Genomic DNA, 288358 nt, shown 5'->3' on the forward strand with positions numbered 1-288358 from the left:
CTATGCCTCTTCTCTTTCTCACCACCCCTTCTATCCTCCTCTCTCCTCTGCCTCTCCTCTCTCCCTTAACCCCTTTGCGACTGCGCTGGGTTTCACTTCGCGCGCTGGTGAATGCATTTGCGAGAGTTTAAGCTGTTGGCCTTGTAAATGACAATTCCTTTTATTGATGTTTTAAAAACCAACACATAAATAAAAGGCATTGTCATTTACAATGCCAATAGCTCAAACTCTCGCAAATGCGAGACCTATTGCATTGCAAATGCTTGTTTTACTTTGTTTACCTTCTGTACATATGAAATGTGCATGCTGTGTTAGAACGTTTGATGGTTTCCTTTTATGGGGCAACTCACCCACATGCACTGCATCAGAGCGCTCTGCATCTCACGCACAGTTCCTTGTCAGAGGTAGTAAATGCTATATACATGCCGCTGACCGCGGCCCCCGCAGGGGGCCAATCGGCGGTCGGCGCCTTAGTGCCCCCGGGGCCCCGGTCACCCCTCCCCACCCCCAGTGGTCGAAGTGGGGAAAAAAAAGTAGGGGAACTGTGGGCGGAGACTCAGGGGGCGGGAATAACCCAAGGATTGGATTAGTGGGCGGAGTCGGAGGTGTGGCTAGAAATAGCAAAACATACCAATTTTTGAACGTTTGGCATTTCACTGACCAGTTTCAGCTTATAACGTTATTTAATTCAAAGAATCAATAAACATGTTTATTTGAGGTTTAATATATAAGTTGTTTATATTTAATTCATTTACAATGTGGGACATGTTTCCAATCACAGAATATTCCAAATACGCTTATAAGTGGAATCATAAGCCATTTGTCTCCGAGCCATGCAGTTTCTTTCATCTGCACTTCTCCTCCCTTTTTCCAACCATTTCTGAACATAAAATTCAGGTTTAAATTCTATGACAGGTGGCCCCACGATATTTATGAACATTGTAGAAGACAGACAATTGATTGATATTCTGTTCCGCAGTGGTGTGAGCACATCATTCATTACACTAAAGCCCCGTTCACATTCAGCAGTTGAGGTACAAAAGGTGTTTATAATGTGCATTAATGGTTTCAGGCTTTCAGAGATACAATTTTTATTTTGTTTGTACTCTCTGAAACCAAGGATGTACTGCCTGGTATCAAATACATGCAACCTGCTACAAAGGTTTTGTAATTCTCCCTCACCGTATAAGATGTCTACTGGATCTGGCCAATAAACTGGTTGTAGGAGTTTCATTCTATGTACTAACTCTTTGTATTCTATTTCATCATTGTTTGTGGTTGTGCATCTAGAAACATTTGATGCATTAGACATTGTCATCCTTTTTCGCAGGTTATTTGCTTAACTCCTAAAGAACTGTGCCCTATTGATGCTAACACAGCCTTTGTTCTGTTGCTGTCCTACACCAGCAAACTGCATCCGTTCAGCAGCATCTAATGCAGTTGTAGCAAACAAAGGGCCCAGGTGCATCAGCCATTGATTCAAACACTAAAATCTGCATCTGTATTGAACGATCGGCCTCATATATTGTCATATCACGCCGCTGCAGCCTTCTGGATAGGTCACCCAATTCTGTGAGAGCATCATATAAAATGCCCATATTTTCAACAAACACCAGGGAGGTTAATAAACGGTTTAAACCAGCATATTTCCTCTGCTCAATGTCACTCCTCGTTGAGTCTTCGGAAGATTCCATGAAATGTTTAATAAGTCCTTTGTAGTTATTCCAAACAGCTCTCACAGATCTTTCACTTGAGGACACCCAACGTACATCTAGCACCTTTCCAATTGCCAGAAGTCTTACTTCTACCTCCAGAGCACATTCCCCAAGCTCTCTCTGATTTTTCGGAGAGGCATGGTAGGTGGTATATAGTTTATCAAAAAAAAATTTGAGCTGATTAATGCCTGCGGCTTCTTTACAAACATCACCCACAGCAAGCTCCAGCTTGTGGTTAGCACAGTGCCATACACTTAACTGTGGATATTTCAGTTTCAGAAGAGTTGCCACACCGGATTTCCTACCCATCATATTGGAAGCACCATCTGTTATGAGCTGAACCAAATGACTTTTTAAATACTCATCAGTAAAACCGTGTCTCTCTAAGCATGCAAGTAAGGTATCTAAGATTAGATCTGCTGCTGTGCTTGGCAACTCAACAAGGTCCAAGAAAAAGGTCAGTGGCTCATTGTGTTTATCAATACATGCTCTTACACAGATTAGTGTGATCAATTTACTATTTGTGAGCTTAGGGACATATTTATGGGAATGGTGGCGCAGGGCAGCACAGCAAGTTACTTTGCTGCGCTGCCCTGCGTCACAGGGAAAGGGCGGGAATGTGCCGTATTTATCCAATATGGTGCATTCCGGTCTTTTCCCCCTGCACGGGCGCCATTTCGACAGCCTAGCTTCAACGCAGGCACACTTGCCCCATGGTGCAAGGGTGCCTCCTTTGCATGCAGGATTGTTTTTGTGCAGGAAGGGGCACCTTCCTGTACAAAAACAATCTTGAGAGGCTTTTTCCTCTTTCCATGTGGGCTGCAGAATAAAGCACAGTTTGAAAAAGGAAAAAGCAAGGAGAAATAAAGATATTTCTCCTAGTTATGCCTCCTCTGGGGCAGCGCAAGATTTTGCCGCATTCCCAGGATTACAAGTCCTTGTAAATCTATGAATGTGTCAAAAACCGTGGGGGTTGTGTGGGAGACTTTTATTATTGCTGGAAAACTACTGCGTGACAAAGCCACTGCTGCTCTAGGGTGTGCTGCTTTGTAGACCTGCCCGCAAGACTGGTGGTGAACCTGGGTATGAATTGTGGTGGACAGGGCTTCAAGTTTACCCAACTGGACACCGGTAGGGTTCACCTGCAGGTGCTAAGAGACCAGGGCTTCTAAGGTGTAGTGGGGCCTTCTAAAGTCTATCATGGGTGCTCCCTCAGGAGTGGTCTGATGGACAAGGCATGAAGGCTGAACCAGGTTCCCCAGTTCCAAATTTGGTAGCTCTGGCCATAATGCCACATCCTATCCCCACCGAACACCCTTCTGCCCCACTGAGTGAAACTCGCACTGTCTTCACCTACAACCCACTTCTGACTCATTATCAGCACCTGGATGTGACTCATTTCAAATTATGCAGTGCCTGAAAAATGTAACAACATTCTGGGAAAAGCAAATACTCATAGGGAATGCAGGATTATGTAAAGCATGCAAAATATAAGCAGGAACGACATGTTACCTTAACGCTTTTACTCTCGTTCAGAAATCAATGAGTATTTTTTGTCTCAAACATTGAGGACATGAATATAGGGCTCCTCCTGTACACATGTGTTAAACAGGGCTCAGATACAAAGGAACTCTTCAAGAGAATCTGATCTGACTCACGGAAACCAACAAGGGCTCCTTCTTATCCACAAATTGTGCACTCTTGATTGTCAGCGCCAGGATGCCTGTTAGGTGAGAGTGCGCTTTAAAAGTGAGATAAATAAATAAATAATTCTTATTCATGTCAGCCAGCTAGCTGCTCAAACATAGTATTACAACAAACAAATGATGGACGGAATGCTGACAATGCAGACATTCTCCCCCAGTCAAGAGATCTGGGTTAAATCCATCGTTCTTTTGCCCACTACACCACCCCAGTTTAGACATGGCCATATGCAAATCAGTCTTGACCCTGTGCCTCATGGGAACAGTCCAGCCCGAACTGCCAAGCCATGTCTTCCCTGGACCGGAATCAAGCATCCTAGGACCGGTTTCTGGCTATCAGCCGTCATCAGCCAGGATAGCTTGACTCCAGTGGCATAGTGAGCACGGGTCCCACGTCTGGGAATACCCATCCCACTTAGGGCGAAAAGCGTTACAACAAACAAATGATGGACGGAATGCTGACAATGCAGACATTCTCCCCCAGTCAAGAGATCTGGGTTAAATCCATCGTTCTAGCATAGTATAGCACATATGTATTCAAGTGTCCTGCAAAGAAGAATGAGTGCGAGTAAGTAAATGTGGGTGTGAATGATTGAGTGCCTGAATGTAACTGAGCATGAGTGAAAGAGTGTATGTCGATGAAAGTGAGAGAAAGTGAGTGAGAAGGAGTCACGTAGAGTAAGTGAAACTATAAGTTAGAATGAGGTAATCAGAGTAGAAAAAAGTGGTGAGACTGAGTGAGTGAGAATGTGATACCGAATGTTGAAGAGTGAGTGCAATTGAGCAATTTTGAGTAAAAGGGAAAGTGAATGAGAATGAATAATGGGGGTAGTGAGCCTGAGTGAGATAACATGTGAGCAAGCAGGACAAAACACAGGCCATGGCAAAGTGGAGGTAAATATTTACTTATGGGAGGAACATATTGTGCATCTTGAAAAAAATGTGGTCAACTCCTGGGGATGTTGTCTTGGCACAGTAATGGCTTTTGAGAGAATTTGTGTAAAAATGGGGTGTTGAAAATAAAATGCAGTATTTGACCCTATAGTTTTTTTTTCAAAATTATCTTGGGAGTAGCATCACCCAGACTGCAAATCCTCCGGGTCCTCCTTTATCTCTTCTTAGTCTTACAAGGCCCAGTAAATCGCACTCTTTTCCAAATCTCTTTCTAAATATTATCACTCTCAAAAACTATTTTTCTATGTAATTTTCCTTTGATGGGAAGAGGAGGTTTCTGAGGTGGTAGTATCAGGCAAGTGACACTACTTGGGCTCCCTCTGTTCGAGCCTTCATGGAGGATCCCTCTTTATTGCTACCTCCACCTGACCCCAGACTCCGCAACGCACTCCCTTACAGGCTTGATTATCCACTACTTCTCTCCAGTGCACCTTATCTCACAGCTGACCTTGGGCCCCAGCCCCATATCAGGCACCATCGGGCTCCACTTTCATTTTTCCCGGTAAAAACATTAGTAAAATCACCTTCAAACTTAAAACATTGAATATAGCAGTAAATATAATTAGCACACACTTTAAAGTATGTTCCACAGTAGCCCTTATGACCCGACTGCTAATTAAATAAACAAAAACAGAAAGGCCATGACAAGGCCGGCTTTAACGCTGATGCAAAAGTCTTTTTTGGCGCCACACCAATAAACACTGCCATACGCCACAAGTGCTCCTCATCTCCCCATAGCCCCTCCCCCTCATGACCTCCTCCTCGGATTCCCTCACTGCCACCCTCCACCAGTGCCCCTCATTTCACTGTAGCCCCTCCCCCTCATGACCTTCTCCTCAGAATCCCTCACTACCATCCTCCAGCAGTGCCCCTCATCTCTCCCTAGCTCCCCCCTCACCCCCATGACCTCTTCCTCGGATTCCCTCACTGCCACCCTCCAACAGTGCCCCTCATCGCTCCATAGCCACTCCCACTACCTCCTCCTCGGATTCCCTCACTGCCACCCTCCAACAGTGCCCCTCATCTTTATGTGGCCCCTCTCTCATATGCATTTCATTTGTTGTGTAGCGCTACTCATATCAGTGTAGTGTGTGTCAGTACTTTACACCACGCACACATTATACAGAGACAACGAATCATACAAGTATGTAAATCAGCCTACAGGGAATGTCACAAAAGCCAATGAGGATTACAAGGTGTATGAATCACATGTCATCCATACTGGTGGGCAGTTATTTTAAGAGGGTTTGGTCTGGAGAAGCACAAACTCAGGATTTAAAGAGTACTCCAGTGGTTAGGGGTTGGCTTTACTGATAAAAATGTATATCTGCCCAAAGATACTCATTTTAGCAACATTAGCATAATGAAAGACTGGGGAAGTTCTAACTATATCACAAAACAAAAAACGCGAAGTTCTAACTATATCATTCAGGTTTGCATACAGCTCTTTGATGACAGTTCATTGGTCACTGTCCTATGTTAGGATTGTAACTTCTGAACTGCAAGTAACACAAGGATCTCTGTCACAATGACAGTAACCCACTGAGCTTCCACATAAAATACAGTTCATCTGCACTTAACTACTAACAGACAAATGATTGCTCTCCAGCAGGATCATTCATCACCAACGGTATTGGGGCATTTTTTTATTGTCCTATTGTTGTCCTGCATCGGCCATGATAACGATAAAAACGGATTAAATGAAGCACACACGAAGTACATGTCCTGCTGCGCCTGTGCAGAATTTAAAAAGAAAAACAAATAGTGACACATTCTCCTACCTACTGCATTAGTCAATCTTAGTGTCGCAGCCTGAAGTGATAAGCAGCTGCAGGGGTTGGGAAAGGTGAATAGGAATAAACAAACTTCTTTTCTCCTGCGCTGCATAGAAAAAGAATATCCACGCAGCAGGACAGTAGGCAAAGGTTACCGCGGCCAAAGAAAGGATTTGTCGCCTTTCGCCATGTGGAGATGAAGGGGTGAAAAAATAAACAAAGCCTCGTTAACATGTAAATGGTCTTTTAAAGACCTGTGAAGTACTCAGGTACGGATGCGATAATCTCAAAAACTGTCTGGGTGTGGCGCCCGGGCGCACACACACGACGGGGGAGGTGGGAGGGGGGGGGGGCTTTGAAGCACTTTGAGCCCCATGGCGTTTCGCGCCTGCCTTCAAGCCCTTACTAGAACCGGGCCTGAATTAGGGCAGTCCCGGGACGCTTTTTTTTAAATCAAGAAGTAGGGGAACGGACTACCATAATTTTTAAAAGTAGGGGCACGCAGTGCCCTTCCGTTCCGCCCCACTTCTAACACTGGGCTGAACAGCTACTGTCTCTGGACACGCGAAACGAATGGCACAGTGAAGTCATCGCTCCTGCTGCACTTTGGGGGTGAGGAGATTTATGAGTTACTTGAAACACTACTAGCAAAGGGCACTGATGATGACTACGAAACAAAAAAACACAAGGGGACCCAGTAAGGTAACCAAGGACCTTGGGTAGACAGTATTTTATAAGATCAGTGGTCCTTGAAAATGGGTGAATGTCAATGCACAATAAATATAGACTAGAATCAGTACTATATTAATACTGTCCAGCCGGACAGTCAGTTTTAATGTATAGCGATATTAGAGATCGAACAAGAACCAATAAAGTGGAACACAATCCTGCGTCCTACACATTTACAAGACATCAACACAACGTATATGATAAACAAAACATTCAACCAGGGCAGGAGGGCTTCTTTGTGATGCAATTATTTGAACAAGCAATAAAAACGACAACGTTACACTGGATTATCAACTAAGATTGTGTACACGGTGTGCAAACAAGTCGATGAAGTTTCGATCCTTTACAACAGTTTTAGGATCATCAGGACAATTTAATACAAGCCTGAAGAGCAAGGAACCTGCAAAACAATGTGAAAGAATGGGAGAAAAAGCCAAAAGGACAGGCAAACAAAAAAGAAGTTTAGATTTGATATTGGAGTGACAATCCATAAACATCATACCGCACACAACGACGTGAAATGGAACTAAACCGAAGGTTACGCACTGCGAACGTGCTCATTAAGGTTACAGGTGTACACCAATAATTTCACCGCGGTAAGAATGGAGAGCACAGGGCATTGAAGCGCGCTATGTGCCGGGGATTCAATAAAAAGGATTGCGTGAAGGTGAAGCTTGTCAATTTGCCGGAGTGGAAGCAGGCGAACGAGAAATGACATGCACAAGCAAACTAATAAGGTGCTGGGGCGCCTAGGACTCACCGACTAAGCAAACGGCCGGAAAATCTCAGAAATACTTGGTGAGAAAAGGTCTCCGAAGGCAAGCCTGAGGGAAGAAGAGGGTGCACGGAATTAGGGAGGTGTGATGGAAGGTGTCAGCTGAAGAAGCTCGTCAGTGGTTGGGAAGTGTACTTTAATAATTCGCAATAGGAACTTGCGATATCGAAGCAATTTTGCTCGTTAGCAGGTAGTAGCATCAAGTAAGGGGCTGGTAAGGAATCGTTGGCCGCAATGGGCTGTTCAGCCGTCCATGGAAGGGTTTCTAATAGAACAAGCATTGGCATAGCCAATAGGTCTCGCCTTTGGGACCTTATAAGTGTTTAGCCATGCAACAGTTGCATAACTAAATACTTATAGGGTCCCAAATGCGAGACCTATTGGCTATGCCAAGCTGCCGTGCGGCCGAGAAAGTGATAGGATCAAACATCAAAGCGGCCGTGCGGCCGCGAAAGTGAAAGTAATCGCGGCAAGCGAGGCGTGTGTGGTAAATATTTAAATTACCTGTACTATTTTTTATGCGGTAAAGTCTAGTAAGAATAACTCAGTCAAAATAAGAGGCAGAATCCGTGGTATTAGAGGTTCTGAAAAGGGCTTTATTCCTTGCAAAGGAATTATGGTTCGAACCAGGCAATCTTATTCCATCACCACGAAGGTTCAGGAAGGGATAGGCAATACATTATTGACAAGTAACAATATATATATGAAAAGCATTGCATTAAGACAGATGCAGGAGGCGTAACAGCTGATAATACAGATAAGAATACACATACGTAATGAAAATGGGCGTAATAACAGGCGTATACTAGAAACGTCATTTAAAATGATGTCACAAGTGGGTGGATCCATAAAAGAATCCTGCAGTGGCAGCAGAAATGTTTGGCAGAGATGCGCGCGCAGCCGCATGACGTGTGATTGACGTGCAACTAGAGGGTGAAGGGGAATTGACATTTAGCTCTACATGTGGAGACAGAAGTCTGGGGGGTCAGGTCAACCTAATCCCAAATCGTATCTAATATCTTTGTTTAGGGAACTGTTTTATCCAAAAGGAAAGGTCTCTCGGACGGAATCTATTCTATACTGACTGTTAGTGCATGTACAAGCGTCTATGTGTCTACATGAGATGCGAGGGGGCAGGAATCTTTCATGGTAACAGGGGCTATGAATTACTTGTATAAAGACAGCGAGGCCGAGCTCTTTGCTCGGTAGCTGGAAGGATGTTTACCTAAAACTACTAGACAGGAATGCATTGGATGAGGAGCGGAGCAGATAACTTGAAGGCTGAATACAGTTTTTGGCAGGCAACAGGCCGCGTCAGGCACCGTTGGCCGCGCAGGGAGTAGGACAAAGTTCATGGATACGGATGCAGGTCCAAGCTGGAGCATTTCAGAGGCAGAAGCAGGAAAAAGGTTTGATGGCAGAATTCAGGGCCTGCTCGCCTGAACTGTAAAACGTGAAAAGTGAACCATATAAAGTCGGTGGCCAATCATACTTAGGAATGGAATATTCGACCCATTCATGGCGGATCTGAAAGAGGACATGTTGACGTTGGACGCACATGTATTTGCGTCTTCATAGCTGGAACTGGAGGGAACATACATGTACTTGTAGCATGTACATGGAGCCGTTGGGGTCTAAGATAGGGGACACAATTGACCATAAAAATTCATATTTCCTCATTCCCTCCTTGTCCCCTACGGACCCTTATGAAATATCCATCTTCATCAATCCATCAATCTGTTCATATAGCATCATTTGTTCTTCTTTCTTCTTCCGGGATCTTGAATGAAAATTCGAAGGCGGGATACACGATGTGACCCACAGACCACAAATCGCTGGCCCACATTGTAGACACAAGCAGCAACTGAATAGAATGAGAAAGCCAATACCTAGGAAGGATAGTATCCTCCATCCCCAGGCTGACAACACGCTCCAGAACCAACCGGACCAAGTCCAGGTGCCTGGATTCTGGTGTATCTGGCTTACGATCTTATGAAGTCGAGTTATGGCTTTATATACTGACGGCGCGTTTTCTGGTATGAAAACACAGCAACTTGATCCGATGACCCTACAAGCTCAGCCCCTATCGGCCAGGATGACGTCAAGGACAAGACGATTTTGAAGAACAACAATCCGCATCGCAGACTGCTCCTCTGTTAAGTTGCCTAAGGCGGAAGTAGTTTCATTCACTACTGCTTCAAGGGTTCTAGTTAATCTACGTATCAACTTACTATTAGTGACTGTACCTATGTATGGAAAGAAACCTTTATTGAAATCTGTGTATTGCTCCCATGCTGTTTCGGTGTAGTCGACAATCGGGAGATCTCTCTGCTGTCTATTGTGTACTAAATGGGTATTCCTATGGTAATCAGGCGGGGCTAGGAAAACAGGTGGCAGAAGGAATGCAATGTAACAGGTACCATCCCAATCTAGGGGTAGGCGTATGTATGCGGTGTGACCACAGATGAAGTAGGAGTGACGAGAAGCTCTAAATGTAGATTTGCCTTTATCACTGAATTCTATTACAGTGGTACATTTACTATGGCCCATGTGTATTGAACCATTCTTTCTTACACATAATTCGCCTCTAACTGGAAATACTGACATAGCGGGCAAGATTGGTGTAGCTTCGGATTCAACATTCAGGATCATGAGATTAAGTGTAAAGTTACCTAATCCATATACTTCATTTTCTAGATCAGTTCCTGTTCTTTTGGGAAGTCCCTCCTTGTTAGGGTAGCAGACTTTAAGTAAAACTAGGTTCAGGTTTCCCCAAACCCAGTTGTCTTGATAAACTGCTGAATTTGAATCTAGGGAATTAATCAAACTAAACCATGCTCCACAGGAGCCATTGTGTGTGAATGGATACGAAAAGAGAGGCAGAACTCCCTTGTATTTCTGATAGGGAGGGAGTCGGCCACATATCCAACAATTTGTAGCATTGCTGGTCTGATGAGAATGATGTAACATACTAATGAATGTGTTGTTGCGCAGCGCAAATCTATAGGACAACTCATGCGGGGGTAATTCGCTAAAAGAATGTTCGGCAGTAGCATTGAAAGCACGCTTGGAAATAGGGTAATACATGTGTAATAATATACTGGCAATGATAATCAGAAGACTTAGAAAAAACATAATTAACAATGTCACTATGCAGTGACTACGGAGTGATTTACAGTACGCATGTTTCTTGAGCTGTTTCTGTCTATTTCTCTCTCTATTTCGGTCTAGAGGATACATGTCAGAGACAAATTCAATCGATTCACCTTAGAGAGGACTTAAACAATCAAATTGTCTGACTTGCTAGACCTTAGTTTCAGTTTATAGTTTTCTTTTTCTGTTTTGTCAACCAGGGGAAGTTTTGAGTCAGTCTGTGAGGGAATGCAGGGCTGATAATTCAAGTCGGATGATAGTCCATGAAATTTTTTGATATGGCTCGAGTGCAACCACCCTTTACGTCCCTCAATCTTCACAGCTGTCCTTGTGGTCAATAAGACGAGTTTAGGCGACTGCCAGCGAGGCTCCAGCGGGTTCCTTCTGTCGAAGTTCCTTATAAGTACAAGATCTCCTGGAACCACGTCATGGGGCTTCACCTCAGTGTTATCGGGAAAAGCTGCAGCTACCTGTGAACGACAAGATTGTAGTGCAGACATCAAGGAAGCCAGGTAATCTGTCAGCATATTACAATCAACATCAGTTATTTTACGGGGTATAGGCGTCCCCCACATATTTGGTGGTCTACCGAAGATCACCTCATACGGGGATAGCCCTGTTCGAGAGTGTGCTACCATTCTCATGTAAAAGAGCGCAACTGGTAAAGCTACTATCCAGTCGACACCTTTTTCTCTACATACCTTGGACAGTCTAATTTTCAATGTTTGATTATGCCGCTCCACGAGACCTGCTGCCTCGGGATGTCGGACACAGTGGAATTTCCATTGATAGCCTAACAGAAGTGAAACATGTTTCATTAGCTCGGATGAGAATGGCTGGCCATTATCTGAGTACACGACACGGGGCAAACCATACCGTGGGAAGAATTCTCGAACTAACTGTTTGGCAGTAGTCGGGGCAGTGTAATCTGAGACGGGATACGCCTCTGTCCACCGGGAAAGAGCGCATACAACTACGAGGACATATTTGAATCCTCGACATCGTTCCATCTGGATATAATCCATCTGGAGGACTTCAAAAGGGTGATCGGGGGGTTGAAATCCACCCTGTTCTACAGGTACGCCTTTTCCTGGATTGAACTGACAACAAATCATGCAGGTACGTACTTTCTGTTTAGCTGCTGCTCGCAAGTGTTTATTGAACCAAATGTGTTGAATACTGTCTAGCATAGCTTTCTCTCATAGGTGCGCTGGACTATGGATTGTGTTAATGATGACTTGAACCATTGAGTCGGGGAGAAACCATATAGATTTTCCCTTCGTCATCCATCCTTGATCTGTTTGGATCCCTCCTAATTCAGTCCATCTCTTTATTTCTTCTGGGGTAGCATGTGTCTGTATATCAATTACATCAAGGGCGGGATCCTTAACTGTCATGCAGTGTGTTGGTGTCGAAACTATTGTCTTTGTCGTGTCAGTTGTATGAGTCTGATTCTGAGCAGTCTGTTTAGCTGTTCTGTCAGCTAGGTCGTTACCCTGAGAAATAATGTCAGTCACTTTTGTATGGGCTTTACACTTCATAATCGATATTGCAGTCGGCAGATGTATTGCATCTAACAGAGCTTGAATAAGGGGACCGTGCTGGATGTTGGCACCATGAGAAGTTAAATAACCTCTCACTCGCCAAAGCACGCCGAAGTCATGGACGACTCCGAATGCATAACGTGAATCTGTGTATATGTTGACTTTCTTATTTTTGGCTTGAATACAGGCTTGCGTCAGAGCGATGAGCTCTGCTGCTTGAGCTGACAAGGTATCTATACAATTTGTTTCAATCACTTCAGTGTCTGTTGTGACTGCATAAGCGGCCACTAACTCTCCTGTACTTGTTCTCATGCATGAACCATCCACATACAATGTCAGGTCTGGATCTGATAATGGAATATCTGTCAAGTCTTGTCTGGGTTTCGTCGTAATAGTAATAACTTCAATACAATCATGTGCCAACGGGTCTGTTCCACTTAATGGCAAAAGTGTGGCAGGATTTAATGTACTACAACGTCTGATTTCTATGTGTGGCTGGAACAATGTCAATTCATAACCCGTCAGTCTTGCTATAGTCAAGTGTTGTGTTTGGGTTCGGTTCAAGAGAACCTCTACTGCGTGTGGTACTTGTACTGTCAATTGATGTCCTAACACTATGGCATCGCTTTGTCTGATTGCTAAAGCTGTTGCTGCGACTGATTTCAGGCACGCAGGAAGAGCCTGGGCTACGGGATCTAATGTACTGGAAAAGTAAGCACATGGCTTGTGTGATCCTGCTTGTTCCTGCGTGAGTACTGACAAAGCAGTACCTTCTCGTTCTGTAACAAAAAGTGTAAAACGTTTGCTGTAACATGGTGTTGCTAAAACAGGTGCTTGACATAAAGCTTTCTTTAAGCTTTCAAAAGCTTGCGTATGTTCCTGAGTCCAAGGGAGGACAGTCGATGTCGCTGCCTCCTGTGTTGTCAACTGAATGAGTGGTTTTGCTAGAAATGCATATTGAGGGATCCACTGCCTACAGTACGAAGTGAGACCAATGAATGCCCGTACCTCCTTTTGTGTCTTGGGTGGCGGCATGTTAACAATTAACTGGATACGGTCGGGTGTAAGCTGTCTTCCCCCCTTGGACAGCAAGTGCCCAAGGTACACAACTTGCTGGACACAGAATTGCAGCTTTGAAGGGGACACTTTGTGCCCCTTGTCGGCTAGGAAATGTAAAACCGTCAGTGATGCTTTTTCACATTCAGGTTCGCTTCGGGCGGTGATCAGCAGATCGACGTATTGAAGCAGGGCAGTGTTAACTGGCATGTGGATACTGTCAAGTTCTCTTTTCAGTGCTTGGCTATAGATGCTGGGGCTTTCTGTGAATCCTTGAGGTGCGCGTGTGAATTTAAAACTTCGTCCATTTAAACTGAATCCGAACAAATATTGGCTTTCCGGATCGATTGGGACGCTAAAGAAAGCGTTCTTGAGATCAATTACAGTAAAGAACGTTGCTTCTGAATCTATGGCTGTTAGCAATGAAGAGATATCTGGGACCACGGGGTATTGTGGTACAATGCATTTATTTAATTCTCGCAGATCAATAACTAATCGATATACTGGTGGTGCTTTTGGATCTGTTTGCTTAAGAATCGGAATTATCGGGGAATTACACACATTGGAGTCCGTTTCTATAACCACTCCTTGTGCAATGAGCTCGTCAATGATTTGCAGTAAAGCCACTACAGCATCTGGGGGTAACTTGTATTGTCGTATTCGTGGTAGTACCACTCCTGTTCTGAGTGTGACTCGATATGGTGTAATGTGCATACAACCTACATCAGTGGGGCCTTGCGCCCATAAATGTGCAGGTAGATTCTGTAACCGATGATCCATGTCTCTAAACACGTAGTGACCTTTAAAGTCACGCAAAAATAGTCGTACTCCTTCCGGAGAACAACATATTACAGCTCCTAGAGCCTTCAATGTTTTTATACCTGACAAGTTTTCTGGGCATGATTTCGTAAGCAATAGATCTGTAGTCCGTGTTAATGGACCGACTGTAAATGCAAGTGGTTGCGATACTTCGTTAATAGTGGGCTTTCCTGAAAAACCAAGGGAAATATTTTGTGAGCCTGAGAGGGGTGCCCATGGGACTTCGCTGTGACTGATAGTCGTTCTGCTTGCCCCTGTATCGAGTAGAAACTTTCTGTCTTTCCCTAATACGTGACTCTGTACGTAAGGACCTTCTTGATCTACGGGAACCTCAATAAGGGGTAGGCCAACCTCCCTCTCTAGGCTATTTCATGTGTAGCGCTGATACTCTGGATAGTCATTTTGTGCATACTGGTACATCTGTTGTGTCGTGTTTTGTGTTGCAGCAATAGGCTGTGGCTGTTGTTGCGGTTGTGGTGCGGTCTGTTGTGGAACTGGCATAGGTTGCGCCTGCTGAGGGACTTGTTGTTGGATCTGATCCTGTCTAGGCGGACGTGGTCTCTCTTTCGTTATACCCGTAGAGATATTATGTTTTAGAACTGCGCAATCGTGTATATAATGACCTGGCTGTTTACAATAGTTGCATGTCCCTCTAACAGGACCTACTGAATCATTGGACTGTGTTGTACCCTTTTTATGACCGTCAGCTGGAACTGACTGAGCAACAAGCATTTTCATTTTCGTGTCTTTCATACGTCTTTGTTCATGTTCTTGTTCTTCTCTAATTCTATTGTGATGATATTGTAACATTTGTAACATCTGTGACGGTGTGGTACCTTGCCAAGTACTCTCGAATTTTAATACTCTACTCTTAACTTGGGGCAGGGAATTCTCAACTAATTTTGTCACAAACAGATGTGGATACGACTCACTACTTGCTTTTATGCCACTATTAATACCAAAACATTTTTCAAATCGGGAATAGAAATCACTAGTGTCTTCATCTTGTTTTTGTTTACAGGCTGAAATTGCACCCCAGTCTTCCTTTTTCGTAGTCAATAGACGTGGTAGTACCTGCACTAATAATCCTGGTAATGCTGTAGTCTTTTCCCCAAGCCCTGAACCTGCAGCTCGGGCTTTTTCTTCGTTTTCTAATGCTGTCCACTCTATCTTTTGGTCTCCCACCTCCCATTCTTTTTCTTTGAGTTTCTCGTAAATACCGGCAGGCAATAAAACTTTCAATATTTTCATAATGTCAGGATAAGTATACTCTCCCATGAGTAACATGTCTTTTATCTCACGGTGGAAACCTGCTGGGTCTTTGTCATGGCTAGGTACTACTTTCTTCATTTCTAATAATTCAATTTTAGTTATAGGCGTGTACACAAACACGCGTTTAAAAGTATTGTCTTCACCTCTGATTGGGTGTACTTCGCGTAAGGGATTCTGTCTGTCTATGTGATACGTTTTTCTTTCCAACTTGGGGGGAACTGAAACATGTTCTGGGCATACGAAGACAATGTACTGGTGTCGATATTCTAGAATTTCTTTAATTAAATCAGTACCTGAACCTCTCCATTTATTCGTGAGTAATTCTATCAGTATATCAGGTAGGGGACCAGGATCGGAGTGTTGGCTTCTATATAATATAACGAGGTGTTGTATCATGTATATACCAGCTAAACGCTGTTCGTCTGGGGTAAGATTCAAAAACGTGTGTGCTAGCGCATCATCACTGTATTTTTCAGAACTGTCAGCCCATTGTACTGCTGACCTGGCTAATTCTTGTTCATCCATAGAATCGAGCATATGATACCCCCTTCGGTCTCGGAGTAATTTATCAGCAGCCTGGAATAAGTGTTCAGGGGACTTCGTATTTAACATAGGGGCTTGAAAATGTCTGTTACATTCTGGACGTATCGGACGTATCGGGTCATTAAAGTATCTGGTATTGTTACAAGGTCTTCCCCTACCTACATAGGCTATCGTTTCTAATTGTCCTGTGGGCATTTCTGATTCTTCCTCCTCCTCTCCCTCCGATTCAGTTTTGTCTGCCTCCAATCTGGCTTCATGTATTCGTTCTACTTCTTTGCGGATCTTTCGGCACATAGCTACTATACATGTCTGTTTATCATGTTTTCCCTCTGATATATTCTGACCCCATCTGGTAAGTACTTGCATTTCATCCTGGTCTACCTCGGACCTATCTCTGTCTCTGATCAAGCAGTTTATGAAGAAACGTAACAGTAGTCTCTGTATATCCACTTTCTGGTACTCCATGGCTTCGTCAATACTTTCAGGGCCTTGCCCTGTTTGGACAAAGCGATATATATTGTCTAAATGTTTAATCATTCCTGGTAGTGTCGTTAAATACATTGAAGCTCGTCGTATACGTAGTGACGATAGCAGCATTCTGTCATTTTTACCGGGCACTGGATCATATCTACAATCTACAAGATGTTCCTTAAACATGTCGGACGTTGCTATTTGGGGTGTACGTTGGTTTGCTAAATCTCTAAGAGACGATTTACTACGTGATGGTGGCGTGGCGAAAATTGCTGCCGCACCCCCTGTCGCACCTTCTGAGGTGCTAGGCATAAAAGGATTTGTGGGATGTAAGGTAGAAACTGCGGATGTAGGAAAAGTTGGATTGTGCGGAGGAGTTTGTGGTTGCGGAGTTGGGGGCGGATGATCTCGGGGTTGAGCACCATCGACAGGTGGCGTGTGTGGTGGAACATTAACATATTCGGGAGCTACATCGTCTAAATAGGAGGAAAGGAAAATATCTTTTGCGGTCTTGGGATGTGTTTTAATCGGGAGTAATGGGGGTGGCAAATCTTTCGGTATTTCCGGGGTGGCCTTAGGTAAACCTTCGGCCAAAAGAGGATACATACCATTCATAAGAGTGTTTCGTTGTCTGTCTACTTGTTCTGTTTTTACTCGGATACCTTCCTCAACTAATACGTTTTCTCGGGCTTTGAGTCCTCCCTACTTTTCTCTTCCAGTCTGAGCGCTTTCTCTGTGCGCCTATGCGATTCTTTACGCCATAGTTCAATGGCATCTTTCTGTGACTGTCTGGCTTTCTTTTTCCATAATTCTTCTTCTACTCTCATGATGCAATCTGCATCCCATGTCCCAGCTGCGGGCCACCTCTGACTTTCTGCTAGATCCTTGGTGTAGTCTACCCATAAATCAAGATATAGTACGGCATCTAGGCCATGCTTATGGTACATAAAATACCCTGGAGTGTCCCTAGGTGGAATGGGAACAGCTTCTTCGAGTACTCCTTTTCTAGTTTTGATCTGTCTTAATTTTGAAAAGAACGGCATCTTTAAACCTTGCTACTTGATTCTTACTTGAACTGGACTTGAACACAACTAATACAATAAACACAATAATGAACACTCATTCATACCACAATTTTTGAACACAGTAAAACATTTAACATTTAACATTTTAACGAACAATGATAATTAGAAGAAAACTAGTTACTGGCATAATACTAATACTAGATAATACTGAATTATATACATGAACATACTGGATATACTGCTAAACAGTACAGATACACTGCTAAAACAGTGCAGACCGGATTTGTGTGCCCAAACCCGTCAGGACCGGCACAAACCAATGTGCACGTCTAAATGCCTCCCCAGCAACGGTACTCACCGGGTAGCACGGAACGGAAGGCCTCGGAACTGAACTGAACTGGACCGGACTCGACTCGACTCGACTCGGGACTTCGGAACCTGGTGGGCCTCTGTATACCTCGGATCTTGCTCTCTCAGCTAGGCTCTGGTCGGGATACTTCGCACTTCTCACCGCCTCGTCTGGGTGTTGATCGCAGCCTCAGTCACCCCCGCTTGGCCGGAGGGAGATACAGGAAATCCTGCGGGTACGCGTTTTTGTCCGTTCAGCTGTGGCAGGGGACCGGGCCTGCAACGCACCTCCGGCGCGTGAGATGAGAAAGTGTCCCTGTTCGGGCGCCAATTTATGTGGTAAATATTTAAATTACCTGTACTATTTTTTATGCGGTAAAGTCTAGTAAGAATAACTCAGTCAAAATAAGAGGCAGAATCCGTGGTATTAGAGGTTCTGAAAAGGGCTTTATTCCTTGCAAAGGAATTATGGTTCGAACCAGGCAATCTTATTCCATCACCACGAAGGTTCAGGAAGGGATAGGCAATACATTATTGACAAGTAACAATATATATATGAAAAGCATTGCATTAAGACAGATGCAGGAGGCGTAACAGCTGATAATACAGATAAGAATACACATACGTAATGAAAATGGGCGTAATAACAGGCGTATACTAGAAACGTCATTTAAAATGATGTCACAAGTGGGTGGATCCATAAAAGAATCCTGCAGTGTCAGCAGAAATGTTTGGCAGAGATGCGCGCGCAGCCGCATGACGTGTGATTGACGTGCAACTAGAGGGTGAAGGGGAATTGACATTTAGCTCTACATGTGGAGACAGAAGTCTGGGGGGTCAGGTCAACCTAATCCCAAATCGTATCTAATATCTTTGTTTAGGGAACTGTTTTATCCAAAAGGAAAGGTCTCTCGGACGGAATCTATTCTATACTGACTGTTAGTGCATGTACAAGCGTCTATGTGTCTACATGAGATGCGAGGGGGCAGGAATCTTTCATGGTAACAGGGGCTATGAATTACTTGTATAAAGACAGCGAGGCCGAGCTCTTTGCTCGGTAGCTGGAAGGATGTTTACCTAAAACTACTAGACAGGAATGCATTGGATGAGGAGCGGAGCAGATAACTTGAAGGCTGAATACAGTTTTTGGCAGGCAACAGGCCGCGTCAGGCACCGTTGGCCGCGCAGGGAGTAGGACAAAGTTCATGGATACGGATGCAGGTCCAAGCTGGAGCATTTCAGAGGCAGAAGCAGGAAAAAGGTTTGATGGCAGAATTCAGGGCCTGCTCGCCTGAACTGTAAAACGTGAAAAGTGAACCATATAAAGTCGGTGGCCAATCATACTTAGGAATGGAATATTCGACCCATTCATGGCGGATCTGAAAGAGGACATGTTGACGTTGGACGCACATGTATTTGCGTCTTCATAGCTGGAACTGGAGGGAACATACATGTACTTGTAGCATGTACATGGAGCCGTTGGGGTCTAAGATAGGGGACACAATTGACCATAAAAATTCATATTTCCTCACGTGCACGCCCGCGCACATGCACTGTAGCTCTAGGCTTGCCTGGTAGCACTTTTTGGAGCCCTGTCAAGTCTGGCCAGACCAGCACATGCGCTGGGTCAGGCGAGACCTAAAAAGGATGGAACTTAGAATAGTGAAGAAAAAGGACCCGCGAGTGTACCACGTAGAGCCTAAAGGTCGCCTACCTAAGGATAGAGTGTTGAGGTGAGGACACTGCACATTGGCACGGTATTTTGATTGTGGAGGCTCTGGGGGATAAAAGGAATTGTGATTAGGAAAGGGCAAGGGGAAGAACTCTGATGACAGGAGCGTGGGTAGCCCAACCATGCACTTACCTCAATGTAATGATTGGAGAATGGACCATCCGCGGTTAAGTGGTCGGGCCGATCTATGAAGGATCGAAAAGGCAATTAGGTCTGGGTTGACAGAGTTAGAAAGGATTCAAGTAGTAGGGGCCGAGAGGGAGCTCTGACCTGTGCGATGGCAGTCGGTTGTGTAGTGCGATGGCGGCGATACTGGACGCTAGCAAGAGCGCAGGTGAAACATTAAATAACGTGAGGAGTGTGACGTGAGTACGTGATACGTGGAAATGTGGCGGCCATATTGAGTGAGGGGAATTACGTGCAGAGATCGGTTTAACCAGGTCCACATTTGCAATAAAAAAGTGAACAAACAAACCAATTAGCAATCCGAAACATTCTTAGGGCATATTATTACAAAGAATAAAAACATTTATTTTGCTAATTGAAATGGTACCAACAGTCTTGACAGAATATCTGGAGACATGTGGAATTGCAGAAGTAATAGGGAACAACAATTATAGTGTGGGAATTCACAGTAAGGTTATCCAGTTTTCATTTCTGTTTAATCCATCTTTGATACTGCCTGTACGCAGGATCCATTTGAGTTCTTCTTTATTTAAAAGCTGAGAAATATCGGCACCTCTGGGTGGCAGCTTCACCACACTGATAATTGTCCATTTTATGTCATCTTCGCTGTGGCCAGCAATAGAAAAATGATCAACAAGTGGAGCATTTGGAGTCTTACAACGAATGCGGCTGCGATGTTGGGAAATCCGAGTTTTTGCTTTTTGTGTTGTTTGGCCAATGTAAATTTTCTGACATGGACACTGAATCACATAAATCACATTACATGTGTGACAGTTCGAGAAAACTTGCATTTAACAATTATATTATTGAAGGTGAATTCTTTACCTTCAATAGTTAAATCACTTACAACACAATTCCCACATTTGGCATGACCGCATAGTATTTGTTCTAGGATTAGGAAGAGCTGACCAAAAGGTCTTTAATATTGCGAAAGGCAAACAGTGGGCGTTCTATGCTCATGGTGCCTGTGTTCAAAATTGTCTAATGCTTAAGAATGCATTTCTGAATGGTGTGCGAAACCGGTGAAAATGTGGTGACGCAAACCATGCGGTTCTTGTTAGGCTTTGGTTTAGGGCAGAGGTATTCAAACTGTGGGTCGCGACCCCCAAGGGGGCCGTGGAGTCTTGGGAAAGGGGTCGAGCATTTCCATGCCTTGTTTCTGCATGGAATCCAGAACATATGCTCACGACCTGGGATGCTTCAATCTGATCTTTAAAATGCTTCAGCTTCAGTTAATTTTTTGAGTGGTAGTACTAAGAGTTTTACAACTGGGCTGTGAACTGCATGCTTTTATTCATAATTGTATTTACATCGCGCTTAGTACCCCTGAAGAGGTGTTGAAGGGATATTTATGCAAAAAGAAAAAATGCATTACTTATGGTCATGTGATACTAAAACCAACATTTTGAAAGCTCCATTTTATCCTAAAACAATTTGCACAGTTTGTAGCAGTCAATCTTATAATGTGTCTAATGCAAGCATAAAATAATGACTTAAAAACTCAAAGTGCTTTCTGTCACAGGCTGTGACCTCATAGCACTAAAAATACACAAGTCACTATTCTCCTCAACGCCAACAAAATTTAATTCTGTGGCTCTCTGGTTATACGCAGACCTCTACAGTGCATTAACTAATAGAGGTTTCATTATGTACTACAGTGCATTTCCCTCGGAGTAACAACTTTAAAAAAAATATTTTTCATTTAAGCTACCCATTATTCTATATGTAGCTACCTGATAGTGAAAGATCTAAAGAACTAACAAAATATTTTGGGGTTAATTTATGAGAGGCTTGCGCAGCCGGAGCGTCACTTTTTTTGAAGCTCCGGCGGCACAAGCGTCTCAATCATATCTATGAGGCAGCACAAAGTCACTGTGCATGGCTTTGCATGGCCTCATAGCACCCTGCGTGGCTTTGCATGGCCTCATAGCACCCAGCGCGGCTTTGCATGGCCTCATATATATGGTGTAAGACAACGCAGTGCAAGTCGCTGCGTTGTCTTACTCTATGTCAAGTAGGCGTTCCATGGGCATTGCAATGGGTGTTCCCACGCAGCACCTATGGATTTTGACTCTGCCCCAGATTTACAAAACCATGTAAACCTGGGGCAGCTGCAAAACCTTACTCCTCCCCATAGTAGGGGAAATGAGGAGAAATGTTTTCATTTCCCCACATTATTTCCTCTTTCCATGTGTACTGCATTGTGCAGCACACATAGAAAGAGGAAAACCACTCTCTTGATTGTTTTTGTGCAGCAACGCAGCAATTTGTGCACCAACGCAGGGGGAAAGGAAAGGAAAGCACCATATTTCATAAATAAGGTGCATTCCTGCCCTTTCACATTGGTGTAGGGCAGCGCTGCCCTACACCAATTCCTCATAAATGAGGCCCTTTGGTTTTAGCCACACCTTTGACTATGCCCCCACGCACACTGTTTAATATTATTTCCCCACTGTAGAAATTTTTGTCAGGAGGGGGTCCTTAAGCCTAAAAACTTTTGACACGGGGATCCCGCATCAAAGAGTTTGAAGACCTCTGGTTTAGGGGATAAGAGAATCTCCCTGGGGCAGTACCATGCTCTTTTGAGAGCAGTGCGCACAAGTCGTTTAGGGTAACCACGGTCCCGTAGTTTGGTGGGGAGAATGAAGGCTTCATGAAAGTAATCCTGTTTAAGGAAACAGTTACGTCTGATTCGTAAAAATTGCGAGTAGGGTAGAGAGTCGCGTAATGCACGTGGGTGATTGCTCTCATACCGGAGAAGGGTGCTACACTCTGTGGGCTTCCTGTATAAACTTGTAATAAGTTCCCCATTGGAATGGTAAATAGTAAGATCAAGGAATGGAATGGAAGTTCTATCAAACGCAAGGGTAAAGTTAAGACCTAGACAATTGGTATTTAGCTAATGTTTGAGTGTTTCTTCATTATCATGCCAGATAAAAAAATATTGTCAATGTAACGACGCCAGAGAGTCATTCCAGAGTGAAAGGGGTTACACGGGACAGGATTGTTGACATTTCAAGATTATCCATAAAAAGTATGGCTAGATTGGGGGTGAAAACAGCCCCCATCGATGTACCCTTCACTTGCTGATAATACTCATTATCAGAGGAGAAAAAATTCCTAGTGAGGCAGAGTTCAAGAAGTTGGAGAATAAAAATTGTGTGGACAGCATGTGGACGTGGTCTGGAATCCAATATGCTTTAGATAACAGTAAGTGCCTTTACTTGTGGGATGTTTGTGTACAAGGATTCAACATCCATTCTACATAGATGTGCCGATCACGATCCTGTAAAAACCGGGTACGAACCGTCGGACGGAGCATATTCTCCGCCCGACGCGTACCCGGTCGTAACAATATACAAACATGGAAGTACGATTCGCACGGAAATACCATTTTCGTACGAATCGTACAAAGCCCCGACCGACGAAAATATTCATACAAATGTGATCCGGGAAAGCGCCGATGTGACGTCGGGACGCACGCAGCCTGCCATTCACGAACCAGGAAGTACGATTCGCACCGACGTCATCCCGCACGGACAATATTTTCCGGCAGCCAAAAACTGCCGGGAAATCAGGACGACGCGAACAAGGAGTACCTGTACGCGATGGACAGACATGGACCCGAACCTACGTGTCATCCCGGCCCTCATAGCAGTCGACCTCCTCTACAGGTTACGACGCAGACGCCGCAGAAGGTCAGAACAACAAAGGGAGGGGGGAAAGGGGGGGGGGGGGGCAGGAGCAGGGGCAGGCCACAAAACCCCCACCAAAGTCACACAGCACACATGCCCTGGACATACCTGACCCCCAGGCCCTGGTCACTACGAGGGGGTGGGGGCGTGTCCAACAAAGCCAGCGTCCGCCACAACGGAAGTGCTTGACGACGCGAACCGGCAACACAACAATACAGGTACGTCCCGTACCCACGCCTTAAGAGCTTGGGTACGAGTCGTACCACGCCCACACCTACATCACCCCAACAATGGCGGGACGGCTGTACCCACGTGGCAAAGGCCTGGGTACGGCCCGCACAAGCATTCCATAGCGTGGGCATGGATATGTACGGACCGTACCCCCACCCGCGTATGCATGGAGCGTACCCCCCACCCCAACCGTGTATGTACGACCCGTACCCTCACCTGCGTACGTATGGAGCGTACCCCCCACCCCAACAGTGTAAGTACGACCCGTACCCTCACCCGTGTATGCATGGAGCGTACCCCCACCCCAACCGTGTATGTACGTACCGTACCCCCACCCCAACCGTGTATGTACGACCCGTACCCTCACCCGCGTGATGAATACAGGCCCCAGCTAGGCCCGCAGGACACAAGGGTTCGCTCTCCTGTAGTGGAATCTATAAGGAAGTTGGCACGGAAACTGCAAAGTACAAAAACAGCATTTATTAACCCTTAAGGGTGGTCCTACAATCCACACAACACTCTTCAGTATTGCATAGAGTAGCACAAAGAACATCCGTACATGGTCCCCTTTTATACACAGTAGAGGGGCTCATGAGTGGGTGGATACAACATGAAGACGAAGAACTTTACCATTTATGGTCATTTTCGATACTGAATCAATATGTGGGCGGAGCTAACGCACTCCTTGAGCCCGCGAAAACATGGTCAAGCAAGGCTAACTGATAACAGATGTGGTCAAGTCTGGGCATGCGCCAGATGGACAAAGGAGCTATTTATAGACTGTTACTAGGCAGATTACGAGTGCAACTAACACAGAGGTTGGACTCTTCTCGTGAGGAACACGTGGAGGCATGACAATACAAAATGGAGTCCAAGCTTCGGTCAACATAGCAGAGAAAACACGATCTATAACAGAGGAACTAATGTCTTTAGTAAATGCTTAATCACATCGTTGTTTCAATTTACAACACGCGTACGTATGGAGCGTACCCCCACCCCAACGATATATGTACGTACCGTACCCCCACCCCAACCGTGTATGTACGACCCGTACCCCCACCCCCGTATGCATGGAGCGTACCCCCCCATGCCAACAGTATACGTACGGAACGTGCCCCCAACGCCGTATGCATGGAGCGTACCCCCCATGCCAACAGTGTATGTACGACCCGTACCCCCACCCCGTATGCATGGAGCGTACCCCCACCCCAACCGTGTATGTACGACCCGTACCCTCACCCGCGTCTGCATGGAGCGTACCCCCACCCCAACAGTGTAAGTACGACCCGTACCCTCACCCGCGTACGTATGGAGCGTACCCCCCACCCCAACAGTGTAAGTATGACCCGTACCTCACCCGCGTACGTATACATCCCACCCCAACAGTGTAAGTACAACCCGTACCCCCACCTCGTATGCATGGAGCGAACCCACACCCGTGTATGTTCTAAGCGCACATATCCTGAAATAGGAGGGGTGGGTGCCTATCACTCCCAGCAGTGCCCAGACACAGGAGGGGTGGGTGCAGAGTCCTCCCAGCAGTGCCCAGTCACAAGAGGGGTGTGTGCAGAGTCCTCCCAGCAGTGCCCAGTCACAAGAGGGGTGTGTGCAGAGTCCTCCCAGCAGTGCCCAGTCACAAGAGGGGTGGGTGCAGAGTCCTCCCAGCAGTGCCCAGACATAGGAGGGGTGGGTGCCTATCACTCCCAGCAGTGCCCAGTCACAGGAGGGGTGGGTGCAGAGTCCACCCAGCAGTGCCCAGTCACAAGAGGGGTGTGTGCAGAGTCCTCCCAGCAGTGCCCAGACACAGGAGGGGTGGGTGCAGAGTCCTCCCAGCAGTGCTCAGTCACAGGAGGGGTGGGTGCAGAGTCCACCCAGCAGTGCCCAGTCACAAGAGGGGTGTGTGCAGAGTCCTCCCAGCAGTGCCCAGTTACAGGAGGGGTGGGTGCAGAGTCCTCCCAGCAGTGCCCAGTCACAAGAGGGGTGGGTGCAGAGTCCTCCCAGCAGTGCCCAGTCACAGGAGGGGTGGGTGCAGAGTCCTCCCAGCAGTGCCCAGTCACAAGAGGGGTGTGTGCAGAGTCCTCCCAGCAGTGCCCAGACATAGGAGGGGTGGGTGCAGAGTCCTCCCAGCAGTGCCCAGTCACAAGAGGGGTGGGTGCAGAGTCCTCCCAGCAGTGCCCAGTCACAGGAGGGATGGGTGCAGAGTCCTTCCAGCAGTGCCCAGACATAGGAGGGGTGGGTGCCTATCACTCCCAGCAGTGCCCAGACACAGGAGGGGTGGGTGCCTAACACTCACAGCAGTGCCCCTGCAAAGAAAAGGGTGGAGTACCCACAGATACATATTGGAAAGACCCTGCAGGGAAGATGTCAGGTTACACAGAGGAAGGAACACACCTTGGGATGATGACACCATGCAGTAACTGCGTACATGAACAATGTTATGTAGCCAACAGCTTGTGATGGCACACAGATACCAGGATCCACCCTATGACCAGCACAAGACTACAATTGCCACACACCCAACACATTATCACCACCCAAAATGATGGGTCAGGTCCACCAACAGCAATACCAGAAAGACAGTAGTGTACTAATGAAAAAGAAATGGCTTTATTCAGCATCAAAAAAATGTGTTTGTCCCTTGAAAGTTCAAAATGTACAATGCCCATAGGGCAATCCAAAGTTCACATCCAGGTGGGGGACACAGTGGGACGCGTGTCCCCTAGCTTGCCTGCACACTCAGACTCCTTCGTCTTCCAGAGCGGGGAGGGCATCATGTGGGGGGGAAGGACCAGGCACCGCAGGGACATGAGGGCGAAGGGTAGGTGTCGTGGGTGCAGGGATGGAGGACTCCACCACAGGGGGTGGGTCAGGGCCAAAGGCGGAGGCCAGGATGGCGCTGCACACCTTAGCAAGGTCCTCCAGCGACTCCCCTGCACCCGAAGGAACCACAGGCCCGTAGGAGGGGGGGGGGCAGAGGGATGGGTCGCAGCGCCACTGGGGGAGGGTGTGGACAGGGGGGGGGGGAACTCAACCACCCTGACCGGGGACTCCCTTCACCGTTTGCGGGGTGGTGTCACTGTGGGGCTCAGGGACAGAGCGGCCATGAAGGAGTCTTTGCCGGATATGTGGCTAGGAGAGCTGAGGGGAGGGGATTTGGAGGGAGTGGATTGGGTGGAATGCGGACTCCCACTCTGGCTGCGTGTCTTACGTTTGCCCCCCGACCCAGTGGGTGTGCCTACTTCACCCTGTGTGTGCGTGCCAGGAGGTGTGCGTTTGACCTTCCCTGCTGGTGTGGTGCCTGTGTCTGTTGTGGTGGGTGCATGCTGACGTCTGGGTGTACGTGGGACAGGCATGGGAGTGGGAAGTGTGGATGGGTCAGGGGTAGGGGGTTGGACGTAGCGCTGCAGGAGACCCACTGCTGCAGTCAGTGTCGACTCAATGGACCTCAGAAAGTTGCGTTGGTCAGCCTGCGATGAGAAAATGCCCTCCAAGTATGCCTCCATGTTGTGCAGCACTTGGCTGTGGCCATGGAGGACATTAAGCATCGCAGCCTGACCAACCTGCAACTGCCGCTGGATGTCCACAGACTTGGCATTGGCGGCAGCAGTGGAGACAGGGGCAGAGGGTGCGGTGCCTGGCAGGAAGGAGACATGTGGTGACTGGGCACGCTGGGAAGGGACACGAGCAAGTGGGAGGCGGCTGATGGCAATGGAGGGGGCGGGGTGAGATGTTGTGCTGCTGTCAGCTGCTGGTGCAGCCTCCGCCCACTCGGAGAGATCATCCTCGGATCTGTCAGCTTCATATTCTGTCGTACCAGTGGACAGGTCCTCGGCCTCACTCTCCTCTGCCTCAGTTCCACTCGATGTGCCAGGCACGATGTCACCGCTGGCACTGGTGCTCGGTCCCTCCGCTCCGTCTGTGCTCATGTCTCCCTCCGTGTCCCCCGACGATGCTGTGGGCAAGGTGAAGAGACAGCAATTAATCATACACCTGTACACATATGTCACATGAGTCCAATCTACATAGGTTACAGTGCATAGCCTGAAAAGAAAGATCAGTAACATCTACAAAACAAGGTACAGATGTAGGGCATGCAACACACATTTGGTTGACCCACCATGCCACTGAAAAACCATGGAGAGCATGACACAATAGCAAATGACATGAAATGGAGTTTTACAGAGGAGCCAGGCCCTGGGGACAATCCAGCACTGCATCTGCACCACACAGCGTTGCTGAAAATAGGGATGAGCAGGGACCATATCCATGAACTTGAGGCACATGCTGCATAGGTAATACTGAAAACATGCCCACCATGACTGGCTCACTGCACCTTGAGTGCATGTGCAGACAAACATCACACACTGGCCAGACCTAGCAAGGAGATATCAGGTTTTGACATGTAGGCTTTGCCCGCACCAACCACCCCCTACATGAGACAATTTGTTGAGACACAGGAAGCACTTACATCTCTTAGTCTGGGTGAAATACACATGGGCTGGATGAATGCAGGATTGGACACCAAATACCCAAGGTGCGCCTGTCCAAATAATCATGTACAAATGGTCATCATCAGATGATTGTAACAAGACACACAGGCACTGGCCACCGTGAGTATGAACAAGGAAAATCAGTTCAGGCTGTACAGTGGACACTTGTACTACATTTTACGTCAATATACATGGTGCCAGGGGACAATGGCACAGAGCACAACCTATGCTGTGGACACTCTCAGTGTTGTGATGACACACATGACACCTAGGAAAATATGCCCCAGGGGACAGTAGTGGCCACACAACTCCATGGTCCTGAATGGGAATGACCAACACACGCCACCATCCCTGCACTATGCGTATCGCACACTCATGCACATCATGTCACAGGCCACAACATAGGACATGCGTGCTGTAAGGCATGACACTTGAGAGACTAACTCCCATGTCTGGACTCAGCATCAGTGCCAACTGACATGGAACCCACAAGTACTGAACTGGACAGGGCACAGGCAAGGTCCCAAAACCTGTTACACACCACCCCCACACATGATGCTACAGGCATAGTTCACGTGGAGAAAGTGCAAGCCTAGATAACCTTGTGAAGGAGTGACTACACACAGACCAGGGAACACATTGCAAGGAGGGGAAGGGAGGCAGGAGAGCACCGCTATACTGTGGGTAACTGGATCCGCACAGCACCTTTAAACCCTGGCAGTGTATCCATGCAACTGTGCACTTACATATGCTGGTAACACACAACAAACACACATGTACCTACCCCCTTCCTGCTGCTGCTTCTCCCGTAAGCGCCTGTCCAAGTCTGGAAATACCACCGCCAGCACACGCTTGTGGATGTGGGTCAGACGGCGGCGCCCGCGGTTCTTATGGGTCTCAGGTGAGTCCCCCAGCAGGACCCGTGCGATCCTCCGCGTCCAGCACCGGATATCCTGCCAGCGTTTCCTCACCTGGGCCAGGCGTCGCTTGCGACCCTCCGTCCTCCTCACGGCACTGACGGCGTTCATCCATATCTGCTTCTTGGCAGAGGCGCCTACCTGTGAGGATGAACAAGTGACACTACATCAATACACCTGGCACATGTCACAGAGACACATATTAGAACTATTTTGCTGTTTACAACAAGGCATGGTATGCATCCAACGCATTGCACCTTTGTCATAGGGACATGATCCTCTGGGGAAGGGCAAAAGCAGTACGTGCCATTGAAAGTAGACAGGTGGAATGAGGGCAACTACACAATCACTGATCCAGGCTCACACTGTGCATCAGAAGGTACACCAGGATAATGTGCAGCACCTCTAAGCAGTCACATGCCACAGGCCACTGACGCTACCGCTGCAGAGTACACAGAAACACACAGGCACAGGACATTCACCTGCCATTGCCAAATGCAGTGACAAACCTCACTCTGCCACTAGACGGGGGGGCTCACAGGTGTGGGGCTGGCTCTGCACGTCAGACACACAGCACTGCTCCCTGCTCACATCACATGGGCAGGGTATATCCATCCCTCATGCAACCCGGGTGCCACACTCCACATATGCACCCACCCACATGACAGGGGACTTACACACACACCGATGTCCAGGGTACGAACACATCATGTGGACACTCAGCACAGGTACACAGAACTAACACACATCTGTGGGTACAGTCACCTGTCACACTGGGCTGACCACATAATAAAATGAGGACTGTAGAGGCTACATTCCCAGGAGGACAAGACAGGCAGTATGTGGCATGCACCATGCAGTGATTGTCACAGTAAACACAATGCAAGTGAGGACGGCAGACATGCACCACAGCATGCACTGGCTGGGAGACATCCGGCATTCCCCCCCCTGGAACCCCCCCTTCAGTACATAGCATGTGTGTCACACCTGGACACAATGCCAGAAGTCACAGTCACAAACAAGGGACACAGTCTGTGCTAGTAGACTCTGCACTCACCTGATACCCTGGTCGCCCATACAGCATGGGGTACTGTGGGAGGATCACATCCAGCAAAGCCAGGTTCTCCTCCAGGGTGAAAGGCTGTGCCCTCTCCACAGACCTTGACATGGTTCCAGGGAATCAGTAGCAGCAGCTGGGTCGTGGAATCCAGAGACGTGCAGGCAAGTGCTCCCTCATGGGACCTGGCTGCCTTATATCTGCCTTGCTGGCCTGTTTCATGCACAGGAGTACAGAGTGATTGGTCACTCACATTTGCATCCTATGTTTCCTCCAATCCCTTCAAACCTAGCACAGTCAGTGGGTTCTTATTGTGTTTTTTTCTTGAGCATGATGTCACCTCCAGAACCACATTGCAACAAAGTAGATTCATTCAAACTGACTACTGCTGTGCACCTGCTGAAAAAAATTCAAACTTTAAACTTGGTCTCCATGACAACCAGCATGCATGTAGACCTTTATACTTGTCCCTCATGTGTCCCCTATGTAATTTGGAGTTTCACACACAGGTACGGTGCGTACCGGGGCCCTAGGGCACCCCAAATGCATAGCAACGGCCCTTACAGGCGTGTGTACGGTCCGTCTCACTATGGGTGTTCTCGCGTATGCGTACCCATAGTGATAGTGAGCGTACGCACGCGTGTACGGTCCGTATCACTATGGGTACGCATACGCGAGAACACCCATAGTGATAGTGAGCGTACAGGCGTGTGTACGGCACGTACCACTGGGGGTACGCGCCGTACCTAAGGGAGGCTGGGGGGGTACGGCACATCCATCCGCGGGGGGGCTGGGGGTACGGCGCGTACATACGCGGGGGGCTGGGGGTACGGTGCGTACATACAGGGGGCTGGGGGGGGGTGTTCGGCGCGTACCGGGCACCTGTTTGGACGTCTCCATGGTTGCTATAGGAGTTCGCTCCGGACGGTCTTTTTACCATACGGTTGTACAATCGGACGGATGGTACGAATCGTACTTGCGCGCTCGTACTTCAGTTTTCCAATTCGTACGTAAAACTGTCCGGGGACGTGTCGGTCACCTTTTCCGACCCGAGGACGTGTCGGGGAATTTACCCAATGAGATTCGTATGGACTTTTTATGTGAAAGGAAGTGACCAAACTTCGTGCAGGAAGGCATTACCAAGCTGTTCATATCTGCCTATGGCATAATGCTTCATGCACGAACTGAACTTAAACCTACTGAAAGGCAACGTGATCAACCCGTGTACTAACCACACAGCCAAATTCAACTCAGCAATAGAAAAAGGTAATGGTTCTAGTTTTTCAATGTGCAGTAATGCGTAAGTTGCGTCTTTCATGGACATAAACTGCTGTTTATCGGTCAAATTAAAAGGAAGGAATAACAAAGACGTATTCATGTAATCCCAAGGGACTTTCCCAGCCTTTAACATTTGTAAGGTCCATGCAAACTGCATAATTGAACGCAACTGATTTTGACCATGGTATAACACAGACACATCATCCTGCACAATGTCTACGACAGATGAAACAATATTATCTAATGTATAAATTCTAGAAGACAAGGTGTTAATACTATTATCTATAACAGCCAATACTTTCTCCATATTGGCCTGGTCAATAGCACATAGCCTGGAAGCTGCTTCAATTTGTGATAACTTCCAAACTTCATTGTAAACAGCATAAACCCATCTCTTGGACCTGCCAGTCGCAGGTCCTTTAATAAAATCATTTAAATCTATTTTGTCATTTAACCGTGATAAATGAAGCTTAACTGAAGCTAATGTGGAATGTTGCAACCATGACTGGCATAACTTACCTACCGAGTAGGTAGTTACCGTGTGTGACGATGGAAAACGAGGGTCTACTCTAAGTTGTGTATACCCTGGTGTCAAATCCAGAAACAGACGTTGACAGGAATCTGAACCTGTCTGCCATACCAACCATCCTTCAGGATCTATTGCTGAAATATTGAAGGTGGTGTTGGAGACAAGTGACTGCAACATAGTAAGGGACAGATCTGTGTGATTCGCCCAATTAGGATAAGCACCCAGATCCGGGATTGTGGGGGAATTCAATTTTTTAGATATAGCCAATCCAAAACAGGTGGTCTGAAAAATAGTTGAATTTAAAAATAACATATGATTTGGGATAAGACAGGCACGATGCAACGCTTCTGTTCCCTGTACCTGCCACGGTTTAGTTCCCCAAACTTTCTAATAGTTTGCTCGGTTATGCTAACTTAGTGTTGTAAATAGGGAGTGGCTAACCCACACTACAGGAACACCGCTTTTATTATATAAACAGCCTCGGTGCTACATTTTGCAGAGTAGCACAGCTGCTGGGATCGTCCTGGAAGCCAATACACTGACTAAGATGCAGCCCCACTGACTCTCACCTCTATCATGCAACGGAATGTAGCCTGCCCTCCATCATACCAGCTTCCTTGCACATTATACCGAGACATGGGGGGTGGGGGGTTAGGCTATCCCAATATATCTAGCAGAGGGTACGCCCACGATTCTGTCAATAGTATAGGTAGTATTACATACAAGTATAACCACATAGTAATGTTATCATGGTTACATGGTTTAGTTTTTTCACCATTCTTGTAATGCTGGATACAAATGTTTTGTTTCATCTATCTAATAATGACAGCTCACACTTTTTATACAAGGATAGGATTGTTTCAATAAATGTTTGAAAATACCTTTTTGTGTCTTGTGTTCATATTGGGCTTGCAAAAGTAACAACAAACGGGTAAATCAGTTTCTACGATTTCCTTGGGTAGTATGAATAGTCATGTTTGAGGTTGCCAATACCATCTGGTAGCCTGGTAAGGTTAGGGGTTCAGATGGGGCACTGTGAGCTAGCTAGGAATTGGGCCAACATTTTCTAATGCTATGTGTGAACTAGTCCCCATATTCTGAAGTTCATGTCCAGATACAATGTCCCACTTTATTCACAGGAACAGTATAACATGGTGCCACCAATGTTCTAGGTCAAGGCTTATTTAATGGGTCTCCAAAGTAGTTCTTGCATGCGCCCAAGGTCTCCTTTTCACCTTATACAGAGACATTCATGTTGTTGGAGAATAATCCTCATCAGCTGAATAGGAAACCCCTATTCTAGTCTGAACGTTGTTCAAGCTTAAACCTTTAAAAGGATTACCCCATTATTGCATTTTCCTTTCTTTGAACTCCATTCATTAAATATGGCACTCTTAGCTATCACTCCTGTTAACTGTAGACATGCTGTTACAACATAGTTACTGTCACAAGGGCTCCCTTGTTTGGGGAGGAGAAGTTACCTATGTGGTTGAGGACCACAAAGCATATGAATGCAAAGTATTGAATTTGTGGGTTTGCTTTCCTGCTGCAGTCAATGCCACTTCCAGGCATTTCACACACACTCTAGCTGCAGTACCAGGTCAATATAGAGCTTATGAAGATTTACAAATACCATTAATGTATCAAATCATCAAAATGGTTTCCAAGGTGCCCTTCCACATCCATCAAACCATGAAAGACTGAGTCCCCGCAGCAATGATGGGGTGAACTGGTCAGTCCTAGTTGGCTGTACACCGTACCCAAATTTAGCATTATTGAATGTTGCAGACCTCTGTGCTCTCTACACAGGTCTAGTTAGAATATGTAAGATTGTGCAACTTGGGGCACTATTTTTGCTGCCATATATACCATAACACATGGTACACCATCCACTGCTGTTTTGCCGGAGGCGCTAAAACAGATTCAAAATAAATGTGTGCTGCCCCTACCCTGGATTTGGGGAAGAAATTAATCAGCAACTTTGCCACAGTTTCCTCAATCACTTTAAGTAATATTAAAGGGGAGGCAGTAACACTGGTAGTACGCCAACGCGTCGCGCAGGTTTACGTTGTACACCAAGAGTGCGAATTATCAAAAATGATTGCTGAACCTATACATCTAAAAATCGAGCCAGGCTTAATAAGCCACAGCTTAAAGGCAATTCTGAAAAAGATAATACCAAGCATACAACCTGAGTTTTCTAAAAAGCACTAGGACAAACAGAAAAAAAAAGAAAGAACAAAAACATGGGGTGGATTGCTACAACACAATGCCCTTGCATTTACAATGTCCAGTTGGAGACAGTTCTAAGGCTCCAGACAAATCATCACATCAGCTCTGCACCTTTAGCACCGAGCTATTGAAACAGTGCTTTTATTATATGAACAGCCTCTGTGCTACATTCGGCAGAAAAGCGCTTCTGCTTGGATTGTCCTGTAAAGCAGTGCATTGAGACGAAGATGTAGCCCTGCTGACCCGAACCTCTATCCTGCAAAGGAGGGTAGCCTGCTCTGCATCACATCATACCCAGGTATGGAAGGTTAGGCTATCCCAAGGAATCTGGCTGAAGGGACTCCCACTATTCTCTTGATAGTATAGGTAGTAGTAGATAAGAGTATAATCACAAAGTAAAGTTATCATAGTTGAATTGTTTCTTTTTCACCATTCTTGTAATGCTGGTTACAATGCTTCATTTCATCTGCCTAATAACCGCAGCTCACGCTTTTTATATAAGGATACAATTGTTTGAATAAATATAAATGTGTGTCTTTCTGTTCATCTTGGGCATGAAAAAGTATCAACAAAATGGAAGATCAGTTTCCATGAATTCCTTGGTGAGTAAGAGTGGTCATGTTCGAGGTTGCTTATACCATCTGGTACCCTGGTAAGGTTAGGGGTTCAGATGGGGCACTGTGAGCTAGTTAGGAATTGGGCCTACATTTTCTGATGATGTATGAACTGGGTGCACATATTCTGAAGTTCATGTTGTCCAGCTACACTGTCCTACTTAATTGGAAGGAACCATACAACAAAAGAACTATGCCTTCGGCCTAGTTTTTTATATGGTAATACACTCCTGGGTGGCTTACAATATCCTTATTTTTATGGCCGGGGATACTTTATGCCATGTATATAAATCGCCTCTACATGACTAGTGAACTAATAGCCATTATAATAAGTGTCCAGTGTTAAGTGAGATCGAATTATCACAAAAATATCGGCTTTAAATAATTTATAGTAATGCAACCATACTGGCCCCAAACATCAACTTGATATTTTCACAATACACTTAGTTCCTAAATAGCTGTATTTTATGTGCTTCAAATTAACTCTCACCTCCCCCAAACAAAAGATTACAATTATTTACAAATAATTTCAAGCACTAGGTTTAGCGAATCCACAAACTGTGGTACATGTACAAGAAGTGTTCTCTCCATCCATGGATGTTCATAGGGTCCAGTAAAACTATCAGAAGAGGGTGAATGGTTTCCGCTCCTTTGATGCTTTGTGGACCATTTTGAAGACAAAAAAACTTTGACTTATTTGTGTGAAAGGGTTTGACTTGTTATTTCAAAAGCTTATGTGGCATTGGGCCAGGAAAATCCCAGCAGAATTCAATGACTATCCACAAGGGACATGGCTGCCTCCCAGGCAGAGATTAGTGGGATTCCGCTCTGTGAAATCTGCACAGCAGCCATCTAGGCCGGTAGCCATAGTTTGGATGCACTGGATTCTAAAAGTGTTTTCTGGTTCTCAAGTGTGGAAATCTGGTTCTCTATTATAGATTTGTGTCAATAAATATGAGTTAGGTACTGCATCCGAAGTTGTGTATTGGTTTAGTGTTCTCAGTTCATGGGGCTTTGTTACATCCTCACATATACAAGGGCTGGGAGGAAGACAGACCAGAAGATAATGTCCCGATGACTGGGTGATCTTCATTACTCCGAATCCAAGTCTTCTTCGTTTGAGTCCTCAATTCACGCATCTTCCTTCCGTTCTTTTCTCCTTCCTACACAAGGTAAGCCTAGATGCTGTGTCTTGTGTGGCTTAATTATTAGCTGCAGGAGATGATAGGCAGCGGCGGCTCCTCCGTAATGGCGGAGGAGCGTTGCTCCACTGCTTGACTCAGAGCCAGCAAATGAAAAATAAACCGATGTTCTAGCATCATTTTATTTTTCATTTGCCGGCTCTGAGCCAGCACTGTAGGGAGGGGCATGGCCGAGGCATGGGAGAGAGAAGGAGGAGTGCTGTGTGCACGCCCTAATTGCGTACATATGTGTGGCCGGCCATTTCAGGTCAACCAAACACACATGCGCACTTCGGTTTCTCCAGTCCGGCTGTATTGTAGAGCCAGGCTGGAGAAACCCCACAGACTGCCTTGTTTGAGCGGAGAGTCTTTCCAGCCTGCTCAGGCCAATCCCTGCGCTCTTCTCATAGCATGAGAGCTGCACGGGATTGGATGACAGTCTGTCCCAGGGGCTACTAGGGACAGAAAGGAGACAGGAGGGGTGATGCTGGAGGCGGGCGGTGGTTTCAGGTAAGTTCTTTAAAAAAAATATATATATATTACTAACACCCCCACTCCCCCCACATGATCCCCCTCCGCTGTTCCCACCACCCTTTGTTTGTGGCAGCTGCCACTGATGATAGTGTGAGTCGAGAAGGGGGAGGAGACATGCAAGAATAAACAGAAAAGAAAGGCACACTTAACGGTGGAGTGGAGAAGGGTTAGTGGAGGGAGGAACATTCATCACACCTATAAATCCTAAAGTAAACTCACCACCTCACCTTAAAAGGATATGGACAAGGAAAGCTAGTTCTTGCAGGAATTAAGGTCCCCGGTAAGTAATCAGGAAACTTCTATTTCATAAAGATACATATGGCGCTGGCCAGGGAGGCAAAGATGGACAACAAGAGGCTGGCGAGGAACGTCTGCCGAGAGCGGGGCCTCACAGGGACAAAGAGATGCCCGTGAAAGAGGAGGACAACAAGGAGGGGGCTGGCGGGGTTTGAACCCACCAATCAGCCGAAAGTCTTGACAAGATTGGTTAGGAAGGGGAGAGGTCAAGGAAGCAGCCTTATTTTGACTCCCCGAAGTTGGCCCACCCACCCACACCAAAGAGCGAGTATAGCAGAATGGGAAGGGCAAGCAGAAACAGCACAAAAATAGACAGACAAGGCAGCACACTAGCTTAAGTTGACGAGTCGCTAAACAGTGTCCTTGGTATGCCTTACCAAAGGGGCACTGAGGGAGCAGGAGAGCGGCCCGCATGGGGTCAGCAGCAGCCGGTCACGGCACTTGCAGCCCGGGTTGCAAGGTTAGCCTGGAGGCCACAAGAGCTAGACACCAAAGCTGGGAGGCCGTCACACAAGGGGCTTGTAGTGCCCTGCGAGACACGCTATAGTGTCTCACAGGAAGCTGTAATCCCAGCCACTCCCTCGAGGGCTGGACACACTGCACCCCACACCCATCCATCACGGGTGTCACGAGTGACGTGGCCCCGTCAATAAAAGAGCCCGAGTGCACGTGCTCGTGGCTAGTTGCTACTGTACCGACCCCTGTGTCCGTGTCAGTCATTGCTATTATGCGGGCCTGAGGCCCAACTCTACATTGGCGACGAAGGTGGGTACCGAACACTGCGTGCCCGCTGTTTGGTGTTTCCTTGTGCCCCATGAGGTATAAATGAGCCGCCACTGTGCCAGGTGGTGAAGATTGAGCTCAGCATCGCGGCGCGGCCCTGTTTCGAAGGAGGGAAGCACAGAGACTGGCTCCTACTCGCATCGCCCCAGCAAATGGAGGAAGGGTCGAGCATTCCCCACAGCGGCCGCCTGAACGCCAAGGAAATCGTGAGTCACCCCACCATGCTAGCGATGTGGCCCCCGCCACACTCAGGCAATCACTGCCGCAAGTAAGAGCTGTGCACTCCCCGCTGTACAGCGCCCGAGAACGGACAGGCCACCCCCGAGCAAAGCACTGCTCCGCCGTCTACGCTCCCCGCATCTGCAGCGTAGAAAGGAAACAGGAGGCGCCGCAACGACACCGGTGTGCATGCCCCAGCCACTACCCGCAGCCACAGACAGCACGAGGGCACTGGCGCAGGGCATGAGGAGGCCCGGCCTGCAGGTTTAATGCACACAGCCTGCGGTTGCCCCACAGCACGCTCCAGCGCAGCCGGTGACGACAGCTGGCGCAGCAGCGCAGGTGGCGAGCGGCCCCGGGGCTCCTCCGTCTACGAGGCACCAGTGACCACACCGGCGCAGAGCAGCACCCAACACACACAGCGTGTGTGAGTGCGAGGAAGTCGCCACCTGCCAGCGATGGAGAAGGGGTGCGAAGCCTGTGTGAGCCGGGACGCGGAGAAACGCATGGCCGCACGACCCGTGCCCAAGTCACCCCCGTTGCTGCCAGCAAACCTGTGCCCAGCCGACGTACACGGCCCCCTACTGTGCCCCCCTACCTTCCTCGATCGATCCCATAGTCAGGAGGTAGGCGCGTGGCCATAGGTTCCGTTCGGTTCGCCAGCACCTGTTTAGGCCCAGCGCTGGATGCCGCCGTCACACAGCTCCTAACTCCAGTAGCTGAGGAGGGGAAGCGTAGCGGCCCAGCGGCCTCCCAAAGTCACCCGCAAAGCGAGCGCCAGACTGCAGTTGTCAGCTTCGTGGAGACAGCCTTCAAGAGGGAGAGGCGGCTGCGGTACAAGTCACCAGCACCTGCAGCGCCACCTAGCTGCACCTCACCCAAACTGCACTCGAAGCAGCAGTGGGAAATACAACCGGGGGAAAGGCACTTACCGTCTGCAAATGCACAGGAGCGGGCACATGTCTACACCATCACCCCTGCATACCTGCTACTCCTCACGAGAGTGACACGTGGGGGCCGGGGTCAAGAAAGCCCGGTAGCACAGCCAGGACGACGTTTCACCCGCCACAGCACCTGCAGCAGCAAAAGTATCCTCCCCGCATTATAGGCAAGAACCACACGGCCCGCACCTCGAAGAAGGAAGGCCGGGACAGTGGATACAGACGCGCTGCCTGGTGGCCGCCGGTGGTACTGCAGCCCTCCCCACGAAGCAGCAACGACGGACACAGAGGCCGGGGTGGTGCGGAAGGGCCACAGCGTGGTTATCGATGTTCGCACTACTCCACCACAAGTAACTGCAAGGGGAAGGAACCAGTAAGGACAACCCCTGTCCGCCTGGCACGAAGTCAAACACAGCCCACCGAGAAAGAAGCTGTACCCACAAGCGACAGATTGCATGACCTCCACTGTCCAGCAAGCACAAAAGCTGTCCCGTCCAGCACAGCAGGGTGACTACAGCGCCACCCTCTCCCCACTAGCAACAGCCAGTATGGACGGCAGGTCAAGCGCAAGAAAGTGGCAAAAGAAACAGTTTTTCTAAGGTCAGCCCCAAAAGGAAGCCATACACAGACTCAGTCAGCGATGGAATGGCCCAAACGGCCACATACAGCGAGCAGCCCGCCCAGACACGCAAGCACCTGCAGTGCCAGCATAACAAGGTCCACACGTAGGAATGGCCTCAGCATCTTCTACGTCCCAGGAACATGCAAGGGGAAGAAAAGAGCACGGCCTGCCACTTTTGCATAGGACGGGGAGACTGACAAACCCCGCAGGAAGTCGCCAGAACCTCAAAGCTCAGTTCAAGCTGCAACGCCAAAGACACCCACCACCAGCAAAAGTGGAAGACCGGACAGACAGCAACGTCCTCACAGGAGCTGCCCTCCCCCTTTTTGACAGCACTAGAAGCGAACAGTGCGGAACACGCACCACAGGTGGCCGCCCAACGCTTCCACCAGACAGACTGCCTGCCCATGCCCAGTCGCTAAGACAGACTGCACTAGGCACAGCAAGACGGGCCCTCGGAAGACTGCCTGCCCATGCCCAGTCCCTAAGACAGACTGCACTAGGCACAGCAAGACGGGCCCTCGGAGAAGAAAGCCCATGAAGTGGCCCTCGGCACGCTGCGAGCGAACCCAGCAAGGACACCTTTGAAGACAGTAAAGTCGTAAGGTGTCTGCCACGTTCAAGAGACTCAAGGTGCCCCCAGCTACACCAGTGCAGACCAGCTAAGACAGTGACGTCTCAAAGGAAGCTGCCCCCAACCATAGCGCAAAGACGACTAGCACAGGGCACGCACCACACGTGGCTGCCCGACGCCACTGCCAGGGAAGAGGTTGCATCACCCGTCCCTACTTGGGAACAGGCACAACCGCCAACCTCACCACAGGCACCCCAAGTGCCAGAGGACAGCGTCCAAGAACAAGACGGCTCCACAACAAAACGGGAAAAAAGCACAGCTGAGTGCAGCACAAAGAGCGACCACGTCCCCACTGCAACTGCAAAGCCCCGCAGCGGCCCGCAAGCGACAGTGTCCGCGACACAGTGGCCTCTTCAACACAGCCTCAAGATGGAGTCGGCGGTGACCCACGACAGGCAAGGAAGGAGTCGCACCCGCAGCGGCCCGGAAGCGTCACAGTGTCCGCGACACAGTGTCCTCCTCAACACAGCCTCAAGATGGAGTCGGCGGTGACCCACGACAGGCACGAGAGGAGTCTCACACTCCACGTGGCAGGCCGCCACAGCAACGGGCGCTCCAGCGACACGCGACTGGACATCACGTCGCCCAGCAAGCAAGGAGCTCGCCAAAACAAAATCAGAAGCCGGCGCCATGACAGCGCCTCCGCGAGATCCAAGCGCATCGCCCTCGAAGAAAGAAGAGTGACAGCCCGGTCACCCTGAAAAACCGGAAGACATAGGTAGACTGAACAGACCGGAACAAGGAGAAGACCAGGGACTCACAGCAAGCCAAGAGCTCACCCTGACACATCTGACAGCCACCAAGGCGGACCACGTCCCTGGACACAGCCTTACAGGAGAACCGAATGTAAGCCGCAGCAGCCGCGAACCGCGTCTCTCCACAACGCCTCCCCAGGTGAACGGCCGCTTTCCAAGTGTCGGAAGTCCGAGTCAAGTGGCGTCCCTGCTCCTGTCCGCTGATGCCCCGGGTGAAGATCTGCTCGGAGTGTCCGTCCTCACACCGCCTCAAGTTGGAGTCGGCAGTGGCTCCCAAGCCCGGCAAGAGAGGATCAACACACTCTACGTGTTAAACTGCCATGGACGCTTAACATCAGCAAGGCGGAGGCACGTGGCTGCCCAGGTCCATCCTGACATCCGAACTCTCTCAGCAAGCCACCACCACCTGCAATTCCGACTCACCACGTAGCTGGCAGCCATCACCACGCCAGCCATCAACACATGCGTCAAGCACCACTCCATGAGTACCGATGGACTGGAGTCCGAAACCGTTGCCACACAAGCCGACTAAATGGAACCCAAAACCACCTGTGAACCTGGCCTACACCGGAGCAGCGACAGCGAGTGCAAGTCTTGACCAACACTCCTCCACCCGTGAGGGTTGTGCGTGCGACCAAGCAACGGCTCCTCGGCGGTCCTGCAGCTGCCCCCAGACGGCACACAAGCAGCGGCTCCAGCGCAGCCTTCCTACAGTCCGGCAGCAACCCCGACAACGGGCCTCCCCAGGCGGGAGAGCGAGAAGAGACATTGCCCCACCGACAGGGTACCGGTCACAGCCAAGTGTTCCACAGGGACAGTCGGTCCAGCAACACCTCCGTGAACTCTCACGTTAGACCCCGTCCATGGTCATGACGCAGCCCACCAAAAGAACTAGTAGATCTCACCACAGACCATCACCGACGTCAGCCAAGAGGAAGCCATGCAAGACACGTTATTGTCAGCGAACGGACGGTATGCAGCGGACGTCTCCAAGCCAGCGGTCGTGCCCCGAGTCCCTCAGGTTAAATTGCGAGTGCCCGCGGAGAAGGTTCTGCTGCAAGCCAAGTTCACCAGCCCACGTCTGATGTCTTCCTGCCACCTGACTCGAGAAGCTGATGGACCCTGTGGTATTTCATCAACTGTGTTTTTCCCCACAGGTTGGACTGGACTTTTTTTTTTTTCCTTCAATAAAGTTGGGGAGGAATGTAGTGTCCTGCGAGACACGCTCTAGTGTCTCACAGGAAGCTGTAATCCCAGCCACTCCCTCGAGGGCTGGACACACTGCACCCCACACCCATCCATCACGGGTGTCACGAGTGACGTGGCCCCGTCAATAAAAGAGCCCGAGTGCACGTGCTCGTGGCTAGTTGCTACTGTACCGACCCCTGTGTCCGTGTCAGTCATTGCTATTATGCGGGCCTGAGGCCCAACTCTACAGGGCTGTGCGGAAGCGCTGTAAGGAGTGTAAAGAGCAATGCATCAGTGTGATACGGTTATAGATGTGATGCAGCGCAGAAATCATGGAACGTACAGAGGACCATCAAATGTGAGGTTTGTTTTATGCTTTCAAATAAACTGCGGCCGTTATGCACCAGCTAAGTCTCTAGATCTTATTACTAGTTATGGGGAAAGGGATGGCTAAGGTGCACAAAGGAGGGCAGAGGGGGGCACGTGCACGTCTGGGAGAGGTTCATCTAAGTTTCCTTTCTGTGTCGTCCGTTTTAGTGCTTTACTGCCTTTTTTAGTTTCCTAGATGCCGATATATAGTCTATATATCAGTTTTAAATTAGACACAAGAGTTTGGCCTTATGTTGACCAAATCTTTAGATTGGGATGATAAACATTTTTTTCACTTTTACAATTACCAGCAAAATAATTATTTTAAATAAAGAAAACACGTTTGCAGAAATAAACTTTATTTTGTATTTATAATACAAACAACCCATATTCGCGCATAAAGTATTCAAAAGCAACAATTAGAAATTGTTACGGAGCAAATTAGTTCAGCCCTACTACAGTACAATGAAACATCAAATGAGAGTTTGTCAAGGACATAAGAGAAATATGATTCAAGACAGTTGCAAATGGGTAAGAATTTAAAGTCCCTTCATGGATAAAAGACTAAGCCTGGGCCAAGCACCACGCTACGCTTGCGTAGTTTGTGAAGTTTGCGCTACTTCGCACTATGCGAATTGCATGTAGCACAGTGCAAACACACGTAGCATAGCGTAGTGCAGCGGTCATTTTTTGCTTGCTCGCGGTCCTCAATGTCAAGTTGGCGACCGCGAGCAAGCAAAATGACATCCCGGCGAGACTTTTTCCTCGTTCGCGATCAGCAACATCAAGTTGCCGATCGCGAGCGTAGAAAATAAACCTCCCGGCGAGCTTCTCAACAAGAGGACGACAGGTTTCTCATTGCGAGTGGTCGCGTATGCTTGCGACCGCTCGTGATGAGAAACTACCAGTCCGCGTTGAGAAAGCTGCCGCTCGAGTAGAATCTACTCGAGCGGCAGAAAACGACCGCTTGCACTGTGCAAGATGCAGTTCGCACTGATTGCACAGTGCGGACAAGCATCCGGCACTGTGCAATCAGTGCGAACAGCATCTTGTACAGTGCACTACGCAGTTTGCGAAGCTACGCGTAGCGTGCGAAGTGCACTACGCGTAGCGCTACTTCGCAAACTACGCCCAGGGTTATAAAAGACTACAAAAACCACATGTAAACAAAAGCAGCACATTTACCAGGCAATTGATAAAAACAGGCTCTCGGATGTCAAACACAAACTATTTCCTCCAAAATGACTTCATGTAAAATAAATTAGTCATTAAAATAGATGTATAAATAAAGGTATGTGTTCAAGGATGATTGATGACAGGTGAGAATTTGCTGTTTCAATGCGGGGTCTCTGGGCGCCTGGTAATTCGGCTACGGCAATCCTGGCTGATAGAAGTGCTGCTAGAAGTGCTGACAGTAGGCGCAATAGGTCTGAAACATTCATAGGTCAGTCCAGCATTCACGGCAGCTTTGGGTTGCACGTTTAGGGGAAGTAGATTTTAAAAAAACAGTTCAGCCAAAAGAGCATTCGCCATTCTGGCCAGCAGGGGTCAGATTAACCACACGTTTAACTCCCTAAACTTTGCATGTCCAGCAATTAAGTAACTGCATCAGTACCACCTTAAGCAGAGTGGTGCTTCTTGTGAGTGCCACTCCTGGGTGGCTTACAATATCCTTATTTATACGGCCGGGGATACTTTATGCCATGTATATAAATCGCCTCTACATGACTCGTGGAATAATAGCCATTAAAATAAGTGTCCAGTGTTAAGTGAGATCGAATTATCACAAAAATATCAGCTTTAAATAATTTATAGTAATGCAACCATACTGGCCCCAAACATCAACTTGATATTTTAAGAATACGCTTAGTTCCTAAATAGCTGTATTTTATTTGCTTCAAATTAACTCTCACCTCCCCCAAACAAAAGATTACAATTATTTACAAATAATTTCAAGCATAGGTTTCGCGAATCCGCAAATTGTGGTACATGTACAAGAAGTGTTTTTCTCCATTCATGGATGTTCATAGGGTCCAGTAAAACTATCATAAGAGGGTGAATGGTTTCCGCTCCTTTGATGCTTTGTGGACCATTTTGAAGACAAAAAAACTTTGACTGCTATTTGTGTGAAAGGGGTTGACTTGTTATTTCAAGAGCTTATGTGGCATTGGGCCAGGAAAATCCCAGCAGAATTTGGGATTTCTGTCCAAGTGCATATTGTTTTCCAGGATGGGGACTTGACGCACCAACACGGTTTGCACATAAATGTTAGTTTTAAACGTACTAGTGTGCAACAAGAGCTAAAAAGGCACGAGGGTTCACAATTTAGGGCACTATAATCCAATACATGCAACAATTACCAGATGAGAACATTTAGTAAAAAACAGGACTGCCCTCTCTACACTAGAAAAACAGTAGGAAAGAGACCTGCATTTAGAGGAAAGATAACACTTTTTGGAATGATTGAAGTACTAATCAGGCCCCTTATGGCCGCAGTCCCCTATACATACTCAGCTGGTCCCAAAAGCCAGACAAGTAGATTACATTGTTCAGCCCCCCGTGGCCTTTCGAGGGCACTTGGATGTCTGCAATTCTTTACACTACAGCATTTTTCTAGAGGCTTTGCTATACACACACCATGATGGATAAACTTCATACCCCTGAATCTTCGGCGCATAAGCACCACGTTTGGCATCATTGGATAATGTCTGAACCCCCACAACGGATCGGTTCTGAATAGTATGGACCATTTACAAGTGGGATTGGGATCCCCAATACTCAGAAGGAATGCTCATGTCGCTGGACACCGCGGGAGCTGCTGTACCCGCTGGCGCACTCTACTTGAAGCCTGCGATGGTTGGCTCATATCTGGTGCTTGTAACCAGGACTCTGGCACCTGGTCAACAATCGCTGCAGTTCAAACACAGAATGCTACCCGTGCACTATATCCAAGTTAGTCAACACAGACCCATATTCATGAATATAGGCTCCATTTACTTAAGGACACCTACAAAGTGTGTGTACTTGTGAGTATGAATGACTGTGGCAAAAGAAAGAACATTCTAAACATGGAGGCAGGAGAGGGGCACGCCGCGGTACAAGTTGGAGGTGTTCTGTAAGATTTGCACCCAAAATGAAAAGGAAGTCAAGCAAATCTCAAACACTTCTCCACCGAAAATAGGAAATCGTTTCTTCCAAGACATCCATGGTGCCAAACTCCAATAGGTAGGTTTCAATTCCCAATAGCTTGTCATAACGGAGAGCTCTGCAGTTAAAGGTGCAGAGCAGTGATGTCACTGTGATTGCAAGAGAGCGCCACCCACATGCTTCGATCATGTGAATGTAGGCCCCATGTTTGAGACACTCGGGGCTGTCTGTGATCAGGGTCTTGGCACCCGAGAACTCGAGATCAGAGTAAGTTGGGCTGCTGCAACCTGCACTCAAACCTTCATTGCCTCTTCAGAAGCATCGCTGCAATGGGGCATAACAAAGGAGCAGCTGAAGTACTGAAGACCCAGAGTCCGAATGTTCAGATGCTGCTAGTTTAATCAAGTACTGAAACAGGATGTGAAACCCACTGTTGACTGTCTTTAGTGTTTCGTAATTAGCTGCATAGATTCCATTTTTCTTTCTCGTTTTTACAAGGCACTTATAGGATTGTGCGAGTTTATCTGACTGGTAAACGATTAAAATGATTCTGGATGCGGTTTGCTACAACAAAGTACCATTTTGCGATTTCACACCAAGAAAGAGCACGTGGGAGGACAATGAACATGAATAAAAGACAGACAACTTCGGGACAAACACGTATGGAGGTCGAAGAGAACGTCTAGCATCAGATCCTGCATGTCTTTAGGCCATTTCCATGTAAACCTTTAGTAAAGTCCATCTGCACAGGTTAGTGGAGAGGTGGACCATGTATGGAGCTTTGATGGATGAAGGAAGAGGCAACTGACGAACACATGACAGAGGCCGGTCCCATTCATGTGTCTGCAGGAGGCATGTCAAGGGCATCAAAGGTCATTCCTCCATTCTGGTTCCTCTTGCTGCTGGACAACGCTCTCTCCGCTAGACGCCCCTATAAAGGACATGGACAATAAGAGTAAAAAGGCGTTTCCCAGATACATTTTGCAACCGAAGACACCTTTAACAGATCAGATGACATAGCGAATATGTGGGAGTAATTACGCATGTAATATGCTTGCTTTTTATGTGGACAACCCTTCTAAATGTTTGAAATGACACAATACTATTGAGTTTACCTCTGCACTGCTCACCAGCTAAGCTATTGTCTAAATGGGAATGTAGATATTTTACGTGTTTGAATATTTTTGAAAACACATTTTAAACCAAATAAAAAGGGTACGAAATAACGACTTTGTAAAGATTAGTTCGCCTTTTATGCATTTAAAAGACCCATTATCAAAAAACCTCCAGGTCAACAACACAAAGTATGTTCTAGGTTTGCGGCTCTTAATCAGCGGTCCCCGGACCCCTAGGAGTCCACAACACCTTGTTGTGGCGGGGTGAGAGCCCATCAAAAATGAAATACCAGATCAATAAAGTACATACACAAGAACAAGCAAAGTGTAAAACTGAAGATTTCTAAAGGTTTAGTAAATAAGAAATTTGAAATTGGAAGCTAAAACTTGAGTTTATATCCTTGTCATGAGTGATGTCATATGTGAGGTCATAAGGAACAGAATACAGGAGTAAACCCTTTCACCCAGTTGAGACCGGGTAAGTTATGTATCAAAAACAACAATGTCTCAACCAGTAATCATTAATAAAGACCGTTACACAAAGTGCGTTAATCACTTGAAGAGGGGGCACAAAGGGAGGAGGGAAGACCAAGAAATAGAAAAGAAGGGTTGTTATTTGCAGGTAGTTATACAGCACTACATTACAATTGGATTGGAGTAACCATAACGACAAAATGTGCACTGAACGGGCTTGTGAGAGTGAACGGTGCAGTGACACAAGTGGTAAAAACAGCGTGGAATGGCGGGAAACAGTAAAAAATAGAGTTATTCGGGGTCAACAAGTACAATTTGGATAAATATAAATACAATTTTAAGTTAACCTCGAATGACCCCGCAGAGGCCACAAATGATGCTGTGAATTTGATGGCGTTTCGACCAATTTAAATTGTGGTCATCATCAGGACGATGGTTACTAATTTCTTATATAGTGCTGTGTGAGAAGAGAAAGGTAAATAAGGATAAGAATGAAAAGGCCCCAGATACATGTATAGAAAGGAATGGCACCAGGTGAGTCAATTAGAATTTACCTGGTGGCGCAAGGTTGATTCAATCAAGGTTGGATATTTTGGCGAGGGAAAACAGCTTGAGGGGTCGCTGGGGAAAGGAAGAGTACACAGGGTCATGGATGATAGGTCGCAAGGCCTAAGTAGGAAAAGGCGAAGTGGGGAAAAAACGGGATTGGGGCATGACAAACAGTACCTGTTGAAAGCGTACGGGGAACACCTTGCTGGATCCAAATTGGCTCGGCAAATGAAACAGACCCTAAGGGATGAAAAGAGGGGGGACATGCGAAGCACGAATTAGAATTAAGGAAAGGTGAAGTGGCCATGGACGAGGTCCGATCGGGTCGGGAATTATGAATTCTTACCTGGGCGTTAAGTAATTGCTGCCCGAATTGTAGAGGCTGGAAATAGCAATCCGCTAAGTCGGTCGGGATGCCGGGTAGCGGCGTGCGTGTCAAAAGCATAAATCAGACAGGATACGGGAATTAATCCAGCAGGACGAGCAAAACGTCCACACCGGTTGCGCAGCGCGTAGGGTATAAATGCCGGAGCACAGGGCTTCCTGGTCACGTGGGGGGTAGGGAACACTAGCTTGAGTATTGCATCCAGGGCAGGTGACCCAGGGGGACTTATTTTTGGAAAGTTCTGTGAAGATTTGTCAAACAAGGCCAAAGTTATTACCAACCTAAAAAAACACTCTTTCTATGGAAAAGCAGACCTAATAACTACCGAATGGCGACCGCAAGCAAGGATCTGGGTAGCTATTCGAACTACCCAAAGCTGGTTTTACATCAACTAGTCTAGCCCACAGCTTATGGTGGAATTTCTTTTTAAAAAGTCACCTTTACAACAATATGGAATATCGCAAAGCTTTCTTTGAGAACACTTTTTCCATACTGATACCCAGCTTGTTGATATGAATGCATATAAATCTCTGCAGGAAACCTGATTGTTGATAAGATGGATATAGTTAGTGAACGAGTGGGCCATTAAGGCACACAGGAGCTAATTTCACAATTAAGTGTTATTGCCCTAGCTGGAGAATACTGAACGGTAACTGCCCGCACAGCAATTATGGGTATATACCAAAGGCAACGACACAATGGGAAAAGACTAATTTACAGGCTATTTCAGTGCTAATAAATGTTACTTGGTCATCCACCAATGTTAAGCAATGGTGAATGTGATTGGGTATTATCTCCTCCCACTGGTGGATCTCGCTCTAAGGGAGAAGGGCTCCTATACATACAACACAATATCCTCGTTTTTCATTGTGGTCGAGCGACTGTATGAATATTCTACATTCTGATGGATACATCTGCCTGTAGATTCCTCACCTTTTGAATTAACCCATGCGCTGCATTCCACAGAAACATTTCTCCTTAGCTCTCCCACGTCCATGAGGAAGTCGTAATGGAACGGCTCCACATGCTACTCCGCGTGATGTCATCAGAGCCATAAGAAGACCTCGTCGGCGTGCTGACGTCAGTTACTTTTTTTCCGCACCATTAATGCGTAACATTTGTTTTTCAGGGCTTTTCATTTCTGAGAGTTTCTTTGTTGCAAGTCTTCGGGTCTTTGTAGCAGCGACCATGGCTACCCAGAGGAAGTCTGGATTCAAGACATGCAGGGAATGTCAGATGTCGATTACTGACCCCCATGAAGATTGTTTGTGCGGTCTCTTGTCCGACCACACCGTCGGTGAGTGTTAGCCATGCACGCGCATGAACCCCAAGGCTTTAAAGGAGAGCAAGGCCAAGCTGTTTATGGCTAAGGCAAAAGAGCAGAAAAGAGGTCGAAGGAGGTCGAGGTCCGGGACCAAGTCACTGACTCCGCATACCTCGAAGTCGTCGAGGAAGCATAAAAAGAAGCAATGCCATGGTTCTCGATGTCATTCGTCAATGGATGGACACTGAAGTCAGGGTCTCCTGCTCCCCAACATCATTGCAAGGATGAAGTCTCTCCTTCTCCTGAGGTGACTTCAGCACTGTCTTCGGCTCAGAGAGCGGTGACTTCACCAGTGCAGAGAGAAATGATGCCTTTTCCGCCGGCTACTCCATTCCCGGCTCCAGGGTCTCCGGCACCACAACCGGAGTAGATTGTGCTGCCTCCTTGAGCTGGCTCAGAACGCGCAGTACCGTATCCAGGGTATCCTGCCTTCCCAACTCCAGGTACGGATCCATCTTATTACCTCAATGCGATCTTTGGCTTGTTTGTCAGAGCGGCTAACCCTGCTGGCGCACCAGTTGGCCTTATGGGCCCGCTGGCATACTCCCTGGGAGGCTCGCCACCTCACTTTCCTCAGGCACCTCTCATGCCTTTTATGCCAATGTCTCTGGGGAGTTGGCCTCTTTCAACACGAGGTTCTGGATGCCGGTGCAGTCTTGAGGGGAGAGAGGCAATGGACGGATCTTCTCCGACGCTGTGTGGCTCCAGTCCGGCGCGGCCTTGTCCGACGCAGTCTACTATCCCGGTGGACCTCCCTTCGACGCCGATCCTAAAGTCACCGGCACTGCATCTGGCAGCCCCAAGAATGAGGGCTAGAAGGGAAGCGCAAAGGTTGATAGAAGAGTAGTAGTATTAAAAACAGCATGAGGAGGCTGAGGAGGGTGAGATTGTTGACCCTGATCAAGAATTTGAGGGCCTGCAGAAGGCTAGTGGCCTGGATACATCTCCTGAATGGAAGCTCTACTCACCAAAAGGTCATCCAACACAAGAGTTGACTTTGTATCACTCTGTCATTAGGAAGGCAGCTGATCCGCTGGATTTACCATTACCTACTGTTATTGTGCTCCTCTAGGCAGTCAGCTGGGCCAGTCCAGTCTACACCTGCAGATAGAAAAAATCCAAACTTGTGGAGCAATCCACAAAGAAAGTATTCACTTTGGGTAGTATGGCTCTGAAGTTGATAAATGTGACATGCCTGTTGGGCCCGTATATCCATGCTCTGATGGTTTAGGTGAGGGAAGTGCTCCGAAGCTTCCTGAAGATGTTCAGGGCCATTTTTCGGAGTTACTTTCTGATACTCAATCTGCAGCCCGCCAGGTCATACAATCAGATCTTGACACTGTGGACTCTGTGGCCAGGGTAATAGGTCACTCTGTTTCAACCAGGAGGTGCGCTTAGCTGCGTGGGTCTGGATTCTCACCGGTCATCCAAGCAACCCTATTGGACTTGCCTTTTGACGTTCTTGTCTATTTGGAGGCAAGGCCGACTCGCCGCTGCAGCGCTTCGAAGACAGCAGAGCCACGGTAAGATCATTGGGTCTCCAGTCACAGCCCATTGGCTTTGGTTACCGCAGGTTTTGTGGTTTTGGCAGGACTATCATTTCGAGACAAACAGCAGCCACAACAGCAGCAGCAGGCGAACTCCCTTTACAGGTCATGCAGGGGGTACAGTACAGGTCTGCAAGGTTCAGCACAACAGCAAGTCTCCTCATCCTCCTCTTCTGCCCCTCCAACTGGTACTGCAGGGAAGCAGCTCTAGCTCCTCCATCCTAGAGCACGCTTGTTCATTGGGAGGACTGGATTCCCATTTTCTACAGAATTGGAGGTCTGTTATTTCAGATTTCTGGGATGTTGAACCATGTAGAAAATGGGTACGCCCCACCCTTCCAGGAGTTCCCTCCCTCCTTTCTCCCCCCACCCCATCAGGGTAACAGAAGAGCACCTCCTGATTCTCCTGTAGGAGGTTCTGTCTTTACTACAAAAAGGTGTGATAAAGGTGGTTCCATAGCAGAAAAGGGGTCAGTACTTCCTGATTCCTAAAAAGGACAGTCGCTTGAGGCTGATCCTAGACCTCAGGGTCTTCAATTTTTACCTCAAGCAGGATAAGTGCAAGATGTTGACCCCGGCTCAGGTTCTTCTGGCATTGCAGCAGGAAGATTGTATGGTGTCGATCGATTTGCAGGATGCGTATTTTCACATTCCCACCCTTAAGTCGCATCGGAAGTATCTCTGTTTTACGGTGGGGTCTCAAAATTACCACTTTGCGGTCCTTATGTTCGGTCTTACTTCCGCACCTCGGGTCTTCACAAAGCTGATGGCAACCGTAGCGTTACAACAAACAAATGATGGACGGAATGCTGACAATGCAGACATTCTCCCCCAGTCAAGAGATCTGGGTTAAATCCATCGTTCTTTTGCCCACTACGCCACCCCAGTTCAGACATGGCCATATGCAAATCAGTCTTGACCCTGTGCCTCATGGGAACAGTCCAGCCCGAACTGCCAAGCCATGTCTTCCCTGGACCGGAATCAAGCATCCTAGGACCGGTTTCTGGCTATCAGCCGTCATCAGCCAGGATAGCTTGACTCCAGTGGCGTAGTGAGCACGGGTCCCACGTCTGGGAATACCCATCCCACTTAGGGCGAAAAGCGTTACAACAAACAAATGATGGACGGAATGCTGACAATGCAGACATTCTCCCCCAGTCAAGAGATCTGGGTTAAATCCATCGTTCTTTTGCCCACTACACCACCCCAGTTCAGACATGGCCATATGCAAATCAGTCTTGACCCTGTGCCTCATGGGAACAGTGCAGCCCGAACTGCCAAGCCATGTCTTCCCTGGACCGGAATCAAGCATCCTAGGACCGGTTTCTGGCTATCAGCCGTCATCAGCCAGGATAGCTTGACTCCAGTGGCGTAGTGAGCACGGGTCCCACGTCTGGGAATACCCATCCCACTTAGGGCGAAAAGCGTTACAACAAACAAATGATGGACGGAATGCTGACAATGCAGACATTCTCCCCCAGTCAAGAGATCTGGGTTAAATCCATCGTTCTTTTGCCCACTACGCCACCCCAGTTCAGACATGGCCATATGCAAATCAGTCTTGACCCTGTGCCTCATGGGAACAGTCCAGCCCGAACTGCCAAGCCATGTCTTCCCTGGACCGGAATCAAGCATCCTAGGACCGGTTTCTGGCTATCAGCCGTCATCAGCCAGGATAGCTTGACTCCAGTGGCGTAGTGAGCACGGGTCCCACGTCTGGGAATACCCATCCCACTTAGGGCGAAAAGCGTTACAACAAACAAATGGACGGAATGCTGACAATGCAGACATTCTCCCCCAGTCAAGAGATGTGGGTTAAATCCATCGTTCTTTTTCCCACTACGCCACCCCAGTTCAGACATGGCCATATGCAAATGAGTCTTGACCCTGTGCCTCATGGGAACAGTCCAGCCCGAACTGCCAAGCCATGTCTTCCCTGGACCGGAATCAAGCATCCTAGGACCGGTTTCTGGCTATCAGCCGTCATCAGCCAGGATAGCTTGACTCCAGTGGCGTAGTGAGCACGGGTCCCACGAGTGGGAAGGGTATGCTCAGACGTGAGTCCCTTGCTCTCCATGCCACTGGAATCAAGCTATCCTGGCTGACGAGGGCTGAAAGCCCGAAACCGGTCCTAGGATGCTTGTTTCCAATCCAGGGAGGACCTGGCTTGGCAGTTCGGGTTGGACTGTTCCCATGGGGCACAGGGTCAAGACTGATTTGCATATGGCTGGGTTCAAACTGGAATGGCACGGTGAGCAAAAAAACGATGGATTTAGGCCCAGATCTCTGTACTGGGGTGAATGTATGACATTGTTCTGCATTCTGTCCATCAATTGTTGTTTTTGCATTTGTCACCACGAGTGGGAAGGGTATGCTCAGACGTGAGTCCCTTGCTCTCCATGCCACTGGAATCAAGCTATCCTGGCTGACGAGGGCTGAAAGCCCGAAACCGGTCCTAGGATGCTTGTTTCCAATCCAGGGAGGACCTGGCTTGGCAGTTCGGGCTGGACTGTTCCCATGGGGCACAGGGTCAAGACTGATTTGCATATGGCTGGGTTCAAACTGGAATGGCATGGTGAGCAAAAAAAACGATGGATTTAGGCCCAGATCTCTGTACTGGGGTGAATGTATGACATTGTTCTGCATTCTGTCCATCAATTGTTGTTTTTGCATTTGTCACCACGAGTGGGAAGGGTATGCTCAGACGTGAGTCCCTTGCTCTCCATGCCACTGGAATCAAGCTATCCTGGCTGACGAGGGCTGAAAGCCCGAAACCGGTCCTAGGATGCTTGTTTCCAATCCAGGGAGGACCTGGCTTGGCAGTTCGGGCTGGACTGTTCCCATGGGGCACAGGGTCAAGACTGATTTGCATATGGCTGTGTTCAAACTGGAATGGCATGGTGAGCAAAAAAACGATGGATTTAGGCCCAGATCTCTGTACTGGGGTGAATGTATGACATTGTTCTGCATTCTGTCCATCAATTGTTGTTTTTGCATTTGTCACCACGAGTGGGAAGGGTATGCTCAGACGTGAGTCCCTTGCTCTCCATGCCACTGGAATCAAGCTATCCTGGCTGACGAGGGCTGAAAGCCCGAAACCGGTCCTAGGATGCTTGTTTCCAATCCAGGGAGGACCTGGCTTGGCAGTTCGGGCTGGACAGTTCCCATGGGGCACAGGGTCAAGACTGATTTGCATATGGCTGGGTTCAAACTGGAATGGCATGGTGAGCAAAAAAACGATGGATTTAGGCCCAGATCTCTGTACTGGGGTGAATGTATGACATTGTTCTGCATTCTGTCCATCAATTGTTGTTTTTGCATTTGTCACCACGAGTGGGAAGGGTATGCTCAGACGTGAGTCCCTTGCTCTCCATGCCACTGGAATCAAGCTATCCTGGCTGACGAGGGCTGAAAGCCTGAAACCGGTCCTAGGATGCTTGTTTCCAATCCAGGGAGGACCTGGCTTGGCAGTTCGGGCAGGACTGTTCCCATGGGGCACAGGGTCAAGACTGATTTGCATATGGCTGGGTTCAAACTGGAATGGCATGGTGAGCAAAAAAACGATGGATTTAGGCCCAGATCTCTGTACTGGGGTGAATGTATGACATTGTTCTGCATTCTGTCCATCAATTGTTGTTTTTGCATTTGGCAACCGTAGCAGCACATTTCAAAAGATTGGGGGTTCCTGTTTGCCCTATTTGGACGACTGGCTGCTAAACGCAAAGTCACCAGAGATGGTGCTGCATTATTTGCAAGAAACACGGCTGTTTGGATAAATGTACCCAAATCTCACCTGGAGCCCCCTGAGCGCAACCTGTTCATAGGGGCAGTACTGGACACTACTGTGAGCCGTGCCTTTCCACCTCTGCAGAGGATTCAAAACATCCAGGCTATGATTCCACTTTTTCAGAATGGAGCGGTTGTTAAGGTCCTGAAGGTCTTGCGCCTGCTCAGTCTGTTCACTTCCTGCATGCTGTTGGTCAACCCTGCATGCCGGCACATGAGGCCCTCCAGTGGTGCCTCCGTAGGCAGTGGTTTCAACAGAGATCTCAAAGAGGTGGTCAGGATCGAGACACTGCAGTGGATCTGTTATGGTGGAGTGTTTCAGGCAACCTGTCTTAAGGGAAGCCATTTCAACCTCCCTCTCCGGTGACCACAGGGATAATGGCTGCCTCCACTCTGGGGTGGGGAGCTCAACTGGGGATCTGGAGGTCAAAGGCCTTGGTCTCCAGAGGAAAGATTGTTTAACATCAGTCTTCTTGAAATGCAGGCAATACGTTTGGCTCTCAAGGCCTTTCTTCCCTCTTTTCGCGGTCAGTCGGTTCAGGTTCTGACAGACAACAACAAGCAGGGAAGAGTAGGGTCGTATCGTCTCTGCAGAGGTTCTGCGACTTTGGTCCCAGGCTCAGAACTATCAGGGTTGTGTTATTGCAAATCATCTGGCCGAAGAGCTGAATGTGCGTGCGGACAGTCTCTGTCGGCAGTACTCGGCCGATCACAAGTGGCGTCTCCATCTAGAGGTGGTCCATCATATTTTCAGGATGCGTTTTTCTTCTTTTCGGTTGGACCTATTTGCCACTGACTAGAACACGCACTGCATGTCATTCTGCAGTCTCCAGTATCTGTTCCAGGGGCACTAGGGGACGAGTTTGTTAGATTGGGGCAAACATCTTCTTTACGCATTTCCTCCCATACCCTTGATTCCTGGAATTCAGAGGAAGGTTCGCCAAATCCGGGCCCAAGTCATATTGATCGCCCCGGACTAGCCAAGAAAGGTATGGTACACAGACCTTCTTTACCTCTCATTGCACCCTCTGCTCAGTCTCCCTCTCAGGGCAGACCTCCTCTTGCAATTGCAGGGGCAGGTTCTACAATCCCTCCTCCAGAGCCTGCACCTTCATGCCTGGAGATCCAACGGGGCAAACTGAGTTCTTCCTCTTTCCCACTGGATGTGGCGGATGTTATTTTATCGGCCAGGAGACACTCCACCAAACCTGTCTATTCTGGTAGGTAGGCCAGGTTTGTTAAGTGGTGTGGAACGAGATCTATCGATCTTTTGCAGGCCCATTTGTCTGATATTCTGAGTGCTCTTTTTCTTGCTCAATAGGGTTGTGCAGTAGATACCGTTCAAGGCTACTTGTCAGCCTTGTTGGCTTTTCTCTGTTTACCAGATCAACCCTCGTCGTTCAAATCTCCCATAGTTATGATATTTATTAATGGTCTCACTAATAGGTTTCCTCCCACTCCCTTTATCATGCCTCAGTGGGATTTAAAGTTAGTTCTCTTTCAAGATGGGTTCCCCCTTTGAACCTTTACATAGCTGTCCCTTAAGGTTCTTGGAGTTTAAGACAATATTTCTGGTTGCAATCACTTCTGCTAGGAGGGTGAGTGAGTTGCAAGCTCTTAGTTCCAAGCCTCCATTTACTTCATTCCATGCGGATAAGATGGTTCTTAGGACCAGAGCTGCTTCCCTGCTGAAGATGATCACTCCTTTCCACATAGAGCAATTCATGCCTTTGTCTACTTTCTATCCTTCCCCTCACCCTTCTAAGCGGGAGGAGAAACTTCACCGCCTAGACCCTAAGAGGGCAGTCAGCTTCTACCTGGATAGGACTAAGGACTTCATGTTGGACGACCAACTCTTCATCGGATATGTGTCCAAGATGACCGGCAAGGCTGTCTACAAAAAAACGCTGTCCAGGTGGATTATACTCTGTATCAAGATCTACTTCGCCCTGGCCAAGAAGGAGCCTCCTGAAGATATTCGAGCTCATTCTACCAGAGCTAAGTCGTCTTCTTCATCTTTGGTTAGAGGTGTCCCTGTTGTAGACATCTGCAAGGTGGCAACTTGGGCCTCACTCCAAACTTTTGTGAAACACTATTCCTTGGACTCGGAGGTAAGGAGGGATGGCCATTTTGCATGTTCAGTGCTGCAGGATTTTTTTGGTATAGGTAGGCAAGCACCCTCCGATAGGAGCAGGACTGTTTGGGGGAGTCATTTCAAAAGGTGAATAAGACACAGGCAGATTTATCCATCAGAAGAACCAGTTACTTACCTTCGGTAATGTTTTTTCTGGCAGATAAAGGATCCGCATGTGGATTCCTCACTGACCCACCCGCCTTCCCGTTGTCTGCCTGTTTACACCAAAAAATTATTGGTATGCATTTCATGTATTTTATTGTTGAAATAATGTGATACTTGACACAAGGAAATGCCTATGATTTAGAATTTCCAGTTTTAGTTCTGTTTTGTGTACTATGTATACTTGTGAAAATGTTGTCGGTTTGCCCGTTCATCTTGAAGGCACGGAAAAAATGGATAAAACTGACGTCAGCACGCCAACGAGGTCTTCTTATGGCTCCAATGAGGTCACGCGGAGTCGTTCCATTGTGACTTCGACATGGGAGAGCTAAGGAGAAAACTTTCAGTGGAATACTGTGCATGGAGTAAAGGCGAGGAATCCATAGCCAGTTACTGTATCCACCAGAAAAAGCGTTACTGAAGGTAAGAAACTTGCTCGTTTAGCGCTTTAGTTCAATGCAGCAGATCATGTGACCACTTCACGCAGTCCAGTGCATCGAATTTCATAATAGAAGGTAGTGGCTGCTTCCGGTTTTCTTGTCACAGAAAGTGAAAATTGCTGGAGGTTGTCGTACTCTGAGACTTTCACCCAGATGATAGGATGGGTTGTCTTATCAGATGATATTCTGAATTCATTTTCTCAGGAATAGTTTATTTCCTACCTTTTGCAACCACCCCATGGTTAGCCTAAGAGGAGTCCTAGGTGTACTTTATTAAATTAATTAATGTAAGAAAGTGGAAATCTTTTTCAGGTGTGCTACTGAACAGGCCTGGTGTTTGGCCAGGAGACTGACCACCACTGTCAGAAGGTTGGGGGCAGACTAGCAATTTTCTCCACTTCTGCTTTGCTACTATCGCTGACTCCCTGAATTTAAGTATTTTGTATGGTTTCACTTTAGCACATTAATTAAATCACTACGCTGAGTAGCATGTACTTCTAATTAATGAACCACACCCCTTCTGCCCTAACAAATGTATTAACGATTCAAGCAAAAAGTTGGTTTTCTTCTGCACGCAAAAGAGATGGAGTAAAATAAGGCAGTGAGGGAAAAGTAGTTTAATAGGGTCACCCAGTTTGGTCAAGCTGGGTAGCCAGGACTGAAACCAGGACTGTGGGTCAGGGCCATCAACTAGTTTTTGTCTCTGGGTCCCACAAACTCAAACTGCCCTAGGACCATCTGGACAGCTACAAATGAGCATACTGAGAAATTAGTTTTAATGTTGGACGATGTGTGGCTGCGAGCACAAATTTAAATAATTTTTTTCTTTTCTGAGCTTACAACTAGTAGCATTTAGCCTCAGCTCAGTCAGCTCCTGAAAGGAAGGGGTGTTGCACCTACGTCAGGAAGTGCTTAATTTGAGCCAATGGTTTAAGGGTGTTCGGCACCAGCGCTTAATTCTCAACACCGGCACTAATGATAGTCTACCACTTGGTGGCTCTTTCCGTCTAATCTTGAGATAAACATAACTGTGCGTAATAATTCATCATACATTAAATATGACAATTCAAACTATTCCACGACATTCTTATAGCTTTGGGTGGCTTGGAATAGTCTTAATGGCTAGACTTGCAGGAGTGCAATGGCCAGTAGTGGCACTCATACCGGCTGGGCAATGGGTGCTACACCCTGCAGTGGCTTCCTGATAAGGGCCCTGGCCTGGCACTTTTCTAGAAATTAAGCACAGAGGTCGGGTGACCAGTCTGTATTATACTAAAGCGTCAAATTGTTCTACAAGGCCTCACTACGTGCCAATGAAAAAAAACAGTCAGAGAGCAAAAAAAAAAATGATGAAAATGGAAGGGAAAACGGATTCAAATGGATGATCATGGAAAAATATTGATATTACAGAAAGAAACCTGACAAGAATACTTTAAAGTATTTTTTCTCAACATAAATGGATAATTGAACTTAAAAACGATTCAAAGTGACATTCCGAAAACAAAGGTGAGAGGAGAACGTGAGTACATTTAAAGGCCATTTTCATCAACTAATGATATTTGGTTTTTCTGGAGTGTGCAAGTACTAGCGCTCGAGGGGGAGCTCAAGTCAAGTGCTTGGCTGTTCTAAGTGTCTTGCTTTTAGTATTTATACAGTTAATGGCAACATTAACTGGTGTACGAGTGGTCAGAAATAGAGACTGCATTTGCCACCCTACAGTCATACTTGTGCGACCCACAGCTTACAGCCTTAATGTGCAGCAAATCCCTTTTGTGAATGTCAAAGAAAAAGCTCACTTGAAAGAGTAAATAAAATGTTAATTGTCCCCTAGGTAAATCTCCCTTATTATCAACTCAGACAAAATATAGTATGTATGACAATAGAATATATGGGAGCCTGCAATCCTTGGTTTAAAGTCAATCTCCAAGTTGGGACATCTTCAGTCACCTTTAATAATGAAATGAAATAGCTGCTCAACTGTAATGAGTTTACAGTTGATTTGTGAGGTCATGAAACCTACTATCAGAGCCAGCAATCAAGCTGAATGGCAGGTCAAAGAGCAGACCTACTACAAAAGAAAACAAGCATTAGTAAATGCATTAAGTTTCGCCTATATGAATTTTTTGTTGTAATTTGTAGCTTGCTGATTAGCTGTACAATATAAGTAACAGAAGTACGTTAAAATGTCATGACTTGGTTACAAAAAGTCAATATATTGTGCTGTTACTAGTACTATAATAAAGTGGGGAGATTAGGTAAATGGTGGAGGACCAAGATAAAAACAGGTACCTCTAGGGTTGAAAATGGTGCAGCTATGGGGAGAATAGGAAGAGGGTGGATTAAAAAAAAAATACAAGTACTGCGTAAGAGCTATTTTTGCAAATCCCAAAAATAAGATTACAAAAACCAGATGAAAAGGTGATGTTTAGTTATTGTCCATTGTTAGGATAAACAAATGAAAATGACAGTTAAAATGTTCACATAAGTGAAAGAAACACACTGAAAGTGAGATTATTTTATTGAGATGGGAAATTCTGTATTTTTTTTTATTACAGATTTCTCTTGCAAAGTTTGTTTTATTATGCACTGCACATTTTATTCTATTATTGCGAAAAAACTTAAACATTAACAAACTCTGATAAATATTGAGCCTCCAGTAAATATTGGTACTTGTATTGTCGCACAAGTTACTACTTGTGTAACGATATATCTGTAAGAGACATTAGTTAGTGATAGATTCCTTACCTTAGAATATCCCCAGGCGTTCGACTGGATCCGTAAAGTCTTTTCGTAGCAGTACCCCTCCGCATCAATAAGTGGCGTTGTGCGGCTACGCATCTGTCACTGGCGTCATATGCGCCGAGGTGACGTCACGGAGACTACTTAGGCGCCGCCCATGTGCGCCGATGTCAGTTCTGTACAAGACTTTCCGCGCCAGGAACGCAGAGCCATGCAAGAAACTGACCACTGGTGCCATGAAACTAGGGCCCTGAAAGGGATGACCTTAACCCTAGAAATCAGTTCGCAGAACGGGGAGGATGGGCGGGCGGTAAGGAATCTATCACTAACTAATGTCTCTTACTAGTAGTAACTTGTGCATCTGAAAGAGACACGTTAGTGATAGATTCCTTACCTTAGAATAGATACCCCAGCAATACCAACCCTGGTGGTGGGTCTGCGAACAGATTACACCAGAAAGTCACGAAGAACAGAACGGCCAAAGAAGCAGTCTCTCCGGACCATAGTGTCAAGGCAGTAATGCTTGGTAAACGTGTGCGAGGCCCACGTAGCTGCCTGACAAATGTCCTGCAAGGGGACGCCGCGTCCTAAGGCAGTAGTGGCTGCCGTTGCCCTGGTAGAATGGGCACGCAGCCCCACAGGAGGCTCCTTCACGGCCAACGAGTAACAGGCCTTGATGCAGAGAACGACCCACCGAGAGATGGTCCGTTGTGCACAGCCCGACCTCTTTTTGCACCCACGTAGCCAACAAAGAGCTGGTCATCCACCCGGAACTGTTGCGTGCGCGTCAGGTAGAACGAGAGAGCACGTTTTGGGTCCAGACGGTGGAGCCTCTCTTCCTCTTTAGAAGGATGCGGAAAGAAGGTAGGCCAAGTGATGGTTTGCCCGATGTGGAAGGGCGTGACAACCTTTGGCAAGAAAGAAGGACAGGTCCGTAAAACCACCTTGTCCGGATGAACAGAAAGGAAAGGAGGTTTAGAAGAAAGAGCATGGAGCTCACTCACTCTTCTGGCAGAGGTGATAGCTACCAGGAAAGCCGTCTTGAGAGTGAGAAGACGCAAAGGACAGCTATGAAGGGGCTCGAAGGGAGCACACATCAGATATGTCAAGATAAGGTTTAAGTCCCATTGAGGCATTATAAACAGTACGGGAGGAAACGTGTGCGTAATGCCTTTCAGGAAACGGTTAACAACCGGGGACTTAAAAAGAGAAGGCTGATCAGGAAGCCGCAAAAAGGCGGAGAAGGCCGAAAGATAGCCTTTGATAGTGCCCAGAGCAGAGCCCTGCTGGGCCAAAGAGAGGAACAGAAGGACTTCGGAAAGAGGGGCAGAAAGGGGACCCACAGTCTTAGCTGTGCACCATGCCACAAACTTGTTCCATCTGTAGGCGTATACCATTTTAGTGGAGGGACGCCTGGCTGCCAGAATGACATCACAGACTTCGGGAGGAAGATCAAAAGCTGTCAACTGTCGCCACTCAATCTCCACGCATGGAGGTGGAGGCTGGACAGATTCGGGTGGAGGACCGTCCCCTGATGCTGCGACAGAAGATCCTCCCGAAGAGGCAGTCGGAGCGGGGGAAATTCCAACGCGCAGAACTGATGACATTGCGCTTTCTCTTTGGTAGCGACTAGCTCTAACCAAGGCTCTCCCCACTGCTGAAAGAGACCTTGCACCACATTCGAGTGCAGACGCCATTCGTGATCCATCAAGCACCGGCGGCTGAGTTCGTCCGCCCTGGCGTTCAGAGAACCTGTCAGGTGTTGAACCACCAAGGTAATGCCTTGATGTTCCAGCCATGTCCAGAGGCACAGAGCCTCCTGACATAGGGTCCAGGACCCCACCCCGCTCCGTTTGTTGCAATACCACATGGCGGTGGTGTTGTCCGTGAACACCTGCACCACACTTCCCCGGACAGAGGGAAGGAATGCTTTCAGTGCAAGCCGGATCGCCCGAAGCTCCAAAAAGTTTGATATGGAGCCGGGACTCCGCCGGTGACCAGAGTCCTCTGATCTCCGCCTCTCCCAAGTGGCCTCCCCATCCCAGGAGGGACGCATCAGTCACCACTGTGTGCTCCGGTTGGGGAAGGGAGAGGGATCTGCCACTGACCCAATTGTGATTCGTGAGCCACCACTGCAATTGTCGTGCAGTGCCCTCCGAGATCTGGACATGATTGGACAGGTTGCCCTGATGCTGCGCCCACTGGAACTTCAGGTCCCACTGCAGAGCCCGCATATGCCATCTGGCATGGTGCACTAGCAGGATGCAGGAGGCCATCGGGCCCAGGAGCCGGAGGGTCATCCTGACTGAAACCCGGGACAGAGGCTGAAAGATCGGAATCATAGCCTGAATATCCTGGACTCGCTGCTCGGGAGTAATAACCCGAAACGGCGTTGAATCCAGAACCGCTCCGATGAAGGGGAGCTTCTGAGAGGGACTAAAGTGCGACTTTGGCATGTTGATGGAGAACTACAGCAAATGCTATATACAGATCGGCCGTAGTCCGAAGGTGGTTGACGACTGCCTGGGGCGAGCCCACCTTCAACAACCAGTCGTCGAGGTAAGGGAAGACTGACACCCCCGACCTGCGCAGATGAGCTGCAACCACCGCCATCACCTTCGTGAACACCCGAAGGGCACTGGTAAGGCCGAAGGGGAGTATGGCAAACTGAAAATGCTCCTGGCCTACCGTGAACCGCAGGTAACGCCGGTGGGCCGGCAGGACGGGGATGTGAAATTATGCGTCCTGCAAGTCCAACGCTACCATCCAGTCTCCAGGCTCGAGGGCAGCCAAGACCTGAGCCAGAGTCAGCATTTTGAACTTCTCCTTCCGGAGGAAGCGATTGACGTTCCGGAGGTCCAAGATGGGGTGCAGGCCCCCTTTGTCCTTCTTGGGGACCAAAAAGTAGTGGGAATAACAACCACTCCCTACTTCCGGCCCAGGAACGCACTCGATGGCCCCCTTGGCCAAGAGGGCCGTGACTTCCTGCTGGAGAAGTACCAAGTGAGCCCCCGACATGCGGTGGCACCGAGGTGGCATGGCTGGAGGGGAGGACTGAAAGCGAAGAGTAACCTCTGCGGATGATCTGCAACACCCACTTGTCAGAAGTGATATTGCGCCAGTGGGTGAGGTGGTGGTGGATCCTGCCATCCACTGGCGTGGGGTGCTCCACAAAGCTCGGATTAGGAAGGTTTGGAGGTAGAAGCAGCGGGGCGGAGGTTGACTGACCCCCACGCTGATTCCCAGACCCGCCCCTGCGGAAGCCACGTCCGCGCTGAGGCTGGTTCTGCACAGACTTGCTGAAGGAACGCGCCTGGGTGCCTCTGCCGTGGCCACGAAAGGAACGAAACCCAGGAGTTGACGGGCTTTTTGCGGAAAGACCCAAGGACTTGGCCGGGGCCGCGCGAGTCCTTAAAACGCTCCAGTGCACTGTCGGCCTTCTCACCAAACAGGCGAGTGCCATCAAAGGGCATGTCCATGAGTGAGCTCTGGACATCAGGCGAGAACCCGGTGGATCTCAGCCAGGCGTGGCGACGAAGCACCACAGTCGTAGAAACCCCCCTGCCCAGTGAGTCAGCGGTGTCCATAACACACCTAATGGCGAACTTAGCCGAATCCTTACCCTCTGCAACTGCTTGGGACAGCACAGCGTGGACCTCCTCAGGACACTGAGGCAACACCTGAGCAACCATATCCCACACCGCGTGGGAATAGTGGCCCAATAAGCAGGCGGTGTTCACCAACCGCAGCCCCAAGCTGGCCCAAGAGAACAACCGCTTTCCGAACTGTTCCAGCTTCTTACGAGTCCTTATCCGGCGGAGCCGTGGGAAAGGCACTCTGCGACGTCGAGGCTTGGATGACCAGGCTCTCAGGCGTAGGATGAGTGGTCAGAAACGCGGGGTCACCAGGTGCTGGGCGGTGCCGCCTGGTGACATTCTTATCCACAGGGTCCCCTGTGGCCGGTCTCAACCAAGTGCCCAACAAGTCATCAGTGATGGCGTCATTAAAGGGAAGCAGGGGCTCCGACGAAGTGGACGCCATCTGGAGCACCTCAGTGAGATGATTAGTCTTGAGGGCCACCGTAGGAAGATCGAGGTTGAGGACCTCAGCTTCCCGACGGAGCACCATCGTGTAGGAGGCGTCCTCCTCCATGGTAGGTGGGGAGAGGCAAACCGCGGGTCAGAAGAGACATCGAGGTCGCCGGCGTCCTCCAAGTCATCCACCCATGGGGAACAGACCGCGGCGGCAGAGCTGGAGCCGGAGAAGGAACATACGGCGCTGTGAACGTCGCCGGCCGGGGCTGAGCCGGCGCTGCATCCCATGGGATGCGGATCCCAGGTAGGAACGAAATGGTCCTGGAACCGGGGCAAGGGCCGTACAAATGGCACCCACTGCGGCGCCGGAGCCGAGGGTGGCGCTGTGGCCGGAGCCGGCAGCGCTGGACCTCGTGGCGCCGGGGTTGGAGCCAACGGCCCAGGATCCTGTGGCACCAAAAGCTGGATCCACCGGCGGTGCCGACGGCCCAACAGGATCTGGACATGGGACCGCGGGGAGCCAGAGGCCTAAAAAGGCAGTCCATGGTGGCAAGAAATTCTTGCACCGGTTCAGGAGTCGCCGACGGACCCGGGTAAGGCGGGTAGGCCGTGCTACTCCCAGGCTCCAAAGGAGCCACAGGGTCAGAACCCCTGTCCCCCTCATCCACATCCGAGGACCGACAGGGGGACGTCGGAGAGCGAACATGCTTCTTCGACTTCTTTTTATGTCATCGCTTAATGGAATCCAAGGGCGAAGACTTGGAGCCCGAGGAGAGACGACTGCGGCCCCGCGAGCGTTCCCGGGAATGGTCCCTGGACCTGGAACGGCATTGGGACGAGTGCCAGACCTCCAGCAGCTTCCGGCGCCGCTCCCTCAAAGCCTTCGGGGCCATGGCCCGACAGTCCCGGCAGGACCGGGAGTGGTGGTCGCTCTCTAGGCAGTAGAGGCAAACATCGCGGGGGACGCCACCGACATATTGCGACGGCAGGCCACACAAGACTTAAATCTAGGCATCCCTACGTGCACCAAGGAGAAAAAGGGAGACAAAAGTCTCTAAAGTGTAGTCAAAAAGTGACTAAGGTACGTGCTCTAACCGGATCTTCGCTTGCTGGCGGGGAAAAAAGAACTGACGTCAGCGCGCATGGGTGGCGCCTAAGTAGGCTCCGTGACGTCATCGGCGCATACGACACCAGTGACGGACACGGAGCCGCACAACACCACCTACTGACGCGCAGGGGTGCTGCTACGAAAAGACTTTCAGGATCCAGTCTGATGCCTGGGGATATTCTAAGGTAAGGAATCTATCACTAACGTGTCTCTTTCAGATATTGTTTTACTTAGGGTTCACATTTTTCTTTATTTGAACCGTACACTAACATTTTCAATTATTGTGCAATAAACTATAAAGTTTGGATATTGTAACAAATACTGTTTTTTTCCCCAAGGCATTTGTCACTGCATCTGCTGCACTATACCCTAATGCCTACTAGATTACTGCACTTTGCAGTTGGTGTCCTTATGTTATATAAAAATGAAAATACAGGAGGTTGTTTACATTTCTTAGAACAACTCAAACCCTTTTTATCAATTATTATGCTAAAATACCACATTTTGAAAGAATGCAAATACATCCACGGAAAAAATTCTCACTATTAGGAAATTACTCCTGCTTCAGTTGACAGAGTATCGCCCAATTATCACGTTCTTTATTCATATGGCCATTGGGAAATACGGCAAACAATACAACATGTTTGTGGTGCTGGGACAATATAAAAAGTCAGTCTTACCACATACCTGCCTAGTAAGCTATACACTCGGTGTTAAAAAGGTGAACTCACACCAAAGAAGAAACAAACTTTTTTTTTTTTTTTTTAAATGTAAAAATATTCCAAAATAGATACCTTCCGAAAAAAAGAACAGCAGCACAAATCCCATACAGTCACCAAACACACTTGCTCACAAAGATAAGCTTTGAAACAGTGCGACAACAATGCCCAGCAGCTGGAGTTTTCAAATTCACTGCTCTTGAAACTATACAGCCTCCCTTACCGTCCAGTAGAAGGAACAGGCAGCAATCGCAAAACTCGAGGAATTCTTTTTTAACTCTTTTATATTATTATTTTATTGTTTTTTATAATACAATCAAAAGCGAGACTCAGAAGAACTTGAGTATATGGTGCGTTCGTGAAGCATACAAATCCAAGAATAAAGTTGACAGCGTATAATTCGTACGTTCCTGTGAAAATCGGCTAACCACACATACTTCTAGTCAGATACCAGCTTTGGCTAACACAACTCTCCCTCCAACACCACGCCAACAGTTGCAACTCATCACCCCGGTAAGCTGTAGTGTGGGTTACATCAAAAGCATCTGGGACTCTGGCTTGGGTAAGTAGCACGGTCCCCTGATACTGTGTTCAGTCCTGTGTCGTGGCCTCGTCAGTGGATGCTACCCATGAGTAAGTTTTGTACAACTCCCAGAAATTTTTGGGTCTGTTACGCGGAGGGAGTAAATCACTGTAGAGTTCGGTTTGTGTGCAGCAATATGTCATATCACGGGACCATTGTGTGATCGTTGGTACTGGGCCACGGAACCAGTTAAGGGTGGCCCTACGCCTGGCCATCAGTAGACCCATATCCACCAAACGTCTGACCCCCTTCGCAATAGGCCTAGAGTATCCTAGGAGGGCCAACCCTGGGTCCGGTACCAAAGGTAGCTTGGTGATTTACCCTAGCTCTTTAAAGACCTCCCCCCAAAAGGCAGAGATTCCCGGGCATGTCCTGGCCAAGTGAAGGAAGTCCACCGGCTGTGCTTTACAATGGTCGCATCTTGGGTCTTCCCGGAGGCCATACCGTTGTAGCCTCTCAGGGGTGTAATATAACCGGTTAAGGTATTTGAAGTGGACATGCCTATGTCCCCCATTAAGTGTAATACGTTTGGTGCTGGTACAGCAGTAGGCCCACATTTCATCTGTTATATCTATGTTAAGATCGCACTGCCAAGCCAAACGCGCTTTAGTGTAGTGATTAGCTCTATATGCCATTGACGTGTTGTAAATCGTGGACACTATACATTTTGGGGATTTAGCACGTATAATTTGCGTTAAGGCCAACAATTCCGGTGGTTCCAAGTAGTCGTCTCCTAAAACCGTCCTCAACGCCCTGCGCACTCTATGAAATTGGAACCTAGTCAGTAGAGTGGGTACCGTCTCAGTGGGGGGGAATATCTTCCCAAGCTTTCGCTGTTCCATCTATAAATAAATTGCCCACCGTCATTAAGCCCAGGGAGTTGAATGCCAATAAAACCCCTTTATCTTTGCAGACAGTTCTCTACACGCTGCCCGTCCGAGCACAGAGATATCCCTTCGGGGGGTCGATTCTGGCGCTTTACAAATAAATAAATAAATAGGGCGTGAGCCATATGCACCAATCTAATGGGGTCTGCGGCAAATATAGTATTACGCATGCTTGTCGTTGTAGAAGGTGATGCCAAGCATGCGCCGTGGAGTTGATAGAGTCTAATATTCCTGTCAGTCTGTCCACATCCTTAAACAGTAATGCGGACAGCGGAAGTGGTGAAGCTACTTCCCCTCTCTATACAGAGGTAGGGGATGTCTGGAGAGCCGTGCATCCAATAATATGCATGAGCACTCTGTGCGGCCCTGAAGTATAACTCAAAGTCCGGTGCACCCAGTCCTCCCAGATGGTACGGTAAAACTAATATCTGCCAATTAACCCGCGGCTGCTTACCCGCCCAAGCTAGCTTAAGCATTAACGTAGTGAAGCGACTAAAGAAAACCCTTGGTAGGACCATTGGGATATTAGTAAACAGAAACAGAAGGCACGGCAGCACCACCATTTTCATTATGGATATCCTTCCCAGTAGGGATAGTGGAAGTTTTATCCACCGTTCAACATCATCTTCAAGCTTACTATAAGTAACACCGTAGTTCTCTCTGAACAATATGTCAGGATCTGTGTGTACTCTAACGCCCAAGTACCTCACCGCCTCTGTAGTACAATGCAGAGGGTACTCTGGGACTATGCAGGGGGGTGTTAGTAGTAAGCGGGAAGATAATGGATTTGGGCCAATTTACTTGGAGACCAGACAAAGCGCCAAAACGGACCACATCTCGCAAGACTGTAGCCAGGTTTCTAACATACAGAAGGGTGTCATCTGCGTAGGTAGAAAGTATAATGTTATAGTGTGGATAGTTAAGACCTCGGTGCTGATGGTACTCTCGGAGCGCGGACGCAAGCGGCTCCGCTACCAGCGCATATAGCAACGGAGATAAGGGACAACCTTGTTGTGTGCCTCTCGTGATACGTATGGGCTCGGTGACTATATTTCCTATCTTAATCCTGGCCATAGGTTATAAAGCGTGCCTAGCAATTGTAAAAAGGTAGGGCTGACACCCATCCTAGTCCAAACCTGCGTCATGAAGGGCCATTCAACAGAGTCGAATGCCTTCTCTATATCAAGAAAGACTGCTGACAACTTATCTTTGCATTATTAGCATTAGTGGTGGTAAAAGGGGATGTGGCTTGTGCATGGGGGCAGCGCTTCCCCCACAGCTGGATGAATGGAGACGGGGAATGGACCTCTACATGGCGGCAGAAAGGGTTACATATACAGCGAGAGGCTGCCCCCAGAAGTTCCATAAGGTACGGGGGAAATGGAGGAAGTATCATGAAGTATCATGGTCCGGATGGGGGTTTGGACCCTGAATAGCGAAGGGTGGGCCTCTTCGAAACTTACTGCGGTCGAACACGGAGTGCTATGGGACGTGTGTAATAGACTATGGCGGAGGACAGGCGGAGAGGAGAGTAGACTCCCAAATAGGTCACCGGCTTCAGAGCGGATTCTTTGGTGGGTTTATGTTATGGACAAGTTGCTATGGGAGGCGGGCGGGGGAGGGGGAGGGTATTTGGGTGCGAGAGTGACCATCTGTAACACGTTGGTTGTTTGGTTGAAAATGCAAATAAAAATATTTCACAAAAAAAAAAAAAGAGACTGCTATTGCTGACGTTTCCGTCCTAGTGTGCTGTAATGCCCCGAAAACCATGTGCAGGTTGTATGTCAAGTTCCTGCCTGGGTCGAATCCGGCTTGCTCTGGCGCGACCATCAGCGGGACCAAGGGGACCAGTCGATTTGCTAAAATTTTGGCGAAGATTTTCGTGTCAACATTTAGCAATGACAGCGGGCGGTAAGAGGCACATTCCTCCGGAGGTTTGCCAGGTTTGAGTAACGCAACTATAACCGCCTCGGTCATTGAGGGTGGCATTGTGCCCGTGACACACATCGTCGAACAGGGTGGTCAGCTGCGGCAATAGTTGGTCGAGAAAAGCCCTGTAGAAAGAGACTGTAAGCCCATCAGACTCAGGGGCACTACCCGCTCGCATACCAGAAAGAGCCAGTAGGATTTCGTCACATTCTATTGGTCTCATGAGGAACTCCCTGTGCATGTTGGTAAGCCACGGAAGTCGTATGTGTGATAAGTAGTCTAGTATCTCATCATCTGAAGTCGCACTATGTGTGGAATACAAGTCAGCATAATATTGGTGGAATCTGTCCGCCACATCAGAGACCTCCGTTAAGAGCTCTCCTTCCGCAGATCTAACCTCAGCCACTATTATCTTATCCCTTTTTTTCCCTAATCAATTGGGCCAGGACAGACCCCGGTCTTTCGCTCTCACTGTACCTGCGAGCTGTGGCGTATTTGCCCATATGCTTAATTTCGTCATCCGCTGTTGTGTGGTATGACTCCAGCAGTTCCGAAAGTTCCGTCTTGACAGAGTCCCTTGGATCTATCAATAGTCGCCTCTCTAATGTGCTGATTTTCCCTTCAAGGTCAGACAGCCGTTTACGCAGGGAGCGAAGTACACCAGAGTGCTTTGATATCGTGAACCCTCTAATGTAGACCTTAAAGGTCTCCCAGACCACTTGGTAATCCTCTACAGAGCCCACATTAGTATACAAAAACACAGGGATAAGCGTGAGCGAGGATTTTGGATTGACCCAAGTGAGGACTCCACGTGCGTGTGTGGTGAATCCTGCGTTGTGTATGTTGCCATGTAACCCTCTGCTACGTAACATAGTTAAGTTGGGTGGGAGATGGGTCTCCTATAGTAATGCGATGTCTTTCACATGTTGTGTCAGAAACGAAAGGACTTTACAAACCTTTCTGTGATCGTTTAGCTCCCTAACATTCCATGTTAATGTTCTAATAGTATCCGTCCCGGTAGCCCTATTACCTACAGGAGAGTGCGTCATGTTGTCAGTGTGTGTTGCCATGTCGTAATGTGAAGTATCACATTCCAAGAACATATCACATGTGAACAACCATGATTGAATATCCCATAGTCTGAGTCTCAAAAACGTCCCTCCCCCCACCCACATCAGGTCCCCCCAACTGTGGCCTGATGGAAAGCACCCCCAACACTCCCCAAACAACCCATCCCACCACACAACAAACTCAATGCAGTTACCCCAATGGCATGCTGCCCACCTCCCCCCAACTAGTTTACGTGACTAAACCTTCCCCTGGTGTGATTCACGCATGGGCGGATGTTGCTCGCTAGCTTATAGGAAAGAACTGCCAAGCCCATGTAGAGCCTCGCCCCACACACCGTCTAAACCATAGTGTACAACTACATGTCTGGATGAACCACCGAGTCCTCAAATGGCAGGGGGTCCATATCGTATATGCCTGGGCACCCAACAAGCAGGTAGGGGCTAGGATATGCTAAATCAGTCCAAGATTCCCCATAAGGGATCCTCAAATGCAGACGCCCAACTAGAACATGTGGGTGGCCCTCCACCCCCCCAATAGCCCTCGTGGAGAGGGGGGACACCGCAGTGACAACATGTTACCACCTGTACTAGTTCCCAAACTTCTCTCCTATGCCCCCAACTGCCCAACTACTTGTTACGGTCTGCATCTCTGAATTACAGGACACGAATCACAACAATCCCGATACCCAGCCCAGTCCTAGCATGATACTCATTGTCTGCAGGCGGTACTCTGGCGTGAGTCCCCAGAGGCGGGCGCGGACCCAGGGACCAATGTGCCCTTTCCACCACAAACATGGATGAGAAGACATCGTCAACTAGTAGAGATATGAGGAGTTTTTCTATGAATAGTTCCATGTTGCCTGTGGGGGTATTTTCCGGAAGTCCTGTGATTCTGAGATTACAGCGTGGTGAGCGCGCTTCTAAATCCTCTGTTTTATCTTGCAGGACCCTCCTCACTCTGCCTAGTTGCTTATGCTCGGCGTCCAGGGTGGTTTGCGACCATTCCATCTCAGTAATCCTGCGCTCGGACACATCGAGATGCTCAACGTGCTCATCTAGTCTTTCCACCATGCGATCCATTCTATAGGACAGGGCATCCATCTTAGTGCCCAGCGAGGTGATACCACTCTGCAAACTCTTCTCCATTGCGATCAGCATGCCCCGAATGTCCTGGTGTGTCTCCTCAGCAGAGTGTCCATGCATGCTGGCCTCGTCTTCAGTGGTGGTGTCATGAGACTTCGATGGCTTTTGATGGAACAAGAGCTTCGGCTGAGACCTGTCTGTTCTTCCCATTCTAGTCGTTTCCAAGCACCGCTACGCAAGCTGCAGGGCGCAAGTCAGGCTTGAGGTGCAGTTATAGTGGTCCGCGTGTCCAGATATAGCCTCCTCAGGACTCTATAAGGTTGCCGTGGTATTACTCAGCAGGCTGGATATACCCTTTCACCTGTGAGCTATGTCTCAAGCCCGCGTCGTTTGATCAGGCCTGCTCCGTGGGGCAATCTCGGCACAAGCGTGTATAAGGATGCGGACTCCTCAACGTCGAACCACCGGCCCCCACAGTCAAGTGCCAACACCTCCTCAGCACCCTCACCACCCTTCGACTCCAGTGGTAAGGTGGGTACCTGGTTGTCTCCGTGTGGCCGATCCTACTAGTGAACCATGGGGGTGGGGGAGGGTGGGGGGGGAGACCATCTGGCAGAAACCCATAGCTGTGCTCCTAGCAGATAACCCCAGCGAGGCCGCCTTCACCCGCCACTACAGCGCGGGACCGGGCAGGCAGCGCCGGGGGGAGGCCCGCCCCAGCTTTCCAGGCTTTAGGGACTGCCTGAGGTGGATGCGTGACGATCCCTCGCCGCACAGACGCAGGCCAACCCTTCTGGGTGTCACCCCCTCGACTGCGGGTAGCACCCACTCGAGATGTGGCACTCACTGGCCTAAGCGCTCGCTGGTGATGCGGCCGCACAGAGGTAGCCCCAACGCTCAGGATCGTAATGGCGGAACAGGTCGCTTCAAGTTATTAAGTCGCAGCCCCGCGGGGGAGCCGGGAATCTAATTCTGTCCCACTCAGTTGACTCCGGTTACGGTAAGGCACCAGGCGCCCAGACATGCAACACCGGGCGGGCGTTCTTTCGCCAGTCTTCTCACCTGGTCTCCACTACTTTGTTGCAGCTCAGCGAGCGCCCTGTATTTGTGCCGCTACGGCATTCTTCCGCCACAGAGGGAGGCCCTGCTCTCCAGGTAAATTCTCGGTCCGAGAACGGCTCCGCACGCCTCGGGGCGGGGGTTTGTCACCAGCGCCGTCACCTCAAATCAGGTCCAGAAGCGTTGCACTCCCAAGCACCGGAGTGCGGGTCACCGCGCCGCACCACCAGAGGCCGGGGATCTCGGCCCGGCTAGGCCGTCACATGCAGTCTTCCGCAGCTCCGCAATGAACGATCGCACCAGGACTGGGATCGGCACTGTACCTTCCGGATCTCTTCCGGTAACCGGGACGCGCTTTGAGGCTCAATTTAATGCGTGTAGTTGTCGGATAATTGAATGGTAGTTCCACGGTGTATCGGAGCTCGCAGCTCAAGTGGCCATCTTGATCACGAGCAAGCTCCGCCCCCCCAACTCGAGGAATACTTTTACAGGCAGATGACAATGCTTACAATCCAAGACTCTGTTGCAGTTGTCTGGCGCTCTAATGTTATACAGAACTGTCCCAACAGATAAAGGCAGTTAAAACATCCCTTCAGAGCACCACAGAGGGTGCTCATGTTAAGCACTGCAATCACTTAATTCGGGCTTATGCTACATAATGCGCCAACAACAAACATGACAGAGAAAAAAAATGCAATTTTGATAGTGGAACAATATCACAAAGAATGTGAAAATGTGTTAAAAGTTCCACCAACTGAAACAGAGTTAAACAAGCATGTTTTGAATGCGTGCAGCCAGGGGACAACATGTGGTCCTGGTGCCACTCCACCTGCTGAGCCATTTAAATCATGGCCATAGTGCCTGCATGATAACTGCATTTGTGACGGCCTGTTTAGTAGTAAAATATAGCAATATTCTGTGTTTAGTGAAGTTCTGACAGTTTCTAGGGCTGGTGCCACTACACCTGCTGCACCATTCAAAACATTACCCTATTGCCTGCAATGTAACTCCACTTGTGGCTGACCATTTAGTAGTAAAATTTCGGGAATAGAGCTGTTCCTAGAGCTTTGGGGCCCAGTGTAATTGCACCTGCTGCACCATTCAAATCATGACCCCTACTGCCTGCAAGCTAACTGCACGTGACTGCCTGCTTAGTTAAATACAGCAATATTTGGTGATCACAGGAGTTCTGACGACTTTTGGCCCCAGTGCCACTGCACCTGCTGCACTATTTAAATCATGACCCTAGAGCCTGCAAGATTACCAATTGTGACTGCCTGTTCAGTTGTAAAATATAGCAATAATCAGTGTTTATCGGGGTGCCTAGAGCTTTTGGTCCCGGTGCCACAGCACCTGATGCACAATTCAAATCATGACCGTAATGCCTGCTAGATAACTGCACTTATGACTGCCTGTTTAGTGGTAACATTTAGTAATAATCTGTGTTTAGTGTGGTCTCTAGAACTTTTGACCATGGTGCCACTGCACCTACTGCACCATTAAAATCATGCCCCTTTTAACTGCAAGATAATTGCATTTATGACTGCCTGTTCAGTAGTAAAATATAGCAATATTTGGTGTTTAGAGGGGTTCCTAGAGCTTTGGTCCCAGATGTAACTGCACCTGTTGCACCATTGAAATCATGGCCCTAATGCCTGCAAAGTAACTGCACATTTCACTGCCAATTTGGTAGTAACATTTAGAATAATCTGTGTTTAGTGGGGTCCCTAGAGATTTTGGCCACAGTGCCCATGCACTGGCTAAAGCATTTAAATGAAGCCCCTTTTAACTGCAATGTATCTCTGACTGCCTGTTTAGGAGTCAGATATAGTAATATTAAGTGTATAAAAAGTAAACAGTGTGCAGCTTTAACAAAAAGAAATAAAGTTCAAACCACCAACAAGGTTGGAAATGAGTAGCTAGGCCACAGGACACTGATGAGAGAAACAGAAGGGAGAACAGGCTACAACCATTAGAAACGGGGGAAAGTAATCAGACAAGCATACAGACCAAAAGTCCCTTTAAAGATATATTAAAATAATGGATTTCACAAGCACAACCCAAGAGCTGTGCAGGCGAAACCTAAAAAACGAGCACTGGTATTTTCCGCTTCTGATAGGTTTTTCTGAAATGAACACTGATCTTCAGAAAAGAAATATTTGTAGCAGTATATATTTTTTGCATGCACGCAGTTATTACTAGAAAGAATATCTCTGCATGTTTCTACACATTTCAAACTACAGCTTTTTCTTTATCTGACATACATTAAACGGATTCAAATATCTTTTGGGCAAAAAAAATGTTCCTCCTATTTACACTTGTGATTTTTAAACAATATTCGTACAATTTGGAATTTGGAATTTGGAGGGGTATTTCTAAAGCGCAGACGTTCGCTCCGGAAGGAGCATCATGGCGCTGTAAATCCTGTAACCAGTCCACAGAGTGAAAGGAGGGGGGGGCTAGATGGCAGCTTTAGTCCAGTCGTCGGAAAGATTAAAAATCCACGTTTTGAGGAGCTTCCTAAAAGGCTTCTCGAGTGTCTGAAGTCTGAGATGCCTTGGCATGCTGTTCCAGGCTTTAATAGCCAGGGTGCTGAGAGTTTTTCCGCCTTTAGACTTCAGATTGAATTTGGTGGGGGTCATGAGGTTTTCTTGTGAGGATCTGAGGGAGCGGCACGGAGTATAGTGAGGGAAGCGTCTAGACAAGTAGGACGGACCGGATTTGTTGCAGGCTCGGAAGGCTACAATGAGAATTTTGAAGAGTATTCTCTTGTGCAAGGGGAGCCAATGTAAGGTTTTAAGGGCTGTAGAAATAGAGGATTTGCGTGGAAGTTTTAAGACAAGACGGGCGGCAGTGTGCAGAACACTTTGAAGTTTCGAAAGAGTGGACTTTTTGGTCCCTGCCAGAAGACCATTACAGTAGTCCACTCGAGAGAGTATAAGGGCTACCGCCACAGTCTTTCTGGAGTCGAGCGGGAGGAAATCAAAAAACTTTCTCAGGGACTTAATTATGCCGAAGCATTTTCCTGCTACGGTCGAGACGTGGAGATCGAAAGAGAGCTCAGAGTCGAAAAGGACCCCAAGGTTTCTGGCCGATGAAACTGTCTGAGGTGGAGCAGCAGAATTGTCAGGCCACCACAGGGCAGGGCAGAAAGAGGCATTCTTTCCAATGGGAAGGATCTCGGTTTTATTCAAGTTGCAGCGGAGGTGGTTAGCGTCCATCCATTGAAAGACTTCTGTTAGGCAGTGTTTCAGATTGAGCTCTGCCATATTGGAATTGTCGTCTAGGGGGATGATAAGCTGAGTATCGTCGGCATAGGAGGTGACGGTTATGCCGAACGATTCTATAAGGGTAAGAAGAGGGATAAGATAGATATTGAAGAGGAGGGGACTTAGGATGGAACCCTGGGGAACTCCACAGGACACCTTTTTCTCATTAGATTGGAAGGGGCCAAGGGTGACAGTTTGGTACCTGTCGCTGAGGAAAGAACTAATCCAAGATAGAGCAGAGTTGGTAACGCCGATGTCCATGAGTCTATTAATCAGAATGGAGTGGGAAATGGTGTCGAAAGCTGCCGTGAGGTCAAGAAGGATCAAAATGGCCTTCTTCCTTTGATCCTGAAGGATTTTGATGGTATCGGTCAGTTCGATCAAGGCAGTTTCGGTAGAATGTTTAGACCGGAACCCGGATTGCTGGGGGTGAAGTATGTTATGGGAATCCAGAAAGGTCTTGAGCTCCTTGTGGACTAACTGTTCAGTTATTTTACCCAACGCGGGTAGCAGGGTGATGGGGCGGAGGTTGGTCAAATCCGAAGGGGGTTTGTTCGCCTTTTTCATGAGTGGCTTAACCTTAACAATGATTTTTATCTGTGAATCTCTGCACATGGATAACTCTAAATAAACATTTCACATATTATCAAAATCCCATACAAGCAATTTTTAAAAAAACAGTCAAACCAATGCTCATGCAAATATAGTAAAAGCACTTTGCTTTACTATATTTGCATGAGCATTGGTTTGATTACTGTTTAAAAAAAAAGTAGGAGGAATGACAAAGGATACCTTAAGTTTTTGATTTACATCTCAGTACAAGATTGATCGATTAACATTTTTTATGAAATACTGATATGGAGTCTGTGGTTCTGTATATAAGGAATATGCTACTTACCAGTATGCATCTGTTCTTGGCATGTAGAGCTGCAGATCTACAAACTTGTGCATAGATCGCCATCTGGTGTTGGGCCCAGATGTTTGCAGTTTGTTTTTCCTCTTGGAAAGTCTTTGGAAGTCACGAGGTAGGTGACTCCTCCTTTGGATCTTATTGCGCATGGGCTTCGGCTCCATCCTCAGATTGTTTTTCGCCAGCAGGGAAAGATGGAGCGTAGTAATAACAGTGAAGATGCCTATGTGTGTGCTATCTAAATAAGATAAACTGGGACAGATACAGGTAGCCGGGGAGGCGGGTGGGCGTGTGTAGCTCTGCAGCTCTACATGCCAAGAACAGATGCATACTGGTAAGTAGCATATTCCGTTCGAGGCATATGAGCTGCAGATTACACACTTGTGCATAGATAATATAGCAGTACCCACCGTTAGCGGCGACCACCCGTATCTGTTGCAGTGGTTAGAAATAATGTTTTGAGTACTGCCTGGCCTACACTAGCTTGTTGCTTAGTTTGCACATCTACACAATAGTGTTTGGTGAAAGTGTGCGGTGTTGACCATGTAGCTGCTTTGCAGATATCATCTAATGGGATGTTCCCTAAGAATGCCATGGAAGCCCCTATTTTTCGTGTAGAATGGGCTTTACGGGGAATGGATAGCGTTCGCTTTACTTTATGGTAGCAGATTTGAATGCATTTTACAATCCACCTAGCTATCCCTGATTTTGAGATGGGGTTGCCTTTGTGTGGTGGAGAGAAACAAACAAACAGTTGTTTGGTCTTACGGAAAGGTTGTGTTCTTTGAATGTAGTAGAGTAATGCTCGTTTGACATCCAGTGTGTGAAGAGCCCTTTCTGCAACTTTAGGGAGGAATTTTGGGTTGGTACAGAGAACAACCTTGTTGTGGTGCATTTGGAGAAAAGGTTCTTGAATGGTAAGTGCTTGTATCTCACTGACCCTTCTAAGGGAAGTGATGGCTACAAGAAAAGCGGTTTTCCATGTTAGGAATTGTAGTTCGCATTTGTGCAGAGGTTCATTAGCCTTGTGAGAACGATATTTAAGTTCCACACAGGTGAGGGTGACACTCTGGGGGGAATTATTCTTTTAAGGCCTTCCATGAAGGCTTTAATGGCAGGTACTCTAAAGAGTGATAGATGTTGCCTGTTTTGTAGGTAAGCTGCAATAGCTGCGAGGTGTAGTCGAATGGACGTATAGGCTAGATTGCACCTTTGTAGGTGGAGTAAGTAGCCTATTATGTGTTGAATGGACACGTCCAGAGGATTGATGGTGTTGTTATGGCAATAAACAACAAAACGTTTCCACTTGGTGGCGTAGCACGCTCTAGTGGTAGGTCTTCTAGCTTCTCTGATGATGTTCATACAGTCAGGGGGATGATTTAGGTACCCGAATTCTAGGATTTCAGAAGCCAGATCGCAAGGTTGAGCTGCGCTGGGTCCGGGTGTTTGATCTCTCCATGGTTCTGGGTTAAGAGGTGTGGAGAGAGGTGTAGTTTTTGGTGCGGTACTACAGATAGTTCCAGCAGTGTGGTATACCACGTTTGTCTGGCCCACGTTGGAGCAACTAGGATTAGTGTGAGGGAGTGTTGTCGTAGTTTGCGCACCACTAGTGGAATGAGTGGGAGAGGCAGAAAAGCGTACGCAAATCTGCCTGACCAGTTCATCTATATCGCATTTCCTTTGGACAATGGGTGTGGATATCTGGCGGCGAAGCTTGGGCATTTGGCGTCTTCGTGGGTGGCGAAGAGGTCTATCTGTGGATGCCACCACATTTGAAAGTACGGGTGAAGAACTTGCGGGTGAAGCTCCCACTCGTGGATTTGTTGTGTCTGCCTGCTGAGCAGATCTGCCACTGTGTTTTGGACTCCTGGGACATGCTGAGCTAGGAGAAAGATTTTCTGGGGTATTGCCCATCTCCATATGCTCTGTGCTAGTTGAGAGAGCTGTGGAGTGTGTGTGCCGCCTTGTTTTTGAATAGAATACATGGCTGTCATGCTGTATGTGCGGATCAGGACTGCCTTGCCTGAAATTTGGGTTTGAAAAGATTTTAGGGCTAAGAAGATTGCTAGTAACTCCAGATGGTTGATATGGAGTAACTTTTGTTGAGGTGTCCACTTGCCCTGTGTGGTGAGATGTAGTAGATGAGCTCCCCAGCCGGAGAGCGATGCGTCCGTTGTCAGTACTATTTGAGGAACCGGGTCCAGGAACGGTCGACCTTTGGAAATGTTTGTGGTGTTCCACCACTGCAGAGAGCGATGGGTGCGACCGTCTACCAACACCAGATCTGTTAATTGACCCTGGGCCTGGTTCCATTGGTGCGCTAAGCACTCTTGGAGAGGACGCATCTGGAGTCTTGCGTGAGGTACTATGAAGATGCAAGAGGCCATCATCCCTATTAGTTGCATAAACACTCGAGCTGGAAGGGAGTGTTGTGCTATGAATTTTGTGCGTAGAGCTTGAATGCTTGCAATCCTGGCAGGATTGGGGTAGGCTAGCGCTCGAGGTGTCTATGGTGGCACCGAGGTATTGTTTTATGTGGGATGGTTGTAGATGGGACTTCTGGTGGTTTACTGTGAAGCCCAGTAGGTGGAGTAGTTGAATGGTGGTGGACGTGTGTTGTACACACTGATTGTATGACCTGGCTTTTATCAGCCAGTCGTCTAAGTATGGGAAGACGTGGATGTGTTGTCTTCGCAAATGTGCTGCCACCACTGCTAGGCACTTGGTGAATACCCTTGGCGCTGTTGTGACTCCGAACAGGAGCACTTTGAATTGGTAGTGTTGTCCGTCCACTACAAATCTGAGGTACTTCCGGTGAGCTTTGTGCACTGGAATGTGGAAATAAGCGTCTTTTAGGTCTAAAGTGGTCAAAAAGTCGTTTTGGGAGAGGAGCGGAAGTACCTGCTGAAGCGTCACCATATGAAAATGGTCTGAGTATATGTATGTGTTTAGGGGCCGGAGATCTAGGATGGGTCGCAGAGTCTCGTCCCTTTTTGGTATGAGGGAATATAGGGAGTAGACTCCCATATTTTGTTGGTTGGTAGGAACGGGTTCTATTGCCCGTTTCTGTAGGAGGGAGATTACCTCCTGCTTAGATGTTCTTGTGACATTGGGCGCTGCCTGGGTGGAATGTTTGGGGGGGTAGATATTAGTTCTAGGCAGTAGCCTGACCGTATTATCTGTGTTACCCATTTGTCTGAGGTGATGGTAGCCCAGACAGGAAGGAAATGTTGGAGTCTGCCCCCGACCGGAGTTGAATGGTCTGGGGGGCGCGGGGGGGAAGTCATTGTATAGGCGGTGTGGCAGAGCGGGCGTTGTTTGTTTTGCCTCTGCCTTTATTATTGTTACCCCTATAGCCGCCTCCTTGATAACCCCTTGTGAAGGTGGACTGAGTAGGGGATTTGTATGAAGTGAACGCAGTGTCTGAGGAGTAGCCTCTAGACGTACTTCGAAAGGAAGAGCGGCGAAACGAGCGTCTAGGAGTGTGTGACTGTAAGGCTCCCATGGATTTCACCGTATCCGTATCCTTCTTCATTGTTTCTAGGGCCTCATCCACTTTTGGGCCAAATAGATGTTCCTGGTCAAAGGGATGGTTAAGGATGGAGGCTTGTACCTCCGGTTTAAACTCTGATATTCTTAGCCAAGTATGGCGACGGAGGAGGACGCTGGTATTGATGGCCCTGGAAGCTGTCTGCTGCATCTAGGGCACAATGTATAGAGTTGTTAGTAATAGTCTTACCCTCTTGAATTAGTTCGTTGGCCCTAGCTTTATATTTTTCAGGGAGGTGGTGCATTATGCTTTCTTACTCGTCATAATGTGCCCTGTCATATCTGGCCAATAGCGCTTGAGTATTGGCGATACGCCACATATTGGCTGCTTGTGACGCAGTAAGCTTCCCTGATGCGTCCAGTAGTTTTGACTCTTTGTCAGGTGGTGGTGCTTCGCCTGACGCTGGGAATTTGCCCGTTTACGGACAGTGGATACCACTAGAGAATCTAGTGCCGCTGGCCCTCTGATGTAGGAGGGATCTGTGGGGGCAGCTTTGTATTTTTTCTCGATGCGCCGGTTAATGACCCTGGCCCTAACTGGGTCCTTAAAAACTTCTGCCGCATGCTTTACCACTCCTTTGAGCATAGGTAATATGGAGGTAGACCTATGTGTGGTGTCGAATGTGTCGAGGAGGAAATCTTCCTCCACGGGGTCGGTATGCAAGTCTACCCCGTGATAGAGTGCCGGCCTTTGCAGTAGATGGTGGAACCCCAATGAGTCTTCCGGTGGAGATGGTCTGGAGGGGAAAAGATCATCTTGTGGGACGTTGGGGATATCCGGGATATTGTAATCGTCCCATGGGTCTGGGGATCCTGTAGGGGTGGGGTCCCCTGTGGGTAGGTCCTGGGGCACATCCCCCTATGTTATCATATGGGTCCCCATGATCATCATCGTGTGGAGAAGGGGTGGGAGAACGATGAGGTTGGGGTGGAGAAGGCGGAGGTGGGGAAGGTGGAGGAGTTGGAAGAGGTGTGGAAGGTATTCTGAACGGAGAGGTAGCAGAGTCCTTCCTCTTTGGAGGTGGAGCAGGCTTCTCCAAATGTCTCTTTTTGGTAGAGAGTGTAAAATGTCCAGTTTTTGGATCCTTGGTGAGTGTTTTTTGCAAGGGATCCGGTGTAAATAAGTCCGGTGAGGCTGGTCGGTCCGTCGGTGCCGGAGGCGTCGGGCCGTTAGCTTTTTAGGCTTTTCTGTGCCGGTTTGTTGTTTGGAAACCGGTTTGGGAACATCCGGACGCTTGGTCGGCGCCGAGATGGGTTTCGGCCTCGAAGTGTCGGTGGCCTTGTGTGCTTTGGTCGGCACCGAAGGTGGTGTCGGTGCCGAAGAGCTGGGTTTCGACCCCGGGTGCTTCGGTGCGGGGCTCGGTGTCGATATGGAAGTCGGCTTCTTTTTCGGTGCCGAAGCGTGTTATCGGCACCGACGATAGGCTGGCTCGAGCCCGTGCCGCCGGAAGGCTTGCTTGGCTTCTTTACCGGGCCCGAAGGTGCAGTGTTGGAAGCAGTGTCCTTGGTCTTGCTTAGGCCCGGAGGCGAAGGTGTGACCGGAGCCTTTTTCGGTGCCGGCAGGGGTGTGGGGGGGGAGGGGGATCAGTACTCACGACCCTCTGGCCGGGGTGATGTCCTCCACATCTGAGTCGTCGGCTTCGGAAGCGCTGACGAGGCCCTCGTCGGTGTAATGCTCTGGAGCGTCGATGCCTTCTCCGAAGATGACGTCCGGAATCGTCGTCGAGGAGTGCGCCATAGTTCTTCTGGCTCTTCGGTCCCGAATAGTCTTTTTGGACCGGAAGGACTTACACGTCAGACAGTCTCGAGCCTCGTGTTCAGGGGAGAGGCAGAGGTTGCATACCTCGTGGAGATCGGTGTGGGGAAATTTGGACCCACATCGAGGGCACTTTTTAAATGGAGTCCTTTCCATTAGCCAGAACCGGAACTTGGAGAGGCCCGAAGGCCGCCGTTGACGACCGGAACCGAAGGTCTGTGCCGATGAGAAGTAGAGTGGGGGAGATCGCGATCGAAACCATACCACGGTTTGGGGTGTGGATTGCGCGTCGATCGTTGAACTGGAAGCTGTTCGGAACCGGAGCGCGAAGATTACATCCGAGCGCGATGGCGGAAAAAAAACAATCTGAGGATGGAGCCGAAGCCCATTTGCAATACGATCCAAAGGAGGAGTCACCGACCTCGTGACTTCCAAAGACTTTCCAAGAGGAAAAACAAACTGCAAACATCCGGGCCCAACACCAGATGGCAATCTATGCACAAGTGTGTAATCTGCAGCTCATATGCCTCGAACATATCAATTATTGTGATTCAGCGTTACATGAATATAAAAGGAACATTTTTTAATAAAGGAGGAGACATCTTTTGCAAAAAACAGGTTTTATGCATATTGAGTATGTATGCATGAATGTGATAATAGAACAATAGGGGTGTTCCACAATATTGAATGAATAAGCACATGAGGGACAATAGTTTTTTTTCCGGTTATTTGAACCCAGTTCCCTTTGTTCGTTTGAAGGGTTACTCTCTATTAGTTTAGGTACACACCAAAAATGGAAACAGCTCCCATTTAAATTCAATGTGAAATTCTCCTCTATTGATACTGGGCAGGTAACGAGGTTAGTTAACCAAGAGTCAATACTTCAGTATGAAATAACATGATGGCATGTTTACTATGTTACAACGTACTAGGTTTTACCTGGTGGCTCTGTATTTAAATTGAGAGCACTCAATCGTTCTGCAAGATCATCCTCTGCCATGTCATCTTCCTGGTATGGGAACCCAGTGTAACCTCCTTTATCGCTACAGTACTTAAGAAATCTGTTGAAGAAAAGATTCAAGATATGTGATACAACCAACACAAGTTCCAGGCATTGCTACACAAGAGAAGTCCACTCATTTACAGTACTCTGATCGCTGCCAGGAACATGCAAAAAAACTGGCTACATAATACAACCCCACTTATGAGAGCCATCATACACCAGAAAAGCTCTGTTTTGCTCAACTGCAAGTAGAATATATGCATTGCCTATAATGAACAATAAAAACCACGCTTCATGTTAATCTTTCATACCAATATATAGGTATTGACTTATGTAGTCTGTAAGCAAACGTGTTAGAGCACCAACGTTTTATACTCAGTGATTTCATAAAAAGTTTGATCATCATCAACAAAAGACCTAGTCAATTTGAATGTTACTTGAAGAATCAAAGATCTATGTCTCTCAAAGACCATTTCCATGCTGCATGGTGTTCATCTGGGTGATATAGTAGTTGTGTTTAAAGATTAAGGGCCTTATTACGACTTTAGCGGTCCTACAGGGGACGGTGCAATGTGCCATCCGCTAGAACCGCTATTAGAAAGTGAATTATTAATGCCACTGAAACAATAAAGGGCTCAAAATAGGTCTCAGAAAAGGATTCCCATGCTCAACCCTTGGTAGCTTGACTGCGAGCAGGGAGGCTGAACTTCAAAGACAGGAATGTAAAGCATTTAAAAACACCAATTCAGTAAACAATTAAGACAACACAATAAAAATCCAAAACCAATTTATAAAAATAGGTAATATTGTAGTCTTCAAAATGACACCAAACATGACAAAATACAATGTAGGGAAATGGAGATAGGAATTTTTAAAGATTTCGAACTGTATAGCATATAGAAACATATAGCGCCGATTGGGACAACTAGTCGTGCTGGACCGAGACAAGGTCAAAGTTTCAGGCCAACCGCAATGGAGTCCTGCACGGCTACCCCTCGCGGTAGGCCTCAGTCAAAGTTTTAACCTTCTGACTTAGAAACTTTTCTGAAGCTTTTCTTCTTGGGGTCCCTCGAAGCTCTCAGCCAGTCCGGATTCGGTGAGGGTTCGCCCGCTGGCTTGCCTTGCAATGAGCTCCCGGCCAAACTTATGGAAGTCAGACCTACGGAGCCTTCCAGCGGGACAAACCAGAGATCCAGGCCAGCTCACAGTTGAAGGTGGGTGGCTTGACTCTTGCGGTTGGTCCTGGTCACCTTTCTACGTTCAGATTTATACATTTTCACTGAGCTTTTTGTCCTGGGGTCCCTCGATGCTCTTTACCAGGCCGGATTCAGTGACAGTTTGCCAGCTTAGGTTTCTACCAACTCCTGCTCAAACTCTGGAAGTCGGACCTACGGAGCTTTTCAGCAGGACGAACCTCGTGGGCAGGCCGGCTTGCGATTGAGGGTTGACGGCTTGGCTGGCCAGGTAAAGTTGGTCCACTTATGGAGTTTTTTTTCAAAGTTGCTCCAAACGTTTTCAAACTTCTGGAACATTTTTCTAAAGTTTCGTTGAGGGTCCCATAGTTCCCAAAACGTAGTCCAAGGATCTGGAAGCACCAAGATGGTCCTCAAAGTTTGGGACTTCAATTCTCACAATCCACTTGGACAAACCCTTAAAACTCCACTGGTAGTACTCTAGGCTGGGGATTCTTGGTGGTAATGGTCCAGGTGAGCTTTTTTAACATTCAACTTAAAGGAAGTCCACCATGATTTTAGTGGTCAGTCATTGGCCGATGATACGGGTAAGCATTTGTTTGTTGACAAATTTGTCGCCAGTATGTTACCCGGAAATAGCTAGTCGCTTAAAGGCCAGCAAGAGTTCTTGGACTACATCTTCCCCAGTTTCCCTTTTGACTATGGCCCAATATTATGAATGACAGGAACAGGAAGCGACAGGCAGGGAGCATAAGAAGGTTAAGGAATTAAAGACAAAAGTTATGTTGGCTCAAGTATATGGTCCACCATTTAGGGGAGGTGGAAGAGGCGGACGTGCAATGTATACACCTGGGGTGCCCCCTCTCCCTTGAGCAAATTTGTCCCCTGATCAGTGTGCTTATTGTAAAGAGACTGGGCATTGGTGTTCTGAGGGCCCTCTTCTGCGAGGTCAGCAGTACCAGCGGGGAAAGGGAAGTATGAGAGGACACCCAGGGAATTCAGGAAGCAGGGGAGGTACAGGAGCTTGCCCCAGATTTGAAGCAGTTGAACAAGGACCAAATTACTCTAATACTTTTGATAGACGAAATCAATATCAAATGTCTGATTATTCTGCTGATGCCCTTGCAGATTCCGATTATGCATCGGGATGCCTAGGATGGGGTAAGGAACCGGTTGAGGGGCCAGTAGATCAAATGGGTGCTTATGTTGATGCAAACGTCTTGGGATCTACTGATCGGTTTCTGGTTTATACAGGGGCTACCCGTAGTGCTCGGTCTAAAAAATTGGTTCCTAGGGCTCCCCTGTCCGGCACAATGATAACATCGATAGGATTCAATGGGACACCTACACCTAGCCCGTTTTCACAGCCACTTGAATTCGGACTTGACAAATTCACTGCAGCATGTCCATTCTTGCTTTCCCCTAACACGCCGGACAACATTGTGGGTATCGATATGCTTAAATATTTTCGTGCTACAAAACGTTCTCCGGAAGGTGTGCGTGTTATTTTAAATAACAATTATCCAATGGTTGAGAGAGCCTGTCTTATCAATGAGGATGCAGCTCTGGCGTCCTTACCTAGTGTGAAGAAGGAGCACTGATATTGTTATCATTTCTTGCCTCCCATCATCACAAAGTCTCACGAAAGAAATTGCAATATTGTAGACAGCAGGTTACCTATTTAGATCACCTCCTGTCTAAGGAGCGACGTGCACTCACACCAGACCGTATTCAAACCATTCTAGACACTCCTGTACCCCGCACTCAGAAGGATGTTCGTGCACTGATTGGCCTCACTTCTTTTTGTAGGCAGTTTTTCGCACATTATTAAAACTTTGTGGGCCCTTTTGATTAAAGACACTCCAATGCCCCTACCATGGACTGATGAGTGCCAGAGCGCCTTAAAACAGTTACGCCACGCCCTTTGTTCTGCACCAGTATTAGGTACCCCAGACATGTTGATGAGTGACTATCTGTCCCAGTTAACTGACAGCTTGTCTTCTATTTATCAGCAGGTGCGGGAAGCTCTCCCTTTGTGAGCCCTGCTGTGCTGACAGATCATTGCGACATTTTGGTCACCGAGAGAGGACGAGCTGTGTCACCTAAAAGACCTGAGGAAGTCTTCCCGGACCACACGTTCCATGGTACATCTAGATATCTGCTTCGTTCCAGGAAGAAAGACATTTCATCGCAAAAAGAGACTGTTTGAGCCACTGTCCTGGGTGGTTAAAGACTGACTGCAAAGGGGGGTATGCCTTTTAGTGACTTCTCGTCTCAACGTTAGTGAAGAAACCAAAGCCTGCCCAGGACTTTAGGGCATCACCTATTTTGTTGTTTGCGGATGAAAATGAGCTCGCCTAAGAAGGAGATCGCTGCGACAACGTGCAACGGGTGTACAATCTGCATCTTTGGTCTGACTTTGACTGCTGCCATCATCGCCACTGTAATGTGGGTAGTGGAGGAAGTAATGCCTGGAGCCTCCTTACTTAACATTACTGTTACATCACTTGCTGCAAAAGAGCACCATCATTTTGATTTGCTGCAACATGAACAGGGATACCAGCAAAATCTGAGAAACAAATCATTTCTTCAAATGTTGCATCAGAAACACCAACTAAGCAATGCTACTAACTGTTGGGTTTGTGGCAAGATTCTTCCTCATCACAACATAAAAGTAATCCCGTTGTCACAGCCTCCTTTCTCTCACAATGGCTCATGCCCAGCTTGGTTCAAACTTCTATATGCCTCTAATGAACAAAGTCTGTTACCCCAACGAAGATGGGGACACACAAGCAAAAGGTACTGCTTTAGAAATAAAAGAATATAGTAAAGGAAGAGCAGCAACAAACTATGTGTATCCAAATTCAAGGTCGGCTAAAAGAAATGGACCCCTTGTTATCTCTGTACACAAAGGCGGCCAGTGGTCATGGCAACAAAGTACAGGCGATATGGCAGTGGGCCACAGTAACTGTACTATAGTGTTGCAGATGTCTACGAGAGGCCGAAGCAGCCTGCTTGCATCACGTCACACTTTTATTTTGTTTGTGGAATTAAGGCATACAACTTCCGACCTTCAGGCTGGTCTGGTAGCCGTTACATAGCCTTCCTCCTACCACCTGTGTTTTTGGCTCCCCCAACCTACCATCAAGAGTTGCAATTGTTCGATCACCATGCTGGTGGTAAGGGAAAACGTGCAATCGATGTCTCTGTAGTCGAACAGACAGAGACCACATGGGAACAATATAGACTTTAATAGAGGATTCGTCTTCTTTGTTGGCCCAGTACAGAACAGTAAGCTGGTCCGTCGCCTCACCCGTACAATGGAAGCAGTGATCAATCCGACAACTGCGGCCTTAGGGAACATGACAGAAGAACAAGCATTGATCCGTATGGTTGCTTTGCAGAATAGACTTGTTCTAGATGCTATTCTGGCTGATCGAGTTGAAGCATGCTCTATCATCGGATCCAGCTGTTGTGTCTTCACACCGGACAATTCACCTTCTGTATAGGCGTCATCTCCAAACTACACAAAATAGCTACTGAGATGCATCAAGACTCAGGAACATGGACTTGGGCTGGATGGTTCTGGAGCATATTTTCTGTGTGGGGTTTGAAAATATTATTGGCCTTGATCATAATTATTGCAATTCTCTTCTGTATCCAATGCGGGGCAATGCTTTGTTCCCTCTGTATTTCCACTTGTACTACTTGTCTACCATCTAAAAGGAAAGTCCAAAATGTAAATGCCGGTTCAGCAATAGACCGAGAAGTCAGCGCTATGATGTTAATTGATTTACATGATGTTTATTGTACCCCTTTAAAAGCATAAGAAAATGTCTTAGCTTATGCTAAAAGGGTCATCTGTGGAAATGTGTAATATTTTACTTAGCGTAAGTGGCAGCCATTTTGGCTGTGGTGTCCATTTAGTTTCCTTCATAATTCTCCCATCCTCTGCAGCTCGCCTTTTAACTCTGCTTGTGTTATCTATTTTAGTTGACTTCCTGACTCAGCTAAAGCAATGTACGTGCTGAGGGTTTGTAGCTGCCAGTGCACCTGGTCTCAGATGTTAACTGTCGACCATTTACTGCTGCCATAAGCATTCCTGCTCCCCCTCCCACTTTGCTGACCACGTAGTTCTTCATCTGCCCTAGTTTGCTGATAACTATTTCTAAAACTTGTTCTTCCCATTTCTGTTCACATGCTTACATTGCAGAAAACTGGTATAAAAGGGACATGGTTTGTGCATTTAGTGTACTACCTCCTGCAGCACTTGAGTGCTGTGTGGATGTGGTCCCACTTATGAGTGAGTAATAAACTTGTTATTTATTCCAACTCCAGTGCCAATCTCTATTTTGTTGGTCTCTGGACCCGTGGACAAGACGGTGACCACTTTTAGGCACATTTCCGCAGAAGATGGGTGAAACCCCGAACCCGGTCCTAGGATGCTTGCTTCCGGTCCAGGGAGGACCTGGCTTGGCAGTTCGGGCTGGACTGTTCCCATGAGGCGCAGGGTCAAGACTCATTGCATATGGCCAGGTCTAATCTGGGGTGGCATGGTGAGCAAAATAATGATGGATTTAAACCACATCTCTTGACTGGGGTTGAATGTTTTGATTTGTTCTGCATTCCGTCCATCAATTGTATGTCTTTTGCTTTCTCGCCCTAAGTGCGCCAGGTATGCTCAGACGTGGGTCCTGGGCTCACTGTGCCACTGGAATCAAGCTATCCTGGCTGAAGAGGGGTGAAAACCCGAAACCGGTCCTAGGATGCTTGTTTCCGGTCCAGGCAGGACCTGACTTGGCCGTTCGGGCTGGACTGTTCCCATGAGGCACAGGGTCAAGACTGATTTGCATATGGCCAGGTCTAAACTGGGGTAGCATGGTGAGCAAAAGAATGATGGATTTAACCCAGGTCTCTTGACTGGGGGTGAATGTTTTGATTTGTTCTGCATTCCGTCCATCAATTGTGTGTCTTTTACCTTTTTGTGTGCGACACCATCCATGAATTTTAAATGGATGCAGTTTCAGGAGTTCCCCTAATCCTCCACCTGATCCTTCCCCGCTTCCCATCAGTGATCCACTGTGAGTATTAGCTCCTCACAGTGTCAGCGGAAACATAGATGAAGTAAAGAAGCTGTGGTATTAGAAAGCATGTATTGTGAATGAAACTTTTTCAAGGATTGCTGCTTAAAATTAGCATGCAGAACATCATAAGCCTATGAGCTATTGTTTTAAAAATCTTTCATATTATGTTTTACATCTCCAGAGTGCTATTGCTAAGGACACAGGCAGACAATTCCTCTTACCTTAAGAAATTAGTTAGTGCTAAAAATCTTACAATTACAAAGTTGTTTTTGATTTGCCAATGTGATGCAACCATGATGATACCATGCTGAATTTGCAGTTTCCGCTTATTTTGAGCCTTTTGTCACTTAGGATACTGTCAGGACTCTTTATGAGTTTAGGGGGATTTAATTGCCTAACTAGGGATTCTACTATAATTTATAATTGTTTTCTCTATCCGAGTCTTCATGGTAAATTATGTATTTTCTCTGTATTGTATGTATTAACAATTTTGCATGAAATCTTTTAAAACTTAATTTTGATCTCAAACTCAGTTCTTGAGTGGTCCCAGTTTCTAATTTGACTGTACTCTGCTAAATTTGTGTCATCGATGGGGAGGGTAGTCTCTTACTGTTAGATCATGGAAAAGATTCACATCTCTGCACAGCGCAAGGTAAATTTAAGGGTTAACAATGTGATGCAACCATGATGATACCATGCTGAATTTGCAGTTTCCGCTTATTTTGAGCCTTTTATCACTTAGGATACTGTCAGGACTCTTTATGAGTTTAGGGGGATTTAATTGCCTAACTAGGGATTCTACTATAATTTATAATTGTTTTCTCTATCCGAGTCTTCATGGTAAATTATGTATTTTCTCTGTAATGTATGCATTAACAATTTTGCATGAAATCTTTTAAAACTTAATTTTGATCTCAAACTCAGTTCTTGAGTGGTCCCAGTTTCTAATTTGAATGTACTCTGCTAAATTTGTGTCATCGATGGGGAGGGTAGTCTCTTACTGTTAGATCATGGAAAAGATTCACATCTCTGCACAGCGCAAGGTAAATTTAGGGGTTAACATGATATTGGGGTTCAGGAGATTATTGGGGTTCAACTCTCACAAATGTGCTAGCAGAGGATGGTTATCTTAAGAGCAGCTCCTCTTTAAGGGGTCCCCTGAAAGATTTTTGAAGTTGTGTGCCTTTAATCCACAGATCAAATAAGAAAATACATTTTGGAAATATGCTAGTTTTCGGGTGTTGGACCATCCTGGGAAGTGACTAGCTGTATTGGCTGTGTGTTGCTGAACACATTTTGAGTGTAAATATGAATAGGGACAAACTAGGTTTCTGAATGTATTTTGAAGTATGAGTTGGGATTATGGATTTCTGTGTTGAACTATTTGGATATGTGATGATGATCTTGGGCTCAACTTTGGACTGATTACAATATTATTCACATTTGTAAACCGATTTGAAGATTGGAGTTGGTTGTCGGATTAGTCAAAAATTCAAGACTGAGATATTGATTATTTGTCTGTACCATAGTGTGTAGAGCGATGCACCGATTGCACATCAATAGGGTTTGTGAATGAACAATTTAGGTTTTTTTCTTTTAAGGATTGAAAATGTATTTTGAATTAATGCGCTAACCGTGGGTGCACAGGGGAGGAATATAGACTCCGAGGCATATTTCTGCTGGTCAGGGTTTGCCTGGTGAGAACTTCAGTTGGTTGTTTCCTATTGTTCGTATTTGAACTTCTATGGTTGGTGATTGAGTTCTTTTACTTAAAATAATTACTTTTATTCCTTTGTAGGGTAAACAAACGATTAATTGATTTTTAAATTGTTTAAAGTATTGAATAATTCTTTTAATATTCAAAAAGAAGTCATGCTGTGACTAGTTGTTCAGCCAGGGAGCCACTCTGGTACTGGTGAGACAATCACAAAGCCACATTCTAATTGGTTGGTTGCTGATAGAGTCAGGTTGCGATAGGTGGACCTTTGACAGAGCTGAGCTGTTATTTGCTGTTGTCCGCTAAGTTTGTTTACAGTGATTTATTGTCGTTTTGAGTTTGTTTTTTGTTTATTTAGTGTGAAACATTGGTGGTGTATTTCCAAAACCTAAATCACAAGGCGATATATCTAAAGAGAGTCAGAAATTGCAGAGCGAAGCAATGGCAGCATATGACATTTTGGTGGAGGTCGGGTACTACACATGCATCTGGATCTCTGAGTGGAATATATATACAGCATATAATGAGGTTTTACAATTTCCACTGGAAGGCACCTTAAATATTAAAAAGCTAGATTTTCTTAGACAAATCATGTACGACATACAGCCAGTAACACAAAATTGAAAGAAAAACCTCTATACTGACCTATCTAATTACAATATTCGCCAAAAGCTCATGCGCAAGACATGTTCCCCATATACAAAATCTTATCACATGTGCTTATTTGATACATTATTTTGTTTATTAAAGATATATTTTTTCTCTTTTATGTATATTTTTGTTCTCTTTTTTTGTGCTCCTAAGGTCATCAAATCATCATATAAAAACATACATATATTACAAATTCACATAAATTATGCACATTTGAAGTACAAATCACAAAATCATAAATAACCCCACAAACAACCATCATACCTACATTCTTACCTATCAACCTGTTCAACCATACTATCATACATACATACAACTTAAAAGTGACAATAGAATACAAAGCATATATGGGATCCTGTATGGGTTTGACTTCTACAAAGACACTTGATAATTTCATTATCCATCTCATCAACTCTTCTTTTATCTGTGTCTCTGGTAGGATTCCCAAATGTCTGGAAATGGTCTACGCACATTTCGGTGGGAAGTTATACCACCTTCATCAGGACCAAATACAGATGTAGATATATAACACAAAAAGAGTGGACGGGGGTTATCTGAATAGACCTGTTGAGTTCTCAGTAAGTGTATCTATAACTGTGATGTATCTGCATCATCATCTGAAACAGCCCAGAATATAGTTATTTCATGAATAGCAGATTGGTTCTGTCCCAATTAGGTACCACCAGGTGCAAACTACCCCTACGCCAGCAGTTTAGTGGCGTCACTGTGCTCCAGATCAAATAGTCATATAACAAATTGGGGGTGCGCAGCTTCAGTAAGTTCACTGAATCAATAAAAGTAGGAAAATAACTTCTTTATTCAAAAAAAATTCTCATAAAAAGTCAATTGATTTTTACACAATCCAGCCAACGTGTTTCATCCCCATAGCGGGAACTTCTTCAGGGCAAGCAAAAAGTGTCACAAATCTGAGTACACTTGTAGTGCAGATATATCCGCAACCATAGGTAAAGTATGCAGCTGTTGAAATCGGTGACCCTTTCCAGTGAACAGTAAGCTCCTGTCTGAACCTGGATGGAAAAGAAGCAACGTCCATCAGGTATATGTGAAGACGAGGTCTGTTAGTGGTGGAAAGCCCCCGCCACGACAAATCAGCGACTGAATGTAGGCTAAATATGCCCGTCAACGACTTCAAATCCAATTCTGGTTGCAAAAAGGGGAGGGGATCCAGCCGTACAGGGATTCATTTTGAATAAATCCTCTTGTGACAAAGTGAATTGCACCACGACCACACAGGTTGATAGGTCAAAAGGGAAGGGGTTCCTCTATTGAGAACGAAAGTGACTGTCCGCCCTCCTCACCAATCGGCTTTTTATGAGAAAATGTTTTGAATAAAGAAGTTATTTTCCTACTTTCATTGATTCAGTGGACATCTTGAAGCTGCGCACCCCCAGTTTGTATATATATATATATATATATATAATTAGAAATGTTGAAGTTAAAACTAATCATAAAGAGTTGAAACAAATGATCCCAATACATGAAGAGCATTTATTAGTGGTTTTAAGGCTAATATGTATTCTAAAATGATTAGGGGGTATGCAGACCATGAAAATGAGCAAGTGCTACATATGTACTTACCGTCCCACATCAGCTAGGGAGGGTTCGACATACATATAATTAGAGATTTCATACTCATTTTCTTGTAATATTTCATACCAATTTTTAATAAAGAATGTATTTCTCGTTGACAGACTGATTTCAACATGTCTTTAGAGAACTTATTTACTGATTAGAATAACGGAAGGGGTAAATATAGTTAGTATTTGAGTGTGATTGCACAAAACAGAAAATACTAATTTAAATAGAGACTATTTGTGTCCATTGGGTAATAAAGAGAATGACTATATCAGAGAATATAGTGAGAAAGGAGTAATAGTGAGAAATCTAGAAGGGAAGAAGATTGCTTGGAAGAAATAAAGGAATTTAGATGCTCAGGCTTACATCCTATGTTGGAGGTGGATCAGGAAAGAAAAAGGAGATGTGTATGGAAAGGCGTAACCCTAGGGAAGAAGAGAAAGTGGAATTTGTATGTGTGAAAAATCTTAGATGTGGAGGTGTGAGAAGTTGGCCAGCCATATGCTGGTCACTAGTTCTAGTGGCCACCTTGCACCAGTCCAATTCGACTCTTATGGTAGATAGGTTTAAGACAACCTTTTAAAGAAAGCTATCCTAGTGGTAGCTGTGGAGAGCAGCCTTCAGGCTAAGTCTCAGAGGAATGTAAAGCAGCTTGTTTTACCTTATAATCTCTTGAATTACCAAATGAAAGGACACCACACAGGTATATATATCAAATATATATGTATTTATTTCTAGACACACTCTACTAATCTCTTTATGAGATTAGAAGCCAGGAACACATTCAAATATCAACGGTTCACAATAAATTAAGCAAAAATATGGCCTAGGGGCGTACCAGACCATATACTAAAAAAGAGGTTTAGGTAAGTCGACTTGCAGAATGACAAGGCCTAGGGCCTGTAGAATCGCTGGGGCTTCACGACTGCAGTGATAGCAGGTAAGTAACAGACCCACGGGAGACGCCTGCAGTGTGAGAACACAGCCGCGGGTTCCCTATTGATTACAATGGAGCAAGTCGCGGTTTGATTTTTAAAGTTTTAGGGTACTTCGAGGAAGTCTACAAGCAAGCCACTTACAAGGTAAGTAATTCGAGGGCCAACACACACTAGGGCACCGGAGTGCACGAGTTACCTCACCCAGGGAAGCCGGGTGCATAGGTGCCTTTTGGTGTCGGGTCGCGTCGCTGTTTTCTATGGAGACCAAAGAAGACTTGCTGCTTGTGGCGACTGAAGAAGTGTCCGGTGGAATCCAAGCCTGGATTCAAGATGTAGAAGACCTGAAAATTGAAGGGACAGTGTTCACAGTCACTTGCCAGTGACTCGGGCCAGGAAGATGGATGCCCACGGATGTCGGGTGATTTCAGGTCGTCGATGGTGTTTTGACTCTTCCCTCACGAGGTCCAGGAGAGATCGACGATAACCAGCAGCTGGATTCGGAGTGTCCCATAATGTCTGCAGCTGACTGCGGTGTTGGTAACCGCATTGGAGCCAACAAGCCTTGGCAACAGCAAGTCTTGTGTGGAGTGAAGAAAGTCGATGGTGCAGACCAGCAAGGTCTGAGGGACTCACCCAGCGAGGGTAAGTGAGGGCAGGCCTGGAGCAACTAGGGGAGCCCTTTTAGTCGATAAGAAAGTCTTCAGGGGACCCACAAGCCAACGGGCAAGAGATCGCAAAGACGCCTCTTGAGGAAATGCTTCACAGGAGCACACGGTCACTCAGGACGGGGTAGGCCTCCGATTTTCGCTGCAAAACCTACTGGAGGCTTGGGCCACAAATGTTCCAAAGCACAAGTTCGTTGAACGTCGTGAAGGGGTTGCACTCGACAATAGTGCACGGTTCCCAGGTATTGCAGTTCCTCGTCACTCGTGGGGTCCAGACACCACAGCTTCGCTGGGGACTCAAAATGGCTGATGAGGGGTCAGGAAATCTGCTTCTGGGGTTGCAGGGACTTCGGACTCCGGCGGGAGCGGGAAAGTTGGCAACCGTTGTTTCAAGTTTTGGTGCCTGCCAAGCAGGGGAGTCAGTGCTTGACTCCAAGGGAGTTTCTTCCATCTTCCAAAGGTAGTGGAACGTCAAAGGGCCAGGATTCTTCTTGTAAAGCGTCATTCAGGGTTATCTAACTTGTAATGGCAAGGTGTACCTATCTTTTAGTAAAAGAAAGGGAGGGACTAGCTCTATGACCACTCCTCTAAGAGGGCCAGGGGGGTGGGTGGTTACACCAACTTCCCTTTGTCCAGTTTTGCACCAGAGCAGGGGCTGGTAGCCCCTGAACCGGTTTGAGCTGGCAAATGCACAGAGGAGCCTACTGCTCCCCCAGTGCAGGACTTCAAAGCACTCTAAGTGTGCACCCACCCAGCTCCAATACACTAAATCCTGACTGGAAGGTGGTGACACCTCCCTGTGACAGGATGCCTATTGTTGGGCTTCCTCCACTGTGAGTTTCGGTCAGCAGCAGGAGGGCAGCCCGGTGTCTGTGCTGGTGGCATCCATTTTGTGATGCCAGGGCTCTTTCAGATTTCTACCGTGTTACCACAGTAGGTACATGTCATCCCCTCTAGAAGGGTGGGATCATACTCCCTCACCAGTTACTGGTGTGGGGGTATGATTCCAAGATGTTTGACACCAAACACAACATGTTTTGATGCAGTCGTTCCAAAGTTAGCATTAACCGGGAGGTTATAATGCACTTAAGAGTATATGGTTTAACCGCATCCACAAACAGCCACAGGGAATAGACCCTGCCAGCTGCAGAGGGGCCCTGCTCAGGCAGAGGCACCCCCTCACATTGTAAACCAAGCACCCTGCCATCAGGATTGATATGGCCTGCCATAGGGGTGACTGATAGGTTTATGTGTGTGTGTATGATGAGATATAGGAACCTATACCTCTGTGAGGAGTGCCAACACTACCTCACCCAGGCTGCAGTAGCAGGCCTGAGGTGTCAGATTTAGTCTGCTTCCCAGGGGTGGCTTAATACATGCTTCAGCCCCTGGTAGGCCTGTGAAGTACCTATGCCCTTGGTACCTAAGGAACCGTATACTAGGGGCTCGTAAGGTACCACAGTAACCAATCACTAGTGCATCTAATATGCACTCCAAGTCGTTTAGAGAGAACAGAGACTGGGGCCCTGATTAGCAGGGACCCAGCCAGACTATAGCCAGAAACCAGTGTATATATCAGAAAAAAAGTGAGGGCAACATAAGTGCAGATCCTACTCTCCTACAGGAGGTCTTTTGTCTGGAGGAGAACCTGTTATGAGAGGAAACTTCTATGTTTGTGGAAAGACTGTTTATTTTAACGTGCTGGGAAATTAGGTGGGTTCATGTTTTTTAGCTTTAGTTTTTCCTAGAATGTATCATATAGAGGAGGTGGATGAAGAACATAGAATGTGGAGAGTAAAACGAAGTTCTGGAGAGAGATTTTAAATATTTTAAGAGCAATTACTCCTACAATGGGTGCAGCCAAGAATGATGTGAATATTAGTTACAGTAGTATACAGACTTGCTGTAGCTACAGAAGGGTCTTTAGATTAGTACATTAAAACAATTAAAGCAATGGTCATGCAGAACAGTCTAACCTTGGATAATCTTTTTGGTGAAAGAGGGCAACGTTTGCAATGTAAATAAGACACAGAGGTGTTTTACTTACATACTGGATTAGAAGTGATTGATTAATTTATTACTAACATAACTCATTTGACTCATGAGATGTTCACATGATATTGAGGTTCAAGAGATTACTGGGGTTCTTCTCCCACACTGGGCCCAAACTGAGGTGGCATGGTGTGCAAAATAACAGACAGGGATGCTGCAGGAGTAATTAGCAATGGCTGAATTTTAATCAAGCATTGAATAAGTCTCTTTATTGTATGCTCCACCACAACTCGAGAAGCACTATGTTTCACAGCCTTATTATATCCTCAATCACAGGGAGTTAAAAGCTTCGAAAGACCCAAATGCTCTGCCTTCAGAGTCGGATGCTTGGTGTCTGTTCTCTATATACTGCTATTTCTAAAACTGTCTTCCTGATTAAATCTACCTTGAGACTTGAGGGCTGTGAAGAACATATAATCTACAATGAAGTATCACTTTGTTTTCAAAGGTAGTTAACCAACTTTTGTCCTGCTTTTGTCATGTAACATGACATTAACACAGTCGAGGACTTTTTGGAAGTGGACCAGGCTACATTAGCCTAGGTCTAGAACAACTCCTAGGCTTTGGCTTGCTTGCAAGTGAAGTGGTATTTCTGTGTGCCACACTGGCTGTAAATGTATTATTTTACTGGACAAATCACCGGTTTAGTTCCTCAGTTATTGAGCCTAAATCCCATATTATTCTGAAACGCTTATGAGGGTCAAAGTCCAAACTCCTTGACAGCAGCCACTCATGTCTGTGGTACTGCACGCAATGCCTTCCAGTTACAGTATGTGTGTGAGAGATCAATACTTCAAAGGCACCCTTGAGGTAGTTTAGATCTATACTGGAAGATTGTTTAGTGTTACACTGAAGAACTGCAACTATTCCCTAGTCGCCATCAAATTTAGAGTTCAACAGGGCTCCCCGTTGTACCTTTCTCTTTTTAATATCCATTGAAGGTTCCTCATGAACTGTCCATGAAACCAGTCTTGGGTTCCACTAATTTGCCAAAGACCCACACATCTGTTATGGTGCATATGGTGGCAGGTCGTGGAAAGAGTGGCTTAAACCGAATGCTAACAAATTTGATGCTACACCACTTTTACTTTCCCAACTATTTCATTTGCTATCATGCCAAATTCCACCTACAATGTTTTCCCTATAGATTACTGTTGCTAGAGGGGGGGGGGGTCAAAGTGAGATGCATATTTGATATGCACATCCCAGGTAAACTGGACAGTTCATAGAGAGTTTTTCAAGCTTTGTCAGCTTTGGAGAGTACACTCCAATTTCTTTTTTTACATTTTGTTTTATAGAGCGCGGACTGGACCCGAAGGTATCAGAGTAAATTACATGAGCACCAGTTGCAAAAATTCAGACACATTCATATATATATATCTATATATATATATTTTGTTAGGCACAGGAAGATTAGGTGATTTGCCTAGAATCCCAGGATGTTGAGCGTCCCTGCCGAGACTTGAACCTGGTTCCCCAGCTTCAAGGTCGACCTCCCTATCAGTTAGGCCCTATCCTCTCCAAATCCCCCAGCTTGCAATATGTTTAACTACATCAAGTGCCTTAATAGAGGATTGTCAGTTCAACAATTTCATTTACAGCTAGTAGTCAAAGGTCACAGTCCATCTGAGCTTTGCCATAATACATAAGGATCCAGAGTATGAACATCTTGTAGCGACTTTCAAGATCATTGAGCAATATGTTGAACTACGGGTAGTTCAGCAAGTGCCAAGCAAAGGTCCAGGAAAGTGTGACAAATGTTTTTCTTACAGGCCCAGTGGCTTATTTAAAACAGATTCCTGGATGGCATGTAAACCCATATATATGCCTTATAGCTAAGCAAATGTAGTGTGCTCGGATGAAAAACGTTAAACATAAGCCCTGCTTGTACATTAGGACACCAACAGTGAGAGAACCTTTCCTTAAATATTTTCTCAGCTTCAAATAAACCGGAGCCGGGAGGAACTAGGCCTTTGAGGTCAGTTTCCATAGGTTTGCAAGTCCTTCTTTGTGTTATACAGTTTTCTACACAGAGGAGGTGGACTGGAACATTCCTTTTCTAGTACCATAATGATGTGACATTTAAGGAACAGAAATTCAACAGAAAGACACAGGCCTCTTTGGTTTTAATAAATGATGAAGCCCCTCAATTTATTTGCAGTACGCAGTGGCTATGGTTTCTTGCACGAGCCATCTTCTCCTTTAGATAAACAGGCTTGAGATTCTCAGCCTCGAGAGAGGATACTCCAATGGGAGCCAAGGGCAGGGGAGACATTCCCCAATGTTGCCAAAAGGTTTTCAGGCCAGGCTGGAACTGAGCAAGTGGCATAGTGTGTAGAAAGATTTCTATACCAACACTGCCACTCGTAGCTGAATAAATCCAGATTTCAATACAGAATTGAGCCTGGAGGGCAGGTTGGGGATAGTTCTATATGCAGCAGTGGCTCCTCCGCGGCCGGCTGCAGGTAAGTCAATTTTTTCAAAAATGATTTTGTCATTTGTTGTCCAGTGACCCCTTCCCCCACCAAATGGCTCACCACTCTTCGACAACACCAGCCGCTACTGTCTATTAGGCCACCAGACGAAATAGGGTCCGGTACCACTGGAGTTTTTAAGTGTTAGTCAAGGAGTTCGACATTTGGAGATTGGAGACGAGTGCGAAACCAGGAGCTACACTGGATTGCAGTTGCGACAGAAAAACCAAAAAAGGAAGCCTTAAGTGTCGAGTCCCCGTAGAAAGAAGAGACACGGACACAGGGTTCTTACTGCTCAGCTCCTTTATTAGTTCCTTCCTCGTCCCCGGGCTAACGGCTAACTGCCGTTCCTAGCCCTCCGCTCCTCCCTTTCCACCCGCCCTGGTCCCCACTCAGGCCGGTCCTAGTGCCTGACCTGTTTGGTCATTATGCCCTGTTACATCGGCACCATTACATCTCCCCCCTCTGTAAATGAAAGCAAAATATAAACAACACAGCAACTGTCCCTTTTTTTTTTTTTTAAAGTTCCTCAATAAGGCGAGACGGTTTTGTGATGACCCTTCTGGGGCGTGACTGGAGTTCAGCATTGTCACGCTCGTTCTCGTCGGCCGTTTCCATCAATGCCTGACTGCGGTGGGGCAGTGTCTCTGGTTCTCTCTTCTCCATTTTCAGTTCAGTCAGTATTTCCTTAACGTTGGGTCCGCACTTTTTAAAGTGCGTCACGTTCCTGGTAAGTCTTCTTCCGTCGGTCTATGCAGTGATCATAGTTCCTTTTTGTTGTATCACCTTCAGCTGAACCTCATGGTACTTGCTATCAGTCTTCCGGGGCTGCTCTTGTCGTGCAAGCACCCAGTCTCCTTCTTGTATTTGAGGGGACGTAGCACGTCGTCGTTCATCAGCATAGTCCATCTTTTCTTTCTTTATCTTGTCTCTGGCTGCCATCTCCTCATGGTCAGAGTCGGGATACTGTTCGTTCGCTGCCATAGTCATCATTGGTAGTCTGGTGCGCACTGGGTTTCCCAGCATGAGAGTGGCAGGACATTTGCCTGTGGTGGAATGAGGCGTGTTTCGGTACGCTCGCAGTACCTCGTTGTGTGCCATCTGAAGGCTCTTTCCGGTGAGTTCTGCTTGCTGAATGGCTTTCTTGATCGTGGACATGAAGCGTTCAACCATTCCGTTGGCCTGAGGCCATAATGGTGTGATCTTGCTGTGATTGAAGTTGAGGTGTTGAGCAAAATCAGCAAAGTCATGGCTATTGAATGGAGGCCCGTTATCTGACTTCACCACTAGGGGAATGCCCCATGCGGCAAAGACCTCCTCTAGTATCGGTATGGTACTCGATGCTTTTGTGGATGAGCACAGTTGTGCGATGGGGAATCTGGAGTACTCGTCCATGATGACCAGGACATATTAGCCCGATTTTATTGGCCCAAAGAAATCAATGGCAATGTGTTGCCAGACACCCTCCGGTAGTGGAGACATTTGTAGTGGTGCAGGAGGATCCGGACGGCTCACCAGTTGACACTGCGGGCAGTCTTTCAGGGTTGTCTCTACCATCAGGTCTAGTGTTGGAAACCAGACTCTTTCACGGAGTGCTCTTTTTGTGGCTACTATGCCCCGGTGCCCTTCATGTGCTAAATCGATGGCCCCTTGTCTGAGTTGTCGTGGGATCACTATTCTGGTGTCTCGTAGGACGAGGCCATTTGCTGCTATTGACAGTTCGTCGTGGACATGTTTGAATGCCGCCATTTCTTGGTCGTTTTGTTCACTGCTTTGCGTGTGTCTCCAGCTGTTGGTTTGAATCAGACGTTTCACCTCTTGCAGGGTGGCATCTGTCTGCGTCGCTTCACAAATGGCTTCCATTGGAACAGCCGGAGGTCTCGCTTGGTCTACTACGAAGTGAATGTATTCGTCCGCAATTGATTGTTCTGATTTGCTGGATCTGATGGGGTGTCGGGACATGTAGTCTGCGGGGTTTGCAGCTTTTCCTGGCTTGTGAATGATGGTGTAGGTGTATTCCTGGAGCCGGAGGCCCCATCGCTCAATTCTTGGTGGCATTTTTGCTCGTGGGTTTCCAAAAATTGTGATCAAGGCGTGATGGTCAGTCACTAGTGTAAAGTGTTTCCCAAAGATGAAGATGTGGAAGTGTTCACACGCCCAGACAACGGCCAGGCTTTCTTTTTCTGGCTGTGAATACGCTCTCTCCGTGTCTGTTAGACTTCTGCTGGCGTATGCTACTATGTGTCGCTGATCTTCTTCTCTCTCATATTGTGCTAGGATGGCTCCTAGTCCTACGGGGCTGGCGTCCACTGTTATCTCGTTTTTTTTTTTTGGATTGAAGTAAGCTAAATTTTTGGCCGACTCAACAGTTCTTTTGATCTCTCTGAACGCCCCTTCACATTGGGTGGACCACTGAAAAGGTTGTCCTTGCTTGGTGAGCATCCTCAGAGGGTAACTTAACGTGGCGTAGTCAGGTATATATCTGGAACAGTAGCTGGCCATACCTAGGAATGATCGTACATCGCCCATGTCATCTGGGCTTGGTGTGTCGTTTAGCGCTGCTACCTTTTCTGGGTCTGGTTTCATGCCACTTCCAGAGAATATGTGGCTGAAAAATTTCAGTGTTGGTTTGTGAAATTCACACTTGTCTTGGTTGAGTGTGAGGTTGGCTTCCATGAGTGCATGACAGACCTGATCTAGTGCTTTGTCGTGTTCTTTAGTCGTTGCTCCATATACGAGGATGTTATCGCTGTAGTTTAGGACACGTGGAATGTGATGTATTGTTCTCCTGATTGCCTCTTGGAATATTTCCGCTGCTGATGACACTCCGAAACTTAGTCTTTTATATCTGAATAGCCCGAGGTGTGTCGAGAATGTCGTGATATATCTTGACCTTTCATGCAATTCTAGCTGGTGGTATCCTTTGTTGAGATCTAGTTTTGAAAATATCTTGGCTCCGTTGAGTGAAGTGATCATGTCACTGATGTGAGGGCCTGGATGTCTCTCTCTCTCTATCGCCATGTTGGGTGCCCTCATGTCCACACATAGGCGGACTCGGCTGGTTTCCCCTTTCTTCAGGACTACCACCACCGGGAAGACCCATGGGGTTGGTCCATCTGTTCTTTCTATGATATCTGCTTCCAGTAGATCTTGGAGCTCCTTCTCCACGGCTTCTTGCAGGTGAAACGGGATCTTCCGGTGATGCTGTGCTACCGGTGTGATTTGTTCATTTATGTGCAGTCTTATTTGGCAGTCCTTCATTTTTGGCCTTGAAAGAGCTTGGGGAACTTTTGGATGATAGCTGGTTTGTCAGCCACTCGGTATAGGATGTCAACCAGTTTCAGTAGTTCTGCGGTGGCCAGGCTCAGGAGGCAGTCGGCCTCAGGCCCCTCGATGACATGGATGTAGGCTGATATTGAGCGATCTTGGTACAACAGTTCGGTTGCAAATTTCCCAAGACACGTCAGTGGCTTTTTGGACATCCACGTGTATACTCGTACATGTGCGTTATCCAGCTTGGGAGGTGATTTCATTAGTTGGTATTCCGTTACGGGCAGGTAGTTTAGTGATGCTCCACTGTCTAGCACGAACTTGGTGGGGTGAGCACCAATTCGGATTCTAATCGCGGGTATTCTTTCAGCCGATCAGGGTCGGCTACACAATAAATATATTCCTTTCTCTCTTGATAGATGGGTGATGTGGATCGTGATTCTCTTGATGACGACCGTCGAGATTGAGATGTCCTGCAAGAGTGGCAGCTGGATTGTGACGACCCAGTGGATGAGTCTCGTCTATCCTGGACTGCTCTGACATGGTGACGACTGCTTGAAGGCTGATGTTGCCGGTACCTTCCCTTTTGATCTCCTTTGGGTACCGCCCCGCACATGCTTTCAAAGTGGTTGTCTTTACCACACTTCCGGCATTGTTGTCCTAGTGCTGGGTATGCGTCGGCATGTGGGAAGTCGTAGCCGCATCTGTAAAATTTGAGTTGTCTGTCTGATCGTTCCCTGGTGTGGGTTCTGCCTTTGTGTCCTTTGCTTGACTGGTGGTGATGTTTCTTGGATCTGGAGGAGCTCACCTGTGGTGGGGATCTTCCATGCATTTGCTGAGACTGCATCCTGAATGCTTGTTCCCATCTCTCACCTTTCCCTGCTTCTATTTTCTTTGCATGTTCATCGGCTTGTTCATCTGCTCTCGTCATCTCTTCAATCTCTTCCAGCGAGTAGCTTCTCTTGAGCAATTTGCGTCTCAGTGGTTCGAGAGGCAACCTTCTATGACTCTCAGCCGAAGGGCGTCTTCAGTTGAAAACTTGTCAAAATCACAGTATCTCGCCAGTCGTCTCAGACGTGTGACGAACACCCCCATTTGCTCACCTTTCTCTTGCGCGGCCAGATTGAATGTGTACCGCTCGTAGTCAATGTTCCTTTTGTGTAGGAACTTGCAATTTAGTGCTTCGTAGACTTTGTCATAGGCACCAGAGGACTCAGCAGGCAGTTCTTTTATGATTCGTCCAACTTCCTTGCCAATCAGGTTCTTGAGAGCAAACAGTTGTTCTTCAAGGTCCGTCACCTTGGACGCTTTCATGAAGTCCTCAAAATCTTCTATCCATTCTTGCCATCGCGGACCCATGCCCCCACCAGATTCAAGAATGAGGGGCTCGGGGCGGCGCAGGAATGAGGCTCCAAACATGCTTGTGGGAGCTGGGTCGGGCATTGTTCAACTGTTGTTGTTGATTGCTTTTACAGACTTTGTTTGCTCTCCGTTACGCTCGCCAGTGCTTGTTTGTTACTTCTGTTGCACTTGCCAATGCTTGTTTGCTACTTCTGGTTCCTTTGCCAATGCTTATTCGTTACTTCTGTTGCATTTACCAATGCTTGTTTGTTGCTTCTATTGTATTTACCAATGCTTGTTTGTTACTTCCGTTTCATTTACCAATGTTTGTTTGCTGTTTGGCACATCTGCCTGACTTAAAGATGGCCGTCGATAGTCCCTGACAGGGGGATTGGGCAAATCTCGCACCTGACCTCAAAATGGTCGCCGCAAGAATCTCGTGTGCAACGAGATTTTGTTTTTTGAATTACCGGAGACACCGCGATCATCAGCGCTTGATTTCACTCACCGGGGCTCCGCCTTTGGGCACCGCTACCACGCCAGGTGAGGTTATTTTCTTCTTTCTTGGGCACTTTTCACCATTGCCGCTGGGGTGGGCTCCCGGTATGCTCTTTGGACGTCACGCTCTAGCCTCCAAAGGCGAAGCGAGCTCCGGATTTGTTGCCGCCGGGGTGGACTCCCGGTGGGCACCTCTGTCATCGCGCTCCCAGCCCCACACGCAGGGCGAGCAGCTCCGGGCCAGTCGCCTCCGGGGTGGACTCCCGGTTGGCTCTTTGGACTTCACGCTCTAGCCTCCACACGAGGGGCGAGCTCCGGATTTGTTGCCGCCTGGGTGGACTCCCGGTGGGCACTTCTGTCGTCGCGCAAGCTCGAAGCCCTTCGTCGCCAGTTGTCGAGTCCCCGTAGAAAGAAGAGACACGGACACAGGGTTCTTACTGCTCAGCTCCTTTATTAGTTCCTTCCTCGTCCCCGGGCTAACGGCTAACTGCCGTTCCTAGCCCTCCGCTCCTCCCTTTCCACCCGCCCTGGTCCCCACTCAGGCCGGTCCTAGTGCCTGACCTGTTTGGTCATTATGCCCTGTTACATAGGCACCATTACATTGAGTAGCTGGTGGCTGACTGTACGGGCCCGAATTACCCAAGAGAGACTTTCAAGCCCTTACCAGATGTGGGGTTTTGGTCTTGTGTCAAACACAGATTTAGGTAACTTTAGGTGGAGCTTGCCGGCGCGACAAGATGGCCTGGAGCTAGTTGAGCTCCGCTACGATATGAGACAATCTTCACTATTATCACTATTCTGGCAGTTCTTTTCGGTTTAACGAGGGCTAACGAGGACGTTCTGTGTGTCGGAAGCCAACTGGTGCTGAATCGACCGAGTTTGAGGCGGGTCTGTGGTGTAACTGCGGAGCTACGAGTGCCGGAAGGTGACACGAGTTAAGTGTGGCCCTGAGCCCCGCTGTGGTACGAGACGATCCCCCCCCCCCCCCCCCGAGGAGCGACCCGACCCGTTAAGGAGCACCTGACCCGCTGAGAGCACCTATACCTTGGCTGCACATCGCCTGCAATCGGAGAACGTGCGCAGTCTACCAGCCCCCACAGATCCCTCTTGCTCTGCGCTGAGGCCTGGAGGGCCTGCGTTGGGACGCAAAAGTGCCAGAAGGCCGGGAGCAGAGGTCCCGGCCTAGTGAACTACTGCGGGGAGCGGCGACTGGGATCGCACTGGGGCGAACCTTACTAAAGACGACTTGAAGCACCCCTAACTGGGACGGTGAGTCGCAGGAGGCCTGGAACTGTCCTTGAACGGCCCCACACGAGACTGCCTCTGGCAATAGAGATTGAATCACGTCCAGGCCCTGCCAGAGCTCCATGAGTCATGAGCCTGTTGGGCGCGGGGCACTAGTAGCGGTGCAGTACTAGGCCGTGATCCAGACGCCTGGTCAGGCCATATAGCTGCCGGTAATTTGAAGATTAGATAGTGAGATTGTGAGCAGTTGGGGGGCACCTGAATCACGGTGCATCACTAGACCGACCTGGCACTGGCAGTGGTGGTGAAAGAGCGTCAGGGGTGGCCCAAGGGCTTTATCCTCGGCGCAAAAGCACTGAGCATTGGGAATCCCCAGAGGCACAACGTGGTAAACCCACAGCTACAATCCTAACCTGATAGACACTGGGGACCTATTGTGGAGTGGACCTGGGACTGTTTTATATCCTCCCGCTCCCTCTCCCTCTCTCGCACGACTATCGGCGCTGGAGGGACCAAGGAGGTGCTCCTAGAAAAACTCGGATTTGCTCCTTAAGCTGCGCTGCAAACATGTGAAGGTAGATCTCTACAGTGCCTCCATTGGGACGCAAACTAGCGACGTTTGGGGAATCCAAACTCCCATTTGAGCAGCGCAAAACTAGGACCAGAGAGACAGGGGACGCTCCACACATTGTAGAACCGATTGACATGAGCGAAGAGTCCCCTGCAGCATTTCGGCACATCCTGGCTACAATTCAGTCCAGCCTCAACTCAATAGATCGCAAGATAGACTCGCTAGTCTAGCTCGTTGACAGAATGTCTGAACGCCTATATAAGCACACCGAAAGGCTTGATATGGTGGAAAGGCGTATCACTGAGGTTGAGGAGGCCCACATGAAGGCAGATGGGCAAGATGCTCATGCAGCTACAAGATAAAGCAGAAGACCTCGAAGCCAGGTCTCGAAGGAGCAACATACACCTTACGGCACTACCCAAAACAACTTCTACCGTAAGCATGGAACTGTTCATTGAAACCCTGCTAGTCTCACTTCTGGGCCGGGAGCACTTTCTCCGCCATTTTTGTAATTGAACGCTTGCACCGCTCATTGGGCCCGCGCCCTCCCCCAGGCGTTCCACTGCCCCCGTTTATTGCAAAGTTTTTAAATTAAAGGGATATGGATGCGGCCCTGAGGAAGGCCAGAGACTTGGGGTCTTTGCTGTATGAGGCTCTACACTATCGCTATACCCTGACTTCATGGCCAAAGTTCAGGAAGACCGGAGACAGTTTGCCCCACTAAAGACGTGCTCAGGAACTGGATTATGCAATGCTCTACTCAGTGCGTCGGCGAATCACTATGAAGGGTGTATCGAAGATCTTCACGGATCTCAAGCCCCTACAGAAAGCGCTCAAGGACTACACCAAGGAGCAACAACGAGCACCTACATTGGAACTGTCGCAGGGAGCTGAGGGAGGCATTATGGATGAAAATGATTAGAACTGCACCGCAAGTATTGCTTACAGCGGGAATGACAGCTGAGGGAAGGAGGGAGTGCGGCGAATTTACCGGTATACTAAAACTGCTTGGGTCACGATGGTACTTAATTAGCAGTTTAGGAGAGTCTTCAGTGCGTCCTAGGTGTATGGTTGTAGAGTTGGCAGTTTCCTAGATAAGCAGTATCACTGTCTCTACACCCAAGCGGAGATGTATTGTATTTGGGACTACCCTAGTATAGTTACACAGGGACTTTAGTTGAGGGAGTGTGGGGCCAGCGGAGCCAGACTACGAGATCTCCCACGGAGAGAGTGTGTCAATTAATTTAGGAAGCCCCTTTCCTTTACCACCCTGAAATTAGGGGATAACTGCAGCACTACTCTTTAAGATAGACAGGTCCTAGATACTGCAGCCACCGAATGTAGAATGTGTAATAGGCTTCAGGCAGATAGGGCCTCCGACCCTGGATGGTCTGAGAGATTATACAATGTGTTGACACTAGGCAGGTAATCTGCCATAATAGTATTGAAATGGCGGATAATCACTACTGGCGGATTCCAGTGGTGAAAGGGTGGAGTGGCAACACCGCCCCTGTGTGTGAACCACTTGATTGCACTAGGCCACTTATTTGAATTTGGGGGGGGTGGGGAGGGGGGGGGGTCACCGATTGTGTCCAGTTGGGGTTGATGCAACGTGGGTGGGGGGGTGATTAAGGGGTACTCTTTGTTGGAGTCATTGCTGAGATGGGACCATGACATACTTTCTAGACATTTACCACATTTGTTGGAGGTTGACATAGAGGTACACACATTGTTAACAACAGCTACCTGTAATCCTTAACAATGACACAGCAAGAAGGTCTACTAAGCAGATTCTTTTTTTTTTTTTTTTTTTTTTTTTTTGAAAAACCTTTATTGACGTTTCAATCACTTACACGTATGGGCCTACAACCCCCCGGGGCCGGCCGCTAAGCAATCAGAACAATAAAAGCACATGTAAACACAGGCGGCACCTCGGAGAGCAAAGTCTACAATACAGTATAGTCCGGCCAATGAGCCGCTCAGGTAGGACACCAGGAGAGAAAGGGTTTTTCATTTTATAATAAAACAAAACAGTAGGATCATGTGCCAAACAGTTTCCCAACAGCGATAAGGGGCAAGGATAAGAGACGCAAGCAGCAAGCAGCAATACATTGAATCAATGGCGCAGACACGGGAAAGTACGGATGGGGAGAAATATCAAAGATAGTTGCGCCTACAGGTCCCCGTACCTAAAGCCCAGCGAACCCCCCGGAAACTGTGGCACACATTAAGAGCAAGCGATTCACAATAAGAGAGGTGTACCGCGCTGATCCCAGAAAAACAAGCAAAAAGAAACAGAGAAGAAAAAGGAGGCCATGGAAAAAGAGATAAAGACTAAAGAGTCCCCTCCCCCATCCCCCCGCCCTGCACCTCTGCGAATGAGTATGGCCCCACCCCCCAGCAGTGTGCCTGTCGCCCTGGAACTAGACCCGAAATATAGAAGAGACAGGGAAAAAGGAGTAAGAAAGAGCCCCCCCAGACGGGGGGGCGGAGGGAATGTAATAAACTGGAGGAGGGCCTTCAAAACATACCCCCGGCTTCTCCCTCCCGCACGGTGAAGTCTCCCCACAGCAAACAATTAGCAGCACCAGGTTGATCATATCAAAAAAGGAGGGGGGGGGAGTGGGGAGCATTATGCACCAACTATGCGAATAACCATGAGAGCACGCAACCATGAGTCCGCCTGTCTACTAGGTGACCACTCCCGAAGGATCAGCCTCAGCCTTGACCGCTCTTTGCGATTCTGCCCATGCCTGCCCCTCGACCCAGCACCATGTCCGATGTCCCAAGGTACAGGAGTGTCCAAAAACAGTCGGGAAGCGACGCACACAGGTGGGGTGGAAGTCTCTGAGCATCAGCACGGACCGCTTCATGGGGGGGCGTCTTTTCCAGTGCCGTCCCAGGATCTGCACTGCACACAAGGTCCAGACAGGCTGAAGCAGTCAAATGAGACACACGTTGCTGGAATCGTCCCTGGGCCGCCGGAGATTGCGCACGGGACAAGGCCACCATCTTCCGCTCAGGTCCAATACCTCCAGAGCAGATCAAGCCCACAGTTAGCCGACCACACGGTAGCATACTGTCCGGAGTGTCCGGCTGTACACTAATCGCGGGGGGGGCCGCAACATCTTCCTCCTGTGTGCAGTGTGGAAAGCCACTGTGTACTTGTGGACCAGCATGCCGCCACTGTCCCAACGCTGATACCACACCATCTAGCTTCCTCCCCAGGACCCCGGCGCCATGAGCCAAGGAGTAATGAAGGGCACCAAGGGCCTCCAGGAGGTCGCCGTACCCCAGAGCAGCTCTCTCCGATCGCTCTGCCACACTCCCGACCGTCACACACCCCCAGTCCCGCTGCGTCCCAGCGGACAGGATGGTAGGCTGCATAGTGACAAAATGGCCGCTGGGAAGGCCCGACTCGTATTGGGGCCAGGACCCCGGGACCAACGCCTCAAGGTCCACGTCGCTGAAGACAGGGATCCTGGGGGAGGAACAGATTCAACCGTTGCGCGGTCACGGGCAATAGTCGTCTCCGCCACGGACCAGCTCCCGCAAAAAGCCGGGAGCAGCCCGCAAGGATCAGGCCGAACCAGGGACGGCGTCCGGGCAGCTCACCGTCAAAGGCAGGGGCAAACACCACAGAATCCGAGAATTGCACACCCGGGCATGTCCTCGGTCCGCAGCGCTCAGCAGGGGGGGAGCGACCACAGCAAAATGCAGGCCGAAGGGAGCACCACTCCGGCGGACCGACTCCACCCAGTCACCACAGGCCGCTGTTGTTAAACTGCCGCCCGGCCAAGGCGTCCACCCGAGGTCCCGGCTTCGGGACCGCACGGGCCGCAAAGTTCAATCGCTGATTTCTCCGGCGGTACTGCAGTCAGAAACCTCAGGGTCACACGATCGGTTGCCACTTTCGTTTACGAACACGATCTCGTAGCGCAGAATAAGGATCTCATGCAGGATATCCGTGCGGGATACGGAGGTTCACGGAGCCGGGAATCTACGCTGCCGTCCCGGTCGCCATCTTGGCTCCTCCCTACTACTAAGCAGATTCTTAACATGGAATGTCCGAGGCCTTAATAATTATCGCAAGGTGCGGAATGTGATTGCGTACCTTAAAGGACACGCAGTTGACTTACTCCAAAAACTAATTTGCCTACGGACAGCGCAATGTTAACACAAAAAGCACTGCAGGGTTCGTTTCATGCCTCGGGTTTTACTTCTCACGCCAGAGGGGTCCTCACATGGGTGCACCCGAAATCAGGATTCAAAATTGTCCCAGAGGTGACGGATGGTGAAGGGAGGTACACTTTTTCCAGGTGTAGGGTAAAGGGGTTAGATATACGGGTTATTAATGTGTATGATCCAAATTACGACAACCCCCTCTTTTACAGGTCCCTATTTGCTTCTCCCAGTGTAGACGCAGCGCTTCCACTATTAGTGGGAGGGGATTTTAATTGTGTACTCGACCCAACTCTAGAGCGTTCTGGGGTCCTGAGCATCGCACGTCTGCCTCAGCAAAATTTATCACAGACACAACATTACGATTAGACATGGTAGATGTTTGGAGGGCGAGATTCCCAGAGCAAGGGGGGTACACACACTACTCTGCTCCACACAGACTTCATACGAGAATAGAATTCTGGCTTTTGTCGCGCAAAGTGTACTCTGAAATCAGGGACTATAAAATCCACACTCGGACCCTTTCGGAACACTCCCCTGTGCTCTTGGTTCTGCGCAGCCTGCAGGGACGACCTGCCCAGTTTACCTGGAGGTTACCCCATATTAACTATTAGACATGGCATTCAGGGCTGAGATGACTGAGGCGATTGAGGACTTCTTTACGAATATAGACTCAGTGACACTTTTCCACGGTCTGGGAATATTTAAAGTCTATATTAGAGGGGTTGTTATATCTAAATACTCTGGGGTGCTCCGTGCCATCAGGAATAGGTTAGAGCAGCTAAAGGAACGACTTGCTGAGCTGGAAACCGCTATGGGTCGCGATGGGGTAGAAGAGGGAGACGATAAATTGCAAAAAACACTTGCAGAATATCATGAGACCGCAGATAATGAAGTTCAGCATATGGGGAAATACACAGTTGCGAAAAGCTATGGTGAGGGGGAGCGACCGGGTGCCACCCTTGCGGCACTACTAAGGAACAGAAGAGAGGCGTCGTCCATAACAGCTATACGATCAGATGAGTGTGAGATGTTAGTTGAAGGCATTGCCAACCAATTTAAGCAGTACTTTGACTTCCTATATCGCTCCCGCCCCCTGGCAGAGGACAGCGCAATCCGGGATTATTTGGAGCACATAAAATTACCCTGGCTCACTAATGAACACCGCGAGTACCTGATGCGTCCGCTTGAAGTCTGGGAAATACAAGAGGCATTACAACATATGAGATCTGGCAGTGCACCGGGACAGGACGGCCTGCTGGTGGCCTTTTATAAAGAATTTGCAGATCTTCTCATTCCGCACTTGGCTACGCTTTTCAAGGAGCTGTACGAGTCTGGGGAACTGCCTCCAACAATGAGGGAGGCTATGATAGTTACCATTCTCGAGCCCGGTAAATCACCAGAGGAGTGCTCTTCTTACCGCCCATTGTCACTATTGAATGTGGACACTAAAATCTATGCCAAAATATTGGCATATCGTCTTGCTCCTCTAGTCCCAAGTCTGGCCAGTACAGAACAGGCGGGATTTGTCCCGGGTCGCAAACTCTCATACAACCTGCGCACATTCTTTGGTACTCTTCAACATGTTAACCCTGATGTAAAGGCCACCGTGATATTCCTGGACGCTGAAAAAGCATTTGACTCTATAGAATGGCTGTTTTAAGAGCAGTCCTGAAAAGGATGGGTGTGGGTGGAGTTTACTTGAACTTAGTCGCTGTATTATACAATTCGCCTACTGCAAGAATACGCATTGGAGATATGGTCACTGCCCCAGTACGAATTTCAAGGGGCACTAGACGGGGCTGCCCACTGTCGCCCTTCCTATATGCCATAGTTGCAGAACCCCTTGCATGCGCCCTGGGAGAATATCCTGGATTCCGCGGGATACGCTTCCCTAAATACAACTTGATTGTATCATTCTATGCTGATGATACGTTGCTCTACATCAGGGACCCGGAGGTCAATCTGTCCCTGGTGCTGAGGGAGGTTGTTCGGTTTGGCATGTTATCGGGCTTAAGAATTAACTGGACTAAATCCATAATTTTCTCATTGACCCCTTCCACTACACCTTTTGAACTCGAGTTCCCATTGACCTGAACTACTGAGCCAGTCCGCTATTTGGGAATACAAATTCATACAGACCCGGAGATAGTTTTTAGGGAAAACTATGGGAGGGCAGTTACCAAACTAGAGGAAGACGTTGAGCAGTGGGTATGTCTGCCTATCTCGCTGTTCGGGCGGATATCGCTGATGAAAATGGTGGTATTACTGCGGTTTTTATTGTTGTTTTTAAACATTCCTATGGTCTTACCAGCTTATTTCCTTAAAACCATCACCTCTACACTGACTAAACTTGTGTGGGTTGGAAAGCAGCCATGGGTGCAATGGGAGGTCCTCACTATACCTTGCTATCTGGGGGGGTTGGGAGCACCTGACTTGGATCTGTATTAAGGGTAGCAAAGAGCACACATGCCTTTCATTGGATACATCAGACTCTAGAACCGCCGCATCTGCATATCGAAAAGGTGGGGGTCACTCCACTGGACCTCCCTACCAGTCTATTTCGGTCCCCAGATCGTCATACAGGAAATCTTGATTCCATCAATTCCACGGTACATGCGTGACATGACTTGGTCAAGAGACAAGACTGTTATGTGCTATATTCTCCATTGGCTCCACAGGAATGGTGTGCCTGGCTCCCTATATGCAGGGATCACGCAGTGCTCAAGGCACTGCAGACTTTGAGCATCAAGGAGGCGGGAGACCGCTTCCTGGAAGGGAAAGTTCGAACGTGGGAGTAGGCAGCGCCGGAAGGCATAGTGGTCACCCCATTAGTGCAGTTCCAATACCATAGGGTGAGACAAGCTCTACACGAGATACTAGGAGACAACATGGCGGAGCCCCCGGAGGTGACCCCATTTACTCTCATACTAAAAGCGGAAACCCCTGCTAAACTAGTATCCAGTTTCTATAGTGTTATTTAGGCATATCGTACAAACTCCTACACAAAATCTAGGCTGGAGTGGCAAAGGGACTTGGGCATGAATATAGATGATGATATTTGGAGAATTAGTGGTGAGGCAACTCGACGGGTGTCTCTAAACGGCCGTCACTGACTAATCCATTTCAAATATTTACAAAAGAGTTTACTATACCCCAGAAAGGCTATTTTGCTATGGGTTGCGGGAGACTGTCGAATGTGAGAGATGCAAGAAGTGCCCGGCGGATTTCATGCACATAGCTTGGCAATGTCTGATAATCGCCAAGTTCTGGGAAAAGGTATTCCAAACACTAAGTGACATTACAGAGGTCCCTATGCTCCCAGATCCATTAGTTGCTTTGCTAGGCTATACTAAGAAGATAAAAAAGCGTATCAGACGCTTGATTGAAATGGGGGTGTTAACAGCAAAACGCAGATTAGCCATGCACTGGTTGCGCGGCCCGCCTCCCACAATACAGGAATGGTCACGGGATATGCTGTATTGTAATACGCAGACGGAACTGTACAGTAAGTTGCTTCCCCCCCACAGTCGTCCTAAGAACTTCTCGGGATTATACCAAACATATCTTGCTGGGAAGTCCCTCTCGACCATAGACGCTACGCCCCGCGCGAAGAACACCTTGGGGTAAATGTTACTGTTATTTGATAAATGTGATACTGATGTATGTAACAAACCAGCTTAACCTTCCTGTTGTTGTAAATGTACTCTGGGTGTGATTGAACTGTGGTGCTATGTCCACTGAACGACTCCTCTATGGCTCCATTTAGTTAGAAAATAGTTTGCATTACTTTTTCTTTTAGTAGGCTCACAAGTCCATGCTTCAAGTTGGTGCATCTTGTAATGGTTGTATTTGCTATGAACCACCCTTTAGAAGCAAAACCTGTTTTTATTGTAATGTAGGACCTATTAAATGCAACAATAAAAAATAAAAAAAACCTTCAAAATGAGGCCCACAATGTGAGAAAACGAAATGCCATTTTAATTGATTTAGAAAGCCATCCATGAAAGTGTGGCAAATTCAAAAGATAGAACACAAGAAAGTTAAGTTTGAGAGTGTCACTTCCATTCTTGAAAAATTCATCAAAGGCACAAAGAACAAGCATTTGCAATGCAATAGGTCTCGCATTTACGCGAGTTTGAGCTATTGACATTGCAAATAATGCCTTGCATTTTTGTTTTCGTTTTTAAAACATAAATAAAAAGGCATTGTCATTTGCAATGCCAATAGCTTACACTCGCATGAATGCGAGACCTATTGCATTACAAATACTTGTTTGGTATAGTTTTATAGCTCACACTCGGCCTAAGGACATTAGAGCGCTTAACAGAAACTGACATACCGAGACAAAACATACACATTTTCAAACCTTTTTGGGCACAGGGAGATTAAGTGATTTGCCCAGAATCACACGACTTTGAGCAGAAGCCAGGATGTTGTCCCGCTTCAAAGTCAGCAGCGCTTACCACTAGGCCACATCCCTTTTGCCGTGTCTGCATGCTGACTGATACACAAAACGAACATGTGGCATGCAAAACGTGGGTATATCGTGTGTGCAAAGCAAAAACTAAAGGAAATGATGGACGGAGTGTTGAACATTGCAAGCACTCACCCCCAGTCAACTGATCTGGGTTTAATCCATCACCATTCTTTAGCCCACTCTGCCACCCCAGTTCAGACATGGCCATATGCAAATCAGTCTGACCCTGTGCCTCATGGGAACAGTCCAGCCCGAACTGCCAAGCCGTGTGTGCAGTCTACCCAGATTACTGCATAGTGACCGGTACAAGGGGACGTGTGAAGAGCAGAACGGCGCGCATTGCCCGGTTACTGCAGGTCGACTAGTATACCAACATCACAGACCTACATTGCAGACATATATACCTAGGCATTGTTCTGTTATCACTGCATGCTGATTGGCGGAAAAAAATTGAAATATGAAGCGCAGAACCTGTTCACATGTTTGCTTTACTTTTATTACAGCATTCTGGATGGCACACTGCACTTTCTTTCGAAGGGTAGAGCGCTGTGCATTGTAAGGTTTTTTTCTGCATGCCCGGTGACACGAAAGCAAATGCGAATTGCAGAAAGTTGTTCTTATGCATTGGTCTTTTACAACTGCAAGCTGGCAGGTATCCAACACAGGATTGAAGCACACCGGAAGGGCTGCGTGTGGATGCAGTGCTGAACTAACTGGGGCTGCTGCAAGGTGTGGCTGAGATGCAGTGACTGAGATGAGTGCACACAGTGTGCGCGTGCTCTGGAATTGAAGGAGGTGCTTCAAGTCAGGACTGGTCTCGGCCCTGCAACCGCAGGGCGGGGCTTCAGGCCAGACATAATCGCACTTTGGCAGGTACATACTGACCCTCCGCTCCGAAACAGCGGGGGGCGCTGCAGGTGAGAACTGAGGTGAGTGTCGATGGCAAGATTGTGGCGTGGAAAGTGGGGCAGTAGGACAGTCCCGGGTGTAGGGGGCTGGAGGGTGTCATTAAACCTGTAGGGTGTTAGTACAGCTGATGTCTCAGAGTGAGATTAAGTCAAAGTGATACAAATGTCAAGACTTGTGTGCTACGCAGTAAAAATATGTTCCTTAGGAATGCTATAACTATTACTATAGAGTTTTTTTGGGAGCTGAGGCTACAAATGTGATTCTCTAGCTCAATATAAGCAATGAATGAAAATTTGAGTTATCAGCATAGTAGTTTTGCACATCAATGCTTAAAGAAAACATGGCTTAAATGACACAGTTTTAGGGACTAATGGCTTCATTATTATTATTATTAGAGTTTGAGGCTATGCGTTTAGAAATCTAAATGCTATCGCAGCCCAACAATTCAACTTCTAGTGTATCAGAGCTTAAAAGCAAAAGATCCACCAATGGATTGCTAGTTTTACAGGATAGGAGTTGAATGGCATTTAAGATGAAAACCATAGGATATGAAGGCTGAGTTGTCTCAGTGCTATACATTTCCTTTATTTAGTTTCATACAGCACTGTACGTGCCATCAGGACTAGTCCACAAGTTCAAAATTAGGGACTAGAAGGAGTCTACGTCTACAAGGCATGACTACTATCCGATATCGTGCTCATGACACCATCAAGTCTTAGTCAAAGGATAGTTTAGGTTTTTAGTAGTTTCCTGAAGCACATATAGTCTATTTATTTAACTGACTTGTAGAGAGCATGGCTACCTAAAAAAACAACCAGCATTTCCAAAAGCCAAGCATGATTGTTAAAGATGTGTTAACATCCATGTTTTGAGCAATTCGCCGAAATCTGTAAGTGATTTGCAGACGGTTTCAAAACTTGGGTCCCAGATATGCAAATGCCCGACCACCACGACGGGTTCTGTTGATTTGGGGAATTATGCAAGCTCCTGATGGCTAGAGCGAAACGAGCGTTAAGGTGTATACCAAGTATACCAATGTTTCTGTCCTTGAGGCTCTTGGCTTTAGATTAATCGGATCAGACTAACTTGATGACCACAGGGTCTCTCAAAGTGTATTGATTTATAGCGCAAGTCACACACTTTCCTAGGGCATTTTGGGGCTTAAATGGTCCAGAATCTCAAAGACCTCACTCAACATAGTTTGGTCGTCTGGCTGGTATGTCGGCTTAAATGATCTTAAGTATCAAAATGCAAGTATTTCATTTCTCAGAAGCCCAATGTGTCTAAAGGGACAAGGATCTAATAGTTTGAACGCACATATGCCTAAAAAGCTTTGTTGATCCGTGGTTGTCAGGTCTTAGAGTTAACCATATGATTTATTACTATGAATTTCAGGCTTGTCAGGACAAGATATTGCGGGTCTTAGACCATGCAGTCACAGAACTTGCGGTCGACTTTTAAATAACAGACGATGGCCTCTTCTTTTTATGGGACTTTAGTTTCACAGTTTTAACCTTAGTCAAAAGATTCTGTTTTTGAGTCCGAAGCTTCAAATGGGCTTAATATCACTAGAACTCGGCAGGCCAACAGCTTTAGAAACAATCTTAGGTCGAATCTTAAAACTTGGATGTCTCATCGATTTACGTACTCCTGTCTCACTTACGTTTTGGCTAGTGCTTTCAAGGGAAATACAGAAGTGCAGGTACTCACTATTAAGTGAAGTGCCGATACTCTACCATTAGATATACTGCAGTAGTGCTGTAAAGTGCAGGTATTCTCCCTTTCAAATTAAAAAAGTGCAGGTACTTGGTACCGGACAGTACCTGCCAATTTGAAGCACTGGTTTAGGCATACGATTAATGATTGTAAGGCACAAAACATCGCATGCCTAAAGACTGGAGGTTCTTAGCAGCAAAAACCCTGCGCTGGAGTCTTGGGCCTTAAGGCCTCCGGACTTTCAGTGCTCTATGTTCTGGGAAGGGGTATAGGGATGGATAAAAGGTGTGAGGGTCGAGGCGGCGCACAGGCAGATCTCACTGGCTGTTTGCAGGATCTCACAGCGCAGACCGCTCGTGTAGTCGATGAGCTCCTCCAGGCTCCGCTAGCTGTGCTGTCCGTGGCCCGAAAACTTGTGCAGCACCTTCTCCAGCTCCCGCTCCACCGTCACCCACTAGTCCATGGTGGGCTCCGGCAAGGGGAGGGGCCGGCGGTGCCTGTGCCGTGCCAGGGACCTCGCGGGGGCTCTCGCAGTCTCCCTGCACCTCTCTATGGCTCATAAGTGTTTCATGCTTCCCTGTGGGGCACACGAGGGAGGAGAGTGGGGCCTCGTGCAGCACCGAGCGATGGCTTGCGGGGGGGAGCAGACGGCCTCGCGGACTGTCTAGCGACGAGTCTCTCGAGCGGGGCCTGTGTCCCGTGTGTTCTGTGATGAAAACTGTCTCACGCGTGCCGTGACTGAGCAATTGCCGTGTTATTGTTTTCACAGATGAGAGATGGGGCTGAGTTCCAAGTTGACCTGCTTAGTTTGGACAAAACCATTCTCACGTCTTTTAGGGTGACAACCGATAGGAACATGGATAAGACAACTTTTGGAGTTGCATTGGGAAGCTGAAATGTAAATCATAAAGAAACCGGCAGCGCAAAAGACCCACAGTTCGTTCTCTTCACGTGCAATACTGCATGACGTGAAACACCCCTCCAGTTCCATTTATGTGCCACGGTCCATAAACTACGCCCTCACGGAAGTTTGTCCATTGAAACAGTCCTCGTGAACTAAACTCTGCACACACAGCTCAGCGGCAGGGAATCAGCTGACCCGGGGAGAGGCACAGCTGAGATAAACCATAAATCTGGGCGCGCACCAAAGCAGAATAAAAAAATAAATAGTGCTTACTGACTAAATGAAGGACACAGTATAATGCCGCAAGTAAAAGATCCAGTCCTGATGGGCAGTCCCAAAAGGAGACGGGCGGTAACAAGGAGGGACTAAGAAGCCTCATTTTCAATCGGAAGCCAGCGTTTACCATGGACGATGACGCCAGCCAATGAAAAATATGGTCGGGGCTTCCACTCTACTTCTAAAACATACTCTGCTGCAATATGCCTCGCAGAGTGAGCAGCGCATGCGTGCTGCACCGCTAGGCGAGACCTAAGAATGTAAAGTTTACCCATGGGTGTAGCAGACATTCCTACCGTCACTGTCCCAAACAGAACCTGGCCAGTTCCTTTTCATGAACCTTGGGGTGTCTCTCTGTCCTTATACAAATGATGCACATTGGTCCCACGCACGCTGCCAACTAGCTTAACGCTCGTAAGCACAGCGCTTTTTCCTGCTTCCTAAATGTCGTTAGTGAGCTGTGCATTCCCACGTAGAAGAATGTTGAGAATAGACGTTTCTAGATAAACAGGATTTTACTGACTGAAAGAGTTATATTTAGAATCCTGATTGTGCTGGCAAAGTTTGTTTTGTTAAACATGAGTAGAGAAGAGATTAAGAATTCTTAGTATCATTCTCGAGTTTTTAAGGGAGTGCTTTGTGTGCACCATCTCGTTTTTAAAACAGAGCGCACATTGTGTCAATGTATTACAAATGACCGGAGCTGCGTTTGTAGTTTACATAGCGGTTCAACATGGCAGAAGTTAGCACAATGAAACCCACATTCAATTCAAGGCCCGTGATTTTATCGCTGGTTTAAATTGCTGAATTTGGATGCAAATGTACTGTTTAAGTTCACTGCATAGGATATTGATCATGGTTTTCTTTATGTGACAGAGGCACGAAGAGGAATAGAGGAAAGTTGCGCATTTCAGTGTGGTACAATTGTAAAAATTCACTTTTAACTGAGAATAATTCAGAATCCATTTTGAGATGGGTCGGGTATTCTTCTCCGGTAGCACCGAAGAAAGTGCCAAGCTGAAGAAGGTGTGCGCACTGTGAGGTAACTTCGATATGCAAATGAACCGGTTTAAAACCCCAGCAGATGTTTGAAGACCCCTAGCTTGGTTTAGAAATGAATGGGCAGCTCTAAACTGGAGTATAAACCTGGCCAATCCTAGATTAAAAAGTACACAAAGAGGGTTGGGAAAAATGACAACTGGGAGAATAATCGATCCACAAGTATATATGGGTGAGAGAGTGAGGGCCGGCCAGAAAAGAGTGAACTTCCAAGAATTTGAAATAAAGTAAAGCAGAGGGGGAGGGTAAAATTAAACTGCCCAGTTTAATCATCCAGGTAGAACAATAATATGCAACTTATAATATGCAAACAAAAAGCTCTTGGTCTATCCATATTTCACCAGAAAGCCCACATACCTTGAAGCTTGCGCATGGCTTCCAAGCCCACAAGCAGCCCGGTGCCCGTTGCTCCTGGTTCCTTCAAGATCACCCAGGCTCAGAGTGCTAAACTGTGCAATCCCAATGCAGAAACACCACAAATGAAGGTGGCAGGTGTGAGTGCGCCATTGTCTTAGATCAACATGATCGAGGCAGCCAGACTGCAGGGAGGGGGCGGTGTGAATCTCGAGACAATAGGATCATGGAGACGAGATTCAATATGGCATTTAAAAATACAGTCAGTGAGAAAGGACTTGCCCCATAAAGGGAGTTGGTGATCACAAGTTAAGAAAAACATGTCAATTTGTTAAAATGTCAGTACAAAACAGAATACTGAAGAAATACGAATGCAGTAGTAATAGTCTCATTAAATCACCCAAAGTACAATGAAAAGCATTGCGATGAAGGCAATCCGTCACAGGACTCTGCAATAATGAGCAAAATCAGGAAAATAAGACTAGGTTTATATGTGCAGCAAATCAATAGCAAAAGGGACGGCATCCCAGTAAAAACTGCAAGCCGTACATCTCACCTCCAAATCCAAGGGTTTATATGGTCAATTTCAAGATAGAAAATTACAGAAACTGCTACGTCAGCATGGGGGGAGCAAAAATATTATTTTTGCAGAAAATCACAAAACAGTCATATAAACCTACCATGTCAACACTATCACACTCAATGACTATTGATCGCCCATTATAACAGACTGTCATGGGGGGGGGGGGCTGTCATTTGGGAGGGGTGATTGAATGCAATATAGTCTGCTAGCAGGAAGAGATTTGAAAAGTAGCAAAAACTTCCTCCAGAGAGTTCTTTGAGAACATGTCATTCAAAACAAACAGTGCATATCTTGGTGTGTTCGGTGTCAATAGCAAAATAAATAAAACACACAATGTTTAAAGTCAGCAGCCTGGTTTACAAAAATGAATTCGAGGCCTAACTGAGTCCTAGATTAGACTTGGCCAGAAAACACATTGAAACACACCCTAAAGATTTCCTTTCAAATTTTAATAGTTCCATGTAAATGTACAGATATAATTAAAATGTGGAAAGTTACACACAGGTGTGAATGAAATGCGAAGGTGGCCAGTGTTGTAGGGGGAACAATCCAATATACTAAACACTCAAGCAACACACTATTGCCTTCCAATTGCGCTTCAAGCACACACCCTGAATTCTTCAGGCTACGCAGTGTTTTGCCATATACGCATACATATATCTGAGAGAGTTTGGGATAAAGGCACTGATGAAGCAGCAGGTATGTTTGTTAAAGATGGAGTGATCATAAAAGGTCAAGAAAAATCACTGTGTCAAGTACAGTAAGTAAGACTTACCTGAGGTCAAGGTTTTGAGGTTAGTCTGCTAATGCTGCCAGGGCAAACCCTATTGCTATTGTTGACACACACTTAAATGAAAAGGTGTAGATTATCCACACATTAAGAAGTTGGAAAAAATGATTATTGGTATTTACCTGGACCAGTTGGGATCCTTGTCTAGTATAATGGGATTTCCCACCACTATCAAGAGGGCCTTTGCTCTGGTTATTGCAACGTTAAACCTCTGCAGAAAGAGAAGGATACAAAAAGACCAAGCCATTACGTTCTTGATTGGTGAAATAGACTATTTTCCACAAATAGCAGCTCTAGAACTACTCTTCCTGTCTGCACGTATTTCACCCTTAACAAGAATCTAGTGCGTTTTTTGCAATATCGTACGTTCATTAAAACTCACGGTCTAGGTCTGGTCAGTTTGGTGGGAACAGACCGGCAGACACCATCACTGAACGAAGCTCTGACCACCTAATCCAATAAGCCAACACCAGCAAGCCATTCTGGGATTCATCATCATCTCATCAAACTTTTGTCAGAAACTGAACTATGAGATTACCAAAATGTTGTTCCTCAGCTGTTCCAGCGTGCATCTATTTCAACTTATAGACCTCTGGTCAACTTCGCTTGCTGGGTAAAGCTTGGAACAGGAACAAACTGGGACTCGTTGCAATTTACTGCGTAGTGTGAACATCTACTCTCCATTCGAGTACATTGCAGGGCCATGCAATGCAACTTTCCAAAGACTTACCATTAATACCACTGAACTCCAGATTTTATTTCTGCATTAGACAACTTTCCATGAATGGAAAATTAGGAATGGGGATAGTACTGCAAAAAGCTGCAACTTATTTAAGATGCAAGGCATAGTCTCTCCTAGGAAATCTAGTAAAATGAGCAAACACAGATGTCCTCGCACATTAACTTTTTTCATTCCTCCTGGCATGGTTTGCAGCAGCTTTTTTTTAAATAAGTGTTGAGTACATTGCATCCACACCTCAGAATAGTGGCGCGCAGTGCTTCGGCAGCAGTTCTGCCAGTGGTCCTCATCTCGCTATGTATTCATTTGATAACTTCAAAAACCGCGCCTTCATCCACCACCATCACAAACCAAAACAAGATAGTGCCATTATCAGAACTTCCAAATAAGCCATTCCAACGCTAGACTTATTTGTTTTTTGAAAAAAGGAAAATCGAAAATCTGCAGTAGAAACCTTTAGCAAAGAGTCAGCCCAATGGGCAGGTCATTGCTGCACTCATTGAAATGAAAGCCAGATGGCATGTCTTGTGCCACATCATGACTAAACCAGCTCGAGTCACCTTGTGCCTTACCAGCATTATTCACAAATGTTTCAAGATCACACAATTAAACACAAAAGAGATCAGCAACATATTTAGGTATACATAAATGGCGGTTACTGATTAGCATTGACACCAGTATGAACTGTAGAATGACCAGCACCATGATCCCCCAACAGTACCATACACCGCACCACTCCAAGTCAGACATGCTGCCTTGACCTCATTTATAACCACATAAAAGCGCCGCTCCATCCCACGTTCAGACACCGATGTTGTGGCCATCGCTGTTCTGCGATCCATCTCACGCCTGCTTATTACGCCCCCTTGCTCTATTTTCCCTAATCCCGCACTGTTAAAGACCACCCACAGTTTTTTCGAAGAACAATTGTTGGATGTTTTCTCCCAATTTGCTATTTTTTTAGGTCTTGCCTACAGACACATTTAGACCTATTGTGTCCAGTAGCAAAACGTATAGCAGACTCTGGGTCAGCCCATTGCTCGTGAATGGTTGGCTTTGTCAATCTCATTTGTTTGCTTCCGGTGTCTGTCTCTCCCTTGAAGAATATCTATGGTACAGTGTTCCTAGTTGGATACATTGTCTGCTTCCCCTGCTCACATTAAGGGAGCTACATTTGTCTTTCAGCACTCCATGGGACTACAAGTTTTGTTTGTGCTCTTTTCCATTTGCTACTTTCTCCTCACATGTCAGGGCCACAATCATCTCCATGTTGCTCCCCCAACGCGTCTTTTGCCTCCCATACTCTCCCTGCCCTACAACACGCCACAGCCCACCACGGCCTCCCAATCTCCTCTGTTGCGCCTCTCTGCCTTGCATTGCTGGGCACTCTCTTCTAAATTGCTCATCTCATTCCAACTCTGGTCGCTCCCCTGCACAACATTTTTTTTCCTGGAGGACCAGCAGATGGAGTGTTCTACTAGGCGGCTCCTCTCTCTACAATGCCCTTTCACAGCTGCACACTTTTCAGTTTACTGCCCAAAGATGGGCATTCTGAAGAGTGCATGATGCATGTGTGCACAAAGGTTATTATGCCAGAGCTAGCTTTTTTTACTTTGTTTTGGCCAATGCTGTTCAGCACGGATAACAAACATTGGTAAGGGCACACGGTTAACCAATGCCTTTCAAAGGGAGGACATATTGGCTTTGACAATGCGGGTCACTTATTCCACCAGTTCTAGTAAAATTTCCCTCCAACATTAGTTACTTTAGATTTTTTTTCCTGTCTAATCCTCAAATACACTACCTCCCACTCCTTATAAACCATTTGCAGCCACGTCCTTAGCAGAATTTTAAAATAAGGTAACAACTTTGTGATTGAGAAGTAGCATGAATGCCTTTTAAAAAATGTTCTTTACTCTACTTTTCCTTTGAGAAAACACAGCTGAATACAAGTCCTCCACTGCACAACCATGAGAGCCAGACTTACTTTGAGGTTTTTCAGAAATCCTAGATTAAAATCTGCATCGAGCTTGACATAGTCTGTGCAGCTCCGCACTGTGGATATAATAATCACCCTCCGTTCTTGACCTTGATACTCTTCCACTGACCCAACCTGAAAAAAAGAAAAAAGGACTAGTTAAGACTTTTTAAAATGAGATGAATAGAAATCCACAACAGCAAGGGGACATGAGGAAAGATGAAGAGGGAAAACAAAGCATTTGTACATTTTTATCAACAACTCTACACTAGGATCATGAACAGCTCCCTGATGACTGGAGAGATGCCACACCGTCTAAAACTTGGCCAAGTCAGCAACTCCTTAAAAAACCGGGAGCTGACCTGAATGACAACAACTTCAGAGCAGTCTCTAACCTTCCCTTCCTAGCCAAAGCCCTAGAAAGATGTGTCGTATCACAACTAAACCAACACTTCAACTATTACAAACTCCTAGACCCTCATCAGTCAGGCTTCAGAAAGGGCTGCAGCACAGAAACCGCCATTCTGAACATAGTGGGTGACCTGCAAAAATCCCTGGACGCAGACTGATGCTGTCTGCTCCGACATACTCCTAGATCTATCGATGGCCTTCGACATGGTCAATCACAAGCTACTCTTGGATTTCCTCCAAAAGGGGATTGGAGCGGAAGGGGTGCTCCTTAGCTGGTTCACATCTTTTCTACAAAGCTGCTCCCAACAAATAAAAATAAGCAATCCGACCTCTGACACGATGCAAATCACCCAGGGTGTCGCCCAAGGCTCGGTCCTCCCGCCTACACTATTCAGTATCTACATGGAGCCCCTCACCATCATTCTCAACCAAGCAAACATACCCTTTCACCTATACACAAATGACACACAGCTCCATTTGGAAATCTCCTCACTAGACTACATGCACAGACAAAACGCCACTCTCAAAGAAGTCCAACACTGGCTAACTCGCAACCACCTAAAACTTAACCAAGATAAGGCAGAAATTCTACTCGTATCAAAGTCAGAGCAATGCCCCCCCAAATACGGGAATGGATGAAGTGATGTTTGGGATGAAGTACGGAGTGTGATGGATCCTATCTTGAATGACATCTGATCCTTTCGGTGTAAAAGATTGGTGGAATGTAGGCTAATTTCTTGTCTCTAACAACTAATTATGGACTTGGCAAGTGCGAGAATACCAGGGAAGGCTGGCAAGAATGTTGCCTCCTTCAATTCGAGATGGATACATTTGTCCTCCTTCCACAGTCCTCTGCTACCATGATTCATTCTACTTTGCTTAGGAGATTTAACTGGCAAAGAACAGATTTCGAAGTCAGGGCAGTGTGAGCGTGAACTGTTGGTTGCAAAGCAAAAAAATTGACAATTTAGAGAGAGATTCCAAGATTTCGGCTTCTTTATATAACATTATATAACATTAAGTGAAGCAATCCGAAACAAACTTACATGGTTTGTCTGCATTTTAAGTGTTTAGCTCCTCTTAGCGTATGCAAACCAAATGTCCTATAAAATAATTACTGCACTCTGTTAATCAGCCGGTCTTTTCTAAAGACTTTAGAAAGGTATTTCAGATGAACAGTGTTTTCCTCATGTGAGCAGTGTTGCAACAAGGAATAAGAACAGCACACAGATGATGTTAGACTTTGCACCATTGGCGTGGTTTTCCCCTAACATTTCGCCTTCAACCCTCCCATTTTACTTACTTACATGTCTCAGATCTGCCATTGTAACCTGTGTGTGCAGTTTTAAGTTGCAATTTCGACCTCGCAAAATAAATATTTTGCCACGCCCAAACATTTTTAAAAAATATATACAAGTCACCTCTAAGATAGGCCCTAGACAGCCCAGAGGGCAGGATGCAGTGTATTTAAGACGTTGGACATGTACATTTAACTTTTACATGTCCTGGTAGCAAAAAACTTACATTTGTTTTTCACTACTGCAAAGCCTATCCCTCCCATAGCAGGACATTAGAGTTACCTCAATATATTTCATAAGATGTAACTTTCAAATGAAACAGGTAATCAGGTCATATTTGGTGTCTTTGGAATTGTAATGAAAAATCCTCCTGTGGCAAAGTTCGATTTTAAATTACAACTTTGAAAATGCCACTTTTAGAAAGTTTGTATCAAGCAACAATATTCCAAATGGCATCAGTTTTTAGAAGATCTAATCTAGTTATTTTTACAATACAGTAAAGCATGTATTGTATGTACAACTTAATTAAAACACAAAGGAAGAAAGAAAAAATAAGATATAGCCAAACAAAATCTAGAATCAAAATGTATTCAATAGAACTTGTACATAGTTAGAAGCAGCATCAAATATGGTTCAAGAAAGTGCTCAATGTATAAAGTGAACACACAGTGCTCATGAGAATCAAGTGGACGGTACAAAATGAGACAAGAACAAAAGAGCAGTGAAAATAAACAAGTAATTTAATATTGCGCATGAATATAGATAAAGTCCAAAATATTAATATAATATCATTGCAAAATAAATAGCCTTTTTCAGCCATATGAGTGTCGACTGCGTTTCAACCTTCCAAACTTTAACAGGTCATCATCAGGATAGGACAAGCACAAAGAAAATGATTGCTGCTTGTATCCAAACTAAGGGTACTAAGAGGCTGCTTCCCAGTTTGTCCAAAGAATGTTGATAGAATGACATCCGTAAAGAGGAAGGCAGCCGTTGAGGATGATAAATGGGAGGCTATTGTTTCTTGCCAGGAAAAAGATCCTCCGGTATTCTGGAAGGTGGTGTGAGCTGCCTTATCCCTTGGCTGACCACTTATCCTCAGATAGCGTTACTGCTCATGTTACTGCTGATGCCGTGATAGATTATTTTTCTGCCATTTATTCTACTAATGACGATGTGTTATACGATGAGCAACAGTGCGACATTTTTTGGTAGCCTTTCTTTTTGTGTTGACGCAGTTGCCAAAGATATTCACAACAGTCCATGCAAGAAGGCTCCAGGCCCAGACGAAGTCCCTCTTGATTTGTTTAAAGAAGACCCTGGGTTCTGGTCTCCTGTGCGAACTAGTGTTTTTAATTCAGTCTGTCGGGTGGGGGCTCCACCATCCTGGTGTACGTCTATTATTGTTCCTATTTTTAGAAGGGGTAATGCCCATGATCCCAGGTGTTACCACCCGATCACGTTGCTCGATTCTACAACTAAGATAATTGGTAGAGTAATCCTGGATCGTCTCCTTTCTTGGGCAAAAGAGAACAATGTCCCCTCTCAATGACAATGCGGTTTCAGGAGGGCCTTGGGACGATTGAACAGTGCCTCAATCTACATCTTATTGTGGCTAAATACAAAACTGCAAAGGGTGCCCCTATTTATCCTGCATTTATGGACCTATTGAGCTCATTTGAGTTCATTAACAGATCCAAATTATCGGCTACCCGCGTGTCCCTGGGCTTTAATGAGGGCTTGGTCTCTTTCCTTAGACTCCTTCACCAGGATCTCCTGGCTTCCATTAATTTACCAAGGAGTATGCAAAGGATGTGTACTTGCCCAAGTCTTTTTTAGGTCGAGCCTACAGCCAGCGCGCATGCGTTGATCTGCAAAACTTGTTGTGGTGAAGTAGCGAATAGAAGCCCTGCCCACTCTCCACCCATATTTGCCATTTGCTTGTGTCATTGTCTGTCCTAAATGCTGGCTTCTGATTTGTCAACAGGCTTGTTAATCCCTCCTTGGTACCACCTCCTCTTCATTTGTCACCTCCCATGGCAACAGGCTCCTTTACTTCGGTTGTTACACGGTACATCTTTAGTCTCACAGCACTATTTTCTTTAATGAGGTTCTGCTACTGCAGGCAGTGTTGTGGTGCCTTCTGCGCCCCTTCACCCTCCCTCCTGTTGTCCATGCCTTCTTTCCCCCCCCCCCGCCCTCCTTCCCGTTGTCTGTGCCTTTTCTACCCCACCTGCCCTGCCGTTGTCAGTGCCGTCTCCTCCTTCCCCCGCCCTCCCTCCCGATGTCCGTGCCTTCTATCCCTCCGCTCGCCATCTCTCCCGTAGTTGGTGATGCCAAGTTGCCAACCATTTGCAATGCATTAGGTCTTGTGTAAATTAGAAACCTATTCAATTTCAAATGCTTGTTTTTTTTCATCTTTCTGTGCATGGTGTTTTCTTCTATTCATGTTTCTAAGGGGTGGACACTGGACTAAAACTCGTGACCGAATGACTATGACAAGGACATGGTGATAGTAATAATGCGTGTGGTATAAAGGGCATGACTGAGTTGAGGGACATGCCGTCACGGCTGACTCCATTTTATTCGCCCACCTTGAACATGAGAATTGCTGAACTGAGTAAGAATAGTACAATTTTTTTGAAACATAATTCCATTTGTCGTGCATACTTTATAAAAGGTCACGGTCATTCGATTTTATTTCGCCCGGTGTCAAATCAGGAGTTTCCTATTTTTAATGCTCAGTTTTAAATGGCGACTCGCTGTGAAGGACCTTCAATTGTTAGTGTTGTATTGTTAGAGCAATACAGCGAGTAATGCAAAAAGATTTCCCCCCACCCTCTCCCACCCCAACAGAATATGGTGACATGCTACAGAAGGGATGGGGAGCCTGCGACGCAGTGGCTGCAGAGCCCTGCGTTACCCGCCAGGTGTCACCATTGTTTAACTATTCTTTTTCTTATTGTAGAGTAGTTGTGTATGGTGCTTACAATGGTAATTTCATCGATATATCGCTTACTACCCATGGCGAGGCGTTGACATTAAATGAAAGAGGACTATGCAGTACACCCTGACGACCGATCCTTAAAAAGCTTCAAGGTGGCAGAGAAACCAACAAAAATAAAGTTAACCCCTTCCATCAATGCGAGTGGTTATTGCGGCTCTCCGTTTTGATTTTCCCGTCTTTTACATATATTTTTACATCACATTCATAGTCTGACAGGGGGCCTGGGTTGCCATTAAGCGTTCATCTATTTAGCTACGCACATCATTCACTCCTCACCGTTCCACTTTAGGCGATTTATATTACGTATACTCGCTGTTTTTTTTGCATATAGCTCCTCTCACTGACGTTACAAGGTTTCTTAGCACACCCAGTATTGGAAGCTTAGGGCCCTCGCTCAGGTATTAGAGAAAGTGTTTACCAAGAATGACAGTTTAATTGGTGATGCCCGATAGAACTCCAGGCTTCAAGGTTGCGGGAGTCAAATACCACATTCCAGTCTCTTATAAAACAGAATCACATTTATACAAGACTCACCCCAACAGATTTGCAATTCGGGGGGCTTAAGCAAGTGTTTTAATACTGTTAACTCAAGTGCACGTAATTTGTCAATTTCACAAAGCCAAAGGGTAAAGTTAGCCCCTTATTTGCAAGTTGCCCACAGATCTTAACCAGCAAGTAATTGATGCACTGAGCATTTTCACTTTCAATACTGCAGCGTTGCACTCACGGATGTGGAACAGCTTATTGTACGTAGTCCTGCTATAGGGGAGCAGTTACCCCAACAGCGGCAGCTTTGGATCTCAAAATAAGAGCACGGATTCCGCTGTATAAAAATGTTATCCGGTCCTGTAGCCGAGCTGCTGGCGGGCCCGGCCCTGGCATTCTTTCGGTGGGAGGGCCATAAAGAAGCATGGGTGAGCCATGAAGGTGAGTGGGTGCAGACCAAAAAAACAACAACGCATTTAATCGATCTTATATATTAGGTATTGGCATCTGTCCGCATCTGACATTTTTAACACAATAAGTAACCAAAGAGCCTCATACTTTGCTTTCTTTGATGTGCTTCTGGCTTCGGGGAAGGGAGGCTGCTTGTCACATCTTTAGGCTGCGGACCTTTAAAACTGCAGCCTGCTCCTTCTTGATCACGTGCAGCAGCAGAGTTGTGTCTGCTGCCATGCAGAGCCCCTTTACAGCTTGTCATGCTTTGAAAAAACGGTGGCAGTTTTTTTATTTGCAAAGCATTGAAGTTTAAACATATGATGCAATAAGCCCAGAATCAGAATTCAGTTTTCAGGATATCCCTGCTGGTCATTTGTGCATCATAGCAGCTAATAAACTCTGCTGACTTGACATCTCTTCTCAGGCCTGACATTAGCCTATGTCAATGGTGTTAATGGTTGAAAAAACAAGAAGGGAGACCCCCAACATTAGGGTGAAAAACACTTGTTTTTCAGTTCTGAATGGCCTTGGGTGGACCAGGGTATTCCTTGGGTGGACCTGGCCCACCTTGCCCACCCTCTAGATCCGGGTCTGGCACTAGGGGGTGGGATGCATGTAGCTGTGGGTCACTGGCATGTGCCCTCTATATCTTTAAATACTGCTCTGTATTGAAGGAAATCGCTAAAAAACCTTGAGTCTTTTTGACTTTTATTGAAATTATGATTTTACCTGACCTACCTGTAATACACAAAAATATATGATGGACAGGGGCAGTGAAAGCCAAAACATTCTTCCTTTCACACACGCACAAACACACACACTCTTACGCTCCCATATGTCACCCCACCCCTCCACTCATGATCACCAACTGCAAAATTCTCTCGAAACAGGCACAGCCTGAGCGTAAGCCATACATCCGTACGCACACACATGCACACCCCCTCCCCCATGGGCATCAACAGAGCAAGATTCACTCAGGCTCAGCTTCAACATGGAAAGCAGCGAGCTCCTGGCAAGCACACAGGTCCAGGGCAGCCTGGAAAGCAGCGAGCTCCTGGCGCGCACACAGGTCCATGGCAGCAAGGAAAGCAGCGAGCTCCTGGCAAGCACACAGGTCCAGGGCAGCCTGGAAAGCAGCAAGCTCCTGGCGCGCACACAGGTCCAGGGCAGCAAGGAAAGCAGCGAGCTCCTGGCGCGCGCACACAGGTCCAGGACAGCAAGGAAAGCAGCGAGCTCCTGGCAAGCACACAGGTCCATGGCAGCAAGGAAAGCAGCGAGCTCCTGGCAAGCACACAGGTCCAGGGCAGCAAGGAAAGCAGCGAGCTCCTGGCAAGCACACAGGTCCAGGGCAGCCTGGAAAGCAGCGAGCTCCTGGCGCGCGCACACAGGTCCAGGGCAGCAAGGAAAGCAGCAAGCTCCTGGCAAGCACACAGGTCCAGGGCAGCCTGGAAAGCACCGAGCTCCTGGCACGCACACAGGTCCAGGGCTGCCTGGAAAGCAGCAAGCTCCTGGCACGCACACAGGTCCATGGCAGCAGGGAAAGCAGCGAGCTCCTGGCACGCACACAGGTCCATGGCAGCAAGGAAAGCAGCGAGCTCCTGGCAAGCACACAGGTCCATGGCAGCAAGGAAAGCAGCGAGCTCCTGGCAAGCACACAGGTCCAGGGCAGCCTGGAAAGCAGCGAGCTCCTGGCGCGCGCACATAGGTCCAGGGCAGCAAGGAAAGCGGCGAGCTCCTGGCAAGCACACAGGTCCATGGCAGCAAGGAAAGCTGCGAGCTCCTGGCAAGCACACAGGTCCATGGCAGCAAGGAAAGCAGCGAGCTCCTGGCAAGCACACAGGTCCAGGGCAGCCTGGAAAGCAGCGAGCTCCTGGCGCGCGCACACAGGTCCAGGGCAGCAAGGAAAGCAGCGAGCTCCTGGCAAGCACACAGGTCCATGGCAGCAAGGAAAGCAGCGAGCTCCTGGCGCGCACACACAGGTCCAGGGCAGCAAGGAAAGCGGCGAGCTCCTGGCAAGCACACAGGTCCATGGCAGCAAGGAAAGCAGCAAGCTCCTGGCACGCACACAGGTCCATGGCAGCAAGGAAAGCAGCGAGCTCCTGGCAAGCACACAGGTCCATGGCAGCAAGGAAAGCAGCAAGCTCCTGGCGCGCACACAGGTCCATGGCAGAAAGGAAAGCAGCGAGCTCCTGGCAAGCACACAGGTCCATGGCAGCAAGGAAAGCAGCAAGCTCCTGGCAAGCACACAGGTCCAGGGCAGCCTGGAAAGCAGCAAGCTCCTGGCGCGCACAGGTCCAGGGCAGCCTGGAAAGCAGCAAGCTCCTGGCACGCACACAGGTCCATGGCAGCAAGGAAAGCAGCGAGCTCCTGGCACGCACACAGGTCCATGGCAGCAAGGAAAGCAGCGAGCTCCTGGCGCGCACACAGGTCCAGGGCAGCAAGGAAAGCAGCGAGCTCCTGGCAAGCACACAGGTCCAGGGCAGCCTGGAAAGCAGCAAGTTCCTGGCAAGCACACAGGTCCAGGGCAGCCTGGAAAGCAGCGAGCTCCTGGCGCGCGCGCACACACAGGTCCAGGGCAGCAAGGAAAGCAGCGAGCTCCTGGCAAGCACACAGGTCCATGGCAGCAAGGAAAGCAGCAAGCTCCTGGCACGCACACAGGTCCATGGCAGCAAGGAAAGCAGCAAGCTCCTGGCGCGCAAACAGTTCCAGGGCAGCAAGGAAAGCAGCAAGCTCCTGGCAAGCACACAGGTCCAGGGCAGCCTGGAAAGCACCGAGCTCCTGGCACGCACACAGGTCCAGGGCAGCCTGGAAAGCAGCAAGCTCCTGGCGCGCACACAGGTCGAGGGCAGCAAGGAAAGCAGCGAGCTCCTGGCAAGCACACAGGTCCATGGCAGCAAGGAAAGCAGCGAGCTCCTGGCAAGTACACAGGTCCAGGGCAGCCTGGAAAGCAGCAAGCGCCTGGCGCGCACACAGGTCCAGGGCAGCAAGGAAAGTAGCGAGCTCCTGGCAAGCACACAGGTCCAGGGCAGCCTGGAAAGCAGCAAGCTCCTGGCGCGCACACAGGTCCATGGCAGCAAGGAAAGCGGCGAGCTCCTGGCAAGCACACAGGTCCAGGGCAGCAAGGAAAGCAGCAAGCTCCTGGCAAGCACACAGGTCCATGGCAGCAAGGAAAGCAGCAAGCTCCTGGCAAGCACACAGGTCCAGGGCAGCCTGGAAAGCAGCGAGCTCCTGGCGCGCGCACACAGGTCCAGGGCAGCAAGGAAAGCAGCGAGCTCCTGGCGCGTGCACACAGGTCCAGGGCAGCAAGGAAAGCAGCGAGCTCCTGGCAAGCACACAGGTCCAGGGCAGCCTGGAAAGCAGCGAGCTCCTGGCACGCACACAGGTCCATGGCAGCAAGGAAAGCAGCGAGCTCCTGGCAAGTACACAGGTCCAGGGCAGCCTGGAAAGCAGCAAGATCCTGGCAAGCACACAGGTCCATGGCAGCAAGGAAAGCAGCGAGCTCCTGGCAAGCACACAGGTCCATGGCAGCAAGGAAAGCAGCGAGCTCCTGGCAAGTACACAGGTCCAGGGCAGCCTGGAAAGCAGCAAGATCCTGGCACGCACACAGGTCCATGGCAGCAAGGAAAGCAGCGAGCTCCTGGCAAGCACACAGGTCCATGGCAGCAAGGAAAGCAGCAAGCTCCTGGCACGCGCACAGATCTAGGACTTCATGGAAAGCAGAGCGCTGCGCGTGTGCTCGCACACAGGTTCCGGGTAGCATGGAAATAATAAAGGGCCATATGAGACCTTTTCTGTTGGTCCTGGAGCACTCAGGGGATACTGATTGACATAAGCAACTGCACTCAACAAACTCAGCTTTGAAGCATGCATGTTTATTATACATAAAAATAACTGACAGCTAAAATTAGTCGTACCTCTTATTCTTCCTCTCTACCACAACCTGCACATCCATCCATTAATATGTTCCTAGGTGCAAACTATATAAATCCATTTACGGCCATACATACAAAGTGCTCCTAGAGAGTTCTGGGCTTAGATATAGGACTCTAAAGATAATTGTAGCTCTTATGTGGGCCAGTTTTGTCCCGCTCTTTAAGGTAATGAGGACAAAAATCATTCCATCCTTGGCTTATGATCGCAAAATCTTGCTGGGGAGAGATGGCAAGCTCGTAAATAAGCTGGTCACCTGCAGAGATCCTCCTCAGCTGCCCAGATCAAGCTGGAATTTGGCCTTCTCAAATAGCGGGTGGCCAGGGCAGGTGCGTTCCTAAATCTCTGCCACAAAGTTCGGCTTACCAGGAGAGGAAGCTTAGAGGCCCTACTGTGGGACGAAGTTCAATCTGGTGGTCCAAGACAACCCCATTTCCAGTACCTCTGAGGATTGGTGCAGCATCTTCAATGCTAGAGAGCTCTGGGCACTACAACTGGGTCAAAATGCCTTTAAGCAATGCATTAAAAAGCGAGCGCGCTCTCTGTTATATCAGGCTGACATGGATGTCCAAGCAAAGCGCAGGCACGCATGGGCTATCATCAACTCCTACCAACCAAGGCAATTTCAGCCTTATCTGGAGTGCACATACTCAAAGTATAAACAAGCATTTGCAATGCAATAGGTCTCGCATTTACGTGAGCTTGAGTTACTGACATTGTAAATGACAATGCCTTTTATTTATGTTTAGGGTTTTAAAACTATAATAAGGCATTGTCATTTACAATACTAATAGCTTAAACTCTCGCAAATGCAAAACCTATTGCATTGCAAATGCTTGTTTGCTTTATACTAAAAAATTATTATCGTCTCTGCTGCGTAGGTATATGTTTTCTATATAAAAAGCTGCCTTGTTCTTTCTTCAGCAACTTAAGGATGACACGTTATTGGGTCTGTCGCTTTCCATTTTTGCACAGAGAAAGAGTATGTTATTTTAACAGTTATGCTGTTTATTTAACGATTATGATCCACATTATTGCTTTGGATAAGCTTTGAAATGCACTTTAGCCTAGAGGAAGAGTATGTTCTTTTAACTGATACAATACTTCTCATTATTTGCACTTAATGTCCAGGCTTTTTTTGTTCCCCACACTAGCAGTTTAACAAACTATTGTAATTCCTGATAATGTTGGATTCTAAGCAAGGTTTTATACTGTGGTATGCTTTTAATGTTTAATGTATATTTAATAGTCTTGCATATAGTTATTCTTTTTAAATCATGACATCTTCTGTAATGTACATCTTTTATGATCTACTTGATGAGATCGAATAAACCTTGATTGAATTGAAATCTGTAAATAATGCCAGGTTGAAAGACGCCAGGGGGAAAAGTCTATAAGGAAGCGAATTTCTCCTAAAGGGTGAGCGGCGCCAAGAGAGGAAGCTTTAAGTTAGCTCTCCTACAGGCTATTCCTTCCTGACAGTTGTGTTGCTGAAGTGACTGCCTGTCTGCTAGACTGCTGCCTTGCTGCCCAGTTGCCCTCCTGCCTGGGTCAGAGGAATTGGTCCTGTACCTGAACCTAGGACTCCCAGATTGACTCCAAGGGCTAGCCTGCTGACCTCTTGTTCAGAGCTACAAGGACATAACAGGCTCCCAACCACATGAACCAGCACCCAGACCCAGCTGAAATAAGCACCTGACAGACTCAGCTGAAATAAGTGCCTGACCCCGAAGAGGTGCCCCTCAGGTTGTGGACTCTTGGTATGGCCTCAGTCGGGCATGTTGGTGCCAAAACATTGTTTGCACTGCTAGCCAGTGTGAAGTTTTGTCAATCTGAGCCTTTGCACTACAGCATCCACTGCTCGCAGGGAATGCCACAGCGAACCTCCGGCCCAACCGTTTGTGATAACAAGATCTCCGCAATACAGTGACGACCATCCGGGACGCCAGGCCTGCTCTTTGCGCTAAATCAACAAACATCCATAATGCTTCCCTGCTCTTCCCAGCCCACCCAACTGCAAGTTACCCTTTGAGCTGGACTAAGCGGTGGTCCTTGTATCTAATTTGCGCTCCATCGCAGTTGGCCTGAACTTGTACCTTTCTCCTGGACTCACACGACCAGATAGCCGCAAGTAGCACTTTGGGCTTTTTGGCGCAGTTTTCACTCAAATATTTAAGATTGCATATCTATGGTTCTACAAATTGTATTTTTGTTACTTTAGTCTTGACTTATTTTATTAAATAGTACTTTATTTCTCTAAATTGGCGTGGGATGTTTTGTGCAGTGTTTTCACTTTATTACTATTTAAGCACTGCACAAATACTTAACACATTGCCTCGAAGTTAAGCCTTACTGATCTGTGTCAAACTAGCAGAGAGTTGATCACAGGTTAATTTGGGGTTTCCTTGTGCCTCACTCTGACAAGGATTGTGGTAGCGGCTTAAATAGAGCTTCACCCCCTTCAGACAGTAACCCATTTTCTCACAGTTGGTCAGTCTTTTACAGGCAAAAACACATTTAATATGTGCCTAAAAAGCACAATACTACTTATTTTATTTATCTTAAAAAGAAAATAATAGAGGAGGAAAATCCTTCAGTTTCTTGAAACAAAATATTGAATTCTACTTACCAGAGTCTTGGTTACTGCTCAATTTTACTACTACCATAGTCGACATCAGCTTTCCCAAAAGACTGACAAAACATTGGCTGCCTGGTGTCTTGCTCATGTGCTCATGTAAGACTCATCTTAGTAGCAAGACATCAATGAGGCCTTAAAGATCTTTCATCTGACTTCCCCCTACCCACAACATACATCTCCCCTCTAATCCCTGAAGGAATCCAGGATTGCCTATACATTACTGTGCACCATACACAGCCTACTTCAACAATGGACATGGCTAGATCCAGAGAAGGGCCCCGAATTACTTAACTATTGGATTCCTTTAAACAAGCTAGCTGCTTAAGGCACGGATCTTTGAAACAACTTCACATTGACAAAACAAACTAATCACTTCCAGTTCTAGAAGCTCATGAAACAAACTAATGAGTGAACTATGACTAAATAATGTCAATGTTTAGCAAACCACTGCTTGAACAGGGGCTTACCAATTTTTCAGATGAGAAAAAACAAGAATTTTATATCTGGACAGGCTAGGAAGATTGCTGGGGGTCCATCGACAAAATGAATTTTTTTTTTTAATTCTTTTTATTGACATTTTCAATAACAAACTTAAAACATTGCTTCACACTGCTATGTACGCATCGCAGACAATGGCGACAGGCCCCCCCCCCCCCCCCCCAACAAGGCACAGGGTGCGGAATGTACAGGATATCCAGGCAGTCTTACATGACAATCTACGCTTCAAACCAACCGGCTATCAGCCTCATCTGCCCATCTGGGTATCCCACCTCGACAGCCACCAACCCGCCCCACGAGTAGCAGAAAATATTAACGTTTCCCCCCCATCCGAGGGGAGAGCAGCGTGTTACAGCATTTGTAGCGGGGTTTGCTCCAGCCAGTGTATGAAGGGCTCCCAGATGTCTCTGGGTCTGGACCGCGCCGGCATAAGCTCCCAGTACAGGGCTAACTGGGTTTGGCAGTAAGCAACGCTTTGAATCCAAACCTTAATGTGAGGTGATGTGCCCGCCCCCCAGTGTATAGCAACCTGTCTCTTGGCCAATAATAATAGCATTGCTGGCAGTTTACGGTGTTTGGGCTCAATCATGTGTAAAATCCCCAGTAGTGCAACCTGGGGAGTGCAGGGGATCAGTAGGCCCGTGATAGTGCATATTATCTCCAGCACCCTTGTCCAGAACAACGCTATTGCAGTACAGCCCCACGCCATATGCATAAAGGTGGCCCCCGGTGCATGACAGCGCCAGCATTCATCGGTATCCCTTAGACCCATGCGGTGCAACCGTCTTGGTGTGCGGTAAAGCATGTGTATGTACTTGAAGTGGATCAGGCGCAGCCTGTAGTTGGGGGATAGAAGCTCAAGCTGCCGACAGCTCAGATCCCAGTGCACATCAGAGATTTCAGCTCCCAATTCCGCCTCCCACACGCCCCGCGCCGCCGGAAGCATCACGGGGTGGTTAGCCTGCATTCGCACATACAGTCTGGAGACCAGCTTGCGGCCAGAATCCACAGACAACACATTCTCCAAAGCAAGCAGATCCGGCGGTGGCGCCGGGAAAGTGGGGAACAACCTACGACTTGAGTTGCGGAGCTGGTAATACAGAAGCGTGTCTAGTAGCGTCGGTGCCTCCGATCCACACATCTTCTCCATCGTTAGGAAGGCATCGCTCGGAAATAGATCGCCTCCAGTGTGGAGGCCCAGCTCCGCGGCTCGCCCCCCGGTTCGCATAGCCCGCAGCGACGGCCACATCGGGTTCCCACGCAGGGGCACCGAGCGGGTATAAAGCACATCTAAGCCGGCCCTGCTTCGCAAACCATTCCAGGCCCACCTGAGCGCGTGAACCGGGTCGATTTCTGTGCACCGTCGGACGTGCGGCGCGTATAGGGCAACCGCCAGCGGTAGCGGTGCCGCCCTGTCGGTCTCGATCGCCACGTGCGGTTGAAACGGTGTGGGGTGCGCCCAGTAATGCAAGAACTGTGCCTGTGCACAGTATGCATATAAGGAGAAGTCTGGCGCAGCCAGGCCACCCTGTCTTTGTCGGAGAGTGAGGGTCTCCCAGGACACCCTCGGCTGCTTTCCCCCCCACGCCAACTCCACCATCAATGATCGCAGTTGTCGCAGAAAGTGTGCGGTAAGGGGCAGCGGGATATTCGCAAATAAGTAAAGGAGTTTAGGCAGGATCACCATTTTTGCCACCGCAATCCGGCCAGCCAGCGAGAAGGGCAAATGCTTCCAGCGGCCAACTCTCTCCTCCACCCAGCCGGTCACCCGCCCATAGTTTTCTGTCCAGATCTGCTGCATATCTGTGCTCACCCAGATCCCCAGGTATCGCACCGGCCCAGTCGCCCATCTCAGCGGGCAATCTGGGGTAAAGCGGGGAGTCCCGGTGGTCAAGGGCAGAATGACTGATTTCTCCCAATTGATAGTGACACCTGACAGCCGTCCATAGTCCAGTAGTTCTTGTGTCAGAGGGGAGAGGTTGACCTGAGGGTCAGAAACATACAGTGTAACATCATCAGCATATAGCGATATGGTCAGCGCCCTTGACGAGAAGCCAATGCCCCTGGCCGCATGATGTTGTCTAATACGGGCAGCCAGAGGTTCCGTGGCAATGGCAAACAGCAGAGGTGACAGGGGGCAGCCCTGTCTCGTGCCTCTCCGAATGGCAAAAGGCTCAGAGATCAACCCATTGACCCTTACCCTTGCAGTAATGTCTGTATAAAGTAGTCGTATGTAACCGATAAAGGCCTCGCTTACCCCCATGCGCTGCAGCAGAGGGAACAAGAATCCCCATTCCAGGGAGTCAAACGCTTTGGTGGCGTCCAGTAGCACAGCCGCTGCCTTAACATGCGGGGCCAAATAGTGCAGTACTCCGAAGAGGGTGCGGAGGTTATGGGACGTTGAGCGGCCCGGTATAAAGCCCGACTGGTCCGGGCGGATCATCAGGGGTAACACCGGCTGCAGGCGAGTTGCAAGCATTTTCGCAAAGATCTTGGCGTCTGTGTTGATTAATGAGAGCGGCCTATAAGAGTCGCACTGCTGGGCATCTTTATCTGGTTTCAGGAGGGTGATGATGACAGCCTCCCTCATGGAGTCCGGAAGCACACCCTTCTCAACCACTTCCGCATATACCGCCAGCAGGCGGGGGGCCAGGAGATCCGCATATTCCTTGTAGAACTGCGCCGGGAGGCCGTCCGGCCCCAGCGCCTTACCAGCAGCCAATGACCCTATGGCCTCCCGCACATCCTCTGCCTCAAATGGGCGATCGAAATAACCTTTCTGGTGTGCATTAAACCATATAAGCTGTATGGAATCGAAGTATTCAGACAGCTCCGCCTGAGTGTGGGCCGCCCGAGATCTGTACAGATCTTTGTAGAAAGTCCGGAAGGCATCTAGTATTTCCGGAGGGCTATATACGGTTTCACCTCCCCCAGTCATCATAGCGGGGACAAATGTCGAGGGCCGCTGCGAGCGCAGCAGGAGGGCCAGCGTCTTACCAGGGCGATCTCCCTCCCCATATCGGCGGGCCGTCGCATATTTCGTCAGGAATTTGAGCTCTCTGTCAGCCTCCGCTTGATATTCAGTGAGCGTGGTGCGAGTTGCTGCCAACGTAGCAGCCGAGGGGTCCGAGCAGTACTGCACCTCCAATGAGTGCAGACGTTCTTCTAATTTACCGAGCGTAGCCCTTAAGGTCTTTAGGACTGCTGCCTGTCCCGCAATGCAGTGGCCCCTTATCACCACCTTAAATGCGTCCCACAGGGTGCCTAGCGATGTCACGGAGCCCTCATTGTGTTCAAAGTAGTCTAGTATGTGTTGGTGAATTTCCTCCCGAAACACCGGGTCCGACAGGGCCTGTGGCGGTAAGCGCCACGTGAAGGGCGTGATGTATGGCTTGGGGACTTTCAAAGTCAGCTCGACAGGGGAATGGTCTGAGAGGGTGCGCGCATTGTGAGCAACTGAAGACACCCATGCATGTGCCTGTGGGGTCAAGAGCCAGAAGTCTAGGCGGGACCAGGCTCCTTTGTGCGGGGTGAAGCAGGTGCCCTCCCTAACCGCGGGATGCAATACCCTCCACGAATCCAGCAAATTATAATCAGCCATTAGGCCTCGTATAAGGCCAGCAGCTTGTGGGTGATGTGTGCGGGCTGCCCCTTCCCTATCCAGGTCTAGCGACAAAACGGCGTTGAAATCCCCTCCCCACAAGCAATCTCCGCCACCCAGTGATTGTGTCAAGTGCCAGACGTGGCGGAAGAACCCAGGGTCATCCGAGTTGGGCCCATACGTGTTAACTAGCGCCAGCGGCGTGTGAAAGAGTTTCCCACTCAGTATTATGTAGCGCCCATCTGTGTCAGCATTTACCTTAAACGTTTGCCAGGGAAGGCCTCTACGGATAAGAATGGCCACTCCCCGGGAATAGCTGGAGCAGCCTGAAGTGTGCACCTCGCCCCATCTAGCGCCTCGCAGCCTGTCTCCAGCGCTCCGAGGCAAATGAGTTTCCTGCAGGAAACATATGTCAACGAGGTGGCGTGTCAGATACGCCTGCGCCAGGCGTATCTTGCGGTGGTCGTTAAGACCGCGGATATTCCATGTAAGGCATCTTAACTCGGTCAGGGAGGTTTATATGTGTGTGTCCCATACGGTGGCAAGGATATCAGCGTCCCACAGACCAGGGGCCCTCGGGGATCCCCCCGCCACCCAGTCCCCGGGAGGAGCGATATCATACAATCAGCCTGCTGTGCGGGTGCGACGCCATTTCGTGGTGCACTAAGAAATCGCAGTGAGAAAGCAACAACCAACAAGAACCAAAACCCTCCCCCTCCCACTCCAACCCCCCAAACAGGTTGAGAAATAACCCCCCCCCACCTCCCCACCCAACAAGAACTTTCATATAGCAATGTCTCGGGAATCATCCCACAGGGCGTGGGGTCGCCGGCTCACACCCCCGTCGAAAAGACGACAGGGTGGCCGAACAGTGCTGCCTTAGATAAATACAGTACAATGAGCCACAGCGTACGGCGGCCCGACAGACCTCCCCCAGCAGCGGTCCATAGTGCCTGAGCGGTGCGGGCCTCGACAAGTCAAGCCAGTGCGCATAGGTTCGGGACACATCCCGCGGCCCTCAAGGGCCCCCTGGATTACCATACTCGGCTACAGGCCACGTATCTTACAGTTACGTTATCCAGCATCTCTTCACTTCTCAGAGGGATAACACGCTATGTCACTCTGTGTCACTCAACTGGCCACGCGGAGAAGTGCCCTGGTCATCCTCTCGCCCACGGTGCGAGCGCTCCGCCTGCCTGGCAAACTTGAGGGCATCCGCCGCGGTCGTAAAGAACATAGGCTTCCCTTTGTGGTGTATCCGCAGCTTGGCCGGGTATAGCATGGCATATTTAGTCCCCAACTTCTGGAATATTTTTTTAGCCGGTATAAATTCTCGCCTTGCGGCCTGCACCGCCTGTGTAAAATCCGGAAATAAGGAGATGACCATATTTTGGAATCGGAGCTCACCTTTTTCACGCGCCAACCGCAGGATGGTGTCCCTGTCCCGGTAGTTCAGAACACGTGCCAGGATCGGCCTCGGTGGCGCCCCAGGCACGGGCCGCGGCCCCAGTGTGCGGTGCGCCCGCTCGACCAGGAACATGGCCGACAGGTCCGCACCAAACAGTTCGCGGAACATTCCTTCAATAAATTGTTCCATGTTACCAGTATTGGTGGATTCTGCAATTCCAATAATGCGAACATTGTTCCTTCGGGAGCGGGCCTCCAAATCCTCATTGCGCCTTCTAATCACCTCCAGGACCTTATCCATGCGAAGGAGCCGCTCCCGGGTGTCTCCAATGCTCTCCTCGCAGTCGGCAATTCGCGCCTCCGCCGCAGCGATCTTCTCCTCGTGCTGGTCGACTTTATGAGATATGCCATCAAGCCGCTGGGCCATGGAGTCTAGCTTTCCATCGATTTCCTTGAGGCACCCTTTAAGGTCTCGAAACATACTTCTGACATCGTCCTCCGGTGGTGGGTCTAGCTGCGTTGCAGGGACCACCGGTGGCGATGGCAGAGCCGCCACCGCGCCGCGGGAAGCCTGTTTCTCAAAGTAGAGCTTCCACTGCTTGGCGTCGGATTTCCCCATGCCGCCCTTTGGGCCCTACACACCCCGGCACCGGGGAAAAATGGGGCAGTCGGCACCTCGTGGGCCCCGGGCCCCAGCCAGCACCAGACCACTTGCCACCAACTCGCAGTGCCGTATGTCAGTCAGAGGCCTGGGCACGGATCAGCATAGGCCCGCACGCTGGGGTCGTCACATCGCAGATATGGATCAGGCTTCACGCCTCTCGTCTCTCAGGGGGTTTACCGGCCCCGCCAGCAGCGCCAGGCCACGTCTCCGCTGGCCAGTCAGCCAGATCGTCAGGCCCGCACACCGTGTGCCTTGGAGCCGCCGCGAGGGCCGCATTCAGGCCAGCAGGGGTCCGCAGCTGCGTCTATGGTGGCAGTCGTCGGGTATCCAGCACTCCGCGGGCGTCTACGTCGGTCCCAACCTCGCCACACGAGCCGCGGCCTCCGACCAGGGCCTCGCGCAGCAGACGGCGCCGCCCAGCGCGGAACGTCCCAGCAGCCGGAGTCACGAGGGCCCGTAACTCCGGATTTCCACAGCCGATTTCTGTCACAGAAGCACCGCCGGGATCCTCGGCGACAGGGCGCCTCCCGCCGCAGCTCCACTGCTCGAAAAGTCAGGCAGAGAACGGATGGGCTAACGGATTGTTTGTTCGGCCGGCAGAGCCCCGTTACACGGCGGCTATCTTGCAGCTCGGCTCGGCCACGCCCCCCGACAAAATGAAATTTAACGTGGAATCCTAGCCCCGAGTTAAACAGAGAACCATATTTTTATATTGAAATATCAGGCTGTGACACAGAGGTGCCAATCATGGAAAAGCAATTAGTCTCCGCATCTGATCCAGTCTGGGCGCTGTAAGCACAAAGACTGCACGGACCCTTTCTTTTACATAATCGCTTGTAATGCCCTTGCCCCAATTCCTCATCACTGTTGTGTCCACCCCAATATTATAGTGGTCCTGCCCTGTAGAAGATCATAGACCCACAAGGAAATGCACATTTGTCAGAGAAAACGAGAAGTAGTAGGTGTCTCTCAGTCTGTCTCTAATGATTTATGCTCTAATAGAGCCTTAACTCAGCATGTACTATCATAGGATTATGTATTAAGCAGCATTTATCTACAAATCATCTGCATCAGAATGATTAGAAGCAACTCACCAGATAATATGCAGAGTAAGGCACATGTTAGCTACCGTCCTATTTCACCTCACATCCCAAATCTGTTAATCTGGTCCCTTCTTGAAGTATCTAAATATTGTCGTCAAACATCTAACATATATATAGCTGTATTGATTTCCTCAGCTTAAATTATGCAAAGGTATATTAAGTATTCACCCACATACTTAAGCCATAACTGAGTCAGCAGTCGGAATTCAGTCCTTCAGCATCTACCCTCAGCAATCTGTTCATGTGTCTGAAAACACCCTTGCGGCAGTGCCCTAAATACTCTTATCACCAACAATTTTGTATGGAGTGCCAAAGGGTCGCTAATGCTCGGAATCCGCTTTGCTACAAATATGTGCAGTCAATGCCCCTTTACTGAAGCATGCAGAAGCTATTACTATTTGTCCCTTCTTTCTTTCAAGATGGAACTTTGCAAGGTCATCTTCCCTTGCAGCTACCATTACTATGCGAGCAGAGAACGTATAGTTTCTTACCTGTCGGTGCAGTTTTGCAGCTTGAAGAATTTTCTGGATTTACTATGCTGTGCATCTAGTGGCTGGGTCCGGAATTGTAGGGTCTCTTTTTTCGTGTTTTTTTTCGTGGCCGGTGGGCGTCAACATACCACCATTTAGTGTCCTGCTGTGCTTCCTCCGGAAGCTCCCACCTTCGGTCGCCATCTTCGGATTCTTTTTTTTTTTTTAAAGGTTCGTTCTTGTTTTATTTATTTCTTCCTCTTGTCTCATCTTTCTGGCGGAGGAGGGTGGGTTCGCTAGTGAATCCGGAAAATTCTTCAAGCTGCAAAACTACACCGACAGGTAAGAAACTATACGTTTTGCAGCATGAATCTTTTCTGGATTCACTATGCTGTGCATAAACTTTGTAGCGGTTTTCTAGTCTTGTGGTGGTTGGGTGCAAGCGGAGTGTTGGTTTGTGAAAATATGTTGTAAGACCTTTTGTCCTACTTGTGTTTCTTTTTTCTTTTGAATATCCATGCAGTAGTGCTTTGTGAAGGTGTGCACTGTAGACCATGTTGCTGCTTGCCCAATTTCTTGAATAGGCGTATTTGCTAAAAAAAAGCTACTGTTGCTCCTTTCTTCCTTGTTGAGTGAGCGTGCAGTGCTCCTTGTAATGTCTGACCTGCCTGGTTGTGGCACAACTGTATGGCTTGTGTAATCCATCTTGCAATGGTATTCTTTGTGATTGGTCTTCCAAGAAAACTGTTGGTGAATGATACAAAGAATTGTTTTGTTTTCCTGTATTCGTTGGTTCTTTCTATTTAGTGCATGACTGCTCTTCTGGTGTCCAGGGCGTGTAATGCCCTTTCTGATTGTGTCTTTTGTTTTTGGAAAAAACTTGGTATTTGTATTGCTTGGATACCACCTTTGGCATAAATTGTGGATCAGCTCTCATGACGATTCGGTCATTATGTATTTGGAAGTAGGGCTCTTGCAGTGTTAGAGCTTGCAATGCACTTACTCTACGTAGTGATGTAATTGCAATTAAAAACGCTGGTTTTAGTGTGAGAATTCGTTGCGTTGCTTTGTGGATTGGTTCGAATGGTGCCTTTATCATTTGAGCTAGTACTACATTGAGATTTCATGCAGGTGGTGGCATCTTTCTTGGAGGTGCTATTCTTTTTACTTCTTCTAGGAATCTTTTGACCACCTGGGATGTGAATAAAACTCTTCCCTGTTTCTCCCCTTGTGTACGCTACGATTGCTGCTTAGTGTACCCTTATAGATGTGTAGCTCAGTTTATTCTGTAGTAAATATGTTAAGTATTTTAGTACTGTTGATTCTCTTGTGATCCTTCTTGAAAGTTTCTTTAAGGCACCATTGAGAGAATCTTTTCCATTTGGCTGTGTAGCACTTCCTTGTTGTAGGTTCTCTCGCTTCTCGGAGTACTGCCATTGTGGTCTCTGGTAGTCTGAGGTGAGCAAATTCTAAGTCCTCAGGAGCCATGCTGCTAGGCTTAGGCTCTCTGGTTCTGGGTGTAGCACCCTTCCGGTTCTGCATTGTTAAGAGGTCCTTTCTGTTGGGGAACTTATGCATTGCCCCTTGAGTCATCTCCATTATCTAGGAGAACCAGGTTTCACCGGCCCACTGAGGAGCTAAGAGTATTAATGTCATGTGGCTGATCCTGCATTTTTTGAGTACCCTGTGTAGCAGTGGTATCGGGGTAAAAGGGTAAGCAAATGTCCCTGACCAGTCTATCCATAGCGCATTCCCTAGGAACAGTTTGCACGGTTGCCTGGAAGCGAAGTGCTGGCATTGTGGGGTGTTGCAAATAGGTCGATTTGCAGAGTTCCCCATTTTTTGAATATCTTTAGGATTTCAAATGGATTAATTTCCCATTTGTGGGATGCTGAGGCTTGCCTGCTCAGCCTGTCTGCTTCTACATGTTCCTTCCCTGGAAGATGTATTGCTAGCAAGTCTATTTTCCTTGGGATTGCCCATCGCCATAGTTCTTGGGCGAAGGTTGATAGTGTTATTGTGGTCTTCCTTTTTTGTTGATGTAAAACATGGTAGTTGTATTGTCCATTTGGATTAACACCCTCTTCCCGTAAAGCTCTTTCTGAAAGGCCTTTAAGGCTAGGAACACAGACTTTAACTTCAGGAAGTTGATGTGTTTTATTGCATCCTGTTGTGTCCACCATCCCCTTATTCTTAGGTTGTTCATGTGTGATCCCCACCCTAGCTGGGAAGCCTCTGTTGTAATGGTCACGGTTGGAGTTGGTTGTGTGAGAAGTCTCCACTGTGCTATGTTCTTTCTGTTCCACCATGCCATCTCTTGATGAACTGTTTGCGTGACAACCACTAGATCCTCCCAACTCCTTGTTGCTTGTGACCGTTGCTGTTGAATCCATTCCTGGAATGGTCTCATGTGTAGTCGAATGTTTGGGACTAGATGAATGCATGAAGTCATCATCCCTAGCAGTATGCCCACTGTCTTTACTGTCAGAGCTTGCCCCTTGTGGTATAGATTTGTCTCCTTAAGTATCACTAATGTTCTCTTCGTGCTTGGAAATACCTTCCCTAGTATTGTGTTGATTTCTGCCACTAAGAATATTTTTACTTGTTCTAGTTCTATTGACGATTGCTTCCCAGTGTATTGAGAAACAGTGTTGGAGCAATGTCTCTATGACTTTCTGTATGTGTTCTTTGCAAAGATTGTACAAGCTTGCTCTTACTAACAAGTCATCTAGGTATGGGTAAACACGAATCCCTTGCCTTCTTAGGTGGGCCGCTACTGCTGCTAGGCATTTTGTGAAGACTCTTGATGCTGATTTCAGTCCAAATGCTAGCACCGTAAATTGGTAGTGTGTTTTGTTGATCTCCTGGAAGAAGTTTCTTATTCTGCCTCCCACTGATCTTATATGTTGGAGGGATTGTTTGATTTTTGGGACACGTTCTTTTGTTATGTTTGTCTGTTGTTGCACCCTCTGAGATTTTATTTGAGTGTGCGTAATTCTTGCAGTGAAGTCACTTGAAGGTGGGTTGCTGTCCCCCTCTTTGTTGTTAGTCTCTTGCTCGAGGGCACCCTTGAAAGGATTGTCTTCAGTGTTGGTATTGCCAACTTTGTTGTTGTTTTTGGCCCTGCTGCTGGCCCTGGCTTCCTCCTTGATAATCTTGTTGAAATGTTTGGTGTAAGGCTACAGGCTGGTGGTTACCTCTGCCTGCTGGTCTCCGTAATGGTGCTCCCCTATGCATGCCTCTGGATTATAGTGCCCCCATGGACCTTGCAGTCTCATTCTCTTTCTTTAATTGATTTAATTTCTCGTCCACAGCTGTTCCGAATAGTTTTTCACCATTGAACGCGGTGTTTAATATGTTATTTTGTACCTCTGGTTTGAAACCTGAAATTCTTAGCCAGGCGTGCCTTCTCTCAGTTACCCCGTCTGCTAGATGTTTCTTCTGCATCTAGGGCTGATTTTAAACATGTGTTCGCCATGTTCTTCCCTTCTTCCACTAAGTGGCTTGCCCTTCTTTGGAATTGGTCTGGCAGATGTTTTAGTAGGTCACTACTTCCTCCCAGTTTTGATATGCATGTCTATTGATTAATGCATTTGAATTTGCGATATGCCACTAAATTGCCGCACTTCGTTCCACCTTTCTCCCCAAGAGATCCATCCTTTTCCTTTCTGTCGTCTGGTGGTGGCCCCACATTAGTGGGTATATTAGCTCTCTTCCTAGCTGTGGAGGTTATCATAGAATCAGCTGGCACTGAACCGCCGATATACATAGGATCCTTTGAGGAATGTTTGTATTTTCTCTCACCCCTTGGTGTTACAGCCGATTCTTTACAGGCTTCCTTACCCTGGTCCAGCACACTAGGTAGCATGGGAAGGAATTGAGTCCTTGTTTGTGTAGGCAGCAAGGACTCTAGGAGAAAACAGTATTGAGGTTTTTCCTCCTCTAACTGCACTCCATAAGTGTCTTCAGCCTTCTTTATCACCCGATTGTACATCCCAATGTCATCTGGTGGTCAGGGCCTCGAGGGGTACGAGTCCAACCCTTCTTCTGGTGATTCGGCGTCAAGATCTTGCCACTGCATGTCTTGCGCCTCCGAGGTCGCCGAACCATGATATGTTCGGTCCTCTTCCTCTACTTTGGCTTTGAAGTAGTACTCTTCTTCCTCGACCGGTTCTGGCGTCGTCAGAAGATCTAGTTCTTGGACGTCTTTCACCTTCGGCCGAAATTTTCAGCGGAATTTTGAATTGTTTCATTTTCTCGTCGAAATCCTTCTTGCGTTGCAAGATACTCGCCATTTCGGCTTCAAGCCTTTTTTTTTTCTTTTACAACTCAGACGCATGTGTTTCGGCGTCGAGATTTTCTGCCTTTCTTTTGTAGCTTGTCTACGTTGAAGCTTGTTTAACCCTTTCTTTTTTTGATGTTGAATAGTCCTTTTTGTGACTGCTCTTCCGACAACTGTTTTTTCTAGGGTCTTCGTGTCTGGGAGTCCTTGTCAAAGGAACCGACAGACTGTTTGTCCTTGGACGCACTTGCAGTCATCAAATGTTTCAACGCCAAGGCTCCCTTCGAGGACTTGGAGTCACTCTTTCGTGGATCGGCTGACTGTTTGGGGGTCGATGCTTCTCTTACCTCCTTTGGAGTTTTCTTTTCGACCGACGACTGGGACGTGCGCGTCCTCTGCGCCGCCAAGCCCTTCGGCGACGTTGTCCTCTTCTTCACTGGAGAGGACCAGGTCTCGAAGCGACGCAAGTGGTCCTTGACCCTGCATGTTGTAATTTGCTTTTCTGTGCCTCTCTCTCACCTTTAAAGTCTTCGGGGTGAATGCCGAGCATGCGTCGCAATCTTCGCTTCGGTGGTCCAGCGGCAGGTAAAGGTTACAGACCGGATGCTGATCCTTCAGTGTGTACTTGTGGTGACTATTGTCGCAGAACTTGAATGGCGTCTTGTCCATTACCGTGCACAGGGAGCCCCCAGTATGCACATTCTCCGTAGGACGTCGAAGCTTTGGTCTTTTTTCTCTTTGCTGTGTCTCGGTTCACTGACTCGAAGGCCAGTATGTCGATAAAGTTATTTTCTTGCTGTTTTTGTTATTTTTCGTAGATTCTTCTCTCCAAACTTCTGGAGCTCCTTCCGTATCGATCCAGACCCAACGGCAGAAAAAAAGAATCTGAAGATGGCGACCAAAGGGAGCTTCCGGAGGAAGCACGTTGATGTCACTGAAGGCCACCAAATAGTGGTATGTCTACACCCATCAGTCACAAAAAAAAAAAAAAGACTACAATTCCGGACTCAACCACTAGATGGCGGAATAATGCACAGCATAGTGGATCCGGAAAAGATTCACGCTGCAACACTGGAAAGTTCCCTTCTCTGCCATAATCATTTGAATGGTGTCAGAACATGTGGAGTTTCTACACTGAAAACATGCATGTATCTGTTAGCATTACCTTTCAAATGGTTGTCCTTTAAAGGCTCTATTCCGGTTATATGTATTCTGTAATATTAAGCACAACCATGTTGACATGCAATCAGGCCTGTCCTGCATGTAACATGCACTACTGTCACACACAAACCCTGCCACTCACACACACCACACACACCGTCCATGTAACATCAAGAGGAAGCACAGCAAGAAACTGAAATACATCAGTTTCTATTTACATTTGATCATGGAGACAACTGTAACCATAGCAAGACAGCACCAGTAGTAACCATGCACTGGGAGGTAGCCAGAAGGTGACATGTCAACAGTGTACAGAACTTATTTAATTTAACAATGTTTGACATATAGTCAAACAGTGACAGTAGATGGAAATCAAACCTTGGTATAAAGAACCAAAGAAGGTATTCTGAAACAAAAAGTACAAAATAGCCCTGTAAAAAGATGTATTGTACCATTTCCACTGTAAATATCTCATAAATTGTAAGACAGAGAAAGCTATTTTACTGAGAATTCCAGAAGCACCATACAACTCGAATTGCTCATGCAAGTGTAAAATGAAGCACATAGGATTTCAGTTGCATGCTTTTAAAGATGGATGATATGTAGGAATATTCGTGAATCTCTCCAACAGCAAGGCTGTATCTCCTCTTTGACCTGCTTTTGTATAAAATCCGATCTAGAATTCTGGATTGTGTAAAGTAAAGCAACCACTGCTGAGAACTGCTTTGCTCTGAATGTCACAATTTGCCAATTTATCCTTCCATTCTCGCTAGGTTGGGTAACTGAACACCAATAAATTAGGTGAAATTTGTTATTTATCACTTGAATACAGCAAAAGTGCAGGTTTTATCAAGTGACCTCAGTGATGAACGCCAAGTCTGCATCCACCCTCTGGTCAAATGATATGAAATATGTTAACATATACTAGATGATTTACCATGTAAACAACAAGCTGCGGTTTACCTTCAAATCCTTGATATCATTCATGCCTTTGAGCTCTGGATCCAACTTAGTTATGGCTTTCCTGATCTTTTCAACCTGGAAAGATTCAACAGTGCAAATAGGTTAAGACTACACAAATGTAGCTTATTAAATCAGTCATGATGGCAGACTGTGCTGCTGCATGAATCATTTAAGGAAGACATTTTCAAATGCATGATTAAACACAATAAGCAACAAATGATACGGATTACAGTGGCTTATCTAAAAATGTTCTCTCTCTCCAATGCTGGACAACATCTCAAGACAAGTATCTTGGGTTGGAGTATTCCTATAGAAATTAACTTATATCCAACCCTATCCCAATGCAGCGGGTTAAGAGAAAGTGAGACTAAAACAGTGTGTTCTCTAGAGGCCAATCTCCCTTACCAGAACAATGGGGCAGCATTATGAACAGGCTTCTATGTATTGCTGGCAAATGTCTTCTCACAAAATGAATTACACTGGCTTGAGCAACACTACTTTACAAAAGATGATACTCTCCATTAATCAGTGTAACATTCTAGTTTTTAATGTCACATTATGCACTATACAACGTGGCACAAATGTTGAAACAAGATCATAGTTTGCAATTATACCAACGCCTTACCTGTTTCCGATAAGGAGAAATAATGCCAATTTCCTTAGGAGAGAGTTTGGGCGTCCCCTTCTTTCCCTGGGCAACCAGCAGTTTCTTGAGGTAAGATACCACAGCATCAACCTCAGTCACATTGAAGAATGAAGGGCTGTTGCCTTCACGCTGGTCTTCTCCTAGTACCCCATTAAAAATGATTGGAAATCCCTAAAAGTGAAAACCGGACTAACTTTAAAATCTTCCATTCAAGGAAAATGCATTCAAGTATACACAATTATTTACTGGAGAACAATTCCCCTACTACTATGCTTGCAGTATGTGAATTAGTGAATCTTGACGATATAACACCTCTAATAAGACTGGTCGAATACAACAGGAAAGGAGTAGACAAAAAATTATCTTGCATTAAAATCAAATTAAATAAAAAAATGTTTTCCTACGATTAGACAAAAATGACTAGGGATGCAGACATCTTTTCAACATCTTTAATGTCGCTGCAAAGGTTGGAAGGGTGACAGCATGCAAGGGCGGAAGGTGCGAAGGAGCAAAGAAGTTGTAGACCAGACAGAAGCACAACAGCGTAAAGGCGCCTGGAGGAAGGGCAAGAAACGTCTTAAGCAGAGAACGAGTAGGAAGTGAATCCCAAGGACAGAAGCAGCAGAGAAACAGTGAGCGGAGATGTAAGCAGCACAAAGACATGGACCCTGAACAAAAAGGATCCTCGAGAGGTGCTGTTCACATGATAGGTGTGGATCGGATCACATCCCAGAAACTATAGGCAAGAGAGGATTAACTTTCACTAGCAGATGCAGAAGAGTAGCCATGAGTAGGCACGAGAAAGAGGATCACAGCTCGAGAACAGAAGGACAGAAAGGTTAAGTGCAATAATAAAAAAAAAGTGAGTAAAAAATAAAGAAATCAACAAATTTAAATCAGCAAAAGGCAAAAGCAGCATCAGTAGACCAGAAACTTGGATTACTATGCACTCTAGCATTTGTCCTTTCAGGTTGCTTTTTATTAGTTAAAATAACAAATTTAGTTTTGAGTACTCAATGATATGGACTTCAGAGTTGGACAGATGTATAAATATTTCCAAACTGAAAAAATAATCTATTGTGGCATTTACATGGTACGGAGGCTTGGTACGAGGTTAGGTTCCGCAACACACAATACTTTGAAATTTTGACAACCTTAATGCCCCATTCACTAACGAATTCAGCCAAGTTACACTTAACAATTCAGTGTCTGAAGAAACCACAAATGAAATGGCAGAGCGAAACGTAGTCAGGAACAAGAATACTTTCAGATTACCGCAAGATCACGGACAAAATAATGTAAAAAAATAATGAAAAATGCTTTTATGCAGATTGTACCTCCCGAAACAAACCCCTCGAGAACATTGCTACTGAACAAACTTGGCCTTGTAAATATTAGATACATGACACAATCATGAAATAGCACACTAGCATAATGAATGCAACTTCATTTGGAAGCAAGTGCTTACCTGCTTTGGTAGATGCTCCCAATTGCAGTAAGAATGGCTCAGAATCTGATCTGCACACTCCTGAAGTTCTCCATCATAAAAAAGCTCATTTGGTATCTTGAGGATATCTGGATGGGACCTTAATGAGACAAAACAGCACTGTTAACCTTATTACTGCAAAAGGTCGCCAACTTCTAAATATCAGTTAATTTAATCTTTCTTCCAACAATTTGTACGCCCTAAAGCCTGGCACTAATCATTTTCTGTTACACAAAAGACTCAACATTTAGAAATGATACCTTTCTGCGGTAGGTGGCATACTCTATCGGGTGTTGACCAAACACTGTGTAGGAGTGTGCATGATTGGGGCATAGATCTGCAACTATGCAAAAAGACTATTGGTTGTCCCAACTTGCAATGTTAAAGGAGTGAAAGAGTGGGCATGCTCACCACAACAGTAACCTTTCCTAAAAAGCAAAAACCATAGCCGATGTCCTCTTGACCACAGTTGAAGATAACCCCTGCCCTCAAACATTGATGAACTTCTCCGTTACCTTAGACAGTCAACCAACCCACCCTTATATGCATCCTTGGATCTTCAATGGGATTCACATGCAATGCCCTTCACTGGCTGGTTTGCTACCTTTCCAATCAATACCAGTTTGTTAACATAGGCACACCAAGAACACAAAAGATCCCCATCACCTGCGGAGTTTCCTAGGGCTCCATACTCTCTTGTGTCAAACATCAATCTATACATTGAACTGCTTGGTACTCGAATTCAATAACAGCATCAAGATTCAGCAATATGTCGATGATGCACAACTCTACTCGAAAATCTCCTCTGCTTCAGACATGCAATGCCTCAAACAGCGTGCACATCATCCAGACCTGGATATCAAGCACCTACCTGAAGCTCAACCCAACCAAGATAGAATTCCTGTCATTTGCCAAGAACAATAAACAAGATAATATTCAAATCTGGCTCAACAACATGAACTTTTACTGCTGGGAACCTCCACTTTCATCAAATGCCAAGTCACTTGGATTCACCATGGACACTAACTTCACCTCGAAGGAACGAACACATAGTGAGGAAATTCGATTTTCGATCTCGCTTGTATTCAGCCACCATTTCTTTGTGTTCCACCGCCATTTTGTGTTGCCCTCACTCAGGCAGCACAATGAACAAAGTTTTTCTGCTGATCTTACTGCGACGTGTCAAATAACCTTCTGCCTCTGTTTACGAGACTGATGTCAGGGACTGGCTGAGTCCACTAATCCTCGTCTGGTTTGACTAAACCCTGTCTCAACTGTCTGTCGGTTCACACCATTCTTTCCTGACTTTATCTTATCTTCTGGCCTTCGCTATTCTCTACTTGTATTCTCTCATTTCACAACTGTCCTCCAAAGCATACAAATATGTCCTGCCACCTGCAAGTTGAGTTGTAGACACTACCACTGATTAACTTGTGGGGAGGGGTGGCAAAAACAGTTGGAAGAGAGGTTTATTTGGGTTACTTGATATCTTGTTTTCAAACTTTTCTCATTGGTTATATCTTGTTTTCAAACTCTTCTCATTGGATAACCATGTATGCATTGGGAGTGTTCTTGGTGAATCTATGCGCTATAAAAGATTGTGCGTGATGCAGTAGAGTGGCAGTCTCCTAAGAACATACTGAGTGTACTTCTGGGACAACTGTACTTAGCTGCAGCTAATAAACCTGATCTTCTACGTTCAACAGAATGTCCTGTGTCTCTGTTCAACAAAGCAGGTGAACTCAGGAGATTAAGGCGTGCCCTGCGCCGCCAGGCCCATAAGGCCCTGGTTCTTCAATTGGTGCCCTCTGTGAGGCGGCTTCAGAGGTAGCGATTTTGCCTGAGGGTCGTGAGGAACCCCGCAAGAAAATTCTGGAGGAATCGCGAACCACGTCAAGCGACCCCTGTATGTCGAAGTGGTCCGAAGGTCTTTTTCAGCGCGGTTTCTCCTTCCTGACGGCTTCTGACGACTGCTGCCCTGACTGCCGCCTTGCTTTGGCCCCTTTTGGTGATGTATGGTATCGCGAGACGTTAGACGGGCCTCTGTTGGCGTAAGAAGACACTTATTTAAGTATTGGTGGGTAGCTCCCACCATTTCGTTTTTTTTGTGATTCGGCTATTGCAAAAGCCGAAGCCGAGGGGTGAGTACAGATTGTGCTGTGTTATTCGATTTAACCCCTTGATGTTTGTGAACAGTCCAGTGAAATAACAATGCCTGGTCTGAGTAAGTTTAGAAAGTTTTGTTGTTTTGGTTGTGATAGGGATTCCCGGCTGGAGGACCCTTGTCCAATTCCTCCGGTTGGAACTCCCACTTATGAGCTTTATTCTAAACATGGTGTTGGCCCCATTGCCTTTATTGAGGCATGCATCCGATACACAAAGAATGATGGTGTTCTACAGTGGCCACAGAATGGTAGCTTTGAGCCTGACATATTCGATAATTTGGAAGCAATTTTGTTTAAAAGAAAAGCCCGGCCGGCAATGTTTGATTCTTTCCGCCTCTGGCGTAAGGAAGCCAAACAGAGAGAAATTAAACAGGCAAAACGAGATAAGAAAACACAAAGTATGACGATTATACAGGCTTGCCAGCAGTTTAAAGATAATGAGATTAATCATGAAATCGAAATTTCAGAGAGACAGCATCGTATGGCGATAGATAAATGCTATCCGGTGTTGCCTATTTCCCCTTCTGATAAAAGTAAGGATCCGGAGGAAGACCCTTTGATGTCTCACTTAGAGATTGCCTCCTCCCTATGTACAAGGTGCTAATGCACCCCCATTGTTACAACCAGTTCAGCCATTAGTTGCGCCTCCGCCTGCTCCGGCTCTTCCGCATTTGCCCCTTCCGGTAGTGCCACCCCCCACCTCTTCCGCCACCGACTTCTTTGCCTCCGTTTCCTGAACATCAATCTCCTTTGCCTTCGGCTCCCCTTATAACTGTTAATTCTTCTGTTAGTTCACCTAATACCTTGTCCCCTGTTCTTATGCCTAATCCTCCTACTGTGCGCAAACGAATCACAGATACTGTCTCTGGGTTTCTGTCTCCTTTCTTTGAGACTTTGAATATGTCTCCGGCTTTTTCTCGAAGACAGTCTCGTAGTCAACTCCCAGGTTTCGACGAACGGGTGGTATTGGACTCTCTCGCTCGCAAATGGATCGAGAAGGGTCCCCAGTATAGTGTGAAAGATATCATGACCACCTTTCATCAGTGGGAGGCGCCCACGCAGAGATATGTATTTAATGTTGTGTGACACTCTCGCTAAAGAATGGGAGGATATGGATTTGGGTTTACTTCCTCAGGGTTTGTTAGATGTTCAGGCTAATTTCGATAAGGGACTCATTGTGGGTTCTAAGGTTGAGGATGCCGTTTAGGTCCTTATTTTCCTCACAGACCTTTTTTGATTCCGATCCTGCTGTTAGGCTGACATCCAAACATTATCCCATGAGAGAGGTTCCTCCAGTGTGGAGAGAAGCGGTTGCACAAGCAGGTGCTAATCCAGCTGTTCCCGCGCACTTCCAGCGTATATGGGTACATGTCCCCTGGAAGAGATCTGAAGCTTTGGCTCTTAAACAGTCTCTACCGGATCCCTGTAAAAACCCTGCTGGTTATTATAAGGAGTTGTCCCAGACTGTTGATGCCTGTATTATGAATTTAGCCGATATTGATATGTTGATGGGAAATGTAGTCCCACAAGCATTATGGGCTCGGATTCGTAGAGAGGATCACGCCCAAGCATTGGGTGGCGATTGGGCTGCTATAACTGCCGCGGATGCAGCCCAAGTGGGTGGTGGTAAGCCTAATGTTTTGATTTCAGAACTCCCTGGTAGGATTATTACTTTAATGAAAACGATGATGCCCGCCTTGAGAGTTAACTGGGATAAATTAGCTGCGTGTAAGCAGAAGAAAGATGAGTGTCTCTGATTTCTTCACTCGTTTTGAGGAGACGTTTATTGATCACAGTGGTCAGGATATGACTACGGAGGGTGGACAGCGATTATTTGTAGATAAATTCGTATTTAATTTGCTTCCCGAACTGTCACATTAGTTGAAAGACTCCGAGAGTTCATGGGCTGTTTCTTCTTCTACCTAGATATTGGCTACTGCTCAATATTATGAGAACAGGGATGAAGAAGAGAAAGATAAGCAAGAGAAGAAGACGAAAGAATTAAAAACAAAGGTTCTTCTGCAACAAGCTTATCCTCCTCGTTACACTCAGCGGCAGTTTCAACAGCCTCCACAGTTTCAGAGGGTGTATCAAAAGCCTGAGCCCTTTATTCTGCGACCTTTATTAGGTCCTAACCAATGTGCCTATTGTAGAGAGGAAGGTAATTTTAAAAATAGCTGCCCGGTTTTATTGCAAAGTAAGGGAGAACTATCTGCTCCACGAGGCCATGGTGGTTTCCAGATAATATAGAGGGGTAGAGGTCGAGGTGTGATGCCTCAAGAACAGCGTTCCTTACCCCCTCCAAATTCTATGAACTACTTTGATCCGCAGAATACTCAGTCTACACAGTATTACAATGAGGATTATCATGTTGAAGGTGAAAATGAAAGCCTTCACGCTAACTAGGACAGCCATAGACAAAGTGAGGGAGTTGTATTGATTCCAGTAAATCAGGATGGGCCTTATGTCAATGTCACTACAATGGGTGTTTCAGAGCCATTTCTTTTAGATACTGGTGCGATGAGAAGTTCTATCATTCACTCTAAACTCCCTGGGGCACCTTTGTCTGGCTTAACAAATGTATCGGTAGGATTTTCTGGCGCCCCAGTTCGCAACCCGGTCTCCTGTCCTTTGCCTATTTCAATTGGCCCTTATGATATGGAAGCTCCTCTTCTTTTAACGACTGGTTGCGGCGAGAATCTGTTGGGTTTGGATCTATTGAAAAGAATGCATGCAACGATATATTGTTCTGCTTCTGGTGTGCATCCTACTTTAGGGCAGAAATTGACTTCTTCAATGTATTTGTCTAAAGATCAATTCCCACCTGAATTGCTCTCTCTTCCTGCAACGCTCTGGGCTACGGTCCAAATAATGTTGGTTGTCTTGAGATCCCGCCTTATGTTGTTACTCTCAAGCCCAATGCTAAATTGCCACGCATTCCTCAATACAGAATTTCCAATGAAGGTGAAAGAGCGCTTTTGGATATCATTTATGATTTGGTTCAGAAGGGTGTGATTGAGGAAACGAGAGGAAATGTATGTAATAGTCCTATTCTTCCTGTTCTTAAACGCACTGATCCTTCTAAGCCTCCTGTTTATCGTTTTATGATTGATCTTCGGGAGGTCAATAAAACTGTTGTACCACAGTTTCCTGTTGTTCCAGATATCACTGCCCTGTTAACTATGATACCTGCCTCAGCGGCTTGGTTTTCTGTTATTGATCTGAAAAATGCTTTCTTCAGCATTCCCATTGCTGAAGAGAGTAGGGATATTTTTGGCTTCTCTCTTGGAGGCCGAAGCTTCCGGTTCAAGCGTGCACCCCAAGGCTATTGTGAAAGCCCCTCCATTTATAGTCAAGCTCTGAAATGTCAGCTCGATGTTTTTCCTTTGCCCACAGGTGCTACTCTTATTCAATATATGGATGATTTGTTTATTGCTGCTGATTCAGAGGGTGTCTGCAGGAATGTGACTGTTGCACTGTTACGTCACTTGTCTGATCTTAATCATAAGGTTGCGCCTTCTAAACTACAATATGTCCGTCGAGAGGTTACCTATTTGGGTCATCTCTTATCAAAGGAGGGAAGGTGATTAACCCCAGAACGAATTCGAGCAATAGCGCAAATGTCTGTGCCATTTACACAAAGAGAGGTGCGCGCCTTTCTGGGCATCACTTCTTATTGTAGACAGTGGATTCCGAATTTTTCTTTGTTGGCCAAACCTTTGTTAGCACTCACTTTGAAAGACACACCCCAACCCCTTCCTTGGACTGACGAATGTCAGAAGAGTTTTTCTGATTTATGTACTGCTCTGTGTTCTGCTCCTCTGTTGGGTACTCCAGATTACAGTAAGCCCTTCACGCTCTATGTCCATGAAAGAGAGGGTTGTGCGTTGTCAGTCTTAACACAACGATTTGGAGACAAACAGCGGCCATGTGCCTATTTTTCAGCTACGTTAGACCCAGTAGCCAAGGCATTGCCTAGTTGTTTTAAAGCTACAGCAGCAGCAGCGATTTCTATTTGTCAATCTGCTGGAGTGGTGCTAGATAATACTCCCATTGTTATGGTACCACATGCAGTGGATACCTTGCTAAATAGGACGAAAACACAACATCTTACAAGTGCTCGATTGTCTGGATATGAGCTGACGCTCTTGGCTAGTCATGTGCACATCAAACGATGTAATATTTTAAATCCAGCCACACTGTTACCTCTTTCAGAAGAGAAAGATATTCGGAAACAACATGATTGTTTCTCCATACTGAGGAGGAGACAAAAGGCAGGATTGATTTGAAAGATACGCCGTTAGTGGATCCAGATGGGATCCTATGGGTGGATGTGTCTTGTTTGAAACTCCCAAATGGTGAGACAATTTCAGCTTATGCTGTTACCACCTTGTATACAATCGTGGAGACAGCACGCATCAGACATAATTCAGCTCAGGCAGCTGAACTGATAGCTTTGACCAGAGCGTGTGTGTTATCTAAAGGAAAGAGTGAATGTGTATACCGACAGCCAGTATGCGTTTGGTGTGGCGCATAGCTTCGGTCGTTTGTGGAAAGAAAGAGGATTCCTTACCTCCCACGGTACTAAAATACAGCATGGTCAATTGGTAACTGATCTTCTTGAGTCACTTGTTTTGCCTACCCAGATAGCAATTGTGAAATGTAGTGCGCATAAGAAGATTACTGATGATGTTGGTCGCGGAAATGCTTTTGCGGATGAGGTAGCAAAAAGGACAGCCGGAGATGCTACAAGTCGCATGTATGTTGCGGGCCCTGCGAATTGGGTCAGGGAAAGAGGGATGTGTGAGGACACAATAGAAAGTGTGAGATCGATTCAGGGAGATGCTACAGAGAAAGAGTTGAGAAAGTGGAAAGAGAGTACAGGAATGTTAGACGCAACAGGATGTTGGATAGAATTGTCAGAACACCAGCGTTGGCTGTTACCAGACGCCTACGTACTGCCTGTAGTTACTATGGCGCATGGTCCAGCCCACATCAGTGCAAAAGGAATATGTAAACTTCTGGCTCCAGTGTGGCTGAACAAAGGGATTCCAAAATGTGCAGATAATGTGGTGAAGCATTGTATCATTTGCTTGATGTACAATCCGGGAAAGGGAACCCCAACTCCGGCAGGTCATTTTGCTCCCCCAACATATCCTTTTGAGGTGTTGCAAATCAACTACATTCACATGGATCGATGTAACAATCTTAAATATGTTCTGGTAGTGGTATGTGCCTTTTCCAGATGCATAGAGGCTTACCCCCTGAAAGACAACACTGCTTTGTCCACTGCCAAGGTTCTTCTTAAAGAGTTCTTCCCTAGGTTTGGTTTGCCGCGCATTGTCTGGAGTGACAATGGAAGTGAATTTGTAGGCCAAATTATGCAAAAGGTGTGTACCGGTCTTGGTATAAGGCAGAAGTTTCATGCGGCAAATCATCCTCAGTCCGCGGGTTTGGTAGAGTGCACTTAACTTAAGCTTGCAAAAGTACAAGCCAGCACAGGTCTTAATTGGCCCGATGCTTTACCTTTGGCTCTCCTGTCCACTAGAATAGCTGTACATTCTCGTTTGGGACTCAGCCCATACGAGATTGTTTTCGGGCGCCCAGCTAATGTATGGGGAGTCCCTCGCCCTAGAAAGTATTCTGATATACAGTATCCAATGCTGATTGACTATTTACATGACCTCACCACTAAATTACGTGTTCTTCACCAACAGGTTCAAAACGCTTTACCAGAAGCCTCCACAGACCCAGGTCATTCTATCCAACCTGGAGACTGGGTCTGTGTGAAACATTTTCAGAGGACAAAGAATTTGGAACCTCGCTGGAAGGCGCCTCGTCAAGTTCTTCTGACAACTCGCACAGCAGTAAAAGTCGAAGGGAAAAGAACTGGATCCACGGCGTGCACTGCAAGAAAGTGCCCTTGCCTTTTGATCAGTGGGTTCGTAAGGGTATAGGTGATTCTGAAGGAGAAAAAGTCCCCCGATTCATACCTTTCAGTAGTGCACACCTGGATGGAACTCGATCGGAGAAAGAAGATGACGACATTCTACAAGAAGCCGTACCTTCCCATCTCCGATTAAACAATACAGAGCCACAGACCCTATTTCAAGACCAAACTGTACCAACAAGGACTAGATACAATTTAAGACCTAGATTGGTCAAGGACACCTGAGATTTCCATCTCTTCTGCTACATTTATCATCTGTCCAGGTTGCAGGGTCACGGTAGGAGTCTTGGTTTGTGACCTGTATAATGGCTAGGCCCCCAGGACTTGCAGTGTCATAGGACGGCTAATAATCACAGCCAAGTGAGTAAGGAAGATTGCCGTGAGCAACACTTTGAGGATGGATGTTAAATTAGGAAAGAAGGATAATAAGGAAGAGATGAGAAAGAAATATTGTAAAATATTGTACAGTCGATGTGGCGTAACATTGTGTGTTTCTATATTTTTGTGTATCTTATTGGCTTGTGTAGGTTGGGTTATTCATGCTATGCAGCAAAAAGTTGTCCCTAATTCTATCTCCTTGCCTCTTCATTCTACTATCTCCCCACATCAATTATATACACTTCCCCAACATGAACTAATCAGGAGAACAGAATATTTTAATAATTCATTTATCCAATTGTTGCACCAACACCAATTGGTAGTCAACACAACCGACTGTTGGGTGTGTGGACTTGTGCCTCATACCACAGATAAAGGGATGCCATATTTAGTCCTTCCATTTTCTTATGAAGGTTCCGCTTGGGCCTATTTTGTAATATTTTCAAATGCATATCAGAGCCGATTTAGACATCCAGTTGGTTCCTATAGTAGTAAGCCAGATTTTAGTCATAATTCTCCGACTAAAATTGTGGAGAATAATAAGGTTCCTGTTGACGAGAGACAAACATACTAATTGGAACATGACTCGTTACATTACTAGCCTTACAGATAAAACTAAACAGGGAAAATCTCCACCAATTTGGACTGTCCCTCATCAAAGTAATTTCTGTTTACAAATGAATGGCCAGACTACTGACACTGGACAAAGAAAAAGCTTTTGTTCCCATACATACATCTATACGTCTCAGAATTCACCGCCGTTAGTGCCATCCCAGGGCACATATTTTGTCTGCCACGATAGAGCTTACACGTGGCTACCAACGGATTTTTCAGGAACATGCTATATAGCTTTTCTTCTCTCTCCTACATACACTGCTCCTTCAGGCCATCATAGAAACAGATATGGCAGAGGGATTATTGATTCTAAAGACACGGCAGGACAAGAGGGAAGTGATTTCCTCAAAGGATTTCTTCCTTTTTGTGGCCCAATGGCCAACAGCAGAAACATGAGACAGCTGGTTCGTGTTGTTGACACTACCATAGATGTCACTGTGGGAGCCTTGAGTAATCTCACAGCTGAACTTCAGGCGGATCGTCTCATGACTTTGCAGAACCGGATAGCACTAGATGTTATTCTTGCAGATCGTGGTGGAGTCTGTAAATTGATCGGATCTAGCTGTTGTATTTATATGCCCGACGACGCCCCTACGGTATACCAAGCCATCTCCAAATTACACATGATCTCCGAATCGATTCATCAAGATGAAGGAGATTGGTCTTTATTAGGATGGTTTTATCATCTAAATGGGGATGGAAGGTACTAACCTTCCTTGGAGTGGTTTTGGCCATCATTTTTTCCTGTTGTTTCTGTATGCAGTGTGGCCCCGCCATCTGCGGTCTTTGTGCCACTCTGTGTGTCCCAAGACCTGAGTTACACAAAACAGAGAACATTAAAATGATGTTGCAACAACAGTTTGACGACCTCATGGCTATTGACATTGATTCAGATTAACGTGAATCTGTGTGTTTTGCCTGAGTTATGGCAAAAGGAGGGTCTGAGGAAATTCGATTTTCGATCTCGCTTGTATTCAGCCACCATTTCTTTGTGTTCCACCGCTATTTTGTGCTGCCCTCACTCAGGCAGCACAATGAACGAAGTTTTTCTGCTGATCTTACTGCGACGTGTCAAATAACCTTCTGCCTCTGTTTACGAGACTGATGTCAGGGACTGGCTGAGTCCACTAATCCTCGTCTGGTTTGACTAAATCCTGTCTCAACTTGTGGAAATGTGGATTTTCCTGATCAGTTATGTCCCCTATCTTGGACCCCAACGGTTCTATATGCATGTTACAAGTACATGTATGTTCCCTCCAGTTCCAGTTTCTAAGACGCAAACATATGTGTGTCTACCGTCGACATGTTCTCTGTCAGATCCGCCATCAAAGGGCTGGATATTCGATTCCTAAGTATGAAAGGCCACCGACTTTATATGGCTAAGTTACTTCATTTTTACAGTTCAGGCAAGTAGGCCCGATTCTGTCCTCAAGCCTTTCCCTGCTCTCTGTCTCTGACAGCTTCAGCTTGAGCTCGCATCTGTATCCATGAACTTTGTCCTACTCCCTGTGCAGCTAACGGTGCCTGCCTCGGCCAGTTTTCGCCTGCCTGCCAAGAAGTTGTATTTCACCTTCGAATTATCTATTTTGCTCTCCAGCCGATGCATTCCTGTCTAGTGATTTAGGTAAACATTTCCTTTAGCTCACAAGCAAAGGACTCAGCCTTTCCGTCCTCCTGCAAGTGATTCATAGCCCTGTTGCCATGGAAAGTTTTCTATCCCTCGCATCTCATATAGACACTTAGACGTTTGTGCACGCACACAGTCAGTATAGACTAGATTCTGTTCGAGAGTCCTTCCTTATGGATAACATAGTTCTTTAAACATAGGATGTTAGATATGATTTGGGATTAGGTTGACTTGACCCCCCAGACTTCTCGTCTCCACATGTAGAGCTAAATGTCAAGTCCCCTTCACCCCCTAGTTGCACGTCAATTACACGTCATACTGCCGCGCGCGCATCTATGCCAAGTATTATCTTATAGATCCACCTAGGTCTGATAATCCTAACCAATCATGTTTCTTTTATTCCTTATTACGCCTAGTTTCGATTACGTACCTGTCATGTCACTCTTCTTATCAAATGTTACGCCTTCTACATTCGTTTCATTGTAATGTACTTATTATAAAAATGCATGTCTGTCAATAAAGTATTGTACTTCACTTCCTGAACCCTCGTGGTGACGGAACCTGAAGGCCGCGACTCGAGTCGGCCATTTTGAATGGAATAAAGCCCATTTAGAAACCTCTTATACCACGGATTCTGCCTCTTGTTATTCTGAGCGATTTTACTATTATTTTAAGATTCCGTATGAAATTCAGTCCGGTAAAGAAGATTTTATTTACCACATAATGGCGCCCGAACAGGGACACTTTCTCATCTCACGCGCCGGCGGTGCGTTGCAGGCCCGGTCTCCTGCCACAGCTGGACGGACCATAAACGCGTACCAGCAGGATTTCCTGTAAGCTCCCTCCGGTCAAGCGGGGGCGACTGAGGCTGCGATCAACCCAGACGAGGCGGTGAGAAGTGCGAAGTATCCCGACCAGAGCCTAGCTGAGAGAGCAAGATCCGAGGTATACAGAGGCCCACCAGGTCTTTCGAAATCCCGATGTCCAGAGGGTCCGCTGTCCGCAGTTATCGAGTCCTGTCCATTCTCTGAGGCCTTCCGTTTTAAGGAGCTACTCGGTGAGTACCATCGCCGGGGAGGCGTGTTGACGCGCACATAGGTTGTGCCGGTCAAGACGGATTTGGGTACACAAATCCGGTCTGCACTGTTTAGCAGTGTATATGTACTGTTTAGCAGTATATCAAGTATTCCGAAGTATTCAGTTATTGTCAAGAATTCAGCGTGGTGATTAGTTAGGCAGACTGTCATCATTGTCGATCATTGTTACAATGTTTAATGTTTAATGTTTAAAGTGTTCAAAATATTGTAGTATGAATGACTGTTCATTGTTCACTGTTCATTTATTGTGTTTTTCGTATTAAGTGAATTCAAGAGTAAGTATCAGATCAGTTGTCAATATGCCGCTCTTCTCGAAGTTAAGACAGATTACTACCAGAAAAGGGGTGCTTGAAGAAGCAGTTCCTATTCCTCCTAGGGACACTCCAGGGCATTTTATGTACCATAAGCATGGCTTAGATGCCATATTGTTTCTTGATCTATGGGTAGATTATACCAAGGGATTGCCGGAAAGTCAAAGGTGGCCCGCAGCGGGAACCTGGGATGCAGAGTGCATCATGAAAGTGGAGGAAGAGTTATGGAAAAGAAAGGTCAGACAGTCACAGAAAGACGCTGTTGAGTTATGGCGTAAAGAATCTCATAGACGTACAGAAAAAGCACGTAGACAAGAAGAGAGGAGTAAAGAAAGTTCAAATAAAGTTCAAGAAAATCTATTAATTGAGGAAGGTATCCGAGTGAAATCAGAACAAGTAAATAGACAAAGAAATGCTCTTATGAATGGTATGTATCCCCTTCTAGTCGAAGGACTACCTAAGGCTGTTACAGAGATGCCAAAAGACTTGCCACCCCCATTATTTCCAATTAAGGTACATCAAAAAGGGCATCCCAGAACCGCAGAAGATGTTTTTCTTTCCTCATATCTAGACGATGCAGCTCCCGAGTATGCTAACGCCACACCACATAGACCGTCTGGCGGAGGGGTTCAACGTCAGGATCAGGTATCTGTCCCCGTGCAACAGCAAGTCCCGACACAAGCTTCGGCAAGCACATCTGTTTCCGCATCTGTCTCCGCGGTCGACTCTACAGGGGTATCGACACCCATAGTTGCTGTGTCACGTTCAACGAACCCATTCACACCCGACGCCCCAGATGGGGCCACGGGAGGGGCTAGCAATACCTTCACACCACCTAGAATACATAAACTTGTTTTTCAAGAGTCAGCACATTCACGTACACCTAAATTCGTAAATGAACGTACGCTTAAGGAACTCCTTGTAAATTGTAGATATGACCCGGTGGTTGGTAAAGAGGACGAAATGGTCCTGGCATCATTACGTATCAGGCGAGCCGCAGAGTATTTAGCGAGGTTACCAGGGATGATTACGCATCTAGATAACATATATCATTTTGTTCAAACAGGACGAGATCCAGGATGTATTAACAGAGCTATGGAATTCCAGAAAGTAGAGATACAGGGGGAACTGTTACGTTTCCTCATAAACTGTGTAATCAGAAATCGAGATCGTCCGGGGGTAGACCCGAATGCAATGCTTACTCTTACAAGATGGAGTCAGAATATATCAGAAGGGAGACACGATAAGCAAAATTGTATAATAGCCATGTGCCGAAAAATACGTAAAGAAATAGAGCGTATTCATGAAGAAAGATTGGGAACAGACGAGTTTGAGCAAGATGAAGTGTCCGAATCAGGGAATTCCGCAAGACAGTCAGAGACCATAGCCTATGTAGGCAGAGGAAGATCCTGTGATAATGCTAGATGTTTTTCTGATCCCATACACTCTGTATGCCCAAGTAATAGCAGAACGTATCCGACGCCTGCAATAAATCTGAAGTCTCCTGAACATTCGTTTCAAGCCGCAGATAAGATACTACGAGAACGAAGGGGTTACCACCTCCTCGATTCCATGGATGAGCAAGAATTAGCCAGATCAGCCGTTCACTGGATTGACAGTCCTGAAAAATACGGTGATGAGACCATAGCACACACGTTTTTTAATCTCAGTACAGATGAACAACGTTTAGCTGGAATCTATATGATTCAGCAACTCCTCATATTATATAAGAGCCAACATGCTGACCCCGGTCCTTTACCTGATATATTAACGGAACTACTCACGAATAGATGGAGAGGTTCTAGTAACAAGCTAATTAAAGAGATATTAGTGTCACGTAAACAGTATGTCCTTTTTGTAAATCCAGATTCTCTCTCCCTGCCCCGCAGAGAAAGAACGCCGTACTATATGGATAGACAAAATCCTTTACGGGAAGTGCACCCAATAAAAGGCGAAGACAATGAGTTTCACCGTGTATTTGTTTACACACCCATATCAAAAATGGAATTATTAGAAATGAAGAAAGTAGTACCTAGTCATGATAAAGACCCAGCGGGTTTCCACCGAGAAATTAAAGACATGTTACTAATGGGAGAGTACACCTTTCCTGATATTATGACGATATTAAAGGTGCTTTTGCCTGCTGGCATTTATGAAAAACTGAAAGAAAAAGAGTGGGAAGTAGGAGACCAAAAGATAGACTGGACAGCATTAGCAGAGGAAGAAAGGGCCCGAACTGCAGGTTCAGGGCTCGGGGATAAAGTTAAACTGTTACCAGGTTTACTAGTACAGGTACTGCCACGTTTATTAACTACAAAAAAGGAAGATTGGGGTGCAATCACAGCCTGCAAACAAAAGCAAGATGAAGACACAAGCGATTATTATGCTCGATTTGAAAAATGTTTTGGTATAAATAGTGGTATAAAAGCAAGTAGTGACTCATATCCACATTTATTTGTGACAAAATTGGTGGAAAATGCATTGCCTCCAGTGAAGAATAGAATATTGAAATTCGAGAGTACCTGGCAAAGTAACACTCCGTCGCAAATGCTACAAATGTTACAGTATCATCACAATAGAATTAGGGATGAACAAGAACACGAGCATAGACGCATGAAGGATACAAAAATGAAAATGCTAGTTTCTCAGACAGTACCAGCAGATGGTCACAAAAAGGGTGTGACACATTCTGGTGATTCTGCAGTTCCTGTAAAAGGAACCTGCAATTACTGTAAACAACTAGGCCATTATGTACATGATTGTCCAGTCCTGAAACGTAATATAGCTACAGGTATTGCAAAAGAGAGACCACGATTAGTTAGACAAGATCAGAATGAACAAGGAGCTATGCAGCATGGACAGTCCATGCCAGTTCAGCAACAGGCAATGCCAGCCTCACAGCAACCCATACAGTTTGTGCCAGCTGCACCACCGTTGCCTGCTACTGCCACACAAACCACAACACGACAAATGTATCAGACTGCACAGTATGAATATCCTGAGTATCAGCGTTACGCATGAACAAGCCTAGAGAGGGAAGTTGACTTATCGCTTATCGAGATTCCTGTAGATCAAGAAGGACCTTATGTACATAGTGAATTATTAGGTCAAGATAGAAAATTCTTACTCGATACAGGGGCAAGTCGAACAACTATAAAACGTAGTGAAGTTCCAGGGGCACCCCTCTCAGGCTCTCAAAATGTTTCCCTTGGTTTTTCAGGAAAACCTATTGTTAATGAAGTATCACAGCCTCTACCACTTACGATAGGACCTTTGACACGAACTACAGATTTATTGCTTACTAAAGCATGCCCAGAAAATCTGTTAGGAATTAAAACTCTGAAAGCACTAGGAGCCATAATATGTTGTTCTCCGGAAGGAGTAAGGTTGTTTTTACGTGATTTTAAAGGTCACTATGTGTCTAGAGACATGGATCCCCGACTACAGACTTTACCAGTACATCTATGGGCACAAGGCCCTACGGATGTTGGCTGCATGAATATTACACCCTATCGAGTTACATTGAAAGCAGGAGTGGTACTACCACGAATGCGACAATACAAGTTACCGCATGATGCTGTAGTGGCTTTGCTGAAAATCATTGATGAGCTGATTGCCCAGGGAGTAGTTATAGAAACAGACTCCAATATATGTAATTCACCGATAATTCCGATTCTTAAACGAACTGATCCTACTGCCCCACCAGTATACCGATTGGTTATTGATTTGCGTGAACTAAACAAGTGCATTGTACCACAATTTCCTGTGGTCCCTGATATATCATCATTATTGACAGCAATTGATTCCGAAGCAACATTCTTTACTGTAATTGATCTCAAGAATGCTTTTTTCAGCGTCCCAATAGATCCGGAAAGCCAATATTTGTTCGGATTCAGTTTAAATGGGCGCAGTTTTAAATTCTCACGCGCTCCCCAAGGATTCACAGAAAGCCCCAGCATCTACAGCCAAGCACTGAAACGAGAACTTGACAGTATCCGCATGCCAGTCAATACTGCACTGCTTCAATATGTCGATGATCTGCTGATCACCGCAAGAAGCGAGCCAGAATGTGAAAAGGCTTCTCTGACAGTTTTACATTTTCTAGCCGACAAGGGGCACAAGGTGTCTCCTTCTAAGCTGCAATTCTGTGTCCAGCGAGTTATTTATCTTGGTCACTCGCTGTCCAAGGAGGGAAGGCAGCTTACACCAGATCGCATCCAGTTAATTGCTAACATGTCAATACCCCAGACACAAAAGGAGGTGCGAGCTTTCATAGGCCTCACTTCATATTGTAGGCAGTGGATCCCTCAGTACGCATTTCTAGCAAAACCACTCATTCAGCTAACCACACAGGAGGCAGCCACATCGACTGTTCTCCCTTGGACTCAGGAACATACACAAGCTTTTGAAAGCCTAAAGGAAGCTTTATGTCAAGCACCTGTTTTAGCAACGCCATGTTATAGCAAACATTTTACACTCTTTGTTACAGAACGCGAAGGTACTGCCTTGTCAGTACTCACTCAGGATCAAGCAGGATCACGCAAGCCATGTGCTTATTTTTCCAGTACATTAGATCCCGTAGCTCAGGCTTTGCCTGCATGCCTGAAATCAGTGGCAGCGACAGCCTTAGCTATCAGACAAAGCGATGCCATAGTATTAGGACACCCATTGACAGTACAAGTACCACATGCAGTAGAGGTTCTTGTGAACCGAACACAAACACAACACTTGACCATAGCAAGACTTACCGGTTATGAACTGACATTGTTTCAACCACACATAGAGATCCGACGATGTAATACATTGAATCCTGCTACACTATTACCTGTAATTGGAACAGACCCACTAGCTCATGATTGTGTTGAAATCATTGAAATAAAGACGAAACCTAGACAAGACTTGACAGACGTTCCATTGTTAGATCCAGACCTGACGTTGTATGTAGACGGATCGTGCATGAGAGCAAGTACAGGAGACTTAGTGGCCGCGTATGCAGTCACAACAGACACTGAAGTTATTGAGACAAATTGTATAGATACTTTGTCAGCCCAAGCAGCAGAACTTATTGCCCTAACGCAAGCCTGTATTCAAGCCACAAATAAGAAAGTTAATGTATACACTGACTCACGTTATGCATTCGGAGTTGTACACGACTTCGGCGTGCTGTGGCGAGAGAGAGGTTATTTAACCTCCCATGGTGCCCACATTCAGCACGGACCCCTCATTCATGCCTTGTTAGACGCAATACATCTACCCACTGCTATATCGATTATGAAATGTAAAGCACACACGAAGGTTACTGATATCATTTCTCAAGGCAATGATTTAGCTGACAGAACAGCTAAACAGACTGCTCAGAATCGCACATTAGACATGACAAAGCCAATAGTTCAGACACCAACACAGTGTATGACAATTAAGGATCCCGCACTTGACGTAATTGACATACAGACACATGCCACAGCAGAAGAAATAAAGAAGTGGACTGAACTAGGAGGGATCCAGACAGATCAAGGATGGATGACGAAGGAGAAATCTGTATGGTTTCTCCCTGATTCCATGGTTCAAGCCATTATAGCTACAGTTCACAGTCCAGCACATTTAGGAGAGAAGGCTATGCTAGACAGCATTCAGCACATCTGGTTCAATAAACATTTACGAGCAGCAGCTAAACAAAAGGTTCGTACCTGTATGATATGTTGTCAGTTTAATCCAGGAAAGAGTGTTCCCGTAGAGCAGGGTGGATTTCAGCCTCCTGACCATCCTTTTGAAGTCCTCCAGATGGATTATATTCAGATGGAACGTTGTCGAGGATTCAAATATGTTCTCGTAGTTGTCTGCGCTCTCTCCCGTTGGACAGAGGCGTATCCCGTATCAGATTACACTGCCCAGACTACTGCCAAGCAGCTAATTAGAGAATTCTTCCCACGGTACGGTTTACCACGTGTTGTATATTCAGATAACGGTCAGCCTTTCTCATCCGAATTAATGAAACATGTCTCACTCTTGTTGGGATATCAGTGGAAATTCCACTGTGTCCGACACCCCGAGGCAGCAGGTCTCGTGGAACGACATAATCAACTTTTAAAAATCAGACTGTCTAAAATATGTCAGGAAAAGGGTGTGGACTGGATAGTAGCCTTACCAGTTGCGCTATTTTACATGAGGATGGTAGCACACTCTCGAACAGGGCTATCCCCTTATGAGGTGATCTTTGGTAGACCACCGAATATGTGGGGGACGCCTATACCCCGTAAAATAACTGATGTTGACTGTAATATGCTGACAGATTACCTGGCTTCCTTGATGTCTGCACTACAATCTTGTCGTTCACAGGTAGTCGCAGCTTTTCCTGACAACACCGAGGTGAAACCTCATGACGTAATTCCCGGCGATTATGTTCTCGTCAGGAATTTTGATCGGAAAACCCAACTGGAGCCAAGGTGGAGGCTTCCTCAGTTGGTCCTGCTGACAACAAGAACAGCTGTGAAGATCGAAGGGAGGAAAGGCTGGGTGCATTCCAGCCATATAAAAAAATTTCATGGACTTCCTCCTGACACAAACAGTACTCCCCGTGTGTCTTCCCCCATTGACTCAAAGCTACCTTTGGCTGAGGCCAGTAGCACCGAACTCTATAAACAGAAACTCAGGTCCAGATCTAAACTGTCGGACGATTTGATTGTTTAAGTCCTCTCCAAGGTGAAGCGGTTGAATCTGTCCCGACATGTATCCCTTAGGTCTGAATCATGTAGAGTCCAGAATCATAATGAAACGACATGCTTATTGTAAATTACTGCGTAGCCACTGTATTGTGACTTTATTAATTTTGTTTTTCTTGAGTTTCTTAATAGTTACTGCAAGTATATTGTTGCATATGTATTATCCTGTTTCTAAACGTGCTTTCAATATAACTGGTGAACATTCTTTTAGTGACCTACCCCCACATGAGTTGTCCTATAGACTTGCGCTGCGCAATAACACCTTCATTAGTATGTTACATCATTCCCATCAGACTAGTAATGCGACCAATTGTTGGGTGTGTGGCCGACTTCCTCCCTATCAGAATAACAAAGGAGTTCTGCCTTTCTTTCCACATCCATTCACACACAATGGCTCCTGTGGAGCATGGTTTAGTTTATTAAATTCCATAGACCCAGACACAGCCGTTTATCAACAACATTGGATATGGGGAAATCTGAATCTAGTTTTATTCAAAGTCTGTCACCCTAATAAGGAGGGTCACCCCAGTAGAACAGGAACTGATTTAGAAAATGAAGTGTATAAATTAGGTAATTTTACGCCTAATCTTATGATTTTGAATGTCAAATCCGAAGTTGAACTAATTCTGCCCACTATGTCAGTATTTCCAGTTAAGGGTGAATTATGTGTGAGAAAAGTTGGTTCCATACATATGGGCCATAGTAAATGTGTTACTACAGTAGAATATAGTGATCAAGGTAAATCTTCATTTAGAGCTTCTCGCCATTCTTACTTCATATGTGGTCAGACGGCATATATGCGTCTGCCTCTAGATTGGGATGGTACCTGTTACATAGCATTCCTTTTGCCACCTGTTTTCCTAGCTCCCCCTGATTATTATCGAAATGTTCATTTAGTACACAATAGAGAGCGAAGAGATCTCCCAGTTGTCGATTATACTGAGACAGCATGGGACAAGTATGTAGATTTCAATAAAGGTATCTTTCCCTATATAGGTACAATATCAAATAGTAAGCTGATACGCAGACTCACCAAGACTCTTGAAGCTGTAGTAAACGAGACTATAGCCGCCCTAGGCAATCTGACAGAGGAACAATCAGTGATGAGAATTGTTGTTCTCCAGAATCGTCTTGTCCTTGACGTCATCCTGGCCGATAGGGGCGGAGCTTGCAGGGTCATCGGATCCAGCTGCTGCATATTCATACCAGAAAATTCGCCATCTGTATATAAAGCTATAACACGCCTTCATAAGATTGTAAGCCAGATACACGAAAATCCAGGCACTTGGACGTGGTCCGGGTGGTTTTGGAGTGTGATATCAGCCTGGGGATGGAGAGTTTTATCCTTCCTAGGTATTGGCCTTCTTATGCTTTTCAGTTGTTGTTTATGCCTGCAATGTGGACCAGCGATTTGTGGTCTGTGTGCCACATCATGCATCCCATATCACAGGTCTCGTTCAGAATGCCGGAAGAAGAAGGAAGAAGAAATGATGCTCCATGAGCAAATCGATGGAATGATGAAGATTGATGTCTCTTGAAGGGCAAGAAGGGGACAAGGAGGGAATGTGGAAATGTGGATTTTCCTGATCAGTTATGTCCCCTATCTTGGACCCCAACGGTTCTATATGCATGTTACAAGTACATGTATGTTCCCTCCAGTTCCAGTTTCTAAGACGCAAACATATGTGTGTCTACCGTCGACATGTTCTCTGTCAGATCCGCCATCAAAGGGCTGGATATTCGATTCCTAAGTATGAAAGGCCACCGACTTTATATGGCTAAGTTACTTCATTTTTACAGTTCAGGCAAGTAGGCCCGATTCTGTCCTCAAGCCTTTCCCTGCTCTCTGTCTCTGACAGCTTCAGCTTGAGCTCGCATCTGTATCCATGAACTTTGTCCTACTCCCTGTGCAGCTAACGGTGCCTGCCTCGGCCAGTTTTCGCCTGCCTGCCAAGAAGTTGTATTTCACCTTCGAATTATCTATTTTGCTCTCCAGCCGATGCATTCCTGTCTAGTGATTTAGGTAAACATTTCCTTTAGCTCACAAGCAAAGGACTCAGCCTTTCCGTCCTCCTGCAAGTGATTCATAGCCCTGTTGCCATGGAAAGTTTTCTATCCCTCGCATCTCATATAGACACTTAGACGTTTGTGCACGCACACAGTCAGTATAGACTAGATTCTGTTCGAGAGTCCTTCCTTATGGATAACATAGTTCTTTAAACATAGGATGTTAGATATGATTTGGGATTAGGTTGACTTGACCCCCCAGACTTCTCGTCTCCACATGTAGAGCTAAATGTCAAGTCCCCTTCACCCCCTAGTTGCACGTCAATTACACGTCATACTGCCGCGCGCGCATCTATGCCAAGTATTATCTTATAGATCCACCTATGTCTGATAATCCTAACCAATCATGTTTCTTTTATTCCTTATTACGCCTAGTTTCGATTACGTACCTGTCATGTCACTCTTCTTATCAAATGTTACGCCTTCTACATTCGTTTCATTGTAATGTACTTATTATAAAAATGCATGTCTGTCAATAAAGTATTGTACTTCACTTCCTGAACCCTCGTGGTGACGGAACCTGAAGGCCGCGACTCGAGTCGGCCATTTTGAATGGAATAAAGCCCATTTAAAAACCTCTTATACCACGGATTCTGCCTCTTGTTATTCTGAGCGATTTTACTATTATTTTAAGATTCCGTATGAAATTCTGTCCGGTAAAGAAGATTTTATTTACCACAAACTGTCGGTTCACACCATTCTTTCCTGACTTTATCTTATCTTCTGGCCTTCGCTATTCTCTACTTGTACTCTCTCATTTCACAACTGTCCTCCAAAGCATACAAATATGTCCTGCCACCTGCAAGTTGAGTTGTAGACACTACCACTGATTAACTTGTGGGGAGGGGTGACAAAAACAGTTGGAAGAGGTTTATTTGGGTTACTTGATATCTTGTTTTGAAACTTTTCTCATTGGTTAGATCTTGTTTTCAAACTCTTCTCATTGGATAACCATGTATGCATTGGTAGTGTTCTTGGTGAATCTATGCGCTATAAAAGATTGTGCGCCATGGGGTAAAGTGGCAGTCTCCTAAGAACATACTGAGTGTACTTCTGGGACAACTGTACTTAGCTGCAGCTAATAAACCTGATCTTCTACGCTCAACAGAATGTCCTGTGTCTCTGTTCAACAAAGCAGGTGAACTCAGGAGATTAAGGCGTGCCCTGCGCCGCTAGGCCCATAAGGCCCTGGTTCTTCAATAGCCAAAAAACAAAGATGGCCTTGTACCAGCTCTCTCCTGTACAAAAAAAGATAAACCATTTCTTCCAGAAATGGACTTCAGAACTGCATTTTAAGCTGTCCTAATCTTGCATCAGGATGGTAGTAATACCCTACTCCATGGCCTCCTATGTGCCACACTGGCACCATTTAGGGGCACCCCGCATGCTGCAGCACATTTTATTCAGGGCCTGAAGTCATAAGATCACATCACCCCCATCCTGATGGAATGGAACTCTATGGGCTTCCAGCTTTCTCTCCTCTTAAGCAGTAACTTTATGCTGGTCTTTGACCATGTACTTTCCTCCACTGCCTTCCGCTTAGGGTACTGCTATAGAAATACCATATGCACACATGCATATATTGGGCAGCAAAGGATATCATAATGCTTTAATTGGGGTAGGTTGTCCAACCGCCTCATGGGATCCTCAAGGGCATGCATTGAAGTATGCTGCAGCCAAGTTGGGAAGGTGTTGTCTAAGGAGACTTCCCTTTGGACAAGTACAACATCAAAACCCTATAGTGTTTCTAGAATTGGGAACTAATTGGGATTACTAAACTATGCAACGTCTGGTGGCTCAAAGATCACTTGAGCACCCAAATAACAAGTTTGTGCACGCTGAACTTTCCATTTTTGATACTTAAGGTTGGTATGCTTGTAAACTAAATGGGAAATCAACTGGGCCTTCAGATGACAAGGGTGGGGAAGATGCACAACTTGGCCTCATAGAGGGATTCTAAAATTCTATATGGTTTACTACACACAGATTCAATTACTGTTTAGGAAGGTGGATGACAATACATGCTTGAGAGACTGGAATGGTTGGCACTGCTGTACATTATTGCAATGCCACAGTACCCAAAAGATTTTGTGTTAAAAAGGCAGAACACTGTTCTGGGGCTCAAGCTGAGTTTATGGCCAAGGCGGTCTCTGGGAGTTTGGGGCAATTGAGCCCCACCAAAATGCAATAAATAGTTATGCAATATTTGCATGGCAAATGCACATGGTTGCGCAGATTATGAAGTAGCTCAATTTCTCCACTGGAGACAGCATCTTAAAATTGACTTGTGAATGAACAAACAATTGTTTATACACTAGACAATGTTGGCCTTAAAGTTTGCTACTGTGGAGTAGTCACTGGGGACTGAGTGGGAGATGCCATATGATTATATATGGATATCACTATTGCTACTATATACTGCCTGGATAAACCCTCCTGTTAATGCAGTGCCTAAAATAATGTTGTCAATGTTTGGACATGCTTGCAAGTATAACCAATGTATGCTGATTTATCCCTCAATGGATGGGTAGATCTTGCAATGTATTTCACCATGGCTTTTATGTTTATATTTGCCAAAACCTAAAAAAGAAGCCCTTTCTATCAAAAAAGTAGAGAAGGTGAAGTATTTCTTTAAAGGCATAGTTTACATCATCTTCACTGTAAGAAGAAAAACAATTTAGCTGCCTTTGATTTTTACCTGTGCAAGCCTGCCAGCCTTTGGTGAATCTTTTTTGTTTTTTGTATATTCATTTTTATTGGCATTTCATTATTACGCAGAATACATCGCATATGATCGTTAAATGAACACAGTACAAATTTACAGCGTTTCATTTGATATGGCATTGTGTCAGCAGTCTGTGGTGGTATAGATTATGGTCAACTGGATATCACTGCTGTTGGAGAAGAACTTGCTAACTGGACGCCCGAGGACACGGGGCATTGTCTGTATCAGGTACCGTGGGTACGGGGCATTGTCTGTATCAAGTACTGAGCGCAAAAAAACAAGAGTTTGCAGACAAAATATGTATACAAGTTATACTGGTATCCATCTAAAGATGGCTATTTTAATTTAAATTAAAAGGAAACATTAAGTCACATACATCTTTGTCTAGAGGATTAAAGGTTGCCAACCATTAGTGTGCTGATAAGCAGGCACAGTGAATTTCAATAGGAGCAGAAAAAAACTTGAAGATACATTATGCCACTTACATAGCTCTTTGCTGCTCTGAAAGTAAATCGCATCAATCAACCTAACTAGATATACCACCAGGCTGCCACTTTTTATCCCAAGGACATTTTTCTTGAAAAACGCATGGGTCTAGTTAAACCCTGCATAAAAAGTATAGTGCTCATTGAGATTGTCTTGGGGTTTCCTACGCATTGTTGCCACTGCTTATCTGTGATTTCGGTGGAGAGCGACGCTGTCCAGTATTCACGCAGTGGGGACAGTGAGGGGGCTGTGTCCGTTCTAAGTGAATAATGTAGGAGAGTAGGATCTGCACTTATGTTGCCCCCACTTTTTTTCTGATGTATACACTGGTTTCTGGCTATAGTCAGGCTGGGTCCCTGCTAATCAGGGCCCCAGTCTCTCCGTTCTGTCTAAACGACTTGGAGTGCATATTAGATACACTAGTGATTGGATACTGTGGTAACTTATGAGCCCCTAGTATATGGTACCTTCGGTACAAAGGGCAGAGGTACTTCACTGGCCTACCAGGGGCTGAAGCATGTATTATGCCACCCCTGGGAAGCAGTCTAAATCTGACACCTCAGGCCTGCTACTGAAGCCTGGGTGAGGTAGTGTTGGCACTCCTCACAGAGGTATAGGTTCCTATATCTCACCATACACACACATATAAACCTATCAGTCACCCCTATGGCAGGGCCTATCAATCCTGAGGGCAGGGTGCGTGGTTTACAATGTGAGGGGGTGCCTCTGCCATGAGCAGGGTCCCTCTGCAGCTAGCAGGGTCTATTCCCTGTGGCTGTTTGTGGATGCGGTTAAACCATATACTCTTAAGTGCATTATAACCTCCTGGTTAATGCTAACTTTGGAATAACTGCATCAAAATATGTCGTGTTTGGTGTCAAACATCTTGGAATCATACCCCCACACCAGTAACTGGTGTGGGAGTATGATCCCACCCTTCTAGAGGGGATGACGTGTACCTACTGTGGTAACACGGTAGAAATCTGAAAGAGCCCTGGAATCACAAAATGGATGCCACCAGCACAGACACTGGGCTTCCCTCCTGCTGCTGACTGAAACTCGCAGTGGAGGAGGCCCAACAATAGGCATCATGTCACAGGGAGGTGGCACCACCTTCCAGACAGGATTTAGTGTATTGGAGCTGGGTGGGTGCACTCCTAGAGTGCTTTGAAGTCCTGCACTGGGGGAGCAGTAGGCTCCTCTGTGCATATGCCAGCTCAAACAGTTTCAGGGGCTACCTGTCCCTGCTCTGGCGTGAAACTGGACAAAGGGAAGTGGGTGTAACCATCCCCTCCCCTGACCCTCCTAGAGGAGTGGTCATAGAGCTAGTCCCTCCCTTTCTTTTACTATAAGATAGGAACACCTTGCCATTGCAAATTAGATAAAACCTGGACGACGCTTTACAAGAAGAATCCTGGCCCCATCGACGTTCCACTACCTTTGGAAGACAGAAGAATCTCCCTTGGAGTCAAGGAGTGACTCCCCTGCTTGGCAGGCACCTGAAACTCTAATCAACTGTCGCAAACTTTCCCGCTCCCGCCGGAGTCCGAAGTCCCTGCAGCCCCGGAAGTGGATTTCCTGACCTCGACGGCCTTTGTGAGTACCCAGCAGAGCTGAGGCGAGTGGACCCCACGAGTGACGAGGAACCGCAATACATGGGAACCGTGCACTATTGTCGAGTGCAACCCCTTCACGACGTTCTACGAACTTGTGCTTTGGACCATTTGTGGCCCAAGCCTCCAGCAGGTTTTGCAGCAAAAATCAGTGGCCTACCCCGTCCCGAGTGACCGTGGGCTCCTGTGAAGCATTTTCTTCAAGAGGCGTCTTCGCGATCCTTTGCCCATTGGCTTGTGGGTCCCCCGAAGACTATCGACTCAAAGGGCTCCCCTGGTTGCTCCAGGCCTGCCCTCACTCACTCTCCCTGGGTGAGTCTCTCAGACCTTGCTGGTCTGCACCATAGACTTTCTTCACTCCACATGAGACTTGCTGTTGCCAAGGCTTGTTGGCTCCAATATGGTTGCCGACACCGCAGTCAGCTGCAGACGTCGTGGGACACTCTGAATCCAGCTGCTGGTCATCGTCGATCCTTCCTGGACCTCGTGAGCGAAGAGTTAAAACACCCTTGATCACCTGAAATCACCCGACATCCGTGGGCATCCATCTTCCTGGCCCCGGGTCACTGAGTGACTGTGAACACTGTCCCTTCATTTTTCAGGTCTTCTACATCTTGAATCCAGTCTTTGATTCCACCGGACACATCTTCAGTCGCCGCAAGCAGCAAGTCTTCTTTGGTCTCCATAGAAAACAGCGACGCGACCCGACACCAAAAGACACCTATCCACCCGGCTTCCCTGGGTGAGGTAACTCGTGCACTCCGGTGCCCTAGTGTGTGTTGGCCCTCGAATTACTTACCTTGTAAGTGGCTTGCTTGTAGACTTCCTCGAAGTACCCTAAAACTTTAAAAATCAAACCGCGACTTGCTCCATTGTAATCAATAGGGAACCCGCGGCTGTGTTCTCACACTGCATGCGTCTCCCGTTACTTACCTGCTATCACTGCAGTCGTGAAGCCCCAGCGATTCTACAGGCCCTAGCCCTGGTCATTCTGCAAGTCGACTTTCATAAACCTCTTTTTTAGTATATGGTCTGGTACGCCCCTAGGGCCCCAGCCATATTTTTGCTTAACTTATTGTGAAACGTTTATATTTGAATGTGTTCCTGGCTACTAATCTCATAAAGAGATTAGTAGAGTGTGTCTAGAAATAAATACATATATATTCGATATATATACCTGTGTGGTGTCCTTTCATTTGGTAATTCAAGAGATTATAAGGTAAAACAAGCTGCTTTACATTCCTCTGAGACTTAGCCTGAAGGCTGCTCTCCACAGCTACCACTAGGATAGCTTTCTTTAAAAGGTGGTCTTAAACCTATCTACCATAAGAGTCGAATAGGACTGGTGCAAGGTGGCCACTATAACTAGTGACCAGAACATGCCAGGCCAACTTCTCACAAATAATATATGGCTGTGATGGCTTTCCAACCCGACCTGTGGGTCAGTAGTGTCTGCAAGGCTTCAGAAGTCGGTGGTACCATGCTTATGTCCCACCAGATATGTGTTGCCTGTTGTGTCAGTGTTGCGTAGAGAAGGAATGTTACGGGAGCCACCCCGTAGTTGTCCCTCAGAGTATCAAAACCACACAAGGCAGAATCTATGAATAAATCCCCCCCATGCTGTCAGTCCAGCCTGCTTGCCAATCAACCAGTTCCTGATGCTTTAGGTAGGTGTATGATCCTGGTAGCGTCTCAATGGGGAGGTCTGGGGCATAGGATATGATGCGATTACTTTCAGAGCAGCAAAGAGCTATGTAAGTCTAGAACTCCTGAGGCCTGAGCCGGGAGTATTATCGAGTGACTCGTGAGCGTTTCATTGCTTATTTTGCACAAATCATTTTATCCGATATATTGCTGCTACTTGCTTTTATCCTGTGTTTTAGTATTTTAGTCGAACTGGGGGCACGTCTGGGATAGAGGCGGAGCTCTAGATTTTGGGCCGCCATTTTGGATGTACGTAGGTCAGCGGGCTAGGTTCCCTGACTGCGTATAAATTGACGAACTGGCGCGAGCGCGCAGCGGACACGCGCAGCGGGTGCGCCGTTGGCGCGCCGAAGGCAAGCCCGTCTGCGCCCGTCCGTGCCAGGTCAGCACCTAGCGCCAGGGACTCTGCCGATTTCGGCTCGGTTACTGAGCCAATCCTCAGATATGACACCCTAACCTTGCAGAACCTCAGAAAGGGGACAACCTTAAATTGCCCTTGCCTGGTACCGAAGGATCTGCCCTTAATTCCCCCCGATTACTGTTCAGGCTGTGCCTCCAGTATTCCGAGGATTCTTAACATCCCCATTTCCATTAAGGGAGGGGAGAGGCCGAGATCAAGAAGGATCGCTCATTAGCTTGCATTTTGTTAAATGCAAGGTCCCTAGTCAAGCATAGCCTTGAGTGTGCTAGACTTATGGAGGAACTGGAGGTTAAGGTTGCCTTCATAACGGAAACATGGACCGATCCATCTGCAGGGCCAGACATGGTGAAGGCCACCCCCCCGGACTTCCTTTCTTATACTATGGATAGGCCTTTAAGGAAAGGCGGAGGTTTGGCGGTGATATATCACTATTCCATCAAAGCATCCTTCCAGCCCATCCCCATGGACACCTGCGAAGCCCTATTTTTTAATCTCATGTTAACCCATCACCAATCTTTTAAGGGCTGTCTTGTGTACAGGCCACCTGGGATCCGGAACTCCTTCCTGGCCTCCGTTGGAACGTTATTGGAGGAGGGGCTGCTTTCCAGGGCCTTCACAGTCCTGGGAGATTTTAACTTCCACCTAGAATTAAGGGAAAATGGGGACACTATGGCTTTGCATGATTTAATGCTGTCAGTAGATCTCAAGCAGCGGGTTGAAGGACCTACGCACAGGGGAGGGCATACCCTGGATGGGATTTTCTCTAACCAAACTAATCTTCATTTCCAGGGCCTTCTCCCTCTGGCTTGGTCCGACCATGCTGCAGTTCAGTTTGAGATACGACTAGGCAATCTTGGTAAGGAAACCATTGGTCGAAAGAACAGTATAACAATCCGAGCCTGGAATAAGGTGGAAGAAGTTTCTCTTAATAAGCTGCTATCCTCCTCAGCAGCCTGTATGTCAGATGAAGTGGAGAGCGCTTGTCAAAATTATACGGGCTGGCTGCAGCAGGCCTGTGACAGACTGGCTCCGATTAAAGTACTACGGCCAAAGAGAGCACAGCCCTCCGCCCCATGGTACTCGCAGGAGCTCAGGACCCAAAAGCTCAACTGTAAGCAGCTTGAACGCGCTTGGAGGAGCAATTATAAAGGAACCGAGAGAAAAGCGTACAAACTCAGCTTGCAGACCTATAAACAAGTAATTGCGTCAGCCAAACAAGATACTTTGCCGCTCAGATTTTAGAGTCTAAAAACGCAGCAAAAGAACTGTTCAAGACGGTGGCGATGCTGGCATCGCCGAAGCCAAGGCCGGTTCAACCGAGCCAACAACTATGTGAAGACCTGGCCGAATTTTTTCTGGCCAAGGTGGAAGTTATTTTCGGGGTTTTCAGTGAGGGAAGTACTGGCATTATGGACGTGAGCAGGGAAGGCCCGAGGTCAGAGCATACTTCCGGCCCAACCTTTGACAAATTCCGGACAGTTTCTACACTGGATACACAACAAGGCTTGATGGAAATTAACTTGGGCTCCCCTTTGACCCCTGCCCCAGCAGGGTGGCTAAACTGGCTTCGGGTCTGATTGCAAAGAGGCTTACAAGTATATTTAATCTTATGTTTGAAACCTGTCTCTTTCCAAGGCAGTGGAAACTAGCATCGATTCTACCATTACTAAAAAAAAACAACCTTCCAACCAATGATCCTAATAGCTTTCGCCCGATCGCCAGACTTCCCCTACCGGCCAAGCTGGTCGAAAAATTCTTGAACAGACAACTCAGTCTCTTCTTGGTAGATACGCAGGCGCTTGACCCTACTCAATATGGCTTCAGGCTGGTCACAGTACGGAGTCCGCTTTGGTTAAAGCCACGGAAGAGATTAGGGAGGCAGTGGATCGGGGAGGTAAGGCGGCACTGATCCTGCTCGATCTGTCCGCAGCGTTTGATACGGTCCACCACTCAATACTCCTTAATCGCTTAAAAACGTGTGGTATCGGTGGCAAAGCATGGGACCTTATCAGATCCTTTCTAACAGATAGAAAACAAGTGGTAACTCTGGGGGAGTTCCAGTCTAAACCTTTTTCCACACCTTGTGGTGTCCCTCAGGGGTCATCACTCAGCCCCACCCTTTTTAATATTTATGTGAGCGCACTGGCATCCGTTATTAGCGCATATGGATTTGGCATCACCTCCTACAGAGATGATACTCAAATCGTGGTATCTCTGACTCCAGGGGGGGGGGGGAGGTTGATACGGAAGGGCGTCTGCGGGAGTGTATACTAGCAGTATGGAGCTGGATGGCTAAGAACTGTCTCAAATTGAACTCTGACAAAACGAAGGTTTTTCTGTTCGGAAACACCTCCAATTTCTGGACCCCGGCCTGCTGGCCCGATTCTATGGGTACGCTTCCGGTTCCGGTTGTAAAAGCCAAAAACCTCGGCATAATACTCGACGACAGACTGACGCTAGAGTATCATATTAAGGAGGTGACTTCCAAAACTATGTACACCATCAGGATGCTGAGGAAAGTGCTACCCCTGTTGCCCCAGGATAGTACACATGGTGGTCAGGGGGCTGGTTTTGGCTAGACTGGATTACTGTAATGGACTATTTAAACGCGCAACACAGAGCACTGAGTACACTACAGATTCTGCAGAATGCTGCAGTACGCCTACTTATGGGCTCCTCAAGATTTTCTTCGGCCTCTTTGGGAAGAAAAACCTTGCACTGGCTTCCTGTCAAAAGCCGAATTCGGTTCAAGGCACTGACTATGACTTTCAAGGCATTGCATGGCCTAGGCCCAGAATTCCTAAAGGACCGACTACACTGGTATGAGCCGGGTAGAAGCCTGCGGTCAAAAGAAGCTAATCTGGCCCATGTCCCGCGCATTAGGAAAGCCCGCTGGGGTGGTAGGAGTTTTATCTATGGGGCCGCTAAGGCTTGGAATGACCTCCCTTTCTATCTCAGGACCATGACAGATCTTCTGTCATTTAGAAAGGAACTCAAGACCTGGTTGTTCCTTAATGAATAACCCCGGTCATCTATTTATTAGCTCTCCCGATTTCAGGACTCTCAGGAAATTCTAGATATCGACCAGGACACCTCCGGGTAATTGCCGCGCTCGACAAATATCAATAACATAACATAACATAACATAAGTGGCATAATGTATCTTCCAGTTTTTTTTCTGCTCCTATTGACATTCAATGTGCCTGCTTATCAGCACGCTAATGGCCGTCAACCTTTAATCCTCTAGACAAAGATGTATGTGACTTAATGTTTCCTCTTAATTTAAAGTAAAATAGCCATCTTTAGATGGATACCAATATAACTTGTATACGTATTTTGTCTGCAAACTCTGTTTTTTTTGCTCTCTACTATTGACTGCAGCCCTCATCACACTGTCCCCTTTCCACAAGCAAACATACACACACCCTCTTCCTTGCCTTTTAATAAACAATAGAGCTGAAAGCAATATACCGTGGCATGATTTGCGGTGCTAATTTAGTATTGAACCCTCAACAGTGTCACCAAAGGCCGGAGGGACCTCCGTTGGCGGCCTGGAGATGGGGGGGGGGGGTTTAGTAAGTGGGGAGCCTTGGAGGAAGAGGCGCTAAGGTCAGAATAAATTAAAGGCATTTGCAAAAACCACATATCCATGCAATGGGAGACACTACTCCACTCCTATAAGCAGGATGGGCAGGCGAACCACTGACGCAAGTCACCCCGCCCCCCGCTCCCGCGGGAGGGATACGTCACGGAGAGACCCAGCGCACCTCTCCTGTAGAAATTGACATACAGTAGAGCGTGGCCCAATGCCAAACACAAACAACAACCAGCACACTCTGCCACGACATTTCCCCTCCACATCGAGGTCCACACAGCGCTGAAATCAAAGCCGACAAATCAGCCAACCGGCCCCTATAATAATGCGGTATCACGCATACAGTTATAGTTACCCTAGATGAAGAAGTTAAGTTTCTCGCTAAAAGCACAATAAGCGGAGTACCCAGGGCCGGACTGGGAACTGAAATCAGCCCTGGCAAAATTTGGCAGACCAGCCCCTGTCAAATTTGGCAGACCAGCCCCCGTCGACCGCTACTCGGGGGGGTTTGGGGGGGTTCTCCCCCCAAGAGAATTTTGGAAAACAACCGACCAAAATGGTGAATTTTACAGCACATTTTTCATTACATATTCAATTGTATCAACTTTCAAAGCACAGTAAATAGTAGATGATGACCTTAAAGAGCACCAGGTTACCCACTCAGTCATATGTACCCATAGACATTCTTTCAGAGAGCACCAAAAATAGACACAAGTAGTGAATCAGAGAGAACAAAGTAAAAGTGAGACCAGCCCCCACATGGTTTGTAGCGAGCAAGCGCAGTGAGCAACCACTACTAGGGGGAGTTTGGGGGGGTTGAACTTGTCTCCCCTCCCCAAGAAAATTTGGGAGACAGAAAGGCCAAAACAAAGCATTTTCCAACACATTTTACATTACATACTAGATTGTATTAACTTTTAAAGCATAGTAAATGATTACCTAATTCATCCTCGCCTATACCGGGACACATAAAACTTAAAAGCATATGCCAAACCATTTAAATACTCTGCATACTGCACCCTGCCTTATGGAAAGGGCTTGCGCTAGTGGTGACATCCTGCTGACATATGTAGTAAAAGGGCATATTTTTAGGCCTGGCAAAAGGTTCCTTTTGCCAGGTCAAAATGGCAGTTTTACAACTGCACAGGCAGACTGCAATGAAAGACCCTGGCCTTGACACATGTTTGAATAGGCTACTTACGTAGGTGGCACAATAAGTGTTGCAGACCCACTAGCAGCATTTAATTTACAGTCCCTGGGCACATGTACTACCACATTTTTAGGGACTTGCAAATAAATAAAATTTGCCAATTTTACCATGTTTAAAGGAAAGCGCTCAAGCACTTTATCACTGGTTAGCGGTGGTAAAGTGCACTGAGTCCTAAGAGCCAACAAAAATGGCTTTTGATGTAATAAAGCAGAATAAAACCTACATTTAATTTGGAGAAATCTTAGGCCAACAAGGACTTATCGAACCATGTCTCAGCAGTCAGTATGAACAATAATGTATCTAAAAAATACTTCACAAGGAAGGCCTGTGGAAGACTAGTTCTACAGCTCACCATCCTTGAAGAGCATCTCCCCATGAAGTCCCAGTATCAATTTGAATGTTTAACACAGGAGAGAGTTTATGGATGCATATTCTTTAAAGTTCTTTTCAAGTATTCTGAATGTTATGTGAAGCAGATTAGCAAATCCGTATGTCCATTTACTTTGAGGAGTTAATAATTGGCATATTCCACTTCCATTGTATCAGCAGCAAATAGTTACAGACCCTACCAACCATTTAGCTTAACCGTGAGTAGGCTGAGATGGCCTTGGGTAGCCACACAGGTCATATACAACTGTACAGTCAGCAAGCTATGATGCAAGTAGGTGGGGTAAACCACCAAACAGCTGGCATGCTGCAGGTCAGAAGGAACTCATGCTATATTGCAGGTATGATACAGTAGAGACTGCTTCTATTTGGAAGAGAATATGCACAGGTAGTACCAAGTGAGGTAAATCTGGTGCATGCATTGGGAAGAAAGAGGTATTGTACTAAATGCTGGGCAAGAAAAACACTTCACAAATAAATAAAACAGAATAAACCGTCCTAACAAGATACATTGATATTTTTAATTTGGAACACAATATGTGATAAATAGATGGAAAGAGTAACTTTTCCAAATTGAGAGAAAGAGCCCTGAGGAAGCGGTTTTACACTTTTGCGGAACATGTGTTGGCTGTTGTCTTAAATGTCATGAACTTGTACAATGAGAATTTCATAGTATGAATTTGACATTTTTGAACAATTTCATTACCATTATTCTGATTACCATGCATTAGAAAGTATACATCTTATTTTCTGTTTGCATTTTAATAAATACACTGGGGGTGGCATCTAGTGTCTCACTGAGGAGCACCAGTTACAACAAGACCACCATCTCCCTCAACTGCAAGTTTAGCTCCGATATTATAGGATGTTCTGACTGCACTACTTTGGTTATTAAACACATTTCCTATCTATGAGATGTCCCTGGCTTCTTCACATTCACTCCTGTTCAAGTACTTTCAGCCAGATTCAATAATCTTTCATCTAGCTGTTTATCATGTTTTTTTTAAACGTGTTCTTTCCCAGAAAGAAGGGCATTCTCCCAGTTACCTTTCTTTCCCTTGCTACTCTTTTTCCTAATCCTGCCTTCTACGCTTTTTACTCAGATGTCAAATTCTCCATTCTTAAACCTTTTTTGCCATTTCATTTTCCTCTTTTTCCTCTGCTCTCTTATCCTTTCAGTTCTTATCCTCCTTGTCTCTCCTTTTTTCTAACCCATGTTCTAAATATAATCTACCCTCTCATTCCATTGTGTTCCGTTCTTTTCCCTACCATTTCTCCATGATCACCTAAGATACTTTACTTAATTCCTATCATGGTTAATGCTCTCTCATTCCTCCCTCCTTTACCCTTGTTCCTCCTTCCTTTCACCCTATTACTTGATTTCATTCCTTCTCTCACTTATTCCTCTTGTCTCCTCTTCCTTCTACTCTCTTTCCCAATTCCCATCCTCAATGACCCACTGTTGTAGGGTAGACTGCGGCACAACTGAATTCAGGCAAAACGTGCAAATGTTCACAGGCGTCAGCGCAAACATAGCCATCACCCCTCCGAGGCCTAGGCCCTTTACCTTAGGCCCCTTTTGCTTTCCCAGGTTCAGTAATTCAGGAGGATAGGTTATAAAACGAGGAGTGCCACATCCGTATGAAACTTGTTTCTAGTAAAGGGAGTATCTACATGCTAATTCCAATAGTGTTGTTTAATTAGATGGAGGCAAAATGGAGGCGTTGATTAAAAACTTTGCTTTGCTGAGCCTGACAAACGTGTCCACTCTCTCACAGTGGAAGAACTGAAGTCAGAATGCTGAAGCAAATGAATAATGTTTTTGCATTTAATCAGGCAGCTTTAATTCATCTATTTGGTAGATTTTCATCTATTTTGGAGATTTTTTTAAATGTAATTTAGGTTTCCCAGAACTGTCTAAAACAAAGTCCACAGACATTTAACCACAGTGCCCTGTATTTTCACAGGCTTGTCTCCCCTCCCCGCCACCAACGCAATTTTTCTGCTGATGCAGGCGAAATCAAGAAGGAACACATCGCACATTAAATACAGATCACCTGTTCGCCGATTAGTATGTAAAATTTAGAGTAAAAATAAAGACGATGTGGTACTCTGCTTACATTGTTTCAGCAAAGTCAGCAGCATGACCCAAACCGGATAGTTCTCATTTTGTTCAATCTTAACTGAGCTCTTCTCTGACCTGCGAGCCTTTCAAAAAGCAGCGTTCATGTCTATCTCCACAAATTAACTTTCATCCCAATCTACTCTGCTAACAGTAAATCATGTGCAAATGAGCGTCATTAGCGAGAGGTCAAGAGGAACAGCAATTTTCAATGTTAGCGATGTCAAGTGCAAGTGTTGCTGGAACTGGAAGATGACGGGTCGGGGATAATTCTATGTAAGGGCGAGGCTGACACCGTGTAGGACACGTACAGCGTTACCAGCTCCATACACGGACAACCCGACCTAAGGATATTACACCAGAATTAGGGGCACTTCAGGCGGCCCTGCCAACATAACCATCAGGCCTGATAACCCTCCTTCTGCCAAAGCTCCCATCACTCATGTCTCAACAATGCCCCTGCACAATGCATCATTACTTCGACATGAAAACAGAGCCAGCGCGCGGTGTTTCAACATGAGAGCAGCCATTATAATTCAACTTCTGGCCCGCCGCCCCGGTCGCAACAGCTAGTACCACCGTGGCACCCACTGTCTGTTGAGACTCGCAACAGACAGTGCCACGGAACTTGCGACCGGGCCAGGCCCAGAAAGAATTTAAAAAATCAAAAGGGGCCTAAGGGGCAAGGGCCTAGGCCCCGGCAGCCATCGATGATCAGGCCAGAAGCAGGAGGATTATTGAATTCAATTTAAACGACTGGACGGCGTCTGGTCCAGTCGCAAATACACTCACCTGCGGGCGGCAGACAGGGGAGAATAAAATTATGGAGTGCCGACTTTCCCAGTCCCTGGCCTGGCCTCTGAGATGCCTACCTCGCCTCCTCGACCTCGCCTCAGAGTCATCACGCACACTTTTTAATGCGTGAGCCAAATGCGCATGAGCTTCACCAGGCAGCAGACGACCCCCGGCCCCCAAACCACGGCGCGCAGACTCGCAGGCGGTGACATCATCTACGCGCTGTGCGCGTCTACATCAATGATCACATGGTCAGGTGCTTTTTAAATGAAATTATTATAATGAGTAGGCTGCCTGCTGCTGCCTAAATGACATTGAAATCGGTCGGCGGGTCACTGCTCACGTCACGTGACCCACGGACCGAGCACCAGCATTTTATGCAGCCTGGAGAGAATCGTTGTGCTCAGGCGGCCTGGTTGTGCTTAATGCAATGTTATGTTTGACTTTACATTGCACGGTCGGTCCGACACGGCCAAATCGGCCCCCAGCAACAGAACCGGCCTCCTGTCATAAAACCGGCCCCCACCCCATCCAGCCGACCGGGGGATTGCCCGGTGCCCGGAACGGCCAGTCCGGGCCTGGGAGTACCCCAACTCAAACACCGCAGATCAACACAGAACCCATGATACAGACAATGCCCTGTGTCCTCGGGCGTCCAGTTAGCAAGTCCCTCTCTAACAGCAGTGATATCCGGTTAACCATAATCTATACCACCACAGACTCCTGACAACGCCATATCAAATGAAACGCTGTAAATTTGCACTGTGTTCCTTTAACGATCATAGGGCAGCATTTGGATATCACGTAATGCGACCAGGCACTACGGGCTGCCCATAGCAGAGTACAACCCTAGGTCCTCTTAAGCTGGGTTCTAGTACCCCATAGCCATTCAAGCAGGTCTGCTCCCGTTAACGATATTGCCCAGGTGTCTAGTTCAGCTAGGTTCTTCTTTGCAAGCCAGCGCATGGGCCACTAGAGCTGGGCGGAAGCATAGTATAACTCATAATTGGGCGCCCCCAGTCCTCCCTCAGATATAGGGAAATGAAGCTTTGAGAGTGCTACCCTCGAGTTGACCCATATCAGAGAAACTAAGAGTGAGCGGAGGTCATGGAACAATTTCTGAGGCGGTCTGTAGGGGAGAACTGCAAAATAGTATAGGAGCCTAGGGAGGAGCAGCATTTTGGATATGGCAATCCGGCCCATAGGGGATAATGGGAGAGCAGTCCAGAACGGGAGACTCGCCCTAGCACTGGCGATCGCCTTCCCCAGATTTCAGTCAATCAGATCAGACGGGGGAGTGGTCGACCTGGACGCCCAAGTATTTATATGAGTCATACACTCTGGTAAGTGGGGCATGTGGCCGCTGCCTTTACTCAACTTGGATTGGTGACATCAGGAATAAGACGGATTTATCCCAATTAACTTTCAGACCAGACAACCGCGCATTGGTTTTTAAGAGTTCAAATAGACCTCAGAGCGCCTTGCCCTGGATGCAAAGATAAATCAGGGCATCGTCCGCGTAGAGGGACACTATGTGCAACTGCGTGTGCACTCGAATGCCCCAGTCGATAACATGGCTGCGGAGCGCACAGGCCAGGGTCTCCATGGCCAAAGCTAACAGCATGGGTCAGAGTGGGCATCCCTGCCTGGTACCGCGCTCAATATAAAAAGGTGGTGAGATAACTCTGCCTGTTTTCAGCTGGGCACGTGGGTTGGTGTATAACATTTTCACCCAGAGAAGGAACTTAGGACCTATACCAAAATCGAGCCAGCACAACACGTAGGTAATCCCATCCCAGGGTATCGAAGGCCATTTCTATGTCTAGGGCTGCTATCCAGTGTTGCCCGGGAGCCGTTTGGGCCCACTCTAGGATTCTAAACAGGGGACGAAGGTTCAGTCCCGTGCTCCCGCACGGGACAAACCCGTTTTGGTCCGTATGGACCAACAGGAGGACAACCTCCAGCAATCTATTGGGCAGCAATTTCCCCAGAATTTTGTATCCAGTGCTTCCTTATGTGCCAATCTCGTTTTGGAGAGTACTGGTAGTATGTGCGGGTCCGTGGGGGCCGTGCATTCCTGGTTTAGTATGTCGGCATCTAGCCCTTGGATTTCCCTAGTTAGTGTCATGCGGGTACCTTACACTGCCTGTATGACCTGCCCGTTGTAGGACGACCTTCAGGGCGTCCCATTCAATACCAGCATTTGTGGCCACCCCTTCATTAGTCTGGAAGTATGTGGTTATGGACTGCGAGATGGTGGCATTCAAAGCCGGGTCACAAAGTGCTTCTAGAGGGAGTTGCCAAGTCTTTACGCTGGGTCTGGATGCACCTCAAGTCAATTGGACCTGCAGGGGGCTATGGTCCGATATTGTGTGAGCTAAGTACTCAGCGTGAGCTATATGAGTTAGCGCCGTTTCCGTACAGTAAATGGTGTCAATACGCGTGTACAGGTCATGGAGAGTGGAGTAGTGTCAGTATACCCAATCGATAGGATGTTTTGCGCGCCAACCATCAAGCAATCGCATCTGCATGGCCCAAGCGGTCATTGTGTGTACAAGCCCAACAGCCTGTGCTCCGGGGAGGGCAGGAGCATTCAAGAGTTAAGTCGTGCCCCCCCAGTAAGTAGAAGCCGATGGATCACTGAGGAGTGCCAGGTTTAGTGTCTGGTGGAATGCGGATAGTCCTGAGTTGGGCACATAAAGTGATAACACAGACAGCTGGCGACCATCTAGAGAGCCTTCCAGAACCGCATAACGGCCTCCAGTGTCAAAGCGCATGTGCATTATCTGTATTGGAATACCTGGTGCCACTCAGATCATGGACCCCCTAGTGTAGCCTGAGTAAGTCATGCCTATTACTGTGCCCCTCCATCTTTTACTAAGCAACTGCAATGTTTGTTGCGTTAAATGAGTCTCCTGAAGTAGAGCTATGGCAATCTTGTACCTACGTAAATACTGGTACACTTTGTGTCTCTTGAAACAACCAGCCAGACAGCACACATTCCAAGTCAACAATAAGTAATTATTCCCATGCATGTACATCGATAAGAGCCAAGTACGGTAGATGTGCATTCCCCACATGCAGGAGACAGCTCAATAACCCACACAAGGCTATCCTGCATTTTAGCAAGGCAAGCAGGCATATACTGTTAACTGACATTTTGTGGTATACTATAAACCAATCCCACCACCCCAGGCCAAATTGCAAGAGGCCATATGCACTTACATGCAAACATAGTAAATTAAAGAAGCAAAGAAAAACAGTAACTTGCACAACTCTGTAAGAGTTGCTTATCATGTGTGGGACGTGTGGATACTCGCTCGGTCTCGCCGTCGTCTTCTGATCACCCTAGTAGTATGTTCATGAGCGAGCCGCTCCAGGAATGACATACTTGCAATCAGCAGTCGCCACCTGCTTGTGTATAATATTACATTTGTTTGTTTTACACAGTTCCGGTGAGTTGTAATGCCATAAGTAGCTAACCCAGTTCATCTGAAGTCTGTGGCTTCATGCTGGGGCCGTCGCCCAGCATCAACTGTTGCTGTGAGTCCGATAAGGAGTATTCCTGTTCTGGAGAGGCCTGCGTTTCCGAGTCTAGATGGGAAGGTGATGTTGCAGCTCCGTGCTGTTCGGCGTGTTTGAGAGCTTGTTCCCTTTCCTGCACTGCTTCGGCCTTGGTGGGGCATGGCCCGCAAAGCTAGCTGTGGCGTCCACGGTGTGCAACTTTCTTCAATTGTTGGCATAGGCCCCCACGTCGCCACTCCATTCTGTTCCACCTAGTTCCAGGCATCTTCAGGAGGCTGACAGAAGATTGCGCTACCTTTATTGTGTATGCGCAGAGTGGCCAGTATTGTAGTGCGTATTTTATCTCATGCTCGTGGAGGCAGCGTTCAACGTCCATAAAGGATGCCCTGCGATGCTGTACTAATGTGTAGTCCGGGTATATGTGCACTTCCGCATTCTCAATTACCCACGGGGCCTTGTGACCTGTAGGATGTGGTCCCTATTGCGGTAGTTGAAGAGGCGTACGACTACTGGCCTGGAAGGAGCGCCTGGTCGATGAGGGCCTCCCGGAACTATGTGCTCGCCCCACGGAGAAGAACTTAGAGTGCTTGCCCTGAAGTATGGTGTCTGAAAGGAAAATGCTACTTACCAGTATGCATCTGTTCTTGGCATGTAGAGCTGCAGAGAATCACACTGTGCATAGATCACCATCGGATGCTTGCACCTTGTTGTTGTCCTGGAAGAAGTCTTTTGTAGTCACAAGATAGGCAACTCCTCTCTTAGAAGATAGTGCGCATGGGCATCGACTCCATCCTCAGATTGTTTTTCGCCATGATGGGAAATGATGCAGTTTGTAGAAACAGAAAAGATGTTCATGTGAATGTATCTAAGTAAGATAACATTGGAACAGATACAGGTTCCAGGGAGGTTGGTGGGCGTGTGAATCTTTGCAGCTCTACATGCCAAGAACAGATGCATACTGGTAAGTAGCATTTTCCGTTCGAGACATATGAGCTGCAGAATTCACACTCTGTGCATAGACTGTACAGCAGTGTCTCCCCTAGCGGTGGTCACCTGTATCAGTTGCAGTGGTTTGAAAAAGTGTCTTAAGAACAGCCTGGCCTACAGAAGCTTGTTGCTTTGCCTGCACATCTACACAATAGTGTTTGGTGAAGGTGTGTGTGGTAGACCATGTCGCTGCCTTACAAATGTCTTCTAGGGGAATGTTCCCTAAGAATGCCATGGAAGCCCCTAATTTGTGTGTTGAATGCGCTCTAGGGGGAATTGTTAATGTGCGTTTTGCTTTTTGGTAGCATATCTGAATGCATTTGACTATCCACCTGGCAATTCCAGCTTTGGAGATGGGGTTGCCTTTATGAGGTGGAGAGAAAGCTACAAACAGTTGTTTTGTCTTTCTAAAAGCTTTTTAGTCCTGTCTATGCAATAAAGTAAGGCTCTTTTGACGTTGAGCGTGTGAAGAGCTCTTTCCGATACGGAATCAGGGTTTTGGAAAAACACTGGTAACTATTTATTAAGGTGAAAGCAGAGATTACTTTGGGAAGGAATTTTGGATGTCCTAAGAACCACTTTGTTACGATGTATTTGTAAGAATGGTTCTTGTATGGTTAAAGCCTGGATCTCACTTACTCTTCTGAGAGAGGTGATTGAGACAAGGAAAGCTACTTTCCATGTAAGGAATTGTAATTTGCATTTGTGTAAAGGCTCAAATGGGGGACCCATGAGTCTAGTAAGAACAATGTTTAGGTTCCACACTGGAGAGGGTGGCAGTCTGGGTCGAATTATTCTTTAAGGCCTTCCATAAAAGCTTTGATAGCAGGTACTCTAAACAATGACAAATGTTGTCAGTTTTGTAGGTAGGCGACAAGGGCAGCCAGATGTAATCTTATAGATGAATATGCCAGCTTGCATCTTCAGGAACCAGATCGCTAGATTCAGTTGTGCTGGATCTGGGTGCCTTATCTCTCCATAGTTCTGCGTGAGCAGCTTTGGGGAGAGCTGTAATTTTTTATGTGGAACTATTGAGAGCTCGAGTAGTGTTGTCAACCACGGTTGCCGTGCCCATGTGGGAGCAACCAGGTTAATCTTGAGAGACTGTTTGAGCTTGCGTACTACTAGCGGAATGAGCGGGAGTGGCGGAAAAGCATACGCAAATCTGCCTGACCAGTTGATCCATGTTGCATTGCCCTTGGACAACGGGTGTGGGAACCTGGCGGCGAAGGGTGGGCATTTTGTGTTCGCGGGGAACAGATCTATGTCTGGTTGTCCCCACATTTGGAAAAAACATTGAAGAACTTCCGGATGAAGTTCCCATTTGTGTATCTGTGGAGTTTGACGACTTAACAGATCCGCAATCTGATTGTTCACTCCTGGCAGATGTTCCGCCAGAAGATAGATGTTTTGTGAAATGGCCCATCTCCATATGCTTTGTGCTAGGTGAGACAACTGCAGAGTGTGTCCCTCCTTGTTTTTGTATGTAATACATGGCTGTCATATTGTCGGTGCGGACTAGGACAGTCTTGTTGAGGAGATGTGTTCGGAATGACTTTAACGCTAGAAATATTGCCAGTAGTTCTAGTTGATTGATGTGGAGCACTCTTTGTTAGGTGGTCCACCTGCCCTGAATTGTGTGGTTTAGGAGATGGACTCCCCAGCTGGTGAGTGATGCGTCTGGCACTATCTGTGGAACTGGCTCTAGGAACGGCCGCCTTCTGGAAAGATTTTGTGTGTTCCATCACTGCAGAGAGCGATAGGTGCGGCTGTCCACCAACACCAGATCTGTAAGTTGACCATGAGCCTGGTTCCACTGATGTGCTAAGCATTCTTGTAAAGGGGGCATCTGGAGTCTTGCGTGAGGTACAATGAAAATGCAAGAGGCCATCATCCCTATGAGCTGCATAAACACTCATGCTGGAAGACAGTCACTGGCGTAATGAAAATTGAGAGGGTCTCCCTGCAAGGTCGTGAAGGGGCCCCCTCCAGGCTCAATCCAGAGCTCTCCGTCCAGAGTAATGTGCTGAGGGGGGCCCCCTGGAGTTTGGGGCCCCACCGCACCGCAGGGGCTGCGGTGGCCTGTGTTACACCCGGAAGAGAGTGTTGGGGTTGAAACTTGGTGAGGAGTTTGCATACTGGCTATCCTGGCTGGATTGGGGTATGCTAGGGCTTTGGAAGTGTCTATTGTGGCTCCTAGATACTGATGTAGGTAGGAGGGCTGAAGGTGTGACTTGGTATAGCTTACTGTAAACCCCAAGTTGTGTAGCAGTTGAATGGTTTGATAAGTATGGCGAACATATTGGTTGTGTGACTCAGCTTTTACCAGCCAGTCGCCCAGGTATGGAAATACAACTGATTTGCTGCCTTCGCAAGTGTGCCGCTATTACCGCAAGGCACTTTGTGAATACCCTGGGTGCTGTGGTCACCCCGAATGGGAGAACTTTGAATTGATAGTGTTGGCCGTCCACCGTGAACCTCCGATATTTCCTGTGAGCAGGGTGTATGGGAATATGGAAGTAGCCGTCCTTGAGATCTAGTGTGGCAAGGAAGTCACCTTGTTGAAGCAGTGGAAGGACTTGTTGATGAGTGATCATGTGAAAATGATTTTATTGTATGTAGAGATTGAGAGGTCTAAGGTCCAGTATTGGCCGTAGAGTACCTTCCTTTTTGGGGATTAGGAAATACAGGGAGCATGCTTTTGAAGCAGTGAGAGAACTTCCTGTTCGAGGCGTGTCAGATGTTCTGTGGATATCGGACGTTGTTTGGGTGGTAGGGTGGGGGGATTTGCAGTAAGTTCCAGGCAGTAACCATACTGGATAATTTGTCTTACCCACTTGTCTGTAGTGATGGAATTCCAGACAGGTAGGAACTGTGAGAGTCTCTCTCCAACCAGAGTGGAATGGTCTGGAGGGAAGTCACTGTTTATTAGCGGGAGAGGCCCGCGTGTTGTTGTTACCTCGGCCTCTACCCTTGTTATTTCCTCTGTACCCACCTCCAAAATGTCCCTTATTGGGGGATGTTTGTGTGGTGTTTTTGTATGAGGAAGTACCCGTGTCTGTACTGATGTTTTTGGATGCTTCTCTAAAGAAGGGGCATCAAAAGGAACCTCGTGTGGATGGAGACTGTAATGCTCCCATGGATTTAGCAGACTCTGTATCTGCAGCTGGACCAAAAAGCTGTTCCTGATTGAACGGCTGATTGAGGATAGTCATTTGTACCTCCTGTTTGAAACCAGAAATGCGCAGCCAAGCATGTCTTCTCAGTAACACACAAGTGTTGACTGATCTAGATGCGGTATCTGCCGCATCGAGGGCACATTTAATTGATGCATTTGTTATTAATTTGCCGTCTTGAATCAAAGCATTGGCTTTGGTTTTGTATTGATCAGGCAAATGCTTCATTAGGGATTCAAGCTCGTCGTAATGAGCCCTATCATACCTGGCAAGTAATGCCTGTGCATTGGCTATCCTCCAGTGTCCTTTGTGACTGCGCAAACGTGTCTAGTAGGAAGTCTTCCTCTGTGGGATCCGAATGCATTTGAACACCCACCCTCCGCACCTGGACGACGGTCAGCACCGAAGATACCACCCGCACGATGAACACCATCCACTCCGGCTCCCCTACTGACCCCTGCCCACACCACATCTTCAACAAAGCCGACTCCGTCATCGCACCCCAACTCCGGGACATCATCATCAACAACAACTCCTTCGCATCCGCCACCTTCCCAGAGAGCTGGAAACACGCCGAGCTCAGCGCCCTCCTTAAGAAACCCACCGCGGACCCCACGGACCTCAAGAACTTCCGACCCATCTCGCTCCTCCCGTTTCCGGCTAAAGTCATCGAGAAGATCGTCAACAAGCAACTCTCCGCCTTCCTCGAGACTAACGGATCTCTCGACCCCTCGCAATCCGGCTTCCGAGCCAACCACAGCACCGAGACCGCCCTCATCGCAGCCACCGACGACATCAGGTCCCTGCTCGCCAACGGGGAAACAGCCGCCCTCATCCTCCTGGACATCTCGGCAGCCTTCGACACCGTATGTCATCGCACCCTGATACAGCGCCTCAGCAACATCGGAATCAGAGGTAAAGCCTTAGAGTGGATCACCTCGTTCCTCGCCGGGAGAACCCAGAGAGTCCGTCTTCCCCCGTTCCGATCCTCGGCCACCGAAGTCACCTGCGGCATCCCACAAGGATCCTCGCTCAGCCCCACCCTCTTCAACATCTACCTGAGCCCCCTCGCAGCCACCGCACGCCAACACAGCCTTAACATCATCTCCTACGCCGACGACACCCAGCTGATCCTCTCCCTCACCAAAGACCCCGCCACCGCCAGAGCCAACCTCCAGGAAGGAATGAAAGACATCGCAGAGTGGATGAAGCTCAGCCGGCTGAAACTAAACTCCGATAGGATGGAAGTCCTCATCCTGGGAACATCCCCCTCCACCTGGGACGACTCCTGGTGGCCCCCCGCCCTGGGTCCCGCTCCAAAGCCCACTGACTATGCACGCAACCTGGGCTTCATCCTGGACTCCTCCCTCACGATGACCAAGCAAGTCAACGCCATCTCATCATCCTGCTTCAACACCCTGCGCATGCTCCGAAAGATCTTCCGTTGGATCCCCGCCGACACCAAGAAGACCGTCACCCAGGCCCTCGTCACCAGCCGACTGGACTACGGCAACACCCTCTACGCCGGAACCACAGCCAAACTACAGAAAAGACATCAGCGCATACAGAACGCCTCTGCACGACTCATCCTGGACACCCCCCGCCTCAGCCACATCTCTTCCCAGCTGAGAGACCTGCACTGGCTCCCCATCAGCAAGAGGATCACGTTCAGGCGCCTCACCCACGCACACAAGGCCCTCCACGACATGGGCCCCACATACCTCAACAACCGCCTCAGATTCTACACGCCCACCCGCCAGCTCCGCTCCGCCAGCCTCGCCATCGCCACTGTCCCAAGCATCCACAAGACCACTGCTGGAGGAAGATCCTTCTCCTACCTGGCAGCGAAGACATGGAACTCCCTCCCCACCCACCTACGTCTGACCCAGAACCATCTCTCCTTCAGGAAACAGCTCAAGACCTGGCTCTTCGAGCAGTAGCGGACCCCCCCGCCCAGCGCCTTGAGACCCTGCGGGTGAGTAGCGCGCTTTATAAATTTATTGATTGATTGATTGATTGAACACCATGGTACTGGGCAGCCTTATGAGTGAGCTTACTAAAGCCAATGTTATCATCTGGGGGAGATGGCTTTGTCGGGTATGCATCGGGATCAGGAAGGTCTGGAGGACCTACTGGGTCATCATATGGATCCTGTGGCATGTCTGTGTCGTCATCAGGGTCAGTGAAAGGGTCATTAGTCCTTCCCCCACCCCCTAAATCATCATCATCATCATCATCCTGTGGTGGTGGTGAGTATGGAGGAAGTATGGGTGACTTTGGAGGAGAGAAAGGCTTAGTAGGAAGAGGGTCTTAAAGGTGAAGTGGCACAGTCTCTTCTTTACAGGCACTTGAGGGATGTGTGCGGTGTTTAATTTCCTCTTCCTGGGTGGAACATTGACAATATGTCCCATCTTGGGGTCCACTTTGAGAGTTTTCTGTTTTGGATCAATGGGATCCGGCCAAAAAAGTTCTTCCTCTTCGGTAACCGCTTTCTGCTCTGGAGCCTTTGCAGGGGTTTTTGGATCCTACGGCTACGAGTCTGATTTGATTTGATTGATTTGATTTGATTTTGGGTTTTATAGAGCGCACAGCTACCCTTGGGCATCCCGGCGCTAGTGATCACAGTCCTGGAGGGTGGGAAGTCATGGGGGGGGAAGTGCTCAGGGGAAGAGAAGGGTCTTCAGTCTTTTCCTAAATCTGAGGTGGTTTTGTTCTTGCCTCCGGGAGAGTGGGAGGGCATTCCACAGTCTGGGGGCATTGTACGAAAACAGGCGACCGCCTGTTCTGGCCTTATTAATTCTGGGGAATCTTAGTCGGTTCCTGATGTTCCTGATGTTTCGGATCCAAGGCCTTTTGCTGCTTCGGTGCAGGGGTGTTCGGTGCAGATGTCTTTTTGGGATTTGCAGGAGTAGGATGAGCACCCGGCTTCGGTGCTGTTGGTGTCTGGGAGACACTGATATGCGGCTTGCTCGGTCCTGAGCTGCCAGAAGGCTTTTCTTTTGTCTTCGGAGCCGAGCCTGAGGGCTGGGCTTCTGAAGCTTTGACTGGGCGAAGTTTTGACCGGTGCCTTCTTTTTCTCGGGCAGGGGCACTTGTACTCACTCGTTGACCCGGAGTGATGAGGTCATCGGAGTCAGAGTAGTCTGCCCCAGAAACGATGTCCAGATCCTCAGAATCCTGTGCCTCAGGAACATCGGGGCCTTCATCGATGATGACTTCTGGCAGCGGTGCAGCTTGTTGCGCCATAACATGTCGTCGGGCCCGGCGATCACGGATGGCCTTCTTGGAGCGGAAGGAGGCGCAGGCTTGGCAGTTTTTCTCCTCGGGCGAGAGACAGAGGTTGCAGACCTTGTGTTGGTCGCTGTGTTGAAATTTAGCGCCACACTGGGGGCATTTTTTGAATGGAGTCCTTTCCATTAGCCGTAGGCCCGAATGCCACCGACAGGCCCAGGGGCCCACGTCGATGACCGGAATAGAGTATTTGAGTAGCGCGTCGAAAAGCAATTGATTGAAAACATTACCTGTCGAGTTTGATATGCTTTGCGCATCGAAAAGGTTTGGATAACACGGCACCGAACCAGAGCGCTGAAGTTACATCCGAACCCGATGGTGGAAAAAAACAATCTGAGGATGGAGTCAATGCCCATGCGCACTATCGTCTAAGGGAGGAGTCACCTATCTCGTGACTACAAAAGACTTCTTCCAGGACAACAACAAGGTGAAAGCATCCGATGGCGATCTATGCACAGAGTGTGAATTCTGCAGCTCATATGCCTCGAACACCAAGTTTCCACATATAGCTCCATGCTCTGTCCCTCAACGCGTTCCGGCATGCCCACCAGCCGCACGTTGTTCCGGCACGATCTACCTTCGACATGATCGCTGAGGTAGTTCACCTCCTCTTGCAGTGTCTTGATTGGGACCACGGTGGATTTTATGTCCATCACCGCCGCAATGAGTTCATCGAGGCAGTGCGAGAGATCAGCCTGTGGCATGGTTTGGGTCATTGATGACTGGTCAGACCCCACGGCAACAAACATTGGGCCCTGTGGATCAGTGGTCAGTGGCTGCTGCTTCTCCAGTTTTGTCTTGCCCATCCTGATGGTGGTAGTGCTCCGTAGATTCCAGGGAGAGGAGGGGTAGAGGTGTTGTAGGAAGGTGGATATCTGACTATGGTTACCCCCAAATTTTTGCCTAGTGTCTAGCTGGTTTTTCGACTTAGTTGGCCTGAGATCCTGCCATTCAGGCTCTCAGGCTATCTGCTCTCTCTGTAAAATGGACTCCATGTACCCTAGGTACATACCCAATTGGTTGGATCACCCTGTCAGCCCCTGTACCAGTGTACACTAGGTACCCAGGGCATTGGTGTATCCAAGGCCTGCCAGGGGCTGAAGCATGTATTATGCCACCCCAGGCTTGGCCTAACAATCTGACACAACTGGCTGATCACTCAGCTGGGGTAAGTTGGTGTAATCACCTCTTACTTAGGTGTAGTATACCTATACCTAAACTTAAATGGGACACCTGGTAACCTATAAGTCACTCCTATGGCAGGCCTTAACAATCCTGAAGGCAGAGTGCTTGGTTCCATGTGAGATGGTGCTCTGGCATGAGCTGAGCCTGTCTGCAGTGGTCGGAACAACTTCCTTCTACTGTTTCCAGATATCGTCATACCATATACTCTTAAGTGCATTATGAACCTCGCGGTTAAATGCTATCTTTGGTTTGGCTTTATCAAAACATGTCGAGTAAGGTGTCATACGAATTGGAATACTAACCCCTCGCCAATTCTGGCGACGGGGTTAGCATTCCACCCTTCTAGAGGGACACGACATGTACAGTACCTGAAACCCGGGTAAAATCAGACATAGCCTCAGCTCCACAAAATGGATGCTGCCACCACAGACACAAGTCTGCCCTCCTGCTGCTGGGAGTCCTTCCAGCTTGGGAGGTGTGGACAAAGGGTTTCCTGCCAGGGGAGGTGCATGCACCACCCCAGACAGGATTTTGTGTATTGGTCAGGTAGGGCTTGAAAGAAACCAGACATGCCTGTGGCTCACAAGGAGCCTCGGTGCATATGCCAGTTCAAACCGGTCCTGGGGCACACCAGTCCCGGGCCTGGGGCGAGCTGGACAAAGGATTGGGGGTGTAACCACCCCCCTTCCTGGTCCCACCCATAGGGAGGGACCTAGCAGGTAGTCCGGCCCCTAGAATCCGAATAAAGGTAGGAGCTGTGTCCTAAGACTTCAGACATCCTGGAATCAACTTGAAACTAAGAAGAAGACGGGAACTTCGACATTCTGCTGCACAGAAGACTGAAGAAAATCTCCCCTGTGGTCAGGGAGTGACCACCTTGCTAACGCAAGCACCATCCAGCGAATCACCGTCTGCTTTGCCGCCGCCTCCCGCCGGAGCCCGAGCCCAGAGACTGACAAGACCTGGACCTCCAGACCTCTCACCGCCCGATCCACAGTCCCTGCAAAGAGGAGACCCGTGGAGGCACCGAGACACGTGGAGCCAGCCATCTTGGAACGACTACGACAAGCTGACAAGTGCAACAACCGAGGCTCCCTCCAAGTTGTGCTTTGGGTCCTGAGAAGCCCAACCCTCGAGCAGCATCTGCACCAAAGGTGAGCCCTCCAGCATCTCCACGATCTGCGTGGGGCCCTTCTGCATTTTGCCACTCGACGCGCCTAACCGGTTGCTGGCCCGCTGGCTAGTGGCCATCTTGGCGACGAAATCTACGACAAACACCGCTGGTCTGGTTGCTCCAGACTGGCCCTTGCTCCCCTCCAAAGGAGCAATCCCTCTGACCTTGCTGGTCAGAACCAACAGCTGATTTCCGAATCCTCCTACAATTGCTTTTGCCAAGGCTTGTTTGCTTCGATCAAGTCGCCGACACCGCCGACAGCGAGAGCCTGCGTGGGACAGCTCGTGAGCCGACTCCTGGACGTCGTCGACCTTCAGGGACCACGTGGCTGCGGAGACAAGCTACCCCTCATCACCTGTTTGCACCCGACATCGCCTGGTACCCATCTGGTGCCACGCTGGTCACTGGCTAGTGACTGTGAACACTGTCCCCTCTGCTTACAGGTCTTCAACATCTCCGATCCACTCTTGGATCCACTGCATCTCTTCCCGACCGACCGCCTGCAGCATCTTTGTCCCAGGCTCAACGGAACAGATAGAAGAAACCCGACGCACTTTGAGGCCTATGCACCCGCTTCCTGTGGGTGAGGTAAAGCTGGTACTCCGGTGCCCATGTGTAGTAATACATCTCTAGTGCCTGTGTTCCAAATCTTAAGTTCCTAGGTCATCCGGAAGATTCCTTTTGCAGTAACTTTGTACTTTTTACGCACCCATTGAAACCTATGGGAGCACGCGTGTGACTATTTGCTCTGCACACGCCACCCGTGGACCTCCTGGTCACTAACTGACGTTAGCTCCTTGTAGGCCCAGCGATTCTAGAGGCCCTAGGCCTTTTCCCTTTTCTGTTCGTGGTACTTATACCACTATTTTAGTATATGGTTTGAGTGGCCACCAGGGCCTATCCATATAACGTGCAACTTCTGTGTATTCTGTGATAATCTTGTTTGACGATTTGTGCTCCTGTGCTCATAAAGAGACTAGGGGTTACTTTGAGAAATAAATACATATATATTTTGAATATATATCTGTGTGGTGTCCTTTCATTGGTATAAAAGGGGGTTACTATTGGTAAAACAGCTTGCTTAACACGCTTCACGAGTTTAGCCTCAAAGACTGCTTAGCCTACGCTACCACTAGGGCAGCTAGTCCGAAAAGGTTGACTTACAACCACACCATAAGGGTTGCTTGGCATGGTACAAGGTGATCACTTTAACTAGTGAGCATCATATACCAGGCCAACTTCTCACATTGGTGAGCAGCGGTTGGATTTGAGCTTGCTGTGTTTTACCATTGTAATCTCTTGGTTACCAATTGAAAGATCACATAGGTACCTGTAGGTACATATAAAACAAGATTAGATATACATAAGTTCTACTGAACTTAGTTGTTGTAGAGCAAAGGGAGTAGCACACCCTGACTACAACTACTAGATAGGTTTAGTAGGTAAACACAAGTGTAGGTAGATTGCAACACATCCACCCACACTTAAGAGCAATGGCCGGGGCAGAGGGGTCCACTGTACCCATCTCTGTTGAGAGTGACCCCCAGAGGGCACCATCCAGCTTTGCTACCCTTAATCAGAATGAGCTCAGGCATTTGGCAACTCTTAGAGGCCTTAAACAGCCCAAGAACCCAAACTCTGCTGAGCTCAGAGAACTCTTACAGAATGATGAGAATCAGAGAGAACTCAGGAAAGCTTCCCAGTTAGCCCCCTTAGGGTCAGGAACAGGAGGCCCCCCTTCTGAAGATGCCACAGAGGTACCCCCTTCCAATAGTCACCCCTTAGATGGGATGCCTACCACAGAGGAAGAAAGTGATGGGGATACAGATGTGAGTGGGGATGAAGGGAGAACTAGCCCAGTGCCAAGTGTTATACTTGGCCCAGCTAAACTAAGGCTGTTGGGGACTGACAGTGGGTTCACCCCATTGGATCTCCCCAGTGGACTTAACACAGGGCTTGGAAGGCAAAGGAATCGCTCAGGTGACTCCAATGCTTCCCATGGCTCTAGAGGCTCTCAAGGTCACTCCAGAAGGAGACTGACCACCCCTCAGAGGAGGGAACATGAGGCCAGAATGCAGGAAGCCCAGCTGAGGATCAGGAAGCAGGAGCTAGAAGTAGCCCTGATGGAAGAAAAACTGAACAAGGCTAGGCAGCCTAGAGAGAGTGGGTCTATACCCACTGGTGGCAGCAATGTCCCTAGGGACAAAGATAGGGTCTTTGACAATAGGAACCTGTCCAAGATTGTGCCCCCCTACAAAAGTGGGGATGACATCCACAAATGGATGACTGCTCTTGAGAGAGCCTGCAAAGTGCAGCAGGTTCCTGAAGACCAGTGGGCAGCAATCTTATGGCTCTCCTTTGAGGGGAGAGGCAGAGATAGACTCCTCACTGTTAGAGAAGAGGATGTCAGAAATTACAGAGTCCTGAAGAGTGTCCTAGTTGATGGGTTAGGCTTAACCACTGAACAGTACAGGTTAATGTTCAGAGACACCCAGAAGACACAGACTCAGGACTGGTCTGAATATGTGGAATGTGCCACTAAGGCTTTGGAGGGTTGGTTGCTGGGAAGTAAGGTGTCTGATTATACAGGATTGTACAATTTGATGATGAGAGAGCAGATTTTAAGTAATTGTCAAAACCAGCTTCTCCATCAACACCTGGTAGACTCAGATTTGACCTCTCCCCAAGAATTGGGAAAGAGGGCAGATAAATGGGTCAGGACCAGGATCAGGCCTAAAAACCAGGGTGGTGACCAAAAGAAAGATACCACCAAGCCTCAAGAGAAGGGTGGGGATAAAGAAAAAGAGAAACCTTCCTCAGGGCCCCAAAACTCCACACAGGGTGGTGGGTCCCAAGCTCCCTCCTCTACCACAGCTAAAAAGCCCTACTGCCATGAGTGTAAAACTCCTGGGCATTGGAAAACTGACAGCGGTTGCCCAAGGGCTAAAAACAAAACTGTTCCTCCAATTACTCCTGTCACACCACCTATTACTGTCAGCAGTAATCCCCCAGGTGGTGGGAGTGCCCCCAGAAATCTGGGTGGGTTTACTTGGGGAACACAGGGGGACCCTGGCTTAGCCAATTCCCCTACAGCAACCACTCTTGTCTGTGATGGTGGCATGGGGTTTGCCAACTTCACTGCCTGTCCCAACACTTTGGGTAGGTACAGACAGGAGCCCTACATCAATGGTACAAAAGCTGAGGCCTACAGAGACACTGGGGCTAGCATCACAATGGTGGCCCATTGGCTAGTTCCCTCTGAGCAGCTTTTGCCCGGTTTCTCCTACCAGGTGACTAACATTGATGGCAAACAGAACAGTCATCCCATGGCAGAGGTATGTCTCAGCTGGGGAGGGGTCACTGGCCCTAAAAGGGTAGCAGTGTCCCCAACCTTGCCTGTAGACTGCTTACTGGGGAATGACTTAGAACTCTCAGCTTGGGCTGGAGTTGAACAAGACACCCATTCTAAAATGGTAGGCCTTTCACAAAAGGGTAGGGGGGTTGTGCCATTCACAACCCCTGTCCAAATAGATTTCCTCCCTGAAAAGGTTGGAAGGGCAGTGGTAGCCACAGCCCAGGCACAGACAGACTTCCCTGTAGGGACTGGCAGAGCTGTGACAGTCACAGCTCAAACACAAACTGAGTGCCCCCCTGAAAAGGTTGGCAAGGCTGTAATGGTCTCAGCCTATACTCAGACTGACATAGGTGTAGTGAAGCCTGAAACAATGGATCACTCCACACAAACTGAGAGTAGTGGGGAGGAAGAAAAGTCTCCCTCTCCCCAGACATTAGGAAAAGGTCAGCCTCCTCAGGGATCTGACCTCACCCCTTGTGAAGGAACTGCCCCAGAGGTAGCCAGGCCTGGCCTGGCAGAGCCTCTGATGTCAGTGGCCCCTTCCAAGGTGGGATCCAGTCTGGTGCAGGTAGCCTGCCTCTCTCTACCCTGCCTCAGTCAGCCCAGGGCTGCAGAGGTCAGGGAGGCCAGTGGACCCCCAGAGGGCCCCTGTCCACAAGAACCCCCCCATCAAAAGAATGAGGATTGCCTGGCTAGTAGCCCTAGTCAGGTGATGGGTAAAAACATTCCTGAGGGATCTCCTTTACAGGTAGTTAGGGACCTCCCCCAGGGGGATTCTGTTGGGCACAGGCAAACATGGGACCTTAGGGCCCCAAACCTGACCTGTCCCTCCAGTAAGCCCACAAAAGGGACCCAGCCTCCAGCTTTAGGTAGCCAGAGGCTGACCCTGAGAGCACAGTGCAACTCAGTTAAAGAAAGAAAGGCATCCATGGTGGAGGATGATTGGAGGAAGCTGAGGCCTCACTTTGAGGACACTCACTTCAGTACTCCATCTCAACACCAGCCTTTTACTTTGCCAAGACACACCACAGGTAGAGATTCCCTATGGTGGAGACCCTCTGATACCCTTAGGGTGAGGGATTGCTTAGTGGACCATGAGACAGGGGGTAACCATGCCAGTGCTGGTTCCTCCTTATATGGCCACTTGGGCAATATAGGCTTACCTGGTCAAGGTCAGCCTTATCTCCCTTCGTTTGGGGGGGGGTTGTGTAGGAAGGTGGATATCTGACTATGGTTACCCCCAAATTTTTGCCTAGTGTCTAGCTGGTTTTTCGACTTAGTTGGCCTGAGATCCTGCCATTCAGGCTCTCAGGCTATCTGCTCTCTCTGTAAAATGGACTCCATGTACCCTAGGTACATACCCAATTGGTTGGATCACCCTGTCAGCCCCTGTACCAGTGTACACTAGGTACCCAGGGCATTGGTGTATCCAAGGCCTGCCAGGGGCTGAAGCATGTATTATGCCACCCCAGGCTTGGCCTAACAATCTGACACAACTGGCTGATCACTCAGCTGGGGTAAGTTGGTGTAATCACCTCTTACTTAGGTGTAGTATACCTATACCTAAACTTAAATGGGACACCTGGTAACCTATAAGTCACTCCTATGGCAGGCCTTAACAATCCTGAAGGCAGAGTGCTTGGTTCCATGTGAGATGGTGCTCTGGCATGAGCTGAGCCTGTCTGCAGTGGTCGGAACAACTTCCTTCTACTGTTTCCAGATATCGTCATACCATATACTCTTAAGTGCATTATGAACCTCGCGGTTAAATGCTATCTTTGGTTTGGCTTTATCAAAACATGTCGAGTAAGGTGTCATACGAATTGGAATACTAACCCCTCGCCAATTCTGGCGACGGGGTTAGCATTCCACCCTTCTAGAGGGACACGACATGTACAGTACCTGAAACCCGGGTAAAATCAGACATAGCCTCAGCTCCACAAAATGGATGCTGCCACCACAGACACAAGTCTGCCCTCCTGCTGCTGGGAGTCCTTCCAGCTTGGGAGGTGTGGAAAAAGGGTTTCCTGCCAGGGGAGGTGCATGCACCACCCCAGACAGGATTTTGTGTATTGGTCAGGTAGGGCTTGAAAGAAACCAGACATGCCTGTGGCTCACAAGGAGCCTCGGTGCATATGCCAGTTCAAACCGGTCCTGGGGCACACCAGTCCCGGGCCTGGGGCGAGCTGGACAAAGGATTGGGGGTGTAACCACCCCCCTTCCTGGTCCCACCCATAGGGAGGGACCTAGCAGGTAGTCCGGCCCCTAGAATCCGAATAAAGGTAGGAGCTGTGTCCTAAGACTTCAGACATCCTGGAATCAACTTGAAACTAAGAAGAAGACGGGAACTTCGACATTCTGCTGCACAGAAGACTGAAGAAAATCTCCCCTGTGGTCAGGGAGTGACCACCTTGCTAACGCAAGCACCATCCAGCGAATCACCGTCTGCTTTGCCGCCGCCTCCCGCCGGAGCCCGAGCCCAGAGACTGACAAGACCTGGACCTCCAGACCTCTCACCGCCCGATCCACAGTCCCTGCAAAGAGGAGACCCGTGGAGGCACCGAGACACGTGGAGCCAGCCATCTTGGAACGACTACGACAAGCTGACAAGTGCAACAACCGAGGCTCCCTCCAAGTTGTGCTTTGGGTCCTGAGAAGCCCAACCCTCGAGCAGCATCTGCACCAAAGGTGAGCCCTCCAGCATCTCCACGATCTGCGTGGGGCCCTTCTGCATTTTGCCACTCGACGCGCCTAACCGGTTGCTGGCCCGCTGGCTAGTGGCCATCTTGGCGACGAAATCTACGACAAACACCGCTGGTCTGGTTGCTCCAGACTGGCCCTTGCTCCCCTCCAAAGGAGCAATCCCTCTGACCTTGCTGGTCAGAACCAACAGCTGATTTCCGAATCCTCCTACAATTGCTTTTGCCAAGGCTTGTTTGCTTCGATCAAGTCGCCGACACCGCCGACAGCGAGAGCCTGCGTGGGACAGCTCGTGAGCCGACTCCTGGACGTCGTCGACCTTCAGGGACCACGTGGCTGCGGAGACAAGCTACCCCTCATCACCTGTTTGCACCCGACATCGCCTGGTACCCATCTGGTGCCACGCTGGTCACTGGCTAGTGACTGTGAACACTGTCCCCTCTGCTTACAGGTCTTCAACATCTCCGATCCACTCTTGGATCCACTGCATCTCTTCCCGACCGACCGCCTGCAGCATCTTTGTCCCAGGCTCAACGGAACAGATAGAAGAAACCCGACGCACTTTGAGGCCTATGCACCCGCTTCCTGTGGGTGAGGTAAAGCTGGTACTCCGGTGCCCATGTGTAGTAATACATCTCTAGTGCCTGTGTTCCAAATCTTAAGTTCCTAGGTCATCCGGAAGATTCCTTTTGCAGTAACTTTGTACTTTTTACGCACCCATTGAAACCTATGGGAGCACGCGTGTGACTATTTGCTCTGCACACGCCACCCGTGGACCTCCTGGTCACTAACTGACGTTAGCTCCTTGTAGGCCCAGCGATTCTAGAGGCCCTAGGCCTTTTCCCTTTTCTGTTCGTGGTACTTATACCACTATTTTAGTATATGGTTTGAGTGGCCACCAGGGCCTATCCATATAACGTGCAACTTCTGTGTATTCTGTGATAATCTTGTTTGACGATTTGTGCTCCTGTGCTCATAAAGAGACTAGGGGTTACTTTGAGAAATAAATACATATATATTTTGAATATATATCTGTGTGGTGTCCTTTCATTGGTATAAAAGGGGGTTACTATTGGTAAAACAGCTTGCTTAACACGCTTCACGAGTTTAGCCTCAAAGACTGCTTAGCCTACGCTACCACTAGGGCAGCTAGTCCGAAAAGGTTGACTTACAACCACACCATAAGGGTTGCTTGGCATGGTACAAGGTGATCACTTTAACTAGTGAGCATCATATACCAGGCCAACTTCTCACAGGTGTGTTGGAGCCAATGCTCATGCCCCACTACTGGAGGCACCCCCAAGCAAGAAGGGGTAGTCGATCTTCACCCCTGCTCAGGTGCGAGGCCGGGCAAGAGGAAAAAGTTATCAGGCCCCACTTTCCGATGAGCAAGGGGGCGCCAGTGGCAAAGCAGTAGGTAGGTGCGCGGCCTAACCGTGAATCTTGGGGAACCAAATGAAGCAGGGCTAGAGAGCAGCAAGGTATGGCAGGTCTTGTGAACCTCGCTGCGCCTGCAGGGTACACGATATTAGTGAGGAGGTCTGAGTCTCAGGCCCCTGTAGTGCTGACTGATGAATACGTGCATGCGGTGGGAGGGGAAAGTTTAGGCTCGGGATATGCCCACGGGATGTAGAGCACAGGCGGCCTACCTGTCTCTCTTGCCGGGCCCGGTTCCAGTATGGTGCAGTAGCGCTCCTTCGGCGACGGGTGATATGCAGGGCGCTGGGCTAAGCAGCATTCCGTCGGGTCACAATACCCCAGTGAATAAGTCCCGGGTCTCCCTGTTGCAGCCTGATGGGTCCTTGGATATGGAGGGGGTGGGGCGCACGGAGGAATATGGGGCCCCAGCCCGACCTTGGTGATGCAAGCCTTGAGGCAATCTCAAGGGGAATGGAGCACGGGTGGCCTACCTTCATCCGTGGCCGGGCCCATCTCCAACGTGATGCAGCGGTGCTCCCCCGGCGTTGACTGTCACACAGGGGGGGCTCGATTTGGCTGCACTCCGACCTGATGAGCCCCTGCCTCAGCTGCGGGGCTCGCGGGTGTTGTACTCAGTCGAGGGGGAGGCCGCCGGGGGTGAATCAGGCCTCCGCGGGCAGGTGCGCCTTTAGCGAGGGTCTGGTAGGGGAAGGGCAGCAAGCGTGAGCTAAAGTCTCCGACTCAGTGCACAGCTTCCCCGTGGTCCAAATTGCTGTAAATAGCTTTTGACAAAGTCGCGGGATGCCCACGGTGCGCCCCGTAGCAGGTTCGGAGGACTTTGGCTGGTCCTTGGCGGCCAAACTCAGGATGGTTGGTGGTCGTGATGGAGCGAGCTCAAAACTCGACTGCTCACATCGCCATCTTGGACACGCCCTGAGAATCATTGTTAATCATGATAATCATGATGTTAAATGGAGCATAAATCAATTTTGGACTATTACAATTATTGCACTTTGATGATGTACTGTAGTATGATTGTGGGAATGTGTGGATAATTGTTTGTCATATCTTTTGTTGTGATTCACACATTAATATATTCTGCATGCCAGAATTTAAAAAAATATAATGATTAAGTAATAAAAACATTTCAATTTTAAGTCAGTCTTTTGGCCCATGTATAGAGTAATCATCTATTGGGTGTGTTTACAGAGGATCCCTATTTATACACTGATAAATGCAGACCCATCCAGGAGAGCCAGATTCCAATAGACAGAACCACCACAGACGAGATAAACCAAGGTGTCACTAAATTAGAAAATATGGAACCAGGATGGAATCAGAATGATTTTAGAACTTTAGCTATGACCATCTCTTCGTGATCACTACTAAATCCAGTGCCACCCAGAATCTGGAAGAAATGGTCAGATTGCATATTTTTAGTAGAAATGGGAATAGGTAATCAGTCCTTAACTACAAGCAGAGTTACACACAAGGGCGGCTCCTCCATTTGGGCTGAGAAGCGCCGCCCCACTGTTTTCTTGCAGTGCCAGAAGCAGAAACATAAAATTGAATTTTCATGCTGCGCAAAACAGAAGGTAGGGGTATGCCTGGTTGGGGGTGGGCGGTTGGTGGGTTCGGGAAGGAGTGGCTTGCACCACTCTGAGTACCCCGACTGTTTGGTCAGCCCTATTGCAAGCCATGACTGGTCACACACATGGAAGAAAGCACTAATAACCCCTCTATTGAAAAACTTACAGCATACCCATCAGTGCTTAGTAACTATTGGTCAATATTGCAACTTGTCAAGGCCCCACAAGGCTTACCTGGTATACTTGTGAGGTTATCTCGCAGAGACGACACGAACAACCTCCACCGCTCCCCTCCACACCTCGGCAGGTGGATACACTGACCGAGTTGAGGATGGAACCAGGGGAAGGAGACAGGGTAAATGGCAGGAGCTAAGTTGTCTGAGGGTGTGTTGGAGGATCGCCAACTAGAAGAGAAAAGGAGCCGTGGATTAATAAACGGGTTCAGCTTCTAACCTACTTGCTCATGCTATGCATTCATCTAGCACCAGGTTTCAAAACATAGTCACCTGAAAGGCAAGTGGGTCCAGGCTTTTCTTCTGCCAGCAAGGAGTGCGTTGCGGACGTGCAAGGAGGAGGTGCTTCCAAGGAACGAAATGAAATGTCACAAAATGTCACAACATAAAGCGCTCCGGCGCGGTGAAATTAAAGGTGCTGCGATTCACGCTTCCCTGTGCGTATCGCAGTATGTCTCCACATAAAGCGCTCCGGCGCGGTGAAATTAAAGGTGCTGCGATTCACGCTTCCCTGTGCGTGTTGCAGTATGTCTCCACGTAAAGCGCTCCGGCGCGGTGAAATTAAAGGTGCTGCGATTCACGCTTCCCTGTGCGTGTCGCAGTATGTCTCAGCGTAAAGCGCTCCGGCGCGGTGAAATCAGGGTACTACTGCGAACACACTTCCCTGTGTGTGTCGCAGTGACGTTCTTGAGGTCTATGGAGGGCACACGATGCCGTGAACACGCTACCCTGTGCGTGTCACGGGACTTCTGGGCGCCCCGGTGTGGCGTTACCCTAGTACAGCAGTGAGCACTTGCGGCGTGGTGCTGTACGAGTTTATGGGGGCAGAGGTGCTCCTGCACCGGAAAGGCAGAGGCAAGGGACGGCAGGAGTCAAGACGAGGGCCAAGGGAATATGGGCTGAGGCGCTCCTGCGCTGGGAAGGCAGGAGTCAGGAAGGCAGCCAAGCAAGGGTGACGCAAGGCGGGTCAGCAAAAACCTAGTCTCTGGATGTCAAGGCTGGAGCGGCGGTCAGGCGGCAAGCGGAAGGCTCGCTCTCCGGTTCTGTACTGGAAGCACTGCTTTGGTTGAATACCGCGGTTAAATGCGGTCTCAACCGGCAGCGCTTCCCAGGCGAGTGAGGCACTTCCGGGTTGTGCGGACGAGCGGACAGCTAGAACGCTGACTCGCTCAGTTCTGCTGCGCATGCGCGTGCTGTCTGAATCCTTCTGCTGCGCATGTGCGTGCCGTCTTGAATCCTGGTTCCCCGCTGCACCATGACACAACTCACCTACATGGTAAAAGTCCTGGAAAGATATCTCAGTATGAAACCATCAAACTATCTAGATCATAACCTCTTAGAAAACAGACTAGTTTTAGACCTGCACATAGCATGTAGACAACACTAGGACTTGCTATGGATGAGCTCAGTCGTGGCCGGCATGTCTCGCGGAGGAGGTGTGAGGGGGTCAGAGGGGCAGAGGGGGATCACGGGGGGGGGGAGGTATGGAGGTTTAATTTTAATTATAAAAAACAACTAAAAAAAAAAAAAAACTTAACTTAGCCGGCCCGATCCGGTCCCACATCATCTCTGCTTCTCTGCTCCTCGCAGGAACCAGGCAGCCTCCCTCCCCTCCCCTAAGCCAATCACGACGCTGCAATGGCAGCGTTTTGATTGGTGGGGACGTGCCTAGCCAGGCGCCTATGGAGAAGCCACAAATCCCTAAAATTGGGCTAGCGACTCCTCCCCAGGCCTGTTGAAGGATTGCCCACCCCCAACCAACCCTTCTGATTTCTCGCAGTGCGAGAAGCAGTAACATAAAATGGTATTTATACCATTTTATGTTACTGCTTCTCGCAGTGCGAGAAAGCAGTGGGGCGACGCTCCTCCACCCACATGGAGAAGCCGCCCCTGGATAAGGTCCAGATGATGGTTGACAGAGTTCAACCAGCGGTCCTGATCTTGATTGACTTGTCCGCCTCGTTTGACACGGTCATTCATCAAATACTTCTATCTAGATTAGAAGATATAGGCGAGGATGGTACACAATTAAAGTGGATTGAATTCTATCTCTTAAATACAACACAAGCGATCTTAAATCCCCCTTTCTAGTCAGAATTTTTAAAAGTAGAACACGGGGTACCTCAGGGCTCTACCCTTCTCTACCAATCTTTTAAATGCCCACTGTTGACAATTATCCAATCACAGGGCATTAGCTTTGTGATCTATGCTTATGATGTGCAGCTGATACTTTCGTTAGATAGTGATAGGCACACTTTACTAGAAGCATGCCATAACTGTCTAAGAGAGGTGGAAGAGTGGAGAACAGCAACTCGCTAAAATTCAATGGTGAGAAAACTGCAGGTCTATGTTGTTCACCCTCTAATAACCCTCATTTACTCCCAAACAATTTCTGGCCTTTGACAAGCAAAGGCAACTTGGAAACATCAAAGTCAGTGTGTAATTTGGGAGTATATATGGATGACAAGCTCTCTATGTAGACATGTCAATATGACAGCAGCTACATGTTTTGGACTACACCGAAACCTTGGGAAACTCCAGTCACTACTGCCACATCCAGCAAGAAGCTAGTGGTGCAAAGCACAGTTCTAAGCAGAGATGATTATTGTAAGGCGCTGCTACTTGGAGCTCCAGGCTCCCTAATACACAGGTTATATGGAATACATGCAGCAGCAGAAAAACTTGCATTAGAAAAACCTAGACATGCCTCTTCTTCTGGCACCAGTAAGGAACTCTACTGGCTTCAAGTGAAAGAGAGGATCACATTTAAATGTTTGTGCAGAAGGCAATATAAGAAACAGGACCTAGGCTGCTACAAAGAAAATTCAAACACTACATTCCAGCAAGGAACCTACACTCCTCCTAAGCCAATCTATTATGTATTCTGCAATATCGGAAAAAGAGATATAGAGGCCAAGCATTCTCAGTGAGGGCTGCCCAGCTGTGAAACAAGCTGCCATTCCCTTTAAGAGCCTGATTCAAGTTAAGAAGGATCTGTAAACCTGACTCTTTCCCAATTACCCAGTTGTGCACTAGAAGATAGAACTAAAGGATGTACCTTCAAGATAGACTGGAAAATGTTTTTGGGAAGGTTGTCTAAGCACCAGAATGCCTTTAAAAGGTACACTTTATAAGTGTAAACAACAAGAATAATGATTCAGCGGCTTTTACTCGCAGGTTGGGAGCGGCCCGAGGCCTCCTGGTGCTCCTCTGGTGAGCCACTACAATAACCAAGGGGGTTCTTCCATGCTGTCCTCGGAAGTCATGCTGCTCCTCCACCCACTCACATGCACGCTCAGGTGTCTAAAAAAAAGTGTGATATCCTCAGGTGCATGACTTTCAGTTCTTCAAAGTACAGTAGTGAATATTGTAGTTGCATGGCTCTCATCTTTTGATTGACTTCTATTAAGGACCTACGTTGATGCTGAATCGTGGCCTTATAGCCCAGAAAGAGTAGGATTTTGAAGGCACTCTAAAAAACCTCTATCCCAAACCTCACAAAGTACAGAATCTCGGTCTGCGTAGTTGAGAAGGCGTGGAGGGGTGCCAGGTGGGGGCGTGGATACTAAGGCCCAATAGGCATGTTGCAGTATAAAGCAGGGAGAGAAGGCTTTAGGGGCCATCCAGGATCTAAACAAGTCAGTCAGGAATTTCTCCGGATGTGGGCCCTTCTGGCCCTTGGTCAACCCCACCAGTCAGAGGTTGTTTGGGCGTGATCTGGCTTAGGCATCCTCTGCACACAGTTGCAGCCGCTCTGTTGTTGATTTGAGTTTAGTGTGGTCGGCCTTGATAGAGCAGAGCTGGTCCTCTGCTGAAGAAATACAGTCCTTGGCTTCGTTGGTGCGGTCTGAAAGGATGCGCAGATCTTGTCGCAGCAAGGATACGACCACCATTACTCCCCCAATTCAATCCTCCAGTGCGGCCCGGATTGTCTCGATTGCTTGAAGAATCATTTCTGGGGAGACTTGGTTGGGCCCAAGCTCCATTGCCTCCCAGGGTCCACAAGTCGGCCCACCGGGCGTGGTGAACTTGTCATTTTTTGCCAACTGGCCACTGTCTGCATGCTTGCCCTTAACCATGGGGACAGGTCTGTGCAACCCAAGGAGGACTAAGGGGAGAATTGGGGAGGAGGGAATCAGCAGCAGCTCCTCTGGTTGCACTGCCAGAATCAAAAGGCATCCATGTGGGGGTCATATCCTTAAGCCACAATCTCAGGGCTAGAGGTGCTTCTAAGTTTAAGGAAGGGGAGACTGTCCTAGGTCCATCACAGTGGCCAACTGGCCCCTTGCATCCCACCGGTCCATGGGTTGCTTCACACAGATGGGTGGGAGGAGGCATGCTGAAAAGGAAGGTGGGAGTGAGAACTATCTGCGCTACCCTCAGCAGCTCCAAGCTGGTCTGTCCCATGAGGCATGCAGCTGAAGGTGCAGTGTCCACGCATGGCGTGGTTGGAAGTGGCAGGCCGGCTGTGTGGCATCACCCTCTGTCCCTCCTTCCTCGGCCATTCAGGCCGAGAAGGTAGCACTCTGCATTCCCGTGGTGCAAAGGGGCACACCACAGCACCAACCATAGCACTCCTCAGCAGATGTGGGGTCCTTTGTGCCAAGGGAGGTGGGAATCCATTTGAAAACTTTACGCATAGTACACATTATTCCAAAACACGTGCTGATAATGTGATTTATTTGGCTTTTCATGGACAGTTGATTGTCCATGTAAAAGCCAAGATTGCGGACCACCTCTTGGGAGTTGGGCAGGTGCCCAGATCGGATGGTCACCAATCGGGTGACCAATGTTCGGGCGCTTTTCCAAAGAGCATAATCTCTGACTTAGTGCTGTTCAATTGGAGATGGTTACTCCTCATCCACCTATCAATGTGGGACATGCAATTTTTAAAACGTGACCTAGTTTCAATAAGATCTGGACCCAGAGTGATTAGGATTTGTGTGTCGTCAGCATACGATATGACATCAAATCCATATTTTCTGATCACCGGGGCCAGTGGAGTCATGTACAGATTAAAGAGTGTAGGACTCAAAATAGAGCCTTGAGGCACTCCCATCATAACAGATCTAGCGCAGGAAATGCTTTTGCCCATCTGAACAATAGTTTTACGGCCTGATAGATAACTTTTGAACCATTTCACGGCGTTACCTCTGACACCAATCTCCCAAAGCCGTTGTTCTAAAATACTGTGGGAGATGGTGTCAAATGCAGACGACAGGTCGAGGAGGACAAGGATAACTGACTGATGTTTATCTAATGCCCGTCTGATGTCATCAGCAACCTCGACCAGAGCTGCCTCAGTACTGTGTGCTGCCCTGAAACCGGACTGTGAAGGGTCCAGAAGACTGTAGCTCTCAAGATGGTCAACAAGCTGTTGGTTGATAAGGGGTTCCAGCATTTTCCCTAGGTAGGGGAGCAGAGAAATTGGACGGTAATTTGGAAGAAGTTTGGAATCGGCCGTAGGTTTCTTCAAAATTGGTCTCACTCGGGCTACCTTCCAGGTCGAAGGGAAAACTGCATCCGAAATTGACTTGTTGAATAGATCAGTTATATTATCCATTAAAGCAGGAGCAATAATGGAAAAGAATTTAGGAGGTACAGAATCGGTGGGAGAGACGGATTTTATCTTTCGCATGGCTCTTGAGACTTGTTTAGTGTCACATTTGGCAAATTCGTTCAGTATATAAGGAGGGTCAAAGGAGGTACAAGGCTCGTCATCTGGATGAAAATTATTGCTTTATGATGAAAAAGATAGACGGATGGCTAAAAAATTCTTCTAAAAAATTGGAAAGTGAGTCAGCCCAGAGTTGAGAGTCAGGTATTGATGGATGATTTCTGGGAGTTGTAAATTCCTTCAGGATTTGGTAGAGTTCCTTGGAGGAATTCTCAGCCTTATTAATCCTATCAATAAGAAAAGATTTCTTTGCCACTTTTATTTCATTCATATAGCCATGATGTATTTTTTTTATATATATCGCGGTCGGCCAAATTTTAGCTCTTGCGCCATTTTCGCTCCGCCGTACGACACACGAACTTTGTAGTTTTTAGTTGATCTGTGAACCAGGGGGCGATTCTGATCTTGGTCTTCACCTGTGTAAGAGGAGCAATTTTATCTAGTGTGGCTAAGATTGCCTCGTCTAGGATATGTTATACTTGGTTTACACCCATGTCAGAGCTAATTTGGTCAGGGCGGAAATGCTCTAAAGAAAGAGGCAAGGTGATTTTACGCCAAGAGCTACGTAATGTAGAATCATGGTTTTTTATCAAAGTGATTGGAATCCAAAATTTTAAAAGATAGTGATCAGTTCATAATAATTGAACTGGGGATTTTACAGTGATTTCAGACAAAATGGTAAAAAGAAGGTCAAGGGTGTGACTGGCGTTATGCGTAGGTTTTAGTACCAATTGGGCAAATGTGTGTCCAATGGGACATGCAGCTGAAGGTGCACTGTCCACATGGAGTCTGGCCAGTAGTATTGTGTTGCTCTCTTTACTTCATCAGCGCCAGCCTCTCAGGCCATGAAGGTGGTGTTTTGCAGGTCTCTGGGGCCCTAGCACATCAGGGTACCCCACTGCCCCAGCTGGTGCTCTCTTCTCCTCAGGGGGTTGAGACAGCTTAGTTGGCGCTCGGCGGTGATCACAGGACTCCGCCCCTACCGGGCTGAAGTCAACCGCATCCCCAGCTCCAGCCACGGTGGATGCTACTTGGGTGGCAAGCTCAGCCCGCCGGCAAGGGAACAACAGTTGGCCCAGCACTGACTGAGACCGAGGGGTGGGGGGTAGAGCCCTGGATTCGACCCCATAAGGTACCCGGTGGGGGAAAAGGCAAGCACCAGGGGGGACCCCAGCAGGTCGGATAGGTACCAGTTGCCGGATGGGTGTTCAGAATATTAAGTGGCCCAGCTTAACATGAACGGCCTCCATCTTGCCAATGGCAATTGGATGTCCACTCAAAGCTACTTGGCTACTTAAAGTGCTGGGTAGGGTTTGAGGGGAGAGCTCCTCAGGGGGTTTGCCTCACATACTCCCTGACTGCATCCACCCAGTAAATTTGTATTCTTTCATGTCCTCAACCTTCAAGATTTCCTTCTGGGTGCCACAGGGCTCTGCCCAATCAAAATTTATGTTGAATGCCTATATTCACCCCTCCAGCACAGGTTCCAGTTGCTAAGTGATTGGCTTACATATGTACGTAGACAACACCCATATAGGTCTTAGACGTGAGAAGGATGGTGGTCATCAAAAGGGTCCAAGGAATAACACATTTAGGGTTGGATGAATCAAAATGGTAAATCCAAAATTATTTTTCTGGGGAAGGGGGGGGCAAGTGGACCAAACCACCTTAATACTGACCTCCATTAATGTGGTCCTAGACACCAACCCCACCCCCCCCACCTGCAAGTTATATTTCCTGCTTACTTTGCGTCACAATTTGAATGTCATCTCTGGGTCTTTATCTTATTGCTCAAGTTCCACCCCATCCTAATCATGTTAAAATGAGAATGCTTGTAGTTTCAATTGTCAAGTTAAAGCTTAATTTCTGTAAACGTTTCGACACCAGGCACTCAGCTGTAGCATTTAACGAGTTTAAGTTGGTCCAAATCTTTGTAACTGGCTTCATCTATGGCTTTAAGAGAGCGAATCTGAGCCAGGAAAACATTAGGCTGCCTGAGGAGCAAATAACCTATTGACTTCAAAACTGTTTGCTAGCCCCCATAACCGAGTTTGGGCACTTCTACAGAGCACTCCTGTGCTACCAGCAGCCACAAAGTAAATCTTCTAAAACATATTGCTGCATCTACCATCTTAAGTAATTACATTCATCACAATAGCTTTATAATCAAGGGATCTTGCTTTAGCACCCTTGAATCACAACATGGCCTGGAACCTATTTGTCTGAAGTTTAGAACCATGGGGACACACTGTTCTTCTGCAAATTAATCTTAATCGTTCCATTGTACTTGGATTCCCTACGCTTTTCATCATTAGACCCAACTGACACTTGGAAACTACCTCCTGGATGCACACTCACTATATCTAAACACACAATCTAAAACATAATTACCAAAGAATAGGAAAGGGAGACTTAAATGTTATGCAGTTTTCAGGCATGTACTTAAATGATACAGAACCCCTTCCTGGAGTGAAGCCACCTGCCACAAATGAAACATGGATTGCCTCCTCAAACAAACACAAGTAGAGACCTCCCTCTCACAAAAGATATTCAGAGAAACACAAACTTTAAAGTGGTGTGGGACAGAGATGGATTGCTCACACTAGCTGAAAAATGGCCAGATGGATGGTATAGACAAGAGGGTGATCTTTTAAGAGAACATAGACAGTAAAACGCAGCCCAGCATGCTGCTGCTTCCAACCTTTGCAGGCGGTTGAAAACACCTTGTGATTTAACACATATGACTAATGATATAGTACAGGGGTCTCCAACCTTTTCAGTAACCAGAGCTATTTATCTTCATTTAAATGTATCCCAAGCTAACAAATAGTACTGGTGTAACAGTGACTACATCAAACAAGATTACGTCAGTGACTACCCTACGCAATATTACCAGCAGTGATAGCAAGAGTGTGCAGGGTTGCAGGCAGTAAAGTAAACCAGGCTTTGCCGATTTGGAAAGTCTCTACAGAGGCAATACATAAAAGCCACAGCTTGAATACACCAGGGTAATAGGAGTAAGTCTGACCTACGCCGCATGGCTCATCACTCAACTATATTTACGTATATCATGGCAATAATGAGAATACACACATCTTCTTCTCAAATATACACATTTCAATTTTGGTATGCATATATTAATTCAACCAAACAACATCTTCTAATTTAATAGGGTGGGCTGCTTACAGGAGAGCAACGTGTATGTAGCTGGAGAGTTATCAGTAGCTCTCAAGCTACTCATTGGAGAAGTCTGATCTAGTACAACTTCATATTTTGCTAGCTTGCCATATGTAACCATTGTTAATCATACTGTTCCCTGAAGCTCAATCTCTTGCAGCATAAATACCAATTTCTTCAAAGAAATACAACCTGAAAAGCCCCACCATCAGGTTTCAATAAACTTGTATGGCTTCTTTTGAAAGAGCCTATACTACACATAATTGCAAATAACGTAAAGTGGCTAGTGTACCATCATGCCTTGTTTTACAAACTAAATGCATACAATCTTCTAAAGACCAACCTGTAGTTTTTCAGTAACTTAGTTACAAACACTGGATTAAAACCTCTGTCAGTCTTTTGATAAAGGGAGTTCTGGGTCATGAGTCTTTCCAGTAAGGACATGTCTGAAAGAGAGGAAAGAAGAAGTTCACCTTACTATTAAAGTCAAATAGGAAGAAGACTTTACCTTAATTAGTTTACTAGAACAAATGGCTAGCCTTTTCATAAATACGCTGCAACACTTCCTTATGGTTGCAGTACCTTGGGAACCCTTTCAAAATATGTAGTAAATCTCTTCCTCTTACATTCCTGTCTTTCGCAGTATGGCACCATCATAAAGTTGCTTTAGATCTTCTGTACAGAACATAGTCAATTAAGTCTGAGTTATGGGTGAAAAGTGGTGGCAGAGTCCATTTTAATGCATCTAGTAGCACAGATTTAAGGTTTTGTTTGAGTTAAACACTTAGTAGTACATATATACACACCATATATATGGGAGACTACCTTTACTACGCGGGCATTTCACCGCGGTAGGTTTACAACGCGGGCTTTACAACGCAAGTCGTTTCAATGACTTGCACTGGAGGGCGCTGTAAGCTAAGGAATAGTACGATTTACTATCCAATACCTTCCCTACTGTACGTAGACTGGTGTTGGAATAGTAAATCGTACTATCCCTAAATCCAGTGCCCTCCAGCGCAAGTCGTTGAAACGACTTGCGTTGTAAAATCCGCGTTGTAAGATACCGCGATCAACATGATCGCGTAGTATCGTCATACATTCACCTATATATATATATATTTATTTTAATCAGGCCCAGGTGGTGGCAAGACTTGTGAGCCAATGGGGGTGTCCAGGGTTCTAGACGGTCTAATGCAAAACAAGACGTACATCCAGTAGATGAAGAATTGAAAAGAACAATCAGAATGATGATCTCACACAGTGTGGGTGGAGAACATTTGTAATCCCCTGCAGAGTACTGTACACCCATAAAGCCTGGACTTCACTACTTAGTTCAAACAAAAAACCCAACTTCAAGCAAAAGGTTCAAGAAGATAAAGCCACAAAGTTGTCAAAACAGAATGCTGAAAGCACCACTGCCTTATCAATTCAAGATCAGAGGCCACTGTGAGGAGATAATCAAGAAACCCTCCTGTACAACCTTCCTCATAATGGTCTACCTTCTTCCAATTCTGGTTTCTATTTACAGACAGCAACATAAACTCCACATGAATCACAAGCAAATATCCCACTTAACAAAGGGCACACTTTTGTAAAGGCTTTCAAGAAATATCTACTCTAAATATTTCAGTTTTCAGGAATTTCCTGAAATACAGGTTACTGTGTTCATAGTCAACAAATTATGATGGAGGGCGTGTCATCAATTACATCCTTTAACTTGCAGGGACTTGCCTCAGTGGTCCTTCCTCTTACAGGTTCAATGAAGGATCAGAAAAGGAGAAGCTAAGTGAAGGTTCCTAGTAGGTAAGTAAGCAAATAGACGTCACATAGCGCTGCATGAAACAAAAGAATATAGGCGAGCCCTCCTTTTCACTGCATTGAAGGGTAAAAGGCTCAGCTGAGCACCAGTGATTGAACAGGGTCCTGGTCCTCAGCTGGCGGCATGTGTTAGTCATCCTCACAAGGCTGACGCTTCACCACAGGTCATTCTCCATGTGGTTCTATCCCTACTCGTGACAATGCTTGAAGGGTGAGTGAAGATTTGTACAAGTACATTTTGTACTTCATAGTTTCAACTCAGTGAACAGGAAGCCTCACCAATGTTCTTTTGTTTCATGCTGAACTTACAGGTCTCACCACCCTCAAGTGAGAATGACCTTTTTTCACCTCCACATAGGTCACACTTTTACACCAAAATTGGTCTTTCACTTCCATACCCCTACATAATTACTCTGAGCAACTGGATTTATAATCCCATTAAATAAATGCATTGTTTTTACCCACAGATCAGATTGTTTTGTAGCATTGGAATTCGAATGCGAAACCAAGTGCCACCAAGATGCCAAATGAACAATATCAAAGGCCTAAGCAAGGGTGGCAGCAATTTCAAAGGCACTCATTTTGCGATTATTCTTTCACTATGTCAACACTATCTCACAACTTAAGAGCCTGTGCATCTCAGCTACAGGAATCCAGGAGTAAAGAGACAATTTTAAGTAGACACTCTATTAAGCTGTATTTGTATGGGCCCTTCATCTTCATTTTAAGTTTTTCCAAATTTTAATCCCCAAAATTTTACAGTTCAAAGGTTTCTTGTAAACCCAAATGTATACGTGAAGCACCTTTGGACTCACCTAAACCATGTTTGATGGCGACAGGGGACCTCAAGATTGGCCCGAGCTGCTTCGGGTCACCTGCTAGAACCAGCTGTCCTCCATCTTTGTTGGTCAGGGTGTCCATTGCATCCATTATTCCTGAAACGGTTGAACTAAAGATTTATGCTGGCTGCTCCTCTTGGACCATTATCAATACTGTCAAACTGAGGAGCATTACCAAAGTCTCGAGGCGCTTCATGTGACGCGGCAAAACGTTATCGCATTGACATAGTCTGTTAAAAGGTCATCCATAGGGGGAACCTCTTCAAAGCGAATATTGTTTTAGGTGCACGGAGTTGACAAAACCCTCTCAAAGTTTAAAGACCTTCCAGAAGGCTCGTTCAGGGTTTGGGCAGAATAAAATATGCACACCAAGGAAGAGTATTTTCTGCTACTTCCTCGCAGTGGCGCTCTAAGACCACTGACTCATCATCTCATCCAAAATGAGAGGAAACTTCACAATTGACAAGGCCAGGAGTTAAAGATGTAGAAATGTTGCACATAAGCAAATGATGTGAGACAAAGATACCAAGAGCAAAACGAATGTTTTCAAAACATAATACCCATACCTGCTATTGCAATGACACATTCAGGCTCCACGGCATGCCCGGATTCATCAATGAATACATGAGAAAAGTGACCATGAGGGAAGTTTGCAGAAACAAGTCTAAAATGAAAATAGAGTCAAATAAGACAATTATCAACATGGCTTTATCTACCCATATTATTGAACTAAAGACCTAAGGCAGAAATGCAGAAGGTGTAAGAAAATATAAATTCCTGCATATGCAGCAGCCACAGTAAGGTGTAAAATGCAGGGACCTACATCCAGCTCAACCACCACCTCAGTAGGTAGTGGTAGAAGTCACAGTGTAGCTGCACAGAGTCACATTCCAAGCACACCCTCCAGTTCATCTGGTATTGAAAGTGGCACTTCCAGCAGCACCAGAAAGTTCTCCTCCCCAGTTTGGGACTTCTTTTCGGTTAGCAGTAAGGAGGAGAACATTGCTATATGCTCAATTTGTCGACATGCTGTTAGGCGGGGTAAGCTTGGTACAAACTATGGTACCGGAGGCCAAACAAGTCATCTCAAAATACACCACACTATTGTGTGGGAGGCTCACCTACTTCGCTTAGAACAAAGTAAAACTCAACCCATAGTTGTTGGGCATGAAGAAACACGATATTATCGCGGTGGAAGGTGAACAAGAGGGAGACATTTCTAGCCCTGTCCCCAGTAGTGTAGTGGTACTGCCCACATCCTCCTCAGCAACATCTCAGTGGCACCGCAGTAAGAGTCAGAGTCAGGCTGAGACACCAAGGCGACCGAGTAGTACTGCAATGAAACAAAGTGCGTCATTGAGCCTAACTTGATCAAAGAAAACAACTGCAGCACAAAGGAAAATAATCCAGCCTACCATTGACAGCATGCTTAGGTTGGAGGGGCAGTACCAACGCAAACACCCAACGGCACAGTTGTACAATGCGAAGCTGGCTAAAATGTTAGCGCTGGACCTTCTCCCTTTTTCATTTGTGGAAGGGGTGGGTTTCCTTGAATTTGGGTCAACCATCTGCCCTAAATGGAAGGTTCCCAGCCGGTCCTATTTTGCAAGAGTTGCTGTTCCAGCACTACATCATGATGTGGTGGAATTGGTTGGACAAGCTTTGCAGCAGAGTGCTGTTCACAATATCCACCTAACAACAGACATGTGGAACAGTTGCCAAGCCACTGATTACATATGCATCACTGCACACTGGGTCTCATTTGTGGGGGTTAGAGATAAGCTATCTGAAGTAGGTGCTGTTGACACAGCTGAGATTTTTAAAGCTACTCGGAAACATGCAACTGTATCCATGTTCGCCATGGAGAAATCTCAGCTGTTTCACAGCAAGGTTTTTGAACGGCTGCGCCCAAGAGGGCTTAAGATTGGTTTTGTTTCCACAGATAATGGCAGTAATGTACTTAAGGCCATGGAGCTTGGTTCCTATTTCAGGGTTCCGTGTTTGGTGCACTGCATTAACATTATTGTTCAAGACTTTCTGAAAAAAGAAGCCATAGTCAGCAACTTACTGACCACCTGCCGAAGAATATGCACTCATTTCAGCCATTCTTTTAAAGCTCGGAAGCAGCTGAGGATCATTCAACGTGACTATAGAATGCCAGTCAAAGCACTCATCCAGGAGGTGGCAACACGTTGGAACTCAACTTATTACATGCTTGACCGTCTGTTTGAGCAGTACAGGCCAATTAATGAATATGTTATGCGAAGAGGGGATGCTACTGTGAAAGGCATGACCCTTCAGATGGACCAATGGTGCCTAGTTAAATGCCTGACTGAGATGCTTCTTCCTTTTGAGTTCTTCATACGTGAAGTCAGCAAGGATGACTGTACTATGGGCCAAGCTATTCCATTGTTGCAAATGCTAGAGCATCTGCTGAAGGAGGTGTCTGAAGCATACAAAGATGTAGAGGAAAAAAAAGAAGCATATGAGTTGGTGGAGAGCTTAGCCCCTCGCTTCGCTGACAATACAAGGGTGCAAAATAAGATTTTGTCACAAAAACATTAAATTTGTGCCACAATTACGGATCCACGGTCAAAATGGGCACTGAAGACATTAATTCCTCATTCAGAAATGGATGTTGCCCGGTACAAAACTTGGATAGCTGAGTCAACGAGTAAGTTGGAAAATGAACGGCTGCTAATTAAAAGCCCGCTAGATAAACCCACAACAAGTACTGCAGCAGAGCATCCGGTGTCAAGTTCAACTTCGGAGCCTGAGGGCAGTGCGTTTGGCTCAGAACACTCACCAACACTATCGACAACAGCAAGAACTGGATCATTTGGCCCAGTAAAATTATTACAGGATTGGTATTTACAGCAAGGCATTGGTAAGTCCAGTGCTGATGCAATGAGAAAAGAGCCCGAAAAAGTTTAGCACCCCTGAACATTGAGCAGATGGTCCAGGCCTATCTGGATGACCCAACAGAGGTGTACATTGATCAAAACCCATTGCGGTATTGGTATTTGAAAAGGGCTCAATGGCCACTGCTCAGCAGGCTGGCGATAAACTATCTGGCTTGCCCTGTCGCAAGTGTCTCTTCTGAATGTGTTTTCAGTGCTGCTGGTTCCATTGCAACAGTGAGAAGGACCAGTCTCTCGCCCAAAAACGTGGAGAGGTTAACCATGATCAAAATGAATAAGCACTTTATACCACCGAATTATACAATACATGAATCAAGGGAGGAAGATGAGGACAGCAGCTCAGGTGACAGAAGTGGTGTGTTAGATGATGATTACCTACTTCTGGTTCAACCCCCAGAGTTTGAAGACGAGCTATACTTCCGTGACAATTAGGCTTGCACTTCTCTTTCTTAATGTCACCCTCCCTTATTTTCTTTTATTCGTGTGTCTGTCTTTCTGGTTAGAAACTTCAAATCACAACAAATCCATCACCACCGTCTTCTAATTGTATTATTGTCATATGCAAGTTTCGGCTGTCTGCATATCATAGTACACTCCTCCGAATCCTGCTCCTCCATCCTCCTGAATCTCCCTAAATCCATTGCCCTCAAGAAGACAGATAATGATTGGATGATGCAAAATAGAAGAAAAAAGAAAATATTTCCTAGTCCCTCCAAAAGAAGTGGAACATGATTGATGATGACTGCTATAGCTATCCTCCTTTCTGATCCGAGAGAGACTGCCCATTAACTGAAGATGAGAAGAAACAGGTAATGAATGATGCCATGCATTGGACGCTGACTGAGTGATTTTGTTGTTGTTTGTTGTGCATGAAGTTACTTCATTGTGTACTTTATGTAATAATCTACACACTAAAAGTAACTCAAGTCCCTTTTCCCTTCTTGTATTTTTAATAACAAATTTGTACTTCTACTGCAGGCCGATACATTGCATTTTGAATATAGGAAGGGGACTCACTCGGTACACTGCAGACTGAGATGAACAACACCATCGTGATAACTACAGTGACATAGTATCATCACAGTCAGTACACGGATCGGAGATGATTGATGGAATAAGTCAGGACGTTTCACGAGTGGCATAAAAGGTAAACAAGTAAACAACAACCACATCAGGCCTAAATGTCTGTGTAGCGGTGGAGTCAAGTGTAGCGGTGGTATGACTGTGGTGCATTGATGTAGTCACTTAAATTGTAAAATACTATGTTGCTGGATATGTGCTTTGTCCAACTCTTTCAAAAAATGTACGCTAAATGGAGGATGTGCAAAGGGTGCCATCACCGTGGGCCTGCTCTGTCCTGTTGGTGTTGTAGGTTAATGTTGGAAACAGACTAGAGTAGAGATGATGCATCCATGCCGCCTCGGAAAGTGTTCTTGTTGCACTACACCATAACTTGTGCATTGTTTTCATTTTATTTCTCAATATCTCTTTTGTTTTTGCATCTACAATTACAGGCCGGGTCTTACCCTGTGCTATACTTGGGAACACAATGCACACTTACCTTATCAATGAATCGACATCTGCCAGACAGGCAGTGGCGTCACCCAAGATTGATGGACGGAGCATCCATGGAAGGGAGGACCAAGAGGAATGCCGAGATTCAACTCCCCATTTGACCAGGATAACACAGTAACAGTTTCAACTTTCATCATCTTTTAAATAATTTGATTCATTTTTTTTGTCTACAATCATTACAACAGTGTGTTCTTGTTGTTAGTATTATTATTATCATTAGGTTTGCTCTCTGTCTATAATTCATCCCTACAGATATGTTAACATTTTCTTTGCTATCTGTAAAAGTAAGCCCGGTAACACTGAACACAAACTGCATGTAATCCAGGTCTCCTTATCATCATCATGCATGCATTTCCTTTTTCTCCCTTAACATATTGGTATGGATATGGTAGTCTACAAAGATTCTGTTGTTTGATGTTTGTCCATGCGTACTGTTTTTCTTCCTCAAACCTTTCCCCAAACCCACCTTCCCAACCATTCAACAAACCCAAACCCTAACCCTCTTCCTCCGGGCTGTGTGACTTATTGAGGTATGACTACATAAAATGTACACCAATAATTCATCACACGCTTGCTGGGGCGGATGTGGTAAAAGCAACAGTACTTCAATTTCAAGGCAGGGCGGGGATCTTCTTCTGCTTGCCCACCCATGAGCAGTATATTTGTGAGGTCATTTTTTTACCAAAGGAACCTAACACATCAGCATTAATTGCCGGCATTGATTGGATTAATGGATTTCATTTGTTGTCATCCTCCTACACAGCACTAACAGTTACGCTTGTGTCCAGTGTACTGTAGGCCTAGTCAAGTGACTCGACACAACTACGTAGAGAGGCGACATCAACATTGCCTATCAAAAAATGTTTTGGGCCCTTGCCTGTCACGGGTACTTGTGCCTCCCACACAAGTGAGGCACCAATTTTACCGGGAGACCTGGGGGAACGTTGGGTGGTGGGAAATTTGTGTGAGCCCGGTGATACCACAACTTTCCCACACGAAAATGTGTGAAAAAAGTGATTGTTTCAGCTATAATTGAGGTTTGCAGGGGATTCTGGGTAAGGAAACATTGGGGGATCCATGCAAGCCATTCCTCTCTGGAAGCCCCCAGGTGTCTAGTTTTCAGAAATGTATGGGTTTGGTAGGTTTCCCTAAATGGCCGCCGAGCACGGGGCCAAAAACCCAGGTGACCCCCCTTGCAAAACCATTGTTCGGTTTGAAAGGTATTCTGAGTAACAGAAACTGGTGAGAGCCAGTCAAGTCACCCCTTTCTGGATTCCCCTGGGTGGCTAGTTTTTAAAAATGTACAGGTTTGCTAGGTTTCCCTATGTGCCGGCTGCGCTGGGGCCCAAAATCGACAGGAAGGCATATTGCTAAAAACAAATCTGTGCCTAGTCTGCTTTCCGCCGCCCTGGGGGGGCATATCGGGGGGTGGGGTTGCCCTAATATGCCCCCAAGGGGGACAGAAACACTGTGGCTATTTGTTTAAGGGGTGGGGTCATGGGCATGCACGTTTTGGGAAGTCCCACTCGAATTCAAATTCACCCCCAAAAAAAACCTGGCGTCTAGTGGGCTTTTTGCCCCCCCCAGGTGGGGCACATTGGGGGCTAATGCCCCCATCTGCCCCCCAGGGGGAGCATAAAGCCTACTAGACGCCAGGGATTTTTTGGGGCAAATTTTTATTAGGGTGGGGGTTGCCAAAAACGGGCATGCCCCACCCTAATAAAAATTTGCCCCAAAAAATCCCTGGCGTCTAATGTGCTTTTTGCCCCCCCCGGAGGGCAGATCGGGGGCTACTGCCCCATCTGCTCCCTGGGGGGGCAGGAAGGCTGTAATTTGTGCAGGGGCGGAGTGGGGGCATGGCCATTTTGGGCTGCCCCTCTCTAATTCAAATTTGCCCCAAAAAAACCCTGGCATCTAGAGGGCTTTATGCCCCCCCGGAGGGGCAGATTGGGGGCTAATGCCCCCATATACCCCCCCAGGGGGGGCTAAAAGTCCACTAGACGCCAGTGAGTTTTATGGGCAAATTTTAATTAGGGTGGGGGCTGCCCAAAATGGGCATGCCAATGCCCCCACCCTAATTAAAATTTGCCCAAAAAATCCCTGGCGTCTACTGGGCTTTTTGCCCCCAGGGGGGGCATATTGGGGGATAATGCCCCCATCTTCCCCCAGGGGAGGGCAGGAAGGCTGTCATTTTTGCAGGGGCGGGGCTGAGGGCATGGGCATGCCTGTTTTGGGCAGCCCCCACCCTAATTCAAATTTGCCTAAAAGAAATCCCTGATGACTAATGGGCTTTTTGCCCCCCCGGGGGTGCAGATTGGGGCTAATGCCCCATCTGCCCCAGGGGGAGCAGAAAGCCTACTAGACGCCAGGGATTTTTTGGGGAAAATTTGAATTAGGGTGGGGGTTACCAAAAATGTGCATGCCAATGCCCCCACCCTAATAAAAATTTGCCCCAAAAAATCCCTGCCGTCTAGTGGGCTTTTTGCCCCCCCAGGGGGCAGATTGGGGGCTACTGCCCCATCTGACCCCCGGAGGGCATGAAGGTTGTCATTTTTGCAGGGGAGGGGGTGGGGCATGGGCATGCCCATTTTGGGCAGCCCCGGCCCTAATTCAAATTTGCCCCAAAGTAACCCTGGCGTCTAGTGGGCTTTTTACCCCCCCGGGGGGCAGATTGGGGGCTACTGTCCCCATCTACCCCCCAGGGGGGGGCAGAAAGACTAATGGTGCCAAAGAATTTATGGGGGAGCAAAGGCCCTTGCCCAAGGGGCCGCTCCCCCCTCCCTGGTGCCTAGTGGGTGGATCCCTGCTTGGGGATCGCCCTCCTGGGGTGAGATTCTCCCCTTTCCAACTATACCTCTCCTGAGTTTCTACGTGCTCAGGGAGCTGAGATAGCCCCCTGAGCATGTTGAAACTGAAACTGAAATGAGCCTCTTGGCTCATTTCAGTTTCGGTTTCACTGAAATGATGTCAGCGCGACGTGCGTGCCGATAGTCATTTCAGGGAAATCAGGGGGGGGCCTCGGGAGCTGGGGAAGCTCTTCCCCAGCTCCCGAGGCTAATTTGGTTTAAAGGAAATCCCTCTGGTGCCCGCTCCAGAGGGATTTCCTACGCGATGTTTCATGACGAGCTGGACTCGTCATGAGCACACGACCACTGTGTGCCATGACGAGTCCAGCTCGTCATGAGCATCGTAGGGGTTAAAAGACCGTCAAAAAAACTTTTGTGTAAACAACAATTGCAATAAAATTGACCTATCTAATCTGGTCGACAAGTAGTATCGGGGGATTCGCGGACCGACTAGTTATTATTTATCTACACTAATCCAGTGTTCCATTCTGATTCCAGAATACTAACTAAGCCTAAGTAGTACTTATCACCTGACCTAGCCCACCTATTCCAGGCGAACCAATTGTACATTAAGTAAGCATTTCCACTTCTTTTAGTCCTCAAAGAAGCATAAATGTAGGACACATGCCTGCATTTTTGCATACACCAAAATGTTGGTTGGTTGATGCTGATGTTCTGCTAGTACTAAGCCTATTACCACTCACTGAACAAACTACAAAAGGTTCTACTAAGGACTGGGGTAAGCACTAGCAGCACTCAGCAGCACGTGACGTAACAGAGGGGGCGTCACGCATCGCAGACCACTAAAAAATTACAAACTCATAATTAGTAACTAAACCTAAGTATCAATCCACCCCTATCTCTTAGTGACAGGACAAAGGAAGGACTAGAGTCACTCTAGCATTACCTAACGTAAGTTTTCTAAAATAAACTCTTACATAATCACGCAAAACGAGCGCAAACCCAAAGTTGCAAATAACAAGATTAGTAGCGCAGAGCACCTGTGTCATAACAATCACAGAAGGCTTTTTAACGCAAATTACCTGTAATGTAAGCAGCAGCATTCTAGCTGGTTCGGAAAAAAAAAATATTCGCAATATTTAACACAGAGCAGAAGAACAGACACAAAGTAGTAATAATTAAATAGCTACTCACCAAGACCCGGGACCTCCACTCCTAGCAGGTCCAGCAGGTCCTGACCCCGGTCCAGGATATAGGACCACCGGTGCATCAACTGGTTCTGGCTGCGCCGGACACCAGAGCAGCGAAACACTGCCCGGCGCACCTTTCCCCACCGCTGCCGACGCTCCCGGAGCCCGGACCCGGACCCAGGACTGCCGCCTGCTGCTAGGTTTAAGGGGAGGTGGCACTGCACAAAAAAAACCAGTGCGGCCAACTCCACCTCCCCAAATAAGGCCCGTGCCTGCACCCCTTGTGAGCGCCGCCTTCCGCAAGAAAGGCGGTCGCGGTTCTGGCTGCGATGCGCCCTGTGGCCCTTTGCCATGGTTCTGGGGCAGGCGGGGGGCAGAAAAGAAAAGGTAAAAATTTAAAAAAGTAAGTTAAAGAAATGAATAAAGCAGGTAATAGAAAAAGAGTGAAAAAGTAGTTAAAAACACACAAAAAGTAGACAAAAACAAAAGAGAGAGATAATAAATAAAAAAGATTTAAAAAAGTTTTCAGAAGCAAAGGATTGAAAAGATAGAGGGAGGATTGAAAAGCAGGCCCCAGAACCATAGCAATAGAGTGAAAAAAAAGATGGCCGTGCTCATTGCGACCGCATGGACAAGTTCACAAGATATTGCCCCCACGAGCACGCAAAAAGCGTCGCAAACACGTAATACGCGTTCCCGAACAGGAAATACCTATCGCGAACGGGAGCGAGCATGCATTGCACGACCCGGAACAGGAAATAGCATCGCGAGCTGGCGGGACAAGTGAAAACAAGATGGCCGCGCCCATTAGCGACCGCATGGGCAAGTTGGCGACACATTTCCAATGCGATCATGCAAAAAACATTGCGAACAGGCGGGACAAAAACTTCCGCGTCTTCGCGATATTTCCGAGTGTTCGCTGAGATTTTTTACGTTTTCGCGAAGATTTGCGTAACGCGATTGCGCAAATTCCGCCCACCCCTAGTGAAGACGGTTTAAGTTTAGAGATTATGTTAGAGACTTCAAGCTCTATTACGGGGTGGAAGTTGTGCCAGGAGGCGTTGTTTTTAGGCTGTGAGTTAAGAAGGCTGGTAACGGGAGCGGTAGTGGCAGGAAGGAGGAAAGAGGAGTCGGGGGAGTTAATAAGGAGGGAGGTTGAGTAGTAGAGTCAGCGATAGATAGGGGATAAGGAGGGATCTGAGATGCAAGGAAGGATTGGTCTATTATGGCTATTTTTTTGGAGAAAAAGTTAGCAATTTCTTCGCATCTGTCAGTTGTGGCTATCAGTGATGCCATCAGTGATGTCACTGACCATGTCATGAGTGATGTAATATGTGGTGTCATCAGCAGGGCATTGCCCTTGGTATGAGTTATAGTTAGTTCAGCTAACTATAACCACTGAATGTCTCTGTTTTTGTACGAGTGAAATGTCAGCCTAACTTTAACATCTCTGTATCCTTTTTTTTAAATGCTAATTCCTAACTATAACATGCCTGTAATCTTTGTTTTTTTCAGAGAATTTCTAAAAAAAAATGTAATTCTGTTCCATAAGTATAACGTCCCTGTATGTTTTGTGGTGAAAATTCAGGGCATGTTGATAATGATTAGTTTTTAAATATACAATCATCTGATCAGCTTTTAATTCCAATCTGTGATGACATCACCTATCCATGTTATTTTGCTAACCGGACATTCTTGTGCATATACAGAGCTGTTGCAACTCAGCGTGATCGCAGAGGATGCCACACGCCAAACGCCTCGAACAGCTGATGCAAGCCTGACGTGCTGGGTCGCTCAGCTTCCATCTGAGATATAGCGGCATCTCTTGCCACGCACATCGGTGGCCAGGAAGTTCCTGCATTCATTGCATCGGCTAAGGTAGGAGACAGACGTAGCTTGCGGCTCGTGCCTTTTGAGTGCTTTTCAGTAAATTTGCAGAGCTTTGCGAGGCTTTCCTCTCCAGTCACTATAGTACCACAATTTTTTAAATTGTAGATTCCAACCGATTAGTGGTTTCCTTGACCAGATATTGAATATCTTTCTTAAAATACAAATTCAGCTCTTCACATCTTCTGAAAGGTAAGATACATACATACCAGTATAGCGTGTAGATTGTCCTTGACACCATGCGGTGATACAATTTTCCAAACAACGTTTCCGTTTTTTCTTAATTATAGATTCCAACCGGATGATAGACTCTTACTCATCTATGCCTCTCTTGCTATAAACTACACGCTTAAGTTAGGCCTTGCGCCTCATTGCCCGTATTACATAAATGCTCCATTATATAGTCTAATCAATTGCTTGACACACCTTAAATCCCAGATTTTAACCAGAAGGTGGACACCGAATCAATATGCCACTCTTCATGACGGCATTATTCAAAGGAAACAGTTTATGACGCCATCTTAGTATCACAAACTCTGTTGTTCGATACTCACTACAGTAATTTCTTGGTAAGTCCTTTACAAATTGAGGCACTCAGTTTTTGAGGTTTCTCACATCAGAACACACCTGGCTCATCTTTACTTAACTTAAACTTTATAGGCTGTCCACATCTGCATCTTCAGTCCTGAAGAAGACCCGCTGTGACACATGTTGAACTGCGCATGCCTCTGGATCGAAACGTCAATGCTTTTTCTGTTCATGTCCAGTGGTGTCCTTGACCCAATTCTATAGAAATCACTTAGGGCTATAGGAACGCATGGGATACAAACATATGAAAGGACAGAACCATTGCCCTGCTGTTTAACCCTGCTTTTTCACCTGAATCCAGGACTACTAGAGTAGGCACCTGGACACCTAGCTTGCCACTTGCTACAGCCTCCAGTTCCTGCTTTTTCCAGACTGATCCAGTGACACTGCAGCTGCCCGGTTTTTGGAGTTTGGGGTTTTCCTGGGCTGGCTTTCCTACAGGGGTTTTCCCGACTGTTTTTTCCCATTCACCATTCTTCCCACCAGCAGAAGCCCCACCCACCCTGGACCTATTAAATGCAGACCACAGCGTGACCACATTAGTATGCACCAGGACACCTAGCATGCCACTTGCCTGTTGCCTTCAGTTTCTTCTTGTTTCAGACTGATCCAGTAACACCACAGCTCACCTGGTTTTCCTGCTTGGGTTTTCCAGACCGGGTTTTCTCACTCACTGTTCTTCACACTAACAGAAGCCCTACCCACCCCGGGACCTACTTAATGCAGGTCACAGTGTGACCACACAGAGAATGATCTAATGGGCCCATCTGCACCCATCATGCCTGGACCATGCCCAGCACCATGTCCCATGGCCCTTCTCTAGAAGATACATCATCACCGAGCTCTACACCATCGACCCCAGACACCACAAAAAATACTGCCACCATGCCAACCCACGCTCAACAATTGGACCTTTCACCTGTGCCCACTGTCACTTCACCTACCACTGCACACACACCACCCCACTGACCAGCCCCACCCTGCACACACACCACTTGAACAAAAACACTGACTCGCCTTCTCAGCAAACACTTACTATGTAAACATGCCACTGAATTATTGATATGCGTCGTCACCCTCGCACACATCATCGTCTTGCTCATTGAGACCTGGCTCAACTCCAAATCAGCCCCAGACAGTGCCACAGCGATCCCCGATCAATATAAAATCACTCACCAGAACTGCACTTACAAGCCAGGAGGAGAAACAACCATCACACACAGAGACCATACAGCTTACCTCCAACACTGACAACACTACCGCCCCCATGGAAAATCTCAACTTCAATCTCCACACGTACGACAAGACAACCATCATAGGCACCCTTACATACCGAACTCCAGGCCTGCACTTCACCTTCTGCAACACCATCACAGACTTCATTATACCCCTAGCCTTAGACTCCAAGTACTACATCTACTGTGACAACTTAAATTTCCACATCAACGACCCCAATGACAAAAACACCTCACACCTACTCAATAGTATGAGCAGCATCAAATCCATGTCACAGTACTCACAAGGACCAATCCCTTCATTGTCCACTTCAGCCTTTCCAGCCCGTGCAACCCCCACCCCAATATGACCAACACCCCCCACCGGAAGTGGAACAAAATCTCAGAGAGCAGCCGAGTGAACACCCTCAACACCTTCAACCCTGTTTCTGTCACCAACCGCGAACAGGGACTGAAAATAGGCAACGCCTGGATCACCATTTGTGCAAACAGCATTGTCCTTATCAAGAGCAACATCCAGACAAAATCCTCCAAAAAGGCCAGCAGTCACACCCAAGAACTCAGAACAGCAACACGAGACAGCAAAACAGTTGGAGAGGAGATGGTGCACAAGCAAGGACACCTCCGATAGGGCAGCCTTCAAGACCTCCCTCAACCTCTACCACTGCCTGCTAAGAGTAACAAAGAAGACAGTCCTAGCCGCATGCATCAAAATCAGCGCCAACATCACCAAGGAACTTTTTAACATTGTTAAGGAATTCTTCAAACTGACAAGATCACAACCATATATAGAGACTTTGATCCCAAATCCACACCTCAGGACTTCCTTGACAGATACGCCATCATCGTAACTGAGACAAAGCACACATGGACCATCTGAAACATCCTGTCCACCCAGAACACTACCTCCACCATGAAATCCATCCACTGTGGAGCTTCCACAGACCCATACCCGCACCACATCTTTTAAAACTCGGAAACCAAAGGATCGGCCAGGAATTCACCACCCTATTCAACACCTCTATCATCAGCTCAGCATTTCCTAATACTTGGAAACACACCAAAGTCAGACTAATACTCAAAAAGCCCTCAGCCCGACCACAGCAAACTCCAAAACCACTGGCCAATCTCCCTGCTCCCATTCCCATTGAACGTACTGGAAAATATAATCAACAATCAACTTATGACACACCTGGAGCAGACACAGCTACTTTACACTTCTCAATCCACCTTCTACAGCAATTACAGCACCAAAACTACCCTTATTGCAGCCACCAACCACATCATAACCCACCCAGACTTAGGAGAAACAGCAGCTTTGATCCTCCTCAGCCTCTCAAAAGCCTTCAACACCATATTCAACCACACACTGATCGCAAGACTCCTCCACTTCAACATCCAAGGGGACATGCTCAGATGGATCGCCTCCTTACTCACTAGAGAAACCTAGAGGATCCACCTCTCATCTTTCACCTCTGATCCAAAGGTGATCCCTGCCGTGTCCCCAGGTCTCATCCCTCAGCTACAAACTCTTCAACACATGTATGACCGCGCTGGCCAACATCATTAGATCCCGCGGTCTCAACTTAATTTCCTACACAGATGACACCCAACTCATTCTCTCACTCACTGATGACCCCCATCACTAAAATCAACTTTCACAGATGCATGACAAACATCACCAACTGCAGGTCATCAGACCTAGGACCCGCAACTACTCCCTCCTACCACGCCAGAATTCTCAGGATCTCCGTTGACAACAAGCTCACCATGAAATCCCAGATCAGCGCCATCTCTCCGCCTGCTTCCTAAATGTGCACATTCTACGTAAAATCTTCATGTGGCTACCCCAACTCACACAGCACACTGTGATTCAAGCCCTCAACCCCTGCTGACTGGACTTCAGCAATAACCTCTATGTAGGAATCGCCGCACACCTCCCACAGAGACTTCAAACCATACAGAGCGCCACAGCCAGACTCATTTTTGGCCTTCACCGATGAACCCACCTGACACCTCACCTCAGTAAACTCCAATGGCTCCCCATACAGAACAGATGACAATTCAAGCTGCTGACTCACTCACACAAGGCTCTATATAATCAAGAACCCGCCTACATTCACCATCACCTGAACTTCTTCTAACTATCGAGAAGACTAACTTCTACCAATTATCGCGAAGACTACGCTCTACCTCCCTTTCACTTGCCAATACTCCCCGCATCTACCGAAGCAGAAGTGGAGGATGCTCCTTCTCCCACATCGCAGCAAAGATTTTGAACAGCCCATACTCCCCTCATCTACTGAAGCAGAAGTGGAGGACGCTCCTTCTCCTACATCACAGCAAAGATGTGGAACAGCCCCCCAATGCACCTCTGGGTCATCATCTCATTTCTGGAATTCCGAATGGCCCTCAAGACCTGGTTGTTAGAATAAACCTCCGGAGCCTGCAAGCACCTGCATACGCTTTCGGTGATCAGCCGTACTTTATATATCCTGATTGATTGACTCCTATGGCTACTTTGCTTTCATACTTCCTGTTCCATCATGGACCCAATCGTCCAAGTCCAGCCTTTGCTGCTGATACTTGACCATGAAGCGAATAAACCCTCTCTGCACTGGAATTGAAGGTAAGCTTTTAATTTTTACTTGTTACCTTTTGTCTGTTTACATTTGCTCTGAACTCATGCATTTTTAAATCTCTCTTACAGGCAATACCATACTAATGTGTAATACATATCTATGTAATAACGTTGTTATCTGAGAAATGTAAAGAAATACACTAGGTTATAGGCAGCAAACTCCACTCCGCTGGCAGAGTTTATGGAGTTTTGTTACTCCACGCTCTGCTTGGAGCACAAAGTTTGGCAAAACTCCACCCACTATCACTGGAGTAGAGTTTACCAGCACTCACACACTTTAACTTGCTCTGCTCCCTGCCAGATGATTCCCTCAGTCGCTTAATATGCTGAACTCCTTTACTTGTCACTGTCTATTTTGGTTAGGGTGAAGAAAAAGGGGGGTGACTGACAGGAATACTGGATCACACTGCCCACTCACCATGGCAGCCACAAGAAGGCCTCCTACGATTGTGAGCCTTGCTGAGGTACCTGGAGAGCTCAGAAGGTAATTTTCATATCTAGCGAGCCTGCCTCCCTTGCCCTGCAGCCTGCATGGCTGCTGCTCAGCTTTGGGCGGAGCTAGAGGGGAGAGAGTAAAGGGGAAGGAAGTAACCAGCTGCAGAGTTAATGAAGGGAGTGTTTGTACCAGTCAGAGCAGAGAGACGGGTTTCACAGGAGACTGGGACAAACCAGCATGGTGTGCACTGTGTAGCTGGGCTAGGGGACCCCGCTTCCTCACATGCTATTATTTATTTATTATTATTTATTAATAATATATTATGCTCCCTCTCTCCTGTCAGTGTCAAGTTGGGATTGACAGGCAGGAGGCATAGTCTGGTGAACTTTAGGAGAAGGGGGTGTATGCCATGTTTTAGGGGGGTGAAAATGGGAGTATCAATGCTTCTTTGGATGATTTCATGAGTGATGTCATTTCAGATCTTATGAGTGAAGTCAGGTTTTATATAGCGCTGGCTGGACCCAGGGGTATCAGGGCGCTTTACATTAGTGAGGACACTACAGGCATAATACAGTTGTTCATAACGTAGAGGTCACACAGGTCAGATTATAAAGAACAAGCAGCAAAATACAAATTAGCATATGTCAAACCAAAATGAATCAATGAATGAAATGAGATTTATAGAGCGCATTTCTACCTTGAGGCCTCGTGGCGCTTAGGACCGGACAGACAGTAAGCGTGGCAAGTTAGTGGGTGGTAGTGAAGAGGTGAGTTTTAAGGAGTCTACGGAAGGTTTGAAGGTTGGATTCCCTATGAAGAGTAGGGGGCAGAGAGTTCCAGAGAATGGAGGCATTCCAAGAGAAGGAACGTCCACCCCATCGGGATCTCTGAACTTTCCTCGTAGTGGCGAGGAAGGCGGCGCTAGAGCGAAGACTCCTAGAAGATTGGTAGGGGGTGACCAGAAGATGGGTAATGGTGGTCCAGTTTTCTAAATGGCTCCGTGGGCCAGGCACATGGCCTTAAATCGAATTCTGGACTGAATTGTTAACCAATGAGGTTCTCTCTTGCGGGTCTCGCTGATTGTCTCCGTGGGATCTCAAGGAGTAGGCGAGCCGCACAGTTCTGAATTACTTGCAGTTTATGGATGGTGGCCTGAGGGGTGCCCAAATACAGGGGGTTGCCATAGTCCAAGCGGGATAGGATAAGGGCTTGCACCATGATCCTCCGCGCCTGAAAGGGAAGTAAAGGGAGGATTTTCCTTAACATCCTCATCAGACCAAACCAGGTAGCTGAGAGCATAGTGGCTTGATGATTAAAACAAAGTGAGCTGTCGAGCCATATACCTAAGCTCTTGATCTGGTGCTTTGGGGCAGGCATAGTGCCAAGAAAGTTCGGCCTGGAGAAGGCCGAGGAGGGTGAAGGAGACTTGCCTAGAAACATTAGTTCTGTCTTGTCCCCATTTAAGTTAAGGTGAGATAGTGCCATCCATTTGGCTACCGCCTCTAGGCAAGTGCCCAGAGTGCACGAAGACCCCTCGGGGTGGTTTAATGCCACCACCAGTTGGGTGTCATCCGCGTAGGTAATGATTTTTATGCCGAATAGAAGCACTATCTCAGCCAACGGCGCCATATAGGTGTTAAAAAGCGTGGGGCTCAGGGAGGAGCCCTGAGGAACCCCACAGCTGAGAGGCCATCGGGCTGAGGTGGCAGTACCCTCAGAGACCTGGAAAAATCGGTCCTTCAAAATGGACTGAAGCCAGGTGAGAGCCAGATGCGTAAAATGGATACATGTAGTCGAATTATATACAGTAGCCCGAGATGGAGGGAGGTTAGGTGATAGAAGGGTGGAGGGAGAGAAGGCGTGAATAGGGGTAGAGAAAATAGACAAAGGAAGGGGAGTTAGTAATTAAAGGGAGGGAGTATAGAAGGAAGAGGGAAAGAAAAGGGGAAGGCGTGGAGGGAAAAGGAGGGGAAGTGAGAGAGTAGGAAAAAGTGGGGAAAAGAAGGGATTATGGACACCAATATTTCTTGAGCAAGTGTAGTTTGAGGTCTTTTTTAAAGTTGATGTAGGAGGGGTGACAGCGCAGGTCTTTAGGGAGGGCGTTCCAGATGCTGGGGGCATATCCGGAGAAAGAGCGAGATTGTGTGGTTTTCTTTTTTGTCAGGGGTGGGACAAGGAGGAGATGGTTGGTGCTTCTCAACGTTCGGGCGCAGCCTGCTTTGTTGAGTTTATCAGTGAAATACAGTGGGGACTTTTGGTGAAGGGCTTTGTGCGTAATGCATGCCATCTAAAAGCCTAAAAGCGGCTCAGGTAACACCTATTTTAATAAAACCTACAGCAGACAGTGCAGATCTTAACAACTTCCGCCCTATCTCAAGCATCCCCACACTAGCCAAACTCCTTGAAAAATGCATCCAGTCACAACTATGTGCGCACATGAAAAATTTCCATCTCCTGGACCAACACCAATCTGGCTTTCGTAGTGGGCACAGCACTGAATCGGCTCTCACTCATGTGATGGAGGACATTTTAATAATGCTTGATCAAAATGAATCCTGCCTCCTTATCCTACTTGACCTTTCCTTCGCATTTGACACTGTCAATCATGACAACCTCCTAGTCATTCTGGAGCATAGGATGGGCCTCTCTAGTCAGGTGCTGCATTGGTTCTCGTCCTTCCTCCAGCACAGGTCCCAGGGGCGTAACACAGGCCCCCGCAGCCCCGGCGGTGCGTTGACGGCCCGAGCTGCAAGGGGCCCCCTCAGCACTGTACTCAGGACTGAGAGCTCCAAATTAAATATGGAGTAGGCGCGCCTTCATGTACCTTGAAGGGGGGCCCCCTCAACTTTCGTTACGCCAGTGACAGGTCCCAAAGAGTTAAGGCAAACCACTGACTCTCCCAGCCATCCCCAGTCACAATGGGGGTTCCCCGAGGGTCCTCTTTATCTCCCATTCTCTTCAACTTGTTCCTGGAACCTTTAGCTAATGTACTAAAATCCATGGACATTCGCTTCCATATGTATGCAGACGACACTCAACTCTATCTGAAAATCTCCTCCCCGAATAACATCACATCACTCAACTCCTTCCTACTGACTACTCAAAACTGGTTAACTGAGAACCACCTCCTGCTAAACACCTCCAAAACAGAATTCCTCCTCATTTCTCCCCCGAAACACACTCCTAAAATCGACCTCTGGATGAACCAACTCACCGCCTTCAACTGTTCCCCCAGCATTATTGACTCAGCTAAATCTCTAGGAATCACCCTGGACAAACATCTGAATATGAAGACTCATATTGGCAATGTGTACAAGGGAACTAACTACCTTCTGAGGACACTCAGGAACCTCAAACCTTTCCTACCTCAAGCAGATTTTAAGCAAGTGGTCCAAGCACTTGTTTTGCCAAGGCTTGACTATGGCAGTGCTACGCTTTGTGGCCTCCCCAAATATACTTTTGCCCCTCTAAAGGCATCATTGAACAAGGTGGCCAGATTGGTTACGGGCACCAAGCGAAATGCCCACATCTCCCCGGTCTTAACATCTTTAAACTGGCTGCCCTACGAAGCTAGAATTCAACTAAAGATTGCCTGCCTATCGCACAAAGCCCTCCACTTCAAAACTACCAACTACCTAGCGCAAAAGCTAGAACTATCCGGAGGGGCTAGACGGTCTAGGAGTGCTAATTCTCTCCTCCTAAAACCTCAGATCTTCCGCAAAAAGAGAACATGCCAACGAGCCTTCTCTGGCTCTGCACCAAAAATGTGGAACTCTCTTCCACTGGAAATTCGTAGAATCTCTTCCAAGGCTGCTTTCAAACTGGAAGTAAAAAGATTCCTCATGAAGAAGTTCTTACCTTAATAAGATGTGCGACTGTCAACCCTAATCACATTGGACATACTCCAGAATGTGTTGTTAATCTTGTATATTGTTATTGTATTTGCTCCCCTTATGTCATTATGTTTCATCGACTAGCCCATTCTTCGCTTACCCCAGGTTTGTAAACGGTCTGTTATGTGAGCCCTATTTGATTCAGTGCCCATGTAGATTCCCCATTTGACTCATGTACTGAACTGTTACCTTCCTTTCCTTCAAATTGTAAAGCGCTCTCATATCCTCCGGGATCAAGTTTGCGCTATATAAAACTTTATAAATAAACAAATAAATTAATCTTGTAGGTGGATCTGCCTTCAATGGGCAGCCACTTAAGGGCCTTAAGGACTGGGGAGATTTGGTCAAACTGTTTGCAGTCGGTGATTAGCCTGGCCGCTAGGTTTAGCACAGATTTGAGTGGGGCTAGGTGAACTTTTGGGGCAGGGCCGGCTTTAGCACTGGTGGCGCCCAGTGCGATAATGTTTTTTGGCGCCCCCCCCACACAATGACCACCTGCGCAACGGTTTCCCACACCACCACCACCCCTTCACAGTCTCCATAACCACTCTCACTCAGATGCTTTTAATTAATTATATAGTGTCACTCATAAAAGTGAAGGGTGTCAGAGCACTTTACATTGCACACACATTACTCAATCATATGTGTGTAAATAAATGTATAGGAAACGTTACATAAGAGAGAGTGGTAGGATTTATATGTCATCCACACTGGCAGGCAGTATAGTTCAGGGGGGCATAGTCTGGAGAAGCACAAACTCAGAGATTAAAATGTAACGATGGTTAAGGATTATCTTTAATAATTGGAATTGATTTCTATCCAAACCAGCACTTTGTAAAACATTAGGATATTGAAAGTCTGGGGGGAAAAATCAATACGCACTAATCTATACTTGAAGTCTGCATTTCAGTTCTTTGATGACATTTAATAGCTCACTGTTTTTTTTTAGCGTTTTAACTTATAAACTGCAAGTAACAAAAGGAAGTCTCCGATGAAAGCAGTAACCCCCTGACCGATTTGTTATGTTCACTTCGTGATTTAAATGGTACACATTCTCTTGAGCAGGCATAATAACCCTCTGCACTACCTTAAGATGAACCAAAACATCCCCCCAGTAAAAACTTCCACAACGTCATTCTCTGTCCAGGAAGAGCATCAATCACCGGAGAAGGCTTGACAGTTTTATTGTTGGCTTAAAGTTGCTGGAGGTCAGGAACGCTTCAGCGGGTGCTTTTAAGAACAATATAAACTAGCAAATAGGCGCCCCCATGCAGACTCAGCACCCGGTGCGGTGGCACCGCTCGCACCGCCTTAAAGCCGGCCCTGTTTTGGGGTTCCGGAGAAGATAGCGTTACCATAGTCAATTCTCGAGAGGACAAGAGATTGGACGACCGATTTAGACAGGATGAAGGGTTTGATTTTCTTGATATGGCGTAGAGTGAAGAACGCTCCTTTGGCTGAGTTTTTTATGTGGGCCTGGAGGGTTAGGCTATTGTCAGTGGTGATGCCAAGTTATTTTACTGAGTTTGATAAGGTGAGCGGACAGTTGAGGGCATTGAGGTCGGAGATTAATGTTTGGATAGGAAGAGGGTTGTTTTTTGGAGAGAAGAGAATGATTTCCGTTTTTTAGGGTTGAGTTTGAGATGGTTGTAGTGGAACCAGGATTGGATTTTAGACAGGGTGTTGTTAAGGTGTAGAACATCGGAGTGGGATCTGCATTAAGTAAGGCAGGGTGGTTAACAGTATCAAATGCTGCAGAGAGGACGAGGAGAATGAGTAGGCAGGTCTCGCCATTATCTAGAGAGTGATGGATGTCGTCTACCATATTTAGTACGGCAGTTTCTGTACTGCAGCCTTTTCAGAAGCCAGATTGTAAGGAGTCAAGTATGTTAAAGGTGTCAATGTGATTGTCCAGTTGAAGAAGGGCACATTTTTCAAGTGCTTTGGAATGGAGGGGGAGGTTGGAGATGGGGAGGAGATTATTAAGGTCTTTGGGGTCAGCATTTGGATTTTTAAGAATGGGAGTGATTTGTCCGAGTTAGAGGGAGGGAGGGACACATCCCGAGATAAGGGATGAGTTGATGATAGAGGTGCAATAAGGAGCAATGATGTGCTTAAGCTACTGGCCAAGGTTAGCAGGGAGAGGGTCTTTGGTGTGTGAGGATTGTTTAAGTTTTGAGATTATGTTAGAGACTTCAAGCTCTGTTACGGGTGGAAATTGTGCCAGGAGGCGTTGTTTTTAGGCTGTGAGTTAGAAAGGTTGGTAACGGGAGGGGTAGTGGCAGGAAGGAGGAAAGAGGAGTCGGGGGAGTTAATAAGGAGGGAGGTTGAGTAGTAGAGTCAGCGATAGATAGGGGATAAGGAGGGATCTGAGATGCAAGGAAGGATTGGTCTATTATGGCTATTTTTTGGGAGAAGAAGTTAGCAATTTCTTCGCATCTGTCAGTTGTGGCCATCAGTGATGTCACTGACCATGTCATGAGTGATGTAATATTTGGTGTCATCAGCAGGGCATTGCCCTTGGTATGAGTTATAGTTAGCTCAGCTAACTATAACCGCTGAATTTCTCTGGTTTTATATGAGTGAAATGTCAGCCTAACTTTAACATCCCTGTATCCTTTGGTTCTTTCAGTGAATTTTTGAGTGTTTTGTAAATGCTAATTCCTAAATATAACATGCCTGTAATATTTGTTTCTTTCAGAGAATGTCTAGTGTTTTTTTAATTCTATTCCATAAGTATAACGTCCCTGTATGTTTTGTGGTTAAAATTCAGGGCATGTTGATAATGTTTAGTTTTTAAATACAGCTTTTAATTACAATCTGTAATGAAATCACCTATCCCTGTTATTTTGCTAAGCGGACATTCTTGTGCCTATACAGAGCTGCTGCACCTCAGCATGCACGCAGAGGATGCCACACGTTAAACGCCTCGAACAGCTGATACAAGCCTGACGTGCCTGGTCGCTCAGCTTCCATCTGACATATAGCTGCATCTCCGGCCACGCACATCGGTGGCCAGGAAGTTCCTGCATTTATTGCATCGGTTAAGGTAGGAGACAGACGTAGCTTGCGGCTTGTGCCTTTTGAGTGCTTTTCAGTAAATTTGCAGAGCTTTGCGAGGCTTCCTTTCCAGTCACTGTAGTACCAGAATTTTTTTAATTGTAGATTCCAACTGATTAGTGGTTACCTTAACCCCTTCGCTGCGGCGCAAATTCCGCCGCGGCGCTGGGGGGTGCGGGGTGAGCGCGGCGCCACCATGCTCGTGACGGAACCACGCCGTCATGAGTCACGGGCGAGCTGTGCTCATGACGGCGTGGTTCCGTCACGACTCCGCCCACTCTCTATTTCGCCCGCACAGGCGGGGAATCAGTGCCGCGTGGGAGGAGCGGCCGCAGCATGACGGAACCACGCCGTCATGAGCACACGCCAACAGTGGCTCATGACGGCGTGGTTCCGTCATGCGCACGCAAGGGGTTAACCAGATATTGAATATCTTTCTTAAAATACAAATTCAGCTCTTCACATCTTCTGAAAGGTAAGATACATACCAGTATAGCATGTAGATTGTCCTTGACACCATGTGGTGATACAATTTTCCAAACAACGTTTCCGTTTTTTCTTAATTATAGACTCCAACCGGATGGTAGACTCTTACTCATCTATGCCTCTCTTGCTATAAACTACACGCCTCAGTTAGGCCTTGCACCTCAGCCCGTATTACATAAATGCTCCATTATATAGTCTAATCAATTGCATGACACACCTTAAATCCCGGATTTTAATCAGAAGGTGGACACTAAATCAATATGCCAGTCTTCATGACCGCATTATTCAAAGGAAACAGTTTATGACGCCATCTTAGTATCGGAAACTCTGCTGTTCGATACTCACTACAGTAATTTCTTAGTAAGTTCTTTACAAATTGAGGCACTCAATAGTTGAGGTTTCTCACATCAGAACACACCTGACTCATGTTTACTTAACTTCAACTTTATAGGACCCAGGACCAACTTTCCTTCAGGAAGCAACTCAAGACCTGGCTCTTCGAGCAGTAGCAGACCCCTCCCCCCAGCGCCTTGAGACCCTCCGGGTGAGAGCGCGCTATACAAATGCTATGATTGATAGGCTGTCCACATCTGCATCTTCAGTCCTGAAAAAGACCCGCTGTGACGCTTGGTGAACTGCACATACCTCTGGGTCGAAACATCAACGCTTTTTCTGTTCATGTCTAGTAGTGTCCTTGACCCAATTCTATAGAAGACGCTTAGTGCTATAGGAACGCATGGGATTCAAACATATGAAAGGACAGACCTATTTTGCCCAATAGGAATTATTTATGTTATTTGTATGTGTTATGTATATATCTCACTCATGACTCCACGTTGTCACTATATAGCACTTGACTCACAAGAGTCACCGTTTCCATTTCTCTGATTAAAGAAAAAAAAATGTTCATGTGACAGCCATATACAATTCATCTACCCAGCCCCCTTCTCTTTTTTATGATATTTTTGTGGAACTCAGCTTTAAGCTGTGTCCCAAGATGCCTGCCAACATTTCCCGGTTGAAGTGTTGGCAGCCAATCAGATCTCAGCACAAGATCGATGAGGGGTCAATGAGCCTTCATGGCTCAAGATAAACAAATTTGGATTTTCTTTATTACTTCCAAAGTTGTACATATGGGGATGTGGATCCTCCGCTGATTCAGCAGTCCCCGTGTGCAAGTCGCATTGGCTGCCAACACTTCAACTAGGAGTTGTTGGCAGCCATCTTGGGACTTGGTTTGAGCTGAGTCCTGCTGAAAATAAAAAAAGAAAGAAAGGGGGGCAGGGTATAAATACTCTGACCCCTAGGACTGGTGGATGGGTCCCACAGAGATCCCGCTGGGGATTAAAACATTTTTGGTGGGATAAATGTTGCCATGAAACAGCGGATGAATAAGCGGATTTGTGACAAAATTGGAAAAAAAGAAGCTCAGGCTCCCGCTCTATTTTTCAAGAAATCCCCTAGTTGCGCCCAATCCTGGGGGCACTGCTTTTTAATTTTGCGGGCGATTCCTACGTGGCACCATAACCTCCTCAGGGCAAGCATTGGTAACTTAATGCGGATGTGCCCGTGGCCCCCCTGCACCCACAGGCACAGCCACTTCCCTGGGGTTTTGATTTCATTTCACGTGGGAGGATGCATGGACCCCCTCCTTCAGCCCCAGGGACCCCACCTCCCTGGGGATTTATTTGAAAACAATGCGAGGGGTGCATAGTCCCCCCAGCAGACCCGGGAAGCCTCCACCTTCCCGGGGATTTCATTTAATTGAATGCTGGGGGTGCGTAGAGCCCCACAGCCTCCTGGACTGCCACCTTCTTAGGGCTTTTCTTAATTTGATTGTGGGGGAGCCACGTGGATCCCCCCCACTGCAGCAGGGACTGCTACCTCCCTGGGGTACCCGGTACTTCAAAATATGGATGTTTGTGGCCGGCTTGACCCACCCACGCCCAGGGACCATCACCTCCCCAGGATAAAATCTAGGAAACCCTGAAAAGGAGGGTGCAGCAAAGTCCCCCTCCTGGAGCCATACATGCTATATCTTGGGGAGCTCTAACCGCTTCCGCCTAGCCACAGCAAATACTATACTTCAGTAAGCGAGAGCAGTGAAAATGCTCTTGCTTGCTGAAAGTGAGCAGGGAAACAGAAAAATTGCTTTCACGCAGAGGGAGCTGCATGTTTAGCAGCTCCCTGTGTGTGAAAGCAATGCCGGCTCCTGGAGGAGGCGGGAACCTACAGGGACTGTGGTGGCCTTGAGCCTTCCCCCACAATCCCAGTGCAGACTGGGTGTTGTGACGGGACCAGGGCACCCAGAAACATATGGCTGGGTGCCGGGGGATGGGGTTACGGTGGATGAAACCTGCCTGGGGAGGGTGAGCTGTGCCAACCCCTCCCCCATTAGATTGAGGCCTGATCCCAGAGGATGGTGTCCCCAGGGCCGAAACCGGCCTGGGAAGGAGGGCTGCAGGACATCCCTTATCAATTTAAAACACAAAATAGGCAGAGCCTCGGTGGATGGGGTCCCCGGGGCCAAAATCGACCCGGGGAGGGGTTTGCGTTTCCCCTCTCCACCATTAAATTGAGGCTTGGTCCCAAAGCATGGGGTGCCCTGGGCCAAAATCAGCCCAAGGAGGAGAGCCCCCTTACCCATTTAAAAAACAAATATATTTTGAGACTTGGCCATGGGGGGATGGAGTCCCTGGGGCTGGAACCATGGAAATTCACAGAGAAAAACAAAGGTCACAGGTATGTTATAGTTAGGTTCGGATCTCACTCTTACAAAACCAAATTCAGCAGTTATAGTTAGCTGAGCTAATTATAAATTGCGTCCCCAGAATGCACTGCTTATGACTTTACCTATTGCATCACTCATAACATGGTCAGTGACATCACTGATGATATCATTTCATTTCATATAGCTTTATTTCGGTTAAAAACCATAAAAGCACAAATATATAATACAAAAACATATTCATAAAAATTCACAGGACATACTAAATCATAATGCATTAGATAAAATAGTTAAAATATGCTAAAAAAATCAAGCAATGAAACAATCAATGACCAAGAAGAGACAGTAAATCAGTAAGTGAAACATCAAAATACTACACATGATTTGCCTTAATTATTACGTTTCTTGCATACCACATGGAGAGGAGGAATCTCGAGGTGGCAAAGACAAACACAGGAGTCGTATCATGTTTTAAAAATCTAAACACTTCCCTATAATCCCTAAAACCTCTTAGTTTACACAGGGAAATGATCCATTTAAATCGCGCCCTAATATAAGAGGGACAAAAAAAGCAAAACATGCAAATCAGTCTCCTCCACATGTTCGCATCCAGGGCAAGGGCACCACCTAGAAGAGGAGGGCATCCATTTATTTGTCAAAGCCCGCAGTGGTAGAGATCCGTATCTGAATTGAAGATAACGTTTTTTTGCTAGCGAGGGCTGGATGTCATCCAAACATTTTTCAAAAGCATAGTGATCCTTCACCTCCAGGAATTTAAGAGACAGCCTGCCAAGTTAGAGTCCAGATCACGGAGATTCAGGTGATGCTGTTTGAGAATACCCCCCAGCGCCCTCTTACTAATCAGGGGGCAAGATGTTTCTCGCGAAGTCAACAAATCTTCCCTGTGTATATCGTAGCAAAGTTGTTTAACATGTTTGAGCCGCAAAATTTTACCCGATCCCCTAATAGATAATAGATCGACTAGCTCCTCTTTATAACTTAACAACTCTGGAGTAGACCAAAGTCTCTTCCAGTAAAACAAGGGTCGATGGGAAATAGTCTCTTGGATGGGGAGCAATCCCAGATCCAGCCTTAAGGGGATCAAAGGAGTACTCTTTGGGAGGTTTAGAAGACGTCTAATGAAATTGTTTTCAGTAACGGACATAGAGCTGGCGTTGACATGGCCCCAGAGCTCTATGCCGTATAATGCCGCTCCCCTAGCCTGAGCCCTGTAAATTTCAAGTGGGGGACCCAAAGGTTTATAAGAACATTCATTAAAGACCTTTAGGATTCCACCTGATGATTGAATCAACTTGAGATTAGTCTTGACCATATGGGAGTCCCACTCCATCCTATCATTCAGGGTATCTCCCAAATAATCAAATGTAGAAACTTTCTCAAGAAAACATCCCTCCAGGTGTGGATGGGGGTAGGTTGATGGTTTGGAATTAAAAACCATATATTTAGTTTTAGAAAGATTTATCTCCAGATTTCTAGAGGAGCAGAAAGAACAAAAGGCCTCCAAGGTTCGCTGGGCACCCATTGGAGATTTTGAAAGTAGAAGGGAATCATCAGCGAACATTAGGGCCGGTATTCTGCGTGCTGCTAGAGTCGGAGAATCAAGATCTTTTACCCCCAAAAGATGTGAAATCAAACCATTGCTGAATAGGGTAAATAAGGTAGGGGCCAACACGCACCCCTGCCTAACACCCCTGTCTACAGGGAAGGGTGCAGAGAGCTCACCGTTCATACCATAGCGAACCCTTGCAAACGTTCCAGAATGGAGACGCTTGAAGAGATCACAGAGGTAAGAGGGAGCGCCCATCTCAAGTAAGATTAACCAGAGCTTATCCCTCTGTACCAGATAAAAGGCGGATCTAAGATCCACAATGATCAGGTACAGAGAACCCTTCCCCAGAAACACCGTTTTCCAGTGTACCAGCTGCAACCTAAACAGTTAATCAATTGTGGAGACTCTAGGGCGAAAGCCTGCTTGAAAGGGCGATAGAATGTGAAATTCTTCCATCCAACTTTCAAGCCTAGTCAATAGAATTCGGGCAAACACCTTCTGGAGGACGTCAATGAGGCTGATAGGCCGATAATTTGCTGGATCTAAAGGGGAGGCCTTTTTGTGGATGGGGATGATTTCTGCACCCTTCCAAGTATAAGGGATAGCCATACCGGAGAAGATTGCATTGTAATATATCAATAGGTATGGTACCCAAACCGATGGTTCGCTTTTGAATAGATCCCCGGGGATCCTATCCAGACCAGGGGCTTTACCAGAGGAGAGACTCAATAGAGCAGCCTGAATTTCAGAAGAAGTACAGAGTAGTGGATCGGGGACCCCTACTTCAATAGGAACTTGGGGAGATATATTAGTTAAACATGATGATGCTTCAACCACAGTGTCATTTGTCGGAACACTAAAAAGAGGCTTAAAGTGCCTCAACCAAACCTCCTCACTAAGGCCGGGTGTAATAGCTGGGGATCCCTCACATCTACCACACCTGACTAAATTCCAGAAAGTCCTGGAATCATGGCTATCCAGGGCGTCCTTTATATTAGCCCACCTGGCAACCTCCCAATCTTTTTTAGATTCAGATGTAACAGATTTATACAAGGATCTAGCTCCTCTGATACTATGAGAAGTACCATTTTTCACCTCCCATAAAAGTGCACGTTTAGCATCCTTACAGCTAGAATTATACCTATTGGCTTGTTTCCTCACCCCATTTGGCTTGGATTTTACCGTAATATAAAAAAAACTAGCGGCCGTTGAAAAAAGTTTAGTGTGAATAACCTCTAGGTCTTCGAAGTATGATAAATCCTGTCTGGCCTCCGTGAGAACAGATACTTCGGCTAGATGGGTAACCACATCTGAATATAAAGCCGCAATTTTGTTTGGGGTAGACAAGAACTTGGCCCACCTAATGCGACGTACACCCGCCACCGCTATTAGGTTGGGTACTGTAGATTGGACCGAAGTCCCTGGGGCTCGTGCTGGATCCAAATGATGCAAAAATTCCAGACTGAGGAGATTATGGTCGCTGTCGGCCCTGGCCACTATGGAAAAAGATTTAAGATGGGACCAAAACTCCACAGTTACCAAGATGTAATCAATGGTTGAGCTTTTACCCAGTCTGTTATAAGTATGCTTCCCAGGGGCATCTGGCGCAAGTCTGCCATTACAGGCTCGCAAAGAATGAGATACTACGAGCCTGTTAATCTCAATAGCCAGAGGTGTAAGACGCGGAGCAGGGTACATAAGACAATCTTGGATATTCCAGGATAAATCTACCTCAGAGGTAATGGAGGGTATACCAACCAGGGGTTCGAAGTGGCAATTAAAATCACCCCCAATGATCTTATATCTAAGTGTAGTAAACAAAGTCAAAAGGTCATTGAGGGCATTAAGTATGGTAAGTCCCAATTGTAAAGGAATGGGGCGTAGATAGATATTAATTACCAGTATCGAAGTACCGTCCCCGAACTTCAGAATAGTACAAAGAATATCCGAGGAATGGGAATGGATGACACTGACTGTACACCCCAGGTGGGCAGCCACCCAAGTACATAGGCCCCCCGAGGGTCGCCCCCTGGGACCCTGCACCGCCGGGACACTGTAAGAAGCAAAACCAGCCCTGACCGGAGAAGTCGTCATCCAGGTCTCTTGGAAGAGACAGAGATCGTAATTGTCTATCAGTGCCTCCCAGTCGGGGTTGGAGAGTTTAGAACCCAGCCCCGCTACATTCCATGACCCTATTGAAGAGCCAGAGTTAGCATCACCGGGGGAGCTAGAAGATGCAATCTCAGAGCTCAAGGGATGACCTCGATGAGATACCAGAGACAAATCTACATCATCATCAGTTATACCAGTGTTAGAGCCAGGGGGAATCACAGATGCTTTAAAAAAGCTAACGGTAAAGAAACCGCCCTCTGCACTCTCCCCCTCCGGCTTGGAGGTGATGGGCCGACCATATGATAAACCTGTGGCCCCCTCACAAGGGACTAGTCAAGCCTCGGTATCCAAGCAGCCAACGGAGTTGGCAACAGGATTATTATAGACAACAGTCTGTGGACCAGAGTAAGAATTCCTTAGGTCAGACCTTGCCAAGCCAACTGGCCGTTGGTAAAAATAACTCAAAGGCAGAGGTAAGATTAGACTCTGGGAAGACGGGTCTTGCCATTCGAGGATAAAATTAGCCACTCTAGGATCCCTGAAATTAATAATAACACAATCCCCTCCCTTATCTTTTTGGTTCACTCCCAGCCAGCCCACCTTTCGCACAAACAGAATTTCCCCATAGCCCCCTCTTGGTAAAGATCTATAAGTATTCAACCAATGGGTAACCTTGTTCTTCAGCTCGGGGTAGGATTCCTGGCGTGCACCAGACAGTGGGGGAACACCTGTGAGAACCACCACATATGGCGAGGCCTCCGGAGGCAAGTGTGGAAAAAGTGATGATGATAATTGCCCAGTATTATAAACATTCCTATCTTTAAATTGGGGTATCGAAGCACTATCCACTCTCCTCTTACCAGATGTAGGAATAAAAAGAGTAGCGGGAGGTGGAGGCATACTAGGAACGGATATAGACGGCCTAGAAAGTGGGGGGAGATCAGGTACGTTGAAACCTAGAGTGGGAGGAAGTATGTTCGTACTAGATAGTGCCCGTGCCCCACTGTCATTAGAACCAGATGGACATGCAGCAGAACTAATGCCTTGGTGACTGGGCAAAGGAGTCGCAGAAGGCTTGTGGGAAATCCCGCTCCCAGGAGGGGCAAATAGATGCCCAGATGGTTTACTATTAATTAAAGATACCACTCGTTCAATCTTACTCATCAAACTTTTAAATTGGGAAGTGATGAGTGATTCCAGTTGAGTTTGTAAGTCAATTAATAAATGGGTGGCCCATACCGGAGGTGCTGGAGAGGCAGACAATTGTGTTGAACCTGTATTAAAAGATGTTCTCGGTGCAGGGTTGTTTGTAGGAGGTTTAATATATGGCTTAGCCTTCTTTTTTTACCCCGAGGTTTTTGGGTCCTAGATGTTACTTGGGAGGCCTGGGGTAATGTGTAATATTCGATGAGGTGGCCACAGGGCTGGCCACAAAAATAGTTTGGGCACGGGGAAGCTCAGCAAATGAAGATGCAAGCGACGCAACCAAATTGTTATCTATAGGGGTAGAAACATTCCCAAGTAATGGAGAGGAGATTAGACTTGGGGTAAGGGACAGACGTCGCTCAGTATTCTCAATTGCGTTTGCCACCACCCCTATAGTTTGTTGCAACATTTTATCAATAGCCGTAAGGCTTGGAAGAGGGGTATTGGGAACCACATTTTGTCTAGTACAAGGACGACTAGTTACTAATTTAGTTTTACCCATTATCTCAAGCCTATTAGTTCTCGGTATGAACCAGTGCCAAACTCTCACAGCAAAAACCAGTAAAACAATATACCATCCCTCGGTTTTTATACCAAATTAATCAACACAGTTGGGCACACAAAATTAAAAGAGATTAAAATATCACCCTGCTTACAACACAAGCAGACCTCTAACATGACATTACAAAAACCTATAGGTATCCTCACTCAGACAACCAAGAGAACTGGCCCAGCCCAGCCTCCTTCGGCCTCTGACGGCGTAAGACGGCCCACCCTTGTCCCGGGCTTCTCCCGGCGTGCGGCCCGCGGGACGAGGATCCACACAGGCCTTTATGCGCCCCCTGTCGCCTGGAAGTTGTGTGAGCGGCGTCCTCGGGAGAAGCGGGAATGCTGGGGGATGTAGTCCGGGCATACCATGCAGCGGAGCAAGGCCCGGCTGGGGAGGAAGTCACCAAAGGTAGCGGAGCCGAGCCCGGCTTGAAGAGAGAGTCACCAGAAGTAGTGAAGCCAAGCCCGGCTTGAGGAGGGAGTCACCAGAGGTAGCGGAGCCAAGCCCGGCCAAAAAGAGTTTCCCAGATAATGCTGCACAGGGGCCTCGGCCCCACACAGGCCTTTATGCGCCCCCTGTCGCCTGGAAGTTGAGTGAGCGGCATCCTTGGGAGAAGCGGGAATGCTGGGGGATGTAGTCCTAGCGTACCATGCAGCGGAGCAAGGTCCGGCTGGGGAGGAAGTCACCAAAAGTAGCGGAGCCGAGCCCGGCTTGAAGAGGGAGTCTCCAGAAGTAGCGGAGCCAAGCCCGGCTTGAGGAAGGAGTCACCAGAGATAGCAGAGCCAAGCCCGGCCAAAAAGAGTTTCCCAGATAATGCTCATGACATCTCAAATGGCATCACTGTTTTCCATAGGAAATGCATTTTTTGTGTTGCTAATAACTTTGGCGCCTTCTGACCAATCTCCATGAGACGTTTTGTGTTTTGGCGTAAATACGTTTGTAATTTTTGAGCAATTAGTGCTCATAAACTTTGTATATCTGGGGATGTACAGGCTACACAGATACCGATAGATCTCAAACTGAGATCTGATTGGCTGCCACCACCTCAACCAGGAAGTGGGGGGAACCCTGTTAGGACTCGGTCCCAAGTACAAATCCAATGAAAAAAAGATAGGGGAGGGCAGGATATGAATACCCTGACCGCCTAGGCCTGGTGGTGGGGTCCCCCAAGGGACCCTGCTCCTGGCAGCAAAAACATGTTTTTTTTTATTTTGCCATAAATTTACTGGCGATCTGCTAATCCACAGCACACCAGTCTCCTTCACAGAGCCCACCAGGTGTGCCAGGTCCAGGGGCAACAGATATTTACAGCCCTGAAGGAGTTCATTTAATAATGAAACGTGTTGGCTAGAGGTTGTTTTATGGAAATGGAATAAAGAAAGGAAAATAAAGAAGATTCTTGGACATTTTTGACTGTTCATCTTTGGATGCACTTTCCACATTGTTTTCCTTACATTTATATGCTCAGCTGTAGTACCACTCAACGGCTGGCACATGGGTGCATACAAGAAAAAACATGGGTGGCACAACCTTCTTCATTCAAGCAGCCAAACTATGGAACTCTTTTCCCCCCAACATAAGAACCACAGATAACCACCTTATCTTCAGAAAAATACTCAAGGATTGGCTCTTCCCCACATAACCACCATATGCAAACAGAAATATACAGCATATCCCTCTGTATATAAGCATTTATTTGGACTATAGATATGTACCTATATATGTGTATTGCTTTGTATCAAGTAAACATAAGGAGATGATGGATAGAGCTCTGAAACGTTTCAGACACTCACCTAGAGTCACAGATCTGGGTTGAATCCATCATCGTTCTTTAGCTTACTTCGCCACCCCAGTTCAGAAACAACCATATGCAAATCAGTCTTCACCCTGTTCTTTTTGGGAACAGTCCAGCCCGAACTGCCAAGCCATGTCTTCCCCGAACCGAAACAAGCCTCCTGGGATCGGTTTCGGGGTAACACCCCTCATCAGCCAGGTTAGCTTGAATCCAGTGTCAAAGTGAGCAAGGGACCGACGTCTGGTCATACCCTGGCAACTTAGGCCAAACAAAGCAAACACAAGGTCCACGGAAGTGTCTGAAAAGTTTCAGCGCTCCGTCCATCATCTCCTAATCGAAGTTAAAAAAAAAAACGAAACAAATCACTGTTGTACTATGCTGAGGCTACAAATTTGGTGGTGTCTACATGACAATTGACAAAGAAAATGTACTATGTAATGCATATTACACAACAACAAAGTGTATAACTCATATTTGACAGCACATGACCTTTGGATGAACACATGCCATCACATGTCTAAAGTGATTACAAATATATCTCTCTTTATATTGCTATACACCTTTTCATGGTAGTGAAAATTGTACAATTACATACATCCGAAGCAACGCATTTGGCCAAACACTATTTCAACAACCACATTTATCAACGTAATCATCTAGAGTGCTGTGTTACTGTTGTCCTACCTAAGCTTTTTAAACACATCTTGATCTTCTGAGGAAGTAGCGTGTGATTGTTTTGAGCAATCAGTATGTGTAGGTTGGGGTATCGGTGTCTGATGCCACAGAAGGAGTCAATAATCTAGCTTCTTGGGCTGCAGCAATTCTATTAAGTGCAGAAGCCGTGTCCAGCTGAATATCGACCATCTTTACATTTAAACCTAAGATTGTTTTCACATCTTCTCTCAGGACATTCACTGTATCTACAAGTTTAGATATCATGTGCTTGGATTGTGAAATTAGTTTAAATACACCACTGCTACTTGAGGAAGATGAAGCTGGATCTTGCAGGAACTTTTGATTGTTAACATCCTAATTTTTATTAATTGACAGTAAGTCTTCATATATATCCAAAAAGGATTTGTCCATACCACTAAATAAGGAATGCAGACCTCCTATTTTGTCAGGCACTGACTTGCTTGTAATTAGACATTCTTTCATGTCCTCGAAACCATCATGCACGTTTGAGAATCCTTCTCACACTGCTTCATGTGCTGGATCCTGTGATCTGTGCATTTTTCTTCAAATGCATCCACTTCCAATGTTCGGTTAGATCTCTGTCTGCACATCCCTCTTGTTCTTTCAGGGCTGGGCTTTGTTTCACCCTGTGTGATTCCACAGAGTCACTTTGGCCATCAGTATGCAGTGATGGTGTTTATAAATCATTTAATATGGTGAAAAAGGTGTCGTCATCTAGGGAAGCCACGTCGGCACATGAATCCTCATTCGCCTGCTCATCATTAGATGGCTGGTCAAGCACAGTAGGCATTGCTACACAAAGAAGGACATGAAACATTATTATGTTCTTCCATCTGTACACATACTGCATGAGTAAAAGTACGCGATGTTTCAAATATCCAGGATACATTTGCAGTGCAAGGTCACAGCAGAGTGGGCATTTATGGAGCAGCACAGTGCTCATATTTACATTTCTATGTAACCTAGTTTGCCTATATGTTGCACAGGGTCTGTCTCTATTATTTGCTACTAACAATTTGATGACACTGTGAGTAAAACAGTTGTTGGTTGACTGGGATGTGATCCCTGGTCAAGCAGCACCAACAATCATTGTCAGGGTGAGGTGCAGGCCAACCCTTAATTTACCTGCCCTCAACCCTCTGGATGATTGGCACAGAGCATTAAGGCTTGACTTACAGGCAAAGTGTAAAGTATTTATGCAACATTTCAGACATTGATAAGGTAAAAGACATGTTTGTACATAGCAAAATGTTTCATTTGTAAGCTTGGACTGGTATTTTGGAACTCCACAGACAGGCTGCAATGAAGTGCCTGAGACATGGTTGATGTGCAACGTATGTGGGTGGCACACTTCCTGCAACTGGCCCACTCATTGCAATTGATTTACTGGGGATGGGCATTGGTTGTGCCACTTTACTAGGGACTTATAAGCACAGTAAATATGTCTATTGGATAAAGGCAAATACTACCATGTTTTGGGGAGGATACATACCATTTTAGCACTGGTTGGCAGTAGGTTGTTTGATTAGCCCTAAGAGCAGATACAAACATTTGTCGGCAACACAGGAGGTTGGAAGTTATGGGGAGACCCACACCAAGGATACCAGGGCTAACAAATCCCGTAGCTTTTTAGATAATATTTTCAGATGAATGGATGTGAAGGTCACTTTGTTCTATTACTGTGTTTACTACTGAGGCCTCTAAGCACGCCATACAAAGATGGCTCAAAGGCCTGGTACGCTGAGCAGACAGTATACATTTAGGTATAGATCTATGGTAATTTAGTCTTTATGCTGTTTGAGAGTATGTACACATGCATGATCTACAAGTACAGGACACAAAAAGTGAGTAGTAGTTGATATTTTGAAATTGTGGACATACATTATGTCTAAGTGAAGGTTAGTACCTTCACATGTTTTGGGTCACCCATATCACATTCTCTCTCATGGATAATGAATGTAGATTATTAGTTCAACAAGTACTAAGCTCACTTTATATTTTATCCCGACATGGCACATTGCATAGGTTATAAAATATGGTCATTGTTTGGAGTTTGTTATTTCAGCTTTTGTTGCAGTTCATACGGATCTAAGTGTATATGTGACCTTATGCATCAGTGTAACATTGATACTGGAGTTCAAGTGTGAAATTACTGTTGTTATTACAAAATAATTTGTGACGTTTTCATTGATTTACTAAGATGTGACAACATATATATGGTGTAGATACACTTTCTGTAAGTTGAATTACCCTCAATCATAGCTGTATCTGGCCCCTCTCATAGTTGGGGCATAGAGCCCTCCTCAGCCATCTCCTCAAATAGTGTTAGTAAGTGCTGAACAAGAAGCTCTTTGAACTCTTTGTAGAATCCTACTGTAAGCCCATCTTGTCCCGGCGCGCTACTAGAGCGCATTGTGCATAGGGCTGCCTGTATTTCCCCCGCCTCCAGGGGGCGCATCAGATATTCTCTGTGGTCGTCTAATAACCAGGGCAGCTTAATATATTCCAGGTATTCCAGCATGTCTGATTGTGCAGTGTAGGGCTTGGCGTTGTAGAGGTCAGCATAGTATGATCGAAAGCACTCCACTACTATATCAGGATCAATAATAGTATCGCCTTCATCAGTGGTTAGTTCTATAAGGTGAGATGTTACCCGGCGCCCCTTCATAAGGTTTGCTAGGGCGGTGCCAGGCCGCTCCCCCTCTCCATATGTCCTTGCTACTGCGTATTTACCTAAGGTTTAGAGGGGCAAGCAGCCAGGCCCACCGGGTGTGTCGATGTTATATCCTTCCTCGCAGGTTCGGGGGCCTATGAGGTCTGGTCGCAGCGCTGTATGTTAATGCCGGGTATCCCCATCCGTCAGTGCAGGGCCGGTCTCTGGAGGCGGGCCGCAGGCAGAGCCAGCACTGCCCGACGGAGCTCAATGGTCAGGGAGCCAGTGGTCAGGGGCCAGCGGTGCCGTGAAGGGGCCCCGCATAAGCAGTCAGGGGGCACACAAGGGACCCGACCACCGTTCTTGTGAGCTGCTAGTGCAGGGGGCGCCACGCTGGTGCGTCCACTCCTGATATGTAGCTCAGGAAACTGGGGTAGGTCGTGTGCAAGGTGCAGCCTCCTTTAGGGTCGCCTCCTAGGAAGGTGGTGGTCAAGGCCGGCAGGTCTCATAACCACGTGGGCGTTTGGGCAGCGGGGTACCTTCTCCGCAACAGGGGATTGGCTACTGGTGTTGGAGGCGAGTGCTGCGGGCGTGCGCCAGCGGGGGTCCGGAGGCCCTGGAAGGTGAACGCCAGGGCAGGGCTGGCCATAGCCGGCACCGGGCGTTTCCCCGTTGAGCCGCGAGGGTGGGGGCCGGTTTTGGGCCCCTGCAGGGCGGTTCTTGGTACTGGGAGCCGGCAATATCGGCTCCCTGTAACATAATCAGCTGAATCCGGCCCCAGTAAACAGCTCAGCCGCACCCCCAGGGGGCCGGCCAAGCAGTTTGCCAGGGTCAGTTACGGTTCCCAGTCCGGCCCTGGTGAAGGCGTGTGGTCTGTGCGCAATGCTGCCGCCGACTCCGTTAGGGGAAGACCGCCGGGCACAAGGCTGTCTCCATCCTCTGTACCCGCGAGCAGGCCATGTCACGGGCCCACGCCACCATGGATCATCCTGCCCCTCCAGGAGGACAGCGATCGGCAGTTCTCCCCCAGGGGGGTCAGAGGCCGGTGTTCCTTTGGGCCTGCGTGCAGTGATTGCCAGGATATTTTCGGTGTGGTTCTGATGGCTTGCGGAGCTCTTTCTCTACGCGGCCATCTTGCGCTGCAGCAAGCTCCGCCCCTCATGTTATGTTAAGTTATGTTAAAAGGTTTATAAAGCGCCTGGTTGCTCCATTCAGAGTGTCCCCGCACTAAGAATCCAGAACCAAGATGGACTAATACACATAACTAAGGTAAGTTTCAAGGTTGGCTAAAAAGCTAGCTCTTAAACCTCTTACAAAAGACCACTTCTGAGCTTTCATGTCTCAGATCAGCTCGAAGGGCGTTCCTCTGTTTAACGACCAAAAAAACTGAAGGAGTGACCTCCCATTTGAGCTCTTTCCACCCTTGGAGTCACAGTGTGTGCTGCTTCTGAAGACTACAGACTTCTGCTAGGATGATATGGCCTGTTCATAGAATGGAAATATCAGGGTCTTTTCAGGTTTTTAGATCTTCGGACACAAACAGAGAGCTTTAAAAGATACTCATTTCCTGATAGGAAGCCAATGAAGTTTGGCAAGGGAGGAGCCCCTCGAAGACTATCGAGAAATATTCAGGAACATCCATGCGGCAGCATTCTGTAGTCTTTGAAGCGTTCTCAATATGCCTTGGGTGGCCCGAGATAAAGCACATTACAATAGTTCAATCTAGAGGTTAGTAAGGCTTGGACTACTGTCTTCCTGGCCACATCAAGGAGAAAACCCAGGATCTTGCGCAGCATATGGAAAATGAAAAAGCAGACCCCAGCAAGACAGGCTATTTGGCTGTCAAAGAAAGGGTTGTGTCGATCCAGATACCAAGATTCTTAGCTTTCGATTTAGGTGTTGGAATCAGCCATAAAACATCTGGCCACCAAGCAGTGGACCAGATAGAGGGCTGTTTTCCCAGAACCAGGACCTCAGTTTTCCAGCATTCAATTTAAGACAGCTGTGGTCCATCCATTCTGCTAGCCCTAGCAGTCATGATCTAAAACTGGCTGCAGCAAAACCTTCATCCTGTATAAAGGTGATGATTAGCTGAGCATTATCAGTGTATGGCACAATTTTAATATCATAGCACTCAATCACGTCAGTGAGGGGATGCAAATAAAAGTTAAATACGGGTGGGCTAAGGGTAGAGCCATGCAGCACTCTCTGCTGCAGTGGGAAAACGTCAGAAATACATTTTTGTTGAAACAACTGAAAGGGGCAATTCTGGAGAAGTGCTAAGACCCTGACACCGAATCCTCAGAGCCATCGAAGAAGGAGGCCATGGGCCACGGAGTCAAAAGCCGCGATCAGGTCCAGCATTATCAGCGCGGCCATCTTCCCCCCCTCAGCCATGAGTCTCCGCGACTCTGATCTGAGCAGTAGCGCATATTCGGTGCTGTATTGAGGTTGAAACCCTGATTGGGTGTTGTGCAAGAGCTCTCTATTCTCAATATACCTCATCAGCTGTTGGTTAACACATTTTACCTCTACTTTGGCAACAAGAGGAATCAGGGAGATAGGCCATAGATTTTCAGGCTCAGTGCAGGTTTTTCAGAAGGGGTACAATAGTGGCATGTTTACACTTGGAAGGGATCTGGCCTGTCATAAAAGATTGGTTGAGCAATTCACATAACACAGAAAGAACGGCCTCCATACCTACTGCTACATCATCGAAGGCGGGGCAGGATCCAATGGTAAACCAGATTTCACGTTAAAAACAGGGCACCTAGCTCTACCGTGACAATCAATCAATCAATCAGTTCATTTGTAGAGCGCAGGGGGGTGCTGCTACTGCATGAACAGCCAGGTCTTGAGGAGTCTCCTGAAGGCCAGCAGGTCCTGGGTCTGTCATAGGCAGATGGGGAGGGTGTTCCCAGTTTGTGCGGCGAGGTGGGAGAACGATCTGCCGCCGGCGGTCGTTTGACGGATGCGGGGGTCGGTGGCGAGGGCGAGGTCAGCGGAGCAAAGCTGGCGGTTCAGGGTGTAGAAGTTGAGTCGTTCGTTGAGGTACGCTGGTCCGGTGTTGTGGAGTGCTTTGTGAGCGTGGGTGTGGAGCTTGAAGGTGATCCTCTTGTTGACGGGGAGCCAGTGCAGGTCTTTCAGGTGGGCTGTGATGTGGCTGTGGTGGGGAATGTCGAGCATGAGGCGTGCGGAGGCGTTCTGTATGCGTTGTAGTCGTTTCTGGAGTTTGGCTGAGGTTCCTGTGTAGAGAGCGTTGCCGTTGTCCAGTCTGCTGCTTTCGAGGGCCTGGGTGACCGTCCTTCTGGTTCCAGTGGGGATCCATCTGTAGATCTTGCGGAGCATCTGGAGGGTGTTGAAGCAGGAGGAGGAGACAGCGAATATTTGCTGGGTCATTGACAACGCGGAGTCCAGGATGACTCCCAGGTTGCGTGCGTGGTCAGTGGGTGTCGGTGCAGCTCCTAGTGCGGCCGGCCACCATGAGTCGTCCCACGTGGAGGGGTGGATCCGATGATGAGGACCTCCGTGTTGTCCGAGTTCAGTTTCAGGCAGCTGTTCATCATCCATTCGGCAATGACCTTCATTCCTTAATGGAGGTTGGATTTGGCGGTTTTGGGGGCCTTGGTGAGGGAGAGGATCAGCTGGGTGTCATCGGCATATGAGATGATGTTGAGGTTGAGCGATCAAACGATGTTGGTGAGCAATGTCATGTAGACGTTGAAGAGTGTCAGGCTGAGGGACGAACCTTGGGGTACGCCGCAGATGATCTTGGTGTCTTTAGAGCGGAATGAGGGGAGGCGGACACTGGGTTGTGCCGGTGAGGAAGGAGGTGGTCCAGTCCAGTGCTTTGTCACGGATCCCTACTTTGTGGAGGCGTGTGCGGAGGGTGTGGTGGCAGACGGTGTCAAAGGCGGCCGAAAGGTCCACGAGGATGAGGGCTGTGGTTTCTCCATTGTCCATCATGCCCCTGATGTCGTCGGTGGTGGCAATGAGGGCTGTTTTGGTGCTGTGGTTACTGTGGAATCCAGATTGGGATGGGTCCAGGATGTTGTTCTTTTCGAGGAAGGAGGTCAGTTGCTTGTTGACAACCTTCTCGATGACTTTCTACGGGAATCGGAGGAGGGGGATGGGCCGGAAGTTCTTGAGGTCCTTGGGGTCTGCCTTGGGTTTCTTGAATAGGGCGTTGATCTCGGCATGCTTCCAGCTCTCCAGGAAGGTGGTGGTCTCGAAGGAGCTGTTGATGATCTTGCAGAGATGGGGTGCAATGGTGGAGCTTGCTTTGTTGAAGATGTGGAGCGGGCAGGGGTCAGAGGGTGAGCCGGAGTTGATGGTGCTCATGATTTTGATGGTGTCTTCGTCGTTGACGTGGGTCAAGAAAAGCAGGGGGTTGATGTGGCTGGGGGCAGTGAGTCTGAGGTGTCTGTGTCTGTCAGGGGGGCCTGGTTGCTAAAGCTGTCATGGATGTCTGTGATCTTGCAGTGGAAGAAAGTGACTAGGGAGTCGCAGAGGTCTTGTGATGGCGGGATGTCGTTGGAGTTGGAGCTGGGGTTGGAGAGTTCCTTCACGATGTTGAAGAGCTCTTTGCTGTTGTGTGCGTTGTTGTCTATGCGCTCTTTGAAGGAGGTCCTTTTGGCGTTTCGGATGAATTGGTGGTGTCTGTGGATGGCGCTCTTGTAGGCTGTGTTGCTGTCCAGTGTCTGTTCGTGGTGCCACTTCTTCTCGAGCCTATGGCAGGCCTGCTTGGATGCCTGGAGGTCGGTGGTGAACCAGATGGCTTTTCTGTCGGTGCGTCTGTTCGACGGTTTTTTGATCAGGGCGAGAGTGTTGGCGCAGTCGTCGATCCATTGCCTGAGTTTGAAGGCAGTGGAGTCCGTGTCGGTAGTGTCCCTTGGTGGGTTTCTGGCGAGGGTGGTGACAAGCTGTTCTTCGGTGACTTTGCTCCAGCTGTGGCGGGGGGCATGTTGCATGTGCTGGTGCATGGTAGGCTTCTCGCAGGTGACATGGACGCAGCGGTGGTCGGTCTGGTGGAGTTCAGTGGTGTGGCTGAAGGTGACATGGTTGGTGGTGGAGAAGATGGGGTCAAGCGTCTGTCCGGCGGAGTGGGTGGGAGTCGTGACTAGCTGTTTGAATCCGAGGTTGGAAAGGTTGTCGAGCAGGGTGGTGGAATTGCTGCCGTTGGTGTTTTCCAGGTGGAAGTTCAGGTCTCCTTTGAGGATGTAGTCCGTGGATGTAAGGGTGTGCGTGCTGCCGAAGTCGGCGATGGAGTCGCTGAACTGCGGTCGGGGCCAGGTGGTCTGTAGATGAGGGTTCCTCTGATGGTGGTGTGGATCTGGAAGTGCAGGTGTTCGGCGGCGATAAGCGTGTTGTTGGTGCTGGTTGAGATTCTGAGGGTGTTTCTGTGGACGATGGCGATTCCTCCTCCTGTTCCGTTGGTGCGGTCCCTGCAGGTGATCTTGTAGCCATCAGGGATGGCTATGGCGATGTCGGGTGCCGAGGAGGGGTTCATCCAGGTCTCCGTTAGGAAGGCGACGTCTGGGAAGGAGGAGTCGATTAGGTCCCAGAGTTCAATGTCGTGTTTGCAGGCGGAGCAGGTGTTAAGTAGAATGCATCGGAGGCTGTTGCGTCCTACCCCGGTGGACGTGGTGGTGGTTTGAGGCCGGTGTAGCTGCAGTTCTGGTAGGAGAAGGGTCCTTGGGTGCGCTTCCAGGTGGCCCTGGCGCAGGTGTGTGATCGACCAGCGTTGAGAACATGGAGGGTGCTGGCGTTGTAGCGGTGTTGGGTGTCGTGGTGTTCGCGGGGGCCAAGGGGGAGAAGAACGGGCGGAGAAACAGGCAGAAGGGCACAAAAACAGTACAATAAGGGAAAAAAGAATATCACAGTTTACACTAACCAACAAAAAATGCAGAATGGCAACAGAAGGCAGACCGAAAAAAGGGGCAGAGCGAGTATACAGAACCTACAGCCCACCACTGGGCCACCAGGGATGAGGCGCAGGTGGTAGCCTGTGAGTGGAGGAGGGCTTTGAACTCACGTCCGAAGCAGCAGCAGCAAGCACAGGGATACGGGCACTACAGGTGGTGCTGTGCGGCGTAGGGAGCGACCTGCCTGGAGCAGGGTCAAGGGTCGCTCTCCTCACTGCGCAGTGGCCGCCATAAGAAGGCAAGGTGGGAAGGAGGAGCAGCTGGGAGGTGGGGAGCGGCACGAATGGGCAAGTGGGGGCGGGGCCACAGGGGACACAACGGCGGGAACGGGAAGCAGAATGGGCAGCATTGCAACAGAAGGCAGACCGGAAAAAAGGGCAGAGCGAGTATACAGAACCGCACAGCAACAATTATGGGACCCCCTTAAACTTTACTTAAGGTCAGGGAAAAAGGGGAAGAGAAACAATTATATCAGAAAATTTCCCTCACGACCTCTATTAATGAAAATACAATTTAATTGTAATAGGGAAACAGAAGGGCCTAAAAAATAGTGATACACCACACAAAGCTTTACAATTTTTTACTTTTTTATTTTTTATCTTCTAGCCATTTTATATTTTTTTTGGGAAAATTCAATATATTTCTTTTTCTTATCACAAAAAAATTAATTTCAACTTTTTAATTTTCACTGACTAAATGCATTACAGTGAATCTACATCATATTACTTAGCGACAAACAGTAGTCCCTGGGACAACCTAATGTAGATCACAAAGGATCTGTATCATCACACAATCACATCTACACACATACCAAATAATTCCACATTCATACACATTTCATAAAAACATAGAAAAAAGAGGCAGAATTTTTTTTATCGTCTATTGAACATTGGAGGTACAAGGTACATAATAGCCTCCTGTGACTAACAAAACAACTGCAAAAGCAGGATAGTAATGTCAGGTCAATGGTCGACGCGTTTCGATGGCGTGGGTGCCACCTTCATCAGGACCACAGATGTATTCAGAAACGATAAAGCCCAGGGAATACTTGTTTATGAAAGATATCCTGTTAGAGATGCATCATCGTATACTTGATCGTAAGGATTCATAAAGAGTCTGATTTAACACTTATTTGCACTACCCATCCTCATAACTCAACAGTTATTAGCAGGGTCACAATCTCCATGAGTAGGTATCCAGATATGATTCTCTGAGGGGCCAGGAGGACCAAATGCAATATAACTTTTGTAATGGCACTCTTTTATTAAAAATCCTTTCATCATAGGATGATTCTCGACCCCAAAGCCGTATAGGTAAACCAGAAATAGCGGTGCGGCAGTACGCAATCAAATCATAAGTCCCAATCAGATATGTTCGGAACTATGTTGTGAGACTTTCACCCGGAGACTCGTAACATCTTTTCTTTGGAGTCCCTTCACCGTCAGATAATTCTCAGCCAAATGGCCGTACGGGTAGACCAGCAAATAGCGGTGCGGCAATACAGAACCTACAGCCCACCACGGGCCACCAGGGATGAGGCGCAGGTGGTAGCCTGAGGGTGAGGAGGGCCTCGAATTCACGTCCGAAGTGGCAGCAGTGAGCACAGGGACACGGGCACTACAGGTGGTGCTTTGCAGTGCGGGGAGCAACCTGCCTGGAGCAGGGTCAAGGGTCGCTCCAGACAAAGTACATGAGAAAGTATTTAGAGTAAGGAGACCACCTGTCAAAGCAGACGGAACAAACCATGTGTCACAAATCAGAACCTCTCTAGCTTCATTGGGGAAGGAAGCTTAAATGTTGGCAATCTTCGCGGAGAACAATTGTGCAATTTGGTTGCCATAATCAGCTGAAGGAGTAATAGAGGCAGAAACACGCTCCAAAGAAGATAGGGTAAAAGCTCTTGTGAGGAATTTTTGAGCAAGTGCAATCTTCTGAGTGTGGTACTAATTACACAAATGTCTAATTACTCTATGATATTCTTTCAGGGGGTTAAGATATATTAAGCATTGTCAAGTGTGCCATAGGCATTCAAGGCGTTTACAGGACTTCTTTATAGCCAACAGTTCATCATTGAACCATTCTGCTGAAGGCTTAGAGTAGGTAGCATGACAATTGTTCATGGGTGCATTGCAACCCAGAGCATCACTAATCCATGTTTCAACCTGCGAGTTGGCTAAATTAGCACAATCTCCGGGAGTAGGGCGATTAGCGATCAGAGCCACCGTAAATGTGGCAGGAGAGACCACAGACCATTTCAGGGTTTTATGGCACGAGTCACCAGATGGAGTGAGAGCCAAAACAAACATGGAAATCTGGAAGGGAAGGGGAAATGGTCTGACCAGTCCACCGGCTTAGGAGGGGCCACAGTTACACTAGTGGAATTAGCAAAAATGAGATCTAAAATATGGATGCATTTTTTTTTTTTTCGTTTGAATATCTTTTATTAGTACATTTTCCTGTATAATTTCCTGTTACAGCATGTCTATTGTCTAGCATCGGCAAGCATCACTTTCCATATAACATTACTTGGTCTCTGACTCTGTAAAGAGCCGTCAGCGTATATATCTTTCGCATAGACTTGGTGCCACCTTTAACCATTGTTTATGGATACTTGTCCAACTGCCAATTATCCTGGGCGTTAACTGCCCGCACATTCTATTATCTCCAATCGAATACAGGGTTGGGAATGTTCAGTTTGGTATGGATGCATTTATCAAGATGCAAATTGAGGAGGTCAGCTTAATTAAAAGAATTAGAATAGCGTTGTGCATAGGCCGGTAAAATATCCGCTAATGCAGTTGAGAAATGTGAGGCTGTGCCGGGCGGGTTTTAATTAAAAAATCCTTCTAAAGCACACTTGCTAGATAAAGATAATGAGAAGAAAGTCGCCTCACAGTCCACAATCTCTGCTTCTGAAAACATTCACAGGATGTGCCGTTTAAAGATTACCGCTATCCTCCCTGCCCTTTGAGTAGGTCTGTCCCGCCTCAGATTTGCAAAATCCTGTGGAAAGGCCTCAAATATGTCAGGGGCCGGCAATGCAGTAGGCTGGTTTCAACAAGCACAAGCATTTGTAATGCAATAGGTCTCGCATTTACACGAGTTTGAGCCATCAGTATTGTAAATGACAATGCCTTTTATTTATGTCTTGGTTTTAAAACAAAAATAAAAGGCATTGTCATTTACAATGCCAATAGCTTAAACTCTCGCAAATGTGAGACCTATTACATTCCAAAAGCATGTTTAAAAGTGTGTTTGTGGGGGGGGGGGGGGTGCAAACAGAAGGTAGAAGAAGGAACACAGATGGGGAGGGTGTGGGGAAGCAAAACTGAGGGTGTGGGCAGGCAGAAGCAAAAATGATGGGGCAGTGGGGAAGGGGCACGGAGGGCATAGGGAAGTAAACAATAGACAGCGCAATGTGGCAGGCAGGGAGAGAAAAGCAAATGAGCGAAAGCAACATTCAGCTGGGGTGAAAGCACACCCTTTACAGAGGTAGTCTAAGCCGAGGAGCATAGCGCAGCGAGCTGCCACTTTGGAACTGGAGAACTGCTCAGTAAAGTGCTCCAATACCTTCCGGTCGGGTTCACGCTTGCGGTTGCGGGAGAGTGTGTCCAAAGAGACATTTGCAGTCAAAGAGTTTCTTTCTTTTTTGGAATCATTTCACAGAGGAAAAAATCAAGAAAAGAGGGTACGAGCCCTTTCTTGAAGTCATGGGGGCAGATTTACAAGCCCCCTGCGCCACCAGTATCAGTTTGTCACTTTTCATGACATACTGGTGGCGCATTTCACTGCTCCATATTTACAAGGCAGGGAAAGCCACCCTGCGTGGATTTCCTGTCCTTGTAAATATGGCCCCTTTATACGCAGCACTTTGCATGAAAGGGGCGTTCCGTGGATGCTGCTGTGGGTGTTCCCACGCAACACCCATGGAATGAGACACATTTCCAGATTTACGAGGAATTGTAAATCTGGAAATGCATCAGTATGCTATGCCACCCTCGGGGTGGCGTAACGAGGCACACCAAGGAGTAATGTTTTCATTTCTCCTCGTTGTTTACTCTCTAATGTGTGCCGCATTCTACAGCAACCATTAAAAGAGGAAAATGCCTGTAGTATTTTTTTCGTGCAGGAAGGTGCCCCTTCCCGCACAAAAACAATCTCCCCATGACGCATACATCCTTGCACCACGGTGCAAGGGTGCCTGCGCCGGCCCATGGCAGCTGTTTGTGCGCCAGCGCAGGGGAGAGCACAGGAATGCAACATATAATTGTAAATATTTTGCATTCCTGTGCTCTGAAAGTGACTCAGTGCGGCGCAGCCACATGGTTTGCGGAATGCACGGAGTCACTTTCTCGTAAATCTGCCCCATGGTTTTTAGCAAGTGAGCGGAGGAGCAAACCTAAAGCATATTCATTTTCAACATAGATGTTCGTTCAGAAAATAAACACACCAGATCTATTGGAATTTACATCACAAATCTTTGAACCCCCTAAAGGCATCACTGAGTTGCCCCCTTCTGTCTCCCATGGCCTCTGAAGAGCTCCCCGTTTGCTACGAGTTAAGCAAGCTGGTGGTCACATCTGCGCATGAGAGACACTCCTGCCCCCCTGCAGTAAGAGAAACTCATAAAAGAAAATAGTGCTAAACAACACAGTCCTTGGAACAACCGAAGTAAAAGGGCCAGTCCTCATGGGAGGTTACAAATCAAGACAAGGCGGTACTAAGAAGGGACTAACAAGCCTAATAACGAATCAGAAGCCAGCATTTAGGAAGAACAATGAAAAAAGCCAATGACAAATATGGGCGGAGAATCGGCGTGGCTTCAAGTATATACTCCAATACAGCATGGCTCGCAGAGCAGTGCATGCTCGACCTAAAAAGTGCGTCTGGCTGATAATCTGTCAGGAAATCATACATTTCTGACTTGTGCTTCGGTAAAAAGTGGCAATTCAGTGAATAACAACGTGCTACGTGTAAGGTGTGTCCTGCTGTACTTTCCTCAAGTCCTTCCGAGATCAGACTCGAGAAGACAAACCCACACTTACCGCAATCGGTTGCACTCATGGAATCATCCATAGAGTATTTACATCTCTCAGCAATAGCAGCAGCAAGTTGGAAAATCTAATTGCTGTATAACGCAAGATGGCGGACTCTGATCCAACAGGGCCGTGTACAGGAAAACAAAGGCCACCCGACTCACATGGAAGCAGGGTATCTATTATATAAGGAGGAACAGCGGTCCCTGTGGACTATGTGTGTAATATATGGTAGCAGTTAGCTCAATGGCAGTATTCATGGGTAAAGAGATGTCAGAGAGAGAAGAAAAAAACATATACAAGACACTTGCAAATATACGCTGTTTATATAAATGTGTAATCAAATTAATCAAGAAAATGGCATTGTGTCCCAAGTGAACATAGAATCTCACCTCACTTGAAACACCCGTGTGTGCTCCTCACCTTCTTAGTCATTAAACAGCATCCTCGGTGCCTACCAAGAGTTAACTTGGATTGTGTGCTAACCAGCTGTTCACTTAGCACCTGTAGAAATGTGTCTAGAAGTATACAGATGTTCACCCCCTCACTTGCAAAACACTTTGCACCTCCTGTGCAGAGTACACTTAGAGGTAAGTGCTCCACAGCTTATTGCTCACTTTACAAGTTTAAAAGTTCACAGTGTTACTCATGGTGCTCTGGTTAATATGGCACCAAACCAGTTCATATAAAGATCCCACTGAAGGCCACAAAATGAAGATCTCAATCATTTGACACTGACCTGGTTCACATAGTGACCATCGGAAGGCCACCGGATGGCGCTCTGGTTGATGAGAAGTTGTTGCCCTGATGGAGCGGAGAGATCCAGATATCCAATTTCATAGGGCTCCATAAAAATTGCTTTGCCATGATAAATCCAGTTCATAATGTCATACTTTGCTGGTATCTCCCCTTTGTCATCAAAAGAGATTTCATCTCCAGCAGCAGTCTTAAAATGTACCTTCTGGAGGAAACTGTTCAGCTAAAACAATAAAAAGTACAAAGTCAGTAGATCAAGTTCAAGCACAGAAGTGTGGGTGAATCCTCAGCCGTGCACGTGGAGGACTAGGCATGCGGCATCCAGTGTGTTTATAACTGTGACCAGAATGAAGGGTAAGGCCAGTATTCAGGAGTAAAAACTGCCTAAGTATTAACAGAGATGGTGAGGAAAGGCCCTCTCCCTATAGCAGACTTGTGGGCAGGTCTGTGGACAACTGTGAGCATTAAAAACAAATCACCCCCTGGGCTTTGGCTACTTGGGATCCTCTCTCAGAGTAGGTGCAACCTCATGTCCGGGCATCAAACAGCCTGCCAGATGAAAGCATGATTCTCATTCCAAAAACAGAGATATATTTAGTCAAACCCTTATTGACAGGCTTAAACTTTGTGAACTGAGTGCAGATCTACTCTTAAATTTATGGTCCTGTTGGCCATTCAGCAAACATGAGGCAAAGTACAGCTTAAAATCAGCAGCAAAAGATCAGATGCAAACAGTAGGAAGTTAAACCCTGGAAGTACCAATGCATGGACCTTGGCGCACTCTGAGGGTCTGATTTATATTGTCATAGGTGATCCGCTGTGTGCGAGGGTCGCAGAGGGCATTACATCTGCCATCCTTATGGGCAAGAGTGATCTCTGTCTCTCCAGAAGAACAGCTGTAACTCTGAAGGCGCAACAAATATGTGTCCAGCTGCCATCCCAAATGGGAGTTTGTTTCTGAAAAACAAAAAACTAACCCCGGGATCTGGGCACCATGATATCTTTTATGGCTGTGCCCACCAGACACCAAAGACATCAGGTTGTTTATACTAAATAGGGCAGGTGCCCTGATGTCCCTATCTGAATACTCCTGCATCATTGGGCTCTTGGAGTAAGCTGTGCTGTGGTGGAGCCATCATGGCCCACCTGACTCTAAAATGAGGGCAGACTAATGTTGATGGAATAACTTGTCCGTCAAACTCTAAATAAAGCTCTAATGGCCTCAGTTACTAATGTTTGGCGTAGGGCTGGGCTACAAGCCTTCTTGCTGCGCTACCCTAAGTCAAAATAAGAGGACAGGAATGAGCCATCTCTGTGAAATCCAGTGCATTCTTTCCTCTTCCACTGCGCTGGTGCACAAACTGGTGCCTAGCGCCAACATAAGCACCCCTACACCATGGTGCATGGTCGCCTGCATTGAGATCAAGTTGTTTTCTGGGGGAAGGGACACCTTCCTTCACAAAAACAACGCTTACGCAGGGATTTGACGCAGTCCCAGGTTTACAGAATGTTGTAAACCTGTGAATGTGTCAAATGCATTGGGTTACATGAGAACACCCCCCGCCATGCCCATGGCATGGATCCCGATTGCAGCGTGAGGCAACGTAACAACGTGCGCTGCGTTGCCTCACTCCATATCTACAAGGCCATGAAAAGCCATGCAGGGTGTCTTTACGGGGCCTTGTAGATATGGCTCTGCAATGTGCACCGCCGGAGCTTCATTAAAAGTGACGTTCCTCTGGTGCACGGGGTTTGTAAATGAGGCCCTAAGTTCCTATGAACTCAACACTTTGGAGATATCAGAAACCCACACTACATTCCAAAGATCCGACCGCATCCATATCTCTAAGACCGGGATCAGGATTGTTCTGTCCACATAGGTTAAGCCGTAAGGGTGTCCTAATACTTTGCTATAAGAGTATCTATTCTAAGCTCATCATTTATTCATTCATTCTTCTACGCCTTATATAGGAGCATAACCCTTCAGTAACACAGTGAAAAAAGCAGTGGCTGCTCGCGATCGGGAGTGCAAACCAGGATAAGCAGAGCATATGGATCTGGAAAAGTAGACACAATTCTTTCTGATCAGGTTGGTTCAAGTGTGATAGATGAATTCATCTGCAGAGCAATCCTGGAGCAAGAGCAGCGTTTTGTTGCGTCAGTGGCAGCTGTCACTCATCATGAGGTAGCGCAGAGGGTTATTGCACGTGCTGCAAAGCACTTGTACCAGATAGATCAATAAACTGCATTTTATGTGGCTAGCTCAGAGGGTTTCTGCACCAGTCAGAGATCCTTTTGTTGCTTGCAGTTGATAAGTTACAATCCTAATGTACATATGAACTGCCATGAGGAGCTGAATTGAAAGTGCACGGTATACATTAGACCCTTATCCCCCCCCCCCCCCAGTCTTTCATGATCCTAATGTTGCTAAAAGGGTTTGTTTGGGTAGAAATACTTTCTTTTTTAGTCAAACAAACCACTGTGGTATGTTTCCAATCCTGAGTTTGTGCCCCTTCAGACCATGCGATTCCTACAACTTGTCATCCTCACTCTCTAATGTGACATTTCCTATAGACTCCTATGATTTGTTGTCTCTGTATATTGTGTGCATGATGTAAAGTGCTCTGAAACCCTCACTAGTATAAGGAGCGCTATGAAACAAATGAAACACATGAAAGAGAGATCAGTGCCTTCCGTTTCAGGTGCTTTTGCAGCAGGTTCAAGATCTTCTCTCAGTGATTCATTGCTCATATGAGTGTCACTTCTGGTATTTATCTGTTCCATGGACTTCATTGCTTCATTTTACTCACGGGAAAGTGTCCAACATAAGTGCTGTAGGAAGATGACTCTTTTTATACTATACCAAAGAGAGGTATGCTGTGTAAAGAGTGGAGGTATCCCTTATAAGTGGACCGAGGGTTGCTTTAACAGTCCGAAGGAGCTCTATTTGTGATAGTTTGGTCGAGCCGTAGGCTTATCTGAGGGGAGTGTTAGACATTTGTTGCATGCACAGTCAATAAATGATACACACACTCAAGAAGGAAAGCCACAGCAATGTAGAAAAATAACACATATTTATATATATATGCAACACCAAGTTCTCTTAATTGGGTAAGTACTTTTTGAGTTATCCCGTTACAGATTTTAGCAAAGTTAATAAATAGTGTGTTATGCTGTAATGCTTTCCTAAAGAAACATTTACTGCATACAGGAATTTGCAATAGGATAACAAGGATCCCCTTTAGGTCGTGAGGTGCGGGGGGGGCAAGGTCCCAAGTTCCACCAGCAGGTTGGACTTACCTGCCCTGGTGTTTCCGAGTCAGGCCCCCTAGGTATAGGTTGCAAAGGGGGACTTGGGGACAAGTCCGAGAGCTCCAAATGGAGGGCTCGGTTTGTGAGGGTCTTGGGGGCAAGGGGCAGCAGTCGGTGCTTGTGAACCTGGTCCGGGAAGCTCAGATGCAGAAGGCTTTGATTGACTGGCCCTCTTGTGTCGTAGGCGGCCACAGTTCTTAATATGGACCTGCTAAGGTGGATGAAACAGGACAGCTGGTCCACTCTTGGTGCTGGCATCTGCGGTGCTCATGTCCCTCATTGACTGGTCTGTCTTTGGGCTGTTATAAAGATCCATACACTTTTGATGCTGCCTTGAGGACTGCCCTCTGGAGGAGGCGCGTGTGTGACACGTTTGATGCTGCCATGAGGACTGCCCTCTGGAGGAGGCGCGTGTGTGACACGTTTGATGCTGCCATGAGGACTACCCTCTGGAGGAGGCGCGTGTGTGACACGTCTGATGCTGCCATGAGGACTGCCCTCTGGAGGAGGCGCGTGTGTGACACGTTTGATGCTGCCATAAGGACTGCCCTCTGGAGGAGGCGCGTGTGTGACACGTCTGATGCTGCCATGAGGACTGCCCTCTGGAGGAGGCGCGTGTGTGACACGTTTGATGCTGCCATGAGGACTGCCCTCTGGAGGAGGCGCGTGTGTGACACGTCTGATGCTGCCATGAGGACTGCCCTCTGGAGGAGGCACGTGTGTGACACGTTTGATGCTGCCATGAGGACTGCCCTCTGGAGGAGGCGCGTGTGTGACACGTTTGATGCTGCCTTGAGGACTGCCCTCTGGAGGAGGCGCGTGTGTGAAACCAGAGTATTGATGATGTTAAGGAGTTTAGCACCAGGATCATCCCTGGCAATAGAGACTGAGCGCTCAGTATTCTTCTGCTTTAATGTGTTAATAAAATAGGCGCATAAAACGTATCATGAAGTGCAATGTAAACCTCCATCAAGGGCACAAACATCCGAGTCACTGGTAGAGAATCAATAGAAAGGTAAGTCAGGTGTCCAGGAAATATCGGGTACCAGCTCATAATGACCAAAAGAACTGATGAAGGGAGCTACTCAGTACATAATTATCAGGGTAGCTTGGCATCCAGAACATAGGAAGGGATTAGTGTCATCATCCACGCCCAAACAGGGTGAGCAGGCATCAGCACAACCACTGACAATAATAGATATAGTGTATACTCATTGGGTGGATCTTAACAGGAAGAAGAGCATCAAGTACCGAGTGGGGCATTTCTGTGCAGTTTAGCGTCATGCAGGGGGCAACCACAAGGGCAGCAGGTCAGGAACGCCCCCCAGATCTCAGTGCACCCTGGACTTGATCATTCAGTCTACATATCACCTGTTCATGAGCTGCCATCATGACCATCACATCTATCCAGTCAATGTGCGTAGAAGGGACAGTAGGTTTCCATGGCTGACTGAAGCAGAGTTTCGCTGTTGCCAGGGCTGGGTCCATCCAATGCGCCTTGTGATTGGTTAAGCCAGGGATATTGCCTGTATCGTGCAGAATACCCAATGCTGGTAAGGGGTGAAATTAAAGTATGCTTGTGGTTTGATGGTGCATCACCAATATGGCTGGATGAAGAGGCAAGACCATAGGATAAGTAGGGGTAGATTCACTAAACTGTCACCCAACGCAGAGTAGCCAGCAAAAATGTGCTGCATTCGGTGACAAGGAGATATGGCACTCTCCTCCCCTCTCCATAGCGCTAGCGGAGAATTTTGGTGCCGTGAACCATGCACACACCTTTGCACCACAGTGCAAGAGAGTGTGCAAGAGTCTAGCATAGGTTTTGTACTGGAAGGGTTACCTCCCAGTGCAAAATGCTATGCCTAGACAACTTCTAAAACGTTTTCTACATTGTATGTGTGCTGTAAAGTGCAGCACACATGCACAGTCGAAAAAGAAAGGAGAAATGAAAACATGTCTCCTTTCAACGCCTGCTTTCAAAAGATGTTTTTTTTTAATGCAAAACCCTGTCTCATATTTTTGGTAGCTAGTGTTTTGCATCAAAAAGGGTAGTAGAAGCCAGAGAGCCCGCGCGCACAGTTGTTGCCAAGTGCTCAACCAGGACCCCCTGCTTTCCACATTAGGCCAAGAAAGGACACCTTCCGAGACAGCCCTGCTCACCCCCTTAGTATCTTGACACGAGCAGCTAGGCTTATCTCCAAGGCACGAGTGTTCGGTATGTGCAACAACGCCCACAGCAATCCAAATGATATCCCCACAAATGGACGCCACACGAGTTTGTATAAAACGAGTATACTTTATATAGAAGGGTATACGAAATGACCACACGATACAAATCCAACATATATACAATGGGTATTATTGTTTCCGATGGGTTGGGCGGTCCTAATCCCCAACCACCACTTCTAACCAACAGTTATGCTGACTTTTAACCATTCGCAACAGGTTAGGTACGTCGTATCACTAGAATCATACACGTTGCAAAATAAAAGGAATACTGCACTACTTAACGATGGGTTACTGTACAATGCCACAGTGAAACAATGCAATGCGTAGCGTCACGATCATGTACTGAGCCAACACAAGATAATGCAACTCGGATCGCTACCAGCATGCCCTGTTCAAGGAAGAAGTAAATCAATGCGTTATGCTGCAATTGCGTGCAGTGCTATAAGAAGACAATACAATGCGTATCACCACCAGAATGCCCTGTGCAAGGAAGAAATAAGGCAATGCGTCACAGTGCAATTCAGTACAGTGCAGTAAATAACCAATGCAGTGCGCTACGCTATGATCCAGTATACTGCATGAGAAACATAACGTAGTGCATAGCACACTAGCCCCTGAGTTCGTTAAGCACCACTAGTGTCAGACGTCCAATAGTTCGATAGTTTGTTAGCAGCAAATATGCAAAGTGTTATGCGACTGTTTTTAGAAGTTGTGCAACCAGTTGCCCCCAACACGGATCAACGATGACACCCAAGTTCCACTCCAGGCCCTGGCTCCTGTACTGCCCCGTCCTGGACCAGCACGGACCTAGATCTGGGCCGAAGCAACAGGCGCACACTGCTGCCAGCAGCGAGAGGCTGAGAAAGTGTCCCTCCGAGCCCACACCCCGCACCAGGCGATGATCCACTTTACCTGGGGGGCCCCAACCCCACTCTCCTCTCCTGCAGCAGCGGCTTGGCCTCACTCCAGAACCTTGTCACCACGGGCAAGGCGTGCTCTGGCCGGTAGTTCAGCTCCTGCAGGGCTGCCGGTCCGGGCCGCCAACATTCAGCACAAACTCCTTCCACAAAGCCTTCCAAACAACGCTGGTGCCATCCCACGATGCCTTCGAGGGCACGATCATTTGGCCCTCCTCTACATCACTGTTAGGACTTCTTTGCTCCCTGGTAATCACCGCTCCCCTGTACTCCTCACCAGCACCTCCGGTGGCACCTCCAACACACACCCCCGGCGCGTCCGAGACTCACTCCTCCTCCGGCCTCCGATGACCAGACGCACCTCACTACACCTTGGTTGGCACCTTGACATGCACCCTGCTTGCCCGAGTCTCGCTCCGTCTCCTGGTGCACACTATCTTCAGGCACTCTCCTCGAGCGCTGCTACAGCACCCCCATACGCACCCCGCATGCTGCAGACCCACCTCATTTCTTGGGACATACAATGACCCAGGCGCTCTCCACTAACTCCCTGGTCACACAACTACACGCACACTGTGCGTCTGAGTCTCACCTCTCCTCCTAGTGCACACGAGGTACCAGCCGCTCTCCACTAATGCCCTGGCTGCACCAACACACGCCGACCCGCTTGACGGAAACTCACTCCTTCTTAGTGCACACGATCTCCCGGCACTAATCCCTAGCCCGAGACCGTTCTCGATGACATCATCGACATAACCAAAGTCTTGGGGTTACAGTTCTTCTAGTTATACCCCTTATTGTCTTTGAAGTTTCCATGTGCTCAGGGGTCCCCGACCCCTCCCTAAATCAGTCTTGCGTATCTCCCCCCCAGTGTAACCATCCTCCCTTTGATACTGGGGGCCTGAATCTTTAATCACTCAGAGGGAGAAGGGTCTATTGTTTTATGGCTCTAAACCAAGCCTCTTCACCTCGCAAAGCCTCTCCTTCTACCTTCTCCAGGTGCAGGGCAGCCTGGTGCCGTCTCCACCCCTCCCCTGGGGCACAACCTCCCTCAGATCCAGGCAGGCAATTCACATAAAAAGGTCTAAAGCACGAACTCGGCCATTTTCTCAAATAGCGGTTTCTGGACACACAGCGACAAAACCATCTTCCTAAAAAGATGCGTTATGACGCTGTGAGTTCAGACATACCAAACTTCACTGTTCCATTTCCAATTCTTGGGAAACTAGGCTAATAATACTGCACCCAGCCTCCCCCATTCTGTCCTATGAGCAGAATGGCCTTTCACCAGGGAAAATTAAATGGAGTATTTTCCACTGTCAGGGCCTAGCAGCCACACTGGCACAGGTCCTGCCTTTTACCTACACTGCACCCTGCCTAGGGGTTACCCAGGACGTCCTACAGGGGTTCCCCATGTGTATGCAAAAGGGAAAGTAAGACCTGAAAAGTGGTAGCACTTGTCAGGACAACATGCTAATGTAGCATAATCCGCGCAGGCCCTACATTGAAGACCTATCTTCCCTCTCTGTGCATTTCTTTAGTACTAGCCCTGGCACACACAGTGCACATCACTTAGGGATCTTGCTAGTAAGGCAAACATACCAATCATGGACAACCAATTACCACTACTATTTACACAGGGAACATCTGTACTTGCCCACTGATTAGCAGTGGCAAGTACCTACAGCATCTAACTTCACAAATCTCTGTCAGGAAAACGGTCTAGGGAAAAGCAAAAAGTTTAAGTGAACTTTAGCCAAAAAGGCCAAGTCCAACAGCGTCCAATAACAAACGTATTGAATTTTTTAAAATAATTATCTTGCCCAGGTTCTTATGAGAGCCTCTTGTCATGTCTTTGGGGCAAGCAAGACCAAACTTCATATGAATGTAAAAGCTGCAGTAGGTCTTGTCACTTTCACCAGAGTGATCCTTCAGTTGGTGTAGAGAAGAGTTTGTAATCAGGAGTTCATATAGACAGGTGATCAATTTCTTATAATGACCCCTTTTTAGGTCTCGCCTGAGCCAGCGCTTTAGCGCTGGTCTGGCGAGAGCTTTAGTAAACGGTGGGATTTGGAAGTGCAAACTAGTGCTTTTCAGGCCTCCAAATGCAGTGCATGTGCGCCGGGCACGCGCACCATTTGGCAGCCTGGGTGATCATTTCGCGGCCGCTTTGATGTTCTCAGTGAGCCGCGCGTCCACTGAGAACATCAAAGCGGCCGCGAAAGTGCACACCATTTGCCAGCCTGCGTGCCTCTCTCCCCTTAGAGGGCGCGACGTGCCCTACCCCCTCCCTTATCCCACTTCCTGCTTGTTCTTTCTTACATGTGCTTGTAGCTCATGGGCTGTCTCATGTGGAGAGCATCAAGTCAAGTTACTGTTTGCTTTAAGTAGAACGAGGTATCAGATGAAAACACTAGAATGAATAGTGAAGTAGAATCCATCGCGCTACTTTTAAGAATTTCTTTGTTTCCGTAATGCCTCGAATTCGCAGCCTTGCCAAATGAATATTGCACTGCACAATGCCGAATAGCATCTAAATATAGCACCACAATGTACCACATCCAAAGTAGTCCCCTGGAATGCGATGCTGGGGTGTGTGGTAGGGACGCCATCCAGCAACATTGCTACCAAGGTTACTCCGCCATCTGTTTTACGTACAGCGAAAGTTACATTCCTTTGCAATTATGACATCCAGTGGCCAATGTAGGTTTTGGCATCATTTATTAGATGAATATTCGCAAGGGATGTTATACTCCGGAACAGTACAGGAAGAACGATTCTCGCACTAGTAACTTCCCTGACCAGTACTAGAAATAGATTAATATACTCCAGGAACTAAACACGGCAGAGGGGTACTGGTCTTGAGGCTGGGCTGCCTTGCTGATGTGTACTTCAGGATCTCATAATTTCACCACTACCTAATTACTCAAACGTCTCATTAGAGCTCCCTTACTCTTAATAGGACGCTTATCAGCAAGGCTGTTGTACCATTAATGGACGATAGCTGCACTTCTCATCGGGTATACCAATAGTAAATAGCCACAGCACTTCTCAACAGGTCTGTTAACGCAATGATAAAGAGTACCAACACTTCTCAACAGGCTTGTTAAACCAATAGTAAGGAGTCCCAGCACTTCTAACCAGGTCTCTACAAGCAATAGTAAACATCATGAGCACTTCTAAGCAGGTTTTTAAAACTAATAGTGAAGATTACCAGCACTTCTCATCAGGTCTGTTATATCACAAGTGAAAAGTACTGGCACATCTCAGCAGGCCTTTTAAAGCCATAGTAATGAGTGCAAGCACTTATAAGCAGGTCTATTAAAGCCATAGTGAAGAGTACCAGAACTTCTCAACCGGGTCTCTTAAAGCAATAGTAAACAGTACGAGCACTTCTGAGCAGGTTTGTTAAAACACTAGTGCAGAGTACTGGCACTTCTCAGTAGGTCTGTTATATCAATAGTGAAGAGTAATGGCACTTCTCAGCAGGCCTCTTAAAGCAATAGTATTGAGTGTGAGCACTTATTAGCAGGCTTATTAAAGCAATAGTAAAGACATTCAGCACTTCTCAGCAGGTCTATTATATCAATAGCGAAGAGCTCTGGCTCTTCTGAGCAGGTCGGTTATACCAATACTGGGGTATCCAAGCACCTCTCACCAGGTTTAGTATACCAATATTAGAGGGTCTCAGCATGTCTGTTAAACCAATGGCGAGGAGCCCCAGAATATCTCAGCAGGTGTGTTACACCAGCAGTGAAGAATAAAAGCACTTTAGAGCAAGTATTTTATAGCAACAGTGGAGAGTACTAATGCTACTTTACAGGGCGGCCAGACCATTAATGGACAATACCAGCACTTCTCAGTAGGTTTCTTACACCAAATGCTGAGAATTGCTGGCACTTTGCATGAGTGCTTTATTAGCCACAATGAGAAGTACAAGGACTCCTCAGCAGGTCTGTTATAGCAGCAGTGAAGAGTCTCAGAACTTCTTAGCAGGTCTGTTCTACTAGTAGAGAAAAGTACGAGCAGTTCTCAGTAGGTCTGTTACAGCAATAGCGAAAGGTCCTGCCACTTATCAGCTCTATTATGCCAATGGTGAGGAGTACCAGAACTTCTCAGCTGGTACGTTCTAGCAACAGCAAAGAGTACCAGCACTTCTGAGCATCTCTGTTATACCAATAGTTGAGAGTACCAGTACTCCTTAACAGGTCCGTTATACCAGTAATGGATAAAACACTTGCTACCCAGTTGGGCTGTTATACTTGCAACAGGATATACCACATGTTCCCAGCAGAGCACTAATAAAAGTAATAGACAGTATCTGCACTTTTAAAAAAAAAACCGGTATTAATTTACATAGACTTGTAAAGCACAAACCGTGCTACAATGCTCTCTCTACCTCTTCCACTCCATCTAAGAATAAGGTCGGCCACGCCCCCCTACCACCGTCTACTTAACGCGCTGATTGCAAGCGCGACGCAGATACAGTTTCTCCTGAGGCGGAAGCCGGGAGACCGATCGCAGGAAACTTTTAATGATTGTTGTGTAAAATTTGTGTTTTTAAATCTAAATTGCACTCCCTGGGCACTTAAAAACTGTACTGTGCACTTACCCTCTTCTTTCCTGCGCAGCGGATTTATCGCTGCCGCGGCATACAATCTACCCCTGACGCCATTCACGGGGATTCCCAAGGCCACGCCCAATAAGTTCGGCCACGCTCCCCTCTTTTCCCCGTCACCTCCCCTATAAAATATGTGCTTTTACCGGACGCGCAGCGGACGGGCGCAGCGGGCAAGCCCGTCTGCGCCCGTCCGCGCCGGATCCGCGCCTAGTGCCAGAAACTATGCCCATTTTCCCGGCTTGCGATACTCTAAATTTGATCTATGCAGGCTGGACCAGCGCTGCTGCGATCACCCGATAACCGTTGACTTCGGCGACACTTGTATGACCCCCACATGTCCCTCCTGTGGCTTTCAAGTACCAACCAACCCTCCGACCCTCTCACCTAATCTCGCTGGCCCACCTCCATCTAAAAAAGTGCATACTGCTTTAACCAACCAGCCACAGGCTACTAATCAGGACAACTGCTCAAAAACGATGATAAATAACAACAGATCTCTCAAATGCATACTATTGAACGTAAGGTCCATGCCGAAGCATAAACATGAAATTGAAGCGTTGATCACTGATCACAACGCTGACCTTATGTTCCTTACAGAAATCTGGGCAGCAAATGCCTCTGGTCCTGATTGGAACACCGCCACTCCCGAAGGTTACTCTGTGGAATGCACAAATAGAACTGGATCTATGGGTGGAGGTATTGCGATAATTTATAGATCGCACTTCAAATTACGTATTTGCCCCCAACAAGACCTAGAGGCCGAAGCTATGACCTTCAAGATTAAAGAGAATAACTGCCTGATCTTTGAGGGACTGCTTGTGTATCGCCCCCCCGGCCCGAGAGGTCCTTTCATCAAAGCATTACACACCTTTTTAGAAACAACGTTTGACTCAGTTACCTGTACTATTCTGGGTGATTTTAACTATCATCTTGAGGAGAATAACGACTCGGACTCAGCCACTCTTCTTGATAATCTCCTCAGCTTTGACATGAAGCAGCTAGTTGACAGGCCCACTCACTCAGCAGGACATACCCTTGACGGGATCTTTACCAACAGTTACCACATTAAGATTACGTCTATTCTCTCTATACCATGGTCGGACCATAACGCTATCTTTTTTAATTTGCAACTGAAAAACCTTGTAAATCAGCGTAGAAAATACATGCCTCCCGAAATAACCCGTCCCTGGAAAAAGCTTGAATCTAACGCCTTAGTCAAAACACTCGCCAGAAAACCCCCGAACTTTGAATGTGGAAATAGCGAGGACTGGGCAACTAACTTCAGCAATTGGATCACTGAGGCAGTCAATGAACTGGTCCCAATGGAAGCAAAAAAAAAACGAAAACGGTCCGCCACCGCTCACTGGTACACGGCAGAGGTGAAAGCAATCAAGATTAAATGTCGACGAGTGGAGCGGATATGGCGCTCAGACTACAGTCAGGAAAACAAACTGGAATACATAAAAGTCCTACAGGAATATAAACAAATAATTGTACAGGCCAAAGCTACCTATTTTACAGATAAAATTCAAATCTCCTCTAACTCTTCCAGGGAACTATTCAAAACTGTAGCCCATTTAGTCAAAAGCCCCCGGGACACAGTCTTCAGTCCAGATCAGAACTTTGTTACTGGAATTGCCACTTTTTTTCAAACTAAAGTACAAATGGTATATGATGATCTCAGCACCATGGTATCCAACATATCCACCAGTGATGTCGGACAGTCCACTTCGACCACCTCCTGCTTCTCTAGTTTTTCTTTACTAGAGAAGAAGCAAGTATCCGATCTACTCATTCAGATGAAATCTGGCTCCCCCTTGGATCCCTGCCCCCCCTATGTACTGCATTCTATCCCTGACAGCATCGCAAATGTCCTGACTTCCCTGCTTAATAAAATTATTCATCAAGGTGAATTCCCCAAAAGCTGGAAGATGGCCTGCATCAGACCTATTCTTAAGAAGGACACCCTTGATCCCTCTGAACCCAAACACTACCGTCCCATTTCCTGCCTGCCCCTACCCGCTAAAATCCTGGAAAAAGCCATGAATCAGGAAATTATGAGACATGTGGATGAAAAGAAGCTGCTGGATCCGTCACAGCACGGTTTTAGACCCCTTCACTCCACTGAATCAGCTCTTGTCATGGCCACCGAAAAAATACGTAAGACCATGGACGAGGGTGGTCGGTCGGCCCTGATATTATTAGACCTCACAGCGGCCTTCGACACTGTAAACCACTCTGTCCTGCTAAAAAGACTAACCACCCTAGGATTCACCGGCACTGCTCTGGCCCTTATCACCTCTTTTCTGGGCGCCCGAACTCACCAAGTGATCTGGAATGGACTGCAATCTACAGAATTTTCCCTTCCGGGTGGGGTCCCGCAAGGATCGGCATTGTCGCCTACATTATTCAACCTATATGTCACACCTTTAGCAGCCTTGATCAGATCCTATGAGCAACAACTAGTGTCGTACGCCGATGACACTCAAATCATAGTGTCAATTTCACAGTCAATCGAAGCCACGGCTGAACGCTTTAGAAACTGCCTTACCGGGGTGAAGAACTGGATGAGCCACAATTTTCTTAGACTGAACACGGATAAAACCGAAATCATAGAGTTCGGTCATAAACCATCTATCTGGAGTGATCTATGGTGGCCTCCCGAAGCAGGATCCTGCCCTCTCCCTGTAGACAAGGTCAGGAACCTTGGTTTTCTATTAGATAAAGATCTCTCGTGTAAAGCCCAGATCAATCAGGTGACATCGACCTGTTTCTACAGTATCAAGGTGCTCAGAAAAGTTTTACCCTACATCCCGATCATGTTAAGAAAGACGGTGATGGGAGCCCTTGTAATGTCCCGGATTGATTACTGTAACTCTCTCTATTTGGGAGTAGGAGAAAAACAACTGTCCAAACTGCAGGCAATCCAGAATGCGGCGGCCAGGGCGCTGCTGAACCTCCCCAAACGCCACCCCACATCCAAAGCCATTCGGGACCGTCACTGGCTCCCGGTCAGGCGCCGTATTCAATTCAAGGCTCTTTGCCTGGTACATAGGTCCCTACATGGTAAGGGACCCGACGATTTCACCAATCTACTGCCCCGCTATGTACCTTCTCGAACGCTGAGGTCAGCCAATCATGACCTAGTCTGCCAGCCCAGAATAAACAGAGCCCGATGGGGAGGAAAGTCATTTTCCTACCAGGCGGCTAAAATATGGAACTCGCTACCTCCAGTATTACGCGCCCAAAAATCTAAAATGAGCTTCAGGAAGGGCCTAAAGACCCGGCTTTTTACCCAAACTTAACTGCTCCACTGCTTTCTTTCTCCTCTGTATCTCACAGCGCCAAGACGCCGCGGCATTCGTGCGCTTTATAAGCATTTCAGTCAGTCAGTCAGTCAGTCATCTATCACTCCCTTTGCTTTCATCTCTCTTTGTATCTCCTTCACTGTTTCTGTTTACTCTCTCTGCTTCCAATGTCTCGCTCGTTTAATACATCTGTCTTACCTCTGTCTCTCTTTCTCCCTATTTCACCATTCTCTGCTTCTCCCTCGCCCTTCCTCTGTATTAGCCTCATCTCTCTACCTCATCTGCACCTCTTTTCTCTCTACTTCTCATATCTTTCTTTTTTCATCCCACCGGCTCTACCTGCCTCTCTGCTTTGTTTACTTGAACTGTCATTCTGTGCTTCACCTTTCTATTTGTGCTATCTCATTATAACTCACCTCTCTTCCTACCTTTTTCTCTCTAGACCTTGCCCCTCGGGTTGGCACCTTTTTTACCAGCCTACATTTAAAACTGCATACCAAGCCTCTAAAAAACAAGCATTGGCATAGCCAATAGGTCTCGCCTTTGGGACATTATACGTTTTTAGCCATGCAACAGTTGATGTTATTGCACCAAGGATATTGTGCTGCATAACTAAATACTTATAAGGTCCCAAAAGCGAGACCTATTGGCTATGCCAATGCTTGTTACTGAATAGTCATGGCAGGATGAGGTAGGGAGGGTCCATGGCTGCAATGCCTCAGTTGGAGATACTTCCAAAGTTGGGGGGGCGGCAGATGGAATTCAGCCATTAAGTCATTGAACGGTTTGATGATGCCGCCATATCCAGGCGATGTACCATAACACATATGCAAGGCTGAAGGTGATGGGGAACACTTCAGACCCAATTGTGGTGGCTAGGGGTGCTAGGCAGGGATGTCCGTGCTCCCTAATTCTCTTCGCCATATATTTAGATCCTTTTATTAATCAACTAATTCTGAATTCTGTGATTGAACCTTTTAGGACAAATGGCTAGGAGACCAAGGTGCTAGCTTACGCAGACTATATTGCCATTGTTACATCTAAGCCAGAAACGGCAATGATTGAGACTGAAAGTATGGCGGAGGAATTTGGGAGGAGGTCGGGTTATTGACTTAATAAGGGAAAGACGCAGATAATCTGCATAAGACAATTTATCCTACAAGATCAGCGACAGATTGAATCTACTATGTATTTGGGGGTAAGGATAGGATCTGATCTAAAGGTATTATGGGAAAACAACCTTGATCCAGTATTGGAGGATATTAGGATCGAACCTCGGTGGCTGGATAAACTGCATCTAACTATAGTAGGTAGGATCAATGTTCTGAAAATGAAAATCTTTCCTAGAATATTATATTCATTTTGTTCCATCCCCCTAGAAGTACCCCCTAATGCATTTCAGAAAATGAATTCAATCTTTTCGAACTTCATATGGAATTATAAAAAAAAACAGACGGGCTTTGAAAACATTAACCCTCCTGCGAGAGAGAGGCGGATGGGCTGCCCCGAATCTACTTTTTTATTACTGGGCAGTGTTTTTGCAACAAATGGGGGCCATGCTGGTAGCGGATAGTTCTGCTATGGATGATGGCTTACCATCTATATACCATTTAGCCATCGGGGAGAAAGCAACAGGGCTCTTTCTCAGACAGATGAAGCCCAGCTATTATAAAGAAAATCCGTTTTAAATGTATAAAAGCAGCTAGAATGGTATAGATTAAAGCTAGTAAAACACTAAAAATTCCCAAATATAACAGATATACCCCTTTATGGGGATCCTCACTCTCCCCAGCTGAGGTAATCAATGGCATGGCTAGAGAGTGGGAACAGGCTGGTATTCAACGGGTGGCGAGTTTATACAATGAGAAATTAGAGCTACTACCCTTCTCGGAATTAGGTCAGAAATTTGGGATTGACAGCCGGTCATATTTTAAATATATTCAAATAAAGGGATGTCTAAAAAATTGCTATGTTGGATCTGGTAATTTTGGGCCAATATCCCTATTAGACAAGATATATCAGGGGATGGCCGGATCGGGGACTTTTATAATATACTGATGGAAACTATACCAGATGACCTAGGAAAAACAGAAACAAGATGGGCGGATAAAATGGGCGATGATGAAATTGATCTAGACATATCGTTGGAATTGGGGAAAAATATTCTTTTAGCGGCGAATCTCAAAGCACAACACTATAAGACCCTGTTTAATTTATATTATACCCCAGCAAAACTTTTTGGCTGGCGGAAACGGGAGACCGCTAATTGCCCAAGATGTCATCATAGTCCCGCTGACAGTATACATATGTTTTGTGAATGCAAATCCCTGAAAAAGGGTATAGAGAAATTTGGGCAGGAATCGATCAATTGCGTGATTACTATCAGCCAACCGATGATGCTATTTGGATATGATAATCGAGCAAAACTATCAACAAAACATAGGGATTTTGTATTCATTACGATAGCAGTAGCTCGATTATTGATAGTCACAGCCTGGAAGGATTCTGAACCCCCTGTGTATACTGCTTGGCTTAAACGGTTATTGAGCATACATGTTCTGGAAATGGCTCTATATAAAAATGATGATTGGCGGGCAAGAGAGAAACGGGGTAGGATTTGGGCACCTATGACCACCTGGCTCAAAAATAGATAAGGGAGCTACCAAACAGGGTAGGAGTCGGTTAGTTTGTTTTTTGGTTTATGTTTATTCTGGTTTATATATATTTAATTTTGTAATATTTACCTCCCTTCTCTCTGGTTTTGTTCATCCTAGCATTTTTGTGTATTTTGATATAATAAAACATGACTGGAAATGGAAGTCTATAAGTTGATTGTTTCTTTTTTTTTTCAACTATAACTTGTTATCTCCTATTTTTTGGGTTTTTCGAATCTAATGGAACGTAATGATGAAATTATGGGGGCAGATTTACAAGCCCTGTGCGCCTCTTTTGCGCTGCCGTTGCGTCACTTTTGTGACGCAGCGGCGGCGCAAAGCTAGTGCCATGCTGCGACAGATTTACAACGTGACGCATCTAGGGAGATGCGTCACGTTGTAAAGCCCTGCGCCACATTAAAGCCGTGTCAGGTTTAATGTATGCAGGGTGGGCGTTACGTCGGAAAAAGCCTCGGAAAAGTGACGCAGTGAAATCTTCAAGATTTCACGCAGTCCCTTTTCCGACGCTGGTGCGTCAA

At 47.2% G+C, this 288358-nt stretch overlaps 1 protein-coding gene across 1 annotated transcript; it reads right to left on the reverse strand.

Moving 5' to 3' along the window:
- Positions 1–45960: 45960 nt before the first annotated feature.
- LOC146771977 (RNA helicase MOV-10-like) lies at positions 45961–223690 on the reverse strand. The gene is made up of 10 exons (XM_085640275.1): positions 223597–223690; positions 223007–223126; positions 220714–220816; positions 152879–152996; positions 151390–151581; positions 150765–150839; positions 124402–124527; positions 121798–121886; positions 83064–83185; positions 45961–46444 (listed from the first exon to the last, which is right to left on the reverse strand). Exons 2-10 carry the CDS (start codon positions 223119–223121, stop codon positions 46380–46382), a joined length of 1005 nt encoding a protein of 334 aa, XP_085496401.1. The 5' UTR covers positions 223122–223126; positions 223597–223690; the 3' UTR covers positions 45961–46379.
- Positions 223691–288358: the final 64668 nt, after the last annotated feature.

Source organism: Triturus cristatus, unplaced genomic scaffold (assembly GCF_964204655.1).
Source record: "Triturus cristatus unplaced genomic scaffold, aTriCri1.1 SCAFFOLD_168, whole genome shotgun sequence".
Lineage (NCBI taxonomy): Eukaryota > Metazoa > Chordata > Amphibia > Caudata > Salamandridae > Triturus > Triturus cristatus.

Bases quoted from the DNA above. Each gene is read 5' to 3' on its own strand.
- LOC146771977 (XM_085640275.1), bottom strand. From the start codon at position 223,121: ATGGATGCAATGGACACCCTGACCAACAAAGATGGAGGACAGCTGGTT. The intron at 152,997-220,713 runs GTTGGTCTTTAG...TGTCTCATTAAG, and splicing joins AAGTTACTGAAAAACTACAG to GTCCCATCCAGATATCCTCA. The intron at 150,840-151,389 runs GTAAGGCGTTGG...GAATCTTTCCAG, and splicing joins TTTCTCCTTATCGGAAACAG to GTTGAAAAGATCAGGAAAGC.